Source organism: Medicago truncatula, chromosome 2, assembly GCF_003473485.1.
Source record: "Medicago truncatula cultivar Jemalong A17 chromosome 2, MtrunA17r5.0-ANR, whole genome shotgun sequence".
Classification (NCBI taxonomy): Eukaryota; Viridiplantae; Streptophyta; class Magnoliopsida; order Fabales; family Fabaceae; genus Medicago; species Medicago truncatula.
Window position 1 is genome coordinate 6,663,819 of NC_053043.1, and position 269,891 is coordinate 6,933,709.

The 269,891-nt window shown below is 32.6% G+C and overlaps 25 protein-coding genes, 1 long non-coding RNA gene and 2 other non-coding genes across 34 annotated transcripts; 15 read left to right on the top strand and 13 right to left on the bottom strand.

The window, feature by feature from the left end:
• Positions 1-9,155: 9,155 nt before the first annotated feature.
• On the top strand, positions 9,156-14,616 carry LOC11442947 (serine/threonine-protein kinase PBL27). Its single transcript, XM_003593928.4, has 5 exons — positions 9,156-9,595; positions 10,428-10,633; positions 11,076-11,265; positions 12,836-13,227; positions 13,614-14,616. Exons 1-5 carry the CDS (start codon positions 9,463-9,465, stop codon positions 14,214-14,216), a joined length of 1,524 nt encoding a protein of 507 aa, XP_003593976.1. The 5' UTR covers positions 9,156-9,462; the 3' UTR covers positions 14,217-14,616.
• A 5,714-nt stretch (positions 14,617-20,330) lies between these two features.
• LOC11441860 (ISWI chromatin-remodeling complex ATPase CHR11) lies at positions 20,331-29,173 on the bottom strand. 2 transcript variants are annotated; one of them, XM_039830305.1, is made up of 25 exons: positions 28,881-29,173; positions 28,310-28,432; positions 28,110-28,213; positions 26,574-26,677; positions 26,096-26,193; positions 25,748-25,927; positions 25,430-25,651; positions 24,549-24,683; positions 24,182-24,464; positions 24,017-24,090; positions 23,689-23,909; positions 23,507-23,594; positions 23,329-23,422; positions 23,048-23,236; positions 22,902-22,927; positions 22,699-22,778; positions 22,522-22,611; positions 22,375-22,444; positions 22,228-22,282; positions 22,084-22,142; positions 21,841-22,006; positions 21,391-21,569; positions 21,090-21,305; positions 20,900-20,998; positions 20,331-20,801 (listed from the first exon to the last, which is right to left on the bottom strand). In XM_039830305.1, the coding sequence occupies exons 1-25, from the start codon at positions 29,103-29,105 to the stop codon at positions 20,784-20,786; spliced, it is 3,198 nt and encodes a 1,065-aa protein (XP_039686239.1). In that variant the 5' UTR covers positions 29,106-29,173; the 3' UTR covers positions 20,331-20,783. The 2 variants fall into 2 exon arrangements, with proteins under 2 accessions (XP_039686239.1, XP_003593979.1); XM_003593931.4 differs by having other exon boundaries at positions 22,699-22,775; positions 22,896-22,927; positions 28,881-29,172.
• A 6,170-nt stretch (positions 29,174-35,343) lies between these two features.
• Positions 35,344-41,093, top strand: LOC11445883 (lipase). Its single transcript, XM_003593933.4, has 11 exons — positions 35,344-35,498; positions 35,630-35,710; positions 36,618-36,697; positions 37,205-37,270; positions 37,408-37,455; positions 37,601-37,668; positions 38,351-38,423; positions 38,502-38,663; positions 39,507-39,701; positions 40,335-40,423; positions 40,611-41,093. The coding sequence occupies exons 2-11, from the start codon at positions 35,641-35,643 to the stop codon at positions 40,834-40,836; spliced, it is 1,077 nt and encodes a 358-aa protein (XP_003593981.1). The 5' UTR covers positions 35,344-35,498; positions 35,630-35,640; the 3' UTR covers positions 40,837-41,093.
• A 1,983-nt stretch (positions 41,094-43,076) lies between these two features.
• LOC11445634 (caldesmon) lies at positions 43,077-43,760 on the bottom strand. Its single transcript, XM_003593935.3, has 2 exons — positions 43,338-43,760; positions 43,077-43,183 (listed from the first exon to the last, which is right to left on the bottom strand). The coding sequence occupies exons 1-2, from the start codon at positions 43,741-43,743 to the stop codon at positions 43,077-43,079; spliced, it is 513 nt and encodes a 170-aa protein (XP_003593983.1). The 5' UTR covers positions 43,744-43,760.
• Positions 43,761-49,097: 5,337 nt separating this feature from the next.
• Positions 49,098-52,854, top strand: LOC11446119 (E3 ubiquitin-protein ligase MIEL1). Its single transcript, XM_003593936.3, has 12 exons — positions 49,098-49,244; positions 49,348-49,435; positions 49,534-49,590; positions 49,694-49,726; positions 49,821-49,898; positions 50,039-50,082; positions 50,172-50,212; positions 51,042-51,124; positions 51,237-51,328; positions 51,418-51,487; positions 51,625-51,666; positions 52,052-52,854. Exons 1-12 carry the CDS (start codon positions 49,195-49,197, stop codon positions 52,175-52,177), a joined length of 804 nt encoding a protein of 267 aa, XP_003593984.1. The 5' UTR covers positions 49,098-49,194; the 3' UTR covers positions 52,178-52,854.
• A 3,919-nt stretch (positions 52,855-56,773) lies between these two features.
• LOC11437823 (CASP-like protein 1E2) lies at positions 56,774-60,226 on the bottom strand. The gene is made up of 2 exons (XM_003593938.4): positions 59,621-60,226; positions 56,774-57,319 (listed from the first exon to the last, which is right to left on the bottom strand). Exons 1-2 carry the CDS (start codon positions 59,848-59,850, stop codon positions 56,980-56,982), a joined length of 570 nt encoding a protein of 189 aa, XP_003593986.1. The 5' UTR covers positions 59,851-60,226; the 3' UTR covers positions 56,774-56,979.
• A 3,753-nt stretch (positions 60,227-63,979) lies between these two features.
• LOC11441317 (F-box/kelch-repeat protein At3g18720) lies at positions 63,980-64,741 on the bottom strand. Its single transcript, XM_024776873.1, has one exon. The coding sequence runs from the start codon at positions 64,739-64,741 to the stop codon at positions 63,980-63,982; it is 762 nt and encodes a 253-aa protein (XP_024632641.1).
• Positions 64,742-93,136: 28,395 nt separating this feature from the next.
• Positions 93,137-94,929, bottom strand: LOC11443863 (divinyl chlorophyllide a 8-vinyl-reductase, chloroplastic). The gene has a single exon (XM_003593948.4). It carries the CDS (start codon positions 94,711-94,713, stop codon positions 93,475-93,477), a length of 1,239 nt encoding a protein of 412 aa, XP_003593996.1. The 5' UTR covers positions 94,714-94,929; the 3' UTR covers positions 93,137-93,474.
• Positions 94,930-99,608: 4,679 nt separating this feature from the next.
• Positions 99,609-103,323, bottom strand: LOC11445635 (uncharacterized). The gene is made up of 8 exons (XM_024776066.2): positions 102,990-103,323; positions 102,616-102,788; positions 101,648-101,741; positions 101,409-101,519; positions 101,212-101,301; positions 100,988-101,073; positions 100,143-100,207; positions 99,609-99,980 (listed from the first exon to the last, which is right to left on the bottom strand). Exons 1-8 carry the CDS (start codon positions 103,263-103,265, stop codon positions 99,874-99,876), a joined length of 1,002 nt encoding a protein of 333 aa, XP_024631834.1. The 5' UTR covers positions 103,266-103,323; the 3' UTR covers positions 99,609-99,873.
• Positions 103,324-108,821: 5,498 nt separating this feature from the next.
• On the top strand, positions 108,822-113,682 carry LOC11446121 (probable serine/threonine-protein kinase At1g54610). Its single transcript, XM_003593953.4, has 7 exons — positions 108,822-109,642; positions 110,165-110,449; positions 110,557-110,874; positions 111,252-111,479; positions 112,146-112,246; positions 112,505-112,622; positions 113,139-113,682. The coding sequence occupies exons 1-7, from the start codon at positions 109,322-109,324 to the stop codon at positions 113,388-113,390; spliced, it is 1,623 nt and encodes a 540-aa protein (XP_003594001.1). The 5' UTR covers positions 108,822-109,321; the 3' UTR covers positions 113,391-113,682.
• A 12,667-nt stretch (positions 113,683-126,349) lies between these two features.
• LOC11439328 (inactive beta-amylase 9) lies at positions 126,350-129,321 on the top strand. The gene is made up of 3 exons (XM_003593956.3): positions 126,350-126,779; positions 127,312-127,797; positions 128,117-129,321. Exons 1-3 carry the CDS (start codon positions 126,543-126,545, stop codon positions 128,999-129,001), a joined length of 1,608 nt encoding a protein of 535 aa, XP_003594004.1. The 5' UTR covers positions 126,350-126,542; the 3' UTR covers positions 129,002-129,321.
• A 4,369-nt stretch (positions 129,322-133,690) lies between these two features.
• On the top strand, positions 133,691-140,411 carry LOC11441931 (uncharacterized). Its single transcript, XM_024776874.1, has 4 exons — positions 133,691-134,321; positions 136,670-136,901; positions 136,958-137,294; positions 140,268-140,411. Exons 1-4 carry the CDS (start codon positions 133,691-133,693, stop codon positions 140,409-140,411), a joined length of 1,344 nt encoding a protein of 447 aa, XP_024632642.1.
• A 2,215-nt stretch (positions 140,412-142,626) lies between these two features.
• LOC11438329 (tubby-like F-box protein 3) lies at positions 142,627-148,119 on the bottom strand. Its single transcript, XM_003593958.4, has 6 exons — positions 147,295-148,119; positions 145,500-145,587; positions 145,260-145,389; positions 144,978-145,157; positions 144,075-144,568; positions 142,627-143,017 (listed from the first exon to the last, which is right to left on the bottom strand). The coding sequence occupies exons 1-5, from the start codon at positions 147,598-147,600 to the stop codon at positions 144,091-144,093; spliced, it is 1,182 nt and encodes a 393-aa protein (XP_003594006.1). The 5' UTR covers positions 147,601-148,119; the 3' UTR covers positions 142,627-143,017; positions 144,075-144,090.
• An 8,688-nt stretch (positions 148,120-156,807) lies between these two features.
• On the top strand, positions 156,808-157,419 carry LOC120578285 (ATP synthase subunit alpha, chloroplastic). Its single transcript, XM_039830940.1, has one exon. The coding sequence runs from the start codon at positions 156,808-156,810 to the stop codon at positions 157,417-157,419; it is 612 nt and encodes a 203-aa protein (XP_039686874.1).
• Positions 157,420-160,032: 2,613 nt separating this feature from the next.
• On the top strand, positions 160,033-166,397 carry LOC112419312 (uncharacterized). Its single transcript, XM_024776875.1, has 3 exons — positions 160,033-160,165; positions 162,493-163,646; positions 163,731-166,397. The coding sequence occupies exons 1-3, from the start codon at positions 160,033-160,035 to the stop codon at positions 166,395-166,397; spliced, it is 3,954 nt and encodes a 1,317-aa protein (XP_024632643.1).
• A 1,768-nt stretch (positions 166,398-168,165) lies between these two features.
• Positions 168,166-168,634, top strand: LOC120578010 (uncharacterized). Its single transcript, XR_005643971.1, has 2 exons — positions 168,166-168,354; positions 168,440-168,634. It is a non-coding gene; the product is annotated as an uncharacterized lncRNA (long non-coding RNA).
• A 7,678-nt stretch (positions 168,635-176,312) lies between these two features.
• Positions 176,313-178,662, top strand: LOC112416063 (acyl carrier protein 1, chloroplastic). The gene is made up of 4 exons (XM_013607220.3): positions 176,313-176,539; positions 176,830-176,943; positions 177,684-177,806; positions 178,326-178,662. The coding sequence occupies exons 1-4, from the start codon at positions 176,483-176,485 to the stop codon at positions 178,449-178,451; spliced, it is 420 nt and encodes a 139-aa protein (XP_013462674.1). The 5' UTR covers positions 176,313-176,482; the 3' UTR covers positions 178,452-178,662.
• Positions 178,663-180,583: 1,921 nt separating this feature from the next.
• Positions 180,584-182,754, top strand: LOC11446861 (acyl carrier protein 1, chloroplastic). Its single transcript, XM_013607219.3, has 4 exons — positions 180,584-180,755; positions 180,859-180,972; positions 181,136-181,258; positions 182,441-182,754. The coding sequence occupies exons 1-4, from the start codon at positions 180,699-180,701 to the stop codon at positions 182,564-182,566; spliced, it is 420 nt and encodes a 139-aa protein (XP_013462673.1). The 5' UTR covers positions 180,584-180,698; the 3' UTR covers positions 182,567-182,754.
• A 1,724-nt stretch (positions 182,755-184,478) lies between these two features.
• LOC11445636 (classical arabinogalactan protein 26) lies at positions 184,479-185,175 on the bottom strand. Its single transcript, XM_003593965.4, has one exon. It carries the CDS (start codon positions 185,058-185,060, stop codon positions 184,620-184,622), a length of 441 nt encoding a protein of 146 aa, XP_003594013.2. The 5' UTR covers positions 185,061-185,175; the 3' UTR covers positions 184,479-184,619.
• Positions 185,176-186,189: 1,014 nt separating this feature from the next.
• Positions 186,190-192,781, bottom strand: LOC11440354 (serine/threonine-protein kinase RUNKEL). Its single transcript, XM_003593966.4, has 10 exons — positions 192,621-192,781; positions 192,440-192,529; positions 192,222-192,274; positions 191,897-191,972; positions 191,546-191,607; positions 191,379-191,457; positions 191,214-191,273; positions 189,455-191,077; positions 188,359-189,228; positions 186,190-187,657 (listed from the first exon to the last, which is right to left on the bottom strand). Exons 1-10 carry the CDS (start codon positions 192,666-192,668, stop codon positions 186,542-186,544), a joined length of 4,077 nt encoding a protein of 1,358 aa, XP_003594014.1. The 5' UTR covers positions 192,669-192,781; the 3' UTR covers positions 186,190-186,541.
• A 5,484-nt stretch (positions 192,782-198,265) lies between these two features.
• Positions 198,266-203,830, top strand: LOC11440843 (uncharacterized). Of its 3 annotated transcripts, XM_039830307.1 has the most exons (4): positions 198,266-198,423; positions 198,728-198,797; positions 200,548-201,453; positions 201,493-203,830. In XM_039830307.1, exons 3-4 carry the CDS (start codon positions 200,658-200,660, stop codon positions 203,496-203,498), a joined length of 2,802 nt encoding a protein of 933 aa, XP_039686241.1. In that variant the 5' UTR covers positions 198,266-198,423; positions 198,728-198,797; positions 200,548-200,657; the 3' UTR covers positions 203,499-203,830. The 3 variants fall into 3 exon arrangements, with proteins under 3 accessions (XP_039686241.1, XP_039686240.1, XP_003594017.1); XM_039830306.1 differs by having other exon boundaries at positions 200,539-203,830; XM_003593969.4 differs by having other exon boundaries at positions 200,548-203,830.
• Positions 203,831-205,965: 2,135 nt separating this feature from the next.
• On the top strand, positions 205,966-206,037 carry TRNAP-UGG (transfer RNA proline (anticodon UGG)). The gene has a single exon. It is a non-coding gene; the product is annotated as a tRNA-Pro (tRNA).
• Positions 206,038-210,522: 4,485 nt separating this feature from the next.
• On the bottom strand, positions 210,523-210,594 carry TRNAP-AGG (transfer RNA proline (anticodon AGG)). The gene has a single exon. It is a non-coding gene; the product is annotated as a tRNA-Pro (tRNA).
• Positions 210,595-210,684: 90 nt separating this feature from the next.
• Positions 210,685-216,449, top strand: LOC11432048 (uncharacterized). The gene is made up of 8 exons (XM_003593971.4): positions 210,685-210,852; positions 210,952-211,272; positions 211,727-214,164; positions 214,254-214,523; positions 215,163-215,243; positions 215,548-215,659; positions 215,736-215,802; positions 216,051-216,449. Exons 1-8 carry the CDS (start codon positions 210,771-210,773, stop codon positions 216,145-216,147), a joined length of 3,468 nt encoding a protein of 1,155 aa, XP_003594019.1. The 5' UTR covers positions 210,685-210,770; the 3' UTR covers positions 216,148-216,449.
• Positions 216,450-217,466: 1,017 nt separating this feature from the next.
• Positions 217,467-229,718, bottom strand: LOC11439331 (ankyrin repeat-containing protein NPR4). 3 transcript variants are annotated; one of them, XM_024776183.2, is made up of 7 exons: positions 229,186-229,718; positions 222,389-222,538; positions 220,140-220,286; positions 219,993-220,055; positions 219,498-219,611; positions 218,731-219,245; positions 217,467-218,298 (listed from the first exon to the last, which is right to left on the bottom strand). In XM_024776183.2, exons 1-7 carry the CDS (start codon positions 229,673-229,675, stop codon positions 217,690-217,692), a joined length of 2,088 nt encoding a protein of 695 aa, XP_024631951.1. In that variant the 5' UTR covers positions 229,676-229,718; the 3' UTR covers positions 217,467-217,689. The 3 variants fall into 3 exon arrangements, with proteins under 3 accessions (XP_024631951.1, XP_003594020.2, XP_024631952.1); XM_003593972.4 differs by lacking the exon at positions 229,186-229,718 and adding an exon at positions 222,630-223,523; XM_024776184.2 differs by lacking the exons at positions 219,993-220,055; positions 229,186-229,718 and adding an exon at positions 222,630-223,523.
• Positions 229,719-237,951: 8,233 nt separating this feature from the next.
• On the top strand, positions 237,952-238,793 carry LOC11438333 (uncharacterized). Its single transcript, XM_024775802.2, has one exon. It carries the CDS (start codon positions 238,041-238,043, stop codon positions 238,632-238,634), a length of 594 nt encoding a protein of 197 aa, XP_024631570.1. The 5' UTR covers positions 237,952-238,040; the 3' UTR covers positions 238,635-238,793.
• A 1,046-nt stretch (positions 238,794-239,839) lies between these two features.
• On the bottom strand, positions 239,840-244,314 carry LOC11440357 (uncharacterized). The gene is made up of 7 exons (XM_003593977.3): positions 243,660-244,314; positions 243,294-243,443; positions 242,895-243,029; positions 242,728-242,793; positions 242,094-242,207; positions 241,372-241,886; positions 239,840-240,690 (listed from the first exon to the last, which is right to left on the bottom strand). Exons 1-7 carry the CDS (start codon positions 244,147-244,149, stop codon positions 240,079-240,081), a joined length of 2,082 nt encoding a protein of 693 aa, XP_003594025.1. The 5' UTR covers positions 244,150-244,314; the 3' UTR covers positions 239,840-240,078.
• A 1,507-nt stretch (positions 244,315-245,821) lies between these two features.
• LOC11446862 (uncharacterized) lies at positions 245,822-251,829 on the bottom strand. 2 transcript variants are annotated; one of them, XM_003593978.4, is made up of 8 exons: positions 251,557-251,829; positions 250,235-250,642; positions 249,746-249,863; positions 248,122-248,437; positions 247,902-247,974; positions 247,008-247,098; positions 246,827-246,906; positions 245,822-246,375 (listed from the first exon to the last, which is right to left on the bottom strand). In XM_003593978.4, exons 1-8 carry the CDS (start codon positions 251,608-251,610, stop codon positions 246,241-246,243), a joined length of 1,275 nt encoding a protein of 424 aa, XP_003594026.1. In that variant the 5' UTR covers positions 251,611-251,829; the 3' UTR covers positions 245,822-246,240. The 2 variants fall into 2 exon arrangements, with proteins under 2 accessions (XP_003594026.1, XP_039686242.1); XM_039830308.1 differs by lacking the exon at positions 251,557-251,829 and adding an exon at positions 251,070-251,487.
• Positions 251,830-269,891: the final 18,062 nt, after the last annotated feature.

Here is a 269,891-nt window from a genome sequence, read left to right on the forward strand (position 1 = left end):
TAATATTAGAATTTTTTAGCAATAAATTAACACAATTTCTGAAACATAATTTCTATTAGTGGAATCCTTAACATGTGTCATAAGGGCACAAGTTAACATTTCCCAATTAATAATTTTAATTTTAACTAATAGTATTAGTTTTACTATTATTAATATTTTTGGACATTACTCATTAGTTTTGCTGCTAACTTTTTTATTTAAAATAAAATTTGGAAGGAAAATTACAGTAGTACGTGAGTAAAGATTTATTTGTCGATCGAGAAGTCTTAGCTTAACCGGCAAAAATGCAGAAATTGTTAGGCCGGATGTTATGACCGGGGTTCAAATCCCGGTACCTCCACTTATGTGTGTGAGTTTATAATGGTTTTACCATTTCGTTTATCTACCAAAAAAAAAAAAAAGATTCATTTGTCAAAGTAAATGAAGTATACAATTTGGAAATTAAATTGATACACACAAAAAAAGATAGTAATTACTTTCAATAAATGGGACCCACCATCATTAACTATTGTATATTCTTTTCAAGATTTTTTGTGTCTTTATATTTTCAAATGGAGGAAATGAAGATAATTATAAATGGAGAGGATCTCAATTCGTAGTACGTAAGGGTGAGAGTAATGATCATTTTATAAATATCTTTGATAGAATTTAAACCATATCGATTGAAATAATAAAGTTAAACTCTTACCGCCAAAAATCTAACGCCTAATTGAACAATTTATTGTTAATTGATTTACTAACAAGTTGATTTATTTAATATTTATTTTTTGTATCGTTTACTATGGTAAAAATTAATTAGACTTCAAAAAGACTGATTTTTTTTATTAACACCTTTGGATGCATTTGACCAAAAAAGAATTGTTAGTTTGTATAGGACTTCATTCAGGTCTCTATATTTGTTAGGCAGACCTGCATCTGTGCATCAAGCTGGATGACATGTAATGTCTCTATCGTTCCAAAATTAAGATGGATATATTCTTTGATTTGATACATACAGAAGTAGATAAAATTCCCGAATAGAGATATTCTTATTATTATATCAACAACAGAAAGAAAAAAAATATTCTTATTTTAGAGCTGTTCCATCAACATGTGGTGTGGCTCTTCATTATCTTTTGGGGTACTGTAATTAGACAAACAAAATTTGTTAGCACAAGTATTAATACAACGTTTAGGAAAGGTAATTTGGTGATTATACTATTTCTCTGTTTTTTTTTAATTATTTTTGACAAATAAAAAGAAAATATTGTCATCAAATAATTATATAAATATCATTCCTCATTCAATAAGATTGTATTCCTTCAGTTTCAAAATGAGTGTTACTTTAGCCAAAAAAATTGTTTTAAAATGAATATCATTTTACATTTCCAATACAACTTTAATTTTTTTTCTCCCAACTTTCCTTTCAATGAATACTCCAACTTTTCTCTTGCATAATTTTCAATGCACTTTAAGTTTGTCTTTTTCTTTGACAATTTAGTAAAAGTGTTATGTCTAATGATTATTTCATTTCATTCCTTAATTCGTGTCTAATTGGTTAAAACGACTCTCATTTTAAAACGGAATGAGTATTTGATATATACTACATTTGAGGTGATTGTTGCCCATTTGATGTGTACTAGCTCACATGCCTTGAATAAAATTGTCTCCATTTGAGAGTGGAGAAAAAACATAATAATTGTTCAATGATTGTTATGATAAATTTCACAAATCAACATAATAATTGTTCAATGATTGTTATGATAAATTTCACAAATAGTAAGACTTAAGCTATTTATACAAACTAACCCTTAAATGGTGGGACTCAATTAATGATAGAATTCACCATCTATTTTTTGTGTTTTTCTCTTTTCAAATTGCATCTTTCATTTGTTTTTATAAATGGAGAGGAATTTTACCCCCCTTAAATTCAGGTTAAAATCCTCTCCATTTAGTAAAACAAATTGAGTTAATAAAAAGGTCCAAATTAACCATGGTGAATGGTGATCATCGATGATAAGCTTCAACAATAAAATGAAGAAAACGAAAGCGACCGGATTCAATGCACCAATTACCCTTCTTATTTATTCTTCATTTCCTAAGTTGGGGTTAAAATATAGGCTTAATAGCAGTTTTAGCCCCCTAACTTTTCCAAAGTTGCGATTTTGACCCCCTAAGAAGATTTTTTTTTACAAAACTGCCCCTAAGTTTTGCATATGTGGCAGTTTTGGCCCTCAATGCTAATTTTGACTCAGTCTACGCTGACATTGCACCCTAAGTGAGGTGCCACGTGTTTTTTTTATATTCTTTTTTACCAAAAATTGGCTTTGGGGGCCAAAACTGCTACAGTTGCAAAACTTAGGGGGCAGTTTTGTAGTTTTTTTTAAGGGGGCTAAAATCGCAACTTCGTGAAAGTTAGGTGGCGAAAACTACTGTTAAGCCTAAAATATAATACTATTTAACATTTAATAAGTAGATGGATATCTTTTTTGATCAATAGTAATTGGATATCTTGATGATATTCTATCAACTTTAATTTTTTTTCTCTTTTCTCCTTTCTCCTTCTCAAATTCTGATCGTTGTCATTTTTCTTCTTTTTAATTTACCAAAGAAGGTTTATTTAGGATCAAATTTAACCTGCAATTATCCCCTCTAAATTATTTTCCTTTCTCTTTTAGTAAAATAAGTGAGTCCACGTGTTTTCATTCTTCTTTCTTTTGTTTTTGTGAGTACCGTCTTAGCATGATTTTGTTTATTTTGATTTATTGTCTTTGTACGATGTGCTTTTTATTTTCTGTCTTAGTGGTATTATGTTTATTTGATTCAAGTTGAATGATTAACTTTGATCAAGTGTCTGATCAATGAGTTTGGGTCGTCAACATTGCATATCCGACAAACATAAGTATTCCAAAGATTTGATAATAGCCGTAAAATTTAGATTGAAAATCAAAATTATTAAAAAAAAAAAACTAGAAAACAAGGGAATTTTTTTTTCTTTTGATAAGCAAATTTATTAGAACGAGTACAACCAACGATCCAAACTCATTGCAAGTTGTATTGTAGTTGCAGTACCAAAATTATTACATTAAGAGTCTCACCTTCCACTATTAAATCCATATTGAAAATTGTGTCATCTGCATATTGAAAAATGTCAAAGTTTAAATCCGCGTTCATCATAAAACTTTTGTAAGAACCATTTTCCACTGTCTTTTGTATCAACATGTAGTGTCCTTCAGTTGCTATTAAAAAGAGGAATGAAGCCGGGTGATGTCAAACTTGTTTAAGGTGAGGCAGTTGTTTTTTAGTACAAATGTGATATTATTTTCCCACTATTTTAATTAAAGCAAAAATTTCCATTATATGATAATGACCTATAACAGAATACATGATAATGTGAATCATTTTCCCACTATTTTAATTTTAAAAAAAAAAATCATAATATACAACGAAAACTAACCTATTCGCATGATAGGTCAAGTAGTTATCAAGGAAATGATTCTTCAAAACCAACTATAATATTATTCCATATTCCATGTAGCAATAAGCATACGTAGAGGGTTGACTCTGTCTTACGTGCTTTGATTGTTACTTCTCCAGAAATCCCTTATAAGTTATTGTTGCCATCTCTTTCAAGCACAATTTTTTCTTTTTTGTTGAGCATATGGTAAAAGAAGATGGTGAAACTCAATAATAATTCAGCCAACTATTTGGATTCTGCTTTTAATTGAATTTTTTATTGCCCTTTCATGTACTTATTTCTTGCTCAATTTATGAGAGTTTCGACTCTTAAGCTAATTTCATTGTAGTTTCATAACTTTCATTTGCATGTTTTCCCGGTTTATTATTCAAAAAAGGTGACAACTAGGGTACCCATGGAAAAATGGTGGGTAATTTACCCCAACCAATATACATTAGCCACATAAGCACATTTTTAAGTGGTATCCATGAACTATCTTGACCCCACCAACAAATTGCTCATTTTCATTGGTTGGTGGGTAAATTACCCACCATTCTTCAAAGGTAATCTAGAAAAAACCTTCAAAAAATGTTGAGTGATATTTGATGGGCACCCATCCATCCATTCTACATCTCGAATGGGGTCCACATTGACACCCAAGAAGCATAACAAGGAAAATGGATGGGAAACGACGGTCTATTCAAGGTGTAGGATTGATGAGGTGTTCATCAAACATCACTTGTGTTGTGAATTTGGACTCAAAATCACACCAATACAAACTATGATGTGTGGAGCAAAGTAAAGTAGTAACCAATATCAAAGTGAACACAAGTAATAATCAACAATAACAGCACCTAGATCTAATCTAGAAATCAAAGTGAAAAGCACAAAACCACAAGCAAAAGATAAAAGGGAGAGAAGAGAGAAACAAACACACCAAAGATTGTTCACTCAGTTCGGTCCAAACTTGACCTACTCTGGAGGAGAGATTGATCTCTCCAATCCACTATCAACGAGTTCTTACAAAGAGATTCAAAAGGGTTACAAGAAATTAGCTTCAACAAGTTCACAAAGAACAACCCTAATTTCTACCATTTTTTCCTAATCTCACCAATGAACAAGACACCCAATGATTCTCACTCTCCAAAGTGTTTACAATTTTTCCCAGCCCAAGAGAACTCTAATCAAAGACCCTCAACCCTAAAGTTACCTCATTTGATTTCCTAAGTTTCTCTCTCTTCAAGCTCTCCTTCAAAATCTGCAAAGAACACTTATATAGCAGTCTTCAACGTCAAAATCGTGTCACGTTTTCCATCAATCGTGTCAAGATTGATGCGTACGACTAACCTTATCCTGAAAATCTAGCCCAGCAAGCCAAAAATCGTGTCACGTTTTCCCAAAATTGTGTCACGATTGGACACCCTGAAAACAGCTATCGATATTACCAAAATCGTGACACGATTTCTCTGCTTCCCAACTTTGCAATTTGAAGATATACACAACAACTTAAAATGTTAAAGTTGAATGGACAAACATTGACGTGTAAAATGGCTTTGCACTTCCATATAATAAGAAATCATTGGTTTTTCAATAGATCATAATGTAAAACTATTTTACATCGACAATCCATCTTCTATTTTCTTAAAATGTTACATAAGATATATATAATATAAGTTTTACACATTTTTAATGAGTTTAATTTTTATACATTGTTATCGCAAAAAAAAATACATTGTCCATAATCACAATCAATTATATGTAAGGCATTAGAAGTAATTATCATTAAAATTAAACATGTTTAACGATTGATTGATATCCTAAAAGATTTTTATGCCTACAGATTATAAAAATCAGTGCCTTCATTTTTATTAATTTAGCGAGAAAATAGACGTCGATATGAATCATAAAAGTGTAACTTATAAAGTCTTTTGTTTGAGTTTTTCCATAACTGTAAATTTGAATATTATCTAAAAAAGAGTGTTCAATTGAAAAGGTAAGTTGAGTAAAAAAAGTATTTTGGGGATTTTGAAAAGAAAAAAAAATTGGGGTGCAATACTGATTATTGGGGAATACAATTAGTAATCGCCAAACAAATTCATTCATAAAAGTGTAACTTATAAGGTAGTTTTCGTTGAATGTTGGCTCCTTTTCAAAAGACTTTTCTACCTTAACCCCCTATTCAAGCAATTATTTAAAAAAAATAAAAAAATAACATTTTACTCTTTTGAATTTTAATTATTTTCTTATCATAATATTTTGAAAAATCAAAATGCACACCTCTAAATTAAAAATAAAAATAAAAATTTGTCCGTTTTCTGATTTATTTCAAAGTTGGTATAAGAATATAAGAACTTTTAATATGTACCGTAAGATTGTGGTTTGAATCCGCAGTGTCTTACTTTATACTCCCTCCATCCTAAATTGTATGTTACTTTACAAAAATAATTTGTCTCAAATTGTATGTCATTTTACAATACCAATGAAACATTAATGTTATTTTTCATATTATATCCTTAACTATTTATTACTTTTTCTTCTTTCAATTATTTCATTTATTTTTCCCATATCATTTATTAAGGACAATTTTGTAAAACAACTCATAATATCTCTTTTCCACACAATATTAATTACATTTCTTAATATGTGTGAAATGCTCAAAACGTCATACAATTTGGGATGGAAGGAGTATTTAATATGTGTGAATTTTACCACAATATAGGAGTATAGATTAATAGGAGAATTGTGTTTCATGAAGGGATACAACTATGGGTGTGCATTAAAACCGATTCACTTGGCCTATATATCCATAATTCTGGTGCACTGAATTAAAAAATCCAAACCATTTTTGTTGATAACTGAACCAGTCCATTAAAAATAATAAAAAACGGGTTGGGTAATTGTTCATGAAAACTGGTCAATGGTCTAAACCCGGACTTTCAAAACACTTAGTTATACCCTTTTGTTGTAAACATCACCTTTTTGTTTTGCCATGTCTCAACTTTGTGGCAAACCGTTCATCTTCTTCGTGAATTAAAATAAAAAACCACACCAAAATCAAAACAACAAATTACCTCAATGCAATGATTAATTTGATTATCTTGTTTTACTTGTTTTCTCATAATACAACTAAGTTAACTAAATAGTGTAACTAGTTATTGTAAACTAGTATTTGTTACGTTTAATATATCCTCGTAAGTTGGAATGTGTTTATTACTTTTTCACCTTGGAAAATACCAAATAAAAAAAATAAAAAAAACAGTTTAAAAATGTAGGAAAATCTGTATGTAGTTATAGTAATCATCTAAATATGTTCAATTCATCTAAAGCTTCGCATTTTAACACATCATCTCAAAAGCAGCCCAAACTCACATCTTGACATATTAATATTTCTTCTTCTTCGCACGATATTCTATCTTCTCCCTCTTACTTGTCATGCTTTTTTTCTCTTTAAAACGAACTTATCTCTTTCATTTCAAAGTCTAAAATTGCAACAACAAAAACACAATTATAAAATTCAATTTCCATCTCAAAAGAACTACGGTAACAAGCATTGATGGTAGTGAGAACTAGTTTGACCCCTTCAGAATTTTATTTTGATAAAAATGCTACAAACAATAACATTAAGTAGACAAATAAGATGCAAAGATTTACATTCAGCATAAAATAAAATTAAAATAGATAAGTTAGTTTTGAAAAGAAAAGTAAAATCGAACTATGAAAAATAAGAGAGAGGATATAATATCGCCTCAGGAAAAAAAGTTTGTACTTCCTCTGTCCGTTCCTTTTGTTTTTTTCACATTTTTTACAAAAAGTTGTTGATGTAATTAATATGTCTATTTTGTGTGTTAACATTACCAAAATATCCTTTTTTGTATGTGTATTAAATTTGAATTTTTATAGTTAAAGACAAAAATAAAATCAAATATATGCTTAGATATAAGAACGGATGGAGTATATTAAAGCATTGTTTTTAAGATGTTAGAGAGCTTTAGATGAATTGAACGGATAGATTTGGAGGATCGTAAAATGAGGACTCACCCAAATTCATGTTGTGACTATTTTCTATTGTCATTCGTGAATGTGTCGTGAAATATTTTTTCGTTTGATTAATCATTTCCTCTGTAAAAATTGCAAGATTTTAACGATCGTAATAAATCCATATCTAACTTACATCGTAAAATTGTATAAAGAAAACGTAAAAATGTAAACTTAATGACAACTTTATATTTACAATTCAAAACCTCATAAATATAAGGATTGTGTAAAGTAATTTTTTCTTTAAAAAATTATTTGCCGTTTGTCAACCCAGATCTTCATCTTAAAATTAAACTCGTTGATCTATAAGTACTAGTTCAACTGGTAAAATATCGAAATTGTTAGGCCGGATATCATGATCGGCGTTCGAACCCCAGTACCTCCACTTATGTGAATTTATAATGACTTTGTCATTTCGTCTATCTATCAAAAAATAAAAAATAAATTCGATGATTTAGAGAAATTATTCAAGTTTTATTTCTTCAAATGAAACCAAGTTAATATATTTATAATTTATAAAGATTAAAAATCTAATAGGTTTAGTTAGAAATATCTAAGTTTATACATATTTAAATCTTATTTAAGTTTTTTCTTTTACCAAAAATCTTATTTAGGTTTATGTCTCGCAGTTAGTTCTTTTTACTTTTTCATAATGAATTTCTAGCTTATCAAACTAATATTTAAATTTATATTTTAATAATTTTAAAATTGGGTAATAATTGTTAAATTTTAATAACATTAATTTTTCAAAAATAACATGAAATTGTTGGTAATAATATTTATTTTCACGATCCAACCATGCTAAAATGTGAGTCAATCATGCGAACCATTTTATCAATTTTACTTGTATTTATATATGTTTGTAATTACAATTGCAATGACTTAAAGAGTAAATTTCAAGTTCAATGGGAATATTCCTGTTTTAGTTCACCGGATCCGGAAGTTGCTGAAGATGAATTGGAATGTTCAACTCAACCATAATTGGCGTGAAGGAAATAAGAGTGCTGATTGGCTCGCTAATTTAAGCATTTCTACATATCACTTTGATTTTTTAGTGTTGGAGTCTCCTCCTAGTGAGGTCCAAAAAATACTTTTTGATGATTTATCCGGGGCTTGCATGCCTAAGAATGTTCGTTTAGCTTTTTAGTTTGTTTTTTTTTTTGGGCTTTGCCATCTTTTGTACCAAAAAGAAAAATACTTAAAGAAAGGGTCTTGTTAACCAGTGCTCCAGGGACACGGGTTAAGAAACTAAAAGTAGAAAGAAAAGTCAAGTTTTGCATTGAAAAGTACATTTTTTTTAACTTTCAAAAAGTATAATACACAATTTCAACTCAGAATTTCCTTTTATAATTTCTTAACCAGTGCCCCGGAGACATTGGTTAACATTTCCCTTAAAAAAATCAACCAAAAGAAACAATTACTGAAAGAAAAGATGAAAGTTTGAACTTCATACCAACTTTCTAATTACAAATGAAAACCTCATAAATATAAAGATTGTGCAAAGCAAATTTTCCTTTTATAAACATTAATCCCATTGATTTTTCCACTTAAAAAATTATCCTCTTTTTAATTTGATTCTACCAAAAAAAACAAAAAAAAAAAAATCATATTTCAAAATTCTTACCACGTTTTATTTATTTAATTTTATTCTTACCTTTTTCATTATTCTTCTTCTATATTATTTATTTATTATTTTTTCTTCCTTTACCTTCTTTGTCTTTCAGTTTTCTTCAATTGGTTGATCTGCTTCTCCACCACCCTACTCTCGATCTTCCCCTTTAATGGCCGATGAAGATCACCTTCAACTGTAACTCTAGAGAGAGAGAGAATTTTTTAGTGTGAGAAAAAGAGTTTTGATTTTTAGTGAAAATTTTGATATGGGTTTGTGTTTTTGACTGTGTTTTGAAGCTGAAAAGTGATTAGGGTTTGTTTATGAGTGTTAATTATTGTTGGGTTTTGTAAAAAGCTTTGATTTTGATATTGATTTTGATATGGGTGGTTGTTTTCCTTGTTTTGGATCATCCAACAAGGAGGACACTAATGCTGTGAAGGAAGTTTCAAAAAAAGAATCTTTTAAGGAAGCTTCTCTTCCTCAATCTCATCACCCCACTAGGGTTAGCTCAGGTTTGATGCTAAATTTTGTATCTTTTTTTGGTTTTTGTGATTTTGCCCTCTTTTGTTGATTGTTGTTTTGTGTTAAATTCTGTTCAATTTTGTGTTTTTGTTTATTTATGTGACCTAATTTGTGTGCCCATGTTGTTTGTTGGTTTGATCTGGTTCATTCGAAGTGTTGGTTCTGTTGATTTGATGGTCGGTGTGAATGGTGATAGGTTTTGGTTTCACTGAATTCTATAATTGAATTTTGATCCTAATAAGTGCTTCTAGTAACATTGTTGATGATCTGCTACTTGGTAAAATATGCATATGATATGACCAATCATATCACATTGATTCTGAATGTTTTCCAATTTTTTGTTGACAATTCTAGGATGCCAAACAGATTCAGGGTAAGATAGCTGCATTTTCAGCCAAGTGTTCTTCAATGTAGTAGATAGCTTTGTAATATTATCCTGGATTATTCTGGTGCTGTCAAATAGTGGCTACAGTGGTTCTATGGCGCTAGAGTGCAGTGGAAAATTGAACAGTTCGCTATTGTTTTCCAATACACTATTTAGTACAAAGTGATGTCAAATAGCGTCGCTATAGCAATGTAGCATTTAGGTTATTAGGTAGTTGTGCTGCTGGTAGTATTTAGGTTCATTAAAACTAGTTGAACAACATTGTTGTGATATATGATTTAAGGATGAAAACCCGCATATGGTCCTAAGGCTATTTGTAATGTGTAATTACACCTTATGTGACTGCACATAGTGATTAGGAGCATCAACATCATGGCATCACCTTTTCCTTCTTTCTGGTGCTTCCTACTCCAACTTATCTTTAATTTCTCGTGTAGATAAATCAAAATCAAAAAGTGTCTCAGATTCTAAGAAGGAAAAGGAAGCACCAGTTCCAAAGGATGGCGCAACGGCACATATTGCTGCACAAACATTTACATTCCGAGAGCTTGCAGCTGCTACAAAGAATTTTAGGCCAGAGTGCTTATTAGGTGAAGGAGGTTTTGGACGTGTTTACAAAGGTTGTCTTGAGAGCACGAAACAGGTAAGTTGTGGTTCATGCCTTCTCTATGATGAATGGTTTTTCAGTTTTCACTTTATAGTTAATATTTTGGGCTTGGAAAATTTATTGCTCAAACACCAGTTTTCAATTGGATTATAAATTTATTACCATTTTCTCCGTCCCTATTTGTAAGACGTCATTGGCCAAAGCACACGAATTAAGAAAAGTCTGTTAAATTTGCCAGGAATGTACATTCTCTTTTCAAAATTATCCTTCAATTATTAAGAGATAGAATTGGTTGGTCTTTAATTCTCTTCATTTAATTAGGGATATTTTGTTAAAAAATAATTAATGCATCTTGTAATTAAAAAGAGTTTTATAAGAAGGGACGATAAAATTGTACAAAAGTGTCCTACATGGACGGAGGTAATATAACTCTACATCTCCCTTTTTATCTTTTGTGGATGAATCATTTTCTTTGCAGGTAGTTGCTGTAAAACAGCTTGACCGGAATGGACTTCAAGGAAATCGAGAGTTTTTGGTGGAAGTTCTCATGCTCAGCCTCTTACATCACCCAAATCTTGTGAATTTGATTGGTTATTGCGCTGACGGTGATCAGAGGCTGCTCGTTTATGAATTTATGCCATTGGGATCTCTGGAGGATCATTTACATGGTCAGATTGCATTCTCTTTTAACTGAAACCTCTTGAATGCTTCATGAATAAATGCATTTTCATACAATGAGGCTATAAAATATTAAATTTCATATTTTTCGAATTTACAATACCGAAATATATTGTTCCAGAGGTGTCTAATAATGAGAATACATCATACAAAATCATACGGTCTTCGGATAAAAATCGTAGGTTCCCAGTATTAAATAATAAAAGTTCCTTTGAAAATATATCACAGATTATCCGTGGTTACTTTGAACTATTGGATGATAGATGTCTTTCTATTTGATTGTTCAAAAAATTTAGCTTGTTTATATTGATTTGGCATTGTTCAAAACTTCAAATAGCACTCGATTGTTTTTGCTTAGGATTCAACGATTAACATGAATATTTTTTAGATCCTCAAAGTGGAGTAGTCATTTTGTGATTATGGAAAACCTAGATTATCCTTGTGCACGCCTAACTGCTAGTAGATTGGAGTAATTTGGTGATTATGAAAAATAATTGTCTAACCTTGCTAGGCGGGAGATTAACATGATTTACCTCAAACAAGGAAACTGTTACTTGTTTGCTGATCTATTTAATTATTAAAAGGGGAGGAAGATATTTTTGTACCAGATTCAGAAAAATACATTTTTTGTTTGTACAATTAAACTAAGACGATAAGCATTGCAGCTAGTTATTTCATGTTGGGTTTAATTGTGCTTACATAATTCAATGACGTCAATTGATCCATGTAGTTGGCTCCATGCAGTGGTAAAAGTAAAACACTTCATTATCATTGATGTTGTTGTTGTTTTAATCCCGGTTGAAGGTTCTGGGAGTTTGCAGTCCTATATAGTACAAACGCATTTGTTAGGGTTCATAAATAACTTAGGATTTATAGCTTCATGAGACATGCAGGTTTGGATGTCTGAGTAATTTGCTTTTGGGCATTACCAATCATGCTTTCAGCTAAATACATGTAGTTTATGATTCTGTTCAGCAAAATCTTGTATTGAAATGAGAAAGCTATATAATATGACTCTTCTTTGGATTGATTAGATAAGCCTTACATATTGTGTGTGGTCATAGTAATTTAGTGTCATTTTCCCGACTTAAATTAGTCCTCAACTGGTTAAGGAGAAGAGCAAAAGATTGTTTAGATTTTAATTTCTGGTAAATTAATATTATTATGATTAGCTACCTGCTCATATATTCATTTCCCTCCATTCACATGGATACAAGTTTATGTATAAAATGACGTATATTGGCATCATTGACAGGCATTTCTGTCAATCGTGCTAGAAATTATTGTTAGCTACATCTATGGCTACCTTTTCATTTTCATTATTTTAAATGTACAGTTCATGTTAGGTTTGCCATCTAAAATTTAAATTTGAACTACTAATTGCGATGTCAAGGAATTTAAAAATGAAAAATAAAATCCTTCGCAGGTCTTAAACAAGATGTTTTGAATTTCTGAAAACAAATCATTAACAAGATGACTCTGTAGCGAACACATTATGTAATAGTAACTTTAACATGATATCCAGCTTTATCACCATTCTGACTCTGAATATCTTTCCAGATCTTCCTCCAGAAAAGGAACCTCTAGACTGGAACACAAGGATGAAAATAGCAGCTGGGGCAGCAAAGGGATTGGAATACTTGCATGACAAGGCAAATCCCCCTGTGATCTATAGAGACTTAAAATCATCTAACATCCTCCTAGATGAAGGTTTTCATCCCAAGTTATCAGATTTTGGGCTGGCAAAACTTGGTCCAGTTGGTGATAAGACTCATGTATCCACACGTGTAATGGGAACATATGGCTATTGTGCCCCGGAGTATGCTATGACTGGTCAACTAACTCTGAAATCAGACGTCTATAGTTTCGGAGTTGTCTTCCTTGAACTCATTACCGGGCGCAAAGCTATTGATAACACGCGTGGGCATGGAGAGCATAATCTTGTGGCATGGGTGAGTACCTTACCTGCTCATCCTTGTGTATTTTTTCTTAGTCATACATCACACGTAAATGGTTTATGTTAATATTTTGACCAATTTCTAAGTTAACATCTACTGGTCTGTTTGACATTCAATAATTTATAGATTATTTTTAGATATTTTTAAGAAAACCAGAAGTTATTTTGTGTTTTTTATTGTAAATGAAAATCTTTTTTTTGTTTTTTAAATATCACCTATCAAAATTTATTTTCAAGAGAAATCTGTAATAAACAGATGAAAAGTCTGAAGTTATTTTAAAAAATTATGATTTTTTAAGAAAAAGCTGTAACACAAATGGACCCGTAATAAAAAAATGACCACCATTTGACTTCATATTCTTGGGGCATGGAACTATGCAGGCACGACCTCTTTTTAAAGACCGCAGGAAGTTTCCCAAAATGGCTGATCCACTTCTTCAAGGTCGATATCCAATGCGGGGACTGTATCAAGCACTTGCAGTTGCAGCCATGTGTTTGCAGGAACAAGCTGCTACAAGGCCTCTTATTGGAGATGTTGTGACTGCTCTCACATATCTAGCCTCCCAAGCATTTGACCCGAATGCAGCCAATCAGTCGAACAGGGTCGGTCCATCAACCCCTAGACTGAGGGACGACAGAAGGAGCATGGCAGATAGTGTGGATAGCCCTGACCGTGCACGGCTCGGTTCCCCTTCTACTCGTAGGAACTCACCTGACCTCAGGAAGAGAGACGGTAGGGATCCAAGTGAGTTGAGCAGAATTGACACTGGTGGCGGCTCTGGAAGAAAATGGGGAGTGGATGATTTGGAGAGGCATGATTCTCAGAGAGATAGCCCTGTAAATACCGGAAGAGCTAGAGAGACTCCAAGGAACCGCGACCTGGATAGAGAACGTGCAGTTGCGGAAGCAAGAGTGTGGGGAGAGAATTGGAGAGAGAAGAAAAGAGGAAATGCAGTGGGTAGCTTTGATGGTACAAATGAGTGAGAAAAAACATCACATCACATCACCAAACTAGCTTTTGCTTATTCATCTTTGAGTCAGGAGAATTTGTGTTGGTTTTTCTCCCACATCATTTTAGTAGTTAGTCATGTGAATGAAACAGTTCACAGTTTAAAAACAAAACAAAAAAAGGGTTGGGGGAGAAGTTTAAGTTAGTGTGGATTTGGGGTATTAAAAATGTAATCATGCTGCATTATGTGAATTCAACATCCTTGTCTATTTACTGAAGATTTCTAGGTTCATGTTGCATAGAGCATTGTCAAAGGCGTCTAATTTTTTGGCTTAGTGGATTTGGTTGTGGGTCTCATTGCTGTCACATGTTATTATCTCGTACAGTTATATCTATTATATATCGAATGTCTGAGTCTCTTATGTTTTCGGCTTATATATATATACAACAAAAAAATGTTCATTGTATCATATCATATTATTATCTTCCACATTACTAAATTTTGTTGCACATGCACAATGCCGAATGTTTGTGTACACTTAAGTTGATTAGTATTAACTTTTTTTATATCATCGTGAATCAAATTCGGTACATCAAGATTTACAACTCTTGCATATTTTGTACACCAACCACTTGTGTTAGGTTCTGATGATGTCGAGTCGTATTAACTAAACATGGTTCATGATGATTTATGTAGATGGCTTATATGGTAACTAAACAGATGAACATACTTCAGGGTGACGTTTAGTATGGGGAAATTGTCATCTTTCCCTATCTTAGATCAATTTAACATGAGCCTTTGATTTAATATTACAAATACCAATGGATAGGATGGTTCTAAAACTTTACCTGAAACTTGGATGAATTTTACTAATAAAGTATTCATGTAATTTCTTTTTAAATTGTACCAAGTCACCTATATTTTATATAGGAGAAAACTTAGGTACAATTCCTTATGTGCTTTTCGTATTCTTAACTAAAAATACATATTATTTGGATATAACAAACTTTGAGAAAATTATGCATTTGAGGAAATCATGGTAAATTTAGTAAGAACCATACAAAAAGCACCTAAAGAATTGTACCTAAGTTTTCTCCTTTTATATATTCATATATTTGGAACGAAATAAAAAACTATGCAATTTATATTTCTAAAAAAAAACTATGTTATTTGTTTTCCAAAAGCAAATTTAAATATTATTTTTTTACTTTCATAAAAAAAAAAAAAAAAAAAAACTCGACTTTTTTATTATATAGCCACATGTTGTCTATAATTTATAATTCACCGATAATTTTTTTGAAATTGTTAAATCAATTGTTGTAATGAGTTCGAACTCTGACTCTTTACTTTTATTGATTAGTATCTAATAATTATTGTTATTTAATTTATTTATAAAAAATAAATATATTTACGTTAACAAAATTGTAGTTCTGTTTTAATTAGTAACAGGGCCGGCCTAAGGGCCAAGCCACCCAAGCAAGGGCTTTAGGCCTCAAAATTTTAGGTTAAATAAAGCTCTCAAAATAAGTCAATTTAGCTATAAATATATAATATGACATACTAATAATCAATATTTATCTAGCTTACCTGGTCAATTTTAACGCCTAAAATCCTTTTGGTCTTAAGTTCAAATATTGAATTCAAAAGAACTTGATTTATTATGCTTTTAACAAGCATTGTGTTATTTTTTTTTAATTCCAAAAGATCTAATTATAAAATTTGCTTTAGGCCTCTTGATATGTTGGGTCGGCCTTGATTAATAACATTAAAATTTGATTGTAATGGCAATAAGGAAAACACGAGAGGGTAACAAAAAAAATTAATCATAGAGGAATAAGGAAAACAATATCAATCATGTTTTTAAATCAAGGTATGAATTGGAATATAGCAAAATTGGTTGTACAAATAATAATAGATAAGATAAAATTGATCTAAGATGGAGAAATTTTTCCATTGCCCCATGCTAAAACCCGCCCATACTTCAGTTTATAACGAGTTGTCACACTAATCTTTGTTGTGTACTCGGCCTCAATACATAATCCTAAGTTCAACGATGGATCACAGTTTGGTTTTTGGATTGAATTTAATTCATCTTTACAAAATTAACTTTTAGTTAGGGATGTCTCTAATTTATAAAAATCCTTTTGGGTCTTTATCAATTTTTAACATGAGATCGTTATTTCACAAAAAACAGACACCAAGCCTAGACATTACAAGGATAAATTTGCCTTAGCTTATAAGAGTCTCTTTGTTTGTAGTCTAAGTAATCACATGTTTGTTCTGTGTCTATTCTAGTTTGAGTTGTCTATATATATATATATATGGCCTTAGTGATGATCATTGTCACGTCATGGGAAGATCATGTTGTTTTTTGTTGCTTTGCTGGAAATTGCCCCATCAAGGAGCACTTGAGAGTGGGACATTGGGGGTAAAAACGCAGGTTGCTTTAGATGGATGACTCACCTTTATACCCTTGTATCCTACAAAAGTTGAGACATGGTAAGAGGGGGAAACTTTCCTGTGCCTCATTTCTAACAAACCATGCATAATTGTGGTTTCATAATTTGTCTGAAAGTTATCTGAACGACATAATGTTTTTTTTTTTTTATAAATGTGTACATATGAATAATGTTGGAAAATGTGGGAGCAATGACCCTTCCTTCCTTTTGGTCCCAGTCAAGATAAACCCAACAATTAAGACTAAGGAGTTTCAAGTAAGCTGGTTTTGGTTTCTACGGAATGAAGTGAAAGTTACCCTTAAGGTTTGATAAATGGAGTATTGTTGAGCACGAATTTATTAAACATGAATCAGCAGCAATATTATCCTTTGACAAATTTTAAGAATGTTGTGGCACAACAAAGTTGAAATAGTCTAATGATATCTAATTAGATACAGACCAACCAATATAGTTTGAAATTGAATGAAAAAGGTTGAGATAGATGACAGTAAACTTTGCACATGGTACGAATTAAACAACAGTACGAAGTAAGTAAATACTTTAAAGTAAGCGAGAATTAGTCTCACATTAATTAAAAATGTCAACTTGTGTCTCTAGGGCACGTGTTAAGGAACCTAGAATAGAAATTTTGTTTAGAAAATTAGGCCAATTTATTCTTCTAGAGATTGAAAATTAGTGTTTTGTAATAAATATTCACCATTTATGGAATCCTTAACATATGCCTAAGGACACAAGTTAGCATGACCCTTAATTAAAACACGAAAACTCAAGTAAGAAAGAAGTTTTACTTAGTAAAGATGACTTTGAAGAGAAGACGCACCAAAACATTAAACAAAGATGAAATTCTCGAATGTCAAATAATAGGTTGTCGACCTGAAGTGCACTAGTCTACGAACTGATCATAAATTCCACAATCAAAAATTTAAATTAAATCGTTATATTTTATTATTATGTAGATTATCTAAAATTCTAAATGGCTACCCATGTTTGATAGAAGGATATACTATGTAATTTTTTTTTTTTTTAGAGAAAGAGGGCCGAAGCCAAAAAAGAAAATTAGATAAAGATGACAACTCCCAATAAATAAGTCAAATACAAGGATTTAGTTTGAGTATGACACTGTTTATAAAACATCAAAATACCTATCATGTATGCGCACGCATTAGCTTCATGGTTGGAGGGACAAACTTTGATTTCGCAATCCATACCTATCAAACTCCTTATCTTCTAAATCAACCTCCAAGCATACACACTTCTCATCCCCTCACTCTTAAGAGTTTCAACAATAATTTTAGGATTTCTGCTCTTCGCCCAACACATTTCGCTCCCACCTAGTTGAACTGACTAAAATACCCCTGCATTAGTTAACTAAAGTAAGTGTTAAAAACTGCGCAACTTAAGTCATACAGTGTGAGTTAAGTAGCGCAATGTGACTTAACTCACACAGGAATATTTTGACAAAACACATGACAACCCAATTCTCCCTCAAATTGCAAATCGATTCCTATGAATGTTATAAGTTTTTGCAAGGGAAAAGTTAATCATCATTAAACTCAAATATCCAAGTCATAAAACTTATAATAGCTACATTTCACTCAAAGATCCAATTTTTTTATACTGGTGTTGTTCTAGATCTAACAAGTTGAAATGTTTTTTCCTCTACAAACAAAAAAACAAGTTGATAGAAAATCGATTTTGCAAATTTCTTAAAACTAAATTATTCATCAACAATCTCTTGCGATATCACTGCCATTTCCATCAGGAAATTTTTGGTTAAATATCATGCCAAGATTTTCCCTTCCAAAAATCATGATGCTTGAACTCTGATTTGAAATTAATTAATATATGATTTTTTTTTTTTACAGAAATTAATTAATGAGTTATTTATTGAAATTAATATGAAGTTGTTAAGTAATGGCATGAAATTTTCGCTCAATATCACGCTTAGGCAAAGATTTCAATATGAATTATTTATTGAAATTAATATGGAGTTGTTTATCTATCTTCAATTGATTTTATGGGCTATGTTACTGTAATATAGGAGTGGGGTTGGTGATGGTGGACTGATGGTGGGTTGCTATGGCGTGGGGAGATAGGTGTTAAAAACATGAAGGAGAGATAGTGGTTGGGAAAGAAGAAACTGTGAAAATTTATAGTGTTGAGGGAACATGATAATATCATGGTCTTCTTTTGATCAAATGGTAAAAAGCCAATTGACCCATGGTGGGAAAGGAATACTCTTTCCCATGTTAAACTCCACCTCGATTCAAAGCTTGAAGGAAATGTGAAGTTTAGCATGGGAAAGGCTAATTTTTCCCACCATGGAAAAGTTAGTTTTTAACCATTAGATGAAACCAACAACACATCCTTACCATACTCCCTCTTCACTAGATTTTGTAATTTTATTATTTTAAAACCATTTTTTAAAAACAAAAAATATATTTCGAAATTAAAATAAACATATAAAAATAAAAAATAAATTTAAAAATATGAAAATTAATTTTCCAAAATTTTAAAAAATATAAATAAACTTTTTGAAATAAACTTGTTTTCAAAAAATTTAATTATGATTTTCGAAGATTTAATTAAGTTTTTTGAAAAAAACTTGCTCAAAAAAAAAAATTGGAAAATTAATTTCCAAAATTAAGTTTATTTTAATTTCGAAATATACTTTTTGTTTTTAAAAAATGGTTTTAAAATAATAAAATTACAAAATCTAGTGATGAGGGAGTATGGTAAGGATGTGTTCTTGGTTTAATCTAATGGTTAAAAACTAACTTTCCCATGGTGGGAAAAATTAGCCTTTCCCATGCTAAACTTCACCCGAAGGAAAATATGATTTGGCAGCAACGATAGTCCAAGGGAAAACCAATTCAAAGTTGAATGAAGTGGCAGCAATTGCATGAATATTACGTGTATCGATTTGCAATTTGGAGGATAATTGGTTTTCTTGGGTTTTATCATGTTTTGTCAAAATACTCCTGCGTGAGTTAAGTCACACAGAGTTTAACTATTGCGTGAGTTAACTCACGCTGTATGAGTTAACTCACGCAGGGCATTTTCGGCAAGGTTGCAGGGTGCGAGTGTTTTGTGCAGGGGAAAGAGCAGAAATCTAAATTTAGAATCGAGTTCAACTCTAAAGTAACTTCTATCTCACGTAATCTACAAACCTTCATAGTTTGGCAACATAGGCATTACAATTACCTAAGCATTTAGAGAAACCACGCATTAGGATATACTATGTCAGTTTTGAACGCATTGATTTCTTGGAATTATAAAACATCCTTAGAAACAAAGGGACTAGTTGGTGCTTTTTGTTTTACTTTGTTTATACGAATCAAATATTTAAAAAGTTCAAATATGGTTTTTAGTCCTACCAAGTATTGATCTTAAATTCAAAGCCTAATAAAATGGAAGACCAAAGTTATCAATGAATGAATGCGTACCTTTATCATTAAAAACTTACAATTTAAAATGCTTGCCCCGGAACACTCGTTAACATTTCACAAAAATCAATAACTTGTCGTAGAGATTAAGGCTGTGTTGGGATTCTGGGAAGTCTATTCTGACTTGCTTACTACGGATTGTAGTAGTTTACAATGTTTTTATTTATCAAAGTGGAATTATTTGGTAAATGACATTGTCTTATTAGTTTACAAAGTATTTACAACGCTTTCTTACCAAAAAGATATTTCAATTACCGGGAATAAACAAACATGTTATAGATATATCTTACAATAATTATCTCGAAGAGTTTTACTTACATAAGTACATAATCTCCATATGACGTCAAAACCTTGACGCTTTTTTCCCCTTGCAAATTTTACTGCCAACCTTACTTTCAAAACATTAGCCTAGCTAGTGCATAATTACTACAGAATAGTGCAGATAAAGGTACGCATTCATTGATCTAGCCCTAAAAATCTAAATGATTTGTTAGTGAATTTACAAACATGAAACATCAACTGCACAATGTCTTAAACCCTACTCGAACTGATATTTAAAGCCAACATAAAATTAATATTAGTGGCTCCTAGGACTATGGAAGGCAAGACTGGTCATCAGTCTTTATGTCTAGGACCATCAAAATTGCCAAGGCTTTTAAAACCCAACCTCCCCTTTGCAATTTAGGTCATACGTCCTTATTTTCTCCTCTTCCCCTACAACAATAGCATAAGCTGCTTCAGTAAGAAAGCAGAAAGAAACTTGAGCAAGAAAGAAAGAATGCATTGCATATAAATTTAGTAAGTATGCATACCGTGCTAGCATAATCATCCATAGTTGACTGCTTCCGCTTCTTAGCAGAAGATGGACTCTCAGTTTGTCTTGCCAAAGCCCGCTTTGTCGGAGTCATGTTCTGAAATATTGTAAAACTTGAGTACGAGAAAAATACACAATGGATACAATATTAGCAACCAGTTGTTGTGGATAAACAGAGAGAAACTAACCTTGGCAAGTTTCTTTTCTTTGCGAGCTTGTCTCTCCCTCTCATCGTATTCTTGGTTTTCCTTTTCTACCAACCGAATGAGGGTGTCGCACCTCCTTGCAAGTTCCTGTGTTGTGCGAGACTTAACAAACCAATCAAATCTAAACAAGGGTGATGTTCGAAACGCTGCCTTCAACTCATCCCAGTTCCCATAGCCAAGTTTGTGAACCATGCATATCTGCAAATTTATAGTAGGAAAATATAAGATTTACAAAACCATGGAAGGACTGTGGTGGGCATGAAGAAATAAATCAAATTCCTACCATGAATCGGTCACATTCTTCATTGTATAGCTTCCCTTTGTTTTGCCCATACTGTACCTTCAACTCTAGCCAAGGATTCTTGTAGCGGTCCAATTTCTTTCCGATAGCTTTCATGATCTCATCCTTCCGAGAAATTCTAGCCTCCCCCCTCTCGATGTTTTTGATAATTCTATCATAATCTGCAGAAAGCGATTCAAATTGAACAAATTAGGTAGAACCTTGACATTCTGGTGAGAAACTAATTTCAAGCTACAATTGATAAATAAAAACCACGCAAGCTGTTGGATATATGAAACAAGCAACTTGAGTTTTGAAAAATTTAACTGCAAATTAATAGATGCACACTGATCTGGATTTAGCAAAGTGTTTTGATTCCATGTTCAAATATACAACAAAAGCCTGTTTCACAGTCACACTCAAATTGGTTGTAACAAATTGGTTGTAGCATACCATTTAATTCCTTGTATCTTTCTTTGAAGACCTTTGCATATCTTTCAACTTCCTCCTCAGTTTTTCCTTCCATCTCAGAGGCAATACTTTGTATATCATTTCGACCATATTTCTCACAGGCCCTGAGGAAGGTGTTAAAATCTTTTCGGCTCCATGATGAAAATCCCTACATTGACCAAATGACAAAACTCAAAAATACATCCATAGGAAAGTCTAGTTTGCAAAAAGGAGGGAATTCTTCACCTCTTCTAGCAGGCGCTCCTTTTCTTCCATCTCTTCAGCGGTCAATTGATCTCCTACCTCTGAACATTCAATACATCATAATTAAAATTAACAGTATAAAAGACAAAAAGGAGCCAAAACATTAGTCTTTCAAATAGTGTGTACCTTCTGGTTCATCAACATCTATCGAGTCCTTCACCTGATTCTTCTGATGGGTTTGCTGAAATTTTATAAAATAATTAAGTACTGAACAGGATATACTAAAGCTAAACCTAAAAATCATAAATTAACTTTCATTTTACAAACACCTACCATGAGATAGCGTACTTCCTTTTCATACAACTCACTCAATCTCGGTGTGTTGAAAAACTGGAAATCATGCCTGGGGGAAGAACAAAAAAAACTATCAAAATGACAGAAGCTTTACGTTAAAAGGAAAAATGAAGTGCATAAACTTACAACTGTGGCATTCTAGGAATGCGGGGCTCCTTTGGTTTAGAAGGACCACCTTGTCGCATGGTTTGCTTGAAGTATTCAGACTCCGAGTAACTATAAGACCCCCCAAAAATCAGCATATCATGCCATAAAATATGCTTAATAAAACTGGATTCATAAAATTTAAAGGAAAATCCTTACTTGCGCTTCCGCTCCCTTCTTGTTGGTTCAACCCAGTTTTCACTCACAATTTTTTTGAAATCAAACTTGTTCTCATCCTTTATTTCAAGGAAGAAAATTAATTGTTAGTTTAATAGATAAGGGGGCAGGGAGAGTGAGTAGGTTGATATAAAGCTAATTAAAATAGTTCTCAATTACATAATAAAATGTAACTTTACCTTAGCATCATCAAAATCGTATAACTCAGCAGCTACAAAAAGAAAGTAGAGGTAATTATTAACTCCAAACTAATAAACAGCTGAAAGCATAAAACTTGTAAGCATCAAGCCATTATTGTTTCAAAGCTATAATATAATTATAAATTGCATACTGTCATCCATCTTAAATTTGATTGCATCTTCTGTAAATTTCTTCATCTTGGCATCAAGCTCCGCAGTTGCCTCTTCTCCTTTGGCAATAATTCTATCAATATCCTCGTCTGTAATTGTACTATCCTTGGAACTGAAAACCATTTCAGCTCCAAATCTAACCATTTGAAGTAACTCATCTTTATTTACCGCTGCATATATAAAACAATGGAACCCATATTAGACGAACCATACAGTACACCATGTAGAAAAGAAACAAGAAAGATTGCCAGCAAGTCCTTACTCTTCTGCTCAGCCAATCGCCCCTGTTGAATCACCAAAGCATCAAGTGCAAGCTTTTTGTAAGCTCTTTCAATGACTTTCTCCTCAATCGTATACTGTACCATAACCCTGATGTGGTGAGATACTGACACACAGTTAATATAAAATGGAATGACCAGATGAAGTTTAAAATTGCAAACCTCAGTGCAAAAACGGAAAACTTGAACTTCTTTCTTCTGACCTATCCTATGAGCACGATCTTGAGCCTGCAAGTCAACTTGTGGGTTCCTGTTGTGAAACCACAAACCATTTAACAAGCTGTAATGTTTATGGCACAAGTACAAATTAGATGGCTGCATCCACAACCATTTGAAATACTGACCAGTCACTATCATACAGAATGACGACATCAGCAGTAGCAAGATTAATACCAAGACCTCCGGCTCGAGTTGATAACAAGAAGACAAATTTCTCACTTCCCGGTTTGTTGAAAGCATCAATGGAGGCATCACGATCATCCCCACCAGTATTGCCATCTATGCGACAATATTGATATCCACGGAACATCAAATAATCTTCAAGTATGTCTAACAGCCTAGTCATCTGGGGGAAAAAGGAAAATAAATAAATGAGAACTATTGCAAATGGGTTGCAGCATACAAGAACTTTACAATCATCAGTGACAGGAGTCATATTCCAACAGAACAAACCTGTGAAAATATAAGGACCCTAGAATCACGCTCTTTTAATTTAGGAAGCAACTTATCCAAAAGAACCATTTTACCTGCAGATGAAATTATTACAACAAAGCACATATTATATTAATCAATGCAGAAAGAACCTCTGAAGTATCTCTTAAAGTGAGCAGAACTTACCAGCACTGGTAATGAGATGATCTCCTGTTGTATAAGGAGGACCAGGTTCAGCACCTTGGAAAAGATATGGATGATTACAACATTTGCGCAGTTGCATAGCTATATTCAGGAGACGCTTCCGTTCTCCGCCAGCATTGACAACCTCGAGATCCTTCTGCAGTAATGCTTTATAATATTGTTTCTGCAATTGTGACATGCCCACTTTAAGAATAGTTTCTTTTTTCGGTGGCAACCCTTTCTCAACATCTGACTTCAACCTTCGAAGAAGAAATGGCCGGAGGACCTTGATATACAGAGGAAATGAAAATGTCAAATATGCATCAGACTAAAAGTAAAGACGAGAATCAAACAGAGTTGTATAAGTTACCTTGTGTAATTGCTGCACAACCTCCTGTTGGTCATTTTCACCAGAGATTTGAAACCACTCATCAAAGGTTTCAGCAGAACTAAAAATTTCAGGCAGAAGAAAGTTGAGAAGAGACCAAAGTTCATGAAGATTATTCTGTACCAATAAAAAAGGTCAGGAACAGCAGTAAATACTTGAATGAGCATATACAAACAAAAAAATAATACTGGAAGGGAAGGGAGTCATAATCCACAGTTATAAATAATCCCGAAAAAACATAATTCAGCAATTGAGCTGCAAGACTGAAGTAAAATCCAACAAGAACACTAAATAACAAAACTAAAACTTTAATCAATGCAAAGTTATATATCATCTAACTCTTAGATCATGTTAATCAAACTCATTTGACTGTTAACAAAATCTTGAGCAGCAACTCAATGCAAATGCATTGCCTCTAATGAAATCATTATATAGAAAAGGTTCCCTGGAGGCTGGAAGAATAGCCAATAATTTTTAAATATTTTTTTTTACTGGAATTTTTAAACTCTCTTCCCTTACTGTAATACAGTTTCTGTTCTTAATACACTAATGCTCACTCAAATCCGTTTTACCCAAAAATGAAGAAACAAATAATCAAAATTGGCCGGGCCTACTGCAACCCAATGAAGTTGTATAAAAATAGCCACGATTAGAAATTTAGCAATGCAGCCACACCCTCCAACACTTCTAACAGTTTCTCCATTTGAAGATTTAATGAGATTGAATAGATGACATCATACCAATAATGATTGCACTAAGAAAACTGGCATGGAACTACTTCCATATTTAGAATGGTTCGCTGAATTGAATTATAAAAAATGAAAATACAATTCTTCGCATCATTATAATACAATATACCATACCTGAAGCGGTGTACCAGTGATAAGGAGGCGATAGTTTGTATTGTAAATCCTCATTGTTTTAGAGAGCAATGAATTCTCGTTCTTGATTCTATGAGCTTCATCGATAATTATGTAGCGCCAACTAAATCGACGTAAAGTGGACTTCTCCTTGATAGCCATTTCAAAACTTGTAACGCAAACGTCAAACTTTCCAGCAACCAATAAGTCCTCTCTTATATGTCTCTGCAGTAATTTAAACCCGTTTACAAACAAGTGTTATAAATATGCATCAACTGTTACTATTGCCAAAATAATTAAACCCGAAAAAGCAGGTCATACCCTTTCTTCAGGGTTGCCAAGGAATTTTACGGCACGCAGAATAGGACAAAAGCGACGAATCTCATTCATCCAATTTCCAAGAGTTGATTTTGGGGCAACCACCATATGAGGGCCTTTAATTCCTCTGAACTCATGCAAGTAACCCATTAAAGATATAGTTTGCAATGTTTTACCAAGCCCCTGCAAATCACACTTATTTGTCATGATTTATAAAAACTAACTCACCAATAACATAGAAGCCGATTAAGACATAAATCAACTCATTTTATCAAACTACAAACGACAGAGTTAATTCACATGAAGTTAATGCAATAAAACACATCTGCAAGCCCAAAATCAAACACATACCATCTCATCGGCCAGAATTCCATTTATTCCATTTTCATACAATCGAATGAGCCAGTTTAGTCCAGCCAATTGGTAATCCCTCATCTTCCCTTGAATACCTGTGATGAAGAATACACATTTAGATAAACAAGAAAGCAATCCAGAGGTCAGAGTGTAAAAAATACTAGGAAAATTCCAGAATGCATTTCTAGAACACATGTGGTCCATTGAAGTCTACCACCAGAAAAAGAATCAAGTAAAAGTTTGGCAGATCTAAAATTTCCATGAGAATTTATTCTATTAATGCACACCCTTATCCAACATCATGAGTTATGAAAAAAAATGTCTATTTTCACCAATACATAAAAGAAGAGTGCGAGAGAAAAATAAACATGCATCACATATGTAAAAAAGGAAAATAAAAATAAATTTGAAAGGCAAATATAATGTGGTGTAAACCATGCAAACAGGCACATAAGCAAAGAGAAAGAACATTTACATGATGGTTGTGTCACCAGACGAGTGTTTGAAACACCGTCTTCTTCTCCTTTCAGGTACTCTTCATCTTCCTCTTCTTCAGTCACTTTTGACGCATGGCGACCACTAAAACAGACAACATTAAATGCCAGATAAGTTTTGTTTATACAGGATAAAGTTAATGCCGGATCAGTCACAACCAAGGTAGTTAAAATCAAGATTTTACTCAAACTGAGTACGGGGTAGTAAAATCCTAACACAAACCATAAGATTCTACATAATTCATAAAACATAAATAATATCCTTATAAATTAATGCCCGTACATGAATAAACATCAGTAAGAGAAGGTAAACCTTTAGTTTCAAATACTTGATTAAAGTCACAACTATAAGGAAGTTAGTAAATAATTTCTTGAATAACCAATAACTCATAATTCCATAAGTCATCAACAAAACAACTGAAGCTAAGCTTGCTTAAATAACCAGCAGCAGCAGCAGAGTTAGACATTCTAATAAAATGAAGAGAAGAACTCAACAACAAAATCAGTACACAAGTAGGGGCTTCTGGTCACGATAAACAGAGCACAAAATGACAGAACTCGGTGCCCAAAATAAACACACAACAGGAGATAATTTTGGTTGCGAAAACAGAGCAAGAGAGAGGATGAGTTCTGGTAGCAGAAACATGGCAGCAGAAGGTTTTGGTTGGTCGCAAAAATAAAGCACAAAAGAGGTTAACGTATGCTCGCAAAAACAAAGCATCACAGATTCACCCATGAGACGAAGGGAATAGTGTTTTCAGTAAGCGAAACGACACAAAGGGTCCCAGTATATAAAGTGGAAACAGGTTTTATTGCCAGTCCAGGTCAGAATTCACCCAGAAAAGCTTTCCAAAACAATCTGACCTGTTTACTGAAATCGGAAGGGAAAAAACATGTGATTGCACGAAGTTTTTCCGTGGCAATTTCACATGATCTTACCCAAACCTGATTCTGCATACACAGGAAATCGGCTAGCACGCATGAAATTGTAGACTTTTACAAGTGTTTTAAATCGAGATTTTAACTGCAATTATCACAACTCTTTGATGCTTATCTGAAAATCAAAGTATTGATGACAAGCAAGGGTAGATAAAAATATTTCTTTTAATTACTACTCAATAGCACTTAAATATTCAACCAGACTTAATGACACATAATAACTGAATTACATAAATTGGATTTGAACAGGAAAATTTTTGACAATTTTATGATATTAAAATAAAAAAGATAAACGCCTCAGCATGACAATCTGAATCACTAAATAAATAGTCTAGGAACTCCGCCTGGATGTTCAATTATTTAATGCCGGTTTGTTTTTACAATTTCCTTGCCATATAAACAAAATTTGGTCACACCCTTGAAAACTTAAAAGAACTTGAAACTTTGACGCAATGAAGGTATATTATCTGTGATGTAATGTGGATGGTAAATCTAATTAACTCTGAGCAATAACAGAAAAAAGACATGCAATGTTACGACATAGCATAATAGTAGTAATCTAGGGAATGTAAATGTACCTTCCTTTTGACTTCTTTTGAGATGATTGGTCACCTTTTGCAAAATGGGCAAACAGCTCAGTCTGCTGTAAGAGATACTTCAATCGCCCCTTTCCTCTATTATTCTGAATTATATTATATTAGGCTAAATCATGTAGTATATTATTACAATACAAAAAAAAAAAAGTAGTTTAGAAGTGTAAAATAACAACTAAACTCACCATGTCAGCTTCAATGGCCGCATTTTGAGCATCTAATATCTCTTGAACTTTCTGTTTCTTCAGTTTTTGCATTTCTCGCAATCTCTCCTTCTCGCGTTTGCTTATTTCAGGACCACCTTCTCCCTGAAGCCACGCAACAAAAAGTAATTAAAACGTAACCAAGCTGTTTACCATACTCTCTATATCTCTCACTCACTTGAGTATGTCCTAATCTACTCGGCTCGAAGGATTGGTCTGATGTGCTAGCCACACCACAAAAAGTAAGTAACTCGTAACCACGCTGTTTACCATGCTCTCTATCTTTCTCACTCACTTCAGCATTTTCTACTCGGCTTCAAGGATTAGTCCAGTTCACATCAAAAAAGAATACTCTCACACACACACACACACACTCAAGTATTCAAATTTTCAACTCAAGTCAGCAAAATTCAACTTCAAATTCATCTCAAAATCTCATAACAAAACATGCACAGTTAAATCACACCAAAAAATTACAAACCCTAAACTATAAAAAAAAAAAAAAACTAAACAACAAAATTGTTCAAAAAACAGAGTAAAACAAAAATCAAACCTCTCCATCATCATCACCATCTTCACCAGCAACATCTGCATCAGAATCCGGAGGATTTTCCCCAGCGACTTCATCATCATCATCGGAACTAACAGCACGAGCAACAGCTTCCAACTCCTCTTGATCTTCTTCTTCGTTGATCTCTTCATTCACTTGCTCTTCCTCCGACAAAGAGTTCACCGGTTCTTCGTCGGAAGAAGGTTGTTGCTTCGACAGTTTCGCCATGGATTCTTGAATTCAAGGGTTTGTGTTTGTGACCGGTGAAGAATGAAAAAGGATTGTAATAAATTAATGTTTGAAGTCACACTTTGGTTTATAAGAAGTTGTGATTGCGGTGTTTATAGCCGTTCGATTAAGAAAGTAAATGTACGGTTATGACGAGATAGGAAATTTTTTGTTTCCCGCCATGGGTTTGGAATGTAGTAGATTTTCCCACCTTTGTGGGTACACTTAGGCCCATTCATAATGGACTTCTTTGTTTAGGCCCAAGTCATGGAGTACTGCTCTTCTCTCATTTGTTTTTGCTCATTCCCGTCAAAATAGTTGAGCGTGAGTTAACTCATGCAGGTGTATTCTCTGTATGAGTTAACTCACGCAAGTATTTCTCAGTAAAAATGAGCAAAAACAGATAGGAGAAAAGCAATTCTCCAAGTCATGAAGCCTGATGAATATAATAGGAGACAAAAAAGAGATGGGAGAGGAAATAGAGATGGAAGAGGTAGTGGGAGGAGATATATTAGAGTTGAGCATCGGCTGAATTCGGTCATAAAATTTTTCATCTAGAGTAAATGATAAATGGTATTTCTAACTCATCTTAAAGGTGTAAATACGATTTTAGTTCTTGCAATTGTGGTGTGTTTTAGTTTTAGTCTTGTTGGCTTTTTTTGTTTGGTCGTTGCAAATTCAAAAACAAATTTGTGTTTGGTCGTTGTCATCGACTTATTAGCCCACATGACGTGATTTTGTTGAGCCATTTATGATGACAGGGATTAAAGACCGCATATTTTGAATTTACGAAGATTGAAGCCCAACAAAAACTTACACAAACTAAACCCAAATACTCTGTTTTAATTGTATGCGTTCAAATTATATTTAATTCAATCTTAATTGTGTGTTATAATCAATCTTAATGATATAACCATGTTGTTTATGTCAAATGTGACTTCTCTGAAATATGATAATTTGAAATATGATTTATGTGAAATGTTGTTGGTGTAAAATATGATTTATGAAATGTGGTTTGTGTAAAATGTATCTTATATGAAATATGGTTATGTGAAATACGTGAAACATGATTTACGTGAATATCCAACATATGCCTACGATGATCCTCTTTTTAAGTAGTGGAAAGAATGAAAGAATTTGGGAGGTGAAAGTTTTGATATTTTGTTAAAATAATAAATTTCTTTAATTTATGGAACATAAAATTTGTGTTGGAGAATTTAGATAAAATTGTGAAATCAAATAAAAAAAATCAATCTGCTCCCTTAAAAATGATTGAAGATTTCTCTCTACTTTCCTCTCCTCAAACTCATAAACATATCTTTAGATAATTATCCATTACTTATAATCACATGTACATCTCATTCAAAAAAATGAAATAAACATAAACTTGTCATTTCTCACGAGTGTCGTATAAATTATTTTTTCTTGTATACAATCGCTAATATTTTTCATTTATAAAACGAAAAATTTAAATTTATAAGGCAATATATGTTTAGGTTACACTTCGGCAATCATGATTTAACATATAATAAATAGGGATGGCTTTAAGCATGAGCGACGACCCATGGAACCTTTTTTTAGGCACATCAAAATTATTATTTTCATTTGGTAGTTAATAGCATATGCATATATTTCTTTTTAACTCCCTTTGATTAATTTTATTGCAACAGAAAATGTAAGAAAAAGACATTTGAATAATTAAAATATGAGTCATGTTAATCAGTGTCCCTGAGTTAAAAAAGAAAGTTTTATATTAAAAATGTCACTCTTTATATTTTTAAGACTTTGAATGCACAAGTTTCAATGTAACATTATTTTCCTTAACCAGTGCCCCGAGGCACTGTTAACATTACCCTTAAAAATATCACAGATTTTTTTAACAAGATATCACAACTTTAATGATTCACTCAATGCACTATAAATCTTCAAACTAACATATCTAATAAGTGTTCATTGAGTTATTAACTGCATATTGACACTGCTAATAAATGTTCATTGTAACAGTCTCGGTGTTCATTAACTTATACGTAAAAAATATTCTTTAATGTCGAAGTAATGCACCAATTTAAATAAATTTAAAACCAATTATATTTTGATGGTAAACGGATGTGATAAGTATTTGTTTGGTTCCATTATCACAACACTTGACAAATAAAATATGTATGCAGAAATCACAAAGGAATCGCACACAGAAATCATAGCGTAGAAAAAAATCACAATACATAATATTGCTATAATAACCCATGGATTGATGCATTGTGCCAAAAGATGTTGTGAAATACGACATAAAATTGGCATGTTAGTTTAAAATCAAATGTTAAGACCATTTTTTAACCCTAGTGCAGTAAATAAATGCAGGATTTTGTCGATAAATAACAAATAGATGATCATGTGAGTGAAACTCATATTTGCAACAAATTTCAGTTGACAACATATCCCTAAAAGTGAGTTGTTTATGACCAACTTGATTGTTCCAAAATGCTACGAAGACAGCCGTAACATACCACTTCTACTGCATGGTGTCATTGTGAAATTGTAAGTAATGGATATACCTCAATAATAATGTCGTTTTTCCCATTGCTTGGAGCAAATTGGTGCATTTTATTTTTCTCACTATCCATAATATACTCAAAAATACCACAGAAAAATCAGTATCTAAATCACAAAAAATAACATAAATGAATAAAACTAGCATAGTCAGCCATAATCCATACCACTATTTTTCATAAGTTCCATCATAAATAATGTTTTTCTTTCGCCGATCGTTCCAATTAATCCAACACTTCCGCCTTTTCTTATTGGCATCAGTAGATCAACAACCTAGTTTGAAATATTATAGAAATACACTCTTCAACTCTAAGGGAGCATATTGCCTAAGTAATTCATAAATAAAATACATAAAAAAAAATACCTTTCTTCCGGTATATATAAACTCTTCTACTTTATGTTTAATTTTTTCTTCAATATGCCCCTCAAAAGAAGAATCAACATTTTGAGTGCTTTCTTTTACTTTCATGAGCACAAAATCATTAAGATCAAAGTCATAGTAAATTAAAACATTTACCTCATCTCGTTGAACAATTGAGTTTGTCATTCCTCTCATTCCACTAAGTACCTTTTAATTTTAGAAATATAGTTTCAAAAAAAGCTATAGAAGACATAATATTTAAAGAATATGTTGCAACAACAATCCCTACATGTTATAAGTTATAGAAGACAAATTTACATAGACAACCTACGTGCACGTTGAAGCTAAGAGATTTCACAACATAACATAAAATTCGTATCCAAAAATCACACACATCTAAATTTGTAAACCATTATAAACACAACATTTAATTGATAGTAATCTTACGCTCGATATAGTATAACTATATAATATGTTGCAACAATAGTTCATATATGTTATAAGTTATAAAAGACAAAAAAATATGTATGATTGGAATTTATGTGCATGTTAAAGTTAAGGATGTACTACCATTTATTATAAAATCTTAACTTTTATAAGATGTTGGTAACAAGCTACATTTTAGCTTAAATTATTACTTCAATATTTATTTACTTTGTAAAAATGTGACTTTCATTTTTCTATAAAAAAAAAGTTTCATAAAAAAAAAATCTGTAAAAATTATTTAATATGTGGTAACACACTTTACGTTGGTCAAATAATATAATTTAATGAATCATTCAAATTGTAAAATAAATTTCCCAACTTATTAAGGATTTAGTTTCCTTTTTACTAGTTTTTTTCTTCTTCAAATAACCATCAATAATAAATTCCTAATAGAAGTTAGAGAAAAATTCTTAAAATAATTTAATTGAAAACTTTAGCATTTAGAGTAAATTATTTTATATCGGAAAAAAAAACTCACCTCCGCATTTCTTAACAAGTTCCAAACGAGAAAAATTCAAATAAAATAAACTGTACATATAGGAAATTAATAAATTTTTTATTTTAACTGCAAAAAAACATATTTGCTCGTGTACACGCTTCAAACAAGACGTCATTCCTGTATACTATTTTTTGCACATAAAATTGTAATTGTAAGTGGTCAAAGAAATTGTTGAGGTCATCAACATAGCTTCCAAAGAATGTACATTGTATCTTGTGCCTTTTTCCAAAAAAAAAAAAAAACTTAAATCAACAACATTATTGTGTTCTTAAAAAACAAAAAACAAAGTGTTACCCTCCTGCCTCAGGTTCAATCACATTCAATTTAGTTATGGTACTATTTCTATCAAGCTCTCTCTCACTACCAACTCCAGACAACACACCAATGAAGTATACAAATATTATAAACAAAAAACAAAGTTAACTATACATGTGTTGACATGATTTTTTTTTTTTTGAATATTTAAAGTAAAGAAATAAAACTTAATATGCATAGGTAAATTACCAACCAAATAGTCAATGTCATAGTTTCTCCAATCACTTCATAGATTGGAATCAGCTGGTACGGTGACTTGATAATGTTTAGGTTTAGGAGATATTGAACCTTAAAACTGAATTGAAAGTTTAGTTTGTAACTGTGCCTAGTGGTTCTATAACCACCACAGTTGTTGACAATACCCATGTTTTCAAAACTATAACATTTTTCTTCCTTCAAAAAGATCATTCCTGAACTTGCAAAGTAAAGTCTTGTTGATTGTGGCATGGATCCTATCACTAGCCTCATCAAGTAAAACCAGTTCAATTGAAAACGACATTCTATTTCCATTAAAATCTGATACTTGCCAAAGTCGAATGACCTTACCCTTCAAGTTCCAAGATGCTCTGTCAACACAAAGCAAGACTGGGGTGACTTTCACCAAGCAACCCCTTTTATATGCGACATTTAGGGTTAAGGTTTGATTAAAAAAGAATAAATTTTGGGGTGAAAGTTGGAGGGAAAATTTCAAAAGAGAGGAGTAAATTGTTTTCACCTTGATCTTATCCTTCAAATCCATCTCTTAATTCAGATTCTGTCCATATTCCCCCTTGTTGTAGACTGATTTGGTTGATTTGCAGCCCTTTGAATGGAACATGGGGTGTTTGGGAAGACATTGACGACAGCGGGTTGTGGTAGTTTATCACGATTGAGGAAAGTCTTATTGGGTTAAACAAAAGAGGTGATTGAGAAATTTGTCTCTTTTGCAATTTGTTTACAACTCTCCAGCGACAGACCACGGAAAGACATCGTTTTTTTTTGTGGTTTGCAATTAATGACCTTGAAAAGTTGAAGTTGTGGAGTATTGGGCTTAACTTGGTATTGACATGACTTTTGATTTTATTTTTGTGTGTTTCTTCAAAAGTGGCACGTGCCAAGTTCAATAGGTGAGGGAGAATTAATTCATCGCTCTTGACTTGATCGAAAAAAAATGATAAAAGAGATATACCACATTAGAGACACAATAAAATCTAAAAAAACAACAACAACAACAACAATATCAACTCGTTCTTTATTAGCCTGGGAGGAAAGTATGGGTATAAGTTTGAGAGGGAAAGAAGGAATTCAAATTTCCATTTGCTTTGATGACTTCCTAAAAGGAAAAGAAAAGAGAAATGAGTTAATATATGTAGCAATGTTATAACTGCTAACAATACTTTGTACCAGATAGATCAACATGCAGTTGGAAATTCATTTCATCCGTTGTAAACTTCATTTAACCCATAGATCAAAGACGGTGCATTAACATGTAGTTGGAAATTAGCATATTGAATTAAACCATAAATTCAACTCATGTATTGTCACTTTCGTTTTCTAATTTAATATCAGTAGCAATGTTAATATGACTTATAATAAAATACAGAAGATATAATTTTTTTTTGGATGTTTTAAGACTTAGTAAACTTTTTTTTTTGACTAAACTTAAGTATATTAAAATTGAAGGATTTTAATTTTTGAAGATGTTTTAGGTTTATTCAAGATAATCTTGATTTGTTTTAGTTTATTGGTTTTGATGAAGGTAATTTTTTATTTATTTTTGAGTTTAGCGATGAAAATGATGAACACAATGATGAAACTCATGAGTTAAAGGAATTGATATTTAGTTTTTTTTTTTAAGGGTGATATTTAGTTTTTTAAATTTGGTTAAAATATGTTAATTATAAACACGCAATAAAAAATTTAACAAACACACGCATATTCCTTAAAAAAAACGTGTAACAATAAAAAAACAATAAATTTGAGTTAAAATACGTGACGGAAATGACGAAATCAACCTCAGCAACGTCGTGATCACGCTAGTATTTTCCATTTTTGTTGTTATTATTAATATTAACTTTCTTCCTATTTAATCAAAAACCCAAATTATTCTTCACGACTCTTCAACTTCTCTTCCCTTCTCACCGGAAAATCTCTACGGCGGCGGTGGAAAAATATATTCCCCATTCGGCGGCGCTTTTTTGTACATGTATTCAATTTTCCCCTAATTGTTATTTTATTTTATTTGATTTTGTATTGCACGAACACCCAATTTTGGTGTTGGTGAAGTAATTAACGTATTCTTCACGGAAAATTGATTTGTTTTTAATTCAATTGCAGAGTATTACAGTATGGGCAAAACTTGGTGGTGCTTGATTTTTGTTACCTGGTTATGTCTTTTTGCGTTTTCAGATGGCAGAGGTAAAGTGTGTAACTTTTGCATCAATGTTTCAATGTTATTCAATTCATTGTGTCTGTTTAGTTTTGTGTGTTTATTAATAATAGGGAATAATTGGAACTGTTTCATGTTTGGCACGACACTCCTGATTATCGAACGAATGTCAGACACATGCGATTACATTCAATTATGACACTTTCTTAAATTTATACCGGTGTCGACATGATTGTGTAGTGTCCGGTCTCTGGTGTTTGTGTCCGTGTTATTGCTTCATAGGCTAGTATTGATTTGCATTTTAAAATAGTTGGAATATTATTTTTGGGTAAACTCAGTGCTGTCAATCGCGAATTGCGAAAAAAATGTGGTTTTTTCAAATTTTGCTACCATACAATGCAAGCATGTTATAGCTGCTAACAACACTTTGTACCAGATAGTGTATCATGGAACAATAGCGATTTGTTCAAATTTTGTTACTCTATAGTACTATTGTGTTGCCATTGCTGCTATTTGACACCAATGGGAAAACTTAGGTTAGGCATCATAGAATTTATCTTTTTAAGTTTTTAGTACAGTTGTTCCCTTGCTCTTGGACTCAAAAACCATTGGCAGGGTGAAATGGGTTTATCTGTGCATGGTTCGATTAGAATACCTTATGGGCCGTTCAACTTCGAACTATGTCCTTTTATTTTAATTATTTTTTCTTTGTTTGGGTAATCTATGACTGATGCATGCTACAGAACTCCATATATGAGATATTTCTTTTTATGCTTTTGAAGATGTCATGAACGATTCAGATATGCAGATATGTCTATTGCATAGATCAACAAATACAAACTCGTGTGATATAAAGAAATTACATTTTGAACCATAGTCTTTTACTCTTGTGGACCTTTGGCACTTTCACACCAATGATACACTTTTCATTTGCAGAACTCAAGACCAGGCATACGAGTCATCTTGCGCAGTATAATCATACACTTGCTACCATATTAGTGGAATATGCTTCTGCGGTGAGTTAATATATGTTCAACCTAAGCAATGCATATAGAGGAATTATAATTATTGTACGTATTATTTATATTCCAGTCTTATCAGAGAGGGTTGATTGGGAATTAACGATTGTAATGAATATTTCAAGTTTCAACCCAGATTTGCTTAAGTAAGTTTTAAGGCCACCACTTCAAACCATATCTTCTTTATTTTACAGATCAAAGAAGTCAATGTCTTCAATTATGCTTTTGCCTAACATAAATAATTTAATAATTGAGGGACCTTCTCACATGCTAACATTGATTGAGATATTCTTCATCCTGACCAGCTCATAGCCAGAACAAGCCAAACCATCAGTTATTGTATTTTATCAGAGTGTGGCCTAGATTTTAGAGTTTAAGTCATCTTGCTTGCATGATGCAGTGAATCTGAAGTTTTGTTACATGCATTTGGTCAAGGCAAATCATTTGGGCATCCTGTATGAATTATATACAATAAAAGGACTGAAATAGGTCTGGTTCTTGTAGGTATACTTGTCAGATTTGACTCAACTTTTTACTTGGACGTGCTCTAGATGTGGCGACTTGACCAAGGTGCTGATAATATGAACATTAATTTAACTTGTTCACTCAAGTTGTGAGTGAGCTTCAAATTATTTACATTCTAGTATTCTACTGATTTAACTCTTCTTCCAAAATAGTTGGTCTAAAGATATTTTAAATTTAAACAGGGATTTGAAATTATAGAGTTGGTTGTTGACGTCGAGCATTGCTTACAGGTCGGTAAACTCTCATCACAGATCAATATTCCTTTACCTATAGAAACAATGAATTCTATTTATTTTATTTGTCTACTCGTTAATTACTTCTATCATATTGATGTACTATTTTTTCTTATGTAATTAATATTACATCCTATTCTAGGCATTTGTTGGAGTAGCCGATGATCCGCGTGCTATAATCATTGCATTCAGAGGAACTAATGAACACAGGTGAATTTTATTTTTGGCTCAAGTTTTGTGTGTTATTTGCACCCAAATTCCACAATCCATATTCACCATTAAAATAGATCGATTCTAGTTTAGTGTTATGTGTATGTCTACACACAGATGCCTGTATATTTTAGAAAAAAAAAAGAAAAAAAAAAGTTTTCCTTATGCATGTGAAGTTTGTATGAACATATATTCACATTATTGCACATGCAATTGTAAGTTAATATATGCAGTTTATTTGATTTATTATGAATGCAATGTATTACTGGCATAGAGGCAAGCGAGCAAATGACTAAGTAATACGAATTATTTTCAGTTTTTTTGCACAAGGCATGCATTTATGTGATCCAAAATTGATCAGCAGGGTTCTTTAGCTTATGAAGTAGATGACTGTCTATTTTTCAGATCATGTTTGAGATGTTGTAGGTTGTACATCATAGATTGTTCTTTTTGAAAGGGTCAGAAGCTATATACGAATAAAACATATTGTTTATTATGTTTGTTAATAGAGCATTACTTCTCCTATATTGACATATACGTGAACCATTTTACTATGAAGAAAACATTGGTCCATAAAACACATTTAAAAGGAAAACAGTTTACATCTTTTAGATTTTTAGTTCACTTCTGAAATAACTTTATTATATTCTGAGCTTATTTGTTTAAAACTGCTTTTATGTAGTTTACAGAACTGGATTGAAGATTTATATTGGAAACAGCATGAAATAAATTATCCAGATATGGACGATGCAATGGTATGTGAGTGAACACTTTAGCCTTACTCTGTGTCTGTAATATTTTCCATTCTGAAATATTATCATCATTCTCTACAGGTACATCGTGGTTTTTATACTGCATACCATAATACAACAATACGCCCTGCAGTTTTAGGGGCTGTTGAAAGAGCGAAGAAGTTTTATGGAGATATTCCAATTATAGCGTTAGGACATTCTATGGGCGGAGCAATGGCTGCGTTTTGTGGACTTGATTTAACGGTAACTATAAGTTAGCTTTCTTGGTATTGTACACCCAGGTTTTGTTGTTCCATATGTATTGTCTTTATTTTTCCTCAGGCAGAGGCTTTGAATATTTTGGGTAAACATTGTATTTGGAAAAATGATTTTTTTATTATTAGAAATTTGAGAGGTCGGCAAAACGCTATCTTCAACACCGTTTCTACTATTGTGTGAAATTTTGTGTCTCACTGGACCCATATTATTTGCTGGGGCCTACATGAGATTCAACAATATAGGGTATGTGTCGGAAAGAGTATGTACAAATTTATAGATGGTGGTCTCAAGCTTAGGTAATAGAGGAGGGCTGTATTATACAAGTATCTATAGAAGCATCTATAAATTTGTTCCGTAGTTTTTTATGTTTTTATATTGTTATTTGTGTTGGGATATCATATGAACAAGTATAATTTAGTGCATATTGCCAATAGGTTTTATCTATAAATTACACATTGATCAAGAAATGAACCTAAGTGTTGGACAAGTAAATTGGAACATAATGGGTTTGTTTGGTCTGTTCTTTTAGTTCTTTTAGTTAAATTTGGTCTATATATTTTTGCGGTGTTGGATGTCAGATAAGTTAAAATGCCAAGGTTAAAACTAAAATTCAACCAATCAGCTCATGAACACTTGATTCATGAAAAATATCTATTTTTTTTGTCGGTCATGATTAATCTCTAGAAACTAATCAGAACAGTGTCCAAAATTCAAACTACAAATCAGTGTTACTATTTCGTACATATCGTTGTATAAATTCTCATTTCAGGATATTCCTATTGTACGAGGATGCCTAATTACCTGTTTGATTTAACATTCTTATTACAGGTAAATAAACAAGAAAAAAATGTCCAGGTTATGACATTTGGACAACCTCGTATTGGGAATGGTGTTTTTGTATCTCTCTACAGCAAACTAGTTCCAAATACAATCCGAGTTACAAATGACCATGATATTGTTCCCCATTTGCCTCCATACTATTATTATTTACCACAGAAGACATACCAGCACTTTCCGAGAGAGGTAAGTTGCATAATAAAGTGATGAAATCTGTACTTCAAAACCAGTTATATTATCTTTAAATTAAAATATCTGCGCTTGTTTGTTGAAAGTTAGGACTGATTATTGCCATCTGCTGTATCTCCTTTGATGGTGATTATACTTTGTTTTCTCTGGCATATATTAATATATCAATTTTCACCTAGTAGCAATACAAAATGATAACCTGGCTTTGTTGTATTCAAAATAATGATCTTATCTCCTTCATTATGGACATGTTTCCTATGCATTCAAAGTTTGTGTTTACCTGTTGCTCATGGCTCACTCTTCTAATAAATTTAAAATAAAATTTTAGAGCACTACAAACAATGACCGCATGCTATTATTGGTGTCATTAAAGTTTGATGCTTGTTTGTCTGTTTTGGGGTGACTTAGTAGTATGTGATTTGCCAACTCTCTGCACACCTAGCAATGTGAGGGAGGTTCCTATTTGTGTCTTCTCTATCAGCTTGTGTGTTGCTTGGACCATGCAATAATTTTGTGTGGGTCATTCTGCTTTGTCATGATCTATAACTCTTGGACTATTTATGGCAGGAAATATGCATACCTGCAAAATTTGTTTGATTGTTTTTCAAGAATCTTTGTTGTGGATTGCAGGTATGGCTTTATAACATTGGATTAGGTAGTCTGGTGTACAGGGTTGAGAAGATTTGTGATGGATCTGGTGAGGATCCATCTTGCAGCAGGTTAGTCATTCTGTTTTCAAAATGCGACCGAAAATGTAACTTACTGAATACTTTGCCGTTGTAGTGGATTCCATGTATACTAATTTATAGAGTATCATTTAATTTTGAGTGTTATGATATGATGACGGTTTAACCATCTCCAACCCTACATATAGCTGCTGAAATTTGAATTATTATCTTTCTGCAGGTCAGTGAGTGGGAATAGCATCACAGACCACCTAGTCTATTATGGCGTTGACATGGGATCAGATGATCCACAATCATGCAGAATCGTTATGAATTCTGACGTTCCGAGTACTAGCAGCATCAGAGATTCAAGAGGAAACTTCATCTTATCTAGAAATCCTACAAGTTCCCTTCTCAAATTGAGTACAGAGTTTGACAATAAGGAAAAGGCCGTTAATGTCTATTGAATTGGCATGAGATATCTCTTGCAACATAATTGTGGGACGTAATACTTATTCTTTTCTTTCTTCACAGTCCTTTCAAATGCGGCCGAAGAATTTTATCAGAATTAGCTGTAACTGGAAGAAGATTGTGTGTATAGTCTTTGTATATATTCATCCTTGTATATATGACTCATAATTCTTGGTGCCGATGTTAAGTGTTGAATTTCACATGCAAATTCTACTCATTTGACTAATAATATTTGATTTATTCATTTTTTTTTTCTCTTTCCGAAGTTAAATTTTATTAAATATATATTTTCTGTTCCTCCCATTCATTAAAGTTTTGTTTTGGTCTATTTTCATCTTGTCCATGATATTTTCATCTTGTCCATGATATTTTCTCTTTCCGAAGTTTTGTAGGCAGGCAAATAGTAGTTACAAGCGTGACGCAACATACACAAATCTGGTCAAAAGTGGATGAACCCCCCACCAACCCTTAGCCTCACACCACAAGTATAGCCTATAAGTTGTACAAAATTGAATAGGTTTGATAAGTTTTTGAAAGGTTAAATTGCACGTCTCGTGTTTATTTTAACTTTTGAACTCGTCTTCATTGTTTAAATAAAATGTTTTAAGTTGGTCATTTATGTTAACAGGGTAACAATAAGTTAGTATTTTTATTCAAATTTCATCTAAAACAACCATATGGCTTTACAAAGATACACACGTGATTAACTATACGATTTAGATAAAGTTAACTTAACCTTTAAAAAAAAAAAAGATAAAGTTAACTTAAAATTTGAAATAGTTGTATTTTTTTCTCTAAAAAAAAAATAAAGTTGTATTTTTGTCTTTTAGTATACCTCATTAGCTTATAAAAGGCGAAGTCTTGTAGTATATTGGAGAAGGAAACACAAATAAAAATTCATTGTGTTTAAGTAAAAACACGTCTTTCTAAGTTTTTCACTTTTTTCTGAAAGCTCTGGTTATTATGTTCATGTCATTAATTCTTCAATAGGGGTGAAGATATGCACTACACTTGTCTCAAATAAGGATCTATGTGAATAAAAAAACATTTGACTATTGACCCATGCCACACTGCTCTCTATTATAAGATGATAATTTTAATAGTTAGTTTGTGCTTAATACTTTTGTTAGCATCCCAGTTAAGGCTAATATAATAATATGCGTTGTTCTCGATAAGTGTGGTATGAGAGTCTTAACTATAGGCGGTGCATATGATATGAATATGATAGAGTGAGTAAGTAAATCACTTAACCATGAAAACTTTTTAAATGTAAACGACCAATTTTAAATCTAAAATAAACATCACTTAACCATGGAAACTTACTTTTTAACCATAAATGACATACTTTAAATCTAAAATACACGTAAGAGATTAAATATGTAATTTAACCTTTTTGAAAAGATCAACTAAATGGATATGTATGTGTGTTTGTATTTGCTTTGAGAATGAAATAATCACAACGAACTAGGGTGATTCGACAAAAGCTACACTTTAAAGATTCAACAAAATCACGATATCACCATGATTTTGCCAGACTCACGGCTGGCCGAAACATACACATTATATAATGCACTGAGAGTCACTCTTCAATTTTATTTTCATGACTATGGCTGCGATTTTGATTTGTGGTTCTAGTTACATTGCGATATTTTGATATAAAAAGAACGGATGATGCACTCGTGATTCAAGTCGCAAACCTTTATCTGAAAATTGCGCTCAAAATTCAAGATTTGTCACTAGTATTTGGCAACATAACTTGCCATCAATACCAATGCTAAATTGCTAATAATATTTTTGATGAATCAATTCTCTTAAAAGCCATATTCATTTACTTCATATAATATAAATTATTGTATCTTGTTGTTAATTTCGTGAAAGCATTTCAAAAATCAAAGTATCATCGCTTCAACAAATACACAAGAACTAAATATATTATAGACAATTGAAAGATTATACATCAAAGTATATCAACTTAATAGAAAATTTAATGGCGTATACCATAGTTTATTGTCCAAGATAATAATGATCTTTTAATCATATCACAATACATTCTCTAACCAAGTACATATATTTGAACCTCTAGTCCATGTATTAATTCCACAATCTTATATATTTTTCCACAAAAGAAAATCTTATATATTTTGTCTTCACATCCTCTCCAATTGTTGGATTCTTTATTGTCTCTGCAGCACAAACATGTCTATATATACTTCCTCTCCCCAGTTTTCAAATCACCTTAATTATTTTCACCTCCAGCTTCAGCTTCAGCTTCAGAGGCTGAAACATTTGTGTTTTCGACAACTTCTTCCTTAGCCGAAGTCTCTTCCTGTGCAACCACATCCTCTGCACACATACAAAACCAAATTAATATTCATAATCAAAGTTCATATGATACATGACAACTTTGAAGAAAGTTCCATGCATGATGCACAAAAAAAAAAAAAAGTAAATAATCCTAATTTATCTCAAGAAAACTCTATTGGTTTATTATGCACACTTTTTTCATTTTCTTCGGCCAATTTTTTCTCTTCTTCAGTATCAGCAGCACCATCAGCATTGATTTTCTCGTCATTCTTTATCGATGCATGGTCATCTTTTTTCTCAACTTCAGCAGAAGGTTCCTCCACAACATCCTCCTCTTTCTTTCCTTCATCATTTATTTTCTCCATAGCTTCACCGTCTTTAACATCCTTAGCTGCATCGTCCTTATTTTCTTCAACACCTGCCTCTTTGACACTTTCAATTTCCTTTTGTTCCTCAGCAGCTGAACTTGTATTGTCAACATTATTGTTTATGTCTTTGGTTTCTGTCTCATTTTCTTTGAAGGTGACGCTAGATTTCTTGCGTTGGAGGATGGTGGTGTTATCTGAAGCAACATCATGTTTAGATTTTCCACAACCCATTTTGTTGATTTATTTAATTAAATATAAATATTCTACTTTTGTGTGAATTAATTGATTTTGAGAGAGAAATAAGAAGAGAATGAATATTGAAATGTGGAATTACTCTCTCTTATATATATAATAGGAACATTTGAAGAGATGATGATTTATTTTGTTATTTGTTCTGCTAGCGTTGGACCAAATTAAGGTTTGCATAGGTGTAATTGAACTATAGGCCTATAGCTGTTTATTTTGTTCTCCTGTGTCTGCTATAATTGGAGTTCTGTATATTGGTCACTTAGTTTGGCTGCATTGATAAAAAAAAGATAAATTAAGTTTTTGGTTATAGGAAACAGCTCTGGCAACATAATTTGGTTTTCTGTTTTAACCTTCTTCCAAGAATGGTAATATTGATGAGGTTTTATGTTTATATTTTGAGTGGACATTATTCTTGTACTTGAAATGTAGTTTTCAGACAATTTGGTTCCTCAAATTTAAAAAATTTAAATTGGTCCAAAAAGTTGAAGATGGTAAATCAGTTTATTCCATCTAATAATAAAAAATTAGCTAACCAAAGCATCTAATCTAATAATCTATGAAAGTGATAATTTCATGAACCAAAGAGAGTGACAATAAATCAAAGGTCAAGATTGTAGAAATATAAGATAGACTCTAGTCAATTCGAATTTCAAAAGATCATATTTAGCTAAATAAAGAGGAGTTTGGTTGACCTCATGCCTAACATGAACAAAATTTAAACTATGAAAACGCAAAAGAAAATTAACGCACATAAATATTGTTGATGAATGTTCATCAATAAGCATTTAATTCTACTAAGATTCAGACAAGACAAATTTTTGCAAAATCTAGCCTTTCCTCATAGCTGAAACTTATGCTATCTCTAAATATGGTAATGAAAAAGACTTGTCAACAACAATGACAACACCTTCAATATCTCTATCCACGACACCAAACCCCACTTACCCCCCTCTATCAGACCTATTGTATCTAGCAACCACTAAAATAGGGTGTCTAGTGAACATCGAATATGGGTAAATTTTAACCTCCAATTAGTGTATCCAACAACATTGTACTAGAACTATTAAAATTAACAATAGAACTTTATCCGTTTGGAACAATGGTGTCACTTTAATATTAGTCCTCTTAACATTTTTCATTTTTTTTCTTCATTTCTTTAATATCAGTCTCCTAGACATTTTTCATTTCTAACACATCAAATGTCATAACACAAAAGTCATCACATGGACTATAAATTAATATCCTCATTTGCGCCACTAATATTTCTTTCCAACTCGTCGAAAATGTATGTATTTGAAGTCATGCGAATTAAATATCACACCTAAAAACAAACAAACCATACATGCTTTAATCAATGACACTCTATAAAGAGGTGTGAAGTTTTCTCATTTTGTGGCCAACATAAAACACAAAATGAATCACACTTGATTTTTCTTTAAAAAGGATCATTTTTGACTAGTATACATATAAAATACTCAAAGCAAACTCGACTTGCAATACATTTTATTTTTCACAATTTTTTGTATACTTAGTTTACAAATATACGTTTTAAGTGTTTTTTTTTGAAGGAAAATATACGTGTCCGGGGTTCGAACCCCCGTCCCTGCATATAATATGCAATATCCCTACCAACTGAGCTAAGCTCACAGAGATATATATATTTGACTTATATTGTGAAATAGTGGAAGTATGCATTGGTAAAAAAAAAAATAGAGGAAGTTTTTTTTTTTTTTTTTTGAGGGAAAAATAGAGGTATTAACTAAAAAAGTCATATTAACAGATGTAAAAAAAAAAAAAAGTCATATTAACTAAAAAATCTTTATGTATTGATTTTAATCCTTGTAAACACTATTTGCTTTAGTTATTGTTTTATTTCACTCTTAATAAAATTTACTCATATTAGAATAAGTCTAAGAAATATGTGAAATATTTGATTTTAGTCAATTAAAATAATGACAAATTAATTAAATGAATATATATTACAAGGAGAAATTTCAATATAAACAAATTTTACAGGGACAACAAAAGACCAAAAATAAAAAGTGAAATATTTGCAGCCTGCATGCAGGTATCAAAATCATACATAAACCTTGTTGTTATGGCATAACATATTTTCTTGTCAGATTGCATCTAATCCACCATGGAGGAGGATTCATAATTTCATGCAGTGCCACTTGATAAGAAAAGCAAGGAGGTGCATGAATCTTCAAGCCAAATAATATACTAAAATTAGAAAAATAATGAAACGGTCCTTGAGAAATATCCAGATCACCTCGTGGGATCCATATGTCGAGATCCAGTTATTAGTTGTCCACCAAAACAGTTCAGACACTTGTTTGTCTTATTATAAGGAATATTTTAAAAAACTTTACATGAACATTTGGGTGTTTTGTTAGGTTGTGCATCCAATATATACAGCAGATTTTGTGACTTTATTTTGTATGTGATGTGATAAAATAAATTAATAGTAATAATTAGTGTATAAATATTTCAAAGATCAAGTTATTTATTTATAGTTGCACTAAAAATTTGTTTCACCCTTCTTGGAATTTTCACAGTCGACGAGAGCTTTTGGATCCGGATAACATAGCTAAGGTAATTCATACACTAGTGAGTAATATTTAAATTCTTGCTATGTGGAATATTTGGTGCACAAGAAACAAGCTAGGTTTTGACCATGTCTGATCAACTAAGCACTCAACGATTTTAGCTCTTTTTTTCCCAACTATAACTTACTCAACAAGCTTTTGGACCGACCCTTTAGCTCCTCATATATATTCTTACTCCAACGATGGTGAGCTGGTTGCATGAAGATGGGAACACACAAAGGACATTCAACAAAGGGAAATTTGTATTTCTCATTAAGTTGAAAACTATTAGTTCAGATCATCTTGTCATGTTCAACGAATCACATGTTTGTTATCTTGCCCTAGGTGTATTTAAAACTTAGTTTTTCCTCTTTTTGTTTTCTTTTTTCCTTTTCTTTAATTTTCTTTTGTAACAAAAAAATATCATAGTTGTGAACATATATACTCCATTATGGTTGGAACAGCTTTGTTCAATTTCCTCCACATTTTTTTTAGAATTGTTCTTGACACATTTGGTTAGACTGAGACACACGAGTAATTTACCTAAACGTCCCTCGGTAGTTAACTGCCGAAGTTTGTGGAAACCGGCTGCAGTTAACTACCGAGGTTTTCCTTGGCAGTTAACTATCGAGGATTTCCTCGGCAGTAAACTGCCGAAGCGTCCTGAAGTCAAGACAGAGGCAGTAGGTTCATTTCCTGAACCTGTAATGTGCTTCAAATCACAAAACAAATATTGACGCAAATGCACAACTTAATTAAACCAACATTTTTATACCATTAAACAAAGTAAAATATCCTATGAAATCAAAAGTAATGTCATCAAAATTTGAATATTATACAAGCCATTGTCATAAAAAAACCAAAACTAAAAAAGAAGTCATAAAAAAACAAAATACTACTACTGGTCCTGGTCCTGCTGATGCTGCTGGTGCCTCCTCCTCGGCCTCTGGTCTCCCCTCCTGGTCAATATCGGCGCGATCTGCTCCCTAACATGGCTCATGGCCTGAAACCACTGTTGAGGGCTCATGACCTCCTCGGTAGTTAAGTGCCGAGGTTTTCCTCGGTAGTTAATTGCAATCGATTTCGTATTTCCTTGACAGTTAACTACCGAAGGATATTTTGGTATTTTACTCGTGTTTATCAGTCAAATATGATGTGTCAACCGCAATACTCCATTTTTTTTTTTTTTTTAGGAGATTGATGTTTCCACAAGTAAAACCGTGAAATGAAATTAAACGAAGTATGATTGCAACACAAAGATTTTTTGTTACGGTTAGTTGGCTTTTCCCATTTCTGAAATACCATTCGTTGATCTAGCGGCCATATCCTTTATTTTATTCTGAAGTCATTCTCTTCTGCCATACACCATGCCACCTTATCTTCTCTTTCTCTCTCTACTCTCCATCTCCAACCAAGTGGGCATATACTATTATCCATTATTAGATCTTTTTACTTGTGCCCATCTTTTTTTTTTCTTCATTTATTCAACAACCTTTTCCTCCTCAAAATTATACTACAAAATTTTGATAGTTTGGTCCTCGAATATAGGAAATACTAGCAATTTGCTCTCTTAAAATTGAAGTTAATTAATCAAAATCCAGTCTAACAAATTGACACATTATTTAAGGAGTTAATGAGCACACACCTTGAAAGAATTTTACACATCAATGCCAAATTCAAAATATAGTGTGACAATTAAATATCGGTGTAAATATTATTTTTACATTCATCCTAATTATAGTGTAAATCCTTATTTAAACTTGTTAAATTTGCAGTATTTTTCACAAGTTTTTCTTTTGTTTTGAGAGAAGTATTTTTTACAAATTTGTTTAGGAACTTTTTTTTAGTTTTCATTCTACAATTAAGAATTAATTTAAGAGATAAATTAATAGAGAAACATCAATATAATATTGCGAGAGATGGTAAGACGATTCTATTGTAGAAAAAGAACCTCAATATTCTAGAGTTGTTTATTTGAGAGTGTCTCGAGAATTAGTTTTATTTTTTTATTTTATTTTTTTGACGGAAAATTAATGCAAAATCGAGAATTATATATCCAAATGATTCAAACTATGACATACCATGAATCACTTATTAGATTAAAAACCAACAATGAGTTAGAAATATACAAATAAAATAGAGAAACTAAATTAAGAACTAAAATAATTAAGGAGAAATTTGCAATTTGATATATTTGAAGGTTTAAAATGTGAATCTAAGCAAAATTATGATTCACTCAAAACAAAATTTTCCATTTCACTGCGTTACATTAAATTATGATTCACTTATTCTGAATTAAAAAAATAGTATAATAATGAGTTGTTTTATTCTGAATCTAAGCAAAATTATGATTCAATCAAACCCTTAATTATTTCAATGCGTTACATTAGTGTTATTTGAACAACCAAATGAGATAACTTATGTGACAACTTCTTTTCTCTCTCTTTTCATTGGTAAAAAACAATGGAGAGAGAAAAAGGAAGAGAGAAAATAAGAGTATAATGTGAGTATGAGAGAGAAAGTTGTTAAAAAGTTGTTAGAAAATGGTTGTACAAATATTATTTCTCAAAACTTTTATGACAACCAAAATTTTAAAAAAGGAAATGAGGTAGTGTGGCACAAAAAATCAAAGCAATAGAGAAAAAAAATAATGTGAGTATGAAAGAGAAAGTTATCACAAATTTTTTTAAAAAATGGTTGTTTAAATATCATTTCTTTATAATAATATATAAAGCATGATGGGTTCAATCTTTATCATTGTTGTGTTGTGGATCAAGCCAAAACGATTCTCAACACCAAAACAAAATCTCCTCTCACCCTTCCTTCCCTCTCCCATCCAAAACTCATGGAAGCCTCTGCCATTGAACGTCTTGATTTTGGGAAGATGGGATATGGGTACTTTTCCCCTTCCATTTTTTTCCAAAAGTTTTCATTTTTATTCAATTTTCATTATTTTTAAGCTTTTTAATTTTGTGGGTATTTGATTTTTCATTGATAGGTGTAAGCATTATAGGAGAAGATGCAGGATTCGTGCTCCTTGTTGCAATGAGGTTTACTCTTGCCGTCATTGTCATAACGAGGCAACGGTATATTTTTTTTGTTCTTTTTTCCTTGTTTTCATGTTAAAAATCTCGTCTTTTTGCTTTTTTCTGATCTGGGTTTGTGTTATTTTTTTCATTTTTAGAGCATGCTGAAAAACCCTTTTGATCACCACGAACTTGTTCGTAATGATGTTGAACAAGTAAGGATAAGAGCACCCTTGATTTGTGTTTTTCAGAATTTATGGGTTATTGTGTAATTTTACATGAATTGGTGATGAATTTTGCATCTTGTTGTTTTTACAGGTTGTTTGTTCGGTTTGTGACACAGAGCAACCAGTATGTATTATCTATTCATAATTTGATTTGAATCTGTTGTGTTTTTGTTTTTTGGATGGATTTATGAATTTTCTGTTTAATGTTTCATTTGAAGGTTGCTCAAGTTTGCACTAACTGTGGTGTCAGAATGGGAGAATATTACTGTGACCTCTGCAAATTCTTTGATGATGATGTAATGATTTACTGAATAAATCTGCAGTATTTGATTTAAGTTTATTCATTTTCGATATGATTGAATTTGAGAATATTGTTATTGTTGATTAATCTTATTGTTTTCTATTTGGTGCTAATTTTTGTTCGCTCATTATGCAGACGGGGAAACAGCAGTTTCATTGCGAGGATTGTGGGATCTGCAGGTACAATAGTTGTATTTGAGTAAAGTAGTTTCTTAGGTTTCCCAAATTTATGAGATGCAACTAATTTTGGTTATGTAATTTGTAAACAGAGTTGGTGGGAGTGAGAATTATTTCCATTGCAAGAAGTGTGGTACGTATTCATCACAAGCTTTCTTGATTGTCGATGAATTGTTTCATCTTTTTCAAATTAGCTTATGCTGCAAATTGTTGGTTTTCATATTAATAGAAGATTCAATTATTTACTTCCTTTGATAGTATGAAAGAGTTGCCATTGCCAAACATGTTATCATCTTTAGGGACAGTAGAAGTTCAAAAGCACTATAGTGTATTGATAATTCTCTCAGCTGTTTTCTTTTTTCTGTAAAAGTTGAGTACTAAGCATTCTCATTCTAACAATATTAGCTTTTGTCGTATCTTTTTAGCATTCTCATTCTCACTATAGCTTTTCTATAGAATGAAACCTTGTTTTCCAAAGCAGTGTGTGAATTTAGTACTACGTATATTCCCCAGAACTTCTAGCCTTATTCCAACTTGTTCTCAAGTGATCTCTTATTTTACCTGCGTGCTGATGCAATGTGAGGTATTTCTGTTTGATAATGTAGTAGTCTCTGCCACCCCCTTTTTCCCATGTTCTTGTTATCCTCTGAAATCAGAATCCACTTTGGGGACCTAAAAGTGGTTCTCAAAAAACAAAGAATTCAGAATTTAGTGTATCAATTCAAATAGTATAGATCAAACCCTTGTGATCTATGGTCGTTACCCAAAAAAAACCTGTGTTTTACAATTTTTTTTGAAAGGTTAGCTTCAATTAGCAATAATTTTCGCTGAATTCATCTATTATGCATTGTTTTGTTTCACTTTCCATTGGACTTTGGAATAATATCTAATAAATTTATCAACTTAGTTATATCGTGGAACTATTTTTTCTTCTGTTAACAGATTAATTGCCATTTTGACAGGGTCTTGCTACTCAGTTGCTCTGCGTGATAATCATTTATGTGTGGAGAACTCCATGAGGCATCATTGTCCAATTTGTTACGAGGTCCATACTCTTCATCCCTTTCCCTATATCATATTTCCATTTAAACAAGGAATTTTTATATCTCACCGGAAGCATGGGAGTATACTGATGTGACTTTATTGTGGTTCTACAGTACCTGTTTGACTCATTGAAAGATACAACTGTTATGAAATGTGGCCACACAATGCATTGTGAATGTTACCATGAGATGATAAAGCGTGACAAGTGAGTATATTGCTTACTATTTGACAGTTATTTAGTTTATAAAGCATTACCTCCGCTGTAATATTAACTTGACTTGGTATATGGCTCAGGTACTGTTGTCCAATATGTTCCAAGTCGGTGATTGACATGTCTACTGCATGGAAGAGAATCGATGAAGAGGTAGCTGGTTAAATTACATGCATCTGTTTTCACTTGATTTTAAGTTTTTATGCTCCACTATTATCTGGTCAAGAATATTGAATATATGTTCTTTACTACAATTGTGATTTCTCACTAATTTATTTTTGCTATATTAGATCGAAGCAACTGTCATGCCTGATGATTATCGGAATAGAAAGGTAAAACTATACTCCTAGTAATACTAGTTTAATACATGCTACCTCTATTTATCTCCATTTCATTCACAGCCGTAAGAACCTACATATTTGACATCAAACATGCTTATGAGTATGACCAATGTTGTCAATTGTGCGCGGCAGAAAATAGAGATTTGTTAAAATTTCGATACGCTACAGTGCTATAGCGTCGCTATAGCCCACTATTTGACTTCACTTTGTACTAAATAGCATATTGCAGACGATAGTGATTTGTTCAAATTCTGTTTTGCTATAACTGTTATTTGACAACACTGAGCATGAATGGACCTTTTGTCCTTTCTTTCACATGCATATATCATGGTTATATTAGCAAATTTCTGAGAACTAAAACAGCACTGCGTTGCAGGTTTGGATACTTTGTAATGACTGCAACGATACAACCGAAGTTTCCTTCCACATTATTGGGCATAAATGCGGTCACTGCAGTTCATATAACACTCGTGCTATTGCTCCTCCTGTTCTTCCACAATAACCGAATTCTCGCAGTTCACGAAGCATGTCTTTGCCCTATGACCCAATTGTTGTAGAGACTCATTTAATTCATCCTCAAGATTAGTGGTGTATTGTGTATGCCCTGAAACTTTTCATAGGTTATTCTTCCTCCAATGTATGGAGTGGACAAGTTGGAGCTGGTATTTGAGTCATTAGACTATTATAAACATCTGTATACTAAATACAACATGGGGGAAAAAGCTTTACCCTGCATGAGCTGATGATAATTGTGTTGTGTCGTCTACTGTTGTATTGGATAGTGGAGGCCATATGCTGATTGATATTGTAGGCCTTCATAGAAATCCTTTGTGATTGATTTGTTATGTTGCATTTTTACTATCATATAGAAAAGGAATTTGGATCCACTGCAGTCAACATTTACCTCATAAATGCATTCAGGGACATCTGTGACCGACCGTCCGATCCTGACCAGATGGTTCAAAGAAATGCAGATTTTAATTATTAGTTTATTATTCAAGATACTGAGCTCGAATCTTGGACCATCCGATCTTGAATGCGAGGAATGTTGATTACAGGAGACCCGGGTCCATATAGAAGCGTGATCTCTGACACTCATTTCAACACTATACTATTGATTGAAATTTATGTTGGTCCTACCATTTATTTAAAAATGAATCTAACATTGATTCATGAGAATCATGCATTTCACCTTTGTTTAGTCCTTGGGCAGAGCTGCATAACATTGTATGACAACTTGTTGTGGTCGCCTTCTTGACATATAGCAGTATAGGTTATTGGTTTTAGTTTTCTTGAGAGTTAGTTGTTAGTTGTGGTAACGGTTGATTGGAAGCAAACATGATTTTTAAATTTAACCTCACAAAATACCAAGTCATATGGCAAGTTGTTTGTATATTTTGTACGAAATTCAATCTTTTTAACTGTACAGTATGAATAATATAGAGCGCAAACTTAGACAATTCAAGAGATGCAATGACTAAATTAAGAGTTTACAAAGTCAAAAAAAGAAACCAACAATGCAAGAAAAATGCAAATTAGGTTATAGGTCCAAGCATGTAATCAGTTTAACCCACCAAGAATGATAATCAAAGGAGAAAGTAGAGTATGTCACTTTCAATCACCAAAATGTCTGAAGCTTAATTTTATTGAACAATCATATAAAATTGCTCCTTGTGGTTGAAAGGAAGGGAAAAAGATTTAAAACCAAAACATGATTCTAAGGGACGGGATTCGACTCTTTTGATGCATTTAGGTTTTTCTTCTTACAAATAGAGCTCATAGAACAAATCGTAAGATTTATTTACTTAAGATTAAGAATTTAAGATGTGTGCTTATTGATGCTACATAATATGATGTTTTGTTGCAATATATTGTACCTTTCAGAGATTGCAAATCGGTTAACAAGGATCATATGCTCCAGCATGTGCCCTAGAAAATGTAAATTTTATGTCGTCTAGAAATATTCTTTTAAAACATACGGTTTTTTTTTAGTTACAAAAATAATATAATGAATAAACCATCTTATACAAGAGCATGATTATAGTTGTAAGTTATTTTTATTATATTTGTTTCCTTATTTAGTGTCTTAGCGGCACTTATTAGCATTTTCTACGTTTTTAATCATTTTAATTTGAAAAATGTTTGGTGAATACTCCATATGAATGTATACACTTTAAGAAAAATATATATATAAATTGTGATGTGGTACACATGATAAGTTGATGATGTAATATGGTGAGACCTACGTTACCCTCTCTTGTTTAAAAGATAATTACCTTCTCATGATATTAACCAATCAAAATGTAATATACATAGACAACATTAAATGTCAAATAAATGAGTCAATTTTTTCTAAAAATAAAAGAGTTAATCTTAATCATAAGTAACTTTTAATACTTTTAGTTTTTATTTAATTATATTAAGGTTTTAAATTTTAATTAATTTACACTACAAGACTTATAACAAATAAAATTTTACATCAAATTTCTTTCATCTGGATGTCCTTAAATTCATCACTTACATTCATAAAATTTCTTCAATTCCGGAACCCCGAACGTGAGAACAAAAACATCTCCTTCGTTCAAAGTTCTTCTTCTTTATTCTTCCCTATTGATCAAATTCTTGTTTCTTTTTCATTCTTCTTTCCATCTTGATTGTTCAATTTTGTCGTTTCAAACTGCCGCAGTTTTCAATTATAGTGAGAATTGTCGTTGTTTCTAGAATCGTATCAGGTATCGTGACTTTATTTATTTATTTAAGAAGCCAACCTAATAAAATATGCTAACACGCATAGACCTGCCTCACTATCAGCCAAAGCCTTTAAGTCCAAACAAAAGAACAAAAGCCTCATGGCATAACCGTTTCAGCAGCAACCGAAAAAAATGCTAGCAAACTCCCACAACATACGGCAACACCTTCTAGGAGTCCTCAAAGTACAATGGATGACTTACTCAATTGTTATAATTAACTACCTCACAACCAAGAAAAATCAAATCAAAAAGAAAAATCAAGTCACCATACCTGACATGGTTCTGGAAATAACGATAATTCTCACGATATTTGGAATCAAAGAACGACGACGATTCTCACGAAAATTGAAAAATGCGGCAGTTTGGAACGACAAAATTGAACAATCAAAATGGGAAGAAGAAATTTTATGAACGTAACTCATAAATTTAAGGACATTCAGATGAAAGAAATTTGATGTGAAATTTTAAGGCTTAATTACTCTTTTGGTCTCTTAACTTATTTTTTGGTTTCGTTTTGGTCCCTTAACTATTAAAAGTTTCGTTTTGGTCCCTTAACTTACCTTTTGGTTTTGTTTTGGTCCCTTAACTATTAAAAGTTTCGTTTTGGTCCTTTAACTTACTTTTTGGTTTCGTTTTGGTCCCTTAACTCTTCCTCCGTCAACCACTTTGGTCCTTTATGTTAGGATGAATGTATTAGAGTTAAGGGATCAAAATGAAACCAAAAAATAAGTTAAGGGACCAAAACGAAACTTTTAATAGTTAAGGGACCAAAAGAAAACCCAAAAATAAGTTATGGGACCGAAACGAAACTTTTAATAGTTAAGGAACCAAAACGAAACCAAAAAATAAGTTAAGGGATCAAAAGTGTAATTAAGCCAAATTTTAATTGTTCTAAGCCAGTCCTGTTGTGTAAATTAATTAAGATTGAACACCTAAATATAATTAAGACAAGATTACATTAGGCGTCCTTAATCTTATTTATTTGCAACACTTTGGTCCTTTATCTTTATTTTTTTTTCCGTTTAGGTCCTTTATCTCTCTTAAAAGCACATATACATATTTTTTCTCATTTTTTATTAAAAAATACATAATTTTATTTTTAAAAATATATTTTTATTAAAAATGAAAAAAAATCTAGAAATATGACGAAGATGTTCATCATCTTCATCTTCTTCCTTTGAATCTTCATCATCTTCTTTAAATAAAAAAAATCTACTAAAATATAACTCCAAATATCGTGAATTAATGTTATATTCACCTCAAATCTTCTTTTAAACACAAAAATTAAAACCTTAATTTCAAAAATGTTGCAAGGCGGATGGTGGATGCTTAGTCACTGGCTGAAGGGTTAGGCTTTACGAAAGTTAATATTGTTATGGAATTAACAAAATTGATGTGCAAGGCTGCTCTCAATTTTGGGGTTCTTTTTATGCTGAGTTTGAATATTGAGTTAGAAAATAATAATAATAATAATAATAATATATATAGCGTGACAATTTATATAACTAATTTTTTTTTTTTTTTGTGATGAATCTAAATCTCTTTCTCTATAGGGTTTTGATTTTTGTGTTTAAAAGAAGATTTGAGGTGAACAACAGTACATAACATTAATTCATGATATTTGGAGATATATTTGTGTAGAAATTTTTTTGATTCAATGAAGATTCAAAGGAAGAAGATGAAGATGATGAACATCTTCATCATATTTCTGGATTTTTTTTTTATTTTTAATAAAAATATATTTTAAAAAATAAAATTATGTATGTTTTTAGTAAAAAAAAGAGAAATGATATTTGAACATCCATTTTGTGACAACTTTCTCTCTCATACTCACATCATATTCTCATTTTCTCTCTCTATTGCTTTGGTTTTTGTGCCAAGACTCACATTTCTTTCTATATTTTGGTTGTCCCACAAGTTGTCCTACAAAATGGTTGTTCAAATAACACTCCTCTAAAAAAAATGAGAAAAAGGATGTACATGTGCTTTTATGAGAGATAAAAGACCTAAATGGAAAACAATAAAGATAAAGAACCAAAGTGTTACAAATAAATAAGATAAAGGACCTCTAATGTAATCTTGTCTATAATTAAATAAAAATTAAAAGTTTTTTTTTGAAAGATAAAAATTAAAAGTATTAAAAGTTACCTTATGATTAAAATTGATTTTTTTTTTTATAGAAAAAATTGACTCATTTATTTGACATTTAATATTGTCAATATATATTACATTTTGATTGGTTGATATCATAAACATTCGAAAATACATACAACAGGAGGTTGTAAGATTCACACAAAATTCAAAAATATATGTGTATCAAAGAGTTTTAGAGATTGTGCTGTTGGATGATTAAATACATGACACATTTATATGTTTGCAAGTCGAACACATCACACATCTCTAATCAAATAACTTTTCCACAAATGTTACAAAGAAATATACCATCATTATTATGTTACACATATGATAAGATAATAACAAAGTTGTGTGCACAACAAATAGTCAATCACATAATTTTTTTTTTTGATTAAATAAGGTCTCCAAAAGCATGCATCTAGGTTCTTCTTCGATGAAGTCTCAAAGCAGGAAGCATGACAAGAGAGAGGAATACTATTGATCCAAGAAGTGAAATCAAACATGCAGCAGCAGCTTGGTTACAAAATTTGTCAAAGACATGACACACTTTGTTCCACATCACATGTGAGTTTCCTTTCTCAGCAAGGACACCAATAGCCCAGGCAGCACCATTACCAGAGAAGAGCAAAGCTACCATTATTGCGTCAAGTAGAGTGACCAATGTCACCAACAATTTGCTTTTGTGTCCATTTGCAAGAGCAATTACGAAAGACAAGGTTGCATATGCGAATGCTATAAAATTTGCCACCACAAAATACCTAATACATGAAAAACAAATTATTGAGTTTTTCGTAGGAAACAAAATCATTGCATTTTATGAATAGCAGGGAGCGATATATACGAGGTAAAAGGATGTCAAAAACATGGTCCCTAATCCCAAATATTTCCACTTTAGCTAAGGTTAGGGGTGGAAAAATGTATGGCCCTACATGCCACACACTTTAGGATGTCAATTAACTATTTATATGGTTAGACCACATGCATCATTTAATGAATGAACATAAAATATTGATTTTTGTTTATAATAATGATCGGGGGTGTAACTTGAATAAGTGTTCGTCTATCCGATTTTTATATTTATTTCATTGTATATATACTTTATTATAAAATATTTTCACTACACTAATTTAATTTATGTGTTTTTAAATTTAAATTTGAAAAGAAAATTAAATTATTAAGGGAAAATTTGTAGCACAAAGATATTCAAATAAAAGATAATTAATTTTCGATTTTCTATAGCTTTAGAGTATGTTTAGATTGATTTTTTTTTTTTTTGGTACAAATGTTTAGATTTAAATTACTAATGGTAATTTTTATTCAAGAAAATAATACTCCCTCCGGTCCTATTTATAAGAGAATTTTGGGTCAACAAAAGTTGATGTATCTAGTTAAAAATTCAGTCCAAATACATTCATTTATGTTGACCTAAATTTCTCTTATAAATAGGACCGGAGGTAGTAATTACTAATGGTAATTTAGTTCAAAATAACTCCGATAAAAAAATATACTAGTTAACTTCAAAGTTGTATAATGATGATCTAGAAGTGGAAGTCACGATCTTATTAATGACAACGGTTTTTCCTTAAAAAAAAGTATATGGTTGGCTATTATTGGGATTTCTAGCCCTTCAGCCTACCAAATATAAATGCATTGTTGGCTAGAATTGACCGGCAACTGTAAATATAAATGCGTTGAAAATGGGGAACTTCGTAGAAAGAAAATGTACTGTATCTGTGGAGAAGGAACGGTTTGATTTGAATCTTATACTTTCTCAAACTTTTTTAATTACTCCTACTATAAGATTCATTCATGCTTTTATAACATTTCATTTGAAGTATGAGTTTTAGTTCAGACATATCTTAAAAGAAAATTAGCTGTGTATATCCATTAGCATAGCTAGCACAATGAGGGATATAAAGAAAATAAGACGTTGAATAATTAATCTGATAAGAAGAGAGATATAAAGAAAATAAGACGTTGAACGTGTGTTTGAGAAATAAGGGTGTTTAAATATAAGTGTTGTATTTTTTATTTTTTTTGGTAAATAGTATAGTGGCTAGAATTTAGGTGAATGAGTAGGGTGTTCAAGATTCGAACCTCAACCTCTACATATAACAATACTCCCTCGTAACTGAGCTATGCTCACTGTGACTATTGTATCTTAAATTTATGCTATGTTTAGATATTAATAAGGGTCAAATATATTATTTATTCATACATATATCAATTTTTCATTTTAGTCTTTTAAATTTTTTTCCCTGACTTCTAGTGCCTACAAAATTTTTAATTTTCACTTTTGATCTCTAATTTTAAGTCAACTCATGTATATCCTTCATATTTTTGAATTAAAATTTGCAAAAACGTTTAGAAATTATAAAAATCTATTTTTTAACAAAACATGAATTAAATATGAATTTTTAAGAGAAAAACATAAAAAATTCATATTAATTACCACTAAAAAGATTTAATACTAGTGAGTTTTTTATTTTCTTATTTAGTTTTTATATAAAGTATATATAGTTTGAGATTTTAATATATTTTCTTGTTATGTTTAAATAACAAAAAAGAAAGATTACATTAACAAAATAAATAAATAATTGAAGGCCTAGCCTAGCCCTTGGGGCATTTATGATCGATTTTGAATTTACTTTATAGAGCCAATAGGCCTTGTTAAAAAAAACGAGAGCCAATAGAAAATAGCTATTTGAAGCTAATAGGTATAGATTATCCTTTAATTAAAGACATTATGTAGTGTTCTGCGAGGATAATTCAGTTGGTAGGGACATACGTTGTTATATGCAGGGATCAGAGTTCGAACCAAACAGCCACTTATTCACTTTAAAAAAGGTGAAATCTAACCACTAGTTGATAAAAAAAATTGCGTTGAGACGCGGTGCAAATAAGGAAAACCAAACAAAAGTAATTTGAACATGTTTCTCAATGATAATAATAGGATGATTTTCTAATACAATTAGTTCTGATCAAAGTGAAAGATTAATAGTAAAAATTAAGAACATCATGGAAAAGAGAACAATCTATTTAAGGAAAATATAACTTACACATAGGCAGACACGTATTGCCACTTAGCAGTAACAGGAACATCCAAAGGTGGCAAAGAATCTGAAATCTTAACTGGTACAACTGTGGTCTGTTTATCTGCAACAAGAACTACAGCAGCTGTAAGTGTTAGAACCAAGGCACAGAGCCTTAGAACCATACTACAAGTTCCTTCTAGTGAAGACTTTATCACCACATTTTCCTTCAACTCTTTAGTACTTTGAACCTCCATTACTTAAAAAAAATAGCAGATGGGTGAGTAAATGAAAGATTGTTTTGCAAAAGGAAATTCTATCTAAATAAATAGTGATGATACCAAAAATGGGTGGGTAACAAATTAAAAGATCTTGTCTCAATAATTTCTAGGGTGTGCTGCGATGAACCACTTATTTGTGTTGAATGAAATTTAAGATATGGAACAACATATCTAAAAACGGTTAGTAGCTGGAGGTTTTTTGTTGGTGATAAAAGATGAACATAAGATATATATCGGAAAGTGAAAATGTGATTCAATGATGGACGAGACGTGTGCATTTATAACTTCAATTTTTTAGTTTAAAAGTGTCACCTACATTGTCAAGCCTATCATTATAAAAAAAATATGGGATATCATAATAATTACTACCATCGTCCTAAATTATACTACCACCGTCCCTAGATATAATTAAGACCTTTTTGCTATGATCACATAGATTAAGAAAGTTGATATTTGTATTAATTTTTTTTTGTTGTAATTTTTATTGTTTTTACAATTTTATCATTCAAAAGAGAGAATTAGAGTATGTTTTCAACGTGTTATTTATTGTTGATTGAGGAAAAAAATGTATAATAAATAGAGATATATACGTAAAAAAATAATTAATGTAATTGAAAATAGCAAAGAGACCTTATAAAAAGGAACAAAAAAATATTCTTAAAAGGTCTTATAATTATAGGTGAAGATAGTAGTAGTTAAGAGTAACTAATTTTATACTAGAAAGAGAAATGAAGAGAATTTGAAGAAGAGAGAGTAATAAATGACATGAAGAGAAACATTAACGTTTGTTTGATATTGTAACTTTTGCTCATTTTTCATGTGTATTAAGATTTGTTTTATAATATCAATGAAATATTAATGCGATGATGATGTTACATACATACTAGTAGTATTAATTTTTTTTGTTCAAAAGTGTGTGTGAGAGAGTAGGATGTTAGTTAGGACCACTCTTCAAACCTACGATGCATGCATATTATCACAAACTTACAAGTAATATATTCAAACCATTATAACTTAGCTCAAACAGTCAAACTCTTTCGTGTTTTCATAAAATGTTTATTTAAACTATTTGATGCTTCTCCAAATATTTTCATATTTATAATAAGTTTTTTTTTCAAAATATTAGTGAATGTTGACTATCATATTAAATAGCTAAATTTATTTAAAATTGAGTGCTTAATCATTTATATAATATATCAGTAATCAATGATTGAATTAATAAAAACTAAAATTTATAACAAGTTATTAAGAAAATTTACGATGGATGGATTGAGTTATTTCGAGAGTACGTTGATCCTTAATCTGAGTTAAGATAAATTGTTTAGCATGATGATGGGATAACAACTTTAGAACAAGAAACAGGAAAACAGCTGGTGGTGTGGCATATGTAGGTTTAAAAGTTAATAGGCATGTGGGGTTGGATTAAAGTTTGTAGTGTTTATGCCAAATATCTTGCTGGATCGATAGCAATGGGGAGAATAAATACGGGGGACTTCACGATTCAAAGTGCCTATACATTGTATAGAGTATTAAAGCTCAACCCATCGAGGGTGATTGAAAGGCCTTGTGGAGCTGAAAAAGTCCTCGTAGAATTTAAAGTTTTATGTGGATGGCGGCCCATGCGCGTGTGCTCACTAATTATCGAAGAAGCAAAATAAACTGTTCATGTTTTACCGGATTGCTCCATTGCAACTCAAACATGGATAAGGTTAGTTCCTTCAAATCAAAATGCTAATTTTTTTTTTTAATTATCTTCAAAAGTATCAATCATCAACTTTTTGACGCTCATAATAAGAAATGGACACCGATTTTTATGGTTGCGTGCTTGTACATGTGGATGTGGAGGAACAAAAATCTATTTTTGAAGTTCATTTTTAGTGTTCGAAGGATCCAAACTTATACTATTCTCAAGATGGTGGAAGACATAGACAACTATCCACACCGACCTTTGAACCTTCGCCAATGTGACACTATTTTCATTGGCTGGAAATGGCCTAGGGAGGGGTGGGTTAAACTTAACTGCAACAGAGCCTAGAAGGATACTTTAGGTCTAGCAAGTTGCGACCATCTCTTGATTCAAATAAAAAATAGCTTAAAGGGTACTTCACCGTTGAAATGTGGGGAATGTACTTGAGAATGCAGTTTGAAAACAAGGTTTTCACCACCTTCAAATGGAAATTGACACATAAACTTTGGTTGACATCATCAAAAGGGATATTAAAATTAATTGCACATACATAGTTTTTTTTTTCTTTTTTTTTCCGCTTGGAGCTTAGGTTGTTAGAAAAATCCGCTTATGCTTATCATCATGCAATTTAGACTGAGTTTCTCTGATTCTTAAAGATGAATAAGTATAACAAGTTATTCTTGATGGGTAGCACAAAAACCAACATGACCTTTTGTTGTTGCGTGACAATACTCTTGGTATCTATGTTTGCATAACCTTTGTATTCTCACCATATGCAAATGAATTATTGTGTAACTTTTGTGACTGATCAAGTTCCCTATTTTCTTAAACAGATATACGGATTTGCAAGATCATAGGGATTCAATGTCAAAGGTATTGTTAATATATTTGAAACAATTTTGAAGGCACTCTCACCGCATTGCCGTGGTTTCTTTTCTTACTATGATTTCTCAAAACATGCCGCTATTCCAAACACATTATGAGCTGATCAATAAATTTGAGCGAAAAAATCACGCTTGGAATCAAAAGGTACAAATCATGTTTGGAATAAAAATCTATAAGTGATAACTTCATATTAAAATTTCTAGAGACAAAATCAATTTCAGTTGCTGTCATTTTTAACCCTCCCTACCTATCGTGAAATCACCATTTACACATTTAACAAGTCTCTCCTCATTCAGTTTTAGTTTGTTGTATCATATATAAGGAGATAGGTGCCCTCACCTGGAAGAAGAAAGAAAACCTTGGTTCCTGTGTTTCAGTGGTAAAGCCCTAAAGAATCAAACCTACTCTACAAGGATTAGAGATGTAGGGGCTAAAGCTCATGATGAATCTGCATTTCCTCTAGACGTGGTTGAAGTGATTGCCAAACGTCTTAGCAATGTGGTTGATTATTTGCATTTTCGAGCTGCCAATAAACTCTTTCGTGCAGCCGCCCCACCAATTCAATGGAGATCATCTTCTTCCATGTCCATGTCACGATTTGATGATCTCTCAATGTCTCCTCTATTTGTGTTCTCAACAAAGGATAAGGTCTTCACTTTTGTGCACCCCAAGCACGGTCTCGAGTACAAATACATCATAAACTTTCCTCAAAGTTATCTTTGGAACTTGAATTCACAAATTTGTTGTTTAAAAGATGGTTGGATATTATTGGTGGCTCCTAACAAATGTTTTCAAGTTTTCTTCAACCCTTTTAGAAAAGAACTGTTAACATATCCATTTGCAAGTAAAGAAATCATGAATAATATCGGTGTTTTTGGCATCTCACATTCCCCAACCTCTTCTGAATATATGGTCATTGCGTTGGTTACAGATGAAAGATTTCAACATATGGCGATAATAAAAGTTCATTGGCCGTTGAATGGTGCAAAAATCTTGTATGATTGTAGGGAATTTCCTGTCTACAACATAAGTACTGTTTTTCATAATGGATTATTTTATTGTCTTGGCATAAACGGAAAGGTAGGAGTTATAGGAGCAACAAGATAAAAAAATAAATTGGAAAGCTCCATACAACAAGTACTTCTACAACTTTCTAGTTGAAAACCTAAAAAATCACATGCTTTTTGTTGGCAACACATCTTTTTCTGCTGCGGCAAACATTCCTGGAATGGAAAACAAAATCTATTTTTCTAGATTTTATAGGCAAAGTGTTGTGTTTTATTCTTTGGAGACAAACAACTATCACATTAAAAAATGATGTGGTTAATTTTCTTCATGTGAAAGAACACTTGAATGGTTGCTGGATTCAGCCAAGGTGGCAGTAAGTTTAAGCTGTTAGGAAGTTGTGAAAAGATTTAACTAGTTACATTTTTGTTATATTATATTTTAGCTTTTGTTGTTTATTGAAACTTCATTGATCTGTTTTTGTTTATGGCTCAATTTCCTTCAAGTCTTTAGTACTCTGAGCCTCCATTACTTGAAACAACTAATAGCAAACAAAAATAATCTTCTGTTGTTGGTGGTGAGAAAAGATAAGAGATTTAGAGCTATAATTATTAAGCAAGATGATGTAAAATGTGCATTTATAACTTTTATGGACTCATCCGACTTGAGTCCAGGAATGTTTGCCACAGCTGAAAAGGATGTTTTGCCAACAAAAAGCATATGATTTTTCAGACTTTCAATTTTCATCCATGTCATTGTAGACTCATCCAACTTGAAAACTCTAACCCCCTCCTTTCCAAGAGAAATCTCAAATACTGCCAATAGATTGCCATCACATTCAACTAGAAAGTTGTTGAAGCAGCTGCTACATGGAGCTTGAGGTTCCTCAAGTACTTTCCAACTTATTTCTCCTCTAGTTGGATTTATAACTGCTAACTTCCCTGTTAAGATAAGAAAATAAAATAATCCATTATGAAAAGCAGGACTTGTGGAGTAGTGAGGAAATGTCAAGTCTTTAAAACTGATACGGTCACCAACTCCTTCCGAAAGGAAATGTACATAGGCTACTGTCGTAATGGTAGATGATCCATTATCCAACTGAACAGTCACACAGTCAAAAGAGGTTGGAGAATGTGACATGCCAAAACACCTGATATTCGTGATTCGTTTATGCTCAAATGGAAGTGGTAGATCTTCTTTTGTAAAGGGGTTGAAGAAAAATTGAAAACTTTTATTAACTCCAACTAGTAATAGCCAACCATCTTTTGAACAACAAATTTCATAATTCATGTACGAACGTTTAACTTGTGGATAGTTTATGATGTATTTGTACTCGAGACCATGTTTCGGATGCAAAAAAGTGAAAACCTTGTCATTCGCTGAGAAGACAAATAAGGACACATTGAAAGATCGTCAAACCTTGACATTGACATGGAAGAAGATGATCTCCATTGAATTGGTGGTGCGGCTAGACCTGAGTTTATTGCTAGCTCGAAAATGCAAATAAGCAAGAACATCATTAATATGTTTTGCAATTACTTCAAACACATCTAGAGGAAGGGAAAATTGATTATGAGCTTTATCCTCTGCATCCTTTAAATAGACTGCATCACATGTACTTTCTTTTTCTCTAATTTCACAAGATTTTCCTATTTCTTCATCACATGTACTTTCTTTTTCTATAATTTCATGAGATTTTCCTATTTCTTCTTTGAGCGTACCAATTATCCTACAAAACATATATATAATATATCATTTTACTATATTAAAAACATAATCAAATTAATAGGACTAAAAAGTTAAAGTACCTTGTATCTGGCATGAACCCTCTTTAATAAGACCGTCTTTTTGATATATTGGAAAGACTTTTGTCTTCAATGTTGTAAATATAGAAAAAATTGTAGTTCTTTAGGCTTTGTCTGCGAGTTTGGAGGGGAAGGGAGGGGAAGGCTAAGGAAAAAAGGAATGAGCAAGTGGAAGAAATAGAAGAAAATGGGAGAGGAGGGCTTTGGGGGGTTAACTTTTCTTCATAATACAAAACCCTCCTCATTTGGAGGAACTAAAACAAATTGTATTGGAGGAGGGTTTTGGGGGGTTAATAAGAATTCTTCAAATTTAATTTATGTTGTATAAAGTGTAAAGTAAGGCCACAAAAAAAAAAATACAATAGATATTTAAAAAAATTGAGTTCAATGATACTTTAAAGAGAGAAGTTTGTCTATAACTTTATATTAAACTGACTAGCAATGTTTTTTACAATGTAAACAACTAAGTCATTTGCAAGAAACTTCTTATTCATTTTTTTTTTTTAGTATTGTCTTGAAAATTTTTATTGCTACCAAAACCCTTTTTTATAATTAATTAAGAGTATCAAAATAAGAAAGACTTAATCTATAAAACAAGTTGCAATCTTTTGATTTTTTTATTTCTACCAATTTTTGACAAATAGATTTATTTGAGGTAGCTAAACATGGTAACATTGGGGTAGCTAAATAAAAAACATAGATTCATATTATAAATATTGTTTGGGGTAGCCAAAGCTACCCAATGCTTACTCAAAGCTATGCCATTGCAATTATGTAAAACTAATTTTGCCTAATAAAATGTGAAGACATAAATTGATGAACCGATTTTGTAAAACCGATTTTGCCAAATAAAAGTGATAGTGGAGTTAAGATGATTTAGGGTTTATGTAACAAAACGAAAAGATAATTTAGGTTTTGTAACGTTGTAAAAAGTAGTTAATCTAAAAGTCAATTTTAATAGTAAAAAATTTCAAATTTTAATATATAGTTAGAATAATTTTAGTTGAGAGCAACCAAACATATCAAGTTCAATTTTCCACCTTCTAAATCAATTTTGACTACTCTAGAAGTAGAACTAAATAGTAGTATATCAAAATAATACTCCATGGTTAATATGAATGAGCTAAGAAATATTGTTCAGCAAAAAAGAAAAAACAAGAAATTTGCAAAGGTGTGAGTATTGGGAATACCTTTAACACGTTGAATCCATCTGATCTTGTAAAGAAGAAACTGCTCGATCAATTCCTTTGTGAATTTTTCACTCTACGCTTGCTTAGTGAACAGAGCGAAACCCTATTTTTCCATCAAACATGAACAAAACTCTATTTTCTGCAAATAAGTTGAGAATCAGAGATAGATATATTTATAGCGTGAATTCAGTTTAAAGAATCAGACAGATATGGATATATTTTGTTTTTCTAGCGGTTCCAAAAGAATCAAGATATATATTTTCTCTTGGAAAACAAGTTAGATTGATAAATCAATTATCAATATGTAAATACCAAAAAAAAAAAAAGCGTAATACATGTATTTATGCTTTTCTTTACAATTTTTTTGAGGCAAATTCTATGGTACACTCAATGAATTTGGGTGTATCGGTACACCAAGTCGTAAAATTAATAATAAATCAGTTGTTTTTTTGAAGAAAAATAATTATTTTCTATCATTGACAACTAAGATAATTAAATTTTATTTAACAAAAGCTTTGACGAAATAAAATTTAATTTTAAAGAATTTTTATTACTCATAACAATGAATATTGATTATTTTTTATGACAAAATGTAATTTTTTTTTAATATAATCCTTATAAACAATGAAATGATGGTTTTTCTTATGAAATGATGTTTTCTAAAATATAAATATTGACAAATACCTTTTTATTTCATTAAAGTGATCGTTAATTTATAAATTTTGTGCAACAAGAGTACCGGTACACTCAAAATTATGGGTGTACCATAGAAGTTCCCTTTTTTTGAGGGGTTAAAAAATCTAGGCTTAAATATGTATTTGATCCTTGCAATTTGGGGTCGTTTAAAAATTGGTCCCTGTAATCACTAATCATGGCAATTTACCCCTGCATTGTTTAATCATTTAAAATTTCGTCCCTCTCCCCACTTAATCACTGCCACGCCACATGAAATTCCAATTTTACCCCTAGGTTTCCAATTCTTTCTTCAATATTTTGTCCTCTTCTTAAGGGCAAAATTGGAATTTCATGTTTGGCAGTGATTGCCACGTCATCAAATTAGTGACGTGGCAGTGATTAAGTTGGTCAAAGGACTAAATTTTAAATGATTAATGATTGTAAGGCTAGTTTGCAAGGATTAGCGAATACAGGGACCAATTTTTAAACGACCTCTAATTGCAAGGATCAAATACATATTTAAGCCAAAAATAATATTTATGTTAAGATAATGTCTATCTCTAAAAAACAACATAGATTAAAGTCTCATGCATGTCCATAAAACATAGCTCAACTAACAAATGTCGATATTCAACTCACTTCTGTTGGCCTAGTGATATTGGTTTGTAACCTGGAAGTGTGCTTCTCCTCAAAGTCTCATGTTCGATTCTCTCTAGGGTAATTTGGATGGATTAATTCAGCTTCTTCAAAACAAATGTTGATATTCTTAAAAAAAAAAGTCAATATTGTTAGACTACACATATTCACTCGGGTTCGACTTAAAGTCTATCTAATAAAACATAGATTATTAAAGTCCAATACATGTTTATACAACATAGCTCAACTAACAAATGTCAATATTATTCGGTTCGACTCTCAAACCTTATAATTATGTGTGACTCTCCATCCATTTGTCTACAAAGTCCAAGAAAAAGTGGAATACATAATAACAAACATTTTTTTTTTTTTTTTAGCATTTTTCTTTTAATCAAGTAAGCCTATTGGCGACAAATTTGCCTCTTAGAGGTGCATGCAAATATTATGCAATGTCTTATCAATTGAGCTAAACTCACGACGATTTTTAGATTTTTTTTTCTTCTAATTATACTCTGATTTTAATCCACCAATTTATTCACTACAAGAAATCCTGCAATTAGCCAGGGGTGGATTCCTTGTGAAATTGCAAGAATCCCTGGGAAAAAGCCATTTGCCAGGGCTTTTGTGAGGAGTTGAATCAGTGGCAAATGCGCTCCTAGCAAATTGCTATGCCAGGGCTTTTGCTCCTGGCAAATCTGCGTGGGACACACTCCTGTCTGAACCCCTCTTATAACTCCTGGCAAAACCCCTGGCAGGGCTCTGACTAATTGTCTGACTCAACAACCTGCTTACCTGACGCACTGCAGAACTTACGCGCTGTCAATCAGCTGCAGTCTGACCCAAAATATGACAGGAGTATTGCAAGGGGTATACCCCTGGCAAATTGCAGAGATAATTTTTTAAAAAAATGGTTTTTAATTGTTTTTTAAAAACGTTAATTTCATTAAAATAATTAAAATTAATTATTAAAATAAATTTAAAAACGATTTTAAATTGCTTTTTTTAATTTCATTATTTTAAAATCATTTAAAATAATTTAAAAAACATAATTAAATGGTTTTTTTAATTTAATTGCTTTAAAATAAGTAGTTAAGAATAAAAATTAAAGTAATAGCACCCACAAAATATTAAGTCCAACAGTAATGAAATTAAAATCATAGGGAATAATGTTATAGACCATAAGTAGCAAATAAGTAGCAATTGTATCAGGAAGCATAACAAACTTCCCCAAATATTACACACCATAGATAATAAAAGCAAAATAAAATAACATGCATGAACACATCATAAGGGTCCAACTTCACTCCTCATCATCGCTCTCAATCTCCTTGCTTCCTTCGCTTCCACCTTCGCTTCCACCTTCGCCATAAATTGGAAAAGGCTCTACATTGGGATCTGGAACTGACGCTTGCTGACTTGAACTCCCATCCTCATGTGCTTGCCGAAATTGAGCCAATTGCTCCTCATATGTTCGTTGGCGGCTAAGCAAATCTTGTACAACGGCCTCATGTCTCGCCATTTGCTGGGTGAGCTGCTCTTGAGTCAATCTTTGAATAAGGTCACGCATCTCAGGGGTCAGTGCAGGCTGCTGGGAGGATCCTTCGCCATGATTAAGGGTAAATCTGAGGGTTGTTGCAACACCCTTCCGGTAGTTAGCGGCCAAGTTACCGGCACCATATAATTTTCCTTTGGTTTTATCGCCAGCAACTTTGGTCCAAATTTGGAGGGCCAAACTATGATCAACAGTTAACCCTTTATAAATAGCCTTGGCAAGTTGTCGGTCATATTCCTCCTATTCAAATGATAACAGAATAGTTAATGACAACTAACAAATTATATTTTGCCACTCTAATAAAACTATAACTATAATTATACATATAATCCACCCAAATCTACCAAAATAACATATATTCAAAAGAAAATCACAATTTCAATAAATATACAATTTGCTCTAAACAACAACAAAAATTTATCTCCCTCGCATAAACACATGCTTGCTATTATAGTTTACTGCAGAAGCTTCACAATACATATCATTTTTTTTTCAATTTTTTCGGGCAGCATAAACAACAAATGGAAAAGCAGATCTAAAGAGAAACTTCACAATTTTTTCACATAAACAGCAACAAAAATCAACACAACACATTATAATTAAACTAACCTGTTAAACTGAAAAGAAAAGCAGATCCAAAGAGAGGGCTTCACAGGAGGCAGAATTGAAGATTTGCAAATGGGTACAACACTGTTGTAGCAAACAAAACAAAATTAAGTCAATAAATAAGTTTAACATTTATTGTAAAAATAAAAGAAATATAAGTGAAAGATTTTTTTACCAAATAAGAAAAGTAGGAGATGAATGTATTGGGGAGAAAGAAGAAAAGAGAGAAGAAAAGAGAAAGAGGAATTGTTTTTCTTGGAACAATGAAGGGCTGAAGGCACGCAGGTAAATATATTATAAAAGGTGTCAAGGCCATAGCCAGGAGCTGCCCCTGGCTAAATGTAGGGAGCAGTCAACAGTCCAGACATGGCAGGCTTTGCAAGAGAAAGGTCTAATCTCTATTTGCTTTTGCAGTGGTGATGTCGATTCTGCAGTACCTTTGCAATTTGCCAGGGGCTCTCCCTCGCATTGCTCCTGTCTTTACCTGATAAAATTCAGTTTTTGCAGACCAATTTAAAATTTATCTTCCCGCCTAAAATGATGCCAGGGGTTATGCGAGGGCCATGTCCTGTGTAATTTCCCACCACGTTTCCCTGGCTTTACTCCTGGCAAATTTCCCAGGGGTTCATGCTCCTGGCATAATTCCCTGGCTAATTGCAGGATTTCTTGTAGTGATTCATTTTTTTTTTTGCACACACTCTCTATTTCTAATAAATTTGATGCTTTATCTTTCTCCCATATATTTTTTGTACACAATTTTTGTTTTAATAATTGTAGTGCAAAATAAAACTTATTCCAACTTCCTTAATCAACATATATACTTCAACTATGAATTTAAAATTTTCTTTATACTGTTATGATATAAATCTGTTAATCAATTTTAACTTCACAATGTTACTCCCCTAAAAAAAAAAAAATCTTCACAATTTTTCCATTCAAAAAACAAAATTTTGTTAATAAAAAAACCTTGAATATTCCAAATATATAATAGGAACATGCACAAAGGCAGACAAGTAATGTCACTTAGCAGTAACAGGAACATGCGAAGTGTTAGAAACAAAGCACAAAGCCTAATTAGAAGCAAATTACAACTTCTTTCTGATTCCTTTGTTCTCACTCCCTTCCATCACCTTAAAATACCCATGTCTTTAATACTCTGAGTCACCAATACATTCAACCATTAGAAAACAAAACTCTCTAAATATCAGACGCTGAGTGAATGTGTGCTGTGATGAACTGCTTATTTGTGTTGAATGGATTTGAAGACATGAAACATAATATCTAAAAACAGTAAGTTGTTGTAAAGTAACCTAATCCCAATTCTGCATGGATCTTGCGTAGGCGACACAAAAGTATGCTAGCGAGATGAGTCCAAAAAAGATGCTCTACAATCCTCGAAACTTTGTGTGCGCAAACCCTAATACGTGAAAGTTTCATGTTTTGAAGTTATAGAAGTAGTTTTAAAGTCATTCACCCCAAGTCTTTAGTCATTCTTAGTTACTGTGCGCGAACATATTTATTCACAGTAATAGGAATATTTTCCAAGACATTCTTAGTTTCTGATCCATTGTGGTCTGTTTATCTGCAACAATTACTACAAGTCTTTAGTCATTAGAACTAGAAGCAAATTATAATTTCCTTCTAGTGAAGACTTTGTCACCTCAATTTCCTTCAAGTCTTTAGTATTTTGAACCTCCATTACTTCAAAGTTCAAACAACTAATAGCAAACAAAAGTAACCTTCTGTTGTTGGTGGTGAGAAAAGATAAGAGATTTAGAGCTATAATTATTAAGCAAGATGATGTAAAATGTGCATTTATAACTTTTAAATTCCGAAGTGTCTCCTACATTGTGAAACCAGTCATTTAATCCAACAATGAGACGTAGGCTTTGTTTGGTAAAAACTAGTGCGTAACTGATAAGCTAACTTATAACTTATATTAGTGGATTAACTTATATCAACAAGTCACATCATATCTCATTTGATCCAATGGTGAGACTTAGGCTTTGTTTGGTAAAAACCAGCGAGTAACTGATAAGCTAACTTATAACTTATATTAGCGGATGAACTTATATGATAACTGATAAAGTAACTTATAGCTTATATTAGCGGTTGGACTTATAATGGATGACTTATAAGCTAACTTATACCTGATAGCGGATAATTTAGAATATTGAATTTATAGTGTTTTGATAAAATTTGTGTTTGAGTCTAGGGGAGTAGGGGTAAAATTCAGATAAAAAGTGAAACGCTAGGTTACTTAAAATAGTTTATAAAAAAAAAAAACGCCAACAACAAAAGATTATAATGAGTAATAAATTCAAATAGAAGACTGAAGTTTCTCCAAACAACAAAATCTAAAATATAGAAGAAAAACCGTAACTAATTTAATCTTTTACAGCTTGATAACATCCTAAACTTAGTGCCATCTTGGCTGAATCCAGGTACCATTCAAGTGTTCTCTCACATGATGAAAATTCACGGCTTCATCATTTTTGCATGTGTGGTAGTTGTTTGTTTCTAATGAATAAAACACAACACTCTGATCACAAGTTCTTTCCAACTTATTTTTCCTCTTGTTGGATTTATAACTGCTAACTTTCCAGTTACAGTAAGAAAATAAAATAATCCATTATGAAAAGCAGGACTTGTGTTGTAGAGAGAAAATTCCCTTTCTTTAAAACAGATATACGCACAACCTACAGTTGCTGCTTTCGTAAATGGAGTATATCCTTTATCAAACTCAACGGTCACATGGTCAGAAGAGGTTGGAGAATGTGACATGCCAAAATATCTGATATTCTTGATTCGTTTACGCTCATCATGCCGATATGGTAGCCGTTCTTTAGTAAAGGGGTTGAAGAAAAATTGTGAAGTTTGATCAACTCCCACAAGTAATAGCCAACCATCTTTTGAACAACAAATTTCATAATTTATGTACCAAGGTTCAACTTGAGGAAAGTTTATGAGGTATTTGTACTTGAGACCATGCTTCGGATGCAAAAAAGTGAAAACCTTGTCATCCGCTGAGAACACAAATAAAGGACACATTGAAAGATGATCAAACCTTGACATTGACATGCAAGAAGATGATCTCCATTGAATCGGTGGGGCGGCTAGACGAAGGAGTTTATTGCAAGCTCGAAAATGCAAATAATCAAGCACATCGTTAAGATGTTTTGCAATCACTTCAGCCACATCTAGAGGAAGTGCAAACTCATTATGAGCTTTATTCCCTGCATCCTTCAAATAGACTACGTCACATATACATTCTTTTTCTCTAATTTGATGAGATTTTCCTATTTCTTCTGAGTGTACCAATTATCCTACAAAACATATATATCATTTTACTATGTTAAAAACATAATCAAATTAAAAAAAAGTCCTTATATATAGGATTAATGTGTGTTAGTAACAAATGTAACCAAAAAGTTAAAGTACCTTGTATCTGGCATGAACCATCTTGAATAAGACCGTCTTGCTGATAAATTGGAGAAATGTTGAGAAGTTACAAGACTTCTGTCTTCAATGTTGTAAATGTAGAAAAAATTGCAATCCTTTAAGGCGATATAGACTCGGCCTCCTTCAGTTTCTGGATTGGTTGCTTGACAAGCAAAGGCTGAGTCAACACTAGATATAAAGAAAACTGTATCCTTAACGCTTTCAACCTTTTCCCACACTCTTTGAGTACAATAAAATTTGTAAACAAAAACTGCAGTAACCCTATCCAGTGCATGCATAATTTCTATTCGAAATAGTGCGTTGTTGAATCCAATCAAGTGACTTATATGCTGCTCAAAACAACTAGTAGCGGGAAGTTTTCCCATGCGATTAGGTGTGATGTTTAGTGTAAATCCATTAGGTTGAAGTTTTTCAATTACTACTATATAAACCTCAAACCAACCAGTCCTCATTCCTGCATACAAGCAACCATTACAGTAAACAGGGTCACTAAAACAGGTCATATCTCCCTGTGGAATGTGTTCACCCTCCATGGCTGCAACCCTCACGATCTCGTCATAAAAGCACACTTTAGTACATTGCTTATCTCCAAGTTGGTAGTAGAATATTGAAGGGCAACGTGAGCAAAATAAATAAATGGAACATATTTCATCATTTCTAGTTGGAGGGGATGTCAAAATGCAATTACCAAAAGGAGTGCCATTGTGTTTAAGGGGTGGAAGCATGATTTTCTTATGGTTAAGTGGGTTCCAAAGAATAAAGCTACTAACATTTTTTGATATCGTTTTTTCCCAAAGATACCAACCATGTTGTACGGTACGTATCCTTGATGTACGAGCCCATTCTGGAATCCTTGCAGTGTTGCATTTGGTTGGATCTGATATGCTGCAAAATGTTTGAGTATCTAAGTTTTCACCAGTGAAATACAGAAGCCAAGGTTTTCTCTCTTCTTCCATGTGGGCAACTCTCTCTTTCTGCATCATACAACAAACTAAAATAGAATGATAAAGTGATTATGCAATGACAAAGCTTGCAAATTGTGTATAAGGAGGCCAAATATAGAAAAATAAAGTGTAAATTAATATATGAAATTTAATTTATAAGCAAAAATTTTACAATATATACTCCATGGTTAATACGAGCTAAGAAATATGGTTTAGCAACAAAGAAAAAACTAAGAAATTTACAAGAGAGTGAGTATTGGCAATACCTTTAAAACGTTGAATCCCTTTGCTCTTGTAACAAAGAAAGTGCTCGATCAATTCCTTTGTCAATTTTTTCACTCTAAGCTTGCTTAGAGAACAGAGCTAAACCCTATTTTTCAATCAAAAATCAACAAAACCCTATTTTCAGCAAATATAAGTTGAGAATCAGATAGATATATTTATAGCGTGAATTCAGTTTAAAGAATCAGATATGATTATTTTTTTTAGGGAAAAGAATCAGACATGAATATATTTTTGTTTTTTTAAGCGGTTCCAAGAGAATCAAGGATTTTTTTTCTTTTGGCATAGTAGATATATATATTTTTCTTGGAAAACAAGTTAGATAGATATATCAAGGGAAAATTACACTTACCTCCCCTGAAGTTTAATGAAATAGCACAAACACCTCCTCTAGTTTTAAATTGAACATTAACTACCCTTAATTGTTTGATTAGTGACACATTCCACCCCTTTGCTTAACGTCTGTCTCGTGACGGAATTAGAGAATCTCTTTTTCTCAAAAATAATAACTACATAATCTCTTTTAATTGGGGTTCTTCAACACCATTGACATTTTCCTCTGCAAGAGTGGTAAGTTTCCCCAAATTTTGACCTAATTAAAAATATGGGTTTGATGATAAATATCAAGATAATCTCAAAACCACTTGTATCATGCGAGAGCTAAGAATTAAAAACACACAAAAGTGCATTTAATTACAAATTTAGTGAACAATTTCTATTACATATATTTATCGAATTTAATCATGAATTACTGGTACATTCTGTATCAAATTGGATATTGTTTCAAGAGAAATGATATTTGTACAACCATTTTATTACAACTTTTTTACGACTTTCTCTCTCATACTCACATTATATTTTTATTCTCTCTCTTCCTTTTTCTCTCTCTTTTGTTTTGGACCAATGAGAAGAGAGAAAATAAAAGTTGTCAACAAAATTGTCACAAATGATTATCAATATATCACTACTTTTGTTTCAAATACATAACATAGATCATGAGAATGGAACAGTGGCGTCCAAAATTTCAGAGTTGTTCCAAATTTTAATGCTCGGAAATCATGGAAGAAAGCCAAGACTATTTCAGATTTTAGGTATAAATTTTATTTGTGGAAACAAAGGGAAAGTAAAGCAGTTTCAACTAGAATATGTTTTTTTTCCCTCTCTCCATCTAACTGATGGGTAACGGTGTTAATTACAAGGGAGGTAAGTGTGAACTGAAAACTAGAGAGGGTGCGTGTGCCATTTTACTATATTTTAGGGGAGGTCAATGTAATTTTTTCGATATATCAATTATCAATATGTAAATACGAAAGAGAAGTGTAATACATGTATTTATGTCTTTTACGATTTTATTTTGAGGTGTTGCAAAATTTATTTATGTTAACATATATTAAAGTGTATCTCTAAAAAAAAAACATAAGACCAATACATTTCCACAAAAACATGTTGATATTGTTAAACTATACACATTGACTCGGGTTCAACTTAAAGTCTATCTCTAAAAAAAAAAAAAATATGGATTAAAGTCCAATACATGTGCATAAAACATTGCTCAACTAATAAATGTCGATATTGTTAGGTTGAACACATTTATTCGAGTTCGACTCTCAAACCTTATAGTTATGCGTGACTTTCGGTAGCGTCCGTCACTTCGTCTACAAAGTCCAAGAAAAAGTGTAATATGTATTTTTTATGAAAAAAGGTATAATACATATTTAATTTTTGAAGAAGAATATTGTAATTCAAGCATCACTCGGTATGACAAACTTTATTCTAGTATGGTTATGACAAATTTTTGAAGGTTGAAGCATGGTTATGAGCTGCCAAGTTGTTGTGAATGTGATGCTGGTTCAGATCCTTCGTTTGGGGCAGCAACAGCTATGGAGTATTTGTGAATTGAATGGTTGTGTTCTTCAATTTTTCCCCAAAAATTGCATGCTCTCATCTCGTCGTCATACACTATAATATTCACTTTCAAGGATTTCATTGAAGCTTCAGGATGATGGATGAATACAGATAGCCTTGCAGACTTTTTTTTTGTTACAAAAGGACTTGATTAAAATAAAAATAAATTAAACCATATTAATTGGCTTACTCGGTTGCCTTTTGCAAAATTTTAAATTAACATCCACCTGGACCAATGGCAACGAAGATGTCCAAGGGAGAGTGTTAAAGCAACTGTTCTTAACATTCTTCTTAAATTAATAACAATTCATGTGAATACGATGTTATCTTTCTTTCTAAAGCTTGTTTGGTCAAGCTATTGTTTACCCTAATCCTAACCTAATTTTTCCCTCCATTGCATTAGCATTAACTCTTTCTAAATGCTAATCCTAATCAGCATTCCACTTTAGCTTTCCCACACAAATAACTATTTCCAACATACCTCTCTTCGTGTTTTCCATGCAAATGAATATCCATCCACACACACTGATTCCCATTATGCTAACAACTTGCTTTGCCTTTTCCCTTCACCAATTTGGCTCACTTTTACCCTTCCCGTAATTTCTTATTCCCTATCTTTCACTTTCATTCAGATGGGGTTTTCACAGCCACACCACCGCTTGCAACCACTGCCACATCTCCTTGCAACCACCGCCACTTCTCTTCAACGGGAATCCTTTTTGCTAGATAGTGAACAAATTCTGCTTTGTAAGGAACAAAGAGCAGCATAAACGAACCAGTAAAAAACCCAACAAGGAAAAGAGTTCTATCGTCATTCCAAAGCTTCACTATGCTTTCAGGTTTCTCTTTTTACACATTTCGTTTACTCTTTCACGTTTCTTCATTTCATATTTGAATTCCTCTATTTGTGATTTAGGTTAGCATATTGAAAAACGAAACGAATATATGGTGATTGATATTTAGATCATCACAGGGGAGAGAGATCCGTAGCGGAGAGCGGTGTCGGTATTGGAAGCTACTAATCTTTGGTGATTGAGATTTTTTCTTCAATTTGCTTGATGAAATTTATTAAAAAATGATTTTCATTTTTAGAAAAGATGGAAAAAATGATTTTCACTTTATTTAATGTTGTAGCTTCAGATTTTTTTTAGTTTTCAACTTAAAATTTTGATATCTATTTGTTTTTTTAATGATTTATAGTAATTTGGAGCTTTGCATGTTGTTTGTGATATGTGAATTGCTGAATACTTGAATTAAAAAATTTCTTCCGTTGATTGTTTGCAATATACTTTTCAGAGATTTTCAGTAGTTTAACCCTTAATTTTAATTTCAACTTTTAGGCTATTAAATAATGAAGAACAAGCTTGAATGCTCTGAAGGTGGTGTCATGCGATAACTAACAGGTGTAGATAATGTATATATCTCTCTGCATCAGTTTGTTGTTATTTTCTCCATAATTATCCTCTTCCATGATTTACATATTTTCGTTACAGCTATTGTTATAATTCTTTTTCCCCTTCATTGGTTTCTCTTCTGCAGTGAAAATCAATTTAGTTAGCAATGCATAATGTTGTTGGTGATCTCATCTGCGTTCAGATGTTGCCGTCATCTGGTGGATTCAGTTTGCTACTGCCACTACTGCACCAAGGGATTTATGTCAATTGTTGAGGTGATGAACTCATGTATCTAGATGTATCTGCTATATCCACTATATTAATTGTTATTGCAGTAATCCCATGGTTTCAAATTTCTTAGTTGTTTGATTTTTATTTGTAGATTGGACTTTTGTGCAGTAGTTACAACACCAATTATTGAATTTTATAGTCGTCTAATGAGTTTGCTACTTGATCTTATTTTAGCTACTTGATTTGGTAAAGGACAGATGTAAAATCTTGATAACTACTTTGTTAATTTTTTTATTATTATTAGAGTAAACAAATAGCTGACAACATCTGTTATGATTTCTTTCTGATTCCTTTTTGTAATTCCATAATGATATGTAGTAATTACAAATATTTTTAGAATTAAAATGGATTGAGCCTAAATTAGGACATGGAAATATCAACTTGAAGAAGTTAATTAAATTTTCTACTGTAACAAAGATTGTGACATATGTTTTGATTTGGACATGTCTCTAAACATTTTCCTCTATACATTTGTGTCTTTATCAACCTTCGTTACACTTTGTTTGAGTTGTAATGTTTTTCTCTCTAATGCTGTAAATATTTCACAACTCATTCTCCAATATTGCTGCTTATAGTTTTCTTTCTTTTTCATAATTTTATTTCGTTTTGCTTCCAATTATGCTTTTTATCTTTACCTCCTTATTTTAGGTTTTGTTTAGGTGTGACTGATACATTGAGTCAAATTGTGGAATTTGATGGATAGATTGTTAGAAATATTGTTTATGTTGTTCAAAATAAGCACCAATCTAGACTGTGACTTACATTTTTTGTTTGCTTAATCTACGTCTCTTCAAAAGTCACAACATGATATTTAGCTACTGATTTGTTGACATTGATTATGTCTTAGTTTGAGATATTGTTATTGCTACTATGTTAAAATCAAAGGTACTGATTTGATGTTATGTAAATTTCAGTTTTCATTGAGCATGCCAAATGGAATCCATGATTTTGGTTTATTTGCTTCAAACCAAAATCATGGAGCTTATACTGAAGAATGATTTGCATAACTTCTTCACTATGGTTTGGAGCTTATCAGGTTATCCTCTGTAACTTTAGGTTTGTGAATCAATTATTTGTGACACAAACATCTAAATTAAGCATCAATTATTTGTGAGCGCATATGAAGTTCATTTTCCTAGCATTGATTGTATACATCCTGGTGGTAGGCAGCAACAAATAATGATATGATTTTAAGGGATGACATTATTTATTCCTTAATGTTTTTCTATTTATATTTGTTAGTTCTTACAAGTCCTTTATTTTTTTAAAGGTTTGATTCCTAATTAAAATGCATTCTTCTGATGTAGTCATCGTATTATCGAATGGATCGATGATGCTGGTGGAATGTGGTTCAAAGGATTGGGGATGCAAGGTTCATTGGTTCCTTAACGGATATCCATGTAAGAATTTTTATTTGACCTCTTTTTTAATTGTGTGATTCAAGAACTTTGTTTGAATTTTATTTGGTATCTTCAATGTATGTTGTTCAAATCTGAATCGAAGGAGAAATAATAGGTTGCTTCATATATAAACATGGCTGCCTGTGAGAGTTATATGTTGTTCATGTATCAATCAGACATAATAATCAATTTGTTTTTTCAACAATCTATTATCGTTCAAGAATGCCGAAATTTAGAGTTTTTTTTTTCATGTGTATTGTTTGTTTTTTCCTGTTTATTGTTTGTTGTTTGATAGCAATAATGTAATTGAATAGAGTTCTCATTAATCATACTCTTATGAAATAAAGGACTGATTATGGTCGAGATTAGAATGCCTCAATTTAGAATTTTTTTCTTCTTTTTTCGAAATACTGATCGTTATTTAGTGGTGATATTGTAGTTAATAAGTGACGTCAGTAGTCATTTGTAACTGACTAAATGAATTTTTAAGATCTTCAGTTGTACTGCATTAGCTTTGTTTCCTTTACTCATCACAACCAAATACCATGACATTATAATGAATAATATTGCCTATTTGCAGGTTTGAAAACAAACAAAGTATGTGGGTATGAGATGTTTAGTGCAAAACTAATGACATTGGTCACTTTGGACAGAGGAGCTAGGTACGTGAAGTTGGATGTACAAGAGTTTATGTGTTACTATAATGAATCGTTTTTAGTCAAAAGATTGCATTGTTTACTTTCCCTGGTTTATATATCTATCATTATGTTTCTCTCATTTAATTATAGTACTTGACCGTGTTGGATTTGTTTATCTTTGAATAATTATAATTTTTTACAAACAAAAATCTTGAGGCAATCCATAAATGTCGCAATTTCAAGATGTTTTCCGTCATGCGGGACTGGACTAGGTGATCATGTTTTTGGTCATCTTTGCGAGTATCACCTTTCCAATAGTTTGATATTGATTAGCTTTTGGTTAATTTGAACTCAGCAACATGGTCATAAATTATCAATGTCTGATTTTGATGCCATTGAAAAAACTTGGTTATAAGGAGGGTATTTGCTGTAAGGAGAGAATCTAATGCATGAATGCAGTAATATCAGAGTAACCATCAAAGTATTTTGGCACAATGAGAGAGTTCAGAGGACATGGATTTGAGTTGAAATGTATTGCATGATTCTTTTGCTTTTGCTTATGCATATGCATGCATGTTTGTATATTATAGACATAGTTTCTGTTTTGGTGATTAGGAGTGAAATATTTTTCATTGTTCTTTACAGTTTAATGTATATCTAATTAGCTATAAGATTAAAATAAATTAAAGTATATGAAAATCCATTCATGAAGTAATTTTCCTTTCAACTTGCAAAGGAATTTAAGGAGTCTTTTTTAGACTAAAGCAATCATTTAAAATTTTGAATGTCATTGACCATACTCCTTTAGGCCTTTTTTAGCCGCTAACATTTTTCAATGTCATTGATCTTTAATTCGATAAGTTTATTCTATGTTGACACATGTGAAATTGATTGAAGACTTTTCTGGTGTGTTAGAAATCTATATTTACTTTGCGAATTCATTTTTTCAAGCCACCTCAAAAAAATTCTCTCTATAAGGTTGTTCTAGAAAGTTTGATGTATAGTGTAAGAAACATATTTTGTTATTTTACTTTGCATCCGAGTAAGCTTATATATTGTATTTATAGCTTTGTTGTGGTCTACAATCTTATTCAGAAAACCTAAGATAATTTTATAAAAACACATTGACATGGAAAATGATCTGTCAATATTAATTGATTCACATTTTTAGCATTCATTATTAAGTCACTTATACAAAAACTCTATTAATGACTCAATTCTTTTGCATATTTGGACTATGAAAATGCATTAGAGAGCAACACCAATGTCATTTTGCTGCCATATATATGTTTTTCCCATAGCTTTAGTATTTTTATGTTCACAAGCATCCTAATATTTCTTTGTTTAGTCTCACTAGCTCCCTATCATACTTTGATCTTCATCTTTGTTTTACAATCCTTTTCTGTTATTTTAATTCTATTATAATAAGCAGCCTTGCTTTTTGTTTGTTGAATTGTGGTTTCATGCTCAATCTTACCTCATGCAGGTTTGGAAGATTGTGAAATGAAGATATGGCAAAAATTTGAGACGATACCTAATGTTTTTAGTTGATAGTATATATAAGCTTTGATACAATTCATCTGGATTTTACAATGCAAGGATTTTACATTGAAAATTAAATGGAAGCTTTGATAAGATTCTAAATGTCCTTGAGGTGCATGTTAGGATGATTTTGTTTGCAATATTGTAACTGCATTAAGTTATTTTTTGAAAGTGTGATAGGTTTGAAAACATTGGTACCAATGAAGATGATGATGATACTAATGTAACGTCATATGGTGTATGTTTTATGTATGATTTCCAAAAGAAAATTTATGAGAAGATGTTGTAAATGAGTGATAATCCTTGCCTCTGTCAAATTCATCTTTTAAAGCTTTGTTGTCTTCGTATAATTAGTTGTGATGCCTTTTATTTTTTTGGTTACAAAAATTTTAGGGTGAGGTGAGGGGATGGTGCCCCAGTCCAAGGCAGGGAAGACCTTCGGGCTCAAAGAGCGCGTACAAAGGTAATTACATTTACCTCCCTCCAAAGGCACTAGCGGGGCTTGAACCCGGGTTCTCTCGGATTCAAGACCTGTCTTTTTACCACTAGACCAAACCTTTGGAGTTTGTGATGTCTTTTGGAAAAAAATATTTAATTGCAACTACAGATATCATAGTTTTTGACAAAACATACTTGCAACTGCTATTCAAAAAGAAAGAACATGATATCAATACGTTATTTTAAATAATTCCTTATAATTATGTTATCATTTTATATTAGTTTTTCCAAGCTATATTGTTATCAGGGGATTGGAGAAGCATGCGACAAATTGCTATGCTTTGGAATAATAATGCTTAGAGTTTTTTTGATGGAAGTGTATAAAACAATAACATCATTGTATTATTTCAAAAAATGTAGTGTGATTTCATTTAAAAAGATAAATTTTTTAACATGTAATGAATTAAATACAAATTTTTTTAAAAGTCAAATTTTCAAGATTATATTAATGAAAGTTTGTATCTAATGATAAAATTTTGAGCTACTTTTTCGCGGAGGAACTTTGTCTAATGTTCTAAACAAGTATGTAAAAAATTTAAAAGTTTAAGTACAATTAAGCAAATTTTAATTTTACAAGGACTAAAAGTATGTGTTTGTCCCTGTTAAATTAAATTTTTTATAATTATACTTAAATTTTTATATTTTTAAATGATTTTTAATAGACATGTTAAGAATATTATAGTAATTTGTTTTACAAAAAATTAGAATTTTTAACATGTAATGAATTAAATATATTTTTTTTAAACACCAAAAATTCCATTTAATTCTAACAAAAATTTGGATCTAAAAATAAAATTTTATTTGAAATTATTACGGAGGAACATTTTATAATGTTTTAAACAAGTATATAAAAAAACATTAAAAATTTTAAAATTTTAAGCATAATTTAACAAATTTTAATTTAACATGGACCAAAATTTGTCAAAAATATTTATGACTAAAAATGAAATTTAATATATTTAAAGGAACTATAAACTTAATTAACCCTTTGTTTTATTGTGTACCAAATTATTCTTGCTCATAAGACCCGTGCGGCGCACGGGTCGGCCTTCTAGTATATACTCCATATATTCCTTTTTAGATGTCGTTTTAGAACAATATGCTCAAATTAAGGAAGCAGATTTTTTGAGCATTTTTGTTTTTGTCAATTTGGTCCGGTAAGCCTACTCCACATGCTCTCTATTTCCAATATTTTTTTATGTTCTATCTTTCTCCTATAACAAATAAGCTATACACACTTTCTCTCCAACAAATTCCATTTTTTCGTACACATTTTTTATTTCTCCCATAACAAACAATGGTCAATAATCTAAATGTTGTACACGATTATTTTTTTAATAATTGTAGAGCAAAATAAAACTTATTCCAACTTCACGTTAATCAAAATTTAACTCCCTTCTTCACTAAAGCAAAATTTAAATTCCCCCCAAACTTCTTTAAATTGTTAATATTAAAAAAAAGATAAAATTTATACTTCAACTATGACTTAAAAATTATGTTAATATTGTTATAATATGGATCCGTTAATCAATTTTAACATTTCCAAAATAAAAACTTCACAATGTAATAAAAAATTTCCTTCAAAAAACCAAACTTTGTTTAAAAAATTTCCAAATATATAGCATTAATTAGTTTTAATGAAAATGAGTAAGTGTGAGTAATTGAGAAATGTTATAATTAACAAATTCTACCCTCAAAATATCAAAACAACAATTAAATAGAAACACAAAATATCAAATCCCTATAAATATAACTTTTCATTTTAATCCTTTAGAAAAAATTCTTCGATTTTTAATCGTGGAAATTTCAAGCACCACTTTTGGTACTTAATTTATGTCAACTTTAGTGTAGCATTCATGTTTTTGAAATTTTCATGGTTGTGGAGAATAATATAAGAATTTTTCAAAAAAATAGAATTTTTTAACAAAACATGAAAGAAATATGAATTTTTATTGAGAAATTTTCATATATGTTTAACAATATAGAAGGGAATAGAGGATTTTTGGCTGAATATTTTATAATTTCAAATACCTTTAAAGAAAGTTGCCTATAAGAGTGTTGTATTGTTGATTGTATTGAAAAATATAAGAATTTATATTATATTTATAAAATGGTTGGTAAAAGATAAACATGGTTTGTTACAATTTAAAAATCACGAACATTTATACCTATAATTGTAATTAAAAACAAGATTTTATTTATAATTTACACATGTTAAAGAGTATTTGTTAGTATTAGTTTTATTTCCTTATCCGGATTTTAATCGAAGACGTTCAATTCCTTATCCCTTGGTTTAAACGTTATTGGAGTTAGTTAATCAGTTGAGAGTTTAGTATAGAGAATATGTGTACAATAAACAAGAAAACACAAATGATAGAGAGGAATTTTTTTGACAAAGGGATAGAGAGGATTTTTTTTAATATTATAATTGTAAATAGAGTATTCTCTCTTGTTCTATAAGATCCATCAAAATCATACTCAACAATATTCCAGAATTGTTGTGGGCATCAAAGCTGCGTACCGTACAACATGGTAATTGGTATCTTTTGGAACACATTATATCAAATGATGTTAGCACTTAGCATGCTTCCACCCCTTAAACACAATGGCACTATTTTTGGTAATTGCATTTTGTCATCCCCTCCAACTACAAATGATGAAACATGCTCCATTTATTTATTTTCATCACATAGCCTTTCAATGTTCTACTACCAACTTGGAGATAAGCAATGGACTTATAAAGTGTGCCTTTATAATGAAATTGTGAGGATTTTAGCCATGATGGGGTAAAACACATTTGGAGGAAAAGAAAACCTAATTTGCAATGGTTTCTTGTATACAGGAATGAAGACTATGTCTTCGTTTATTATTGTAGTAATTAAAATACTTCAACACAATGGCCTTAAAATAAACTGCACACATGATCTCATGTTAAAACTTCCATCAACTAGTTTTGAACAACATATAAGTCACTTGATAGGATCCAACAATGTACTATTTCGAATAGAAATTTTCTATTTATAAGATTGGGTTTACTGCAGTTTATGTTTACAAATTTGATTGTTCTCAAAGGATGTGGGAAAAAGTGGAAAGCATCAAGGATAGAGTTTTTTTGATATCTAGTTAAAATGAAAAATACAATCTCTAATAATGAAACATAATGAGACCAAAAGGAGATAAATTAGGCTATGATTTGTTAAAATTGTCCACGACCACTTTTACATCTAGCTCAAATATAACATTTTGGTTTGGTGACCCAATTCACCAATCCATTTAATGCCTTGAAACAAACAATTCTATAACACGTTATAGTGATGAATACATGATAATCTTGGTCTTAATGAATTGACCTTCATGATCCCTAATGCACATACATACCAACCTTATTGTCCATAAAAGCCGCATCAATATTGCATTTCAATCGAAAGGTGGCTTCCAATGTACACGGCTTCCATCACATAATCGGCTCTTTATTCAAGTTCACACATTGCCATTAGTTGAGAAAATCGGCTCTTAGCATCCTCCAAATAAATTTTTTAACAGTCGAAGAGAGGTACTTCCAAATTCCACACTAAGGACCGATCATGATTATCTTATAAGTGGGAGGTATAAATTAAGTTATCCGCAACAAGTTTATGGATGAGTTTAACATGAACATAACTCTTGCATTGGGCCACCAACTTAAAGTATCTTCATGAATCGAATCCAACAATGGTGTGTGTAAAACTCTCTCCACATCCTCAACACCGAAGGTGTTGTGAACCGCAACCACGTTCCAACTTTTCAATCCTTCACAAAATAATTCATTAACAATAAGATTCTCATGAATGAAAAAAAATAGGTGGAGATCGACATATAATTATCATTGGATGGGCTGCCCCAACAATCATTCCACACCCTTATGTGAGAACTATTGCCTATATTCCACATCAGCCACTCCTTTCTGGAAGTGCAAATACTTCTCTTGGGTTATTATCAATTCTATCTCCAAGAAAATTACCGTATGAAATTTTTTTAGCTTTGAGAACTTGAGCCGTTGTGCAATTTTTAAATGTTGAACTATACATTATTGAGTGTAAAGGTACAATTTAAGACCCATTTAGTAATGGTGGCAGCTAGTGATTGCGATGGATTGATAGTTTGGCATTGTGCCGATCCTTTCTCTTATACATTGTATTGACCTAGTTTGTGCCTTTTTTGTAGTTATAGATTGTTAAAGTATGAACCGTAGATGAGAGATAAGCGAGCTTTACACAATAAATTAATAAATTAATAAACTTTAAGATAAGTTTTATTTAGAGATGGATTGGTACAAGTTATAAGGGACTTGGGGTCCTTAAGTAGATTGTCAAGGGTTTGATTTCTGACTCTTATGAATAGAAGAAAAAAATCTAGTTGGAAGGAAAGAACTCACTTTGTATATCACATAAGTTTCTTAGAGGAGATTACTCACCACTAAACAGATGTGTAAACTTCATACTGATAACATGGTAAACGAAAAAACAAAATTCAGAGGCAATGAAATAATGTCGCTCATTTGTTGACAAAAGTGCCGTTGCCGTATGGTTCCTAAATTAATAATCATATGTTATCTTATATTGAGAATGATATTATAAATAAGATGAGTTAGATTTTGTTTCTAAAAAAGAAAAGACCAGCTAAATAGTAATATGAAGGAAAAAAAAAAATCTCCTGTCAAAAAAAAGAGTAAGATACTGTTTGACCCAAATTTATTTTTATTTTTATTTTTATTTCTCTACATTTTTTAGAATGCATAAAATTGAATGGAATGAGCTTTAGCCAAAACTTATTAAATGCTACTTTAGAACCACTTGTTAATAACAAACTATACATATATTTTGAACAAGACATATTGTAACAAACTAAACTATGCATATCTTTTTCAAATCCACCATTAACAAAATACATATTATAAAACCAGTAATCCAACAATCAGTAAATTCTGCACCGAAAATTACTTATTTGATCACATGCAATATTAGTTTCCCTACCTATGTATCCCATCTCAAGCAAAACCCACTAACTAGTTTTTCTATTTAAATAAACTAAAACAAAGCATTAGACTCCCTCATTTATTCTCTTCTCTTCTCTTCGTTCTCATTTCTTCCATTAGCCCATTTCCTCGCCCATTTGCTCCCGCCTAGGATGATGTCGATGGTGCTGATGATCCTGCCTAAGATCATGACAACCTTCGACCCGAGTGTCCATCCGCTTCCATCCCTGGTTGAAGGTTGTGCCAACGCCATCAGAGCAGTAGGTGGGGGAGAATACGTCGTTATGCCCTCTATGTCGACATAATCACCCACCCCCACCCCCCGATGAATATACATGCCACATATAAAAACAATTCTCTTAGAAAAAAATATCTTGCCAACAAGATTGAGGAAAACATGCATTTCACAATAAGAAATTCAGAAACATGCATTTCACAATAAGAAAACTTGATAATTCTTCTAAAATTCAGAACCATGCATTTCACAATAAGAAATTCTCACAAAACATGCATTTCACAATTTTGTATATATACTTTATTATTAAATATTTACTCTAGTTTAATATAATTTGTGTGTTTTATCAATAAAACTAAAGTTGCTTGACAAATTGTTATTATTTTAACCAACTTAAAATATATTTTTAGTTGTTTGATAAAATGATACACACACGCACGCGCACAAGTTTTTTTTATTTAGAAATAATTTAATTCTCTTAATTAGAAATAATTGGGAGAACTAAATTATTTTTAATTAAAATAAATTAAACACTAGTTAATAAAATATATAAGCAAACACAAGTTTTTTTTTCTTTCTATTTTCAATTTGTCATTAATACATGGAAACTTGCATCAAGTTATAATTTTTATCTACTTAGTATGATGTAGTTATGTGATGCTCACAATATATTATCCTAACTTACAACTTGAAAGGATCAAGAAAAATTGCAATATTCGTAATTGCAACATTTGGTAATATTTGCTATAAGGCTCATTGTCAAAAGAAAAGAGAGTAAGCCTATTATTGATGATTAGTGATGGACATAGCTCTCTACACTTGCAAAAAACAAGCCAAAACCATACAAGCCATAAAACAACCTATAGAAGCCATAAAACATGCATAAGAACATTTTCTTGGCTTTTACAAAATGAAGAACACAATGTCAAACATATCAGCAAGCATAAACAAGCATTTTTATGTTCTTAGCTTTCCTTCCTTTAACAAGTTGCTCAAGTCTCAATACACTAGAGTGCCTAAAGATACCACCATCACAATTTCTTCATTCAGTGAAAATGATCAAAGACAAGGTGCATGATCTTACATCAATTCTACAATTTGAGTTGAAGACCGGTGATGGCATTGGTGGCTTTCGTCTCTCAAACACCATCATTACATGTTTGGAGCTTCTAGAAATGTCCTTGGAGAGCTTCATTGGTGTGCATCTGCCGTGAAGAATCCCAGAGGTATCAATTTGAGTTTTCACCAAACTCAACCAAACCAAATCAACATCTAGAAGAAAATAAAATTAGTGTAAACTTTTAAATATTGATACCTCTGGGATTCTTCACGGCAGATGCACGCCAATGAAGCTCTTCAAGGACATTTCTAGAAGCTCCAAACATGTAGCGTTGGTGTTTGAGAGACGAAAGCCACCAATGGTCTTCAACTCAAATTGTAGAATTGATGTAAGATATGCACCTTGTCTTTGATCATTTTCACTGAATGAAGAAATTGTGATGGTGGTATCTTTAGACACTCTAGTGTATTGAGACTTGAGCAACTTGTTAAAGGAAGGAAAGCTAAGAAATATTTTTTTTTTTTTAGGGAAGAAAGCTAAAAAAATAAAAATGCTTGTTCTTATGTTTGCTGGTATGTTTGACATTGTGTTCTTCATTTTATAAAAGCCAAGAAAATGTTCTTATGCATGTTTTATGGCTTCTCTAGGTTGTTTTTATGGCTTGTATGGTTTTGGCTTGTTTTTTTGCAAGTGTAGAGAGCTATGTCCATCCCTAATCATCAATAATAGGCTTACTCTCTTTTCTTTTGACTTGTTTTTTCCAATTTTGGCTTGTTTTCTAATTAAGAGAACTAAATTATTTCTAATTAAAAAAACTTGTGTGTGCGCGTGCGCGTGTGTATATCATTTTATCAAACAACTAAAAATATATTTTGAGTTGGTTAAAATAATAACAATTTGTCAAGCATTATTGATAAAACAAACAAATTAAATTAAACTAGAGTAAATATTTAATAATAAAGTATATATACAAAATCGTGAAATGCATGTTTTGTGAGAATTTTTTATTGTGAAATGCGTGTTCCTGAATTTTAGGAGAATTATTATGTTTTCTTATTGTGAAATGCATGTTTCTGAATTTCTTATTGTAAAATGCATGTTTTCCTCAATCTTGTTGGAAAACGAAATCCGGATTGCTTCAGTTTAGAAGAAAGAAAGAAAAAACGGTACAAATTACTTGCATGCATAGAGAAATCGAATTAACCTTCTATGTGATGTTTATCAAGGGTTGAAATGCAGTCCGTTTGAGCAAGATTACACCAATTTTGGTTGGATTTTTGTAGTTCGGATTTTGGGATTAGAGGGAGAGAGGGAGAGTAAGTAAAAAGTGAAACTGTAAAAATGGAGGTGAACTTCCAGACCAAATTTTAAATATCCAAATTTAGTTTTCTGGAGGGCAATTTGGTAATTTTTGCAGGGCGCGTAAGAAGGGCATAGGATGGGAAAAGTAATGCTGCAAACTTTGGGGCATTAAAGCTGCGTACTATACAACATGGTTGGTGTCTTTTGGAATACATGTCACATGATGTTAGTAAGCCTTTTCTTTGGAACCCACATAACTCCAAGAAAATCAATCTCCCACTCCTTAAACACAATGGTACTAAGTTTGGGAATTGCATTTTGACATCCCCTCCAGCTACAAATGATGAAACATGCTCAATTTATTTATTTTCATCACATAGCCTTTGAATGTTCTACTACCAACTTGGAGATAAGCAATGGACTAAAGTGTGCTTTTATAATGAAATTGTTAGGCTGCGTCCATTCCATTTTCACCCTTTTGATGAAAGGACTAGGAGAGCCTCTTTTGATAACCCAGTTTACTGCAATGGTTGCTTGTATGCTGAAATAAGGACTACAGATACATCTTCGTTCATTCTTGTAGTAATTGAAAAACTTCAAACCAACTGTTTTAAAATAAACTGCACACCTTATCACATGTTAAAACGTCGACCAACTCCAAGCTTTGAGCAATATACCACTCACTTGTAAGGTTACTAATACATATTAACAATGTACTGTTTCTAATACAAATTTTCCATTCACAAGATAAGTTTACTGCAGTTTTTGTTTACAATTTTTCAACATTGATGTTGAAAAAAGTTGAGAGCATCAAGGATAGAATGTTTTTTATATCCAGTCTTGACCCAGCCTTTGCTTGTCAAAATATCAATCCAGAAACCGAAGGAGGCCGCATCTATATCACCCTAAAGAACAACAATTTTGTCTATATTTACAACTTTGAAGATAATAGTCTTGTGATTTCTCCGCCTTTCTCCAATTTACCCAAAAAAAGGTCTTATTTAAGATGGTCCGTGCCGGATACAGGGTAATATAATTTTTGACTCATTTGTTTCAAAATGTTAGTCCTAACATATACATAAAGACTGTTTAAATTTGATTATGTTTTTAACATAGTGAAGTGATATATATGTTTTGTAGGATGACTAGTACACTCAAAGAAGAAACGGGAAAAGCTCGTCAAACTAGAGAAAAAGAAAGTGTGTGATGCAGTCAAGTCAAAGGATGCAGGGGATAAAGCTCATGATCAATTTTCCTTTCCTCTAGATGTGTTTGAAGTAATTGCAAAACATATTAATGATGTTCTTGCTTATTTGCATTTTCGAGCTAGCAATAAACTCCTTCGTCTAGCCGCACCATCAATTCAATGGAGATCATCTTCTTCAATGTCAATATCACAGTTTGATGATCTCTCAATGTCTCCTCTATTTGTGTTTTCAGCGAAGGAGAAGGTCTTCACTTTTGTGCATCCGAAGCATGGTCTTGTGTACAAATACATCATAAACTTTCCCCAAGGTTGGTACTCAAATTCAGAAATTTGTTGTTCAAAAGATGGTTGGATATTAAACAATTTTCAAGTTTTCTTCAATCCTTTTACAAAAGAACTGCTAAGACATCGACTTGGATTTAGGGAAATCAGGAATACCCGGTGTTTTGGCATGTCACATTCCCCAACCTCTTCTGAATTTATAGCCGTTGAGTTGGATAGGGAAGTAAAAATTTCATGGGTCATTCAATGCTGCAAATGTCTTTTATGATAGTAGGAAATTTCCTGTCTACAACACAAGTCCTGTTTTTCATAATGGATTATTTTATTGTCTCAGCATAAGAGGAAGAAGAAGTTGGAAGGAACTTGAGGAGCCTCAAGCTCCATGCAACAAGTACTTCAACAACTTTCTAGTTGAATGTGATGGCAATCTATTGGCAGTATTCGAGATTTCTCTTGGAAAGGGGGTTAAAGTTTTCGAGTTGAATGAGTCTACAATGACATGGATTAAAGTTGAAAGCCTGGAAAATCATATGCTTTTTTGTTGGCAAAACATCCTTTTCAGCTGTGGCAAACATTCCTGGAATGGAAAATAAAATCTACTTTCCTAGATTTTATGACCACAGTGTTGTGTTTTATTCTTTAGAAACAAACAACTACCACACATTTGAAAATGATGAAGACGTGAATTTTCCATCAAGTGAGAGAACACTTGAATGGTTGCTGGATTCAACCAAGGTGGCACTAAGTTTAAGCTGTTAAGAAGTTGAGAAAAGATTTAATTGGTTACATTTTTTTTTTTTTTTTTATCTTTATTTTAGCTTTTGTTGTTTATTGAAACTTCAGTACTCTATTTTTATTTCTTTCTCATTATAACATTCAGATCAGTCAAATCTTTTCTGAAATAATGAAAAATACAAATAATCAGCAGCAATAAAGTATACATTTATTTTGGCGCGCACACATAAGAATAGTTTGGATGATATACGTTTATTTTCCTTTAATGATTAATAGCCTTTATGTAGTGGATGTAGCAACTCTTAATTACAACATTGATATGGTTTGAGTAAAAAGAAGTAGTAACATTGCAACCAAACAACAGTTATTTGAACATGTTTTCACAATTCATAGTAAAAGGAAGTTTTTCCAAGACATTGTTACTTCTGATCCAGGTGAAGATGGATAAAAGATAAACTATCATTTATCAATAATTTAGAACATCACAGAAAAAGGGAATTACAGTCTATTAAGGAAGAGAAACTTATGTAATATAGGGAAGCCTTCTTTTCGTTAAATGGATTCCAAACATGACAACCAAGGCAGAAATGTAGCATAAAAAGTAGCAGAACATCAAGGACACCTAAGAAGATGGTTTGGTCAATTCATTTCTAAATATGTTCTCATTTTGAGGAATCATTTCACAGTAGTAGCTAGAAACAACAAATTCGATGAAGTATATATGGCCTAAGTTGGGATAGTCTCCTGCACCGCGTCCCAATGCAATGACAGTGATTTCTTAGAAGCTCAAAATTTTGGCTTTCAATTTGACGAGTGTTCGATGTCGACATATCGCAAGAACAAACAGGTACATAGTATACTCAGAAACATGCAAATTACATTTGTATACCCCGTTTAAAAGAATAAAGAAACGATGAACGCAAACAATGAACACACATGTTTGGAAACGAAATTTGATCAGCTAATTTTGCCTATATCTTCGACTGCAGAGCAGCTGCAGTTCCTTTGTATTATCGATTAAAGATTAGGGTTTACAATGTACGTCTTGTATTTAAATACGACGGTCAAGATTACAACATTACTCATGAACCGTACTGCAAGGGAATTCAACCCCGCAACAAACGTTTGGGTCTGTCCCAAGGGCGGGTCTCTCTCAAGCAGATTGATCGACCCTGTCCAATTAAGTTTTAGGACAACAAACTTAATTGCCAATAGCAATAAGAAATTTATTAATAGGTGAATCGTGGAGCTACTCTATGTAATTGTAAATGTAAAAGTGACTATAGCTGCATACACGCATTTATACAGAAACAAAATTGGCAACTATTTGATCTAGTGAGTTCACACTTATTTAACCATAAAACCATCTTAAAATATTGTTTGCTCGCCTAGCTCTTGACCAGCCATCCCTTCCCTGAGCACCCTAGCAAAAAAATCTTCCAATGTATCATTGCCATAGCTCGGCGTCTTCTCATCGCTGTACTCGCCGGTATCAGGATCCAAAATCAACATACTTTCGGCCGCATAGTACCTTCCAATTTTTCCAAACTCAGCAGCATCTTCCAATGAAGGAAATACCTTAACCAAATTGTCAAGAACACCAATAGCAAAATCCATAATCCCTATTGGAACTTTCAAGAACTTAGGCTCCTTCCTTAAAAGCTTAAACAAAATTTCCCCTTGTTCCAATGGAGTCAATGCCTTCCCTGGTCCTCCAATAGGTAAAATCTTGTTAATTTTATCCTCACTCATCACACAATCAACAATAAAAGAAGCCAAATCTTGTTCACTTATAGGTTTACAAGCACACAACTTTCCATCACCAAACATCACATAAGGCTTCCCATCTTTCACCAAATCAACCTGACCACCTAAACTTTTAAAAAACGCGGTCGGCCTCACTATACTATAACTAAACCTATCATCTTTCTCCGCTTCCTTTACCAACTCATCCTCGAGCTTCAGCTTCGCACGCTGAAACTCGAGAAGAGGCTTCTGAACACAAATCGCCGAAAGCAATACAAAATGAGAAGCACCAAGCTTCCTACCAGCTAAAAGACTATTCTTAGTAGCTTCATAATCAATCTTCCATGAATCCTTAACCCCTCCATTTCTACTAGCAAGACATGACACAACAACATCAAAACCAACACCTAAGTTCTTCAAATCCTCATCAAAAACATCCAAATTTGTCACATCAGAGAAACACACATTAGCACCTCTTAACTCATTCAATGTTGTTTCTTTATCAATGCTACCCTTTATTCCACTCTTTTCTCTAGCTATTGCAGTAACATTAAACCCTCTTTGAATCAACTCTTTCACTACAAATTTTCCTATATACCCAGTTGAACCTACTACCAATACATTAACATCTTTAGGATTCTTGATTCTAAATGTTGTTGGGGTTGTTTCAATTTGTTCAGATTGTGAAAGAGATGCATAAAGTTTCAATTTTTGTTTGGTATACTTAATGGGTCTGTTTGATTTTACCTTGAATAGGTTGATGAAGTGAGAAGGGGGGTGTGAAGAGAAATTGAAGGAGAGGGTTTGGTGTTTGAGTGAGGGGTGTGTGATGAAAGTGGAAGAAGAATAACAGAGCGACATTTTTTGACTCTGATTCTGAAGAAGTAGTGGATGCAAAGGATTGTGTTTATGATTGAAAGGAAATAAATCAATAATGGTTGAGTTGGATTGAGAATGAGAAGCAGAAAAAGAGTGGAATTGAAGAGTGTGTAAGAGAAATCAGAATGGATGGTGGTGATGAGAATACGTGGGGTTGCATAATCTGTTATCCTCTTCACTATGTGTATGTTGTGTGGCATACTCTAAGTTTACAATTATTTATGATAAACTCTTTCCGTCTCGGTTTAATTGAGTCAGTTTATCATTTCACATAGATTAAAAAAAATATATAAATGAAATAGAGAGAAAAATGATTTTTAATGTCTTTGTCAAGTATTGAGGCAATCATAAATGTAAAGTAGAATATATTGAATTGGAAGTGGTGAAAGTTGTATTAATTAGAATTATAATTATAATTGGAAAAAAGTAATTAATATTGTATTAGAATGTGAAATGGGTCAAGATTCTTGGGACAATATTTTTTTGCAAATCACTCCGTTATTATGGGACGGAGGGAGTAATATTTTGTCACGTCAATTAATCAATAAGAAAATATATAAATTGTCATAATTTTTTTTTTAAAGAATAAATTATCATAATTATTAATCAATGATGAAATACATTATTTGATGTATGTGTCAAATAATTGTATGTTGACATAATATATTAATTAAACTCTTTAAAATATTGATTTTATAAAAATAACTTTTATAAATTGGAGTTGTTAACACGTGGATTTTGTTTCCATTTTAGCGGTTGATCCATGCGCCAAGTATGAATTTCTAGCTATCCGTTGCAGGTGTTCACTTTTCATCGTTTTTGTAACCTGGTTTTTCGTTCATATGCAGGTTTGCTGAGTTGTGCTCGTGATGAGTGATTACTTGTTAGAATTGATAAGGGTTGATCCATTTGATCTGATTTACCACGATGCATTCATGTTTGGGTTGTAACTGGGTCAGGTCTAATGTCATCGGTCTTTATACGACTATATCTCATTCTTTTTATTTTTAAAATCAACTATTTTAAAAATAATAATAATTTCAATCAACTAGTTTTTCCGTCTATAACTCATCAACTGTAAACTAGTTTTATAGTTATCAACTAACTTATCAGTTTCCTTTAAAAAAAAAAAAAACCGAACTTATCAGTTCATTAAAGAAAACTAATTTATCAATTATAAGCTAACTTTATTGCTTAATTTTACGGAAGAAACCCTTGGTAGAAGTTGATTTTGGTGTTAGACGCCACATGTTATTTTCTGATAAGGAAGCTTGACCAATAACATGTAGGGTACCGTATGTAAGTAGTTTTTTTGGGATATTTTTCTCCATCTTGAAATTATTATTATATTTGTTCAAGGAATAAATCAAGGGACAATAGTCATTTTAGTTGATGAATGTATAGCAAGTAGTCAAAATAGTTTCTCAATATATCAAAATTTTAAAATAGTTTTTGATTGTGCACTTTGTTAGTCATCATTGACGTTAAAGTAGTTCTTCATTGTTGACATTACGCTATCAAGGACGATGTCATGGAAAATTATGTTATGGTACAGTACCAACGTCTATGCTTTTTAATAATATGAAATATTATATGACAATCATGAAATTCATCGTTACCTATTACCGTTTGGAGGTTTGCATAGAAAGGGGGTCAGGGTTTGTAGAGAAAGGGATTAGTCTTACTCAACCACCGTTCTAGTTATCCATCCTCGCATGTAACAAGTTTCAAATCAGAATTCGCTTTCCTTGTTTTACAATCAACTGCCTTGTCAAAGTCAAAAATTCCAAAAGAATAGTACGACAGGGTTAGCTCCCTTCCATACTCAATTATTTGTCATATTCTCTCATTTCTTCCAACCAAAGACAGTACTGTCGCCACAAGCATCCTCTCGAAGAGATGGAAACCATTATGGCTCTCAGTCTTAACTCTCGATTTCATCGACTACACCTCCACCTTCCTCGACACAGCCCCTCTTTGCTGTCTTATTTACTCCGTCATGCTATCGCGTGACAACAATCTGCCAATACGATCATTCCGCTTCATGTGTAGTCTTAAATACGACCAACCTAACTATATCAACCAACTTATCATCACCGCAATACAAAGACAAACTGAAACCCTAGAACTTAGTATGAATTTTCATAATTTAGATAGACAATAACTTGGCTTCCAAGATATTCACTTGTAGGACGCTTACTGTTCTCAAATTAACTGACCTAGTAATCCGACACGACATTCCTCAAATAAATAATCCTATTTGACACCTCAAAACTCTCCACTTAGATACTGTTCGTTTCATGACTCGTACACATATCATCGACTTTCTCTTTTCCTTTCCCATTCTCGAGGAATTGATATCGAACGATATATTTATTATAGAGGAATTGCTGGTCAATAATATATTCAACATTCCTTGGGAAAAAGTTGAGCCAATAAAAACAGACAAGATCAAATGCTTGCCCAATTTGGTGACAGCCAAGCTTTGTGATAACGAACCTATTCCTCTCTTCTTGCTTTCCAAGGCACTCAGTCTCAGTCTAAAGATGGTAAGTAAGAGTTTGTTTGATTTTACAAAACAAATCACAATATGATGATTACTTTCTAATGTCTTCTTGTCTTTGTAATTCATGCAGACATGGCACCGCTGTGTCCATGTCCCCATTTTTCACAATTTAACTCAACTGGAGCTATTCTCTAACTTAAAGGGTAAAAGTTGGCCTGAGAAGTGGAAGTGGATGGTAGAAATGCTTCAACACAGTCCCAAGCTTCAACATCTTATCATTCATGAGGTTTCACATATACTTTGATTGATTTCATGATATTAGTTATTTTGTTTAACTCTACCTTTACCTATATATCTTAACTCTTGTTTTGTGTTTTGGGTGGAAATTTACTTATTGTTTACAGGAGATAGAAAATGGGATAGAGAATGGAAATGATGATATGAGGACTATTGGGAGGAACCAAAGATTGTTCCAGAATGCCTTTCATCTCAGCTCAAAACTTGCTTGTTTAAGAATTATAGAGGGAAAAGGTGCGAGCTTCAATTTGCAGAATATGTTATGCACAATTCAAAAGTATTAAGTAACATGAGAATTCGCAGTGCCCATTTCATAGATATAAACGAGAAATACCAGATGTTACAGAAACTATCTTTGTGTCTAAGGGGATGTAAGCTTGTATTTGAATGATGAAGGGAGGCTAGGATATTTATAATTTTGTATGTCTAGCTTTTTTGTTTGATTCTTGCTCGAGTCGATGAAGACAGTAACTCTGCCTTATTTAATCCTCTATGTCGTATACATTTTCAATTATGTTATTGCTTTCATGCAATTCCTGTTTTTATGTTTGTCACTGGCATACATGAGGCAATATCTAATCATCTTGAAGCAAACTTTGTTGCTCATTTATCTTGTTGATCGACTCGGTTGTTTTACTTGAAGTTCATACTGACACGGTTGTTAATAGTAAAAATGGTTAAACATTCAATATTCCACTCACCAATGGTTAAGTTGCATCAAAAAGCTCTAAGTTGAACTGTAAAACTGTTTTAGGCTGACAATGTAAGTTCCATAGGGCTACTCTCGAGAGTTCAGTTCAAAGGTTTCTGATTCTTTCTTGAAGATAATGTATCTATTTTTAGAGCTCTAAAATCCACGTGTTTATTCTTAGTAGCTTCATAATCAATCCTCCATGAATCCTTAGTGTAAAATATTGAAGTTAAAATTTATATTTTAACTTCAAATTAAAATCAATTTTAAAGGTGAAATATATTTTAATCAATGTCTGTCAGTTAAAATCAATTTTATGTTTTCGGAATAATTTTTACTCTTCCTAATTCCTATTGTAATTTCAAAATATTGTAGTACAGTTTCAAGTCAAAGGGCCATAATAATGAATTATAATTTTAGTATAAGAAAATTAATAACAAAAACAAAAATCTAAATTGTTCGATTTTTCTTTTTTGATAAATAGACGTAATGGCAAAGTCGGTATAAACTCACGACACAAGTGAGAGTGTCAGGATTCAAACCTCAATAATAGTGTGTATCCTAACAATTTTGATATTTTTATCAATTGAATTAAGATTTGTAAACTCTTTATATGATTTATCCAAAGTGAAATGGTAGAGAACCACCTTATCTATATATATATAGGAAAATACTTATCCAGAGGATTAAAGCTTAGTTGCTGTAAGTGCTGCTTTTTTGCAAAAATAAAAAATGTAGCTTATAATCATCTAGGATTGTTTTTGGATGGACTTTTAACTCCTTTTGGTGGACATATCCATGATGACAATCATGGATATGGATATGCAAAGACATATCCATGATTGTCATATGCATGAATATGTCTTTGAAATATCAACTTTTCTTTTGTACTGTTTTTAGTATAAAACATGGCACTTATGGTTCAGTAAGTTTGTCCTTAGATTTATATCAATTTTAGTCGATCAACAAGAAACTAAAATATGAAACAAAGTCTAGCGCCTAAAATTTTAGGTTTAAAATAAATAAATGAAGAATATAATATTTAGCATAAGGTTCTAGCGTACTCCAATGCATTATTCCTACATTCAGTCAACTTATATACATGTCACAAGGGACACATCTGCCTTGGTTTAACAAAAGTGTTTCTTTTTTTCAATTTCATTAGTATTTTATAATTACTCCAAGTGGTGCCTCACATCACATGTGTTTTACGCAATATTAAGAATATTTTTAGAATTTTCAGCTGCTTTTGCTTCAGACAAAAGCCGAAGAATGGGGAAAAGGATTGTAAGGTTAGATTGCCAATTATCAATACCATGTAGTGCATAGTTCTCCGGTAACAAAGATGACTCATTCAGCCAAAAGAGAAATGATAACAATAAATAAATGACATGAAATAAGCAATAATATTTCATGATTTTGTTTAATCCAAATGATTCACGATGTCATGTCCTTGTGTAGTAGTATTATACCTTACCAATGTTCAGTATTCACCTTCAAAGTAAATTTCAACTGTAGCTTCATGTAGAGTGGTGGAGAAAACACTCTTATGTAACTAATGAATGATAATATTTTATTTACAATGTCATCATGGTGACAATATTGATTAGATTTGATTTCACCTCCAAAGATTTCACTCAAAAGTTGCTCATAGGGTCTCAAGGAAATGAGCAAAGCTAGAGTACTTTGGCTCCCACCCAACTTCTTGGCGTGTTTTTGAGTTGTTCAATTTCTTACCAAGAGGATCATCAGTTCCTGCAAACAAAAATTGCAAAGGAATGACGCTTTCACAATTAGGAGTGACATGCAACTTTGAGAAGAAGAAAAAAGTTAACATAGTACAAATTATTATGTTTCATCAAACGTTGTTGGTTTTCATTCTCAAATTTGACATTTACAAATCAAATGAGTATGCACCTGTGAATTTCTCGAACTTTTTACTGAACTTCCCACTTTTGTCGACTAGATCCATCAGTTCTTGCCTGCCAAAATGTTCAAAGGCAAAATAAGTTTTCTTTATTTAAAAAAGCAAATAGAAAGGTAAAGAAAGACACAACTTGAGAGGTGAGGATCAACTTACTTCACTAGTAAGTCTTCTCTATTTTACTCAATTGAATTACTTTTGTGAAGAGCACAAATTCAATAAACCCAACAGTTAAATTGAAAATGATCGATACTTAATCAAACGTTATTTAAACATATACACTTTTTAAAATATAAGTAAATATTGAACATAATACAATCTAAACTAATAAATATTCAATTAAACCAAACAAATTTGCATGCATGATCGTCAAATGATTCAACAGTTGGATTTGTTAAATTCATATATTTGAGTGATAAAAAGAGTGAGATATTTGAGTGTGTGTTTGGGTGAGCAAGACATGAATTTGAAAGGAATTGGTTGTGTAAAGCTGACTTGGTAAATGAGTTTGAACTTTAAAGTTAAGTTATTACTTTGAAAGCAAGTTTGATATAAAATTAGTGTAAAGTTTTCAACCTATCACAAAAGCTACTCTTTATCACTTCTAGTTATACCATCACCTGACACTTATAACCAAACATCTGTATTTTTGTTAAAATATCGCATTTGACATAGACAAAATTCATATGGTTTCCGTCACGCCAACTCTTCAAGTAAGTTGATCTTCACTCAGCGTATGTTTGTATGGTGATACTAGAGTAAGGAATAAATTTCAAAAAGGAAGAACCAATTCTGGTCTCCATCATAATACTTCAAAACTTATGAGAAATCATCTAACCTGGACAAAGGATGATTGTCACAACCCAAGAAAATTCGTCCACGAAATTTTTTCTTCAAAATTGCAACGGAGAGGGAAGCTGCATCCTGGTTTAGAAAAACCACATTAGACGAAATGCTAACTTTAAATATTAATAAATACTAAATGACCATAAGTAGATAAGAAAATAATATTTTGTAAAGAAATTATCACACCATCAGACATCAGGGCAATGAAGTTCTAACCTCATAATGTATGAGATTCAGTACATGATCAGGTCTTGATTCAACGATCCCCTTCTCTAAATAATAAGCATGTGCACCTTTACCTTCTTTGTATTAAAAGTCAAGGTTGACATCCACTATGAACATAACAGAAATAACCAAATACAAGATTAATGGAACTTTGAAATCGTAGCAAATTGTGGTTTTGAAAAGGATATATAAAGTCCAGACAGTCTAACAACCGAACCACCAAACTCGAGCACAATATTTTCAGCTTTTAGAAGGACATCAGTTCTCGGGCTCCTCCCAATTGGCACGACCGGAGTATCCTGCGTAGAAGTAAGTGAATCTAGTTTCATGAACAATAAGTGATTCCTAATGCCACAAATTTTGCAATTGAAACAAATTTAAACTAATATCAGGATAAAGAGAGGGAGACTTGAGAGAGAGCAGCTACCTCATCGCATAAACCATTATCGTTACAATCATAAGGAGCAGAACTTGATGTATACAGAAAAGAACCTTCTCCGTTCCAGCATTCTGCAGCCTGCCTGAATGGTTGACACTCCAAACACAGAAGTTTAGAAGAAAAATACAACTAGAACAAAATAATATCTTAAACAAAATCCTAAATGTTGTATTACTGCAAGATTTAGAGATAAATAACTGTGATATGAGAATTCAGGAGGGTAATCAAACAGAATGGTAAATTTGATATTGTAAAATTATTAGTTAAGTTAAACAACGACAACATATACACAAAAAATTTCAAATCACAAGATCGTGTAAAACTTTAAGATTGGAGGTTTCATTAACCCATATAGATACCCTAAAATGAACTGCCAAATATTATCATCAAAGAATGAGATTTTAGCTGAACCCAACAGAATTTTGAGCAAGCATGCTTTCAACATAAATGTTTGCATGATGATATGTTTACCAATAATACATATGAAAAAAGATTTGACAATGCAGGGTAGAAGATTAGAAAGGTCCACGTCTCATATACATATATGTATACTTTGCAAAAAATCATCTATATAATGAAACTTATGATTGACTAAGACAAAGGTGATCCGTAGTTCAAGATTTCAAAATAGACCCTTACAACAGCTGCATTAACACCCCTGCAAAAACTAAAATCTGGGAAGACATTACGGGTGTGTATGCGAGTTGGTTTTGGAGAGCTAAGTCTATATTTTGATAAATATTTGATATTTTAGGAAAAAATTAAAACAACAATATGATATTATATGCTCATGGATCATGTTGTTACAGAAATATCAAATATATATTAAAATATAGACTTAACCCTCCAAAACCCAACTCGCAAACACACAATTATACCATTGTGGCATTGTTGTCAAATAATACAATTCCAATTAACTACAAATTAAATGATTAACTAACACCAAGATTGCTCACCTAAGATCACCAAGATAGTCCAAGGATTGATAAGGAGGAGCACATACAATGACATAGGGAAATTTATGCTCGGATTTGGTCCAATTCAAAGCAGGACTAATACCCAATTGAACCAACTCTTCATGATGATCAGTAGTCATTGTTTGTCCAAAAACTTGACTACCCTCATATTCCTGATTCAATAGAAACACATGCCAATTACTCAATATAATATAATATAACCCAACATTCTAATTCCATGATTTCAGGAAAATTAAAATATTAAAAAAAAAAAGCCTCAAAATAAGTGTCAACAACTATAATAATTTATTCAAATTCTACTTTGAATTAATATTATATGCATCAACTGATATATCTCGCGAGTTAGGTGGTACCTGACGCCATTGATGAGCGACCAAACGACCAAGAACACCAGGACCAACGATGAGAAGGTCATGTTGTCCAATTGAAAGAGAAGGAGAAGAAGGCAATTGTGAGATGTTGAAATGGGTAGCCATGGAAGAGAATGATGAAGATAAAGGTGATGACTTTAGAGAAATTGGGGAATTGGGTGGTGGAGTTGAGAAGAAATGGGGCTTGAAACGGTGTAAGTGTGTTAGTGGTTGGTGCATGAAGAGAGTGTTGAAATGGATAATTCCTCCTAATGCCATCAATAACAAACAAATGAATACTTCACTCACACCGTCTGTGATGACGTGAAAGGAGTGAATGTTTAAAAACGCATTTTATCAAGTCAATTGTGAAAAGAAAGAAATATAAATAAAAAATGACCAGGACTTGCATGATTTGGTGGGACTCCTGTGAAGCTTAGTCAATTAAATTGAGTGTGTGTTAAAATATATGTTGTTAGCATTTTTCTTTGTAATAAATAAGTCATTTAAGTTATTTTGATCACACATAAATCTTTTAAGTTTGTAAAGATTTTTCAAATGAGTCTTTCTGTTAATCAAACGTTATAAAAACAATGATGTGACATGCATCCTGATTAGGTATCTTAGAACATAAAACAATCCAAGGGCATTCATCCTTGCAACAAACTCTCTCATTGTCATTCTTTATGAACCTCATTATACCTAGAAGAATAATTGATAACAACTTCCTTAAACTCTTCCTTTGATGAGAATTTACATCCTAATGTCCATCGTTTACAAACTTAATTGTCACATCATCGTTTTTGTATCGTTTGGTTAACATAATGACTAAATTGAAACCTTTACAAGGACTTATGTGTGATCAAAATAATTTAAAGGGGTCTATTTAATACAAACTTCAAACTTAAAAAACCCCTGAAATTTAAAAAAAAAATTGTACGAAAAGTTTGATTGAAGGATGATCTCACCATTAAATATTATATACTTCATTTATAGTTTTTATAAATTGTAGAATTCATATATTTTGGTAAGAGACAAAATGTTTGTTAAAAAAATGGACAAATGCATCATAAAGTCTTTTTAAGTTTGACTTTTATATTATATTAGTCCTTTAGGTTTTAAGTTAGTCTATTTTTAAGTAAAAAAAGTAGTTTGTTTAGAGTTGGAACCTTAGTTCATGCATATATTATGCAATGCCCCTCCCTACCAACTGAGATAGGTTCACATAGACAAATTAGTCTTATATAATAGTAAAAGTGCACATCTAATCCTTTAAGTCATAAATCATATGCACAATTACTCTTTTTCATAAAACTCGGTCAAAAAGTGTTTATGTGAACATTTATTGTTAAGTTGATATGTCTAAATTCACCATTTACAAGGTCGACGATGATAATGGTGTTTCAATATCCCACCTTCAATTTGCAGATAACACATTGTTTTTTTGAACGAACAAAAACAAAATATACTAACACCAACAAGGTGGTCTTCTTAGCAAATGAGATGACACATTGTTGATAGGTGACAAAATTTGGGCAAATGTAAGGTATGTTAAGGTTGTTCTTATTCTTTTTGAGGTGATATCTTATCTTAAGGTAATCCTTCCTTTCTCTTACTTGGGTTTACCAATTTGTGGTGATTCTCGAAAATAAAATTGTTGGTATCCTCTGATTAACCGTATTAAATCTAGATTGTAGGTTTGGAAAAGCAAAAATCTATCAATGGCGGGTTACTTGATTCTCATGAAGTGTGTCATGTCCTCTCTACCAGTCTATCTTGTTTTCTTCTTCAAGACTCATGCAGACATCATTTCTTATATCAAATCTATCTTTAATTGTTTTTTATGGGGGGGGGGGGGGTGGTGGTGTTGAGAACTATAGGAAAATAACTTCGGTCAAATGGGAAGCTATTTGTGTGGAAAAAAAGAGTTTAGAGGATTAAGGGTTATAAGAATTAGAGAATTTAATGTGGCTCATTTGGGAATATGGTGTTGGAGGTTGAGGGAGGAAAAAGAGAGGTTGTGGCGTAGAGTTTTAGCAGCGCATTATGAGGAGGTTGGAGGTAGGATCGACAAAGGCGAAAGATTAGATTCAAGAATCTTTAGACATTATTTGGCAAAAGGCAGTTCCTTTAAAAATCATCCTTTTTTGCTTGGTGTATTCTTTATAACTGCATTTCTACTTTCAATAGTCTTCTGCGATGGGGTCTTTTTTAGAATAATCAACAGCTCTGTGCAGATGGTTGTGGATCTAATGCGGACATCAATAATTTGTTTATTCAATGTAACTTTTTTGGTTCAATTTTGGTCTTTAGATTTGCAATGGATAAGTTACTTTACAGGGAATCTAAATCACATCTCAAATTGCTTAATTCAATTTGGGCATTTAGGAGGAACAACAAAAAATCAACGGTCATCAACCCATCTCTTATGGTTATCTTGTGTTTGGGTGATTTGAAACAAAAGAAATTGTCGCTCTCGACCACATGTTTTTTTGTTTTTGTTTTCTTCTCTCTCTCTTATTCACTATGCTTTTTTGTTTTTATTTATTTATTTGAAAATGAAAAAATACATGTCACACTGTGGTTGTGCAATGTTACAATGTCACACAAGTGATATCAAAAGTTGTCAATTAAGCCTCAAATTTTTATATCTACCCTAAACTTTTTATTTATGGAGGTATTCTTCCATGGTCACACGAGAAATTTCTTATCTCCAACCTTTTTCTTCTTCTTGTAGTTGTAGGCATGAGAAAAGGGTTTCTTGGCCCTTTTTTTTTGCCAGCCCATAATGCTTTGAAGTTACTTTCTACAAAAAATTTACAAAACGATTTTTTAAAAAAATTAAAACTTTTTTAGAAATATGAAAGTTAGGGCATGGGGACTAATTCAGTCCTCAGAGGTTTAGAGGACTTTTTATTTATTTATTTATTTATCTTCGAGTTTTGAACAATGCTCTTTAGAAATCTAACAATTGTTCACATGCATTTAAAATATATTGGATGGTAGTTAATTGCCATCTAAATACTTTTTAAATCGGTTAAATCGATTTATAAAGTAATTTAATCGATTTAAAAAGTGTTTGAATCATAATTAATTACCGTTTGATGTCGAATGATAATTAATTATCGTTCAGTTTTTTTAGGGCGCCAAAAAGAATCCTCTAATATTTTTTGGACTCCAAACATCTAAGTTGGGATCAAATTTTGAGCTTGTATAATTTGACCGCTATAGCCATATTTAAGATTCTCCACCCTAGCCATCCCCTGAATATCATTTCTATATAAGCTTTCTGTTGAGTACATGCTATATTTTCCCCTTATTTTAATCATAAATCTTTACCAACTAACAATATCATTTTAGTCGTGAAAGCAATGTTCTAACTTATAGTTTATAATTTAAAACCATTAAAACATGTTCCAAAAATATAATATAAAGTACTACATATTAACTGGTTTGGTGTGTATGGGATCCGATGTTGGTTTCCCCCACCAACTTAGTAAGTTATCTTCGTACCACATCCAAGCAAAGGGAAAACAATGATTAGCATAAACACCTTCCTAGTACATGACTCTGATTTTTGTGTTACAATGATAGTTTAACTAGAAAGTAGAAACTCTTGGCACAAACAAAGTACTGAATGGTCTCGTATTATATATAAGCAGTTCAATTTTTTGGTACACAAATTAGTAAATATAAAAAACATCATGTATCTCTATAAATTATCGTTTATTTTGTTATTTGTAAGAATTGAAGATGATACATTAATAATGACTAAAGATGTAACAAGGAAAAATAATTAGTATTTTATTATATTATAAAATGCATATATAAAATTGGATAAACTTTTCCTAAAACGACTTGTATCTTATATCATGGGGATGCATTGGGTATAACTTTGCAATTTTTTTTATTAATATTCAAATGTTAAAATTATCTACTATAGATTATTACTATAGTTTGCAAATAATTTAAAATGATCTTTATAATCTTCTAAAATGCTACGTACCAAATTTTGTTTGATAACTTATATCTACAACCATCTTATACTCTCTAATTATATGACGATTTTAATGATGTTCAACTCACCGAACATTTGTTAGCCATTTGTATGAAGAGGCATTACAACGTTCACAAAATCACCTTGTGAAAATTCTTCAATACAATATCTCAATGCCAAAAAAACATACTCATTGAATAATTTTCCATCAATGTTGCACCTATGCATAAAACTTTCAAAAGTCAGTGTTTCATCTATGATTGATAGTCTAAACCCCACATTTCTAATACTCATATCTTCATAAATAGGTTTAGTAAGATGATATTTTAAAAGGAAATGCTAAAAAGCATCATTACATCTCCAATATTCATATGTACGTCTAAGATATTTGATTTTGATCAATCTGATTTAAATTATAAAATCAGAATCTTACCCATAAAAACTTATAATTTCATAACTTGGAGCACAGATCCATATGAAAATTTATCATAGAATTGGGTTATTGCCTTTACCAATTTAATTGGAAATAGATAAATATAATTTTTGAGGCAATGAAATTTGGATCTAAATTGTACATATTTTTAGTATAAATTTCTTTACACGTATTTTCAATATCTTATTATTATGTCACTGATTTTTAGAAATTTTATGTGATTCTATCAAAGAAAAAGAAAAGAAAAATGTTATGTGATCATCAAGATTGATGTTCAATACGTATTTGTATGTGATGTTGTTTTTACATTTTCTTCCCTCTTCTAAATATATCAATCGTTACCGTTATCAGGTACATATACTTTTTGGGTTAGATTTGTCTCGATGTCAGCCACGTGTCAGTATTCGACACCAATACGACACGTATGATTACACTGAATTATTTCACTTTTTTCAAATTATTATCTATGATGATGTGTTGGTGTCCATATCGTGTCTGGTGTCCATGTATGTGTCTGTATTTCATACGTTACAAGTGATGTCTTTTTTATTTTATTTTTGAATAAAGTGATGTATTTTTAGATAGTGTTGAAATACAATGTTAACTTTTTGATATTCAAATAACTTTTTGTTTAGGTAATTCAAATAACTTTTTTTCTTATCATTATATCAGTTTTTTTTTTTTTTAACTATCATTATGTCACTTTATTATTATGTATTAGTAGCTTCTAAAATATCTATATAATAAAATGTTTTTTTGTTTACTCTATTATATTAAAAAATGTTTTTTTTGACAAATCTATTATAATAAAATCTTCTTGGTTGCATGTATAATTTTTTCACATATACAAACAGTACATATATACTCTCAACTTTTTTTTAGAGGATTTACTTTGAAATTATGTTAAAGTTTCACATAAGAAAATTCGGTGTCCTAAATATTGCATGCAACTATATCCATTTCGTAAAAAATAAAAATATAACATTTAAACAAGATGGTAAGATATATATATTTTTTTAATTTAACTAGAATTTTAGGTTAAAATCATACAATGTTGAATTTAGAAATGTTAAATATCTTAAAATAGATCTTTGTCATCTATTATGTCTTATTGAGTTTTAGACAAAATAAAACAAGTGCTCTCGAAACACTTTTTAAAAAAGTCAAATATTTCAATTTCTAAAACATTAATTACATGTATTTTTTTACAACTTATAATCTTTAATGAGTGTTTAACATTTACCATAAGCATCCATTTTTATTTACTGAACTGAACGATCCATTACCTTTGTTGTTTGTTTGCTTGGTGTGGTGTGCTAATCAAAAAATTAATAGAGAGATTAATTAAAGAAGATTAGAAGTTGAAAAACAGTAAAAAGGAGATCCATATTCCATTCCATTCCATTGCATTCATCCCCACATTTTCTTCTCTCTCCAAACCAAAACATTCTTTTCTTTTCTTTTCTTTTCTTTTCACTCATCATCCTTTTGAATCTGCTACTAGTAAGACCAAACAAACTTCAACCTTAACTGTTTTTTCAACTTTGATCCTCTTCCACACACAAATCCTTATTCCTAAATCAATAAATAGAAAACAAATATATACATAAAAGACCCACCTTAAAGGACAAAAAAGAAACAAAGAAAAAACACTAGTCTTGTTTTCTTTGACTACACCACAATTTGTGGGGTGTCTCTTAAATCATTGCTTCTCACTTTTGTCTGCCAAAGTTACAATCTTTTCAACTAGCATTTGCTTATTCCAGCTAATTTACAAGATTTCTCATTAGGGTTTTTCTCAACTAGCATTTGTTTGAATTGTTATGGATGGTGAGAAACTGAAGCAAAATGTGGTTTTTGAACTTTGATGAAGGTGTTGGAAGTGTAAATGAGAGATTTTGAGAGATGGGTTGTGTGTTCGGTAAACAGTCATCAGTGGAAGAGAGGAGAGAGGAAGTGAGAGAAGTGAAAGTAGATGTGGGTGGTGGTGGTAGTGGTAGAGAGGTTGAGAATGTGAAAGAGGGTGGAGAGGAGAAGAGAGTAAGGCCTAGTGGGGAGAGAAGGAGAAGATCTTCGAAGGCGAATCCGAGGTTGAGTAATCCACCTAATAATGTTCATGGTGAACAGGTTGCAGCTGGTTGGCCTTCTTGGCTTTCTAAGGTTGCTGGTGAAGCTATTAATGGATTGGTTCCTAGGAGAGCTGATACTTTTGAGAAGCTTGATAAGGTAAAGGAAATCTCTGACTCAAGTGGATAATTGCTTTTGTTTCCAATTTAAGATTTAAGATTGTGTCTAGATTTTTTTTATTTGGTGTATTGATTTTTGAGAAAGTGAGTTTGTCTTGTTTTGTTAATTGCTCATTTCCTTTAAAGAGTATTCAATGTTACTAACTTACTATTTGTATGTTTGGTTTGACGGTGAATTTGGCAGAATCACAACGGCGCCGTGATTCTGCCAAGTTCACCATCAGTCCAAACATGTAGTACATTGCTATTTGGAGTTTTAAGATTTAAGATAATGTGAGGAATTGGCTCAAAAGGAGGGCTTGTTTATTATTTGTGCTGTTTGGTTTCTGAATGCAAGCAATGGTAACACCTAAAAATAGTAATGTGGATTCTGGACATTTTGTTTTTTGTTTGAAACTTATTGAAAACAATCCGCCTATTCGTGTCTTAAATTTTTACTTTTTTTATGTTTGCTTGAAAAAGTTTGAATCTTTGATGGGTGTCTTTGCTATTTTTGTGTCAGATTGGGCAAGGTACATACAGCAATGTTTACAAAGCTAGGGATACTTTAACAGGGAAGGTTGTAGCCTTAAAGAAGGTCCGTTTCGACAATTTAGAGCCTGAGAGTGTGAAGTTCATGGCCAGAGAGATTCTGATTCTGCGTCGTTTGGATCATCCCAATGTTGTCAAACTAGAAGGCTTAGTGACATCTAGAATGTCATGCAGTTTATATCTTGTGTTTGAATACATGGCACATGATCTGGCTGGACTTGCTACAAACCCTGCAATTAAGTTCACGGAGCCTCAGGTGGTTTACCTTACAAAGTACATGTTCTTGTTGATATACGATGATTCAGGAATAATTTAATCTTTTTTGGGTAGTTTTTTTTATGCCGACCTTCTTTGTAATTTTAGGTAAAATGTTACATGCATCAGCTATTTTCTGGGCTGGAACATTGTCACAACCGTCACGTGCTGCATCGTGATATAAAGGGTTCAAACCTTCTTATTGATAATGATGGAGTTCTCAAGATTGCTGATTTTGGATTAGCTTCCTTCTTTGATCCCGATCACAAGCACCCTATGACCAGTAGAGTCGTGACTTTATGGTATCGACCTCCAGAACTTCTTCTTGGAGCCACTGAATATGGTGTAGGCGTGGACCTCTGGAGTGCTGGCTGCATTCTTGCAGAATTGTTGGCTGGAAAACCCATCATGCCTGGTCGAACAGAGGTAATCTCTATGACTGGAGCAGCTACATAAGATATTTAAGCCAGTGTTGTCAAATTGCTGCTTTAGCACTATTGTCTAGCTGAATTTGAACAAAACACAATCACTATTGTTCTTCCATATGCTATTTCGTATAAACTGTTATAAAGTTGCGGCTATAACGGTGCTATAGCACAGTAGAATTTGAACAAATCACTATGTTCTATGATCTGCGATTGACAACACTGAGTTATATAATTGCACCTTTTTCTAGCATAATATTTATTCGGTTTACTAATCTATACTGCAATATTTGTTGCCAGTGGCCAATTTACTTGTTGTAATTTATTCAAGATCTGTTATTCATACTTTAATGATATAGTATCCATCATGGTTTGTAGGTGGAACAGCTACATAAGATATTTAAGCTATGCGGTTCTCCTTCTGAAGACTATTGGAAAAAGTCAAAGTTGCCGCATGCTACCATTTTTAAGCCCCAACAATCATACAAGCGATGCATAGCGGAGACTTTTAAGAATTTTCCGCCATCATCCCTGCCATTGATCGAGACCCTTCTTGCAATCGATCCAGATGAACGTCTGACTGCCACTGCTGCACTGCATAGTGAAGTAAGATAATAATTGAATGGACTAAATTAGTGTTGCGAGGTCACCTAATATCTTGCGCTTTTCTCCCCTTTGTACCGGAAAATGCTACAATCTATAATTGGATGCGTTTATCATGTCCAAGTCTTAAAGAAAATAGTTAATATACCCTAATTTATAGCTCTATTCTCGATTTAATAACTATGAATAATAACAATTTCATAATATTATGAGGGTTCTTCTTAGATAAGTTGGATTGAATGGCTTTCCTTACTTTCCACATTGATCATGCTTTTGTAAATACTTTTCCACCATGAATAGCTTTTCTTACTTTTCCTGCATGATTTTGGTTTGTCATAACTATACTAAGTATGTACATTCAATACATTCATTTTTCTTACTTTCCAAATGAAGATTATTTATTGTTGAACTACTAAACTTCAATACATCCAATTTTGATTTGGCATTTTCCTCTGAGTACGAAAGGGAACATTTTTTTCTTTTTTAACTCTATAGTTTGTTAGCAGTGTAGTTCCTTGTTTCTCCAAAGAGTGGCAGACATAGCTATAAGCTGGCAATTATATATAGGTTTAAGCTTGAGATATACTGAATCGTAATTGCATTCTGTACAGTGTTTCAGTCATTGGATATAAAGATCCTAGTTTGATGTAATTTGCTTCTCTTTTGCAGTTCTTTACTACTAAACCATATGCCTGTGATCCCTCCAGCCTTCCTAAATATCCTCCCAGCAAGGAGATGGATGCGAAGCTACGGGATGAAGAAGCCAGAAGGTTGCTTAACTTGCTTTTGGCTTAAATTATCATAATAGATATTCACCAAAACACTTGCATGTTAGTTATGATTTGACCATGTTATGCTTTACTTTGTTCTTCTATTGTGTCTTTCTATCCATTTTCAATTTTATTTTTCAAATGTTGCACTTGCTCATTCACTTCTGTTTCTCCCTGTCCTGTATTCAATCGGCGAAATTGCTCCACGTGTATATACTTGAACATGCTTGTTTAATTTAAATTATGTCATGACTGTAGATTGAGAGCAGCTGGTAGATCAAATGCTGATGGTGTCAAGAAATCACGTCCACGTGAGCGAGTAAGGAGGGGACTTCCCGTTCCAGATGCCAATGCTGAACTGCAAGCAAATATTGATGTATGTCTGATAAAACTCCTAATTCAATCTAGCTAGGATTTTTTTACTGCTTACTGATTAATGCTAGCATGGAATAAATTTAGGCAAAATTACACGAGTCTTTTAACTTAATTTTAAGGTTTCAAACCGGTTCTTCATGCTCTTTTCTTAATGTCAAATTAGTCATTTTTTCATGTCTGACTAAACTTCATTTGCATCTATCATTTTGCCAAAAAAATTTTACTTGACAGTTTAAAAAAAGTTAAATTTCATCTGAAATTAATTAAGATAACTTCTAAAGTGGATCATAATGACTGTTGGTCAAGACAGCATTGATGGATAGGTTACAACTGCAGATTGAACTGTGTTGTTGCCATCTTCTGGAATGCTGCTTTAGATTTGAGAAATTTGGTTGAAGTAGTTACTATTACTCCAAAAATATATGAAGCTAATTTAGAACTGTTGTGGATAATTTCGTTATCTCCTGCTTATATGTTATATGAAATCGCGTTGACCTTTAACTCTTACTTACTACAGAGACGGCGATTGATCACACACGCAAATGCTAAGAGCAAGAGTGAGAAATTTCCTCCTCCCCACCAAGACGGAGATCTAGGCTATCCTTTGGGTTCTTCACAACACATGGATCCAGTTTTCGATGCTTCCGATGTTCCATTCAGTTCCACAAACTTGTCACTACCCAAAGCAGATATCCATACTTGGTCTGGTCCATTGGTAGATCCTGGCAGCATTGGTGCACCGAGGAGAAAGAAGAAACACGGCAGGTGACGAACATATACAATCCAAATTCATCAAAGAACTCAGAATGATGAGAATGTATCAGGAGTCAAAGAAATCTTTATTCTTGTGTAGTATATTTAACACCAATCATTTTTTAGGAGTATTCGCGAAGCTGCAAATGTTGATCTTGTATATCCCAGTTTTCTTTTTTCCACTTAAATTAAAGAATTTAATTAGGTTAGATGAACATCTAATAAATAGTTTTTTTATTTTTATTTTTATAATGGTGGTGGTTTATATTTCTCCCTAATATTGATACTTGCTCAGACAATTTTTGTTCCATTTAATCTCTGCTTTCCATAAGCATGTGAACTATAGTACTTGTATACAGTTTTCTTGTAGTTTTTTTCCCCTACTATGTTTTTTTTTTGTTACTCAATTACATATTAATAGTATTAAATAAAAGGCTATGGTATAACCTATTTAAAGTATGCACCTTTCACTCAGGAGAGATGAACAATGTGACATTGGACAAATCAACCTATGACATTTTACTTTCTTTTTCATTCATTATGGTGAGGTTTCATTTGGTCAAATCATTATACTCCATTTGTGTTGGTTTGGGGACCCTGCTGAACTACCATTCCACATCAAGTTTGATCAAGGACAATTTTCTTTGAAACTTTCCTATACTATAAACTCTTCATGTCACATCAACTCTCACCTTTTCCATCCACTAATTAAATTTCTAAACTAAGTTTTGGTGCCAGTTACATTTACATTTAATCATAATAAAGTTACAACACGACCTTTTCCTAAACTAAGAAGGAAAGATGTTGTTGCCAATGGTGACGGTTAGATTCCAAAAAAAAGGTGTTTCTTTTTCTTTAGTTTATATTTTTTTTATTGAAGAACAATTTAGTTTATATTGAGAGTGTTGAAAGAAAGTTGTCAAATTTGAGAGTCTAGGTAAACTCCTGGGATTTACGTTCATAAACCGGTAATATTAAGTATTTTATGTCTATATATAAATAAAAGAGGTTAAATATATTTTATGTTGCAGATCCTATTTAATGGAATAAAACTTGATTGTTGTTCTTGTAAGTATATTTTTTATCCCTACAAATATTCTAACTTTTTATTTTAGTTCTAATTTTTTTTTTTGAAGAAGCTAAAATGAAATTTATTTAAAACACTAAGATCCCAGCAAGCATAAGGAATGCTAGGCTAGGAGACTTAAAAAACAACATACAAAGGAAAAGTGTGTCGTATATATGCGGAACACCCATGTACAAATACAAACTTCTACAAACAAACCAAAAACACCCTCCACTGAGGGCCCTCGAAACCAATAAAAACTAAACACCAAACCAAGAAGTCATCACCAAAAACCAAAGTCTAAACGCCTTAAACAAGCCACACCGTCTAACATCCATGTATTTGAAAACATTATCAACAACAAACTCATATAAGAAAACCTTCAAAAAACATAATCACCACTAGCCACCACAAGCACCACCACCAACCCCAAACCTACCATTAACCAACACGAAAACCACCATTAATCCTCACCAAAAACCAACACCAACCACCACGAGCATCACCACCAAAAAACAACACCAGCCACCACGAGCATCACCACCAAAAACCACCACGAGCACCACCACAAAAGACCAAGTATCAGCACCACCATGAAAACCACCACAATCCAACATAACAAAAAAACAACGTACGAGCTTCTCAACATCATCACCACAAACAAAACTCACCGCCACATAAAAATAAAATAAAAATTAATCTTAACACTTATAAGTAACAAGACACTACCTTCTCCATAACACAACATCATAGGTCCTAAAAGAGTGCAAGCAAGCAAAAGTGCCAAAACAAAAGGTAACCTACACATAACATGATCCTCTGGCACACATGTTTTCCCTTAGACCTCTAATTTCGTAAGTCCATGCCTACAACCACATTCAAGTAATATATGGCTTAAACTCAACACTAACCACACCTAAAATTATGCATAAGCAGTATGTCAAAAACCATAGCAGCACAAAATTGAACAACCATTAAATAAGCTTTACACATTGAATACACCAACAGAACACAAACACGACAAATTAAGACCATCCTGCACTCCCTAAACCAATGAAAGGCAAACCTGCCACAAAAACGCAGCAACACCACAAAAACTACGTTGAGAACCACCACAAAAAGCTAGCAGCATCACCGCCACAAAACCCCTCCGAAAACCATCACAAACCATCACAAAAAACGCAGCAAACTAACACCACCATGAACACGGGCGATGGAGAAAACAATTGCTGAGAGAAACCGGTGGCCGAGTGATGCGGACGGCCTAAGCCAATCATCGCACCACCAACGATTGAATCTACATCGCGGCGGATATAGGTTAGATTGGAAGGAAGGAGGGTGACGGTGGAGATCTAGAGAGAGGTCAGAGATGTTTCTACAGAGAGAAATTTAGGGTTTGCATTTTTATTTTAGTTCTATTTTTTTTTTACTTTTAATTTCCCCCAAGAGTTTTCTATCATCATTTTTTGTCTCTGCTTTTAATTCAACTCATCTATCAATCAAAATTTTGATTTTTTTTTCATAGTCATATTTAGTACATTATAGAATTCTCTTTTCCAAATGTTTTCTTAACAATGGATGAACTAAATATGAACTGCTTGAAAATTCATATTTAATTCATGTTTCGTTAAAAAATTCTATTTTTTTTAGGACATTCGTATAATATTCTAAATATTCATATAGAAAAAATATTCAAAAATTTGAAAGGTACACATGACCTGACTTAAAAATAGTAACAAAAAGTGTGGACAAGAGAACTAAGAATCAGAACAAAAATCAAGAGAACTAAAACGAAAAGTAAGAATTTTTATAGGGTAAGAAAAATATTTAAGCCTAAATAGATAATAGGCTTAATACATGCTTTGGTCCCTTAACTTATTTTTGGATTTCATTTTGGTCCCCTAACTATAAAGTGTCTCAATTTGGTTCCATAAATCTTCTTCCGTTTACTATTTTGGTCCCCTCCGTTAGTTTTTTAATGTCAAATATTTATGATATAATTTCAACCATTAGATTGCAGGTCCATTAAATACAATGTGAACCATCACCACATAATTTTTTCCCCTTCTTCATCTTCTTCTTTCCACCCCTTCTCATATTCATACAAAATTCAAGGAACATTTTTATTTTATTTTATAAAAAGAACATTTTATTAAAGAATTAACCAACATTACAAATGGACATAATGTGATCTGGAACGGATTCCATCCACACAACATACGAAAGTATATTTGGCTAGCTCATGAGCCAATTTATTCTCATCCCTCTTAGTAAATTGAAATTTACACTTTATAAAAAAGACTTTTCATATTTCTAATGCCCAGCACTATCTTTCCCATGTAAGATCTAGAAACATAAACACTTCCGTTCACCCTTTTTACGAGTTTATCGCAGTCACTCTCGAACTACTGCCCCTAATCCCCAGGTATCAATTTCAGACAAATTAGCATCACTATTAGCTTTTACATAATCAGCTTCTGGTTTGTTCCATCTAATTTGTGTGTTTCGGTGTTGGGTGTGGTGTTGTGTTTGATTTAGAATCATGCAACAAGGAGAGATAATTTTTTTATGATGTTGTTGTTTCAAAGCACCATGTTGTTGTTGTGCTGTTTATGTGCTGAATTTGGAGAAATTCATTTTTTTTTAATTCATGATGATGATGATGAAAAGAATAAAAAAGGGTTGAATTTGATTTTTTGATGTGTTGTTGCTGCTATTGATGATGATTTCTGGATTTTTGTAGAAAAAAAAAAAATCAGGGTTTTAATTCTATTTGAAGGTTTATGTATTTTAATTTAATGAAGTTTGTTGTTGTTTTAGTTTGAGTTTTCGGTTAATTAAGTTTTTGGTCCCTATAAATATCTGCAGTTTTGTTTTTAGTCCCTATAAAAATAAATCACACTTTTTAGTCCCTACAAAATTTTCCGTTAGTGTTTTTAGTCCCTGTTAAATTAAAATTTGTTTAATTATGCTTAAAATTTTAAATTTTTTAATGATTTTTTACATACTTGTTCATAACATCGTAAGACACTCTTTTGTAAAAAAATTTAGTTTTTTAACATGTAATGAATTAAGTATGAATTTTTCTAAAAGCCAAATTTTCAATATTATATTAATGAAAATTTGGACCTAATAATAAAATTTTAAGTTATTTTTTTGCGGAGGAACTTTGTATAATATTCTAAGTAAGTATATGAAAAATATGTTACAAATTTAAAAGTTTAAGCACAATTAAGCAAGTATTAATTTTACAAGGACTAAAAGTATTCGTTGGTCCCTGTTAAATTGAAAATTGTTTAATTATACTTAAACTTTTATATTTTTAAATGATTTTTAACAGACATGTTAAGAACATTATAATAATCTCTTTTATAAAAAATTAGAATTTTTTAACATGTAATGAATTAAATATAATTTTTTTAAAAATAAAATTTTTAAAAATAAAATTTTGAGCTAATCTATTGTGGCGGAACCTTTTATAATGTTTTAAACAAGTATGTAAAATATCATTAAAAAATTTAAAATTTTAAGCATAATTAAACAAATTTTAATTTAACAGGGACTAAAAACACTAACGGAAAATTTTGTAGGGACTAAAAACAAAACTACAGATATTTATAGGGACCAAAAACTTAATTAACCCTTGAATTTTTTATATGAAGTTTTGTGCTTCTGATTTTTTTGCTTTCCTGGGTAGGATTGATGAAGATGATGAGAGAAGAAGATGAAGAAAATGAGAAAAGTGTTAGGTGTTAGTGGTTCACAGGAAAGTGCAATAGACCCTACATAATTCAACGGTCCTTTTTTAAAGAATAAATCAAATGGTTAAAATTAGAAAATTTAATACGGTTTATGGTGAACCACCTTTAAATATGGTTCACCTCAGACTTTTGATATAATCTGCACGATAATATTGTTTAATTTAGCCTTTTTTTTTTTAAAGAGGAGAAACAATTTTTTGATGACAAGATTAATCCACATACCCATACCCAAGAGGGTGGATATATGGATTAAGGCATGATGGTTTAAGAGCTCTACATCATTTTTAACCTTCAAGAGACGCTCGATGTGATTGTTCCGTCATAGTTCTCAACACTAAACATTAGCTTTCCAAATTCACATCTAAATATTCACACCTAAGAGAGTGGATCACTAGAAGGTTTTCCTCGTTGTTGTAACACTTAAGATAATGATTAGTGTTAGTTTGACAAATTAAACCATGAGAAAAATAGATTTTGATGCCTCAAAATTCAACTCATTTTTTTTTTGTCAAATTGATATTGATCGGTTCAGTATTTCAATCGAGGATCCGAGTAAATCACTTATTGAAGTGGTCCATCATATATAGCTTGTCTTTTTACTTTTTCAAAAAAAAAAAAAAGAGTTGAATATTGGAACTCACGAGAGACTTCGACTCAAACATGATAAATATACTTACAAATTATCTACCAATAAAATTTTACACTTAAGAAAAAGCTTAGCTGATATTAGTGATCAACTTCTTATCAATTGAATCAAGATGTGTTGGCAATCTTTTATTTTTCAACCAACTTTCCTTTTTTACTTCTTTTATATATTTTCAAATATCCAGCTTTTTGTTTACCTTTATCATTTCTGCGGGCTTTCAAATTAAATGGTTTATCGATGAAATTGACCAATGACCAAGCAAGGTGTATAAAACGGTTAAGCAATAATTAAAATTCCCAAGTACATCAATGCATCTGTTAGAAGAAAAGGAACACCAATATTGACATTTCTTATAAAAAAAGATGTGAAATAAAAATATAAACCGATATTGACATTTATTAGTTTGGTATTAAAATTAAGGATTTTGTTAACCGGTGTCTCCGGGGCACTGGTTAAGGAATCCAAAAAAAGAAAATTTTAAATTAAAAATAATACTTTTTAAATTTTTAATGAGTTGATTTTACAAATTTCAACGCGATGTTATTATATTTGTTTCCTTAACTAATGCTCCAGAAACACCGATTAACATTTCCTTAAAATTAATCACCCGAAACCTTTTTCAATAAACTTGTCCAATTTATCTTTAGTTAGTTCATACACACAATGTGGTGTTTTTTTAAAAAAAAAAAAAAAAAAATTATGCACCAATGCGGTTTTATTGTACCTTAGCAATAAATCAGCATCAAACTTCAACATTTAAAAAATAATTTATATATGTAGAAGTCAAAATGAGTCTTTTAGCATATACATTAGAATATTAAAGAATAAAATAAAAAAGAGATATAATAAAATAAAGAGAAAACATCGAATGACATATAGGATATCAAACTTTAATATTTATACCGCTTTTTTTTCACTAAATTATAAAATTTACCGACCCCTCTGATTCAAGAACCAACTAATCTGAAGGAGTAAATCTCATTATTCATTTGCGAGAAGTTCATATAAAGCTAGAGCTAGAGCAAAGCTTTGCATGGATTACCCAACTAAATTTGGCATAAGAAAAATCGAACATGAGATCTTGAGATAGAAAAGACAGTTATTTCCATAGCATGGGTTAAGAATCGAACTCTTAACTACATGCTTAAGGGGCTCAAGTCTTTTACCACTTTGATCTATCTATTTTTGATATGTCTACTTTTGAAGGAAAAAAGATAGACATATTAAAAATGGATTGGTCCATGTGGTAAATGGTTGTTGTTATTATCAAAATATAACATCATTTTGAGTCTTTATAAAAGAAATGCTTATACGAGCATCTACAATGGAGACATCCATTTTTGGATTTTTAAATGGGTCTCACGTGTACAGATCACTCATTTATAATTTTTTAATAGTAGTATCTAATAAGCACTCAGTCACTCCAACCTAGATCTCACACAAAGTTCTTAAATAGAATCAATTAATCAACTATCAATAACTTTATATCATTACATTTTAATTTTTTTAATATTATAAAAGTGCAGGTTCCGTTTAAAAGTGGGGGTCTTAAGTAAAACCCTGAGTCTTATAAGACATTGAAAAATATTCTCCCCATTGAAGGTACCTAATAGATACCATGTCTTGAATAGTTAAGACCCTCCCAATGGAGATGGTGAACATGTCTAAATTATTTGAAGTTTAATGTAGATGATAAGAAATATAATGTCACGTGATTCAATGGCTAAATTTGATTAATTTCGTAATCTCTTGTAAAAAAATAATGACTAATTTTGTAATCTTAAATGTTACTACTATAAGTGATGTAAAACAAAATTAAGACAGAATGAAGTGGTGTAAATATAAAGTTTTGCAACAGGTGTAATTGTATCATATCATGAAGGATAATGAAATTGAAAACATTTTATTCATGATGTAGGATTCTTTTGTTTTGTGACACACATAAATTTTCACTCTATTTACAATTTAATCTCTAAAATATAAAATAAATCAATTTAATTCTTGCTATTAAAAACTAAACTTTGTTTTGCCAAAAACAAAAACTAAATTTGGCACAGTGTAATTCGAAAGATTTGGGTGGCTCGTAATGAAATGATTTTTCTTCAAAGACTCTGGTGCTTGAAGAGATTGTAGATGCAATTAAAGTAACCTCTTAGAGATAGTTTATCCCTGAGAAAAAAAAGGAGATACTTTGAATGTTTTCAAACCCTATCATGTGTCTCAATTCTTGAAATATGGTGTTTGTTTTTGCTGGTCAAATACCTTGTACTTTTTCTGGATTGTGAAATTAGTATTCTTTGTAATTCTCTTTTTATTTTAATAAACTTTTAAAAATATTATAACAAATAAAGATTGAATTTAAAAAATTCTTATAAATTCTCCATAACGCCCCAATACAATTGTTGAGTTCCCCTAAATGAGAGGGATTTTTTTTTATTATGAGTAAAAAATTAACTTCCAAAGCCCTCTCCTCTCAATGTCTTCTATTTCTTCCATTTGTTCCTTTTTTTTCTTTCCAAAACTCTTCCCTCCAAACTCCCAAACAAAGCCTTAGGCAATTTTGAGTTTTTCATATTGGAGGGTTTTACGCGAGGTGGGGAGGACTACCCTCCTTTTTCTTTTCCTTCATTCATTATTTTATTTTATGACCTTATCCTTAGCCTTAGCCTTATTACCATTCTCGACGGAAGCAATAGATAAATTGGGGGTCTGACTCAATTTTTTGAGTTAAGGGTTGCAAGATTTGTAAGAGCAAAAAGATTCATGTTCAAGTCTAGGTGAAGGAAAAAAAAAATACTAACATATGCTATGACATGCTACATGCCAAAGTTAGGCTTTCAATTTTTTAAAAGTCAGTCTTAACATTTATAAAGTTTAGTTCGACTAAGCTTATTCACATCACTAGACACAACATTCTATTTTCAATTCATAGAAGAGATCAAATATTAAAAATGAACCCCGTTTCAAATACAATTCTTTGAATTTTTTTTTCTTCATTTTTTGATGCTAGTCATATTGTTAACATATTTCATACCTGTCTCATGCTCTTAAGTCTTGGACTAATATGTGCCCAATCACCAAAACCCTAATTTGCTAATCGACTCATTCCCTCTTTTAAAAGCTTTACTACAAAAACAAAATGACATCAATAACATAAAAAGGGTATGTTCAAATCAATAACATCAAGCTCATGGGGTATTCAGATTCTCATCCAACTACTTTTTTCTTCGAATGATATCCCTTTAAAAAATACTTGACCGATATTCAATTCAATAACAGTTTCATTAGCATTATCCAAGTCATTAAAAAACCAATTTCACTACGTACATTCCACAAAAATGTCTTTTGATGCTAATAATATTCAACAACTACACGAATAATAAAATAAATTGAATCAAATATGACAATTTTCATTAATTAAAAAGAAATTTTTAAAAAAGTCCATCACACAATTAAGTGATAATTAAATATGAGTCACGGTAGTGTTGTTGTATACAAGTGTGAGTTATATGTCTCACATCGGATAAAACAGTAAATGTTGAACACCTTATAAGTAAGAGGACCCATAAACCTATTGCTTTAAGGTTTTTGGGTAAGAGTGTGATGTCTCTCTTGCTTATGGGATTGTTCTAGCCTCGATGTGGACGGTCCCCCGAACTTCCCTCACTGATCCAACAGGTAGAAATATGATTTTTACCTACAAATACACAGCCTTTTATCTAAGAAGAATTCACAATTGATATCAGTAGGTAAACAATATTTTTTGTGACAAATTTTATCAGGAGGTAAACGTTTCTTTTACTTTCTTTTTTTTCAAATATGAGGGGCTTTAATTATGAGACCCTGTGCTAAGGGGTGTATGGTAGAAAAAATATATTTTCAAATTCCCTCTCATCATCTATCTAATGCTTAGAAAATCCCAAAAGCACGTTTATCATACTACGTATATGTCATGGCATGCAACTTGATCCACCGAACCTAGAAATGGTCTCGTTAAGTTTGGCAATCACAAAATTACAAAAATAAATAAATGTTCAATTTTTCCGGCTATGAACATTTCTTCTACACAAATCATAAAATTCGGATCAAGATAAAAAGGAAATATGTAAACCGCTCAGTCACCAATCCTTTCGAAGAAGCAACACACCATACCTTTTTCTGATATTCAATGCAATTAATATGCACGCATGCGGTCCAACCCTGATCATTAGATCAATATCAATATCAGATGATTCAAATTTTAATGTAGTGTTTAATTTATTAAAATGCTATGTGATTCAAATATAAGTAAACATCATTCTTTAAATTTATTGAATAATTGACGTATTTGGTTAATAATATAGATTAAATACATTGATTAATTTTTTAAATTTATTGAATAATTGACGTATTTGGTTAATAATACTTCCTCCGTTCCAAATTGTATGTCGCTTTAGTAGAAAAAATTTGTCCCAAATTATATGTCGCTTTACAATACCCATGCAACATTAATGTTACTTTTCCAATTATAACCTTAATTAATTATTACTCTATCTTCTTTCAATTCTTTCATTTATATTTCCCATATTATTTATTAAGGACAATTTTGTAAAACAACTCATAATATCTATTTTCCACACAATATTAATTGCATTTCTTAATATGTGTGAAATGCCCAAAACGTCATACAATTTGGGACGGAGGGAGTATAGATTAAATACATTGATTATCCAATGAACCTGAAAAATTATCTAGTTTGTATATATATATATTTGAAATTGGAGGGAGTAGAACAAAAAATACAGTATTTGAGATTATTATTTTTTTATAAAAAAAACTCGGTATCCAATCCAAGAATCGACTAATTTGAGGGGACCAATCTCACCGTCCACTTGCGGGAGTCCCGTTTAAAGCGAGAGACTTAGCCCACCGAAATTAATGCTAGATGGAATCAAACCTGAGACCTCTGGAGGAGCAAACTCCAAGATCTCAAGCCAACCATTAGGCCAATCCCAAATGGGTTAGAAAATACAGTATTTGAGATATAGGTCATTCAATCTTGATTCAATAACCAAGGATGTACTAACTTCATTAATGTGAAACGAATTTGTCTTTATAATCACCCATATTTTATGGTTTGTTAGGCCGACAAACGTCCTTGATTCTCTTGAGTTGTTATGAAATATGGCATTGAGATAAAGTTGAGAGAAAGCTCAAGAGTTTTGTTGATGGTAAATATTTCTAACTAATCTATATCTCCAAATCCAATATGAGTAGTTTTTTTAGGCTTTTGACCATCATTCTTGATAGGTTGATCCTTAGAACGATCCACTGTAATGTGGATATGATTGATTTGTTATTTTTAATTTTTTACCGCTACCACAGTAAAAAAAATTATACGGATTATCCCAACAATAGTTTCCAGTAACTGTAGATACACTATACTGTCAACACTTTAATAAAAGATTCCATCGCTTTTTGTTGAATAAAAAAAGAAAAGAGGGTGTGTTTAGTTGGTTGGGAAGATACTAAAAGTATTACTAGGTCCACGTTCGCATACAGTTTAATTCATCAACTTGAGCCAAGTATCATATATGTGACTATAGTATTTACTATTTTGGATAGGAAGAAGATATATGTGACTATAATATATTGCTATAAAAAAATAAAAATAAAATCAAACAAATACATAATTCAATAATCTGTTAGCTAGCTTTCAAAATGGAATTATTGCAACTTAACAGAAAATATACAAAAAAAATCTTATCCAGAAGAAAGTGCATGCATGGTCTGATTCTGATCCGAGTCATGTAGTGGTAAAGTACTAGTAGAAGAGAGATGAAGAAGAAGAAGAAGCAGAAGAAAGATCCTAAAAACATGGACCAATGAAATGAATCTGATTCTGAATTGTGAAGGCACCATATTTTCACCACACCGCACATAGTTTAATATTGATTATGACTCAGCACACACAAAGCAGCATCTTCCATTTGCCACTACTCCACGTGTGATGTCCATCCACAACCTATCATTTCATTTTGTGAATCTAAACAACTTATGACTGTGTTGTGTCCCTTTGTGTCCACGCAGAATCTACCCCACATCCAATCACCCTTATGCCACTTGCAACATTTCTTATCGTAGAGACAAATTTAATGGAACTACGGTATCGAATAATTAATCAACAGTAGTAACAAAATAGTAGTACTAAATCATGCATTGAGTGAGTCATTTTGGATAATGTATGGATTGGAATCTATCCTTCTGTCGGGTTCAAGGAACATTATGGATTTACCTGTTTTTTTTTAAACATGTACTGTAACATTGATCTAATTAGGAAGACTGGTAATCATTATTTTAATTCACAAGTGGAGTAAGTTGAGCTCAAATTTCATATTCAATGTTTTTAATTAAAAAGTATAGTTAAAACAATTAGCCATCAAGAAAAGTGGTAGAACTTTGCATCTAATAATGATTAAAATATTATAAGAAAGGTTCACAATTTTTTTAAGGATCAAATTTAAAAACGTTGTGTTACTTGCGGAGCTAGTAAATCATGACATTAAGAGCAACTACACATGTGATTAAATGCCGTATTATTACCGTTGTGGGTTAGGAGAAGATCAAAAGATTAACATATTGAATCAAAAACAACTATAAAAGTGACGTATAAATTATATCTCTACCTAAAATCTTTAAGTATTTGGTGTGTGGATCGCATCACTTATCAAATATTTAGCACATGAATAGTCCAATACATGTGGAACTAACTACCAACATTTGAAACTAAAAAATCTTTTTTTTTTTTTTTTTCAAGTATGAGTCTCGCACATCCTACTTGAAGCGTCATTACAACCAATAAAATACATCATCTTACTAGACCCTAAAAAGATTTATCGGGATTCACTCTACTTCTCAAAGTCCAGTAAAATATATGATACCACTTGTTGAGACTCTAGAAAAGTGTTAAGTCAAGAATAACAAAAATCAATGAGTCGATCAGAACCATAAGAGATGAAAAAAAATCCCATATCGATTCAAAACATTAACTCGTTGAATATGAAACAATTCTCTTATAAATCCAACATTTTACTAATTTATAATCAATTGAGAGCACTTACATTTTGCACGTATCAAACACAAAAAAAAAAAATGAAATAATTTAAATATTATGGAGAATTATTCCTAACAATAATACAATACTTAACCTTATAGTGGTCATATCCAACTCATCTACCCAACAAATCCAGATGCCATTTAACTCTTGGCTGTATGGTTTCTTAATTACTATTTTTCTTAAAATTATGAACCTATCATGATTGTGTTGTGTTGGTTCACAATAATTCCATTTTTTATTAAAAAAATACTTATATTTTGTAAATTATGAACCTATGATGATTGTTTGGTCCTCAATAATTTCATATTTTTTTTATTACAAAAAACATAATTCTGCGGCTGAATTGCTACAACATCGACACGTGTCCTCTTGTTTTGTACGCTATTGTTTCTCTTTGGCCACACAAAAGAAAAAGCGCGTTTGAGGCTCCACCTCCTTATATATACCATAATCCCATTTCCCTCACTCATCAACTTCAAAAATCACTTTTTTAATCCAACCCATTTTTTCTCTTTACTTATTCTCTTGGAATCCTCTTTTGGGTATTCTAAAAAGTTTCAAATTTTGATTATTTTTGTGAACAAATTTTCTTCTTTGTCATGGAAATTTCTGTTATTGGTAACTCTCAAGTGAAGTTTGGAAGAACTGATTTTGCTTGTAGAGAACTTGGTTATGTTATTTTGAAGAATAATTGTAGATTTTCAAAGGGTGGTGTTTGTTTTGGTCAGAATTTAAGGTTGAAGAAAGGTGGTGGAATAGGTTTGAAAGCTATTCATGCTGAACCTGTTAGAGAGATGAAGAACAAGCCTTCTGGATCTAGAACAAGATCCAAGCAGGTTTGTTTTCTTTCTTGTTTTACTTTTTTTTATGTTTTTTTTTATTAATATTTGACTGTTGCTTTTTGGTTGGTGAGAAAAGTATGAACATATAATATTGATTTTTGAATTTGAGTTTGACTTGGAAGGAAATAATTGATGAGTTTTTGTTTTTTAATATATTTGATTTGATTTGATTAGAAAATCTATATATTTTAGCTTGAATAGTTGAATGAAATTGAATGAATTTATCAAGGATGTTCAATTTAATATGTTGAATTCTTCATTTATTTATATGATTAAGATAAATAATGAAGTCAACACTTTTATTATTACTACTTTAATTATTGTGATTTTAAGTAGATATTTTTTTTTTAGGATTTTGGCAGGTAGATATTTTGCTTATGAAGTTCTGTTCATTTTAAAGATCAATTATGAGGTTTTACACTTCAATTATTTTGCTAAAATTAGTTTCATGATGAATGAAAATTGAAAACCATGACATACATATTTTAATAGTAACTAACATGATTAAATATATGTATATTTTCAGGCAGATGGTGTAAGATTATTTGTGGGACTGCCCTTAGATACAGTTTCTCATGACTGCAATTCAATAAACCATTCTAAAGCAATTGCAGCAGGGCTTAAAGCTTTGAAACTATTAGGAGTTGAAGGTGTTGAATTACCTATTTGGTGGGGAATTGTTGAGAAAGAAGCCATGGGAAAATATGATTGGTCAGGCTATCTTGCGATTGCTGAGATGATTCAGAAAGTGGGTCTCAAGCTTCATGTTTCCCTTTGCTTTCATGGATCTAAAAAACCAAATATCCCTTTACCTAAATGGATATCTGAGATTGGTGAATCGCAACCGAGTATTTTCTTTACGGATCGGTCAGGACAGGTTTACAAAGAATGTCTTTCGCTTGCGGTCGACAATCTTCCTGTTCTTAATGGAAAGACTCCGGTCCAAGTATATCAGAGTTTTTGTGAGAGCTTCAAGTCTAAATTCTCTCCATTCATGAAGTCTACAATCACGGTATGAATTTTAGATTACTGGACTAATTTTATGAGCTAACATCCACTTTCACAACTAATATTTGCATGGGCTTGATTCGATTGACTTATCTGATGTTAACAACTTATGGTCATAAGCTGTTTTCAGCTTATTTTCATAAGTTTCCAAGATATCTTATAAAAACAGCATATAGTTTGTTATAGTATACATAAGCAATTATATGATAACCACTTATGCTACGACAAGTTCTGAATATAGTATACATATAGTTTGTTATAGTTAAGCTTTTTAACCAAACAAGTTTTGAATATGGTTGACAATTTGTCATATTGCATTGCAGGGCATTTCAATGGGTTTAGGACCAGACGGCAAGCTTCGATATCCATCTCATCACGAGCTACCGAGTAATGGTAAAACTCAAGGAGTTGGGGAATTCCAATGTTATGATCAAAACATGCTAAGTTTACTCAAACAACAAGCTGAATCATCTGGAAATCCTTTATGGGGGCTTGGCGGTCCCCATGATGTGCCTACCTATGACCAATCACCATACTCCAACAGCTTCTTCAAGGATGGTGGTTCTTGGGAGTCTTCATATGGGGACTTCTTCCTTTCATGGTATTCTTCTCAGCTCATAGCACATGGAGATTCTCTCCTTTCATTAGCATCTTCTACTTTTGGCGACACCGGGATTTCAATATACGGAAAAATTCCACTTATGCACTCTTGGTATGGAACTCGATCGCATCCATCTGAGCTAACAGCAGGGTTCTATAACACAGCCAACCTAGATGGTTATGAACAGGTGGCACAGATGTTTGCTAAAAACTCATGCAAAATCATATTACCTGGAATGGACCTTTCAGATGCAAATCAACCGAATGAAACTCATTCAAGTCCCGAGTTGCTACTTTCGCAAACTATGACAACTTTCAGAAACCATGGTGTGAGTATTTCAGGTCAAAACTCGTCAGAGCTTGGTGTTCCGGGCGGATTTGAACAAATGAAGAAGAACTTGTCAGGAGATAATGTACTTGACTTGTTCTCATATCAGAGAATGGGAGCATATTTCTTTTCTCCTGAGCATTTTCCTTCGTTCACTGAGTTAGTTCGGAGCCTTAATCAACCGAAACTCCATTTAGATGATCTCCCTACCGAGGAGGAAGAAGGCGCCGAATCTGCAGTTATGAGCCAAGAGTCAAGTGTGAGCATGCAAGCAGCCTAAGACATGAAAATGCTGTAAACGTGTAATGATAATTGTGTATATAACAATTAGTAGTTGTGTTGTAAGTAATTATTAAGTACAAAATGAGGATGCATATTTCTGTTTCAACCTCAGAGTTACATTACATTATTCATTGTAATGTAGCTGAGAATTTGTGGCAGATGACATTTTAGTATATGTTTGTTTCATGTTGCAATTGCAAGGCCTCTAAGGCTACGTTTAAGGAACAAATTAAATGAGTTGCTTTTGTTATTCATATGATATGATATGATATGATGGTGAGCGGAATCTAAACCATATGGACTATTAGTTCTTCTTAATCTTGTGTTGAACATTTGTATCTCATACTCCCCATGTTTCACATGCTTAAGGTTGTTGGATGTAGATTAGGAAATCATTTGTCAAAATTTAGATTAAATGGTTAAATAAGTTTTTATCCGTATAAATATGTCAAACTTCGTTTTTAATTCCTCTCAAAACATTAAGTGAGTTTTGGACCCCAAGTGTTTTTCGTCATGACTTTTGGTCTTTGCTCAAGTATACAACATGAATTCTTCAAAAAATTTAATTATTTTTTGCAGTTATGTTTAGCACACTATAGTATAGAAATATCTCTTGCAAAATTTTAATTTTGTTAACAAGGGATGAATTAAATATGGATTTTAATTTTTAAACATTTAAAAAACCACATTTAATTTATATTTCATAAAAAAAAAAAATCTAAACTTTAGTATGAAATATTGTTATAATATTTTAAACATTTATGTAAAAATGCATTAAAAACTGGTGACGAAAAACAATTAGGGGACCAAAATTTGCTATAAATTTTAGAAGGACTAACAATAAAATTTAAGTGAAAATTAAGATATTTATAGTGATTAAAAACTCATTAAAATACTCTAATTTATCTTTAGTTGTTATCGTCATTGATTGTTTCGTATATTTTTATATTTTTTCCACTGTTCTCTATATTGATGTTCCAACTATATTTAATATTCTTTAAAAAAAATACTATATTTAATATTATTTATTATTATGTCATTTGAATAATTTTTTATTAAGTGTTCTTTTGAGATGCAAAATTTCAAATCAATACTAATTCCATTAACAATCGTTGATGGTTTTCAGTTCAATTAGAGCTACGTAACATTTCACTATGACAACCACATAAAAATTGGATGTTAACATATCTTTTTTTGTTGATGGAAATGTTAATATATCTTAATCACATCTAAGATATTTAAAATAAATAATTCATTCTTGACCAACAAAAAATTAAATCATTTTTTACGTATTGAATTTGTGGTCTTGTAGGACATACTCAACTTTGAAACAAAAACCTAAAACACCCAAAGATATAAAACAGGTGGAGTATTATTACGTACTTTTGAAGTATTTATACCAATTTGAAGCAAATTGTAAGTCAAGTAAGGTTTTCTATATAAAAATTTAGGTAATATTTTCAATTTTACAAACTTTCTTTCACAAAGATCTGTTTTGAAATGAAGAAGGAAATGTTAATAATTGATTTTGGCCCGTTTGTTTAAGATTATAAAAAATCATTTTCGATTGTGTGAGCTCCAAAAGGAGCAACATTTTATCAATGTTAACTAATGTTTGTTCTTCATATAGTGTGAAAATTGCTGGACTTAATTATTAAAAGGATAAGCTTAATTAAACACTTCTGATTATTTTCATGTCCATTCAAGGCGGTGTATGAATCGCAACGCAACACTTGATTTGGTGGGTGTAATACAGTTTCGAAAAAATGGAATAATTTCCATTGATTGATTGTGTAGTCAATAGTAAATTTGAGAGACATAAACTAACTCAGTTACATGTTATGTCTTATTAATCTAGGTCTAATTCATATTCCTTGTGACATACTCTACACGCAATGGAACCAATTTGTTACTGCTTTTGAAAGACAACGTTGCAACACCCTTATTATGTTATGCAAGTACATACACTATATTGCATATGATATAAACCGGTTAGGATCTCCCTATTCCATTTCCAAAGTTTTCGAAATGTAAAGTGTGTTTGGATGGAGAGTTTAGGAGGAGAAGGGAGAGAAGGGTTAATATCTTAACATGATAAATGATAATATAATATTTCAATCACACTTGATTTATTTTAGAAAAACATGCTATATATTCCGTGGTTTAAAAAAGAAAACTAAATCATCTTCTTTCTTCCTCTCATAAAACCCTCAATCCAAAGATACCCTAAACGTAATTATGTGACATTTGGTGGATCCAATTACATTTTTTTTTTAAAAAAGGTGAGTCCAATTGCTTTTTATACACTTCTAAACCGGATAGCATTTGGATGACATTGGTGACATTGACCAATCACAATATCACAATGCTTGTGTTTCTCTCTCTTTCACAAACATTGTGACATTGTGATTGGCCAATATCACTAATGTCAACCAACTCTATGTCACCCAAGTGCTACCCCTTCTAAACCAACCTTTCACAACTATAGTAATGAAGTTCATGCAATAAGCTGCTTTTCGTTATTTTATCACTTTGTCATTTTGTCTTTATTTTATTTTTACATGCATTACTTGGTCCAATAGCAAAAAACCCAAAAATAATTGTGCTTAACGCTCTAGTGTAACAGTCAATGAACTAACAGTTAAGGGACAATCGGTTGTATCGTTGAATTTCGTCTGGGGTAAAAGTTGAAAATACGAAACAATAATAGGGCGAATTGACATTGCTGAATTTTAAATACGAATAGAACTATCTCATTCATGGTATTTTGAAATAACTTGAAAGGGATTGTAGCAATGAGTCATCGGTGGACGATCTTAGACATTCATTATTTTAATATTATATCGCACGGCACGAACTCACTCACTCACTCACGGTGTGAGACGATGGTCATCCACCGGAGACTAAACCCGATTTTCCTTCCTCAACCGTAATTGTTTAAAGAAATGGAATCACAATTGAGGACTTTTAAAATGGATTGATCGCTTTAAATAATACAAATCTAACATAAAGAGAATGAGATAAATGATTGAAAATGAAACTTGATCGTTTGGAAGAGCCATGTAGAATCAAACTTTTTGGATTAATAAACAGTTCTAGTAAGTGTTTGCATGTTCGACTTATAAAAAACCGACTACAATATTAAAATTTAGTTCAAATAATTTTATCACAAATAATTTTATATGATTGATGTTATTTTTTTATTATTGTTTGAACATTTTTTATTCTTTATTGCTATATATTTTTTAGAAAGATGTTATTATTTTCTTAATATGTTTTACTAAAAATATATTTAAATTTTTTTAATATTTTGAATATTATATGTTTTTTTGACAAATTATATGTTGATATTTTAAATTTTAAAATTTGGATAGATATTTAAAGTACCTTATTTTCTCTTCAATTCTCATGGAAAGAGACTTTTTTTGTGGTAGTCGAGGTTCGAACCCTGGACCTTGCATATATTATACATTGTCCATATCAACTGAGTTAAACTCACGAGGACTCATTAAAAGAAACTTTGTTAATATGAAAGGAGGGAAATAAATAAAATCTATCTGTTTAAAATAGAGATCAAACTTGGATATTTTAGATTCATAGTTTAATTATGGACTTAATAAAAAATTATAATTATAATTCAAAAATTTAAGTATCACAAACATTAATTAAAGAAAGGATAAAAATTATTTTAATATGTCATTTTAAGTTATTAAAAAAACAAATTTGAATATTAGATTAATAACACACAATTGGTTCTTCTTCATTCTCATGAATTAAATACTACTATTACAATCATACATTTCAATCACAAAGAACACCCCCCAACTACACATATTTTTATTTTGGTTACACCAACTACATATATTCAACCACCGTTGTATCTAATAAAAGAATATGATCTCCTCATTTTTCATATATTCAATATGACTTTTGAAATCATACATGTCATTTGAGAATTAATATTATAAATACAAAGTGATCGTAAATTTTACACTCTATTACATGGAAAACGTGAGAATTAATAACTAAGTCTTTTTTTTTTTTATTTCACACGTATTAAAAAAAAAATGTATAAGAGAGAGAGAGATATGACCCTTTTTGTTACATTAGTTAATAGTTATTCTCACTTATTAGTGTGACAATTAATACCGAGTCTAGTCTATTGTTCATCTCACATATTAAGAAAAAGTGTATAAGTTAGAGAGAGAGGGAAGAAAAAAAAAAGTTTTGAGTGTTTTGTCGAATATTGGTGCATTCCTCATTATCATAAATATAAAGTAGAATTTATTGAATTGGAGTGATGAAAGTTATATTAATTAGAGTTATAATTTGAAGAAAAAAAAAGAAATTAATATTGTATTGAAAAGTGAAATGGATCATTATTTTGCAATAAATATTTTTTGTTATTAACTCAGTTATTTTGGGACGGAGGGAGTAAGTATTAAGTAACTATATTTTCTTGAAAAACACATAAATTGAAACTTTTCATTATTTTATTGGTAGTGTCATTTCAGATGTTCAGATCGCGTTTGTTAAAAATAGACAAATTTTAGATGAAATTCTGATTGCGAATGAGATTGTGGATGAGGCTCGTAAAAATAAAAAGGAATTGTTGATGTTTAAAGTGGATTTTGAGAAAGCGTACGATTCTGTTGATTGGGGTTATTTAGATGCGGTGATGGCCAAAATGGGTTTTCCGACATTATGGAGAAAATGGATTAAAGAATGTGTTACAACGGCTACTGCATCCGTTTTGGTTAATGGTAGCCCCACAGATGAGTTTCCTTTGGATAGAGGTCTACGTCAGGGTGACCCCCTTTCCCCGTTTTTATTTTTACTGGCTGCAGAGGGGCTGCATGTTATGATGAAGGCTATGATTGATGCAAATTTGTTTAGAGGTTATAGAGTTGGGTATGATAATGAGGTGGTTGTATCGCATCTTCAGTTTGCAGATGACACTTTACTTTTAGGTGAGAAGAGCTGGGCGAATGTGCGTGCATTACGGGCGGTGTCTGGGTTAAAAATAAATTTCCATAAAAGTTTGTTGGTTGGTGTAAATGTTTCTGACTCTTGGTTAACGGAAGCAGCGTCGTTGTTGAATTGTAAGGTTGGTACTTTGCCCTTTACTTATTTGGGATTGCCGATTGGTGGAAACCCGCGTCGTCTGGCTTTTTGGGAACCTGTGGTTAACCGTATAAAATCTAGACTGTCTAGTTGGCAAAGTCGGTTTCTTTCATTTGGAGGTCGTTTGATTCTTTTAAAGTATGTCTTGATCGTGCTACCTGTCTATGCTCTTTCCTTCTTCAAGGCTCCAGCAGGTACAATCTCTTCCATAGATTCTATTTTATCTATAAAAAAAAAAAAAAAAATTGGGGGGGGGGGGGGGGGGGGGGGAGGAACATAGAAAAATATCTTGGGTGGGATGGCAGAGTGTTGTATGAGAATGTTACTTGTTGATCGAGGAGGGTTGTGGTATCGGGTGTTGGTTGTAACACCCCGTTTTCCCAACATAAAAATTTCATAAAAATAATCAAAGTATTCACATAAACGGAATGTCACATTCTTTTCTTAAAATCATAAACTGAATAAATAACTATTTATCCTTTAAAATTCAATAACAAAATCTTTAATACTTCGCAGCGGAATTTATTCAATAATTAAAACAGTCTTTGGCACGAAGGCCTCTTCATAAATGTCTCATAAAAATCCAATCTAAAAACATAGTCATAAATCTTCAAAAACAATACGTAAGGAATAGAAAAGCAATAACAAAGTTCACATCCCGTTACGTATCAGAGCACCTAAGATACATGAGAGCGAAAGCTCACATGACATCAACTATTCTTGGTTACCTGCAAGTTACTCATACGAAGAGCAACATTTCCAAGTAGAAGGGGTGAGATTTCACAAAACAATAATATTAAGCATATAATTCAATAATTATATTTAACAACCTAAAATCATCATAATATTCATCATAGACAATAATATATCATATATCACATCTTTAATAGTTCATATAAAGAATCACAGCTTCAACAACTTGGCAACTTAAACATCTTTGACTCGACAAATGCGACTCCAACTTGACTATGCAACTTAGACCTCTTATATGCATGTGGTACCAATCCAGGGCATCAAGCCCCCAACGTATTTGAGCGTAAATAGGCTCCCAGGACATCAAGCCCTCAACTTATTTGAGCGTAAAAAGGCTCTCAGGGCATCAAGCCCTCAACTTAATTGAGCAAAGGCTCCAGGGCATCAAGCCCCCAACAATGAAATGCTAATGCATGGACTCGACCTCTTAACATCTTACATCGACAACCTCTTATATAATTCAATAATTTGGAACTTCATCATCTTAATCAACTTAGACCGACTCATGCAGCTTAGTTAAATAACAACAGCAACACAACAGTATACAAAAACAGCATGACATAATAATATCAAATGTAAGTCAACAACGTCTCAATTATTCACATATAATTCAAGTAATGCATATACAATTATATCACAATATAACAACATCAAATAATAATCAACATCTTAAAACATCATATATACATATAACACTTCATCAATCATGGACAATATCGTATTCACAACATATACATACATATACTAATTCATCAATCATAAACAACATCATACTCATAAACATATACATTCATATGCTAATTCATCAATCATATTCAATTATTCACTGTGACCTATGTGCAGTAATTTGACTATAACTTAAGTTCTATAAATCCTTTTGAAGTCAAACCAACGACATTAGAAAGCTAACATTCATACCTACAACTTTCGTGTTTACACCTAAGACCACTTATGTATCAATCAATACCAGTTTTCATTTCAAATTCGGACAAAGTTGTGCTGAAATTCATAAAAATTCACTATGACCTACGTGCAGTAATTTGACCATAACTCAAGTTCTATAAATCGTTTTGACGTCAGACCAACGGCATTAGAAAGCTAACATCCATACCTACAACTTTCGTGTTTACACCTAAGACCAATTCTTGACCTATCAATATGAGATTTCATTTCAAATTCGGGGCAGAGATGAAAAGAAAAATCAGAAAAAGCAACCTATATTTTTCAACTTCAATTTCATTCAAAATCATCACAATCATCACTCTTAACCCTAATTCTCAAATTCTCAAAAACTAAACCTACAACATGTTAAATACAATTTTCAGAATCATAGACTCAAGATTATTGAATGTTAGTCCCACCCTTACCTTGGAATATAAAAATCGCAGCTTCCTAGGTCTCTCTCCCTTCTCTTGGCTTTTTCTCCCTTTTCTCCAAAATTGATCGTACGTTATATTTTTCTAAACTAGGTCTCTCCTATTTATAACTTTTCTTTTCTATTTTATCTTATTTCTCTTTCTCCCTCAAAACTCTCTAAAATCTCATAACAGCCCCTAAACTCAATATTCTATTCTAATATATATATAATATAAAATATTTCTATAACAAATAACAAATATATCTCTATAACAAATATATTTCTATAACATATATATTTCTAAACCAAATAGCATATATATTATACTAATAAATACCAACATATAACATAACAAAATATTACTCATCAAAATAAATCACACAAATCATATAAGTATATTCTAAACTCATTAAAATAATCAAATAATTAAAGAGGGCGTTACATTGGTTGCTAGGTATGGTGTACGTGATGGGAGGTTGGAGGATGGGGGCCGGAGTGGTTCTATTTGGTGGAAGGAGATTGGTAGGATTATAGAGGGGGAGGGTGGGGGCGGTGTTGGCTGGTTTGAGGGATGCGTGGTTAGGTGTGTGGGTGATGGGGAGGATACTTTGTTTTGGCATGAGCGGTGGTGTGGTGATGTCCCATTCAAGATTCGATTTAGAAGGTTATTTGATTTAGCTTTAAATAAATCCATTACTGTTAAAGAGATGTTTTCTTTAGGTTGGGGGAGGAGGGAGGGGGATGGCAGTGGCGTATGAGATTGTGGGTGTGGGAGGAGGAGCTTCTTGCGGAGTGTAGGTTATTACTTGCTAATGTTTCTTTGCAGCCTCTTTCTTATGATGTGTGGCAGTGGCACCCGGACCCTAGTCAAGGGTACACAATTCGTGGGACATATGCTTTGCTTACTAATCAGGAGGAGCAGCAGAATGGTCTTTGTGAAGAATTGGTTTGGCACAAACAGGTTCCCCTTAAGGTGTCTATTTTTGCTTGGAGGTTGATTCGAGATAGACTTCCTACAAAGTCTAATTTAGCATATCGTGGTATCTTGAATTCAGAGGCATGTTTATGTGTGTCAGGGTGTGGTTTATTGGAAGATGCTCGACATTTATTTTTGTCTTGCAGCTTCTTTGGTTCTTTATGGTCGTTGGTGAGGTCTTGGATAGGCTTTGATAGTGTCAATCATTGCGATATTTCAAATCATTGTGCACATTTTGCATTTTACACAAGTGGTTTGAAAGCAAGGAGATCCTTTCTTCAGCTTATTTGGTTACTCACGATGTGGGTTATCTGGAACGAAAGAAATAACAGGATATTTAAGCAAAAAGAAAGTTCTTTAGTTCAATTATTAGATAAAGTAAAGTATCATTCTTTGTGGTGGCTGAAAGCTAATAGGGTTGTTTTTGTGTTTGGTGATCAGATGTGGTTGTCGAATCCATTGTCGTGTTTAGGCATTGGTTAACAATTTATTGTAATTTTGTAAACTGCTTGTTTCGTTTTAAGTAGTCTTTTCGGTACATCTTATGCTGAAAGGGCTGCTTTAGCAGTGTTAATATAATCCATTTTTGTTTGTTCACCAAACACAAATGGAGTGTTTGTTGCATGGTTATGTAAATAGGAAAGAAAAAAAATATAATTTTGCTCTTCACCCATCACATTTTGCTTGCGTCCTGCATTTTTTCCAAATATAACCCTGCTTGAGTTAAGTAACGCAACAACACTTAACATGCGCACCTCACAATCTATGTGTGACTTAAGCCGTGCACCACTGAGCCTATGCGCGAGTTAACTTGCGCAAGTTGGCCGGTGGTAAAAACTGAAGCACAGACGTTTCTTGGACGGTAGTCAATGGTTTTAATTGGATTTTACACGTTTTTCTTAAGTTTTTCACACGTTTTTGGACCTAATTAAGTGTCATATACCTTATACCACCTATAAAAACCCTCACATACTTCCTCTTTTCCTCACATTTTCTCCTCCCACTCTCTCCCCCTCTTTCTCTTCTTCTTCTTTGCTTCTATAATCTCTAGGGTCTTTATACCCCTTTAGGTAAATACCGGTGGCTTTTGGGGGAAATAGTGGTCCGTTAAGTTAGGAAAAAAGACATCATCCCTTGAGATAAAATTAGGTTCGTTTCCTTTTACTCCTAAAATCTTTTTACTGTGGGTAAAAAGAATCAATATGGGGGTATAAAAGGAACCAACTTTAAATTTAACTCAAGGAGTCTTCATGTCGTTTTTCCCAACATGACGGATCACTATTTTCCCCAAGAGCTATTGGCATATCCGAAGAGGGTGAAGTATATGTATTATATAATGTAATGTTTGAATCATATTAATAAAATGAGAGTTTTTTTTTTTTGAAGGGAAAAATGAGAGTTTCTTTTATTAATTTTGTTTTTTGTTTGTATTTATTTTTCGCATTTATTTTATGTTTATGCTTATGTATTGAATAAATGAATATTGAATAAATAAAATCGATTTTATTTTCTAATTTTGAATTTAATGAATAAATAAATTAGAATGAAAATTGAATTAGTATAAAATCGAATTTATTTTAAGTGCATAAATAATTTAGAATAAAATAAAATAAAATAGAATTTATATTTAGACTTTGCGCCATATTGACTAAATAAAATTATTTATTGAATCATATTGAATAAATAAAATATTTTCGACTTTGCACCATATTGAATAAATAAATAAAAAGTAGGCACTTTGCGCCACTTAAAGTTCGCACTAGTTTACACTTGCGCCACTTAACATGCGCCACGCTACTTAACTTGCACACAAGTTTACACTTGCGATAGTTAACTAGCGCAGGGGCATTTTGGGCATGGCTGCAGGTGCGAGCGAAATGTGTTGGGTGAAGAGCAGAATTCAAAAAATGATGGTTGGTTATTGAGTCCACAATCATAAGATGAAGCCGAAGTTTGAAGGGAACCTTCTTCTTGGTGACTTGATAAAGAGTTAGGTGCAGTCTAAACATATTCTGATGAATATGAAGTGAAATGGAAAATACTGTTTGGTGAATACTCCCTCCGTCCCTTAATACATGACACACTTGACTCCATTACGCATTCCAATGCATAATTTTGAGCTTAAATATCTTGAATAATATGTTAGAAAAAATCATGAAAATTTGATATTTTGAAAATACTCATCGAGACGAATCCAACGATATCTTATATGATATTATTTATCTATGTATATTAGTAGAAAAATATGGTCAATGTAAGCTAGGTCAAAATTGCAAATTTTCAAGTAGGTCATCTATTGCGAGACGGAGGGAGTATAAAACAAGTTTACAATTCACGTCAAACAATCAGAAAGTCAAGCAGAGATGACATGTGGAGCCGTCCCATTAAATTGGAGGCTCGACTCAAATATTAAGTTTTTTAAAACGAGACATCTTCTATTTAAATTGTAAACAACGTCAATGATATAAAAAATTATTATCTTTATAAATATTAAGTGAAAATAAGGTCTATTTTGTGTTACAAAAGGTCTATATTTGTTTCCTTAGCACTTGTCATTTGAGTAAATAGGCAATTACCTCTCTGAAATTGTAAATTTCGCCAATTACTCCCCTGGCATTAATAAAACTTCAATAACCCCCCTGAAATTGCACAACGTTAATCAATTTACCCTCTCCTTCAAATTCTTATGTTAGTCAACTTGAAAATTTATATTTTTTTTTTCTTATCCTGAACTCAAAAGATATTAAAGGCAAACAATTAATAGTTAACTTTACAACACAACATTATCCCTTCTTCGCCTTTCTCAAATTAAAGCATCTCCATCACTTGGTCTACAAGTAAGTAAGTTTCAACCATTTTTGTAACTTCTTGCATGTCTCCATCACTTTTGCACCTATTAAGGTATATGTCTGGATGTGACCACTAACCTGGACTAAATTCTTTGTAATGAATTTACCAAAATAATTTATCACAAATGCTTTTCTTGAAGCCTGGGAAGCTTAAGTTTGAAAGAATTGAAGTGATGGTTTAATGTATGTGTCCTCTATTATGCAGTTTCAAAATGCAAGTTACTTGAATCCTCAATACAAAACAACAGGAAAAGGGTTTCTGAAGCTTCAACTTATTAATCAGAGATCAGATTTCTCATTTGCATTGTTTTCTGGTGGCCTCTCAAATGTAAGACCATCATTAGTTTGAACTAGTTACTTGTGTTATGCATTACTGATTACTAATTACTTTGAACTTATATAAGCAGGAGGGACCAAGTTATCATTGTAGTTTTATTCTGTTCATTTGAAGTCATGAATTCAATTGTTCTCTATAAACTACAACAAATTACTCTTATAATACATCTCAAACTGAAGAAGAAAGTTAGGGATATTTATCACAACATTAATTGTTTTCCTTTAATATCTTTTAAGTCAAGGAAAAATATATATATATATAATTTTTCAAGTTCGTGGAGCATTTTGTACGTGCAAAATTTCAGGGAGGTAATTGCAAAACGTCATGTTGACTAACAGAAGAATTTGACGGAGGGGGTAAATTGATTACCGTTGTGCAATTTCAGAGGGGTAATTGAAGTTTTGTTAATGTCAGAAGGTAATTGACGAAACTTACAATTTCAGGTGGTAATTGCCTATTTACTCCTTGTCATTTATAAGTCCTATTAAAGAAATATTTAACACATCCAGAAGTCCTAGCTCAACTAGCAAAATGCCGAAATTGTTAGGCCGGATGTCATGACCGGGGTTCGAACCCCGGTACATCCACTTGTGTGTGTGAGTTTATAATGGCTTTGCCATTTCGTCTATCTACCAAAAAAAAATAAAAAAATATTTAACACCACAAAAAACAAAGGGTTAAATATGTTTTTAGTCCCTATAAATATGTCAACTTTTCGTTTTAGTCCCTCTAAAATTTTCCTTCAACTTTTAGTCCCTATAAAATTTTCAATTACTACTTTTGGTCCCTATTTTTAATTTAATTTTTGTATTTTTTAATAAAATTGTGCAGAAATGTGTCAAATATTCTAAAAACAATTCCTAAAAAAAATTAGATTTTTTTAACAAAACACAAATTAAATATGAATTTTTAACCATAAACAATATAAAAATTCATATTAAATTCATGTTTTGTTAAAATATTCTGAATTTTTTTTGGAGTGATTCTTATAATATTTTGAATTTTTCTGGAAAATTTTATTAAATAATATGAATTCTACATATGAGTTTACTTTAAAAGAGGGACCAAAAGTGAAGATTGAAAACTTTATAGGGACTAAAAGTTGAAGGAAAATTTTAGAGGGATTAAAACGAAAAGTTAACATATTTATAGGGACCAAAAACATATTTAACCCAAAAACAAATTAGCCTCTGATCATACTTGCTTCACAAATTTATAGCATTCCAACAATCTTTAGAGTGAGCACATCTGAAAAACATGTGCATCTTGTCCTCTACTGCATCATCATACATGTCATTTGGCAAGGGACTCCACTACGGTGAAGGTTGAATCTAATGAAAATACAAAAATCAGAGTAAATGATTATAGTGACCAACAAAACTATTGATAGAATTCAGGGGTGATTATAGTGACCAAGCCTCTCTCCAACTTCCATCAACTCTAGGAAATGATTGATGATCTGTGAGTGCAAGACATAATGTTGAGGCACCATAATCTTTTTGGATTGTTATCTTCTCCCATTTTAGCCAATTTATGCTTCTAGTCCCATTTCTGTTTGAACTTCAATTGATAGAATTCATCATCCTCTCAATCTTTCCAAAAGTAGTAGGGAGGAGAAAAACACTCATGTAGCATGAAGGAATAGCTTGAGCAACTGATTTAACTGACACTTCTTTACCTACTCTTGAAAGAGATTTTGAACTCCAATTCCAAATATTCTTCCAAATACACTCATTTAAGTAAAAATAGGCCCAGCTAATAACCTCAACAACCCCCAAAAATGATGCTTTTTAGTTTGATTATATTCATGGTGGTATATTCATATAGGAATTAAGACTCTTCTAAATACGTAATGTTGCTACTGTGCTTATTATTTTCTACTATAATAACTAGATTGGTAGTGTGAACATTGACTGTTTAAAAGGAAGTTAACGATTATATGATGAAATGATTATGGCAACGTTTTATCAATGTTAACTAATGTTTGTACTTTATATAGTGTTAAAATTGCAGGACTTCATTGTTAAAAGGATAAGCTTAATTAAACAATTCTGACTATTTTCATGTCCATTCAAGGTGGTGTATGAATCGCACCGCAAATTTCTTTAGGTGTAATAATTTCCATTGATTGATTGTGTGGTAAAAAGTAAATCTGAGAGACATAAACCGACTTAATTACATGCTATGTCTTAATAATCTAGGTCTAATTCATATTCCTTGTGACATACTCTACACAAAATGGAACCAATTTGTTACTGATTTTGAAAGACAACGTTGTAACACCGGTATTATGTTATTGCAAGTACATGACACTATATTGCATAATAATATAAACAACCAAATGAAAATCAAATTGTTAAAAGAGAAGAAAAACTGAGGGAGAAAGAATTTATGTACAGCACAAGGGGAATAATTTACACGAATGAAGACAAGTAACATTACAATTTCATGCTATGAATGCTGATTCCGGAAACTAACTGAAAACTCATGTGCAGCACCTTTTTATTGATTCAGTAGAACACCATCCAATCATCTTCATAAATACTTCTCATTAGATTTCTTCCCACGAAGTGACATTCAAACATATTTCTCAGATTGTGATCTAATCTGGATTGAACCTGGCATTAAAATTGAACCAAACATTCTCATTAGATAAACCGATAATTTACATTTCTTGTTGCAATTTTAAATAAAGTAACCGACATAACAGGTACAATCTTATGGATGGAATAGTTCGGTTTTCAGATTTAGATTTGTTGAAGTCAATAATTCCACACATTCACACAGTCAGCATGTTGGTGGTCACTGGCTTGAAATCTGACAATCCAAATTTCACAATCGGAATTTCAGTTTTTTTATAATCAAAATGTGCAGCAGAATTGGGACCATCTGATCTCGATCTAATGGCCACCAACGTGCTGACTGCATGGAATTGCTGACAACAACAAATCCAAATCCTAAGTTTCTAAGTTATTCTCCCACTGTTTATCCTCACGGGCAGCAAACGAAAATAGGAAAAACTACCTCCAAACTATTAAGAATGATTTAAAGGTCAATTGTTAGGGTGCAGACATTAAATACATCATGTATGTTAGAACATTATGACATTGTTTGGTTCATGCAGCAGACCCTACCTCCAAACTATTAAGAATGATTTCAAGGTCAATTGTTTGGGTGCAGACATTAAATACATCATGTATGTTAGAACATTATGACATTGTTTGGTTCATGCAGCAGACCCTACCCAGTGGGATAAGGCTTAATTGTTGTTGGGTCAAATGAATGTAGCAGCCATTATAAATACCAGAAATTGGTTTGGTATAAACTATAAGGTTATGTTTGGTAGACAGACTAAAATATGACAGAAACAAATACATTAGTGCTATTTTATATTTGGTGTACACTAAAAATCAATACTGGACTAAAACAAGCACAAGATTACAAAAAGAGAGGCTTTTTTTATTTTAATAAAAAAAATAGAACCAAATAAAACAAATTGTTTTGTTCCAAACACTACCTAAAGCTACCACCCCAGAAAATTAATAATATATACCATTGCCACATAGTGACACAAAATTTGCCAAACCAAAATGTATTTGCTCAGTAATCAACCAACAAATTTTCTGCAAAAGCCAGTATCAATCAATTTTTAACACAGTTGGTCTCAATGAATACCTGTTTAAACATGCTCTTATTCACAAGCAATCTTGGTATCAAAGCTGCTGAGGCAGATTGCAAATGCCTGAAACGCCGAAATAGGGTATCGGAAATCCATTGTAAACAAATCCTTCCCAACTTTCCCAAATTGCAGAATAATCTTATCGTGTTCCGGTCCAGCTGTTCCATTTTCTGCGGAAGCCACCAGCTGAAAGTTTTTAACCGAGGCAATTGTCACCCGTCCATGAAAGTTTAAGCACCAACACTGCAGCTGCTCATGCCACCTTGGAGCCTTGTTTTTCAACACAAGCATACCATCTTTTTTATCACCAACAAGAGGTCCGGATAGAGAGTTCTCTACCACACGATTTGATTTTGATCGGAAAAAAGGAAACAAGGGAAACATTTCTATGTTGTTTAGAGAAAACTCAGTTTGTGTAGGAGCTACGCCACCTGGTTCGATTGAAGAGGATGGAATGGAATCCATGACACAATGCATTCTCCTTGGCCCCCTGCTTGCAATATATAGATGGTGAGAATAGTGTAGTCAATATATGACGAGTGCGCAGTAAGCTAAATAAGTTTACGGGTAACGCTTTGGATAGACAACAGTATTGTCGAATAAAAAAAAAGTATGGATGCAAGTAAAAAAATATCAATGACAATTATAGTATAACAGCTATTTCTTTATTATGTAAGAGCTTACCTTCGATAATTGTCAATGTAAAAAGTTTTACGCTGTCAACAAATCACAACCCATCATCCCTGTGACTTTACCGATCGTTGTGATTAAAGTAAGGCATTTTTAATGATATGATGATTATGATTGGTTGACAGTGTAAAACATTTGTACACTGACAGTGCATATAAATTGAATTCATTATGTAATGTGCGTACACTATTGAGATATGCAAAGCTTACCTAGAGCCTAGCACATTTAATTCATATGAGATGTGAGCCACTGGATAGTTGCCTGTTGGGACCTTGGGTGAAACCTGCTTTAGATTCACCAGCCTAGTAGAACGACTTTTAGTAAATTTTGCTCCTGCATGAGGTGGCTGGCCGTCATAGATTGTGAACTTTGTTCCGAGGAAATTTGATCTTCAGGAAGAATAAAAAAAAAAAGGTATAAGTCGCCGCACTGATAAACAGCAACAGTGTAAAACAATAACGGTAATTATATCTTATTAGTTATCAGCTCACCTCAATTTCCCAACATAGTTGTTGCTTCCCCTGGACATATCATCTGCGTCTAGAGAGATGATATAATCTGTGCATGTAGGACGTCTACATTTGCGTGCAGCCAGAAGGAACTTCCCATCATCACCTAGCGCTGAATTAAAGAAGCAATGACCAAAAGGAAGGTTTAGATCTCAAAAAGGAAACAAATAAACTGAATTTTTTAATAGAAAGAAATCAACCAAAGATTAATTGTATACTCACAACTAGTTAAACTGAGAAACAAATAATATGTTTGAGTGGACCGGTTGCGCTTTATAAAGCATTGAAGGAGATTCTCCCTTGGACCAGGCTGCCAAAATTATTCGCCAATAGAAACATGTTAGGTAATGCCATAGTGCTGTAAAAAGATGTAATACTAAATTACCAAGGAATATAAAGACAAACACCATAGTCATATTCAATCATCATGCCCTTCCACAACATAGTCATATTCAATCATCATGCTCTTCCACAAACAAGGGAATCTTAAGGGCAATTCCATGTATAATATTCAACACCAAAGAGGCATCTTATGGAGCCCACTCAATTAGCCCAAAACAGTGACCTCTCCTACTTTTTGGTTAGGAAAGCTACAGATCAACAACAAAAGAATATGGAAGTAATTGAGAATATTATGGAAAACACAAACACGGACACTAGACATGACAAAGACACTGACACGTCGACACCGGTAATAATTTGAGAATATGGAATAATTGAATGTAACATGTGTCGGTGTCATGACGTTGTCGGACACCGGACACACCTTCAATATGAAGTGTCAGTGTTAACAGCCCGTACTCAACCAAAACATCATTATATCCTAGCCAAACCAGTAGATGATATTTGATGCAAGATAGACTAAGAGTCTAAATTATAACAGTCATAATAACCAGATACAAAACCTGGTCATTTCAATGCCTTTTAAGGAAATTACACTGCAATTTCCCATGTAAAGTTTCACGAAAGTTGAAAAACTTAATATCACAATTTAGTGGTCCCAACCTCTCAGATAATATAGAACATAAAATTATGTGGATATAATGGAGCACAAAATATCTAGAATTAGGCCAAAACCCTACATTATCCATTAATAACATTGACCAACCAAAATAACAATCTTCCACATTTGAGAAAAAGAACATTTAGAAAGAGTAATCATTTTTTTTTCTGCACAAGATCTTATTGACCAACCAAAATACAATTCCACATTGAGAAAAAGAACATTTAGAAAGATTAAGCATTTTCTTTTGTGCGCAAGATAGTAGAAAAATAACAGACCCAAAGGGTAAATGTAAACATATAAAAAGGAACAGATTATCAGTAACACAAACAAATTATAAGTTGCTTAATAGAGTTACAAATTGGAAGACAATAAAAATCAAAATGATATAGTTTAACTCCAATGACTCCATAACCTTCACAGCTACCATGACATGACTGCATCATCAAAACATACATATATATTTTCTTTTGTTGTTATAAAACAATGTTAAAAAACTTCAAATAAGTCACAACAACACCAAGATAAACATAAATTTTGGTCTAAATTTTCATAAAATTAATACCAAATAAGTATAACAAAGAAACAAGGTAGTGTAAGAAAACTTTATTGCCCTCATCCAAACAAATTAATCATGCTAAATTTGAAATTCAGAACCCAATTAAGCTCAATGCATCAAACAAAATCTTCCCATAAAAAACAACCAAATCCACTACAAAATTTCAATTTAAAAAAATACCTTGTTTGACAAAATCTTCCCATTATAAACAACCAAATCCAACACATTTTGGTTCTTTACACAATATCCACTTTACACAATATCCAAACAATATTTTTCATACAAATCACTTCAAAGCATCCAAACATAAATCACTTCAACTCATTTTTAACCAAAATCAATGCTACAAAATCAATTCAATCAAAAATTAATGCTACATAAATAAATAAAATTTGATTTTGACTACAACCCATATGAGGAAAGAGATAGAAAATGAGAATGGAGAAAGAAAAAACCTGTTTAACAGAAATGGGGAAAGTGATCATAGCAGAAATTTCAGGTTTTTTAACAATCTCTTTAGTGATAACTCTCCAACTCCTACACACTCCAGCACAAGCAACAACGTTCTTCCTCGGCGGCCACGTGTCCTCCGACGCCTCAATTCGGAGAAGAACCTCCCGGAGAAGCTCTTGTGGCATGTTAGCCCAACAACTCTGCCGTAAACTGTCACCAACCGCCACTTTCTCTTCCTTCTCCGCCGCCACCACCACCCTTTGAGATCTTGATCTCATGTCTTCTATTATGTTGCGGATTATAGCCATACCCAGATCGCCAATTTCGATTTCAGTTCCACCAAAAGATGAAAAATTTCACCTTTAAAAGAGAAGAGAGAGAGAGAGAGAGAGAGAGAGAAAGAGAGAGTGAAGATGTAAAAGTGTTGCGTTGATTGAGGGAAAATTGATTTTGATAGAATTTTGGATTATTTTTTCCTTGTGGGGGAATGAGAAAAATTGATTTTTTGAAGAAGAAAAGGGAAGATTGTGATGAAAAAAAAGGGGAATTGAGGTATGAGTAGTGTGTGTTTGATGATTTGTTTGAGAGAGGAAAAGGGTGAGAAGGTGAAATGCGTTGTGGTATGATTGTGTGTGAAGAAGAGGTCGGTTACTTTGTTGTGAGTGTAAGAGAGAGAGTCACACATGAGATAAGAAGAGTTGGAAGAGACAAAGAAGGTAAAGGTAGGTACATGATGGTTGGTTGTTTCAAGATGGTGGAGGAGAGCACATAGGATCTCAAAGTGGTAAGTAAGTAACTTCTGCAATAATTTTTGGATCTCAAGTGGTAAGTTAGACCATCCCAACTCAGTATCAATTTTTTATACAACACCTCAATTTTAAGTGAGATTCACACCTTTTAATATAAAAAAAAAATTAAAATGTAATGATTTATAAATATTCATTTAATTGTCAAAATATCAAAATTGTTAAGTCGGATGTCATAATCGGAATTCAAACTCCGGTACCTCCACTTATGTGTGGGAGTTTATAATGGCTTTGTTATTTTATCTATCTATCAAAAAAAAATAATTAACGGATCTCATTTAAAAAATGTCTGTGAGATGATGTGTTAGAAGGATAGAGTGCTTGTTAAAGCATATCTCCAATAGAAAGTCTTTTATTTTGTAAGGATCTCGTCATATTAAGGACCTCATTAGAGGAAGAAAAAAATTAATACATACTCTTTTTATTTTTAATTATAAACAAAATTGATTTTTTAGGTTGATTCAATTATATTAGGATAGTTTAAATCACAAAGATTTTTGCTTATATGTTAGGATAGTTTGGATACAAAGATTTTTGCGTGTGTAGATAATATAGATATAGATACCACTTTTAATGACTGATTTTATTCTAAGTTAACTTTTTTCTTTAAGTAGATTTTATTCTATGTTAACTTAGAAGCTAGATATCTTAGCTTTTTAGGGACAATCAATGTTGGGACTAGAATCAAGTTTGAGGCCGGAAGCAAGAGCAATAAAGTTATGGTCAAATGATATTTAAGTTAAATTATATCGAAATTCATTAAAGTTATTTAATTGTAATAAATTGATTTTTTTTAAGTTTTTCATACCACTTACATCTTTTAAGTTATACATGTTTGTCTTTTAAGTATTTTTTGTAACATTTAGGTCATTTAAGTTATTTAATTGTAAACTTTAAGCCTCTAATAACTTACATTTTTAAGATCTAAAAATATCCCTAATTGTTGTGGTTAAATTTTAAATGACCTAATTGATATAGAAAAACTTTTTTTTTTTTTGAGCAACGATACAGAAAAACTTAAAACCAACTTATTACAATTAATTAACATGAAAGACCTAAGTGATATAAAAAAAACTTAAAAACCAATTTATTTTAATTAAATAACTTAAAAACCTCGTATGTAATTTAGTTTAATTTTTACTAACCCAAAAGTGACCGTAAAAGGGAAGTAAAAATTATATTTTGAGACAAAATTATAAATTTTAACTTCAAGTGATAGTAAATTTTAATCTAGAATTCTCAAACATATATCAAAATAATATTAATTCTTGAGAAACACTTTTGCTTCTCTCAAAAGTTAATTCAAACATGCACTAAATTGAGCCTTTACTTAAATAACTGTCATGCATATGAGCATATCTCTTTCATAGTTTTTATTTAGCTATGCTCTTTAATAGTTTCTGAAATACATGGTTCTCACTAATTATGTGAAACCTAAATCACATGTGATACACAAGTGAAACTATTCATAAAAAAATGTACAATAGTGAAACTCAGATTACTGATCACGTTGAAACCAACCAACGTGAGGAAATAAAATGAGCATCCCACAACACTACATCACAATGTTGACTTCTATGATCTTAATATTAAATTTTTAAACTTGATCACAAAAGTTACTTTAAAAAAAAAAATTATAAAATAAAAAATAGAATACGAATAAAAATATTAACTTAACTTTTCAATGGTAACGGTAGCAAATCTTGAAGATTATAATCTAATAAAAATATTAATTTAAGGTATGGTTTATTCCTTTCTCGTGTGAATTTGATCCAAAATCTTTCACACTCACAAGTGGTCATCATCATTGGTAACTTCTTTTACAAGAAAATCAACACCCCCCACAAATTTTCAGATTCAGCTATGTTGTGCTTTGAAATTTCTTACATTCACATAGTATAGATATTGGTGTGATTGTTCAATAAAAATCGAACAGATCAGATTCTAATTCATAGATTGAATAGTTTAGATATTGGTGTGATTGTTCAATAAAGATGGAACAGTTCAGATTCTAATTCATATTTTAAGATCTAAATTTATAATGATTAGTTCGGTTGATCTCGACACTTCTGATGTTTCAAAAGCGTGATTAATGTATAGTTCCTAACAACATTGATCTAAATTCTGCATTTTCACAACTTGCCCTTTTAATACTTTTGCGTGGGAACAATTGAGTGATATGATGAAAAAAATCTCAAATTGGATTCTCTTTTTCTTTATGATGATAAATTCTCAAGTTGGATTCTCTTGCCAACATAGGCATTGTGGTTGTAAGAGGAAGATGCAACCACTCATATTTAAAATATGAGTTGTTCAATCCCGTCTAATAATCAATGTTATTAGTTCAGATTTCTTATAACATCCCTTAACTGCATTCTGCTAAATATGTTTTACCTGAGAATCCATAAATTCCTTCCGAGTCCAAAATATTGCAAGTATAGCTTTGGAATATAAAAGACTTGGTTTATATTTAGGGGGTATAATTAAATTTCTAATAATATGAAGTAGTTGTCAATAGTACATCGATCTTAGAAGGTTAAAAACTTATTTTTTCAATACAACACTTAGTATGTTTTAATTTTTTTTTTTTTGGAATCTTAACTTGTGCTATAAGTTAATTGCCCTGTGAATTATTTTAGTGCTTGAACTATTAACTAACCGGTTGCTCAAGTACTGATGAATTTCAGTTCTCACTAGTTCAAGCAATCATGACAAAATTTTACTTAATTACCTACCGACTAAACTTGGAATTATGCCTAAAAGTAGACCATTAGTTTAATCTTAGCGTATCATTATCTCTCCAATTTAATAGATAAAGTTTAAAATATAATAAATAATCTTGAAAGTATATAAAGATAGATAAAGTTTAAAATATAATAAATAATCGTGAAAGTAAATAAAATATGTTAATTAATTTAGTTTCTATCTACTATTAAAGTGTTTTTTGGGAGGGAAACTACTATTAAAATGTTATTGATTAAATTGACAAATTTTCGTATACTTTAAAGGCTAAATTGATCAGGTTTATTATTTTCAGGATTGTTTAGTATTTTTTGTACATTACATACTAAATTGAAGAGAAGTTGATAACTTTTTTCTCAAGGAAGAGAAGTTGATAACTTATGTACCCAAAAAGAAAAAAGAACTTGACAACTTAAAAAGTAAATTGATGGTTTATTAACAAGGGTTTGTCTAACATGATAGAAAAACTCATTAGCAAAATGCTAGCAAAGCAAGTGGCTTCTTCCTCCCCAACTATTTGAAGCTTAATGTGGATGGTTCTTTTATTAGGTTAAAGGTCTCTCAGCTTGTGTTGGTCTTATTAGAGACTGTATATAAGCAATTTAGTTTGGGGTTTCTTTTGCAGCATTGATCATTCCACCTCGGTTATGGCAGAGCTTAGGGGTAATGATCCATGACTTTCGTTCTTAATTTCTCTTTATACAAAAAGAAAACATCACTTTTAATTTTTACTTAGTTTTTTTAAAAGAAAAAATATAGCAACACCTAACTTGAATTCCTAATGCCAAAATAATTTATAATAATTATTATAAGTCACTCATTAGCAAGTCATCATTGCAACATTCTATTTTTAATTAGACTATTTCCCTTTATATATATATATATATATATGAGCCGTAAACGATTGGTTAGAGTATAATCCAAAAGAGTAATGATAATTGTACAATCATTTGTTGACAACTTTTGTGACAATCTTCTTTCTCTCTCTTCTTATTGGTCAAAAATAGTAGAGAGAGAAAAAGGAAGAGAGAAAGTAAGAAGATAATGTGAATATGAAAGAGAAAGTTGTTCAAAAGTTGTCACAAAATGATTTTACAAATATCATCTTTCAATCCAAAACCAATGGCCTTAAAACCAATAGGTGTGGATTTGATCAAAATTTAGTGCATTAGAAGAACTAAACTCGTGTCTCTATCCAAAATGGGTTGGATAAGATTAGATTAGTGACACTATTCTTAGGCTTCCTACCACACAACTTTGCGGTAGGTAATGGTTATCGTATCCCCACCATACTAATATAAATTAATGTGCAAAAATTATGGCTTTAAGTGCATTTTAAGGGCCTATTCTATCAACCACTTTGATTAATTTGCGACCCAATTTTGCTTTATACATGCTCAATTTTGACTTTATTGATGTCAATCATTCCTATACCATTTTAATTAGATTTAAGTTGTTTCTTTAATTTCCATCAAGACCAACTATATTATTTTAGAAATAAACTTATAGCATTTCATTAATTAAGATGTGTTCAATACAATTTAGTATATTAACCAAAATCTAAAAACTAGTTGTGTAACGTCCTAGTTGTTATTTATTTTATTTTGAATTATTTGGAGTCTCATATATGATTTTATATGATTTTTGGTGATTTATGTGGTGTGTGCATTTTAATATATGGTTTAATAAAATAATAATTAAAATTAGTGGGAATTATTATTATTTTAGAAATTAGGGAGTTAATTAGGATTTAATAGAATTAAGGGGAGTTTAATGAAATAAAAGGGGAGTTATAGTTTGGGAGTTAGGAAAAGAAAAGGTCAGAAGCAGTTTTACGTGAAACAAGTTTTGGGAGAGAAAACCAAGAACAAGGGGAGAGAAGAACAAGTAGAACCAAGATCAACCGTGTGTCGTGCGATTTTCTGAACTAAGGTAAGGGTGAGATTTACTTTCAATAGTATAGATTGTAATTCTGATTTTGATTTAACATGTTTCTGGTAGAAATTGAGAAATTTGGGATTAGGTTTTGATTATTGGTTTTTGAATGAAAAAGTGTAGAAACCATAGAATTGAATGGTGAAAAGAGTTGTTAATCAGGTAGGTTAGTGATGGGTTAACGTTTTAATGATAGGGTAATCATACGGTGATGTTTATGGATGATTTTGGAGAGTTTAGGGTTGAGAATTGAAGCCAAGGAGGCTCCCATGGTAGAAAATCGCAGAAAATCTGTGATTTCAGCATGTCTGATACTGTCGAAATCATGAGGCGATTCTAGAAATCATGAGGCGATTTTGACAGAAAAATCTGTAATTTTAGTATGTCTGATACTGTCGAAATCATGAGGCGATTCTAGAAATCATGAGGCGATTTTGACAGAAAAATCTGTAATTTTAGTATGTCTGATGCTGTCGAAATCATGAGGCGATTCTGGTGATCATGAGGCGATTTTGACAGAAAATGTGTAATTTTAGTATGACTGATGTTGTCTTACCATAAACCCTAAAATGCAATTTTCTTCACTCCAAATGCTTCCAAACTTCTTCCTAAGTGTAGGGACTTTATCCTAAACGTATAGAGATGTTTTTAGGAAAGATATAACGTTGTATAAGGGTCTAATGAGTTCATGAGTGGTCCTTGGGGTAGGGATGGAAGTTGTCTATAAGGGTATAGCCTCTCAATGTATCTAAGCTAATATAATTGATGTTGTTGATTACTAATATCCTTGAGTTGTTGAATCCTGTTTGAACGTTTTGAATGGAGCTTGATGTATGAGCATGATTAAGATAAATTGTGCATTTTTCTGGATTGTTGGATTGATTAATGATGAACTATTGATGACTGTGTTGTATGTTTACATTCATTAAATCATACATATGTGGAGTTATGGAGAGTTGAGTCATATACATATATATATGCATTTGTTGAGTTGTATGTAGATATACACAGGTTGGGTAGTTGCATAACATCAAAGTGGGAGAGCTTCGGCTCTGGAACGCCTTGTCGTTCAAAGTGGTGGAACACTGGTTGTTCAAAAGCGGTGTTGAGCGGTGAGGACTTAGGTCCTGATGAGAATGTTTTAACCATTCGACAGCGGTGTGGGTCACGGCCCTGATTATGGTACCACATGCATATTTGCATTTATTGAGGAATCTAGGGTGTTGTCTTAGCGGTGTTGTCATGTCATTTGCATGAGTCGGTGTTGTTGGTTGTAGTTGCCATATTGACGATGATGATGTTGTTTGATGAAGTATATATTTATACCTATATGATGATGATTGATTTGATGATGATGATGTTGTTTTATGAAGTATATATACATATGCATATAAGATGAAGAACTGATTATATTTAGGGTGTTAGATTCAATTGACGAATTTTAATATCTATATCTTATTGTTGTGAATCTCACCCCTTCTGCTTGAAAATGTTGCCCTTCCTATGGGTAACTTGCAGGTGATCCTGAGTAGTTGGTGGTGGCTCAAGTGTCTAGGGCTCTGATACATTTGGGATGGGTTTACCTTATTTATGTTTCATTCCTTATGTATCATATTTTGAAACTTGTTGTTGTAGCCCTTTTTAGTGGTTGAATTTATGTTGTTGAGGCTTTTATGCCAAGGATTATCAGGGAGAATTAAACAGTTAATGTTGTTGCTCTTAATGCAAATATTCCGCCGCAGATTATTGAGGTTTAATTAAATAGTTTTATATTTCTATTTAAGAAAAATTTGAAAATGTAGTGTGACATGCCCGTTTGGGATTTACTCTGATGTATGTTTAATTATTTAATTACTTTTGGGTAACGGGGTGTTACAAGTTGTCTTATCTAACTCACAAACTACATCATTTGTTTGTCTCCGCACAAGCCTCACACTAGAGTTTTTATAAAAAGTACTAAATAGAGAGAGCTTTACAATTTTGAATAATACTTCCAAACCCTGTCGTGCCATGCTTAGAGGATAAGAAATTATCAACAACTCTCTTCGCATCAAGCTTGAAATCAACAGGTCCAAGATGAAGCTTATGAACTTATTCTAATGTCGGTAACAGTCCAAGAACTTCTTCCACATGAAAATCATAAGGCGAACTATACCATCCAATTTTAGCCAACACAAAGGAGCATATTTCATGTTCTAAAAATAAAAAAGTAGCATATTTCAGAGTTTTACAATTTTGAATAATACTTTCAAACCTTGTCGTGCCATGCTTAGAGGATAAGAAATTATCAACAACTCTCTTCACATCAAGCTTGAAATCAACAGGTCCAAGATGGAGCTTATAAACTTATTCTAATGCCGGTAACAGTCTAAGAACTTCTTCCACATAAAAATCATAAGGCTGACTATACCATCCAATTTTAGCCAACACAAAGGAGCATATTTCATCTCTTATGCACATTCCTACTCCCACCGTGTTTAAATGCATGGAAAAATATACATCAATGTTGCATTTGAAACGACCTTCCCCCCCGTTTCTTCCACCTAGAATTTTCAAGAGGCTTATGCAAACTGGGTGTGGGGGGTTGGGGTTCAAGATGCTCCACAAAATGCAACGAAATAAGTTCGTGTCATCAGCATTTTACCTTGGAACTAGGATGGTATGGTAACAGTATATTGTTTAAGCTATATTTCACTATGATCAAATTAGGTTAAAATGTACACGGTTCTAACAAAATTAGGGAGTCTCAATCTCATTATCTATATAGTGAGATTAATTTTTAAGAAGACTCGTATGCATTTTACTCGATCAATCTTAAAGAGAGTTTTTAGAACACTTGTTAATTTTTCTTTTTTAAAATAGTTGCTAACACTTAAGGTGTTACGGAGAATGAAGAGTTCATTGGCCTATGAGAAATGATATTTATACAACTAATTTTTAACAACTTTTTAACAATTTTCTCTCTCATATTCATATTATCTTCTTATTCTTGCTTTACCTTTTCTCACTCTCTATTGATTTTGACCAATCAAAATAAAGAAAAACCAAGTTGTCATTGAAGTTGTTCATAAAGAGTTGTACAAATATCACTACTCTTAGCCTATATAACATTGAATAAAAATTTATTCTTAATCAACTTGCTCATATTTGAAGAGAAATGATAAGTGGACACAAAAATATGGACACAAATACGACACTGTATTTACTGTTCACAATAAACTATTTTTTTATTTCTATTTTCTTTTTTCCCTCTTTCTCGTTCAAAAGATATATCTCTCCTCTGCAACTTCAATCTCCAGCTACCGTGTATCAGCTGTCGACTACACAGTCCTTTGCAACTCCTATGTCTCACTTAACCTCCGGTAAACTGCAACAATGGTGATGGATGACCGTGACAGGTGAGGTGAGGACGACGATGGTTTTGAGGATCGACGACTATGGTGGTGAGGACGGCGTAACGGCGAGAACAACGGTGGTGAGGATGTCGTAACGGCGAGAACAACAGTGGTGAAGAAGACGGAAGGTGTGGTGGTAAGATGGTGGTGACTGACGAGGACTATGGTGGTGGTGAGGACTAAGGTGGTGGTTGTTGGCTAGGATGAAGGATGGTGGCGAGGACGGAGCTGTTGAGATAGAGGATGAATGCAGGGAAAGAGGAAGAGGAGTCTGGAAGAAAAAGAAGAAAGACGGAATAGAAAAGGGAATAAGGGAGCTGAAAAGACAATGTTATCCTTGCACTTTTGTGGTAATTATAAAATTGTCATTGGTGTTGTATTTGTGTCAAAATTTGTGTGTTTGTTTATCATTACTCATATTTGAATAAGCGATGTCCTCTTACAACATGGGTAACTATTTATTTTTTTAGGTCAAGTAGCCTAATGGCGAGAGATCACACATTATAAATATGAATAAGTGAGAAGTTCGGGGTTTGAACATCAGCCCTTGGGTATATTATGTAATATTCATACAAACTGATTTAAGCTCACATGGACACATTAGTAGCTATAGTAAATTGAAAATATATAAAAACATATGCTCCAAATTAGGCTTGATGGTTTGCTGATACAAGAGGGAAGTTCGGTAAAAGCAACAGGAAGAATTGCTCAGATACCAGTAAGTGAGGGTTATTTGGGTCGTGTTGTAAATGCCCTAGCTAAACCTATTGATGGTAGAGGAGAAATTTCATCTTTGAAATCTCGGTTAATCGAATCTCCCGCTCCTGGTATTATTTCCAGACGTTCTATGTATGAGCCTCTTCAAACGGGACTTATTGCTATTGATTCTATGATCCCTATAGGGTGTGGCCAGCGAGAATTAATTATTGGAGACAGACAAACAAGTAAAACAGTAGTAGCAACAGATACAATTCTCAATCAAAAGGGACAAAATGTAATATGTGTTTATGTAGCTATTGGTCAAAATGCATCTTCTGTGACTCAAGTGGTAACTATTTTACAAGAAAGAGGGGCAATGGAGTACACTATTATAGTGGTTGAAACAACAAATTATCTAGCTACATTACAATACCTCGCTCCTTATACAGGTGCAGCTCTGGCTGAATATTTTATGTACCGTGAACGTCACACTTTAATCATTTATGGGATCATTCTTTTTGTGTATATCGAATCTCTCTACCTTTTTTGACAATAACTTAATCTCGTTAAGACTTCTACAGTGTCAGGACTATGAGTTTTTACTTTTGAGGAGTATGAGTTTTTATAAAAGTTGTATTAAAAATTGTGTATTTAATTTATTCAAAAAATTGAAAAATATTTTTTCAACGTAAATTTTTATTTTTGATTTTTAATTAACATATTCTATTAGCAAGACACAAGAAAACAAAATCTTGACTCAATCATATAGGAGAAAGAACTTATTCGGATACCTTAATTTAAGTTTTGAAATTTGGAATTTAACGCATCCTTACAAAACCAGCTTATAAGATGAAGAGTGTCTTTTTTTTATAAACTTTTATTAAGAGTCATATCTAATCGGTGTGAGACTAAATTCACCTCCACAAAGCAAACCAACACGAGGCAACTAGGGGATAGATTGCAATTAAGTTGGGATTCCCAACAATGACTATTGTCTTGTCAATATATCCATTTCTAGTATAAAGATGTTTCATCTCTTTGCAATGCATGTTGTATGGGTAAGCCTCACAAATTACACTCATCTGTTTACGCTCACCCATTGGAACTTGTTTTCAGGGATCTTTAGTATCCATCACCTACTATTTTTTCTCTTGGTTATAATTACTACATTACTTTTGTTATGCATGATTAATATGTTATAAAGTTTTAATTTTATTTATAAATATTTAACTCAACTTATCTGCGACATGTATGACTATTTGCCATGTATACTCAAATGTGCCAAATCAACGAGAAATCAATCAAAATAACTTTTTAAAAATTAAAATATCTTCTCTAAAAAAATTAGGGTTAACAGTATTTTTCACCCTATAATATATGTCCTTTTCGATTTTCACCCCTATAAAATTTTTGGTTTGATTTGCACCCTCGTAAAAAAAAAATCTTCCAGAAAACACCCTAATAGGCCATTTTCAGAATTTTTTTTAAGAAATTTTGGTTTTGAATGGCCTATTAAGGGAGTTTTCTGGAAAATAAAATTTTTACGAGGGTGCAAATCAAACAAAAAATAACATATATTACAGGGGTGAAAAACACTATTAACCCAAAAATTATATATCTTGCAGGGGATATATTTTTTTACAAGATTAAAATCCAAACTCTTAATATTTACAAGGAAGAATCAAAAAATTTCTCTCTCGTCAAAAAGCCCAATTCGGAAAGTATATCTATCTTCAACACACAACTCACCAAAAAATAAATCTTTCAATTCTTTAGAGTGTGTTTGGATGAGGAAATATTTTGTGGGAATTCAATTACTTTGATGTGAAACCCATTGTTTGGATAATAATTTGAAGAATTTTCAAAATGATGGAAATTTATGAAGTATTTTGTTCAAGTTAAATTTAAAGAATTTCAAATGACACCTGAAAGTTAAGAATTTCAAAATTCTTCATTGTTATAAATTTTCAAATTTTGCAATTTGGTCCTCAAATTTTCCAAAATTTTCAATTTAACCCCTCAATTTTTTGAAATTTTCAAATTGACCCCTAAATTCATTTTTCAAATTTGGCCCAAAAAAATAAATTTGCCCAAAAATGATGACAATAATTTTTTTTATTACTTCATCCAAACAATAACATTTAAGAATGAAAACAATTGAATTGAATTCCCTAGAATTCTAAATTCTTCAAAATTTCTCAATTACCCCATCCAAACAAGCTCTTAGGGTTTGGGAATAACAATAACAATGGCTGTGAATCTAACACAAGGTGCGATAGAGAGAATAGGCTTGGATGACAATTTATCTGAGTTTAAGCCTATGCTGCAAGTTATCGACTGCGGATCCTGCCTCGACAATAGTGTCTTGTTTATAACAATAACCAGTGGCGGACCCAGAAAAAAATGTCAGGGTGGGCCACTAAAATTAACTATTGAAAAACTGTTTAAAGTCTCGCAAATTAGACCTATAATTGAATTATTTAAATTTTTCGGGTGGGCCACTACACCAATTTGCGGGAATTTGGATCAACCAAAACCTAAAACCGACATAAAATTGTATAAAATATCGCAAAATAGACCTATAATTGAATTATTTAAATTTTCGGGTGGATCACTACACCACTTTGCAGAAATTTGGATCAATCAAAACATAAAACCAACACAAAATTGCATAAAATCTCAATAAATAGACCTATAATCGTTGATTTTTAAATTTTTCCGGGTGGGCCGTGGCCCACCCCAGCCCATGAAGGGCTCCGCCACTGACAATAACAATGATGACTATAGTCCTGTTTATTATTATTGTGTAGCCTCATTATTATTGTGTAGTGAGCAGCACAGGCTCACTACACAGGTAAATAATCATTTGATCAACTATAGTCATAATTTAGATGACAATTTATTTATGTGAGCGGATTGGAGATCCTGTCTCACTACACAATAATATACCTTTTTTCTCGATTTAATATTGTTGATCATTCTAACACTTGTGACTGTAAGTAAAATTTAGTGTTTTATAACCTTATATTATTTATTTCCATCCCTCCTTAAGTTTGAAGCTCACAATTTTGTTCTCTATTTTCCAGTCAATCAATTTTTTACGGTTCCATCCCCAACTGGAACAAACGCAAGAATGGATATGTATTTGACACGAGGGGCGATAATGAGAATATGTAGTCACATTTCATGTGATAAAGAGTTTAAGCCGGTGCTGCAAGTTATTGATTGCCCGAACCACATCATTTCGCTGTCTGATGGTTCACTCATCCTCGACCTTGACATTATACTTGAAGAATGTGAGCTGATCCGAGAACCAGTACCGGTACCACGACCAATATACGCTCCTTCACTACCAAATATGGATGGCCTTTTTATCAGATGATACTGCAATTGCTAAATACGATTCTAGAGATTACTATTGAGGAGTACCATTAGCACATGTGTTTGAATCCCATCCAAGCTGTTTTTGCCCTTCTTTTATACAGTCTACTATTATTTTTTTAGGGCTCTGTTAATTTGAGAAAGTTTTAGCTTTGAAGAATTTATCTAAGTCTTCCAAAACCCCACTTCAAAATCAAATACAATGTGGTTGTTTAACATGAAAACATAAGTATGTTATAATCTAGGTGGTTAAATAATTATTTTTTTTATCACAATAAATATATCAAATTTTATTTTTAGTTCCTCAAAATAATTCTTCAATCAATGGTCCTTCAAATGTTTTCGGTCAACATTTTTTATTCTTACTTTTAAATTAACTCATGTGTATTTTTGAATAATTTTGTACAGTCAAATTAAATACATTATGGAAATCACTCTAGCAAAAGTCTAGAACTTTTTAACATGGGATGAATTAAATATGAATTATTAATGTTTTTGGCGTTTAAAAAATTATATTTAATTTATTTTTTGTTAAAAAATTCTAAATTTAGGTGGTAGAATTTCTTATAATATTTGAAACATGCATTCCAAAATTCATTCAAATTATCAAAGAATGCATGCAAAAATTGATTAAAAATTTGAAGGATACATGTAAATTGACTTAAAATTATTGATATAAAATATTTGAAAGATCGTCGTTTCAGAAAATTATGAGAGGGATCAATTTAATTTATTTGTAAATAACAAAAACTTATTTAACAGTATAATTTATTAAATTAAAGGGATCAGTTTCTATGCACTGAGCTATAATTGTTTTTACAAATGTATCCAATCAAATTGTTTCGAGAGCTTTCCAGAAACACATCATTTGAGAAACTTGTGTGTTGATATATGGACTTGGGTAGCAAACAAAAGCGTCTCATTTGGAAAATTTGACACTTGAAATAGATCTTTCATTTTCCTACTCCGCTCGACTTTCAACAAAATAGTTTTCCTTGTATACAAATAGACAAACAAATTAACTTCTTAATTATACAACTATGCTTTAAATGAGTAATTTGGAAGAGAAAATATTGTGTTCAAGATGAATGGATATGCAAACATATATGTGATTCAAGTTATATACGTGTAAATTAATTGATGAAGACATCGAAAGTTGTCATTATCGATGTTAAGCATGAACCTTGTTTAACAAGTTTCCCCTTTAAATACACGCTCTACAAAACATAGATAGATTACACAGGGAAATACTTGGGTGCCATAGTTTTTTGGTACCATTGATGACATAAGTTCATTTTAGATGAGAGAGAATGATAAATGAATGATTAAAATAAATTATTTAGATGAGAGAAAGTAAGTTGTTAAGAGAGAGATAGACACAGAGGTATCAATGACACCTAAGTGCTACCAATTACACAGCAATACACACAAACAATATCTAAAGACATGTTCTACTACCAAAACAGAAACATGAAGGAAATACTAGAATGGTAGTGTATGTAGTAGCTGGTGATGCTGAAATTGATTAGCGAGAGAATACTAAAGTCGAGTCCTCCTCCTTAATCGGAAATACAAAAGTGTTGTTAATTAATTTAATTAATTAACAACAAAATAAACGTGATTGTAAACATGCTTTACACAAATAAACGTGAGAATGAGTATTATATATATTAGTAATTCAAAGTGATTGTAAATTTTAACCATTATTAATATTATGTTGATGTATTGTATATTATTTATCAAATAACTAGTTTATTTTTTAAAATAATCACATAAAATTTGTAACATTTTGTTATTTAATGGAAAAACTATAAATTATATCAGTTATCAATTTGAAATTAGATGATGTGGAAGAAGGAAGGTATGAAATATTGGACCAAGATACACATGTAATGGCTACGGAAGAAATAAGCAAAGGATCCAACATGTGTAATAAGCATGAAATTAATAATACAAGTGGTGTCCACATAAATAAGGATGGTTCCAAGGCTAGTGCAAATGTCAACTCCATGGCTATGGAAACGACGTAGACTGAGGTGCACTACATTCCTTTATTTCACTAAGGTACTTATGACTAGTTTTAATGATTTATCTATTCTTAGTTGGAATATAAGGGGTGCCGTTAATAAGGAGGGTAAGAGACGAACCCGAGTCCTTATTAAAAGATATAAACCTTTACTTGTTGTTCTTATGGAGACGCACTGTCAGTTTTCTAGAGTTAAAAATTTCTGGTGTAACCTAGGCTATGAGGATTGTGCAATTTCTGAAGCTCGTGGACACTCTGGAGGGATATGGATATTAAAATCTCAAAATTGCACATATGATATTGAGATTATAGATAACTATTTTCAATCTATCACTATAGCTCTAGAAAAGGATAGAGTAAGGTGGTACTTGTCAACTATTTATGCTAGCCCTCAGGTTACAAATCGTGACCATCTTTGGCCCTACTTGAATTCCTTACGACCTCATCTTAATGGCCCTTGGCTTCTTATGGGTGATTTCAATGAAATTCTTCTTCCTTCAGAAGTGCGTGGAGGAGAGTATTCACTATCAGGTGCTACTAAATATGCTGATATGATTGAAAAATGTCGGTTGCTTGATCTTGGTGCTACTGGTAGTTCATTTACTTGGTATAGGAAAGAAGCAGGATACCAAAGGATAGCTAAGAGACTGGATAGAGCTCTTGGAGATTGTGATTGGCGCACTATGTTTCCGGAAGCTTATGTGGAGAACCTGATTCGTTGCTATTCTGACCATAGACCAATACTTTTAAGGGGCATTGGTTTTATCCCTAATAGAAAGTCAAGACCCTTTCGATTCCAAGCAGCCTGGTTAACCCATGCTGATTTCCCTATTGTAGTAACTAATGCTTGGGGCCAAGGGAATCATCATATATCTCATCGCCTTGACAAGGTTAGAGCTGATTCTATTGTTTTCAATGAGGAAGTGTTTGGTAACATCCTAAAAAGGAAAAAAGAGATTGAGGGCCAACTTAAATATATTCAAATGCAACTAGAGAGGGTTGACTCAATTAGACTTAACATGGAAGAGGCTAACTTGCATAAAGCATACCAGGAAGTCCTAAAACAAGAAGAACTCCTTTGGTATCAAAAATCTAGAGAAAAGTGGGTGAAGTTGGGGGATAGAAATAACAAATTTTTTCATACCCAAACTGTGATCAGAAGAAAGAGAAACAAGATCCAAGGACTCCATCTTGATGATGGCTCATGGTGCACTAGTGATGAGAAACTTCAGCAGGTAGCTATCACTTACTATCGTGAGTTATTCCATAAAGATGATTCTGTTACTCCTCAAAGCTTGTCAGTTGAGCTATTGCCGCAACTTAACCAACATGGGTGGAATACTATCACAACACATGTGTCTAAGGAGGAAGTTAAATATGCTATTTTTTCAATGCAATCTTATAAGGCACCTGGTCCAGATGGCTTTCAACCTCTTTTCTTTAAACATTTTTAGAATGTGGTGGGAAATGATGTTTGGTGTTTGGTTAGAGATGCTTTTAATAAGGGGTATATTGATGAACATATAGCAGAGACTTTGCTGGTTCTTATTCCTAAAGAGAACAACCCTACAAGAATAAAGAACTTCAGGCCTATCAGCTTGTGTAATGTTATATTCAAGACTATAACGAAGGTTATGGTCAACAGAATTAGACCTTATCTAGATGACCTAGTTGGCCCTTTTCAAAGCAGTTTTATCCCAAGAAGAGGTACTACTGATAATGCAATTATTGCTCAAGAAGTTGTCCACCACATGCACATATCTAGAGCAAAAAAAGGTACATTAGCTTTTAAAATTGATCTTGAAAAAGCATATGATAGATTGGATTGGAATTTCCTTGAGCTAACCCTGAATGAATATAATTTTCCTACATCAACAATATCCCTTATTATGAGTTGTGTGAAATCCAGTAATTTGTCTATCCTTTGGAATGGTGCAAAGACAGAAACATTTAAACCAACTCGTGGGCTCCGACAAGGTGACCCTCTTTCCCCATATTTATTTGTGTTGTGCATGGAGAAGTTGGCTTTGAGCATCCAAAGCAAGGTTGATAGTGGTGCCTGGAAACCAATTCATATCTCTAAAGATGGCCCTGGTTTGTCTCATCTTTTGTTTGCCGACGATGTCATGCTTTTTTGTGAGGCGACTACTGAGCAAGTGATGGTGGTTATGGAGACTCTCGACCAATTCTGCCAAGCATCTGGGTTAAAGGTGAATTTAACTAAATCCAAAGCTATGTGTTCTAAAAGAGTTGAAGAGTCAACAAAGAGAGCTATTCAATCTGTGTCATCGATACGATTTGTTGCTAACCTAGGACATTACTTGGGCTTTCCTTTGGTCCAAGGTCGTGTCTCTAAAGCAACTTATGAGCATATTATTGAGAAAATGCATCGAAGATTATCAGGTTGGAAAGGCAATCTACTCAATAAGGCTGGTAGAGTTTGCCTAGCTAAGTCTGTCACAACATCAATGCCAATTTACAACATGCAAATCCATTATTTGCCTCAAAATTTATGTGACCAAATCGATAGGATCACAAAGAGCTTCATATGGGGTGGTAATGGAGTAGAGAGAAAATGGAACTTGGTCAAATGGGCGACAATAACATCACCTAAGAAGTATGGAGGACTGTCTATCCGTGAAGCCCGTTTATCAAATATTGCTCTTCTTGGAAAACTTATTTGGAGCATTCTTCATGACAGACATAAACTTTGGGTTAAGGTGCTTTCACATAAATATATTAAACAAGGATCAATTTGGAACACCGAAGCTGGCAGAAACATTTCCGTAGTTTGGAAAAGTATTTTAAAGGCATTGGAAGCATTGAAAAATGGTTTCCGATTCCGTATTGGTGACGGTTCCTCCTCATTCTGGTACCATGATTGGACAGGATTGGAGGCTTTATGTCACTTGGTTGATTTTGTCAACATTTCTGATACTGTTCTATGTATTAAGGATGCAAGTAGCTATGGTTCATGGGATTGGAATAAGATGATGACTATTGTCCCTGATAATGTCCAAATGTTGGTAGACCAACACACACCACCTTCATTCTTCAATAGTGTGGTTCCTGACAAATGGATTTGGGGAGTTTCCAAACAGGGAATTTATTCTTGTTCGTCGGCCTATGATTGGATTTTGGAGCAACATAGGAGTTGGGATACAAGTTATAATTGGGATTGGATATGGAAGTTGAAAATTCCTAGAAAAATTCAACATTTCATTTGGGCTTGTATGCATAAAGCCATCCCGACGAATTGGCTTAGACACCATTGCAACATGGCTAATGCAGCAACTTGTCAACGATGTTCAGAAAAAGAAGAGGATGTTATGCATTGTTTGAGGGATTGTCGAGATTCTCGTTATGTTTGGGCAAACTTGCAAGTACTTGAATCTCCTGGGTTCTTAAGTTATCAAACTCCTAATACTTGGCTAAAACACATGGCTACTGGACCAACAAGTTTAAAGTTTGTTGCTATTATATGGTGGATATGGCGTTGGAGGAACAACATTGTTTTGGGTGATAAAACTTGGAAAGCTAGTGATGTGATCCGACAAATTAACCTCATGGTTGAGGATATGGTTTTGTTATCTACAACTGATTCATGTGCAGCTAATAATAGAAGCAAGGTCAAATGGAAAGCTCCCCCATCGGGTAAATTTAAACTTAATGTGGACGGAAGTTGCGACCAAAGTGGTGTCATCGGTTCAGGAGGATTGATTCGAGACGCTACAGGAAATTGGGTGGCAGGATTCTCATCCAATGATGGTTGCGGTGATGCGCTTATTGCTGAGTTGTTTGGTATTTATAACGGTTTGGTCTTGTTGATAAACAATTCGGTGTTGCATGTTGAGTGTGAGACAGACTCCACTGAGATCATAAACCTACTTATGGACAGACAATCTCACTCATTCCATGCTTATGCTTCTTTACTAACTAAAATAACAAGTTTGTTGGATCATCTCCCAGGTTTGGTGTTCAAACATGTGCTCCGTGAAGGCAATGTATGTGCAGACTTTTTGGCTAGGTTGGGGAGAAACTCTACTCTTGGAATAACAACTTGGATGACACCTCCTGATGAGCTGATCTCGTTGCTCAACTATGATGCTTTCGATTTCTAGTTAACTTTTGTTTTTTTTGTTTTTTATGACCTTCACCAAAAAAAAAACACAAATAAACGTGAGAATGAGTATTATATATATTAGTAATTCAAAGTGATTGTAAATTTTAACCATTATTAATATTATGTTGATGTATTGTATATTATTTATCAAATAACTAGTTTATTTTTTAAAATAATCACATAAAATTTGTAACATTTTGTTATTTAATGGAAAAACTATAAATTATATCAGTTATCAATTTGAAATTAGATGATGAACATCAACAATATTAATTATTTATTTAGTGTTTTATTTGTCTTCATCTATTATTATATTATTTTTTTCATTCTCTTTAATTTCTTCTTTTTGTACACATGCGTAAAATAAAAGACAATTTTACAACAGAACGAGTATTACTCTATAAATATTAACATATACTATTATGAAAAATTAGCGTCCCTCTAAGTATTTATATATCTCCTTTACATTCTTTATCTTTAATCAAATACTTATTATTTTTAGATACTTTTACTTTTAATTCTTAATAAATCTTATTTATTTTTTATTTAACTTTGGCCTATGGATTTATTTATATATTCATTTTTATTTTATTTTAAGCAAATGGGGTGCAAAAGATCAACCATATGCGACACTGGATTAAAATATAAAGCGAAGATTTCAACAAACTAAAAGATCTAAAATCTGACTTGGTGAATGAAAAAATAAACAAAAAATGTCAAATTCCCAACGACCAAGAAACATATAAATTGACCCGAAAATATTTAAGACTAGAACAGAGCCGCAAACCCGGTTCTTGAACCATAACAGTTTTAGATAGAGAAGAACCGGTGAAAAATTGTTCCAAAACAACAACATAACCATTAAGTCAAAACAATGACATTTCCAAACAACCACAAAATTTAGTACCGTTTATGTTTGGTGTCCTGCACAACAACCTTAGCTCCTTATTCCCATGTGCAAATTTACTATGGTTTTTGAGGTTTTTGAGAGCACAATACGAAGAGTTTTGTCGGTTAATACACAACTCTGTTTTCAGTTCTAAGATTAGTCGCGTATTTGCATATAGCTTCCTCTGCATCTTTTGCTTCGCTAATTTCCCTAGTCATTTTTGGTCATAAGATTAGTCGCATATATTTACATACATTCGTCAAAGATTTGACGCATATGCTCTACAAGATGGTCATTTAATACCATGGTAGTAAAAATCGGATCGGACCGGTCGAACCGGGAACCGGACCCTGGTACGGTCCGAAAGACCCCTAAAACCCTCTTTAATCAGAACCGGCCAGAAACCCGTCGAACCGGATAAAAACCGGGAAAACCGACGGTCCGTGCGGTTTGGCAGGTTCAACCGCGTTTCTGGATATATTTGATTTAGAAAAGGACAACACAACCAAAACGTCGTCATTCAAGTGTTCTACCCGTAACCCTCAAACCTTCAGTTTCCGATTTTCTTCTGTTCTACTTCTACGGCGGTTCTCCGTTCATCTCAACCCTTCAGTTTTCAACGTTCTACGGTGTTTCTCAGTTTTCTGTCACCGTCACTACAAAAACCCATCAACGAGGCCCACCTTCCCTCCGCAAATTGACGGTGCGCTCTCTCCCTCCATCGACGGCGGAGTCTCTCCCTCCAACGACACCGACATCTTTTCGATTTCTTCAAGATTTGAGAATGTCTCCTTCTCAAGTGGTTTTTTCTTTATTTATTTACTTTTATTTCTTTCTAATTTTGTTTGTTTCTACACCCAGAATTTTAATTGTTCTTCTCATCAGATGTTGTTGATTTGTTTTGTCATGCTCATCACAAATCAAATCATAATGTTATGTTTATTGTTTTGGGTGCTTGAGGAAGAAGAAGCTCCTCCTGAACTTGATATTGATGAGATTGAGAATCTTCTTTATCGTGGTGATAGTGCGATTCCAATTGTTGGTGATTCATTGAGAAACCATCAAGGTTGATATTTATTTAGTGATAACATATATATTTTCAAGTTAATGAATAATTAAGGTTATGATCCATTTGTTTGTTATTTAATTAGGCGACTAACAATTTGATACTATGGAGTTTCAAGTTGATGAAGACAGTGGTGTTGATGGAGATGATGGTATTGAAGATATTGTCATTCCGAGGGTCATAATTGATTACGGAGCAACAAGCCTCGATGACTATAATGATTGACAATTGTATCAATTATTTTGTTTCTATGTTGTTAATGACATAATGTACACTGTTATTTTGTTTTACTGAACTTAATGGTTGATTTAGATTCAACTTTCATGATATTTTTATGTTTTTTTTAATTGTACAAGTGAAACTGTAAATAATAGATATTTTTTTGGAGAAATATTATGCATTTTTTTTTGTTTATTACTATTTTGTTATATATATTATTTAAATATATATGTAAATAATGAAAACCGATCCGACCGCGGTTGAACCCCGATCCGACCTTAAAACCTTGAACCTATAGGTACATCGGTTCAATGACCGGTTCGATTCTGATTACCCTGTTTAATACCCAATCCGAGTACATCATCATTGCTGCAGATTTCATAGTCGCTTAACATTGTGACAACAAAGTATACATAGTGAAAATTTTCAAGTTCGGCTCAATGTATAAGTAACTAAACATGGCTGGATTTATATATTAATTATTGTTGCAATGTATAGAGAAACAATAAGCTATACGGGTCGTGCATCTATCATAAATTGAAGTTTGCATTTGTGAAAGCATGGTATACTGAGTTGAAAATTTTCGGTTGGGCTGGATGGATGAGTAATTGACCATCTCTGTATCTATGATATTGCAATAATAAATTACAATACTAACTTGTGAAAAAATGTACAGACTTTGTCTAACATATATAAATAAAATGATATTGTATTATGTACAAATGTTTTTTTTACTATTGACTCAATAAATTACATTGTATCTCATTTGATAAAATTGTGAAATTTATTAATCTAATAATAAAAACTAAGGCTCTGTTTGATAAAAATAGCGGATAGCTTATAAGTTAGCTGATAGCGTGTAGCTGATAGCTTTTAGCTGATAAGCTAGCTGATAGCTGATAAGCTAACTGAAGTGTTTGGTAAAATTAACGGTTCAATTAGCTTATAAACGTAAAATGACATAAAAGGGTATTTTTAATTCATTATAAAATTTGTATCAATTGATATTTAAAATATTTAAAATTTCATAGTTTAAATATATTAATCTAATATGTCTTTCATATGTTATTTTTAAATTCATAAATTGGCTAATGTTTTATTTAAAATTGATTTTATTTCAGTTTTTAGACTTTATAAAAAAATTAAACAAAACCTTTAAAAAAAATTAATTGTTACCCACTAAAACAAAATTAAACGTATTGACCCAAAATCAAACAAAATTTTGTTTTTAGACTTAAAAACAAAATTAAACATAACGTAATATGATTTATTTAGGCAAACGTAACATATATTTTTTTAAGAAAAAATGTAGTTTTTATTTTTGTAAACATGAGCAAATATTTTGTAAAAATAAATAAAAGCATGAGCATATATATTTAGTTAAAGTGAAATCTGGGATTAAAAGTGCTATGTTTTTCTTCAACGTAGTTATTTATTACAAAGGGTAGATATGAATTTTTGTTAAATTGATAAGGGTAAAAATGAGACAAAAAATGAGAAGCTATAAGCTCAAACGCTACTTGGAATAGCTTCTGAAAAATAGCTTATAAGCTTGTGAAATAAGCTATAAGCTCATGGTCAAAAAGTGTTACCAAACAGAGCTTTTTTTGTGAAACGAGCTTATAAGCTATAAGCTAAGAGCTAAAAGCTCTTTTTTTGAGTTTACCAAACAGACCCTAAATTATATGTGATGGAAGGAAGACTTGTTTGACTTGTGTACCATATAATATAATTGATGGCGTATATATTTAAATTGAATGTAAATATGTGACGTATATATTTAGCCCACTTGGGTTGGTCTGGTAGTATTGGTTTGGGATCTGGGAGTATGCTCCTCATCGAGATCTCAAGTAAATATGTATGAGCTACCAAAAGCTACCGATAAAATTGATACTTAAGGTTCATAAAAAAAATAATTGATGCTTAAGGAATTAGGTGGTCTACATCTAGTTTTAGGCTTGAATTTTCATTGCTACCTCAAAAAAATTAATTAAGAAAAGTAAAAGTAGGCTTGAAAGTGTAAATATTGTACCCACCGTTTTGCTGTCCACAGCTGAAATACTATAATTTATTATACACCGATGATTTTGAAACATTGCAAACGACCGGTCACTAGATGTAAGCGTCAAGCAAATGATTTCGGATTATGAGTTAATAGTTAAAAATTGTAGAAGTTTATTCTAAAATTTTAACAACTGTGAAGTTGTGTTTATTAGGCGTCAAGTAAATGGAAGCGCTCATGCTCTTGCAATGGCAGCTTTATGCAATATTTTTGATGTAATTATAAGATGTATTGCTATGAATGAAATGTCATAAGTTTTGTTTGTGTAAAAAAAGTCCAAAATAGACTGAAAAGTAATACTACCTCCGGTCCTATTTACAAGAGACAATTTACTTTTTAGATACATTGAATAATTTATGTATTTGGTTTATGTTCTTGACTAGATACATACATTATTCAATGTATCTAAAAAGTCAACTGTCTCTTGTAAATAGGACCGGAGGGAGTATATTTTGAAACTAAATCTCTAGAAATTCGAGCATCAAAATATGAGTTTTTGTAAAGTTTATTACCTTTTTTTTTTTTAGAAATGTTAACGAGTGCCTTTGGAGCACTCTTTAAGACCTTTAAAATGTATCTTTTTTTGAAAATTTATGTAATCAATGCATTGGAAATTGAAATATTTGACTTTTTTATAGAATGATTTATTCTTTTGGAATGCTTAAAGAGTGCCTCGGAAGCACTTGTTAACAAGACTTTTTTTTTTTTTCTTTTATAGAAAAGATTGAAGGTGATATGATAATGCTGCAATTCAAAGTAAAGAAGATTTTAAGATCCAATCACCTGTCTCTCATTCTCATTCTGTCTCGGAGAGTATTTTAGTTAGTCTTCCTGATCCTTTGCGGATCTCCACGGCTTTCGTAGAAATGGCATCAATATAAAATAAAATAAAAAATCATTTTTTTTTATTTTCAATTAAATTAGTAGTAAAAATATCAAAGTGTCATAAAAAAATTTAAGATCCTAAAAATAATAATAATAAAGATATTAAAAATATAAAAAAAAATTAAGATATTATTGTGATTCTTTCGGCAAAAATAAACATCATGTATACGATAAATTTATACACATATTGCATGAAAAGATAAATAAATCAAACATATAAAATATTTTAATATATATTCCCTACAATCCTTATTATAAGAAATTTTTTACTTTTTAAAATTTATTATTAAATAATTTATGTGTATTATTTATATTATAGACCAAATACATTAGTTATTTAAACCTAAAATATATTTATCCTTAAAATAAGGACTGAAGGGAGTAAATATAAAGATTACTTAATTAATTATTCAATGACGGGTCCTGTACAAAACAACAAGTGTATGATCCCTATACCAAACCATCCTTGTCGGAACTTTCTCCCTCTTTCTCACGAGGAAACCTCATCACTTGTAAGGTGTGTTTGGTTGCGAGAAGAAATTGAGAAGAAAGAAAGAGGTGAGAAAGAATATGAGAAGAGAGAAATAGATGAGAAATAGAGTAGATTTAATATACTGTTTGATATAAAAGAAAGAGAAGAGAAATAGAAAAGAGAGAAGTTTGTTAAATTTATAAAAAGACAAAAATATCATTGTGTAACAACTTAATATTTTTATTAATATACAATTTTTGTGAAGAAAATGATACACAATTATATTGTTTATATTAGTAAACAATATTTTTATAAAAGTAAAGCATACGTAAGTTTTTTATTTGTCATGATTTATCTTTTTTTTTTTTACGTTACGGTAGAGTTTTTTCATTTAACATTTATTAAAACTAGTCAAATAAATTGTAAAATGTTTTAAATTATGCTTTTTTTTTTTTTTTTAAGTTATACTATCTTTTAAATTATGCTATCTTGAAATGGAAAGTGAGCTCACAAAAAGAATGAAGCGGATATGTATTAATCAGTTAAAAAATTAATCTTCTAGTTCTAGAATTAATCTTTGTAACATGTAATATGGGAAGGAGAAATATTTTGTACTATTGTAAGGGCAAAACTGGAAGATTAGAATATTGTTTCTTTTCTTCCTTCTTTCTTCGCATGCTAACCGAGAAAAGAAAAAGGTATAGGTCCCACCTTTTTTTAGTCTCTCTCTCCAAGTTCTTCTCATACCAAACAGAAGAAGTATGATCTTTCTCTCCAACTTCTCTCTCTTTAATTTATCTCTTCTCAATTTCACTTCAACCAAACACAGTGGTAGGGTCCCAAATAGAGAAATTCTCACGGAGAGTTTCACTTGTAAAAATAAATTGACATCTTTATCCATGTAGATTGATTAATTAAGCATTTTGATTTAAATTTTTTATTGAATAAAGTGTTTATAATGCTCTTCAAACTCTAACTTTAGTTCATGCAAGTTTTAAGAAATCTATATATTTGTAAAAAGAATGTAACAATATTATAAAATATATATATATATATATATATATGGCTTAACTTACATTTAAATGACCCATAACAATAGAAAAATGTGAGTTAAAAGTGTCTTGTGCATAAATTGATTTGAGTATACTTGTGTAAAATAGTGAGTTGATCAATAGATTGTTTATTTGGTTTTAGGCTAAACTGCATTTTTTGCCCTTTATGTTTTAAAATGTTGTGATTTTGGTCCCCTATTAAAAAAAATGGCAATTTTGGTCCATTTTATCCCAAAATTGCTGAGAAGACGCCACGTGTCCCAAAAAAGGGGCCGTAATCGCTACTTTTTGTAAAGATAAGGGGTCAAAAAGCATATTTTCCTTATGTTAGGAGGTCAAAAGAGCATATTTCCCTAAACATAGGGGGTCACTTTTGCCATTTTTTTTAATAGGGGACCAAAATCGCAACATTTTGAAACTTAGAGGGCGAAAAATGAAGTTTAGCCTTGGTTTTATAATGATAAAAATTGATTTTCATTGAATCGATTTTGGTATGGCATTTCTCACTGGCTGGGTTACCAATTAGTGCTTCCGGAAAATGTGTTAGACCATTTATATCAATTTGGCACCTTTAGCGGCTTCTCTAACAGCAAACGCTCAACTCTTAATCTTATTTGGCTATCTTGTGTGTGGGTGATCTGGCTTGAAAGAAATGCTCGCATATTTCACCAAAAAGAAGCTTCTTTTAATCAATTGTTAGATAAAGTTAAGCTTCAATCATACTGGTGGCTGAAAGCGAACCGACCTAGTTTTGTTTTCTCCTACCATTCATGGTGGTTGAACCCTTTACCTTGCTTATGAATATTTATGTAGCAGGGTAGCCTTATTTTTTGTTCTTGTTTTGGCCTTTTGGCACTCTTGTAATTGACTCTTTTAGCTGGGGTTTTGACACTCCTTATGCTGAAATCTCCGAGCTTTCAGTATTTTAATCCATTTTAGTTTCTTCAAAAAAAAAAAAAATCCGTTTAAATATGTTATTAAGAAGGTGAATGGAACATTAAACCTATATGTAATAAACATATTTAAATACAAAAGTTAAAAATTCTAACTTCAAATTAAAATATGTTATTATCTAATAAATTCAATTATAATCGAAACTCTCAAACATAACAAAATCAGTTTTAAATTTTCAGAATAACTTGAAATCCACGGACAAGCTAATAAAAACATGCATGAAAACTAAGAATCACATTTAAAGAAGAAAAAAAACTCAAAATTTCAACTTAAAGTTAGAATATGTTTTGAAGTATATTTGATATTCTTATAAAAAAAAAAAATGTTGATATCAGTCAGACGTATCAATATACACCAAAAAAAGAGGTCAGATACATGAAAGTTAAAGAGTTGATCGATTTACTCCCACCGTCTCTAGTTATACTTCTCGTAATATAAATTTGTTTAAAAATGAGTTTGATTAAATTGTGCAAGATTGCACATGTTATAAAGTAATTAAAAGTTAAACTTTTTATTGAAAAATAATATAAAAATTAAGGGGAACAATTTATTAAAAAGATATATATTTATCATAAAATGCACAAGTTATAATACAAATTTATTTTTTTAAACTTCTTAACATGTGCAAATCTACACATGATAGAAAAATTCTTTAAAAATTAGGGTTAAATATGTTTGTAGTCTCTATATATAAATATACCAACTCTTCTTTGTAGTCCCTATAAAAATTCTTCGACTTACGGTCTCCTAAAAATTTTCCATTTTCAATTTTGGTCTCTCTTTTAAAGTAAACTCATATGTAGAATTCATATTCTTGAATAAAATGTTGCTGAAAAGTAAATAATATTATAAGAATTCCTTCAAAAAAAAAATTATAAGAATCTCTCCCAAAAAAAAATTATAATTTGTTAACAAAATATGGATTTTTATATTTTTGGTGGTTCAAAATTCATATTTAATTCATGATTTATTAAAAAATTATATTTTTTTTGGATAGATTTTTTTCAATATTCTACACGTTAATGGAAGATTTCATTTAAAAATACACGAGTTGACTTAATAATAGGGAGGAAAGTCCTTGTAAGCTTAGCTCAGTTGGTATGGACAATGCATAAAATATGTAAGGTCCGGGGTTCGAACCACGACCACCACCAAAAAAATAATAGGGAGCAAAAATCGAAGGAAAATTTTAGAGGGATTAAAACAAAATTTGATATATTTATAGAGTACAAAACCATATTTAACCCTAAAAATTACTAGATATATTTATTTCTTATTTTTTCAAGTTGCTTTGAAACATGAAAAGTCAATATTAACTGCAACTACTACAAACAAATGGTAATTTAGCAATAATATATACTCCTTCCGTCCTAAATTGTAAGGAAAAAAATCAAATCACACTTATTAAGAAAATTAAAACATAAAAATTTGAAGTATAGTTTTTTATGTTTTCATTGGAATAAATTTTATAGGAAGATGTAAAAACAATTTTTATTGACTATTGGTTATGGAAAAAAATGGAAGAGAGAGAAAATTGAATGTAATTTACATTTAATTTAATGAGAATAAACAAAAGCTTTTATCGGAAAAGATGGTTTAAAAAAATCAAGATCAAATACAATAAAAATTTATCTTTTTTACTTACATTCTGGAACAAAGAAAATGAATTTTTTTTCTCTTACATTTTGGGATGGATGAAGTACACAAAATTTACATATTAATTATACCAACAATTTTTTTAATATATTTGTGAAAAGTGAAATAAATGTTTATAATCAATGACATATGAAATATATCGTATTAAATGTCTCTTTGACAAACATAAAAAATTAAGCTTATAATTTATAAACTCGTAGAATTAAAAGAAATCGTTGTCCCCATGAACATAGCTCAGTTAGCATGAATATGCATTGTTATGGGAGAATTTTCTAACGTGTGTTTTTCTCCTGTTTTCTACTGTGTGAAAATCTACACCAATAAACATATTATCTCTCATAATTTTTAAGTTTTTAACATTTAGATTTTCATGTATTTATTTTTGTTTAAAGACTAAGATAAGATTTAACTGAACCCTCCTGTCATCGAAGAGGATTCATTCTCCTTTGCTACATGTATTGGTTGGAATTGGAACCCCAAATATCCATATGTTTACTTTTAAAAAAAGGTTAATTTTAACCGTTAGGTTTTGGGTAATAGAAAGAAAAAAAATGTTTGTAAAGAGCTTATATAATTTATTTTCTCACGAGTCACACAACAAACAGTCACACGTGCCGGCCTCGAAAGTATCGAAGGAAAGTTGGAAAAACCTCAAAACCTTAACTCGAGGAACCAAACCCAACCAACAATACTGTACATACTATAGTGTTGTTCCTATAAATACATTCATCAGTGTTTTAACGACTCATTTTATTTTGTGTTTCATTTCATTTCATTTTCACTTTGTTAGCTCCGTCTTTCTTTAGATCTCAGATCTCTCTGTTTCCAATGGCTTCCATCACCACAACCTCCATGTCCCTCCTCTCCCTCTCCGACCAATCTATGGTATGCTGCAATAACCCCTTTTTATCGATTAATTAATCACCCTTGTTTATTGGATCTGTTAAATTAATTTTTGTCATGTTAATTAACAATAAAAATTTGATTTTTTTATCAGTTTTGATGCTTGTGGGTGTAATTTGGACATGTTGGTATCATAGTTCTTTTTTGTTGATTTATTTATGATCCTAACAAATGTTGATTAGTGATATGTGTGATGTTTATGGTTACTGCAAATTATTGTGTTTTTGTGGTTATATTAATTTGGTTATTTTTGGATGTGAAAATAAAAACAGGTTTCTTGTGCTAGGATCTCTGGTCCAAGTTCTGTTTCCCTTTCAATTAAGGGAAGGAACTTTCCATCTATTGCTTTGCAGCCAAAAGGACGTCGGTTTCATGTTACATGCGCGGTAAGATTTTAAGCCATAAATCTTTATTGAGTTGTATAATTGATCTTGACATGTTTGGATGTTGTGTAAAATTGAAATTGACATGTTTGAATTATGTTGTGGAAAATTGATTTTGACATGTTTGGTTGTTGTCATGTAAAATCTATTTTGACATGTTTGGTCATTGTCGAATAAATTTGATTTTGAATCTATATAAGTATTGATTCTAACTTGAAGCTAGAATTTGGAGCTTTTGCTTCTACAATTGAATTTTAGCTTCAAATTTGTTGTTTAACCCTCTCTTACATGGATGTATATAAACGTAAATCACTTTACATTCAACTCATTTTTAATCACAATCAATTTTACAAAATCAGTTTATTCAAAATCATTTTTATAACCGCAGAAGCAACCATACACTTAGTTTTATCATCTCTATTTCTTTCGTTATAGTATCTTTATGCTTAGCCTGGGTTTTGGATTGTTGAGAGTTCATATTTCGTCTTTAATTTCTGGTAATGAAAGTCCTTAGTTGTACCTAGTTATCTGCATTTCAAAATCTCATGTTGCTGTTATCTGTTGAAGATTTTCATTTGTGTTGGAGTTATCAATGATGCCTTATGCTTATAATAACTATTGGCGATGTGCTTAGAATTGCAGAAAACCAAAACAAAATTATCGGGCAGTTCTAATGTGGACTGATGCTGTACTTTTGTGATATTTAAAATGATATAACAAGAATGGACTTTAATTTTGTGCAGGCTAAACCAGAGACTGTGCAGAAGGTGTGTGACATTGTCAAGAAACAATTGGCCCTGTCAGAAGATTCAACTATTACTGGAGAGTCTAAATTTACTGCACTCGGAGCTGATTCTCTTGACACGGTATATTTATATCTATTATCTACTGATTCCTGTAGTGGAAAATTGCAAATTTGCAATACTTAATCATTCGAAAAATCTTAACTTTTCAGTTTTTGCTATTGTTGATTGTATCTACTAGCCACTTGATATTTGAACTATGCATACACATGTCTTGATGTTAGGTATTTTTTTTTTCCTTCCTGTTATAGGAAGATCATATACATTAACATTTATATGATGTAAACTCTTTTTTTACAAAATACAACAAGTGCTTAATTAAGTTGTTTGTCCAAACAGAGTCTTGGTCTGTATCCTGCTTGACATGATAATTTTTAAAGAAGTTACTCTTACTGCTTAATTAAGAAGTTACCATATACCTATACATCAAAGTCACACTACCCTTACTGCTTGAGCTATTTGATCATATGGCATGCTATATCTGATTATTTGATTCATACCAGGAAAATCAGAACAGTGTCTGGTTTACATTTTACGATCTTTTGCCCGATTAATTAGACTTACATTTCAAATTTTGTGCAGGTTGAGATTGTGATGGGACTTGAGGAGGAATTTGGCATTAGTGTGGAAGAAGAAAGTGCTCAGACCATCACCACCGTTCAAGAAGCTGCTGACATGATTGACAAGCTTCTTGAGACCAAGGCTTAAGCTAGCAAAGAGGAGGCCTTACGCGTCTATGTTGGAGTTTTTTTCTTTTCGTTATGCGATCTTCGGTGTTTCAGTTTGATTGAACTTTCATGTAACTGCTACATATTTTCTGGACCGTATTAGAATTACAATAATACTAGTTTTGTAGAACTTGTCTCTTTCTTTACCTATAAAATGAAATTTGCTCCTAAATCACAAGTATTTGCTGTCATGAGATATCATGTGTTCCCTACTTCAAAATATTTACCTCTCATTCTCCCAATTCTGGCAAGAATAGTTATTATAGATTCGCATGGCCAAAAATATAATGATTAGGATCCAAGGCCTAAAAGAATGGGTGCTGCTGATCATTGAATTAGGTGCAAAGTATCTGATTAGAATTAGGATGCTATCTTCTTATTTGCAAAAAGGACTCTGGAGGTTAATCCTACTGCTGGATTAAAACAATGGTCAGATTTTGTATTTGATTATGCTCTCTTGACATAGATCAACACTCCAGGCAAATTTTTGGATGAGCTGTTAGTTACGAATTTTTTGGTGGCACTGTGATGTTATTCAAGCTCTGTTCATCTTTGTTATCACTTTAAATTTGTCAATTGTCAAAATCATGGTGGTTTGCAGTAATTTTGGTGAACTCACTATTATACCGAACATATACTCTAAAGTGCAGCTTTTATCCAAAGATAAAATTGGAAAAACGCAGGACGCATGAGAATGACATAGGATGGAAAAAGTAATAGTCTAATTATATTTCGGTCTCCCACTTTCCTTCTATGTCTTGGTTCGTAATCCTTTGCGGATCTCCATGGCTTCGGTAGAAATGCCATAAAAAAGAAGATATTATTGTAATTCTTTCGACAAAAATATACATCATATATAAGATAAATTTATACACATATCGTGTGAAAAGATAAATAAATCTATGTACCAGAAAAAAAAAAATTCCAACATATAAAATATTTTAATATCTACTCCCTGCAATCCTTATTATAAGAAATTTTTCACTTTTTAGATTTATTAAGCAACGAATTGAACAACTAATATATATGATTAATATTTTTTTTGGTAGTGATATGATTAATATTATAGACAATATACATCAGTTATTCAGTAAATTTAAAAAATAAATTTATTGTTAAAATAGGGATCAAAGGGAGTAAATATAAAGATTATTTAGTCAATTATTCTTGATGGGTTTCCTGTACAACAAGTGTATGATCTTATCCCAAACATTCATGTGGGGACTTTCTCCCCCTTTTGAGAAAAAACTCATCACTCGCAGAATCCTAAAAAGAGAAGTTTTTACGAAGATTTTCATTTGTTAAAACAAATTGACATCTCTGTTTATGTAGATTGATTAATTAAGCATTCTGATTTAACTTTTTTATTTGAAAAAATTGACTTTAAATTTTAATATACACTAAATAAAGTGTTTAGAATGCTCTTCAAACTCTAACTTTAGTCTATGCGAGCTTTAATATATATATATATATATTTGTCAAAAGAAAACTATAACAATATTGAATACGGCTTAACTTACTAGCTTAAATGACCCATAAAAATAGAAAAATGTGAGTTAAAAGTGATTTCTACATAAATTGATTTGAATATACTTGTGGTGTAAAATAGTGAGTTGATCGAAAAATTGTTTATTTGGTTTTACGATGAAAAAAAAGAATTTTCACTGAATTGATTTTGTTTGAAATTGACTTTAAGTTAAAATAATTTACGTTTAAATATGTTATCAAGGAAGTGATTGGTACAATATATGTAATAATCACATTTAAATAGAAAAGTTACATTACACATCCTAAGTTCAAATTAAAATTTGTTCTCCTATTATAAATTCAATTATAAAACCTTAATACAAGTTTATAAGTTATTTAAAAAAAAAAAACAAGCTTATGGACATTATCAAAGAGAGCCTCCCTAGTTTTGGTACACAACATAAGTTAAGTAAGTAGGTTCAACATTTCTATCGATTAAATTTTTAGACTTTCTCACAAGTAAGTTATAACAAACAAACACTCACACGTGCCAGCTTCGAAAGTATCGAAAGGAAAGTTGGAAAAACCTCAAAACCTCAACCAAACCCAACAAACAATGTTGTTCCTATAAATATAAATACATTCGTCAGTGTTTTAGCAACTCATTTCATTTTCACTTTGTTAGCTCCGTCCTGTCCTTCCTTGTTTAGATCTCAGATCTCTCTCTCTCTCTCTCTCTCTCTCTCTCTCTCTCTCTACAATGGCTTCCATCACTTCAACCTCCATGTCCCTCCTTTCCCTCTCCAACCAATCTATGGTATGCTGCTTCAATAACCCCTTTTCATCGATTAATTAATAACCCTTGTTTATTGGATCTATTAAATCAAATATTTCATGTTTTTGGGTGAAAACAAAAACAGGTTTCTTTTGCTAGGATCTCTGGTCCAAGTTCTGTTTCCCTTTCAATTAAGGGAAGGAACTTTCCATCTATTGCTTTGCAGCCAAAAGGACGTCGGTTTCATGTTACATGCGCGGTAAGATTGATTTTCACATGTTTGGTTGAGTTTGCATCTAGATTACTATGAGTTATCAACGATGCCTTATGGTTATAATAAGATAACTAAAACAAAATTGTTGGACAGTTCTAATGCTGATATTTAAGATGATATAACAAGAATGGACTTTAATTTTGTGCAGGCTAAACAAGAGACTGTGCGGAAGGTGTGTGACATAGTCAAGAAACAATTGGCCCTGTCAGAAGATTCAACTATTACTGGAGAGTCTAAATTTACTGCACTCGGAGCTGATTCTCTTGACACGGTATATTTATATTTATTGTCTACTAATTACTGTAGTGGAAAATTTTGAATTTGCAATACTTAATCATTCAAAAAAAATCTTAATTTTTCAGTTTTTGCTATTGTTAATTGTATCTCCTAGCCACTTGATATTTGAACTATACATAACACATGTCTTGATGTTAGTTAGTTTTTTTTTCTCCCTTCGTGTTATTTTTGTCCTCTTCTCATGATTTGTTGGAGCAAGAGGTTTTTTACAATGAGAAAGTGGTGATGCATGTATAAAAAACAAGCGCTTCTAAGCCCTCATATTTGTCCGTGGCATCCTGTGATCGGATTCTCCTGAAATCCATGATCATCCTTTTGGTGGTTATTAGTTTCTCTTTTAACATAAGTATTTGATGTTCTGGTAAGAGAAAGTGTTAAGCTGCACTTCAGTACTGAAATAAACTGGAAATACATACAAGTAACTACATGTGTTCATTGTTAACTATATGCATGCAATCTATATTTAGTTTCTAATCTACAGTCTATTTTTACTGTGTCTCTGATAAGATAAAACGCCGCTGATCGTCAATTAAGTTTAGCTAACAGTTTACTATTATTATGTCAATTATAAAATATCTCAGTTTTTTAAGCAAATTTAGTTTTTTTTTTCTTTATTTCCTTGGTTGTCTTAGGGCATGTTTGGATTGACTTATTTGAGCTTATCTACAGGCATACAAGTACTTGTGACTGTTTGAAAGAGCTTATGACATAATCATAAGCTTTTTTCAGCTTACTTTCATAAGCTCTCCTAGATACCTTATGAAAATAACTTATATAGCTTACATGAAAATGGATTGACTTGTTATAGGAAGATCACATACATTAACACTTGTATGAAGAGCATTTGTGCTATAAACACCTTTTTTTTTACAAAATACTATAAGTGCTTAATTAAGTTGTTTATCCAAACAGAGTCTTGGTCTGTATCCTGTTTGACACGATTTTTTATAAAGATGTTACTTGTTTGTGAAGTATCTATATTACCATATACCCTTACATCACAGTCACACTACCCTTACTGCTTGAGCTATATGATCAAATGGCATGCTATATGTGATTATTTGATTCATGTCAGGAAAATCAGAACGCAGTGTCTGGTTTACATTTTACGATCTTTTGCCCGATTAATTAGATTTACATTTCAAATTTTGTGCAGGTTGAGATTGTGATGGGACTTGAGGAGGAATTTGGCATTAGTGTGGAAGAAGAAAGTGCCCAGACCATCACCACCGTTCAAGAAGCTGCTGACATGATTGACAAGCTTCTTGAGACCAAGGCTTAAACTAGCAAAGAGGAGGCCTTACATGTCTATTTTGGATTTTTTTTGGTTATGCGATCTTCGGTGTTTCAGTTTGATTGAACTTTCATGTAACTGCTAGATATTTTCTGGACCGAATTAGAATTACAATAATACTAATTTGTAGAACTTGTCTCTTTTTTACCTATAAAATGAAATTTGCTCCTAAATCACAAGTATTTGCCATCATAAGATATTCATGTGTTCCCTAGTTCAAGATATTTTCCTCATTCTCTCAATTCTGGCAATAGTAGTTATTATAGATTCACATGGCCAAAAATATAATGATTTGGTTCCAATGCCTAAAAGAATGAATGCTCCTGATCATAGAATTAGGTGTAAAGCATCTGATTAGAATTAGGATGGATTATCCTAACTAACTGCCAACTAGTTGGAACTAGTGATTATGTTTCTGCTATCTTCTTATTTGAAACAAAGGGTCTTGCTAAGGGCATTGTTTGCATTTTCCTTAAAACAATGGCTAGATTTTGTATGTGATTATATGCTCTCTTGAAACCGATCAACACCCCTGGCTAATTGTTTGGATGAGCTGTTAGGAAAAATTTCGGTGGCACTGTCATGTTATTCAAGTTCTGTTCATCTTTGATTTCGCGTTAAATTTATTGTCAAAATCATGGCGGTTCACCGTAATTTTGGTGAAATCACCTTGGTACCAAACATACACTCTAAAATGTAGCTTTTATCAAAATTATGGTGACTCACTATGATTTTAAACATGCACTTTGTTAGTTTAACAAGACTTGATTAGAGACGATGGAGGTTCCCGAAGAGGATTTAGTCATCGGTATGCTCCTTTTTCACTAGATTTTCCCCCACCCTTTGTTTTCTTACGCTCATTTGCCAACGATTTGGTTCCATTCTAATCTTTTAAATTTTTTTTTTTTTGAAGAGGCCTAATCTTTTAAATATTAATATCATTCCTAACATCTCAAATTCTTATTGATTTTGATTATAACTACTTTAACGTCCCTCAATTCACAATCTTAGTTGTTTGCTTGAGACAACCAATACTGTAGTAATGGTAAGAGTCTATCTCAGTGCTAATGAGAGACGGCTAGATTTCAAAGTGATCGTTTTCTTATCAACCTTGTGAATGTATTTTGTAGTCTTGTTGTGAAGTAAGGACATCTCAAGATACTTGCCAAGATCGTTTTCTTATCAACTTTTTAATTTAAAAAGTTTATTTCATTTATGTGGTGGAATACATTGTTTAGCAGATGAAAATATTAGGTGATTATCCTCTCAAAAAAAATATCATATGATTATGATATCCAAGGAATGAGACAGACATCAAAACAAGACAAAGTAGGATTACCTAAAGATTACTAATATTACTATTGAAATTGCTCATTTGATTGGGCAGCATGTGATCGATAATTGAAAATTATTCCTGATGATTAGGTGTATGTCACGTGTACTTAAGTCTCAACATGAAAAAATATGGGCACTTGCTTCAACCATGTGGCACCCCACCTCAACTCAATTGATGACATGCAAACCTGACAGAGCTGGTAGCAACTCTTTCATTTCAATTTTGAATTGTGTTTGGAATCAAAGTGAGTTTGATAAAATCAAGTTGGTATTGTGATCGTGATTTTGTTGAAGCTCCGAAGTGTAGCTTTTGCTAAAATCACAACCGTATAAGGATTATGCTAAACTCACAGCTGATCCAAACATGCACATGTGGTTCCCAGCTTTAATAAGCATAGTGATGCTTGAATTAATGTAAAAAGGCTCTTTAAAAAGTTCAATCATGGGCCTCTCATTAGAAAGAAAAGATAAGAACCCTTTAACATAATGGAATAACAAAAACACTAATCTCAATAATTACAACTAAAAAATCAACAGTAGAAATCAAAATTCATAAAGAAGAAAATTGATAATGACAGGGAAAGTATTCTCACAACCCAATTGAGAAAGAAACTGAGTTTCATTATAATATCATCATATACTACAAGGTAAGAATGAAAAATTAACAAACAAGAAAGTGGAATATGCAACATCTAAAATCATTCACTCATACTCTCATATACTGCAAAGAAAATAATGCTGCTAAACCTGCAAAAGCAGCAGTGGCTATGTCAAAAGCTACACTTCTATGACCATTGGAAGTAGCCTGTATTGATCCATATGGTGCAAATGCATAAAAGGGACCTGGAGCAATCACATCATCAGGGTTTGGAGGGCTTGGGTTGGAAGGAATAGTGGGAATGTCAGAGCCTGTAGGAGTTGGCAAAGCACCACCAGGAGAAGGCAAAAGTGGAGCAATTTCTGGTGACAGATTTTGGAAAGGAGAGATTGAAGATGGAGAAGGATCTGTTTTTGTTGCTGATGAAGTAGTGGGGAGTGTTGGAAGTTCAGGAATAGGATCTGATTGTGAATATGATGAAAGGATAGGTGAAGGCATGAAAACCATGATGATCATTAGTACTGCAGAAACTGTGAATGATGGTGCCATTCTAATATGGTGAAGGATTTTATGAGGGAGATGTGAAAATGTGAGCTTTTAGTGGAAAAAAAATGATGGCAACCCTTTAAATTGGCAAATACTGAAGCTCTGCAGGCACCTATCTCTTTCACAAGTCTCTTTTCTACCTTAGACTTATATGGGGCCAAGTGGGGCCCCATTTGGGTAGAATCCATTGGATCATGTATGATAATGTAACATTGTGTTTTTTCTTTGAGGAACAGACAAAGATTGGAAAAGGTTTCCATGTGATGCGTTTGGTGAGAGAGAATCATTTTCTGTCCGTGATAATTTGGTGCCATACAGCTCTTTATTTTCTGTTGATTTAAAGCTAATTGTTAATTAGTAGCAAAAAAGGGTAAACTGACAGTAGTCTTAAATTACTAATTTTGTAATCATGGTGGATCTTTTGAGGATGATTCAAAATAATACCACCAAAAAACGAAAATCAAACATAACTACATATAGTTATCTTTTAAGAAAGGGGATTTGTGTCCCCTCATCATTTTGATTTGAGTAATATTGTCATTTAACTTCCTATATCTGACAAATATTTGTTGTTCTGGCCATGTGTTCATGTTGGAACCCTATCAAATAGGAAAGTCGGATTGTTCCAAGTTCTCGTTTGAGCTAAGAAACATATTTTATGGAGAAGAAACTCTGCTTTACCTTCTTGTTTTTAATATGCATGTGTCTCAGTCTCAGTCTGAGTGTGAGATTATAGAAATGAGAAATTAAATACATATGCAATTATGAAGAAGATAAATGAAAAGTTCTAAAACTTTTAAGTACATTAACTAATTTCTTTTATTTCATAAAATTTAGATTATGAAAGACACATTCTTAAGCAAGGTTAGGAAAAACTATAAACCTTAGTAGATTTATAATAAAATTTATATATCGAACTATTTATTTGTGCCAACACAAATTGGGTATAATAAGCTAATTTGAAGCTATCACATCAGTAAAAACTTATTTTACAAGTGCCTATAGGAAAGTCTATTCAAACTGTTTCCAAGTTTATTTGTTAGTGCCCTGTACATATTAATTTTCTATTTCAGTCACGTTAATTTTCTGTTACAGTTAGTGGAAAAACAGGTTATTCAACCCAGAAATAGGGTGAGGAGGAGGGGAATTCGTTAATTCATATATGAATGTTCACCAAGATACAGAGTACACAAACTTTACATAGAAGTACAGTGAAGCCTGAGTGGAATTCACCAAAATGTTTAACCTTTATAAGGAATTTACTATTACCTGAACAGTAGAGAAGTTACAAATTCCAATAACCAGAATAAGAACAATCATATTGTCAAAAAAGAACTGGACAATCATAACATGATACCACCAATTATTCAAATTCAAATGCAGCGAGGTAACCGCTGCAACTCCAAGGCTGACCAGAATAAGAACAATCATATTGTCAAAAAAGAACTGGACAATCATAACATGATACCACCAATTATTCAAATTCAAATGCAGCGAGGTAACCGCTGCAACTCCAAGGCTGCCAATCCAGCAGTTTTGGCTAAAGCAGGCACACTTGAACTCTTGAGTTCAGTAACTATCACTTCAATTCTTGAAATCTCTGGTATAGATATTGATAATATCATTGCATGCAATAAGTATTGCTTGCAAGCATATCCTAAAGCATGAAGCATTCTCTGCACCGTTAAGTGAGGGGTGCCTTTACTCCAGGATTCTAGGATCACGGTGACCTTGGGGAGATTGGTTAGTAGACCAGTGGTTGCTTCTCTAGGAGCAGCCTTAAGCAGTAAAACCACACACTGAGAAGCTATATCAGCAACACTGGTCTCTCTAGATCCACTCAACTCTAGAAAGACACCAACATTGTTTCCAAAGTCTGTTATATCTCTTATGCATTGCTGCGGATCAACAGCGCCACTCACCTCGGGAGGACTGTCACCTAAGAGAGTTGGCTCTGTTGTGTAGCTGAAGCCTTTTGTACAGCTGACTGACCGTGCTAGAAAGGCTCTGCACAGCCCAAGAGTTGGCTCCAGCAAATCTTCCATACCCTTTGCACATACAAACTCAAGGAAGTTGCCGATCCTCCTAACAACTTTCAACTGGGAAAGTAATTTGGACTCCATTTCAGGGGCAGAAGCCAAAGCAAGACACAGCTTAACATTATTCACATTTGCATTTGACAGATCACCAAGCAAGAACTCAAAACATTGTGAAATTGTCTTCAGGTGTAGAATGTCTGGAATTGAAATAAAACTGAACTCCAGTAGCATGACAAGAAGCTTCTGTGCAAATATAGGAATAGGGTCTTCATCTTCGATCAAGGTCGGGTAGAGAGGAAGAAAATGTGTATTTGACACGAATTTCAAGTCGTTCAATCTTTGCTCTTCTTCAATTGGTTCACTCAAGAGAATAATCATAACATCGAAAAAGATTTTAAGGCACAAAAATCTCGCATCACCATCCTTGTTACCCTTGTAGAGAACTGTCAAACTAGGGAGGATTTCCCGTAAGAAAATGTCGGGATTTGCAAGGATCACAGAAGATTCCTCCGTGAGAGACTCTAAAATTCGAAGAAGGGTTATTTGGAAGTCGTCTCTTCCCTGAAAGTCGATCAATAAACAAAGACAATAATATCAAATATCAATTGTTAATTAAAAACACCTTGCTTGTTCTGCTGAAAGTAGCAGCTGCCATCCAACTAAAGATATGACCCAGCCCAATCAATGAAAATATTGGTAAAATAATTATCAAAATTTTGAGAGATTTATTGCAAAATAATTGGTGCAGGTTTAGCGGACGACAATGTGTTCGATATTTTTCTGTTTCGACTGAGCTATTTCCTTTTAAAATAACACACTGTAAAAATTTCCATGTGCACTCACCCCTTGAGGTATGCTTAAATGAGAAATACGCCCCTATTTTAAATTAAATACCACCCACCCTTATTTGGTGGGAAAATTGCACTAATCTTCTTTTAGGTCTTTAAAATAAACCAATTGCCCTTTATTATTTTTAGAAAATAGAGAGAAGGGGTGTAACTGCTGGGATAATTGTCATTTACAAGATAAAGAGGGTGTATGTCATTTAAGTAATTTGTTATACTAAATACTACCTTCTTTTGAGATCAACACTTCATATTCTAAAATAGACCGCATATTTCACCAGTAAATGAAATACTGACAATATCTATAAGCACAATAAATATTTAACGAAAATTTGGCAGCTCCACTCTGACAGAACTCATGATTTGAGGAAAACATGTGATTAAAAGGAAAGAAGATGTAATGGCTGAGGCACAAACCTGAAACGGTGCCTCCGCGAGTTTAATCAGATTTGCCAACTGCCGTAGAACAGGAAGTGTCGCCACTTTGTGCTTAAAAGCTGAACTTTCAAGAAGATGAAGGACTACAGGAAACAAATGAATGTTGGATTTTGGAGCAGATCTACTGGTAAGCGAAGAGATATGCCCATGGCGCCTTCCTCCCATCATTTGCTGGATATCCCCAGTTATTATATCCAGTAATCCAGGAATAGTAGATGCCACAATATGTAGAAATGCATCTAAACACTGCCGCACAAAGGCATCCTTCTCTTTTCCCAGCCTGTCCACCACTGAAAGTAACTTATGGCTACAAAAGAACTGTGGAAGCCATCTCCTACCGTGCTTGCAGAGGAGAGCCACAAAGACAAGTGCCTTTCCTTTTAAAACTTTACTACCCTGCTCAACAAAAGCCAATAGACTTGGGATCAGATTCTTATCCTCTGCAAGTTGCATAAGGTATCGTCCAACATTTGTCAACATGTGACTTCCAAGCATTGCCGTGTTAAGAAGATTTAAGCTGATTTGCTGCTCGCGTGGACTGCCTTTGACAAGAGCAGATGCTAGGTCCTTGAATGAGAGCTTCTCTATAACAGACTGAATACTAGGAGGATTAAAACGAACTAAGCGCACCAAACATGATCCTGCAGTAAGCCTCATGCTTTCCAGTTTCCCTACCGCTCTATAGATATAGCAGAGATTACTAATAACATCTTGACTGATCAAACGTCCCACCCAGGCCCCTCCTTGACTGCAAATATTCTCGATTGTTCTCAATGCATACAATTGAGTTATATCATCTTCACCTTTCCTCAATACCGATGATACCAAGGAAATTAATGAATTTGGAACCTGCAGCCAAGTGGAGATAAGTTAACCACATAAAGACATGAACTTTGAAAGCTGGCAAATAGAGTTAAGATAGGACACAATTTTGACTAAAGATATATTACCATGTTGTGAGAAACATGCCTAAATTGTGAATTTTTATATATATACTAGTACCAGAGAACTCATGCTTCAAGTTACATAAGCAGATGGAAAACACACATTATATGCAATAAGCTTATAAGCTAACCTGCCAACCATGCGCGGTCCTATTGTCCTTTGATGGAGATTCAAGCGGAGTGTTATCCCTGGAATCTGCACTTTGGGTGGATATATAAAATAGCAACTCACCCAATGCAGCCATGGAAAACCTCCTCACTTTTTCTTGCCTATCCCTAAGACCATCCGTCAGTGAACCTAGAATTCCAGAATTAGCTAAACTGTCATCAACAAAGGTAGAGTGTCTAATCAACAGACCAATCAGCGAAGCAAGTTGAACCCGTAAAGCCGATGCCTTGGATTGACGTAGCAACTTTATGAGAATGAGCATTATTGGCCCATTGGTCAAGATATTGGCTGCATCAGCATTAGTGCTCAACATCTCAAGGTACCTAACCGCATTTTGTTTCTCTCCAATGGCAGTACTCCCGTTCAATATGGCTATAATTCGGTTATGGAGTGCCTCCAGTTGCTCTTTAGGCATCTTCACAAATTCAGGTGCTTGCAACGCCTCAAAAGGAAGTGAAGGAATGACTTCCGAGCCTTTGTCAACTTTTCTGCTGGGCATTACAGGTCTGACTGAGAGATCAGATGGATGCCAACTAACCTGGGAGATGTCGTTAGAGGATCTTGAAGAATCAGAGTCAAGACCAGATCCTAAGTCATCTTTAAGCCTCTGTTTTTTTACTAGAGGGCTGACACTTGGAGAAATAGCAGATATGTCAGAACGGTCAGGAGTTGACTCATGAACAAACGTCCTTGAATCATCTGAGGCAGGAGTAGTCACAGATGGGGTGTCCAACCGGTGTATATCATTTTCAGTGTCATCTGCTTTTCCCTGATTCTGAAAATTACTCTCCATTTTCTCATTGGCCACAGAAGGTGTATGTTCAGAACCATCATTTTCATCAAGTGCGTCCTCTTCATTATTCTCATTAAAATCAAGTTCCATGTCAGTGTTCTCAATTTTAACATCGACATCTTTCTCGGAGCCATTTGGCAAGGGACGTCGATAGTTTTCTTTCTCATTTTCTTTTTGTAAATTTGATTTTGCTATTCTTGACATTCTCAAAAGATTCAAACCTTTTTTAATAATGGAAGGATCCTTCTGCTTCGCCTCAACTGTTCTGCCAGAACCCTTTGTCTGAGTTCTGTGTCCATTTGGTGTTGCTCTTGTTGGTGTCTCAATGGCTCTTGCCCCTTTCCCGTCTTTTTCACGAGATTTGGGAGGGGTCCTGTTATGAGAAGACTTATCTCCATTACGTTCTGATAAGCATTGTTTAGCATGTAGCTCAGTCATATCATCAAACGCAGGTTGAGGAGGAAGAGACACTAGAGTGAATTTGGTTTTCCAAAAGCCATGTCCACAAAGCTCATGCCACTGTATTCTTTCAGCTGGATCTTTGACTAACAGTGAATTTATTAAATTGACAAAAGGTGGACTTGGATTGCCAGGGAGAGGTGGAGTCGGGTCTGAAATTATGGATTTTACGAGCTGAGTGAATTCTCTTCCCACAAAAGGAGGTCTCCCAGTGTAACATTCATACAGTACACATCCTAGAGCCCAGAAATCAGAAGCATAAGAATGGACTCCGCCATCTTCAAAAAGCTCCGGAGCCATGTAAGAGGGCGTTCCACGTTTTGCTTGAGGCAACTAAAGAAGTAAAAAAACACAGGACGTATTAACATATTATTTGTTTTCAGGAGAAAAAATGACAGCTATAGTTGAATAGAGGTCCATCAATACATGCATATGGATGTCAGAAATCGCAAAAGTTGGTAAAGCATACCGAGGAAGAAGGAACTTTTGATATCTCTTTCAACCTTCTGGCCAATCCGAAATCACAGAGCTGCAGCAATAAAGTAATAGGTACACATCCAGCTCATATTAACAAAAAGGTTAAAAATTAAATTAATTCATTCAACTCTGAGATAGAGAGCAGATATATCGATACCTTTGTACGCCCATTTTCATCTAGTAGGATATTTGATGGTTTCAGGTCACAATAAATTATTCCATTTGAATGTAAATACCTGAACATAGTATCCAATTTTAGTGCATACAAGAGTAATACAACTAAACTGAGGGAAAACAAAAGGAAAATGAGATTAGCAAACATACTGCAAAGCTCTGACAAGGTCACAAGCAAGTTCATTAACAGAATCTTCAGGAAGTTGACTATCCTGCAATTCATCTTCGTAATTAGCACTAAACAAGAGAGTAATATTGCATATGCATAATAGTGCAAGTAAATTTCCAAATTAAGAGGTTACAATTTATAGCTATTTACAACAGCTAATCAGAAAACAACAATTTAGAGTCAATCACTTAAGACACAACTCAATCACTTAAGGCTTTTACAAAGCTATGTGTAAGTGTGTTACAAAAAGTGTGATCTCCTACTCCAAAACAATGAAGCTACCATAATCAAAGGCTCACAAAACAAAACATATGCGGTGAAATGCTGAGTACCTGCCGTAATATAGAAAGTAGATCCCCACCAACACAATACTCCAAGACCAACCATAAGTGAGCAGAAGTTTCATACCTACAAAGCATAAGTAGACAACATTTGAGAACTGAGGGGAATAAACTAGTAATTCAACCGGAAAGCAAGTAAAGTCTAGTCAATGATTCTACTGAACGGCTCGTCCTAAATATTATGAATAGCCAATCTAATATTTTGAATAGAAAGCATAAAAATTAATAGTAAGATTTCCTCAATTTATAACTCCTTATTTTAGTAAAATTATTTTTCCTTAATAGAATCTCCTTACTTTAAAAGAATATTCCTCACCATGAATAAAACTTGAGAACATTTTGGTGATCTAAAGTGTGAAGAATCCTAACCTGCAAAAGAGAAAATCGGTTAATTCAACTTTTTTTGTAGATGCAGCTCAGGATCTACTAGAAAAATCAAAAACTACCGAAAATAGCATAATTAATTAACAAAAAGAAAAGGAAAAAGAATCAATTAAGAAGATTAATTTCCGTAAATAAATTATGATAACTTACTTCTTGAAGAACCTTGTTCTTCTGAGATTTATCGACACTTTTGATTGCGAAATACTCGATCGTCTTCTTCTTTCTACCTTTGTAAACAGTCTGCAAATTCGGAAACACGGAGAGAGAAAGATAAAGAGATAGTGATGAATTGAAGATGGAAATCAAAGGAGAAAGATGAAGAATGTGCTACCGAGTATCTTCCGCGACCAATGGCTTCGTAGATGTGGTACTGGTTCATGATGGCTTCGTCGTCGATTTCAAATGCTGGGGTTGTGTGTGTAGAATAGATGAAGAGAGAGAGAGAGAGAGAGAGAGAGTGTCTGTGTGTTCTAACGGGCGGTTTAATTTTGATTTTTGAAATTCCAAGGTTCATGATAATACTTTAAGCATACATATTGCAATGACTAATACCTCAAAATAGTCCTTGAATTTTAAAAAATCGGTCAATTTCGTCCCTGAATTATTCAAAATATCAAATTAGTCCCTGAATTTACAAAATGTCAATCAAATTATTCCCTCCGTTAAGTTGGTCTGTTAACGGAGGTGACGTGTCACGTTAACCTCTGACAAAGCTTACCACGTCAGATGTCACGCAAGCAGGGACCAAACTGATTGATTTACACAAGGACGAAATTGATGGATTTACACAAAATTTCCAAGGACCAAATTGATGGATTTTCAGAAAATTCGCAACGGCTCTTTCCTTCTTTGTGAGTAACGGTTCTTTCTCCACTTCCTCATTTAGAACTATTTCTTCCCCAAATATATAAATTTAGAACCCTAATGTTATAATTCCTTACATAGAGTTCAAAATTCCCAAAATTTCTTCCCTAATTCAAAAAACTTAGAACCCTAATTTTTTTGATTAAATTTGAAATTCATAAATCAAGTGCTCTGCCTTGTAGATTCAGTGTTTAGAATTGATGGGTGGTGCGCGAATGGGCAAAAACAACTACAACAACAGGTATTCATCTTCAAGCTCTATGTACAATGATGATGTGAGAGAGCTTCAATGTTGGTGTCCTAGAATTTGTGTTGTAAGAAGAGCAAACACTGTCAATAACTCAGGAAGGCTTTTCTATGTTTGCCCTCTGCATAAGGTTTGTTTAACAATGGTTATTTGATGTATGAATGTTTTGTTTAAATTATACTGATTTTGTCTTTTGATTGTATAGGATGATTGTGAAAATTGTAATTTTTTTGGTTGGGTTGATGAAGCTGAAGAATTAGGCTATTTTAAAAACAATGATGTTGGTCATGGAAGAAATGCAAAGTTGATCGAGAAGCCAAATGATAGGGGCAAAGAAGAGGTTTGGAGGGCAAGGTTGATGGATAAAGTTGATTGTTTAGGAAGTGAACTTAGGTTGATTAAGTTATTGATAGGAGTATTTTGTTTGATTGAGTTGTTTAAAATGCTATTGTATTGTGCCAAGTCCATGTAATGTTGTAATGAAAAGAGGTTGTCAATGAATGAATCAAACCTTTCTGTCAAAAAAATTCAATCACATTGGTCCTTGAATTATATTCATATCCATCATTTCGATCTTTAAATTAGTAAAAAAAAACATCAAATTGGTCCTTGAATTATCATAACAGAAATCAATTGGATCCTTTGGACATACATTTGCTGAACAAAGTCAAAAGTAAAAGACAAACACTTTGATTATAAAAAGACAAACATTTGCATTATATCATAAGTCAATATTCGATGTTAATAAGTCATTACATAGCGAAAAAAACAACAGTACATAGCCAAAAAAAGCATTAATTAAACTAGTCCAAAAGCATAATTAAAACATGCATCACTGTTTTCGAAATCCTTGAGTTGGGATAAACTCCATGTACTGCGGTTGAGTAGAAGCGGATGGCCCGAAAATTGGATTTGGAACTCTAACAACATCCTCTTGTTGCACCTCAGTAGCAACATTCTCAACAACCGTTTCCACACTTGCCACATTACTTTGTACTTGTTCTTCAGGCTCAGTGTCAATCCAATTCTTTGGTCTCCTAAGCACACCTTGCTTTGCACAACTTCTTGAGTTATGTCCCATCAATTCACATCTTCCACATTGAGTGTCATTATAGGTTTTCTTCATGCCACTCCCACCAATAGGTTCTTCATTGCCATCCTTTCTCCTATTCTTCTTAGGTCTTCCTGCTGACCTTTTCACCTTTGGTGGCACAGGTTTTTCATAAGGTGTTGGTTCCCAGTAAATTTGAGAATTCACAGGTTGAATAAAGTAGCTATAAGTTGCCCTATATGAACCAAGGGTCAACCAATCATGACAATGATCTTCTGACTTGAATCCTCTCAATGCCAGTGCTGAACATGCATGCATACATGGCATTCCTGTTCATTCAATCCAACAAACTGTTCATATCCAAATATACATAAAAAATCAAAAGCAAATCAGACTTCAATACGAACCTCAACAAACCCTTTTTATAAATTGTTTAAATCAGGACGTGATTTCGTTCAATACAAATATAATGTTTTTCATTTTTAGTAATTAAACATAAAGACATGCAATTATTAAGTTTCTAACAAAAAACCCTAAAATTACTAATCTAAAAAACGCAATCAAACACACAGCAATCACAAACAAACAGCAACCAAACATGATATGAAGTTAAAAGTTGAAAAATAATGCCTAAAACTAAAACCAAAATTTCACAATAAAACGGACACAAAACAGGGACAAACGAACAAGAGTGAATGGAAAACAAAGTTGAATGTCTATACCTTGACAAACCACGAAATCTGACTTGAAAACTGAATCTTTTCCAAGGATGATCGCCGATGATGATGATGATTTTGGTGAAGTGAAGAGGGTGACGGTTTAGGCGGGAAGGTGAAAGGTTAGGGACTTGTTTGATGCTTCTGAGTGAAAATGTGAGGATGAAAGTGAATGGTAATAGAGGGGTATAATTGAAAACACAGGAAAAATGAGACTGAAATGTTAAATATCAAATTTTGACCATTTCCATCAGTTTAGTCCTTGTATACGTGGCTGACACATCATCACTGTTAACAGACATTTTGGACGGAGGGACTGATTTGATGGACGTCTGTAAAATTCAGGGACTAATTTGATATTTCAAATAATTAAGGGACGAAATTGGCCGATTTTTCAAAATTCAAGGACTATTTTGAGGTATTAGTCATATTGCAATCTCAATTAATCAATTAATAAATATGAAAAACTTTTCGTAATATGTTGTAAGATATCGTTTAATACAAACAAAACAAAAACTTTTAAAATAAAAACTATATAAAAAAAATATACATTTTTTTAAACGCTAAAATGAATTATATTACTACCAAATAGATTTTACTCAGCACAAAACAAACGTACTTGTTTAGAATGGAGAAGTTACGCAAACAAAAGTTAAAACCAATAGAAATGAAAAAGGAATAGAAGAATTAGCCAAAATCCAAACACATAAGAGGATTAAGTTACCGGTCATGATAACCAAAAGCAATACTTGACTTTTTTTCCTTCAGCCTTCGAAAGGGGAGCTTGTTATATTATTAAAAGTTGTAGAGCTGAGTTTGTTATATTAATAAAACCATATTGTTCCGCTATTCTTATTATGGCAATGCGTATAAATTACAAACAGTTGTTTTATGAAATTTTGATTAAAATTAATTTGATTTTGATTAAAATTATAGGTATGAATAATAGATATTTTGCACTTTCATATTGTAACAAATATTTTTCATATCAACATTAATATAATATAATATATTTCAAGAAAATATAACAATATAGTATAAATTTTAATCTTTTTAAATGACACCAACAAAATAGCATTCTTATAGTAAAATTTATGTAAGGGTATAATTTGAAGGAGTAGAAGTCAACCCAAGACGGCTTATTTTCTTTATATATATAGTGTAGATATATTTGTTAGACTACCAAATTGTAGTAAATGAACGTCAATACTAGATGGAACAGTCGAGGGAAAGCCTAACCAACTTCGCACCAATTGCCACGACACGCCAAAATAATTGCAATCCAAAAATAAATGTTTTGTTTTTTCTGAACTTCCACAACCAGTGACACAGATAGGAATCAATAAGGATAATACCTCTTTGACATAAATTATCGTTTATGGGCAATTTATTACGAAGATGTCGCTGAACAAACAGTCATATTAAGTTTGGCAGTGTTGTATAATGATGGGGAACCTCACTTGCAAGAATATGATACACACCACTAACAATGTAACCATCAACTGACTCTAGGATCCACACAAAACGATTCTGAATATTAACTCGTAGAGTCACAGAGAGTAGTAAATTCCTACACTCCCTTGCCAACTATTTCTCCCACGCCCTCAAACCCCTCTCCCACCTCCAAACCTCACGACCATCAGCCAAACCCAAAGCAAACATATCAGCAATTGTCCCCCTCTATGTGACAGCCAACTCAAACCGACAACAAAACTCAACACAGAGGCACATCCCCGACCAACCTATCCATCCAGAAAAAAACATATTGTCCTCATTACCAACTTTACACCATAAATTCTCCTCAAACTAACCACGCACGTGTAATCATACACCATCACATATTGAAACCAAATCCCTCCACCATATCAACCCATCCCTTCCTCCTTCTTTCAACTGACTCCCCGCAGGCCCGTATCTACCTGACAACACCCTATACCACAACCCGCCTCTATTAGTCATCATTCTCCAACACCATCTACCCATCAAAGCAAAAATTCAAAATCCTTATAACCCCTTAACTCCCATATGCCTTATCCAAACAAGTTGAATTCCAATCCACACAAGATATTTTCCTATGATCCTCACTTCCCCCCAAAAAGAAACAATTTAAAAGAGATTCAATATAGGAAATGGCACATGGGGGAGTCTTGAAGAAGGAAAGAGCGTAGACAGGAAGATAAGTTAGGACATAATTTAGAAGAACCAGGCGACCACTAAAAGGTAAGCGCCTACTTTTCCATCCTAACAATCAAAACTTTAAACAATCAAACAATGGTTCCTAAAACTTTAACCGATGCGCTTCACCTCTAATAGGTGACCTAAATACATAAAAGGCAACCGACCAACTTTACAATTCAAAACTAAGGCAACTTCATGTAGCCACAAATCATTGACATTCACGCCCACCATATTCTAGTGACATGCATGTCATATTTTTATACTGATTTATATATTAAAACAAATGTAAAAGTTAAACAAATTTAACTAACCGATACCGATGTATCCAACTAGATTCCAACATACTTAAAAATTTATCATAAACTTCAAGAAAAGGTAATAGTCATTTTGGTCCCTCAGTGTATCAAAATTTCAAAATAATCTAATTGTGCATTTCATTAGTCAAAATAATCAATGACATTAAAATAATTTGTTAATATTGTCATACTAGTCATTCAATATACTTACTTATTATCATAGCAGTCCTTATAAGTATTTACTTATTGTTATTGCCATCCTTACATGAAAATAGTTACTGTGAGTATTGAAGGATTATTTTAGCATCAGAGACTATTCTGACTAACAAAGTGCACAATCAGAAACTATTTTAAAATTTTGATACATTGAATGACTATTATGACTATTTGTTACACATTTAAGGATGAAAATGACTATTACCTCTTAAAGAAGTTACAACAAAGACAAAAAAGAGTAGAAGAATATGGACCGTTCGATTAAGGTCAGGCGATAACACCCCTAAAGATCGAGGAAATTACAATAAAGCCAAAAATAGCAAAAGAAACGAGGACCGTTGGATCAAGGTCAGACGATAAAACCCCCAAAGATGAACAAAATTACAAAAGAGACAACATTGAAAATGCAGAATGATAGTGGCAATATAGGAAGAAAACAACCTAAGAGTACTACTAATAACAAAAACAATGATATTGAGAAGCTGTTTCTTCAACTCTCCACCCTCACAAGCACGTTTTCTTTCTCCTTCTTCGATTCTTCTCTCATCCACTCCAAACCCTACCAGGTTCATTCAAATCTCTTTCCATTTTCAACTCTTTTCTCTTTTAACCCGTTTAATTTTTCACTCTTACCGAATTTGAGGGTTTTAATACAAAAATAATTCACCCATAATCTGTATCTTCAAGTTTTTTGAAAATCGAACTTCTCCCTTTGATTTGAAGAGGAATACGTTTTTTCTTTAGTTGTAAAGTCAGTTTTTTTTTTTTTTATATGGGTTTTTGTTAAAATGAAAGTGTTGTATTTGTCTGTTGTTAATTTCATAATAAATTAGGGTTTTGCATGTAACTTCAATTTTTTCTTTCTTTCAGGTTTTGGAATTTGAACACTGCTTGTTTGGTTTTGTGGTGGATTTGTATAGAAGAAGGTGTTAATTGCATTGTAAGTTTGTTTGATTATGCTGAAATGATTTTTTTAGACTGTGTTGTTTTTATTGTGTTTATTGATTTGTGATGGTATATGTAAGGTTTTATTGTATAGAAGAAGGTTTTATTGTAAGGTATATGTTTTTAACTGTTAAGAATTTTTGGGCTGTTTTTTCATGTTGTAGAATGGAGTCACTGGATCTAGAAATTTTAAGTAGGTATATGTTGTGTATATGTTGTATATATGTTGTAGTTGGGTATGTATAATATGGGGCATCTCAAGTGAGATGAGTGAGTTAACATGCGAGATGAGAGGTATAGTCCGTTAGATCAAAATTAAAATAAACAACCATCAACATTTAATTCATCGATTACATATACATGTGCGCGCGTGCTATATGAAGTATATCAAATGACAGGAGGGAGTTAATATGAGAGACCTAGATTAAAATAAATGATCAGCATTTAATTCCTCAATTAAAAAGGCACGTGTTCGCTGTTCACACATTTATCACTCATATGCGACATATGCGGGATAGATTCAAGTTCAATGCCTACCACGTTAATATTCTCTCTCACACTCACTCACGTTCTTTACTGAATCAACGGTTTTAGATTCAAGTTTAATACCTACCACGTCATATGTGGCACCTCACCCCACCCAATTTTTTTTGCTGAAAGCCACTGCCACATAATTGCTTCTTGATTATTAAATCTAAATTGGTTATTTAACTTATTAATGTCGTAGAAAAGTGTAGATGTTTAGAAAAAACAGAGAGTTTAGAAGGCACTGCTGGTTTAGATTACATACACAGGCACTGTGGTTTAGATTACATACACAGTAATCATGCGAAAGAGAGGGGGTAAAGGACAAACGAAGAAGGGAAACAAAAGAGATCACACAATTTTAAAATGGAATTTGATCTGATCTACACTGTTTGTTCTGATCTAATGATTATAATGTTATCCTCTCATCTCTCACATTAACCCACTCCTATCATTTCATATGTGTATATATTCAGAAAGGTTGAAATTTTAGTGGGGAGCGAGTTCCCTCACTGTGGTACAAGTGGCGTTGCCCCTCCTAGTCATATGGCAGTGTGAAGCTTTTTTTGTCCTTCATTTGATTTTTTAGTTAGAAAGTTTAGCCATAGAAAGTGGGTACGTTGTAAGCTAAATGGAGGTTAGACTTACAGTTCGCGTATCAAGGGTCATTATTGGCAGTGAGAAATTGAGAGTCAAACTAAAGCCTATTGAGCAAAGTATTTCGATTATTTTCAGATTATCAAATCTTTGGGGGTGGAAATAATGATTTCCACCCGTACGCGTGATCATTTTTGCCCTTACACTTCTATTGATTTTCTGTACTTTGTATCTTTGTTCGTTGGCCCCACACAAATAAGAAATAAGTTTCAGTGAAAAGAGGAAGAAAATAGCTTATTTTGGTTCGTTCTTCTTTTCTGTAAATATTCTCCTTGTCGTGTTTGATGAATTCAGACAGCCTACCTTTTATAAGATATAAAAAAATAAAAATATTTTACTACTTATCCAATTCCACATGTGGTGGTCTGCTAAGTTTGTTGTGGATTTTCTGTTTTGGTTGCATTGCTGTTGTTTTAATTGATTGAAAAATCTGATTTTGACTCTTTTCCTTATTCATAAACTTTATGTTTTAAAATCTGTTTGCAATGTCAACAACTCCATCCTTTTTGAGAGTTTTTGGTTGATGTGGGATCTAATATTTGTTAGTTGTACACAAACTGCAGGCTGTCCAAATCTGAATGCGAGGACTGTAATTTTTGGAGTGGACTTATGCATTGTTGGAAATAGAACTTGCTGCCATAACTCATAATCAGGCTTTGGAATTTAGACTTCGATGGACTGCAATAAAGAAGAGGCCTTAAGGGCCAAGGATATTGCTGAAAAGAAAATGGAGAGCAAAGATTTCACAGGGGCTCGTACATTTGCGCATAAGGCTCAGAAACTATATCCTGATTTGGAGAATATCGCTCAAATGCTTGTTGTTTGTGATGTGCATTGCTCTGCTGAGCAGAAATTACTGGGTAATACTAATGTGGTGGACTGGTACAAAGTTCTACAAATTGATCGCAATGACCATGATGGAATAATTAAGAAACAATACAAGAAGTTTGCTCTCCAACTCCATCCTGACAAAAACAAGTTTGCTGGTGCAGAAGCTGCATTTAAGCTGATTGGGGAAGCTCAAAGAGTTCTTTTGGATAGAGAAAAACGAACATTACTTAACATGAACTTGAGCAAATTTTCTATGACCAAACCTGCCATGCCATCTATTTTTCAACGGAACGTTCCGGTGAACTTTAATCCTGTGATGCAAACTAATGTCCGGCCCGTTTTCCCAAACATAAATCCTCCTCAACAGCAACAGCCGTCTAAGAAGCCAACTCAGCAGGGGCTTAATGGCAGTGGCCCTACTTTTTGGACTATGTGCTCATTTTGTTCCGTTAGGTTTGAATATTTCAGGGTAGTTTTAAATAGGTCTCTTCGCTGTCAACAATGTAATAAGCCCTTCATTGCATATGAGGTGAATCCACAAAGTACAAAACCGGCAACTAATTCAACTCGGCAAGCTTTTGGCCAGAAGAACAATGCTCCAAATCACGGTGCTTCTAAGGTTGGTGTTGGATCTCAAGGTGATTTGTATGCTAAGAGGGTTGGTGTTGGATCTCAAGGTGATTTGTATGCTAAGAGGTCCAAGAAAGAGTCTCATCATAAGAAAGGCTCTACTTCAAATGTCTCTGTAAAGCCAGATGGAAAGAGAAAGAGGAAGCACGTAATAGATTCCAGTGAAAGTTCTGAGTCTGTAGGCAGCACTGATTCTGAAGATGATACATTTTCTGACAACAATGGTTTTCCTGGCGTTTCTACTTCTAGAGAAGAGCGTCCACGTAGATCTTCACGGCAAAAACACCAGGTTTCCTACAAGGAGAATGGAAGTGACGACGATGAGTCACGGAAACCTTCAAAACAGGGAAAGGAAACTGAAATAAATGATCATAATGGTTTGGCTTCTGGTCTGGAAGATCATCAGAAAGAGGTAAAACAGAAGCAAAATTTTTATTCTGAAGAGAGCTTAAAAAATATAGATGTGAAAATTAAGGAGGTGGGAGGAAAAGAAACAGCGGGCAGCTCAAAGATAGAGGAATCAACAAATCATTCAGATGGTTTTGTTTATCCCGATCCAGAGTTCAGTGACTTTGACAAGGACAAGAAAGAGGAATGTTTCGCTTCCGGGCAGATATGGGCTGTTTATGATGATATAGATGGCATGCCTAGATTCTATGCTTTGATCAAAAAAGTTTTTTCTACTGGATTTAAGTTGCAGATAACTTGGCTTGAGCCAGATCCAGATGACGAAGAGGAGCGCAGGTGGGTTAAGGAGAAACTGCCAAGTGCTTGTGGGAAATATCAACTTGGTAAGACTGTAACCACTAAAGATCAACCAATGTTCTCTCATCTTATACTTTATGAAAAGGTCCGCTCTACTTTTAAAGTGTATCCTAGAAAAGGAGAAACTTGGGCTCTTTTCAAGAATTGGGATATCAAATGGTATATGGATGCAGAATCTCATCAGAAGTATGATTTGGAATTTGTTGAAATTTTGTCGGATTATGTTGAAGGCGCGGGAGTATTTGTTTCATACTTGGCTAAGTTGAAAGGTTTTATGAGTCTCTTCTCTCGAATTACGAAGGGAGGTGGTTGCTCATTTCAAATTCCACCAGCTGAGTTGTTCAGATTCTCTCACAGGGTTCCATCTTTTAAAATGACTGGTCTGGAAAGAGCGGGCGTCCCTGTAGGAGCCTTTGAACTCGATCCTATATCCTTGCCAATGGAAGAGATTACTCTTCCTGATGATTTGGAACTGAAGGATACATCTACTTCCAAGGTTAATTTGGAAAGAAGCAACTCAGTAGAGGAGAAGGATCATGTTGATCATATTGATGATGTTAGAGCTCCAAAGGTTTCAGTTGCAGAATCTTTTGAAGTTCCAGACCCTTCCTTCAACCAATTTGATGCTGAAAGGTCCCATGAAAAGTTTGAGGCGGGCCAGATTTGGGCATTTTATGGTGATGAGGACGAACTTCCAAAATACTATGGTCAGATTAAATGCGTTCGGAGGATTGACTCAAAAATTGAGTTGCAAGTAATTTATCTTACTGATTGCTGGGTACCTAAGAAAGTTATTAGATGGGAAGATAAGGATATGATCATTTCCTGTGGAAGATTTAAAATCAATCCAAGTGGTAAGCTCTGCACCTACAACAACACCAATTCTGTTTCACATCAGGTGCATGCTAGTGCTGTTCGAAACAACAAGGAATATGAAATTTATCCGCGGAAGGGTGAAATTTGGGCATTGTATAGGGGATGGAGAACTACACTCAAACGTTCTGATTTGAAAAACTGTGAGTATGACATAGTGGAAGTTACTGAAGACGCTGATATGTGGACAGATGTTTTATTTCTGGAGAAGGTAAGTGGTTACAGTTCAGTTTTCAAGGGTAAATTAAGCAACGGAGGATCAAAGATGACCATGACTATCGATAGGACCGAGTTGCTCAGATTCTCCCACAAGATCCCTGCTTTCAAACTGACGGAAGAACATGGCAGCAATTTGAGAGGCTTCTGGGAACTTGATCCGGCAGCAGTACCACACCATTATCTCAGCAAGGAATAATAGGTAAGTTGGGTGTTTCAGCAAGAAACCTTGCTTCACTGTATTAGTGCTAAACTGTTTAGCCAGGGAGCAGCATTTGCTAACCGGATTTCATTTTTTGAACCTAGAAGTTTTTTTTTTTTGTTATATTAAACTAGATTAAAACTAGTACTATTTGGGTTATTTAGCAGCCCCTGCATAATTACCGTTCATTTGACAGCACATGTGTTTGTTGTTCTATCTGCCTGTTAAAGAGGTTGCGCTGGTTTTATGCTGCTTTTGGTGTTTTGCTTCTGTTCTGTTCATATTTGATTCTCTGTTGCCAATTGAATCTGTACCATGAGTATTGTTACTGTTGTTCTCTCTAATCAATCACTGCATGACATGTGAAATATTTATTTTTTATTATGCATTCCTATTCAGTTTTTTTCATTCAGAAACGGTGCACATGTCATGCTGGTTTGGAGAAGAGCACCAATAGTTCCTAGTTTTTTTTGTTTATCATGTTATAATTACAAAGTTTCCACCGCCGTTTAGTAGTGATTAATCTCCTTCGGACAACATGTGGGGGACACAAGCAGGGATTTCCTCTATCAGTTGATTTTTTTTTTTTTCATACGCAAGAGTCCGGCTTGACCACTTGATTAAGGGATCCAAATTCCTTACCACTTGGAATTGTTTTTCCAATTAATTTATATTTGTCATGTTACCGGTTAGAATTATTGTGGTTTAATTTTCTAAAAACACATGAAAAATATTCATGCTAGTTAGACCTCCCTTAATTTCTAGTTACATTCTCCTAAACAAATGAAATAACCCAAATTCTTAAAACGCCTCTTGCCTCATTTTTGTTTTTAGTAAACTTTTTTCAATGTTCAAACGTCCCCTTCACTTTTCCTTTCACCTCATGTCCAAATGTGAAAACAATTTGATCAAAGTTTGAAGGAACTTGTACAAAATATTTTCGTAGCTTTCTCTATAGAACTGTTTTTTGTGCTTTATTTTTTCACTGTCTAAGAATTGCATCACTGTATGTAAATTCAATTCAAAGTATGTTTACATAAACTCAATTCAATGTTCCACTCGTATATTTGGAGTTTCTCGGTTTTACTCAAACTAATATATTTATGTAAATTCAATTCAAGAATGTTTACACAAGGCTTAATTGTATGTTTGATTGTATGTTTGATCTCTTATATTTATTTTAGTTTTTAAGTTGGTTCTTTATATTTTAAAAGTTGGTTTATTACGTCTTAGGTTTCAAGTTGATCCAAAACGTTACTCACGTTGAACTAAATTTGTCTCTTTCACTACATGATATTGAGTTTAATAAAACAAAAAAATAACAAAAATGTTTTAAAACTGATTTTCTAAATAAGTTAAATTCCATCATCCATATTGTCAACCGAATCTTTCAACGGTTAAGTGACGGAAAGGACTATCTTATTATAATGTTAGTAACATTTTGAACCAACTTTAAACTTTTAAAACGTTAGGGACCAACTTTAAACTTTTAAAACATAATGGACCAACTTAAAACCTAAAATAAATATAGGGGATCAAACATGCAATTAAACATTCACATAAACTCAGTTCAAGTACTAACTACGCACATTTGAAGTTTCTAACTAGCATTGTTCTATTCTTAAAAAAAAAACACTAATATTGTTCTAGTCGTGACGAGTTTGGGGTAGTGAGTCTGGACTTGCTCCATTGATCTACCCTTTAATTATCGTCAAATTATGAGAGATAAAAACCAAGTTGAAGTGATGAATTAGTGAGATCCATTTTAATAAATGAACCAATAGATCTCATTAATATTCTACCTACTTATCTCTCTCACACACACAAAACACACATATAATGGACAGTAAATGAAGAGTAAACAAGTGGAGTAAATCCAGGCTCTTGGATAGTATGCATGGAATCCTAGGTTCAATCTCATTGTCTATGTTGTACAGACAAAAAAAAACCAAAACTGAAGCACACTTAAGTAATCCCATATCAAGAAAAACTCAATTCAAATACGTTAACGCAAACTCGGTTCTAATACATTTAATACAAACTTAGTTCAATGAGTTCAACTTAAGTAATTTTACACTAAAGATATTTTGGATATCATTGTTATAGACATTTTGAGGGTAATTTGAGTTAAGTCCATCGGTGAGTACTTAACATTATAAACAATGGTTGGATATTTTAGTCTCATGAATTCGTAAAATAGTAGTAATTGAATATGTTAACCCAAAGAATGTTGGTAGACTATGTCATTTGTTGTAAATTTGTGGACTAATATTCCATGTATAATACTATAACATGTCTGCGTAAAAAAAAGTACAATACTAGCATGTTTTAAATCATGCTTTTGAAAAAACCAGACTATTATTATGCATGATGGCAATGCTTTGATATAAGATATTTGTTTCTGTAGTTTTTGTTGCTCTTTCGCTACGATTAGGAATATAACATGTACTTTCATATCACAAAAGGGCATTTGGTCTAGTGGTATGATTCTCGCTTTGGGTGCGAGAGGTCCGGAGTTCGATTCTCCGAATGCCCCTTTTATTTTGAAATAAATTCATTACTGTTTCTTTAACAAATTTAGTTTTTCTCATAAATTTTTTGGGTAAGAAACCATACTTTTATAAATCTAACCCTATTTAAAGAATTATTTAGAGAAAAAATGATATTAATAAATGGATTTTGATTGATATGTATTGACAATGTACGATTGTTTACAATGCAATTAATCACGACAATTAGACGTTCAAAAATATTTGATTTTAATTATATCTACTTTAAGAGTCATACAAATAGATGATTTGTCATTAATTGATATTGTAGTATGTTTTTTAGCTGATAGTGCATAAAAAATATTCTTATAATGTTGATTATCCATTATAGAAAATATTCTATTTATATGAATAAAAAATAAAAATAAATCTTGATTAACCATTATTTTGAAATGTTAAAAAAACTATTACTTTTAATGTTGCTTTGTCTAGTAATCTTAGTTCAGGTCATGCATCATAAATTCATAATCCACACAGTAATTCATAATTCTAAACGCTTTCTTGGTTCTTGTCAAGCTCAAGCATATCAACTTTGTCAATTTGTAAAGTTTATGGGTTCATCCTTCTTCTCACAATATATTAAAGGGTCTTGTTAACGATGTCCCCGGGACACTCTTTAAACATACTAAAATAATCAATTATCATTTAAAAAAGTCAAATATTTTGTTTTTCAATGCAATAATTACATGTATTTTCATAAATATTTGTTATTTATGATCCTTAAAGAGTGTTTTAAGGGCACTAGTTAATATTTTCCTAGATTAAATTTAACACTGATAACGAAAGAGAAATGACACGTACCTTGTTTCAAGGATTTAAGTCTCTATCCCCCATTGTTTTTTTTTCCCTTTCGCATTTCAATAAATTTTGTGTGGGGTGCAGATAATTCATTTTTTGGGTAGAAATAATTGTTGGTTTTAAAGCGGACTAATACCTTAAATTCATATTTGAATTTTAAAAAATTGGCTAAATTCGTTCCTGAATTTTGCGAAATATCTATTTAGTCCCTTAATTTTACAGACGTCTATCAAAATGGTTCCTCCGTCCAAAAGCTCTGTTACGGGTGATGATGTATCCTCTTGCATGATGTGTTGTCTTGTACACGTGTCAACAAGGCAGCCACGTGTACAAGGACTAAATTGATGAAAATGGTAAAAATTCGAGATTTAACTTTTCAGTGTAATTTTTCCTGTGTTTCCAATTATACCCCTTTATTACCTGTGTTGTCATGGATCGATTTGAGACTTACTGTCATAATTTGAGAACTAATTTGATGGATTTTGTTATAATTTAAGGGCTGATATGATTGATATTATTTGCAGAGAATGAGTACAAGGAGATATGGCATGAGAGGACCAGTGATTGCAAATGGCATGCATAAACAAACACCGCTAAGGGGTCCCGCTACACAAAATCCAACTGCTCCTGAAGTTATTAGAGTTCCAAATCCAAATTTTGGATCATCCGCTTCTACTCAACCCCAATACATGGAGTTTATCCTAAGTCCAGGATTTCCAAAGCATTGATGCATGTTTAAATTATGTTGTTAGACTAGTTTAATTAATGCTTTTTGGACTTGTTTAGTTTATGCTTTTTTGGATATGTAATCACTTAAGAACATCAAATTATTTGATGATTTATGGCTATTTCATGTTATTGTTTGGCTATGTAATGACTTATGAACATCAAATATATAACTTATGATGATATGCAAATGTCTGTCTTTTTATAATCAAAGTGTCTGTCTTTTACTTTTTACTTTGTTCATCAAATGTATGCACCAAGGATCACAGTGATATCTGTTGTGAAAATTCAAGGACATATTTGATGGTATTTTCACTAATTTGAGGATCGATTTGATGAATATGTATACAATTGAAGGACCAATTTGATTGAATTTTTTTGACAGAAAGGTTTGACTCATTCATTGACAACCTCTTTTCATTACAACATTACATGGACTTGGCACAATACAATAGCATTTTAAACAACTCAATCAAACAAAATACTCCTATCAATATCTTAATCAACCTAAGCTCACTTCCTACACAATCAACTTTATTCATCAACCTTGCCCTCCAAACCTCTTCTCTCCCCCTATCTCTTGGCTTCTCCGTCAACCTTGCATTTCTTCCATGACCAACACCATTGTTTTTAAAATAGCCTAGTTCGTCAGCTTCATCAACCTACACAAAATATTTACAATTTTCACCATCATCCTATACAATCAAAAGACAAAATCAGTACTATTTAAACAAATCATTCACACATCACATAACCGTTGTTGATAGTGTTGTCTTTTCTTACAACACAAATTTTAGGACACCAACATTGAAGCTCTCTCACCTCATCATTGTACACAGAGCTTAAAGATGAAGACCGACTGTTGTAATTGTTTTTGCCCATACGCCCACCACCCATCATTTCTGAACACTGAATCTTCAACAATGATCACTGATTTTTGAATTTCGAATTGAATCAAAAAAATTAAGGTTTTAAGTTTTTTGAATTGGGGAAGAACATTGACATCAATTCATGGAACAAATTTGGGGGATTTTAAACTCTAGGTGACAAATTATAACATTAGGGTTCCAAATTTATATATTTGGGGAATAAAGAGCCGTTAATGAGGAAGAGGAGAAAGAGCCGTTGACAATTTTTTGAAAATCCATCAATTTGGTCCTTGGCAATTTTCTCTAAATCAATCAACTTGGTCCCTACTTGCGTGGCATCTGGCGTGGTAAGCCTTGTAAGAGGTTAACGTTACACGTCACCACCGTTAACAGACCAACTTAACGGAGGGACTGATTTGATTGAAAATTTTATAAATTCAAGGACAAAATAGCTATTTGGCAAAATTCATGGACGAATTTGTCCGATTTTTAAAAATTCAAGGACGAATTTGAGATATTAATCTTTAAAGTGTGAGTATAGTTAGGATGTCGGTAATCATAAATATATCTTTATATTATTAGATATAGCAAGTTTTATATAGATAAAATATAAGGGTTGATTAGAGCTTATTAGGAGTGGTATCCCCCACCTTACAAGCTATTTTTATAAAGATGGATTAAACTCACTATCAATACTTGATATTTATCAATTCAACTTCAAAACAAGTTTAATCTATCCTTACAAAATTAGAAACACATCAAGCACTATAGCCTAGCGGTAAAATGCTTGCGGTAAATCAGTGGCGGAGCTAGGAATTTTATAGAGCCTGGGCAAATTTTTTATCACAAAACGTTAGTTCCTTCCTGCGAATAATTTCACATTTCCTGCAGATAATTTCACATTTCCTACGGATATATCTTTCCTGCGGAACCTAAATCCTTGGCAAAATCTGCAGGAAATGTGTTTCCTGCGGAATTTACACAAAAATCCGCAGGAAAAGTTAAAAATTCTAGTAATGGTTGAGCTTGCTACAAAGAAAGTTGGAGCCGAGCCTGGGCACTAGCCCAGACTATGCGGTAAATACTTATTTTTGTTTATCAATTCTATGCACAAGTTCAACATATTCCTGCCGCAATATATTTATTCAAGTTCAGTACGTTCCTGCCGCAATATATTTATTCAATTCGAGATAGAGATACATTTTATATTTTTCAGCTTTTTATATTAAAAATAGGGAGGTTAAGATTTTTTTTAAGAAATCAAAATGAAATATAACTCAATAAGAGTGGTTTAACTCGCACAAGGTGTGCCAAAGAGAACCACACAAAAGAAATACAATGTTATGAGTCTATTGCCATAAAGCACAATGAAAAAAACGAGAAGAAAAAATTACTCCCTAACATCCATACATAATAAAGGGTACCGCCAACAATCATTATAAATAAGGAGGTTAAGTATTGGCTCGACCGGTTTGCCAGAAGCCCTAATTCATCAATTTTGGTCAGTTCAATATGGTTCAATTACTTATCTGATCCAACCAGCTAGTCCAGCTTTTCAAACCCTAGTTTTATATGGTGTAAGTTGTTTAAAACGTTGTTTCAAAAGCATTTCTAAAAAAATACGGTCAATGTATTTAAAGTTTTTTGTACCATTCCTTTTGAGTTTTATATTCTAGAGTCTAACTATTTCTAAGTATTTATCAATAAAGTTAGACTATTTCGATATAAGTTATATATTATTTTCATAAATCATCAATAAAAACTTAAAACATAAGTCAAAATTTGCTCATGAGCATGTTCTAAATTGTTTTCATCATTTTGTTCAATCCAAACATGCTCTATATCCAACTAATCCAAGTATTTTACCATGAATTATGCTTTATATCCAACTCATCCCTGTCAATGGATTCTTAAGCCACCATGCTAAGAACTTAAAACATAAATACCAACTCATATCAATAGAAAATAACAATGTATATGACCGATCATTATTATTTGCAACAAAAGGAAACGCAATAAAAAACTCCAAAAGTTTTACTGTTCAGTTTTTAAGCTTTTACTACTTTTGCCTTAAAAAAAGGGGCATTCCGAGAATTGAACTCGGGACCTCTCGCACCCTAAGCGAGAATCATACCACTAGACCAAATGCCCATTTTAATTAAATTCTCAGATAAAACATTTATATAGTTATAACACTTTCTATCTCTAAAAAAAACCCGCTACCTTTTCCCTCCAAAAAAAGATCCCTTTTCTTTTTCTTCTCTCAGTTTCTGTGCCCTAATTCAATTTTTCAATTTTAGGGTTTTCTTTTTCGATTGATAACTCCAATGGCGAAAGACGAAGAACATCGAATTCACGCAAACACTTCAGATACTCAACCATTCGATGACGATTCCTCTTCTCACTCAAGTAATTCTCTTTCTCTCTCTCTACGATTCTTCGATCTATCTTTTAACATAATCCTTCAATTTTACTTCAATTTTTGTTTTTTAACTGATTTAATCTTAGGTCAATACGAGGATGACAAAGAAAATCGATTCTTTGAAGATACGGTGCCGTTTGATGACGATGAAACTCAGGCGGTGGATCTTGGTGATGAAACTGAAGTGTTTGATGATATTGCTGGTGAGACTCAGAAGTTTGATGATTTTGATACGGAGTTGTTGGGTGAAGGGTATGAATCTGATGGAACTGAGGTTTTGGAGGATGTGGATGATGAGGGTGTTGATGATCATCAGTGTAGGGACAGTGGTGGGTCCGCGGATCGTGAGGATGATGTTAATCGATCGTTTAATGAGCGTAGTAGTGACGAGAAACACACTTCTTCTGGTAATTGATTACTTTTTTAACACTCATTAGTAACTGTTAAGTTTGTATGTGAATCAAGTTTTTAATCTTTTACTACTTTTGCCTTAAAAAAATATTTTTTAGTTGGTTTCCTTGAAGTTAGTGATGAGACAGAGTTTTTGGCAGTAAAGAACAAACACTAGAATAAATAAACCGTAGTATAGACGAGGATGTTGCGTTGAATGTGTGGTATGACTAGATGAGTTGTGATAGTAGCACCTGTGGTAATGTACGTGAGTTTTGTCCTTATTTTAAATGGTATGGCCCTCTTTGCATCACCGTCTTTATAAAGTATTTTATTTTCAACTATTGTGTGATTATCTTCACTTTCACCAAAGGACTAAATGCATTGAAAAGTTAACTATTCTCTGATTTATTTTCTTGTGAATATTCTTCATCTTTTTGATCCTGTAGCAAATTTTTTATTTTCTTTCAGGTTCAATGCCACTGCGGTTTACATTTCTCCGTGCAGAATCTTTGCGGGAAGTTGGTCTAGCTAAGCGAAGTATGAATTCAAAACATACCGAAGATCAGCCCAATTCTGTAATGGGTATGAATCAGTTTTGTCAGGAACCACATGCTGTAAAGAATAAAGGAGAATCCTTTCTTGGATCTTCTGAGAAGGTTAGGGAAGCTGATCAGGAAGTCAATCATGAGAAACACAATGTAGAAATTGAGGGATTTAAGAGTGGAAGTATGTCTAATTCTGCTAGAACGACAGTGAGAAAACTTTCCTATGATGATTTACCTGTTGAAACAAATGAAGCTTCTCTCAGTAACGATGATTTCAACAAAGGAGATAGCTTGGATAAGTTACCTGACTACCATGGAGAATTGGAAAGGTTAAGCTATGTTAACTCTCAAGAGCCCGGGGAATTATCTCAGCTCAATGCTCTTGATTGTATAGATAGGTTTATCAATAGTAATATTATGGAGTTGGATGAAGAAACTACACATGTTACTAATAAGGAGAAAAAGTCAGAACCACTTCCTTGCATAAAAGGGCCACAAAGTTTGTCCAAGAAAATTAATGATAAAACCAGAGCTAAACAGACTGAGATTTATGACTGGGATGATAACCACGAGGATGAAAGCGGGGGAGGTATATACCTAAGAAGAAAGGAATATTTCTTTGAGGATGGAACTCATAGGCCAAGATCTTTGCCAGGATGCCGGAAGATCAAATCACGCCGACCAAAAGGTGATGAGGAAGAGGAAGAACAATCAAGTATCCCAGTTAAAAGGAAGACTGCTGCTCGATCTGAATCAAGACTGGGGATGCATAATCTGAAAATAAGGGATGATAATATACAAGGAGCAACAAGAAAGTTGGAAAGGAATATTGCTGATGAATTGGATGAACAAGTTGACGCCAATTGCTCCAGAGGAGAGATGGGTCCTAATAGTAATGAAGTTGGACATGAAATGTTGGATGTAGGTGTAGATACTCAAATAGCTGCTGAAGCTATGGAAGCCTTATACAACACTGTGGAGGTTGTTGATCATGTTACTAATGATGCCACTCGTGTTACTAGAAGCAGGTCATCTTATCAACTCAATAACTCTTCCACTGGAAAAATGGGGCCAGTTACACCAAAGGAACATACAGGAAAGTATGACAGGAAAAGGAAAGTTGATGTTAAATCAGTTTTGCAAACTTCAGGTTTATCAAAGAAATGTACTAAAAAGGTTGGGCAGTGTGAAAAGAGCAATGTGGTGAGCAGATCAAAGAAGAGTAAGCTAAATGCAGAAGGCAACCAAACATCTGGTGCTAATGAAAATGGTAGAATAGTGTCGTCTCCGGTCGGTGAGAGAAGAAAGTCAGCCAAAGCTTTAAAAAGACATCAGCTTGGTGATTTAAATAATCTCAAAAGTAATGATGGAGGGAGTACTGTCAATGAAAAACAATTTCATGGTGATGATTTTCATTGTACACCAATTGCTCGTAGAACTAGACGGTCGTTAGCAGTGGACACATCATTGAAAAGTTTGAGAGAAGGGGCATCAAGGATTGACCCCCATGAGAAAAGTAGCGGAGCTGCTCTACAAGCAGCCAAAGGGTTGGGTCCTGAATCTACTCTGGGTTCTTCTGATCACTTTGCAGTAGATGATACTGCTGAATTGTGTCAACAGGAGAAATTTGCTTCAAAGGAAAATATTGGTAATGGCGTTGCTGTGGATACATTAGATTATCCTAGAAGAAGGAGATCTCTTCGGATTAATAAGTTTTCTAATCATGATGAAGGATCTGAGAATTTAGCTGGCTCATCTAAGTCATTCAAGCAAACAGAAGATATTGGGAAAGGTTCATCTAAGTCATTTCAGCAAACTGAAGTTATTGAGAAATCTACTACGCGGAAGAGAAAAATGAGGACTCGTTCTGTTGTCAAATCACATGTGAATAACCCCAGTTCTTCATCTTCATGTGGTGGTTTGGTAGTACCTTCTGAAGATCAAATGCAAAGAAAAAATTTGGAGTTAAATCTGAATTCAAATGTTAAAAATAATGCAGATGTCTGGCTCTCCAACAAAAATTTGAAGGTTGCCATTCCAAATGAATCGCCAAGAGATGGATACAAGTCGCCTGACCTGGCTACCACATCTCCAGCTAATTGCAAGACACCCGTGAACAATGCATCGCCTGTTTGTATGGGTGATGATTATTTCAAGAAATCATGCAATAGAAATCTTTCAAAATCATGCCTTCACAAAGTATTTCGTAAGGATCTTCTTAAAGAAATGCGTAGCTTAAGTGCCAGTAGACCCGAATTAATTACTCCCTCTAAGGATTCAAGGAAGAGGAAGGATATGAGTGATGTTCGAATTCTTTACAGCCGCCACTTGGATGAAGATATTATTAAGCATCAGAAAAAGGTATGGTCTGAATTTTTAGAAACTCCTATGTGCAAATACATACATGTAGCTCGGTTTTAGTTAAATTTTGTTTCTCGTGTTTATTACAGATACTAGCACGACTTGGAGTTTCTGTAGCATCCTCAGTTGCAGATGCAACCCATTTCATAACAGATCAATTTGTGCGTACACGGAATATGTTAGAAGCTATTGCTTTTGGAAAACCGGTGGTCACACACTTGTGGATTGAGAGCTGTGGACAAGCTAACTGTTTTATGGATGAGAAAAATTATATATTGAGGGATGCCAAAAAGGAAAAGGAGTTTGGTTTCAGCATGCCAGTCTCACTAGCACGGGCATCCAAGCATCCGCTTTTAGAGGTAAATATGTGGAACTCATGATAAGAAAGGATCAAATATTGACCATTAGTAGTAAGTTATTTGACCTTTTGGATTGATCACATATCTTAAGTAATTTCTATGTTGACCACCTATGCAAATATTGCTTGGTCATGGTATGCATCTGACCTCACTTAATTTATACTATATAGAATATATCTGTATATATGACTTGCAAACCCTACCCAATGGTATAAAGACTTGGTTGTTGATATATATGCCTCACTAGGACTTTTAATCCTCTTAATTTAACAACTTTTCATTTATGTCCCTCTAGCATCAATCGTTTAGTGTTTCCTTATTTTTCGACCTGATGCGATTAAGCAACCTGTTTTTTTTTTGGTGTTGATCTTATACTTTTTGATGATGTAAAGTTGTGCTGCATCGTCTAATTGTAACCTTGGTTAGCAAACAAGGTGTTGCAAAATTTAGTGCCGGCTCTAGTAAAAAAGATTGCGTGTCTCATTATCTGCTAGAGTGGATTAATTACTGCACCAAAACTAAGTGAACCTAAATTAATGCAAAACTTCGAAGGACAAAATCTTAATTACGCCTATTTCAAATACAAATAGATGCATTTTCTTTTTGTTGCTCCTGATGAATCATCATAATTTTCTGCAGGGTCGAAGAGTATTGATCACCCCAAATACTAAACCCAGTAAAGAGATAATTTCAAGTTTAGTATCGGCAGTTCATGGCCAGGTTTGCATCTTTCTTTGTGATTACTCTCCAGCTATGCTCATCTGTGGTTGAAGAAAAATATATGTTTAATATTTCTTCGTTTCCATGTTTTTCCGTGAACAATTGCTAGATCAAACAGAATTTTCCTTGTTAACTTCATTCTAATTTTATTATGAGTTAGTATTGCGGTTCATTACTGATTTTTAATCGTGAAATTGTCTATTGTTGTCTCCTGGGCTCAGAAACACAGATCCATGTTCGTATAATTGAACTCTCTATCTCTCCCCCCCCCTAATATCTCTTTGCTTTTGACCGTGTCTCCTAGGCAGTGGAGAGGGTTGGCAGATCTGCTTTGAAGGACCATAAAATTCCAGATGATCTTCTGATCCTATCATGTGAAGAAGATTATGCCTCTTGTGTGCCTTTTCTTGAAAAGGGTTAGAAACTGTTTATTTTGACTTTAAAAACTTATCCTCTGCGCAAGATTAAAAATGCTATGTGTTACATCTGCAGGGGCTATGGTGTACAGTTCAGAATTATTGTTGAATGGCATAGTTACTCAGAAGCTGGAGTATGAAAGGTTTGTTGTTTGTTGTTTTTGTGCTCGTGAACAATGTTTTCATTCAACACAGGTCTTGTCCTTTGGGTTAGGGGGATTTAGAACTTTTTGGTTTATCCAATTCCTAGTGCAGGAATTTCTGCTTCAAGATTTTAATTTCTAATGTGCTTCTACACGACTGCTTCCTCTAGACCACAAATTTTATGATTAAGGTTATGTTTGCTAATATTTATGGTAGTTCATTCCTGATATTCACCTTTTGTTTGCAGGCATCTTCTTTTTGCAGACCACGTGAAGAAAACCCGTTCCACTGTATGGTTGAAAAGAGATAATAGAAAATTTACTCCTGTGACTAAGTGCAATTAGAGTTGTTTGTTTCTTCACTCAACTTTCTTGACGTTTATTTAGTTTAGACCACTTGTAGATTTTTCCTGGTCCACGTCCAGACAATTTTTTTAATGTATATTTGTCACGGAGAATAATGTGAAATGTTTTTTTTTCCCTCTTTTCTTTCGGTTATTTTGCTCCATTCTGCAATTCTTTTGTAACAATTGAATTGTGGTGCTAATAATAATAAGAGCAAGTAATACTATCCCAGTATTAGCTGTGGACCTGGGTAGTGCTTCTGCAATTAAGTAAAAATAGTACGATGAATCGGAGGTATCCTATGTGATGTGTTCATATTTTATAATGTTATGCTCCTAGTGTATATGGAAGTGCTTGCCAATTGAAATTTTGAGTTGGATTTGTCTTTTAAGTGTGTTTGGTTTTCTTTTACAACACAAACATGTTTGAACGCTTTTTGATGCATTTTTGCTGTGATTTCCAGAAGCTCTAAATACTAGCTTCTACGTCAACATGGTTTTTTTGCCGCACTTTTGATCAAACTCATGTTTTACGGACACAGTACCAAATAGATACTAATCGACAGCAAATCTATGAATTAGGTAATCGTTTTTAGGTAAGTATTTTGGTAGTATTCTGTTCTGCCATTTATAGTTGGCTGATTAGTAGAATCGAATGACACACTCATTAAACACTGAATTGGCGATTGCTGTTTGCCAAGGTTAAAATCATTTAGGGTCTGTTTGGTAAGGTCACTAAACGAGCTTATAAGCTCGTATGACAAAAAAAGTCCTGTTTGATAACCTCCTCAACATGAGCTTATAACTTATAGCTTATTTTTCAGACGCTATTTCAAGTAGCGTTTGAGCTTATAGCTTATCATTTTTTCTTCCAATTTTACCCTTATTATTTTATCTAAAACCCACTTTCATCCTTATAACTTAAAATAGTTATGTAATAACTATCAATTATTATGTCTTCCGTTTATTTTTTTGGGAAGGCCTTCGACACTTATTTTTTTAGGAATGATTAATAATCCCATAGAAAGAAAAAAACAAGTATTTTGCAATATACTATTTACTCAAAATGGAATGATTAATAATCCACACATTTGTGTATTTTCAGGACAGAGGTTGGCAGACATGTACTCTTTTAGTCTTGTTAGTATTACGTAATATATTCTAGCTTCATGGTTCCCTCGTTTGAGATGAATCCAACATGACAAATAAGTGGGGTGAGGTAATTAGATTCTTTAACTTGAGTCTGTATTTGTTACGATGGAGAATGAATGAAACATGCTTTAATCCCTTTTGGGACAAGATTGCACTTGATCAATAAGATAAGATGAAACCGTGCAATGATAATCTTGTAATATCACTTAAATATATATGGTAATGGGGTAAAGTGAGTGCACAGTGAGAACCAAACGTTCCTCATAACACTTTCCTACCAATTAAAAGTAATTCTTAAACTAAGACATAGTCATAGTCCAGAAGTGTTTATTGTTTATAATATATCTAAGGGATTTGATCATAAGAGTTGCTTAAACTAATGATGAAGCAACTAGTGAAAGAACACTTTGTAGCTGCGCTGAGGAACCTTCCGAAACATAGCCGAACTCAGATCAAAGTACAGAGGGAGTTGGACCAAGGCAAAAAAGGACACAGGCAAACATGTTAAAGCATATATGGGATAAACTGCAGTTCTCAGCTGGTGTTCAACAATGAAGAAATGCCCTGCACAGAATGAGACCAATACAGATGCTATAGATGTGAAGAGTGTAGTCAACCCTAGAAGAAGCTTTTTTGGTAAGTCCACAAGAAAATCCTTTTCTTGAAACCGAGACGTTAGTATCGAAAGAAACATAACAAGAGCCATGACAGAGGAGCAAAGTGCAACAAGTGATGCTACAGCATATAGTTTGAAAACAGGCTTTTTTAGGAATATTGGTATACCATCATCATCATAACCACCTGGGATAGATGTTGAGGTTGTGAATGCAACACTTGCAACAAGTGCTGCTACCACTGAGCATGATTCTGCAGTTTTGGTGAGCCATTTACCACCTTCTTTTACAAGTTGTCCGTGTGTGTCAATGAAGACCTGCTTTGCTGTTTTCCCATCCTTATTATAACGTTCATAGAAATTAGGCGGCATGGAGTCCTTAACAAGCTGAAAAATACAAACATCATGAGTGACTAGAACATAATTTAATCAATTAGGTTACAATGAAATCCACTTTACTTAGGACAAAACAAGCAATGTAAGTTTCAATCAAACTGTTAATTGTTAGATAAACTAAATTCACCAACGTTACATTGGTCTGAGTAGAACTAGACTCACATCTCTTAAAATATAATATAGTTCGAGCCATGTGGATGAAAAAAGGTGATCGAGAGGGAAAAACATACTAAAGGTGATCATATTCTCCAACAAAGATTTGTCATTGACAAAGTAGGTGGATACTTCATATCAATAACATGATTACAAAAAAAAAAAGCTAGATTCCCATAAAGGAGCATGCAACATGACAAATTGCTAGTTTGTGAAAATTTCTAAATTATAGGGAGGGTAAATAACTAAATATGGAGAAATAATCTTTACCTTATACCACTTGTATTCCCACTGCATTTGCATTGCCGCACCAGGTACACGCCAAGGCTTAAACCTTCTATAAGTAGCAGCAAGGTGCAATGCACTGTTACCATTGATATCAACTTGACGAAATGCAGTTTCCTTGATTATACTCCTCTTATTTAACAAACTGTATACATGAGGTTGCCTATTTTCTATGGCCAAAAGAACAACATTTTTGTTCTGACTGTCCACATCTTGAATAGCCACAGGGTACACATCTAGAATCTTTTCAATCATTTCAGTCACTCCCATCTTTGCTGCGATTAAAATTGGTGACATTGTTCTCCTTTTCGCAATAGCCTCATTTTCTGTATTGCTCTTTATTTTACCTATGTCATCACCACCATTCTCTTCAACATTAGAACTTGGTCCTGTGAAATCATACTTGAATAAAGAAGCATGCTGAATCAGTTCATTCATTACTTGCTTAGCCCGAATATGTTTTTCCTTCCTCCTTTGGATTTTCTCTACCCATGTTGCTCCTATGATTGTCAACTCCACTCAGTTAAACAAAAAAATGTTCATGTTTTTTCTAATTCTTATATAAATAAATGGATTAAATGTTTTTTTTTTCATCACTGCAAATATCTAGTTTTTACATAAAAGTGAACGAACTTTGTTTTACAAAAAGTTAAACCTAAAATCGATATATTTGGAAGGACGATAAAGATATTGAAGGTTTTGCATAACAACAACGAGAAGACTAATGCACGGCGATTATTTTATGTACTTACCAACACCAAAAATGATTAGGCAGGCCTTCATTCCAAGAACTAAAAGTCGGATCATGGATTCCCAATTGGGAGGGAACAGGTAATGTTTCTTTTCTCTCTTTGGTTGCCCTTGCTCTACATGTACATAAACATATAGATGTTATCTCAAATCTACATAAATTTGGAAACTTTCAATTGCAGTTAACATTTAACATGCATACCATCATATACTAAATGAAAATATAAAACTAAAAACCTAAATGTGATTCTTGATTTGTATAAGATGGATTTTAATTGTGGTCCGCAGTCATGCTGACCGCAATAGAGGCCTCAATATGTACACATCACGACCAGAATATCAGCTACATTCACATTTATATGTAATTTTTAAGGATGAGTTAGGCCTCCAATTTCATTAATTACGACCACAAATGCATTTTAAAACTTGAAACATTTTGATTTAAGTTGAGAAGGTATATGACTAGAATCATAGTTTACAAGAAGAAATTATAATACCAAATTTTTGAGAGAAATTATTCTCTTCATCACTAGTTGCAGCATTTGAATCTTTTCCTGTTGCTGTATTATAATAGACAAGTTATGCTTGTAATAACTATAAGTTAAAAAACAGTTGAGTAATTAAATGAAACAAGATTGACATACTTGTTACTTTAAAGCCACTATTCAACAAAGATAAGAAGGTCATGCATGTTCCATAGTTCAATGGATAGTGACGAGAAGTCTGAGTGTATGCTTCGTTAATATGGTCATATCTTTCTTCCTTGTCGTCATCAACAAACGAACCTGACACTGACAGAAGCACCTAAGATTAATTTTGATGTATTGTGAGTGTAAAACTTATTACATTATCATTTGTATAACCGATAAGTTAGATATGATTAAATTCAAATATTTTGAATGATCTAACGATAACAATTATGATTGATTGTGCGTTTGCACATAACATTCTCACTGCAATTAAACCTTCTCTCACTACTATAATTAATCAAAAAATTTATAGTTGGTGCAATGATGAACGAACCAACAGTACATCGATTTTGTTCAAGTATAAAGATGCAAGTCAGAAAGAGATGAAAATGAGACAGACAAGAAAAACCATACAGAGAAGATCAAACAGAAAAAAGTGTAGTTAAATCAAGCTCACAGAGAAGCTTTTGGCTACAAGCATTGGACTGAAGTTTGTTGCGGAAATGGAAAAGGTGCAGCTCAACGACGCTTGATGAGGTCCTCCGACTTCTGGCGCATCCTCGAAATTTTCCATTTTATCTTCGTTTGTATTATATAATTTGAACCATTTTTTTTTTCAGATTTTGGTATTACATAATCCGAATCTCCTCTGAGTTGAGAAAATCACATAAAATGTTTTTGTGTCTTTGTTGATTTAACAAACTTACATTATATCAAAAAATCATTATATATATAATATGTGTTTAGTTTCTTAATGATATACATTTGAATTAATCCGCCTCAAAGTCTATACTACAATCATTAATTTCAAGACTATCAACTTCAACTTTTACTCCATCTTGAACATTCTTATCATCAATAACCCTCTCTTCCTTCTAAAGGTTTTCAACAATCAACATATCATCATCTCCAATTAGTGATAAACAAACAGTTGTCCCGTTTATAAATTGTATGTGCTAAGTTATTTTAATTTAGAAGATATTAAAAAAACTTTTAACATTTTTTGGTACAAAAAAACTTTAAATTTAACCAAATGATATGTGATAAACAAACATTTGTGCTTGTATATCTATAATTTTTCACACTTGAATTTTTTAAGATTGTTAAAATGAGTCGTTAAAATAATCGGTGACACATACAATTCATGCACGAGATAAATGTTTTTTTTTAATCATCGATCGAAATCGTAAAATTTAGTATTTTGATAACTTTTCAAATTGAATCTCTAAAGAAATCGTTGACACGTATGATTCATACAAGAGATTAATGATTTCTACCACCGATCAAATTAATAAAATTTAGTATATTTTATATCTTCTAAACAAAAATAAGTTTATAATATAATAAAGCACAATACATAGGACAAATGTGTGACTAAAGAATTGGTTAAAGACTTAAAGTTATTTGCAGGCATATATTCTTCATATGTATAAAATAAAATCACGTGGGACCAAATATAATAAGAGTACTTATACACATACCACTCTAGGTGGCATACCACCCTTGTGTGGCATTTTTTATAATAAATTTTTTTGACTTTGCCAAGTCATACCAAAAAGAAAAGAAAAATTAAGCTTTTCCCGTTTCTCTCTCTTATCCATTCTCATCTCCATCTCTCTTTCTCCCACCCCTTTACCATTTTCTTCTCAATCCTCGCCTGCCATACGATTTCCTCCGTCATTTTCGCCGTTGCCGTTTGTTGATCTCCTCCCCCTTTGCTTCTGTCATCGTTGTGTACTTACCTCAATGCGTCCATTTTTATCTCAATTGGTGTTGCTTCAACATTGAAGGTGAGTTTTTTTCTTGCTTCTTCAATGAGTGAGAACAGATTGTAAAAGAGATTGGGTTTTATTTACATGGTTGTTGTAAAAGAGAAGAAGAGAAAAAGAGAGATAGATCAGCCTAAGGAGAGAGAAGGAGCATAGAGAAAAGAAAAAATGCAGATTGGATTTGAGAGGAAGGAGAGAGTTCAGAGAGGGTGTGGAAAAAGGAACATGAAATATCATTTTTGCCCCTTGCTTTTTAATAAAATTACAGAATTGCCATTCATATCAGCAAGTGGTATGAGGTGTGTACAAAAGAGAGTGGTCCATCTATCATTTTCCATATAATAATCATATTTTCACAACAAAAATATAATAATCATATCAAAAACAAAACCTGGTTGAGAAGAAAGAAAATTTTATAAAAATGATGTTACTTACAAGTGTAGATGATACTATCAATTAGCTCCATCCTTGTGCAGCTTCTGAAACAATTAGGTTTCCTAGCAAGAATATGGAGAGGTGATAATCCATCATGGTTTACAGCATTCACCAGCTTTGGATACATTCCAATTATTTGAAGTGCCAAACCTACATAGTATTAATTAATTTGAATGAAATGAATATATAGATGTTTAGACAAATGAAATGAACATATATAAGTTTAGTCAATGACACTAACCAAAGTATTCACTGGATATGGTAGAATGAAGAATAGTGTCCCCATTATTTTTTCTTGAAACTGAATAATCATCTTTGTCCTGATGACGACTATGAAGACAAAAGAATGCCTCTCTTTTGCCATATACAGCTGCCAAGAAAAGAGGAGTTTCGCCTTCGAAATTTCGACAGGAAATGAGGATAGGATCTCTTTTAGCTATGTTGTTGCAAATTTCTACATTCCCAAGCTCTGCTGCAACATGAAGAGGAGTATTTCCCTTTGAGTTTTGCATTCGTAGGATGTCCCAACACATGTCTTTGCTGATTTTATCTAACAAGGTTGTCACAAAGAGTGTTTGCTTCAGATACACAGCAATGTGTAACAATGTGTCTTCTACTTTTGTGATCTTGGCCTCCAATACTTTAGGGTTTTTTTCATATGACTCTATAACTTCTCTCCATTGCCCTCTAATGGCATGATTAAACAAACTTTCAAGTTCAATCTCAGCCATTTTAAGAGCTAGCTAACCAAGCTTTGCAATGGTTAGAACATGTGTGTGTGTGAGAGTGATTGAAGAGCTTAATTAGTTATATTCCTTGTTTATGAGTACCTACCTATATATATATATATAGAGAGAGAGAGAGCTAGTAGTCACTATGAATACTATTCTATTGTTTCCATATTCACAAATTTATGCTTTGATGTAAGCTTGGAGGAAGTAAGAAGGGTATGTAAGGATTAAATTCACTAAGTAATCTAAAAATTTGACCATTAAATAAGTCATCGATATTGTTCTCATTTAAAAACACGAGTCTAGGTCATCGCCACCTTTCAAAATCAATGACCTAGACTTATACTTTTAGACAAAAGAAAATATTAAATAGTAAATTATGGATACGTTGAAATATAAACAATATCAATAATTAGACTAATTATTTTACTACATAATGGGATTGTTCAAATTTAGAAATTCAAATTTACATATTTCAAGAGATAAGAGTAGTTAAAAAGTTAAATAAGAATATAGAATGAAGTGGGAAGCATGTCATGCAACAGTTATAGGGATGTTACAGATACACTTTTGGAACATTACTCATGTGCTGCACAGTCTAAATTCAAAACATTCTACACTTTCTCCCTCAGCTAACTTGCTTTTACTTTCAATGTAAGATAAGTATTTTTGTTTATGAAGGGTACTAGGATTCCATCCTTTTGTTACTAGGATTCACATAATATCTCCCTCACTTTTACCAATAAATTAAGGACATTATATTTATAACTAATTTAGATATTTGATCTTTTAATTAATTTTTATGTTTCATTTTGATTCCATAACTTCTAAATCGTTTATTTTTGTCTCTTAAACATGCTTTTGTCAATCAGTTTGATCCCGCTCTATTAATTTTAGCATCAAATATTTAAAATGGACCAACATTGTAAATGATCCACAATATATAGACCTTATTAATTTTATATAGATAAAGAGTAATTTAGTATTAGTCATGTATATTTAAGACAAATTTATTATTCCAACAATTTTTTTTTAATACCCGTTATTTTTGTTACATGTTCTATAAAGGGATGAAGGGACTAATAGTTTCCCTTAGGCTTTATGAATTTTAGTTGGTGTCTATAAATTTAGTTAGTCTGATTGATGAATAGGTAGAAGTGTGTACACAATGGTTATATAATAATGAGCTCTAATAATGTCGATAATGTTAACAAGTGTCTTTAAAGAATTGTTTAAGAAATAAAAGAGTACCTTTTATATAGAAATTTGTGTAATTATTACTTTTTTTATATGTTTGACATACATTTTGGTAACAAAATTTCTTATTACGCATTTCTTAAACAATATCCTCATAACACATATTATAAACATAAAAATTTAAAATTATCTTTGTCACATATCATTCTTGACCAAATTATAAAATATAACACAGCGGAGACACTTTGAATTTTAGTCTCATTATATTGTTATACTAAAATATGTATAAAAATTTCTTTAATCTTAGCAAGCATCATAAATTGGATGTTTAAGTTAATTTGTATGAAAATGCACAATATTTTGAAAGCATGTAATTAAATTATGCTACTATTTCACCAAAATTTCACAATGTGTGGCCATAAATGCAAATACATATAACTTTTTCGAACTACATATCACAAAAAGAAATATGTCAAAATATAAAATTACTACATAGTTCAGAAAGAAAGTTAGCAACAAATCATTGTCATACGATTACATAAATATCAAATTTTCAAGACTTCGATGCTCAACTTTGATCCTTCACCGTGCAAAAGTCCTCTAATCCTTCATTCTTTAATCATGTTCCCTTATACAAACCTATAGGACAAAATTTCCTGAAACTGAGTTGGACACTGAAAATAAGAAGGAAACTTTTTCATAGACCAACGTATTCTATTCAATCCATTCATATATACTAATGCAATATTTACAAACTATTTGTTAAACAAACAAATTAGACAATAGAAATTTCTATCAATCTTACCAATTATGACAATAAAAAATGGTAAAAACATGTACAATAGAAATTTCTATCAATCTTAAACAAAAAAATAATTTGAACATATTAAATATATAACAATAACTAACAATCAGTCTTCCTTCTCAACATTCCAAATGGTTCAAACAATGATTGATAATCAAAGTCAAAGCAAATTCAATTCACCATCCAGCAATCCATATCAGATATATTTAATACATAACATAACATAACAATCATGAGAAGCCTAAGTACATGAAACTGAACAAACATGATTTTGTATTAGAAATACCAATAATCTTGAATAGTTTAAGAGTGCACTACTGAGTAGTGATACATAGACCACCTTAAATGAGAATGGTGCTCCTTTTATAGGAGAGAATACAACTAATCAACTCCTTAATTTAAGGAGCGACATAATGAAAAATAAACAATAATACAAGGAAATAAGATATATTTCAACACTAAGACAGACATAGTGTGAAAGTGTTTATTATTTAGGAGATATCTAAGGGATTTGATTATACTATTACTATTCATGAAAGAACACTTTGTAGCTGCGCTGAGGAACCTTCCGACACATAGCCAAACTCAGATCAAAGTACAGAGGAAGTTGAACCAAGGCAAAAAAGGACACAGGCAAACATGTTGCAGCATATATTGGATAAAATGCAAATCTCAGCTGGGGTTCAACAATAAAGTAATGTCCTGCACAGAATGAGATCAACACAGATGCTATAGATGTGAAGAGTGTAGTCAACCCTACAAGAAGCCTTCTTGGTAAGTCCACAACAAAATCTTTTTCTTCAAACCTAGATGTGAGTATCGAAAGAAACGAAACAAGAGCTGTGACAGAGAAGCAAAGTGCAACAAGTGATGCTGCAGCATAGAGTTTGTAAGCAGGTTCTTTCATAAATAGTGGTATACCATTATTTTGATTAGGACCACCTGGGATAGATGTTGAGGTTGTGAATGCAACAGCTGCAGCAAGTGCTGCTACCACCGAGCATGATTCTGCGGTTTTGGTGAGCCATTTACTACCTTCTTTTACAAGTGGTGCGTGTGTCTCAATGAAGACTTGCTTTGCTGTTTTCCCATCCTTGTTATAACGTTCATAGAAATTTGGTGGCATTGAGTTCTTAACAAGCTGAAAAACATGAACATCATGAATATCTTGAATATTATACTCCATGTTATTTTGTGGTTGAGCAACAATACAAATAATACCTCAAACTAAGACCAGTTCGGTAATCGAGTTTAGGAAGGAAACCGAACCAATTTCAACTGTTATAACAGTTCGGTAAAATTAAACCGAATTGTAAATGGTTCGCCCGAAATCGAACAGAGGCTAACTGGTCTGGCATAAAGGTTTGGTTCAACGGTACTGTGGTTTCAAACCAAACTTGATTCTTTGTGAATTGAACTGTACCAGATTGCTATTATTAACTGATAATCATTACTTCTAGGAAAAACCATAATCCGAACGAAATCGGACCTTAGGATTGTTTAAATAGACCAAAAACCGAATTGAACTGCACCTAAAAGAACCAAACTGTGACAGATAGTTCACGAATTGAACTGCACCAAACTGGTTAAGTTCGTGAACTGTCAATTACAGTTTGGTTTTCTCAGTGCGGCTTGGTTCATTTTTTTCTTAAACAGTCCTATGTGACATGACAAATTGCTAGTTTGTGAAGATTTCTAAACTATATATAAGAGAAGACAAATAATTAAAAATGGAGAAATACTCTTTACCTTATACCACTTGTATTCCCACTGCATTTGCATTGCAGCACCAGGTACACGCCAAGGCTTAAACCTTCTATAAGTAGCAGCAAGGTGCAATGCACCGTTACCATTGACGAAATGCAGTCTCCTTGATTATTCTCCTCTCATTTAACAAACTATATACATGAGGTTGCCTATTCTCTATGGCCAAAAGAACAACATTTTTGTTCTGACTGACCACATCTTGAATAGCCACAGGGTACACATCTAGAATCTTTTCAATCATTTCAGTCACTCCCATCTTTGCTGCGATTAAAATTGGTGACACTGTTCTCCTTTTCGCAATAGCCTCATTTTCTGTATTGCTCTTTATTTTATCCATGTTATCACCACCATGATCTTCAACATGAGGACTTGGTCCTGTAAAATCATACTTGTATAAAGAAGCGCACTGAATCAGTTCATTCATTACTTGCTTAGCCCGAATAAGTTTTTTCTTCCTCCTTTGGATTTTCTCTACCCATGTTGCTCCTATGTCAATACCATTCAGTTAAACAAAAAAATCACAGGCATTTCCTAATTCTTATATGGATGGATTAAATATTTTTTCTTCCCTACAAATATACTAGTTTTTATTAACCATAGTCTATAGAATATAGACCATATAAGGACTAATTCTACAGTGAAGAAATATTGGCATGTACAATACACAAGCGAAGAAATATTAAGTTTTAGGGGATCAATATAATCAAACTTTCTTGTGACTCCAGGACTAAATATTAAGTTTTTTATTAAACTGTTATATTTGCAAGGACGATAAAGATATTGTAGGCTTTGTATCCCAACAATGAGAAGACTAACTCGTGGTTATTTTATGTACTTACCAACACCAGAAATGATTAGGAAGGCCTTCATTGCAAGGATTAGAAGTTGGATCATGGGTTCCCAAATGGGAGGGAACCATGTATTTTTCTTTTCTTTCTTTGCCTGCACTTGCTCTACATATACATAAAAATAGATGTTATCTCAAATTTACAGTCACACCAATCACATTTATTCGTAATATTTTTTTTATAATTGCAAACACAACTACGATTTAAAATCTTCGACGAAATAAAAATTACTAGTAACCTTGAATTTACAACATTTGAAATGGCTATATACACGTTGAAACATTTAGATTTATGTTCTGAAGGTAGGACTTTTTTTTTTGAGTATGAATTGAACATATTGTACACCAACTAGTTGTGCTAGACCTGGTGGTTTAGAAGGTAGGACTAGCATCAGGAGTTTACAAGAGGAAATTATAATACCAGAAGTTCTCGAGCAATTGTTCTCTTCATCACTAGTTGCAGCAGCATTTGTATCTTTTCGTGTTGCTGTAATATAATAGAACAATAATATACAAGTTAGGCTTGTAAATATACTGGCTATAACTATAAGGTGAAAAAAAAATCAACCAAGTAATAATTAAATGAAAGAAGATTGACATACTTGTTACTTTAAAAAACCTATTCAACAAAGATAAGAAGGTCATGCATGTTCCATAGTTCAATGGATAGTGACGAGAAGTCTGAGTGTATGCTTCGTTAATATGGTCATATCTTTCTTCCTTGTCCTCATCAACTATTGAACCTGACATTGACGACACAAACACCTGTTATCATCACTTACTAGGAAAATGTTAAGGCATGAGAATTATCTCACTTGTTAATGTGAATTACTGGACGAGCTTAATCTTGAATTTTTTATGCACCTTTGATATAAAACTTTTCACATTGTCGACCAATTACAAATCATTCTTTATATGACTTTTAAGTTAGATAGGATTAAATTCAAACATGTTTAATGATCCTTATTGAAAATGACTTGAGTTCACTTTATACTAATGAAATCTTCACACTTTAATAAAAAAATAAATTGAACTATTTTAGATATGCTTTATTTTGGGCCTTGGCTGTTTCTTGTATCCATGCTTGCTGCATATATTCCTCACATTATAAAATAAAATCATGTGAGGCCAAATATAATAATCATATCAAACAATGAGTGAAAACCTTGTTTAATAGAAAGAATATTAAAGAAAAGTGATGTTACTTACAAGTGTAGATAATACGTTCAATTAGCACCATCGTTGTGCAGCTTCTGAAACAATTAGGCTTCCTAGCAAGAATATGCAGAGGTGATAATCCATCATGATTTACAGCATTCACAAGCTTTGGATACATTCCAATTATTTGAATTGCCAAACCTACATAGTATTAATTAATTTGAATGAAATGAATATATAGATGTTTAGACAAATGAAATGAACATATAGAAGTTTAGTCAATGACACTAACCAAAGTATTCACTGGATATGGTAGAATGAAGAATAGTGTCTCCATTGTTTTTGATTGAAAGTGAGTCATCATCTTTGTTCTGTTGGTGACCATGAAGACAAAAGAAAGCATCTCTTTTTCCATGAACAGCTGCCAAGAAAAGAGGAGTTTCGCCTTCGAAATTTCGATACGAAATGAGGATAGGACATCTTTTAGCTATGTTGTTGCAAATGTCTACATTCCCAAGCTCTGCAGCAACATGAAGGGGGGTATTTCCCTTCGAGTTTTGCGTTCTTAGGATGTTCATGCACACGTCTTGGCATATGTTATCTAACAAGGCTGTCACAAAGCATGTTTGGCTCACATACACAGCAATGTGTAACACTGTGTCTTCTGCTTCTGTGATCTTTGCCTCCAATACTTCAGGGGTTTTCTCATATGACTCTAAAACTTCTCTCCATTGCCCTCTCATTGCATGATTAAACAAACTTTCAAACTCAATTTCAGCCATTTTAAGAGCTAGCCAACCTCTCTCTATTTTTTTTCTTTTCAAGATGAATGTATTAATGATATATATGCCTAGCAAGTTTTGTGATTGAAGAGCTTAATTAGTTCTCATATATAGAGAGAAAACTAGTCACTTTGCATATTATTTTATTGTTTCCATATTCACAAAAGAATGTGTTGAAGTAAGCTTGTCGGAAGTAAAAAGAATGTGTAAGGATTAACTCACTCTAAAGGGTAAATTAAATAAGTAATCTAAATATTTGGTAAATAAATCGGTAGTTGATATTGTTCTCATTTGAAAACACGAGTCTAGGTCATCATTGTCTTTCAAGTCAGTGAGCTAGACTTGTGTAAAGGGATTGCTCAATTTAGAAATTCAAATTTGTTTATATATAATAATTTACACGTTTCAAGAGCTAAGAGTAGTTAAAAAGTTAAATAAGAATATAGAATGAAGTGGAAAGCATGACATGAAACAGTTATAGCGTTGTTATAAATTGACTTTTGGAGCATTGTTCATGTGCTGCACAGTCTAAATTCACTTAATTTACTTGATTTTCCTTTCAGTGTAAGACAAGCATTTTTGTTAATGAAGGGTATTAGGATTCCATCTTAATTACTTTGTGCAAGCATTTAGGTTAATACACATAACATCTCTCTCACTTTTATCACATTAAGGATATTATATTTATCTTTATTTTTGAAGTTGTTGTTTGCTTCTTCTAACATTATATCTATGAACATATACTTTCCTTTTTGGCTTTGCATTGTAAAAAACCAAAGTAAAAAAAAAAAAAGAGAAATATAAAGGTTTGATTTTCCCAACAAGAAATGTTCTTTTTGAAACATTTGTTGCCTTGTAGTTACCTGTACTTAGTTGCACATGAACAGTCGAAAAGGTCAAATTGGATTGAAGTTTGAAAACATAAGTTTAAACAAACTTTATTTTGAACCAAACAGTAGCCTAAAATCAACAGCAGTTGTCTTAATTAAACATTAACATACAGACAGTGTATTTATTTATCTTTCTTTCTCTCTTATTTTTTATCTCCTACGACGATGATGGTGACGTGGGGTTGGAAGCTGAGGAGGTGAGGCTTACCGATGAAACTGAAGTGTTGGATATCGCCAGGGAAACTCAGAAGTTGGATCAGTTATTGGATGAAGGGGCATGAATCTGATGGAACTCAAGTTTGGAGAATGTGGATGACGAGGTACCTGTAGACGATCGATCGTCAGTGCAAGGACAGTGGTTAATCTGCGGATCACTGAGGAGGTTATGGATCAAAGTGATGGTGATAAGAAGCAGACCAGTTCTAGTAATGGCTTCCTTAGTTTGTATGTGAATCAAGTTCTTAAAGCTTTTATGAATTTTAGTTGGTGTCTATAAATTTAATGATTTCATTAGTCTGATTGATGAATATTGAATAAGTAGAAGTGTAAACACAATGATTATATATTAATGGAGTCTAATGAAAATTAAACTCTTGTTTTTGTATGTTGGATTAATGAAAGTGTACACAATGTTATAAACATAAAAATTTTAAAAAAAATTGAAGGGAAAAATTTAAAATTATCATTGTAATACACTCTTCCCAAATTATAAAATATGATATGATATAGCCGAGACACTTAAATTTTAGTCTCGTTGTGTTATATTGAGATATGTATAAAAATTCATTTAGTCTCGGTAAGCATCATAAATTGGATGTTTAGGTCTGTTGGAAAATGGACAATATTATGAAAGCATGCAATTAAAATGTTCTCCGCACCACCGAGCAACCTCTTCATACAGTGGCCGCACTAGATTTTCCATTATCCGATGTTAGCGATTTGAGTTTATGTGGTTCCAAATCCATGACTTTTCGGTTTTGTGATATGTTTCTTCTGCTTGATTCGGTTGGGGATCCTCTTTTCCAATGAAGAGTTGGTGTGTGCTTCATTCTTTGTTGTTGTTGTTGTTGTCGTCGTTGTTGGGTGCCGCTCAGTTTATGCTTTGGAGGATTATTGTTGTGTTCCTCTATTTTGAGCGTCAGGTATGTCTCGCCTCAGGGGTGGCATATTGGGGTGTGGGTTTCTTGGCGATGGGGCCTGCTGGGTGTATGGCCTTTTTGGCTGGTTTGGTTGCGCCCCTTGTGTGCCTTTGCGTTTCATGCGACACCCGTTTCATATCTTTGTCGGTTCTTAATTAGATCCACCATTGCAAGTTTGATATAGGTTTGGTGGTTGGTTGAAGGTGATTGTGGGTTTCGAGGTTGTTTTTGCACTGGTTAGGTTCAGTTTTGGTGGGCGTGGCTAAGGTTTTCAGATGCGGGTTCGTGTCTCCATCTCACCAGAGGGTTGATGGTTGTTTAGGAAGGCGGTCGGGCTACTGTGGCATTGCCTTCTAGCTGGTGGACTGGGGTTTGAGCGGTTGCTTGAAATGGCGCTGATTTAGGTTGTTAGAGGGAATAACTTGTTTCAAGATCTGAGCTCTCTGTTCACGGTGGTTCTTTAAGGTGACCTGTGGGTTTTAGGTGGTATGTGTTTGGCAGCATCAACTTTTTAGGTGGCATGTGTTTGGCGCCATCATCTTTTTAGGTGATATTGTCCGTCTGGCCTATGCTTATTCTAGAAGTATTGAGTGGGGATCGCCTTGCTTTTAATTATATCCTTAAATAATTTTGACTACAAAAATGCTATTTTGTTGGCGTCGATTAAAAAGATAAGAATTTTATGAAAAATTCTCAGTACAAGATGTACTAGAGAGCTCACCCCGAATAAGAAATGTTTACAAAATGATTACAGTAAAAGGTCAATCGATACCCAAACAAAGTAAAGGGTTCGACCACCATCTTTGAGAACCGTACACAAAATTGGTGTTATTAGCTTTTAACCACCATAACGAATGATATTTTGCTTTTTCTAACAGCTGTATAATCGGTGTTTCTATGTTCTTGAACAACCTGTTATTACGATCATTCCAAATTAACCAAACGCAAAGTAGCCATATTAGTTGTAAAAAAAGACCGACGCGCCTTCGAGTGTCCTGTAGAGTGAGTAAATTGAAGGAAATGCTCACTAATATTTTGAGGATATGCTCCAAACATGCCAATTCAAGACTGGATGTGCTGCCATAAAGAACCAAAAACTTCGCAATGAAGGAAAATATGGGAGGCGGTTTCTTCCCTGCCACAACCTGATAAACACGTGGTGTCTATAGCCGCAAGGATACCGCGCATTTGAAGATTGCTTCGAGTTGGTAACCTGTCCTTCAATAAACGCCAGGCAAGGATGGAAATCTTCAACGAAACCTGTTTGTGCTAGACAATTTCTTCGCCTTCGTCAACAGTAGGTACTTCCGTAGATGTCAATGACTGATATGCACCTCTCATTGAATAGCCTTCGTGGGAATTTGGATCCCACTGCCACCTGTCATAAACATTAGACTGCACAACAACATTGTCAAGTAAAGCCCTACACTCCCCTAACAAGTATTCCTCCCATGCCCACAAACGTCTCCTCCAACTCCATGCCTCTCCCTTTTCCTCCCAAGCATACACATGTCAGCGACCGTGCTATACTTATTTGTCGCAAGATCAAATAAACGCGAAAATCTCATACGCAAAGGAACATCTCCTATCCATCTATCAAACCAAAAAACCGTATTCGTTCCATCCCCTAACACCTTCGAAACCCTCCCTGCAAACCAGCCCCCGTGCGCCTCTCTTATGCCATCCCTAATCTTCGCTACCTCCTTCCACCACGGTGAAACACTCCGGCCCCCAACCTCCAACCTCCCTGCCTCCTCAACATATCTCGCCGCCAAAACCCTATACCAGAACCCCGCTCTATCCACCAACATTCTCCAACACCATTTGCTTAATAAGGCTAAATTAAACTCCTTCAACTGCCTCACTCCCAACCCTTCATGCTCCTTTTTTGAACAAATAGAATTCTAAGCAATCGAGGAAATTTTCCTGTTATCCTCACTCCCTCCCCAATTTTTTTTTGTAAAAATAAAATCAATGAGAGAAATAATACTTGACGGAGCTTTGAAGAAGGAAAGTGCATAGACAGGAAGCGGTCAGGACAGATTTAAGAAGAACTAAACGGCCTCCGAAAGATAAAAAGCGAATTTGCCACCCCGTTAGTCTAGACTTAATATTAGACACCACAGGTTCCCAAAAGACTAATCTGTGTGGATCACCTCCAATTGACAAACCAAGATACATGAACGGTATTTTGCCCACTTTACAATTTAAAATAGATGCTGCCTTTGTCAACCATGAATCCCCTATATTAATACCAACCAATAAGCTTTTATGAAAGTTCACTTTAAGACTAGACATATCCGCAAATAAATTCAATACCGCCTTTAACGCTCGGATATTGGCCCAACTCTTTTCTCCAAGCAGCAATGTATCATCCGCGAATTGCAAATGAGATACCACAACCGACTTTGATAATCCAACTCCGTAGCCCGTATGCAAATTATTTTCCACCATCAATTGCATTATAACATTCAGGCCCTCTGCTGCTAATCAAAATAGAAAAGGAGAAAGAGGATCTCCCTGACGCAAGCCCCTATGAATAGGAAACTCATAAGTTGTGACACACTCTTTTATCCATTTCCTCCATAACACCGGAAAGGCCATTTTTTGCATTACCGCGTCCAGATACCCCCAATCAACCGAGTCATAAGCTTTTTCAAAATCAACTTTAAAAAGCATAAACTCTTTTTTATTCTTTTTGGCCTCATCAACCACTTCGTTTGCAATTAGAATGCCATCTAAAATTTGTCTATCTTTCACAAAAGCTGTTTGAGTCTCAGATACAACCTGACCAATAATCATTCTCAACCTGTTGGCCAACACTTTGGACAAAATTTTATACAAACATCCCACCAATGCAATGGGCCGAAAATCCTGTACTCTCTGAGGGCTATCAACTTTTGGTATAAGAGCAATAAAAGTAGTGTTAATACCTCTTGTTAGCTTGATGTTGCGGTGAAAGTCTGATATGAAGCGCATCACATCTCCTTTTATGTCTTCCCAAAATTCACACCATCTGGACCATGACTTTTATAACTATCACAATCCCACACCGCCGCTTTTACTTCCACTTCTGAAAAAGGTTTTATTAGGCCGTTACCTTCCACATGAGACAAGTTTCGAAACCGTAAATTTCCAACCTCTGGCCTTATGACATGCTGAACCGCAAAATGATCCTTAAAATGGTCGAAGACTGCACTTCGAATTCGCTGCACACCTTCCACTAGCTCTTCATTGACCATCAGAGAAACAATGGCATTTCTTCTCCGACGACTAGAAATAATAGAATTGAGATACTTGGAATTAGCATCTCCCTCCTTCAACCAAAGCATTTGTGACTGTTGCCATTTAATACTAGTGCTAACACGTGAAAAAGAGTGAATGTTATGCGTTATACCCCTCAATTCATCAATTTCATCCGCCAACAGCCCACCATCCTCCCCTTTAACATCTAACTCAGAGAGGCGGGTTTTAAATCATCAATTTTACCTGGAATATTTTTAACATGAACCATATGCCACTCCTTCAATGCGAGCTTAATCAATTTTAATTTTGCTCGAAGGACATAGCCACCCCACCCATCAACTTGAAATGATTGCCATTTCTCTTTAACGAACTGCTTATAACCCGACATCTCTTGCCAACATTTCAGCATTCTAGACGGACGGGGTCCCCAATTTTCCTCATCCACAGACAACTGCAACGGGCAATGATCAGAGAGACCCCGTAGAAGGGCTATGATGACAGTCAATCATTCGTTATATTTAAAGTCTTTTTATGATATTTTTGAGTTCACAAGCAAGATTAAGCATCAAGAAAAAACTGAAGAAGATGAAAAAAAGGCATCGTGTCACGATTACTGAAAAACGTAACACGATTTGGAGCTTTCAAGAAATATGCATTCGACATTGGTGAAAACGTGTCATGATGGCAAAAACGTGACACAATTATGGAAACCCTAATTTGGGTGGTTTGTTACACAAGGAAGAAACATGTCACGATTTACTTAAATTGTGCCACGATTTTAGAAGCAGTTCTTGCCTATTTAAGCTGAAGACTATTATGAAAACAAGGGTTACGAATAGGAGAGAGCAAAGTGCGATTTTGAGACCTAAAGACGGCTAGGAGGGCGAATTCTTCAACCTTCTATCAATTCATGTATGTTTTGATTTCATTATTGATTATGCTATTTGTAAACTCGATTATGAGTAGCTAAATCTCGTAGAGATTAAGTCTGAGATGATTCTTTGTAACCCTAATTGAACCATGTTGCTGTGAAACTCTATTTATTGTGAATGACAATCTAGTTTTTATTCAATTCAATTGTTCTTAATGCTTTTTATATCCTGATCAAATATAAACATGATTTAGTGAAAATGAATGACTACTGACCATAGCTTTCTACTTAGAAAGAATTGAATTGTTCTAATAAACAGGGTTAGTCTAGGAATGGATAATCGTTTGTTAGTGATATTAGGTTAACGTGCTTAAACCTTCAAAAATTATTAGACCACCTAAGGAATTAGGGGCTGTAGTTTGAGAAGAGAATCCTAAGTCAAGGGTTTGATTAGGACTATTTTGTTAACATCGTGGAACTAGAAAATCATTCATAAAAATAGGTGCAGTATACCAATTAGGGGAGCATAGATGATTCGAAAGACCTGATCTCATCTATCTTCATATTTTCTAACCAAATCTATATTTTCTAATTGAATCTTTATTTTATGTTATTTAATTTTATGCAATCAAATCAAATCTAAACAAAATAATTTATATATCCTAAATATTTACTTTATTGCTAAATTGAGATTAACACAGTCCTCGTGGATATGAACTTATTTTATTACTTTGATGCAATTTTAGTACACTTGCTAAAAGTTTATCAGGCTACGTGAAAATAATTAGGCCATTGTAGACACCATTCTTCTGAAAGTAAAAAACGATCTATCCTACTCATGGATGTACCGTCCCCCTTGTACCAAGTGAACCAACGACCACATAGCGGCAAATCTATTAACCCATTCTCATCAATAAAAAGTCTGAACTTAACTGTGACCCCTAACCGACCTTCTTTCCTCCGCATTACGGACAACATTGAAATCCCCGCAGACACACACCTTTTCACCCCATAACAACTGCAAACGATCTGACAAAGAAACCCATAATTCCTGTTTTGCTTGAGGTTCATAAGGAGCGTAAATATTGAACACAAGGAGATAATAATTTATATTATATTATATTTGTTATATTGTTACAATATGAAGTACAAAATATCTAAAATATAAATCAATACACATTTTATTATGAATTAAGAATGGTTTTTTTTTTTTGTCAAGATTAAGAATGTTGTTTTACATTTAGGGTTGAATATGTTTTTGGTCCCTATAAATATACCAACTTTTCGTTTTAGTTCCTCTAAAATTTTCCTTCAACTTTTAGTCCCTATAAAATTTTCAATCACTACTTTTGGTCCCTATTTTTAAGTAAATTTTTTTATTTTTTAATGAAATTGTGCAGAAATTTATTGAATATTGTAAAAATCACTCCAAAAAAAAATTAGAACTTTTCAACAAAACATAAATTAAATATGAATTTTTTACCAAAAAAATATATATAATTCATGTTTTGGTAAAAAATTCTAAATTTTTTTGGGAGAGATCATTATAATGTTATACATTTTTCTGCAAAATTTTATTAAAAAATATGAGTTATACATATGAATTTACTTAAAACGAGGGACCAAAAGTAAAGATTGAAAATTTTATAGGGACTAAAAGTTGAAGGAAAATTTTAGAGGGACTAAAACGAAAAGTTGATATATTTATAGGGACTAAAAACATATTTAACCCTTACATTTTTAACTAGTAGAATTACTGATTTTATCAAATTTTAGGGTTAATTAAGTTTTTAATCCCAATAAAATAAAATCACATTTTTTAGTCCCTATGACATTTTTCTTAAACATTTTAGGGACAAAAACTGTTGATGAAATTTTTTGATAGGGACTAAAAATGCTGATGGAAAATTTTATAAGGACTAAAAATGCTGATGAAAATTTTTGTAGGAATTAAAAAATATAATTTTATTTTATATGAACTAAACCAATATTTTAATTAACTTATCGACTATCATTTCCCATTCAAATCTTTCAAAAAAAATTCACTTCCCATTCAATGGTTATCATTTGTATTTTTTTTTTGGTGAAGAACGGTTATCATTTGTATTCTATGTGTTATCAACTATTCGATGTTTATATTATTTAAAAAAAAAAAAAACTAGATTTCCGATAGTGTGCTACATTCCTACCTCGAACGGAAACAAACCCTAACCTCGACAATGGTGGTGATGACGCGGAGTCGACGGCGCAAGATGGCGGAAGCAACCGTGGAGTCACCGACTACGATTCTCCCGGAGGAAGTGATGATTGAAATCCTTTATAGGGTTGAATTGAACAGTACTCTGCAATTGAGGTGTGTTTGCAAATTGTGGAAATCGCTGGTTCATGATTCTCAATTCGTGAAGAATCACCTTTTCAAATTGCTCAATGATATCACCGTTCTTTTTTCTAAGACCGCGGAACAGTTCAATGCTTTCAAATCACAGCATCTTATAAATAACCCGGTCGTGCCTCAAGAACAAGAACAAGAACAAGTGGTTGATGAAGATGGCGAAGATGCAGCACAAGAAGATGACAATGCTGCTGCCGAAGAAGGCGATGCTGCTGATGAAGAAGAAGAAGAAGATGAGAAACATTGGTTAATGACTGCACTTGCTAAGTTGGATGGTGTTTTGGTAAATGTTCAGTCTCTCAAAGGGGATTTCAAATTTATCAACCTTGATACGCAAATACAAGCTGTGGAGGATAGAATGAAGTGTCTCCGAGGCTTTATTCGAATTTATCTCAAGTCAGAAATATCTTCATCCTCATAGTTCTGATTTTGTCTTTTATTGTCTTTTGGAATGTTGCTACTGATTTCTAGATTATCTTGTATGGTTGCATGTTTTTGCTTCAATTCAATATGAAACAACAGTTAAGAGTAGATATTAATTGATGATTTTTTAATGGATTAGTTAGTTGAATTTGAACAACTGTATTGTCTTCTTGCTATGGTATTGGTAGCTGCAGCCTGCAAGACCGATTCTTGCTAAAGACGGTGATATAATTGTTTTCTATATTTGTTTTACACCGACATTCAATAAGAACTCACCATATTGTCATATAAGTCCAATTTGTAACCGTTTTTAAAATAACTACCAAGTACTACATTCTCATTGAGCGTATGTGGCACCAGTAGTTCTTAATGAGGTTAACCTGGATGTGGAAAAGTGGTATGTGTTCCAAATAATTTGGAGGAGTTTGGTACCTTCGAAAGTAATGGCTTTCTTTATTCCATATAAAATTAATCTAGCGAATCGAGGAGTTATTCCGTTAGGTGATTTGGTGGGTTGTGTTTTGTGTGTGGGGAGGAATATCCGTTGCAATTGTTCCATCGTTACAGGTATTAGACTGAACTGGAATGTTGGGTATCGCCACCAAAATTCAGAAGTTGGATATTTTTATACGCAGTTATTGGATGAAGGGTATGAATCTGATGGAACTCAAGTTTTCGAGAATGTGGATGATGAGGTACCTGTAGATGATCGATCATCAGTGCAGGGGACAGTGGTCAATCCGTGGGTCACAAGGAGGTTGACATGTTGTGGATCAAAGTGATGGTGATAAGAAGCAGACTAGTTCTAGTGATGTGGTGAATGTGGTCACAAGGAGGTACCTGTAGAATGTGGTGAATCAAGTTCTTAAGCGTTTATGAGTTTTAGTTGGCGTCTATAAATTTAGTGATTCCATTAGTCTGATTGATGAATAAGAAGATTGAACCTTAATTGTTACTTTTTAGTGTGTCTTTGTTTACTGTGTTGTGATTTATTTGCAGATATTGAAATGATTAGCATTTTAAAGTATTATAGTATGATGAATTGCAGGTATTCTTTGTGACGTGTTCATATTTTATAATGTTATGCTCCTAGTGTATATGGATGTGCTTGCCAATCGAAATTTTGAGCTGAATGTATCTGTTAAGTTTTTAATCTATTTTATTTTGTTGGACAAGATTACGCTCAACAAGCTCACCTCTGATTACTGCAATGCCAATAAGATAAAATGAAATTGTGCAATGTTAATCTTGTAAAATGAAACTCTTGCACAATAAGAACCAAAAGTGTCTCATAACATTTGCCTATTGCCTATCACTTAAAAAAAATCTTAAAGTAAGACATAGTCTGAAAGTGTTTATTGTTAGGAAATATCTAAGAGATTTGATTATACTATTACTACTTGTGAAAGAACAAGATTAACTTAAAACTAATGATGAAGCAGCTAGTGAAAGAACACTTTGTAGCTGCGCTGAGGAACCTTCCGACACATAGCCAAACTCAGATCAAAGTACAGAGGGAGTTGGACCAAGGCAAAAAAGGATACAGGCAGACATGTTGCGGCATATATGGGATAAACTGCAAATCTCATCTGGGCTTCGACAATAAAGAAATGTCCTGCACAGAATGAGACCAACACAGATGCTATAGATGTGAAGAGTGTAGTCAACCCTACAAGAAGCTTTCTTGGTAAGTCAATAACAAAATCTTTTTCTTCAAACCGAGATGTGAGTATGGAAAGAAACAAAACAAGGGCTGTGACAGAGGAGCAAAGTGCAACAAGTGATGCTACAGCATAGAGTTTGAAAGCAGGCTTTTCTAGCAGTAGTGGCATACCGGATTCTTGATCAGGACCACCTGGGATAGCTGTCGAGGTTGTGAATGCAACAGTTGCAACAAGTGCTGCTACCACTGAGCAAGATTCTGCGGTTTTGGTGAGCCATTTACTACCTTCTTTTGTAAGTGGTGCGTGTGTATCAATGAAGACTTGCTTTGCTGTTTTCCCATCCTTATTATAACGTTCATAGAAATTAGGCGGCATGGAGTTCTTAACAAGCTGAAAAACACAAACATTATGAGTAACTAGAATATTTTACTTTACCAATCAGCAATTTAATTAATTAGATTACAATGAAATACACTGTACGCAAGACAAAACTTATATATATATATATATATATATATAGGGGCTGCTAACTTACACCCACCAAAAAACACTATCAAGTTAGCAAGCTGCACCCACTTATAATTTACTAAAACACCCTTTTGTTTATATTCTAATTAATTTTAAATAGAAGGGCAATTTTGTAACTAGCTTAAAAAAAGAAACAAAAAAGACAATGACATGTTTAAGGTACAAAACATGTAATAAAGACAAACTTGTAAAGAAACAATATTTGGAATGATGAAAGTGGGTGTAAATTAGTGAAAGGTTGCTAACTTGCACCTTAATAATTTTAGGTGGGTGTAGCTTGCTAACTTGCACCTTGGTGTTTTTAGGTGGGTGTAAGTTAGCAGCCCCCTATATATATATATATATATATATATATTATTTTGGTCTGAGTGGAACTTGACTCGAATCCCTTAATCAATGTCTTGGATTCGTGTTTTGTGGATGGAAAAAATGTAATCAAATTCGCAAAGTTGGTGGATACTTCGCACCAATAACATGATCAACAAAAATGATAAGCTAGTTTGTGAAAATTTCTAATCTATTTGGAGGATAAATATTAAATACCTTATACCACTTGTATTCCCACTGCATTTGCATTGCAGCACCGGGCACACGCCAAGGCTTAAACCTCCTATAAGTAGCAGCAAGATGCAATGCACTGTTACCATTGATATCAACTTGACGAAATGCAGTCTCTTTGATTACACTCCTCTTATTTAACAAACTGTATACATGAGGTTGCCTATTCTCTATGGCCAAAAGAACAACATTCTTGTTCTGACTGTCCACATCGTGAATAGCCACAGGGTACATGTCTAGAATATTTTCAATCATTTCAGTCACTCCCATCTTTGCTGCAATTAAAATTGGTGACACCATTCTCCTTTTCTCAATAACTTCATTTTCTGTATTGCTCTTTATTTTATCTATGTCACCACCACCAAGTTCTTCAACACGAGGACTTGGTCCTGTAAAATCATACTTGTATAAAGAAGCGTGCTGAATCAGTTCATTCATCACTTGCTTAGCCCGAATGTGTTTTTCCTTCTTCCTTTGGATTTTCTCTACCCATGTTGCTCCTATGATTGTCAACTCCACTCAGTTAAACAAAAATGTTCATGTTTTAGGGGATGAAAAGGATCAAGTTTTCTTATGCCTCAAGGACTAAACTTTTTTTTACAAGGACTAAAAACGAAAACTGTTATCTTTGTCAGGACGATAAAGATATTGAAGGCTTTGTATCCTAACAATGAGAAGACTAATGCATGGCTATTTTATGTACTTACCGACACCAAAGATGATTAGGAAGACCTTCATTGCTAGGATTAGAATTCGGATCATGGATTCCCAATTGGGCGGGAACCAGTGATTTTTCTTTTCTTTCTTTGCTTGCTCTTGCTCTACATGCACAAAAACATAGACGTTATCTCAAAGTTACTAGCTCACCAAAAAAAATCTAAAGTTTACTAAAATCGGAAACGTTCAGTTGCAGCTAATATTAACATGCATGCCATGTACTAAATGAAAAATAAAGAACTAGAAACCTTTGTATGGTTACTGATCTGTAAAGGATGAATTTTAATTGTGGTCTGTGAGTAGAGGACACAATATTAATGTTTTTGAGGTCTCTGCAATCACATTTTAATCATGATCGCAATTACGGTCACACCAATCACATTTATTTGTAAAAAAAAATTATTTGCAACCGCAACTACGATTTAAAATCACCCACGAAATGAAAACTACTAGTAACCATGAATTTACAATATTTGAAATGGCTTTATACATGTTGAAACATTCTGATTTATGTTCAGTAGAGTTTACAATACTCACACACACTCTACACCAACTACTTGCGCTAGACCTGGTGGTTTAGAAGGTAGGACTAGCAACATGGTTTACAAGAGGAAATCATAATACCAGATTTTCGCGAGCAATGGTTCTCTTCATCACTAGTTGCAGCAGCTTTTGTATCTTTTCCTGTTGCTGTAATATAATAGAAAAATAATAGATAAGCTAGGCTATAACTATAAGGTGAAAAAAAAAAATCAACCGAGTAATAATTAAATGAAAGAAGATTGACATACTTGTTACTTTAAAAAACCTATTCAACAAAGATATGAAGGTCATGCATGTTCCATAGTTCAGTGGATAGTGATGAGAGGTCTGTGTGTGTGCTTGAATGTCATATCTTTCTTCCTTGTCCTCATCAACAATTGAACCTGACATTGGCACAAACACCTTTTATCACTTATCAGTATTACAAAGAAAATGTTTAGGCATAAATTAAGTCACTTGTTATTGTGAATTATAGTAAGCGATTAATTTTGAATTTCTTATAAACCATCGATATAAAACTTTTTACATTGTCGATCAATCATAAATTATTCTTTTTTCAAATATAATAATCATATAAAACAATGTTGGAAAACCTTGTTGAAAAGAAAGAATATATTAAAGAAAACCTTGTAAGTGATGTTACTTACAAGTGTAAATGATACGATCAATCAACTCCATCCTTGTGCAGCTTCTGAAACAATTAGGTTTCCTAGCAAGAATATGCAGAGGTGATAATCCTTCATGGTTTACAACATTCACAAGCTTTGGATACATTCCAATTATTTGAAGTGCCAAACCTACAATATAAATTCATTACACTAGTACACTCGATTAAATTGAAAGACATTAATATATAGAAGTTGAGTCAGATAATAATGAACTTGACCATATTTCATAAAATAATTTGCTTGATATATAATAAGAGTTTAATAACTATGCTACATAAACCATGATTCGATATAAGTGTAAAACTCATGTAATTTTTATGTGATCGGCAGAGCAATGACACTAACCAAAGTATTCACTGGATATGGTAGAATGAAGAATAGTGTCTCCATTGTTTTTGATTGAAAGTGAGTCATCATCTTTGTTCTGTTCGTGACCATGAAGACAAAAGAAAGCATCTCTTTTTCCATGAACAGCTGCCAAGAAAAGAGGAGTCTCGCCTTCAAAATTTCGATATGAAATGAGGATGGGATCTCTTCTGGCTATATTGTTGCAAATTTCTACATTCCCAAGCTCTGCTGCAACATGAAGAGGAGTATTTCCCTTTGAGTTTTGCATTCTTAGGATGTTCCGGCACATATCTTGGCTTATGTTATCTAACAAGGTTGTCACAAAAATTGTTTGGCTCACGTATATGGCAATGTGTAACACCGTGTCTTCTGCTTTTGTGATCTTTGCCTCCAATACTTCAGGGTTTTGCTCATATGACTCTAAAACTTCTCTCCATTGCCCTCTCATGGCATGATTAAACAAACTTTCAAACTCAACTTCAGCCATTTTAAGAGCTAGCTAACCAAGCTTTAGAATGGTTAGAACATGTGTGTGTGTGTGAGATTGAACAGCTTAATTTTCTTTATTAGTAGTACTTATATATAGAGACAAAACTAGTCACTTTGCTTATTATTTTATTGTTTCCATTCACAAAAGTATATGTTGAAGTAAACTTGGAGGAAGTAAAAAGAATATGTAAGGATTAAATTCACTTTAAAGGGTAAAATAAGTAATATAAGTATTTGACAAATAAATCTGTAGGTGATATTATGTGTGCACATTTAAAACAAATTATAGATGTCTTGAAATAAAAATAATTTCTTCGTTTATTGATGATTAAATTATTTACTCTATTCATCCCGCCAGTACAATTCATATGGTAAAAGACTATAGAGATATTTGATAGGTTAAGACATGAGTTTAAATCCTTAATTTTTCACTTATGTGCATTTATTGTGTGCAAGTTTTGCCGCTAGATAGATTGAACCCAAAAGATAAATAAAATTACTTGCTCTATACTCTAAAGGGACTACTCATTTAGAAGAGTTAAATTAATATTTACATGTTTCAAGAAACCGAAGCAGGTTAAAGAATGAAATCAGAATATAGAATAAAGAGGAAAGCATGACATGCAATAGCTATAGTCTATAGGGTTGTTTTAGATACATTTTGGAGCTTTATTCCTGTGATGTACAGACTAAATTGCAAACACTACACATTTTCTCCCTTAATTAACTTGCTTTTCCCTTCAGTGTAAGATAAGCATTTTTGTTGATGAAGGGGACTTGGATTCCAACTTACATTGTGCATGCCTTTAGGTTAATGCACTTAACATCTCCCTCACTTATACCTAATTAAGGATATTATATTTATCTTTATTTTTTAAGTTTTGCTTAATTTTGTTAAACATTATGTGTATGAAGATACTTTTCTTTTTGGTTTTGCATTGGCCTACTTAGTTGCACATGAACTATTGAAAAGGTCAAATTTGGATTAAAAAGTTTGAAAACACAAGTTAAAACTAATTTTATATTGCAAAAGTAACCATCTCCTTTTGCTTCCATTTGGGTTTGCCAATATCTACATTGGAAAACCAAACAAGAGCCTAAAATCAACAACTATGTTATTTGATTGAACATCAAAATACAAATATAAACTCCAGCCATTACATTTTGGATAGAAAATTAATTTTTCTTTGCTATCATGAATCATTTCTAAACTCTATGGATGAAAGATGGAACCACGTGCAATTGCTTGTCATTAGAGTCAGTGTCTTGCCAACACTATTGCCTGCAATAGCAAGCAATGTTGCCTTTTTGTCCCTTCATAGGTTTTTAACAGAGAAAATTATTAAATGAACTATGTTTTATTATAATCAGAAAAATGTCTTAAAGTTTCTGTTTCTCTTGCTTTTCTGCACATTACAGATCAGAGAATGATTTTGTTCATCCACCTTCTCTAACTTTTCTTTTGATAATTTATTGATTCTGTTTTGGTGCTATTAAGGTATAATCCTTCTTTCTTTGCAGTTTAAATTGTTATGTTTCGCTTGCTACACTAAGCAAAAGCTTGACTTTAACAATTTCATATTGCAATATAACCATAATTCTTTCTATTGCACTTGAATATGCAATTAAATTATTGGCATGATTGCCAAGGGAATTTTGACAATACATCCTACAACAGAATTTATTTTATGAAGTTGGTTGATGTCTTTACGAACCATATCGGCTACAATGTCTTCTTGATTGGACTTGGCGGATGAGGTTGTGTGTGCGATAACTTCACTACTCATTTATGAATGCATTTCTGCATGATAATCATTTTGCTGCTGCCATTCTTAGATTCAAATATACATTTGTATCTCGTGCTTACTACAACTACTTATGTCTTCACATTCCTATTTCTACACATTAATTTTGACACTATCTTACACTAAGCTCATAATCGTCGAATGCCACTTGTGCATTGCACATGGCTATAACTAGTAGATCGACAAACTCAAGGTTTGTATTAGACAATAGACACTATGATAGAAGGCAAAGATGCCGGTAGGTACAAAGAAAATCCATGAAGATGTTTTCTTTCAGAGGAGATTCATGCTGGGTTCTCGTTAATAGAGACCTGAAGTCTCCAATTAACATACTGGATATATATATAGTTGATTCCCATAGCAATTCCAAAACCAAAAACTGTTGAAAGTAGTATTGAATAAATTGGCGCCAAATGCAACTGCAACAAAGTAAGTCACAAAGCATTAGTACATCAAGGGTAAGCTTAAAGACATTCAAATAATCACAGGATAATATATTGACTATTGATTGCATACTATTCCAAAAAGATGCCAATGTAATTTAAGTTATGATTTAGTGATTCAATCATTATTGAGCTAAAAAAGACTTGAACACAAAATTGAGGGTTTTATCACTATTGTGAGTTAAATAAATGAGAAAATAAAACACAAATTACATATCGAAATTTGACATCAATTTAAATGGTTAATGCAATACAAATATGTGGTTAATTATGTTCAGTTAATGACTACATGCAAAGTTGCAAGAAGATATAAGCATCAACTCGGGAAATTAAGGAAGGCAAGAGTCGTTGCCATTTAGTTGGCATGTGATTTATCTAGCATTAATCCTGGGAAATGATAACAAGAAATCTCAACATTCTAACTCACCATAGTATAAAACAGATGTACAGTTATAGCCACAAGTGCAAACTCAAGAGCGGCATATGTCCATATATACTCTTTGATAGCTGAAGACAACATAAGTAAGCATTCATTTAACATTCAAAGAAAGAACAATATTATAACAAAGAAAAACAAAAAAATTACAATTCTGTTTCAGAGTTTATACCAAGGACGATAGCAAAAACAGACCCCAGGAGGCCCAAGGTAAAGGAAAATGGTGCTGACATAATGATAGCTTGAGTCTTCAAATCAGGAAGCTAAACAGTGGGAAAAAACTAAGATCAGAGTATGGAGAAATTATTTTTTCTCTACTTTTCATTCAACTGATCAAACACTAAACATATAGGATTAACAAAGAAATTGAAAAGGAAACAAAAAATAGGCAATTTCGTAAGTGCCATTTACTTTGTGAAAACACTTTCTTCATTTTTTAAAATATGTATTCATTTTAAACTTCATTTTTTAAAATATGTATTCATTTTTTACAAGGCAAATCACAATTTTGACTGTCATGCCTGGACCTCTTTCTTAAACTTCTTCAGGAGTCTCAGCTCAACAATTTGAGCTATGCAGTAATTTCTTATGAAATTCAGGATTCCCTTCCAATAAAGACATATAAAATCAACTGTATTTGAGCAGGGAAATGTCTGAAAAGGATAGTAATTTTAATGGCACCTCATAAGTCAGAACATTGATCATTCTGATTCCTTTTAGGAAAGGGGAGTATGTGATCTTAGTAATGCAAAGCTAGTAACTTACTGCCTATTTTTTGCTTCCACTCACCATCTAGTACAAGATATATTTGTGCCATAAATAGTTTAAAATATATATATATACACACACACACACATATAAACATTTACATGAATATGAATAAGTTGTGTTTGAGGTTCTTTACGAATTATCTGAACAATAATGCTTATAACTTGTAAGTAACCTAACGGGTTTAAAAATCAAGTAGATGCCAGAAAGTAAGAATAACATTCAAACAATCAAGTCAGCTAATTAAGGAAGACGTTAGTTATTTCGAAAGTAATATATCAAAGCAAAATAGGCATACCAGTAGCTGTTCAAGGAAGAAAAAATAGCATATTGTGCTTATCAGGACAAGCACCACAAAATCTTGCCAGGCACTGTAAAAAAAAAAAAAAAGCAAAATTAATACTAAATAAGTTAAATAAAAGGACATCGATAATCAGTTATGCAAAAAGTATCCGTGCTAAAAAAGCACAAAAAATAACATTGATAACTTAATTTGAAAACACGGATCTCAAAATCACCTTATTGTCTCTGAATTAAAGTTCTGGTGATCCTGAAGCGGTCTGTTTCTTCGTTGAACAGAGCTGGATACACGGAGCAAGGTTACTGGTAAATTCTGAACCACTTTCCCGCATATTTCACATTTGTTGGTTCCTTTTGTGTTGAGCCATTTGATTAAACATTCTTCATGCACCAATCTCAGGTCACCTTTACAATAGCATTCCATTTTAAAGGTATTTCCTTCATCGCACTCATCAAGACATATCCTGCACACCGCTGCCTCTTCAGGAATTTCTTCATCTTCAGTAACTTCTACTGGCGCAGGAGTTATTTGATCTGATTGGCCAATAAATTTTGTTTTAGTATGAAAAGTTCCTATAAGATTAAAATATGGCATAAAAAAAAAAAGGAAATTAACTCAATGTCGATAACAAATGAACAGGTCAAAAATAGTCCAGCAATCTGATACACAAACAAAATGTTTTCTTTTTGTCTATTCAACAAGCAACATTTTCAAGCCTTGCTCACTGGTCAAGAAAACTCCTACCCATCAAAGGATTATATGATCTAGACGATTTACTTATGATAAAAAATCACTGAACTAAAAACGTTAACATCAAAGAATCCATTTAAGAGACCAACTAATTTGATTCCATGAAACAAAAGGACGCAATGATAGAAGAAACAACAGAATATGGGTGAAGTGGGTTCACGAATACTACATAAAAGGGAAAAATATACTACTCATGGAGGCACCACCACAAGCTTCATGGGTAGTGAAAAAGGTTTTTGATGCATCAAAGACCTTTTCAAATGTCAATGGTAATGTTTTTCAGCAAAACCACTTCTCTCTTAAGCGTATGTATAACGATTTAAGAGGTGATTTTCCCAAGGTTAGTTGGAGGAAATTGACATGTAATAACCATGCTCCTCCAAAATATTTATTTGTTACTTGGCTGGCTATACATGATAGATTACCAACTTGTGATAGGTTGAGTAAATTTGAGATACAATGTGCCCAATTGTGCACTTTGTGCAAAAAAGAGAATGAAACTCATTCTCATCTTTTCTTCACTTGTGAGTTTTCTAAGATTGTTTGGAAAGGTGCAACGCAATGTAGTAACATGAACGCTAATACTAGTAATTGGCAGGATGTGATGCAATATATTGAAAGTCAATGCAACAAGAACAACGCTACACATCAATTGAGTAGAATGACGTTGAGTGTAACCCAGTATATGATTTGGAAAGAAAGGAATGCCAGAACTTTTCAGAAAATTCATCAGTCAGCTCAGGGGCTCCTTCGCCAAATCAAAGAGATCGTCTACATTAGAGGTTTGAAAACTAATCAGATGAAGAACCTAGTGTTAAGATTGTGAGGTTGTGGCCTTTCTTGCGCTTGTACGAGCTTAGCTCTTGTTTCCTTTGTTGTTGTGGTTGTTGTTGCCATGTAGTTTGTAATAACTGTTTTTGGTTTATTGAAAGTTATCTCTATTTACCAAAAAAAAAAACAGAATATATAAAAATAGTAGCAAATTTCAACCTTGGAAAGGGGATTAGATTTCTTCACACATTTAAATTTGAAATAGAAAAATGTAGGGCTGTTTGAAACTGCAATGGCACAAAGTAAATGACATGACATACCGTCATTTGTATCTTCTTTGTCCTGTTCACTGCGGGTATTAAAAGAGACAGATCTTACAATAACAACATTTCGTCCAGGTATCGAAAGGGACCTCGAAACCTTAGATTTAACATCTTTCTGCACAAAGTTAACAACAATCAATTTCCCCCAAAAAAAACTCCAATATCCTAATAAAACAAAGCATAATTTGATGCAACTGTGGTGAGTGTCAAATGTTATTGAAAGATTAAAAACGAGTTTGAATCAACAAGTCATCATTCTTGTTTCAAGTACATCATTGAAAATCTCACATATGATCAGTTTCATCTTTCACCTTTTGGTAGAGAGTAGAGACATATATATATACTTAGTATCTTTGATAACGTATTAGATACACTCTGATTCGTGAGTGTAATATGACTCTTAACCTTGAATTTAACTATGGAATAAAGTCAGCATATTTGAAAATCCACAAACAAGGAAACTCAATGAAATAGAAGAGGACTTACATGTGGCTTAATCTGTTGTTCATTATATGTCCTTGCAGACACGGGGGTGGCAGCAACTGAAGGGGATAGATTTGGTGCATGGGAAACTGGAAGAGAATTACATCTTGACCATGGAATTTCAGATATGGAGGTCATACTAGTACTCTCTGCAGCTGTCTTAGGGTCTGAATTAAGAAGGCTGCTTCTTTCACCATCTGCTGCTACATTCACTTTTCTTTTGAAGCTCAAAACCCGCAAAAAGCCTTTTGGTGATGACCACCCTTTAGAGAAACTTTGGGAGTGGTCCAGAACCTTTCCACCAGCAGTGCTGCCAAACCCTAAAGGTCTAGGTGGAACTTGAAGTGAAATATCTGGGCGCCTCCCGTTAGCTCCACTGTCTGATATTTCTTTGTTTAGCCCGGTCTCAGTCTGGGTAAAACAAAGACAGTTGAACAACAACACAAAAAATATTAGTCCCAACAATTTTCCATAATGTGTCAAAGCACCACATAAATATATCAATCAGTAAACGAAAAGTGAAAAATACAATGCAAGTACTTCAAAAGATCGCATACAAACACGATTCCGTGATGAATGACTGGCCATCCTCTCCTTAACAAGCTAATCATTATCAGAAATCCTCAAGTAAACAACCATTAAAGACAATAACAACAGAAACATCTATAAATTTCTTTCCACCAACTCTGGAGACGGTGCAGTTAATAAAAAGAAAAAAAATAGACTACACGGATCAAACGACGCCATAATGTTCTATCTTACAACCTTATTAACTTCAATGACTTTCAAAAATACATACAATTGCAATGTCCATAAACTAAAATTAAAAATTCCTCACCATCAATTCAAGATTAAAATCATCACTGCATAATAAAACAACCGCATGCATGATTTTTCCCCCTTCTTTTTCCTAATTGTAACTTTCACTGCCACTGCCAACAACAGATCTACAAAACCATGTTGTAATTTGCAGGACATGCATGACCATGAAATGCTCACAAGCAAGTTAGCCATTCAGGCATTGAAATTGAAACATCACACGTGTCTAAATTCATCCTCACTCTCACACTCCATAATTAGATTCACATCAACATTCTAAAAATAGAAACAAACAAAATTCAGAAAAATTAAAAAATCTTCTTAAGTAAGCACTTACTATGCTAAATATAGAAAACCCTTTACATCAAATAGATCAAACATTAACAAAAAGCATTAAAATCAAATACCAATTAGTTTATACTACAAACCCACCAAAAGGGACTGAAAATAAGATTGAAAAGCAGAGAACTTTGTAGTGTTTAAGATGTGAATGCTAAGAGAAGAACCTGATGGGAAATCTTGGGAGCTTCATGAGTGGTTAATGGTTGATGTTGTTGCATTATTGGAGTGAAAAGGGAAAGCAAGAAGAAAAGTTAAGGAAGAAAGAAGAATAAAAAGGAAAGAGATGAGAGAGAATCCAACAAAGATACAGTACAACTTACGCAGAAATATTTTGAGGATGTGTGTCGTTTCTTAAATTATTTTACATGTGCTCTTAACTCATTCTTAATAATTACTGACATACACCATCAATGATGTCTTTGTCCTTCAAACAAAATTAATCAATCATGTCTATGAACTTATCCAAAAAGAAATGATGTCTATGATAAACCTATCCTTATGATAGTTTTTTTAAGAATAGAGTTATCTGAATATCTATTTGTTTTTGTTTGAGAACCAAATAGACAATCATGTTTTTATAAAAAAAAGTATGTATTGGTACAAAAATTAAAGTAATAGAGAGGAAATAAAAATATAATGTGAGTATGAGAGAGAAAATTGTTATAAAATGGTTGTATAAATATATTTTCTCTTTTTTTAACATGTGCAAATTTGTACACGAGAAACTATCTTTTTGAACTAAAAGTTCAAATTTACGAATGAGAGACTAAAATTTGATTTAGATAAAAGGTTTAAATATGTAAAAGGTTCCTGTAAGTTTGCGTGTTTTTGGTTTTCATCCCTGTATCTTTTTTTATTTTAAAACAAATCCGGTAAGTTGTTAATTTTTTGGTTTTAATCCTTGACGTTAACTTCTGTTAAAAAAACGCGTTGCTGACAAATAGAGACACACGTGGCGAAGGCTGAGTTGGCGTTGAGGACCAAAACCAAAAATCCAAATTTGCATAGGGACGAAAATGAAAAAACTTAAACATCAAAATTTGAAATTTAAAAACTATATCTTCTTCATCCCTCTGTTTTCTCTTGTTCATCTCCCTGCTAATTTCTTCATCTCCCTTAAAATTGGGAATTGAGTTTACGTTTTATAAATTCCAATTGTAAAAGTGAGATTCTCTAAGAGTATACTTTCTGATGTAAACGTCGATTCTTCCTTTATCTAAATGGATGCACAGTTTTTCAATTGTAAGCTAGGGTTGCTGATGTTTATACACCTTGGACTATTGGTTGGTGTTAGCCCAATGAAGGTGTAAACATGGCAACCATTGTCGAAAGTTCTTCAAAAACAGATTGGGATCGCGAAAAATAGATTGGAATCCAGAGAGTTACTAATGACAAAACAAGAAGACGCCACTGCTAATTGAAACTGAAGTATCCTTCATTAGTTTAATCTGTAATAATGATAAGGAGGTTAAGGATTCTATCTCCACCAACAATATACATGACTAACATTAGCATATACTACCACCAACATACTAATATTTGTCATATGAAAAAAATTGTAATCTTTGAAGTAAAAACTATGTTAGTTATTTGCATTCCTCATTGGAAGCAAAATTTACTGGCTTCAATTAATAATAGAGTATATATATGCTATTTTATTTTGTAAATTTGTTTCCTTTACAGACCCAATTCGTGCTGGATCATCTCTCTGATCTTCAACGCAAGCTATGAGAAAAAAATTCTTTCCTTTTCCATTGTATGATATCTTATTCCACCAATTAGTTACTTGTGTAGGAACATATGCTAAGCGAGGCTAACAAGTCTCTCAGACAAAGGGTATGTAAAAAACACATCATCAATCATGTTATAGAAATCAACAAAAATATACACGATCAAACAACTGATATTGTCATTTTAGCAGGTAGATGAACAAGAGAAAACAGAGGGATGAAAAAGATATAGTTTTTAAATTTTGAATTTTGATGATTACGTTTTTTCATTTTCGTCCCTATGCAAATTTGCGATTTTGGTTTTGGTCCCTCAACGCGAACTCAACCTTCGCCACATGTGTCTTTGTTTGCCAGCAACGTGTTTTTTTAACAGAAAGTTAACGTTAGGGACTAAAACCAAAAAGCTAACAACTTACAAGGTTTGTTTTAGAACAAAAAAAGATACAAGGATGAAAACCAAAAACACGCGAACTTACAAGGACCTTTTACATATTTAAGCCTAGATAAAATAAAGAGGCCAAAAATATCGAAATTTGATTTACTCCATCCAATATGAGCAAGGGGTCAGAATCACACATTTTAAATCTAAGATGCCAAAATTGTACAATTATAAAACTTGAGGTTATAAGTGCAATTAATAGTATGTCACTCATTTCCGCGTTTCGATGCAAATTTGACCGTGATATTTGGAAGCTAGATATTGGAGCTTCACTCAAAATGTGGTTTTATTGGCTTCCCACCGCTTCAACAAACACACACTAAGCCTAAAATATGTAATAATTTATTGGTATTTTAGGAATGATAATAGAGAATGAAGATAATTTGTCTATAAGATCTAACTCAACTAAAAATGTCGATCTTGATAAGCTAGACATCTTCATCCGAATATGAAACCTCACAATTGTGTAATGAGTTTCGGACGATATTTGCCTTTTCGTCTACGTATTTTTAAGATCATCAAATATTGATTCATTTTTTTGTTATTTTATTATCATTATTTTTTGTATGTTAACCCTCAGCAAAAATATGTCTTGATAATCTGAAGTTCGAACCGAAGATAAGTAAAGTTTGACAAAAGTTGTTCTACCACATGATATTATAATCAAATTTTAATATTATATAACTCACACTTAATATATTATATTAATTAAAAATAAAGTAATTCCAAAATAAGAATAGTAGAAAAACTTATAAAAATAACTTGTTATGGAAAAGTTATTATAGCAATAGTGTAAGAAGATAGTAACTAAGCATGTAGTAAACGAAACAATTTAAGTGTCATTGTAATATGTAGCGTGGGAGTTCAAACTCCGATTTTCCATTAATTTAGTAAACTTTTAGCCAATAGATTAATCAGCAAATAAAAGGTAGGTAAATGTCTACAAAAAATTAAAAGATTAAGGTAGGTACGTATGTTTTTTTTTTTTTTGTATAACAAAACAAATAAGGAAGGTTGAGAGAAAGAGGAAAGATGTTTCTTCACTTTGTTTTTGTTGTGGCTGGTTTCTCCGTTTCCAGTGCAAAATGTCCCAGTTCTTTCATAATGTTCCAATTTCACGTGTTCTACTTTGTTTTATTAACTTTCTAAAAGAAAAAGTGATTGATACATAAACAAGTAATTTTAATTTAAGATTTCAATTCTCACTCTCGTGAATTTAGGAAAACTTACTTGGTCTTTTAAAAGATTTTCTCAGCTCAACTTAAATTATGCAACTTCTAAAAAAGAGTGAAGATAATTTCATTTGATTATATTTAAGATCATTAAATATAACTCATCTAGGCTAAAATCTGTCAAATGGACCAGGTCAGTCCGACTCAATCTGTTTCGGTTTGGTAGACCAGCTCATATAAATGAGTCGCAGTGGATCGGTTCATTTGATTTATGGATTATCTAAATTGAGTCAACGTAGTTAACAGTGAGTTATACAATCTGATGGGGCAGTCCAACCCAGATTTTAAAAACTATTATTTTATTTTCTTTTTAAAAAAAGAGATACAATGAACAATAAAATTATATATCACATTTTTTCAAATAAAAACATATTACATAGATTATTATACATCTAATAAATCATATGTCTTTGTAAACATAGTTCAAGATATATAAAAAAATCTATTAAATCATAATCCATAAGGAGTAAATAACACAAGAACATCAATACAAACGTAGAGAGTTTTTATAATAAAGTTCAACTTTGGAAACAATAAAATCAAGTCTCATATAATATAATAATAATTTAGACACACATTAGATGCTATTTTTTTAATATTTTTAAAGGACCGTCCCACAAGCCAAGTGGCCTAGCCAAGGGCGGCCCATGTAAAATACAGGTTTGGTGGTCTATTCCAAAAAGATAGGGTTTTTTTTTTTTTTTTTTTTTTAACGGCCTAGTCCATATTAAATTAGAGGGCCGGTGGACCTGACCCATTTTGACAGCTCTTATGCAACTAATATAACTTGTAAACAAAAAAACTAATATGATCGATTTTTAAAATTTCAAAAATCAATCAAATTATTTTTATGAAACCCATCTGGGTTGGTCTGATATGTAGGTTTGAATTATTGGATTGTGCTCCTTTCTTTCAAGGTCTCGAATTTGAATCCTTTCGATGGCAATTTTATAGACTAATCCATACATAATTTGCTCTGACTTTAAATGGAGTACTCACAAGGAAATGGTAGGAATGAGATTGATTTATCAAATTATTCGATGTTTGGATCGGATGTCGAGTTAAAAAAACAATTTTTTTATGAGAAAATTAATCAATTTTTAAGATTGTATTATCATGATGTTAAATGAACTAATCAATTTACCTACTTTTCTCAGTATTATTATCCTTTTTGATCATTTTGATTGATAGTGCAAAATAATTTACATTGTATGATAGATGTTTTATTATTAAGTATAGTTACTTTTTTGAATATATATTGGTTGCGAACTCTCTTCCCTCATTCCTAAACCCTAATTGTCGCCATCTTTCTTCTTCTTATATACCGAAGAGGGGTGATGATGTATGGTCAATTTTGACCCAAAATCCCCCTTTTAAATTGTTTTTCCTTTGAAACAAATATTAAGAGTTTTATCAATAAAGTTAAAGGTGTTTGACAAACTGTTATTATTTTAAGGCTTTTATATGTGTTTAATCCCTGCAAATAGGGGTCATTTAAAAATTGGTCCTTGAATTCGTTAATCCGGGCATTTTGTCCCTGCAAAATTGAATCATTTAAAATTTCGTCCCTCTTCCCACTTAATTACTGCCACGTTAGTAATTTGATGATGTGGCACTGTTAATTGGCCAACCAAAAGCGTGAGTCAGCAAATAGACATGGGAATAGACAAAAATACCCCTGGCTTTCCAGACACATGCAAAAAGACAAAACTACCCATGAGTTCATCTTCTTCATATCTTCCCTCCTCTTCTCTTCTCTGAAGTCACGATTCCATCTCTTCTCTTCTATCCTCTTCTCTTCCCTTCTATGCTCTCATCCTTGCCAGTTGAGTTCTATGAATAACCAACATAGAATAATCCTCATATCATCAGAACTTGAAAGTAGAATGTCACCATCTACATTGAAGAATACCTTGTTAGACACAACCTTTGTGCTTTTCGAGCTTTTTGAATACATCAAGTCGAAGGACTAGATCCTAAATCACGTAATAACATCAATTAATCAGATTTCAGAAAACACATTCATATGTTTTGAAACCCTAATTATTTGATTGGAGAAATCGTGAAGGGGTTTGTGGACGTTGTTCCTTCCTCTCTTGTACATTCTGAATAAAGGAAAAGAGTAAAGTTAATTAGGGTAATAGAACGATGATGATGATTGATTGATGGTGGTTGAATTCAACCTTGGAAGCCAGATTGTGAGGATGGAGAGGGTTGTGTTGCTTTCGTGTTTTCCTGTGATGCGTTCTTGAAGAGTGAATCTGAGAGTGGGGCCCTTTCTTCTGCGTGCGTGTTTCTTGAACAAGATCACGTAAATTTACTCTGTTAACGTTGCTTTCAGTTTTTGATTTTTTTGCTAGATGATTAATTATGCTGAATCGGCAAGAATGAAACTGAATCGGAAAGACTGAATCAGGCATGAATGAAAGTGAATGATTAGAAGTGAATCGAGGGTTTGCTGGATGTTTGAAGGTGAACAGAGGATTTGAGATGAAGAGAGAAGCATATGTTGAAGAAGAGGACGATGAAGAAGAAGATTATGATGAATCTGGGTTTGAGAGGATTACCTCAGGGGTAGTTTGGTAATTTCATGCTTGCATGATATAGAGGGGGGTATTTTTGCCCATTCACATTATATTGTTCTGAATCAGCCGCTGACTTACCCAATTAACAATGTCACGTCATCAAATTACTGACGTGGTAGTAATTAAGTGGGGTGATGGACGAAATTTTAAATGATTAAATTTTTCAGGGACAAAATGTCAGGATTAACGAATTCAATGACCAATTTTTAAATGACCCTTATTTGCAGAGAGTAAACACATAAAAGCCTTATTTTAACCAACTTAAAATATATTTTTAGTTGGTTGATAAAATGACACACGTACGCATGCACACACGCACGTCTTTTTTAATTAGAAATTAGGAAAATTAAATTATTACTAATTAAAATAAATTAAACACTATGAGATGAGAACTTTCTATTTTTAATTTGTCATTAATATTTGGCAACCAACTTGCATCAAATTCTAGTTTTTATCTACCTTTTTTTTACTAATAGTTTTTATCTACTTAGTACTATGTAGTCATGTGATGCTCGCATTATATTATCATAACTTACAATTTGGAAGGATCAAGAAAAAATGCAATATCCCTAATTGCAACATTTGGTAATATTTTCTATAAGGTTTACTGTCAAAGAAAAGAGAGTAAGCCTATTGTTAATGATTAATGATGGACATAGCTCTTTAGACTTGCAAAAAAACAAGCCAAAACCATACAAGCCATAAAACAACCAAAAGAAGCCATAAAACAAGCTTAAGAACATGGTCTTGGCTTTTACAAAATGAAGAGCACGATGCCAAAGATACCACCAAGCACTATCATTTTTATTTTCTTGGCTTTCCTTCCTTTAACTGGTTGCTCTAGTCTCAGTAGACTAGAGTGTATGATCTTACATCAATTCTACAATTTGAGTTGAAGATTGTTGATGGCATTGGCGGCTTTCGCCTCTCAAACACCATCGCTACATGTTTGGAGCTTCTAGAAATTTCCGTTGAAGAGCTTCAAGGGTGTGCATCTGCTATGAAAAATCTCAAAGGTATCAATGTTTAAAATTTTACACTATTTTTTTATTTTCTTCTAGAAAGAATATGTTTGTTCACTTTCTTGACAAAAACTTTTTTTGTTATGTGAACTCATTAACTAATTTTATGAAGCATATGCTAGAATTTTTTTTTGAAGAATAAAAAATAAAATATATAAACAACGGCAGTGAATCCTCTTTAGTATAAGGTGTACTCACGAGGTCATCCTAAAATTATAAGATGTCAGTGTATAAAAACAATAACATAGGTAAGTCGATACCCAGACACTGTAACAGGTCCGACCACCATTTCTGAGTACCAAAAACAAAAGTGGCATTATTTGCTTTTAGCCAACATAAAGAATTAAATTTAGGTGTGTGTTCACATGGGAAAGGTTAATCCTTTCCCACCATGGGAAAGTTGGATTCAATGATTAGATTAAGTGAAGAACATATTTTTAACATGTTCTCTCAACACTAGATTTTTCTTCACACTATCTTTCAACAATTTAAAAATTCTGAAAAATAATTTTCAGAAATTAAAAAAATTCAGATAATTTTTTTTTCAAAATTTTTAAATTATTGGAAAATAGTGTGAAGAAAAATCTAGTGTTAAGAGAGCATGTTAAAAATATGTTCTTCACTTAATCTAATCATTGAATCCAACTTTCCCATGGTGGGAAAGGATTAACCTTTTCCATGTAAAATGCCACCTTAAATTTAACCTTTTCCAACAGCTCTAACATAGACCTGTGAACGTTATTCAAGGTGTACTCAAGAATCCATATGCTAGAAAATTGATGAAGTTAACTCAATAAAGTTCTAGCAAGTGAATTTTTTTTTTTACAAGAAGCTTTCTATTGAGGTAACTTTCTTTGAGTTTACTTTATGAAGCGTGTTTGAAGATCATTAACTAATTTTTTGACAACTTCGTTTGTTCACTCTATTGAGTTCTAGCATATGCTTTTGTTATTTATGGTCATTAACAAATTTTATTTTCTTCCGGAAAGAATTAGTTTGTTCATTTTCTTGTCCACTTCATCAACTAAGGGGTATAAGACAAACTAGAAATGGTAGTATTGATGTATCGTAACATTTGTGAATTTCTTTCTTTTGAGTTCTAGCATATGGTTGGGTAAGAGGAGGGGAACAAGTCAAGTCAACTGAAGTCGTACTGTTTTTGGAGAGGGAAACTAAATAATTGTTCCTTAAATATATTCAAACTTACATTTAAAAACATGTTCCCTAAATAACATTTAAATATCTAGACTAATTGGCTTAAATTACTAAAAACATTAACAAATTTATAATTGAATCTAAATTATATATACAAAAATTACGTTAAAATTTAATCTATAATTTAATATGGTGGCGTCTAGGGTGAAGCATAAAATAAGTGGTTCATCGGTGGACCACTTTTATTTACCGTCAGATTAATTTAAAAGGTTTGGATGAGTTAGAGAGAAAAAATGATAACACATATTTCCTTATGCAATCCCTAGCCCACCATCTCTCTCCCAACTCATCTCTATCGCATATCGTTCAACTTCTTATGTCATTGTCCTTCAGAAAATATCCATCCACCCACCACCCCAATGTCTCATCTACACCGAGACTAAAAATCTTTAAGACTCTTCATTTTGGCACTCAAAACTCTTGGTTTCATGTGTAAGCATTTCATGAAACTCTTGTATTTATTACTTTTTCATATATTTGACTTGCATTTTCTTGAAAACAGAAAAGAGTATTTACTCTATGGTTTAACTTAACTAAATTGAGTATTTACCACTTTGAGGATAACCTTATTCATTTTGTCTTTTGTTAAGAGGGATGGGAGTCGGGTGGCCCACGAACTAGCATGATTTGCTCTTTTATATATAAATTTTATTTAAAAGCTTCGAGCATTCAAATAGAGACACTTATTTTTTGATACTTAAATAAGTTTCAACTTTCACGTGTACACATCACTCATTTAATTTTTTTTAATAATAGTTACTCAATCACTCCAACCCAACATCTCACATAAATTTCTTAAATATGACATTCTCCGTCGTTCTCATCAACGAGCACCACCCAACATGGTAATGAAAGAGGGTATTGGACACACTCTTTTATTATCATTGTTGCCTTGAGAATGAGAAACTCCTAACTGCCCTTGGTTAACATCCTATGTTGTGTCATCGCCTGACATTTCATATTGTCACGACAATATAATATTGGGACACAAGAAGAGTCTAACATATCATGTAGATCTCTACCTTTCACTAAAATCAACCACAATGAAGTTTGAACACCACATACTAATTCCAAAATCTTAAGAAATCGATTACATGAATTATCTTTCTGCTCACTTTTAACCACTAGCATTTATGAGCCTCTATCATCACTATGGCCCAATATTCTCTATTGCATCCACCACCAACATCTTGTACTATTGCCCCATCATCGTCGCCTAGCATCAAACATCATTGTTAATGCAAGTGGTTAGATCATATCATATTCTCATCATATTTTAACACTAAATCATCCATGACATTTGCTAAAACTTTTACTCTAAAGTTCACCCATATAAAAATTCAATATTTGTCAATTGAGCCACACATCACATCTAAAGTTGAATCATATAAATGAAGGTTTTGGATTGGAGCAATGATATTTGTACATCCATTTAATGACAACTTTGTTTTTCTCTCTTTTGATTGGTCAAAAACAATTGAGAGAGAAAAATGAAGAGAGAGAATAACAACATCATGTGAGTATGAGAGAGAAAGTTGTCAAAAAGTTGTAGCAAAATAGATGTACAAATATCATTTCTCTTTGGATTGTGGTATCGTCAGCTATGAATTTTAATCTAACTCTTTTTAAAATGACGCGCATGAGAAACGAAATTAGAAAGCATGTACGGAAAAGCATGCCCTATATTTTATCAGACATGATGTGTTGAAATTTAAACCATCTCAAGTTGCAAATATGCTATCTCTCCTAGTTGAGTTTTGGGGTGGCATTTAGGGTGGGTAGGAGGAATTCTTTCCCATCATGGGAAAGTCACTTTTCGACCTCTAGATCAAATAGAGAGCACACTTTTATAGTGGACCCTCAATACTAGATTTTTTTTTCAAAACAAAAATAAAACATTTTTTTTGTTGAAAAAGGAAAAAAAATTAGGGAAATGGTGGATGATTAACATCAACTGAATTGTTCAAAATCATTAACAATCTTGAAAACAACAACATTCATCATCATATGAAGCATATTCCTCAATATCTTTTCATGCCCATCGCTCCAAATTTCTTACACATTCAATTTCTTCAATTCCCATAACAACATGGCTTATTCTCTCATTTTCCAAGCATCTTTAATGAAATCAAGGATCTAATCCCCTTTTCAAGGATCTAATTCAATTTTACAGAAACACACCCAGAAATCAGTTGTGAAATTTCACTACACATGTTTATTTGGATCTAGAGCCAACTTCTACCGCAACTTAAGAATGTATTTGAAAAGGAAAAAAAAAAAGAGTAAAAACACAGGGTTGCCATGGTCGTGAATGTGCAGGAACAGCACTGTGGCACAAAAGTTGTGTTGCAAAGCATCTAGCTAGGAGGAGGTTGGTGAGGAGCGATGAATGATCAAAAGAGAGAAGAAGGAAATGATATTAATCAAAAGAAATATATTAAGATTATTAGATATTGCATTCTTTTCCCTTTTGAAAAAACAAACAAAATTAATAAAAACATGTTCTTTCCCATGGTGGGTGGTGGTGATGGCAGTGGTGGTAGTAGGTGAGTGAGACATGGAAGAGAGAGGATGAAGAGAAAGATAGTGTAAAAATGATCTAGTGTTGATGGAGTATGATAAGAGTGTACTCTCCAATTAATCCAACAGTTAAAATTTACTTTCCTATGGTGGGAAAGAATTCCTCCTACCCACCCTAAATGCCACCGAGTTTTGGTCATCTAATAGTCCAAATATTTGTTCTGTTTTCTAGAAGACTTTGATCATGATTCATGTGTCATTGTCAAATAGTATTATAGATACTTCTTTCCCACCACTTTCACGAAATTGGTTATCAATCACATGAACTCCTTCAATGTATGCTTGGTTCCATTTTTCGAAGAGTCAAAATAATTCTTTTAACTTGAACTCAAATTAATTGTTCATAGTTCAAACAATCCCTCTCTTAAGTGTGGATATATTTGGATGTTGGGAAAAACCAGGTAATAAAATCTTCACAAAGAGAAGCATAACCGCAAAAGAAATAAAAAAGACAAAAATAACCCATAAGATTGTGGTTTGACAATTTATACTTACATCCACAATCTCTCAACAAAAATATTTATTACTCAAACTACAATTTTTACCGTAGAAAATTGTAAACCCTCTCATACAATTTTTCTAGACAAAACTATACATCTTTTGAACTCTCACACAATTGCACTTTTTCAAGGATGAAATTGAAAACCTCTCGATTGCAATTTTTGCACGGAAAAATTGCAAACCCTCTCACACACAACCACCAAAGTACACCAAGAGACTAGAGATGTTGTGGTGAAGAAATCACAATATAACTCTATTTATAATAAGCCTCAACCTCTTTTTTCTTCTCACCACCCGATGTGCGACTTGGATGAATATCCACTTTGACATAACAATGAGATTTGAGACACCAGGTCTTATTGTTTAGGTTGAATAACAACCTCGCCATCACCAAGTTCGGTAGTATGTTTGGTTCCATTTTTGGAAGATACAAACATAATTCTTCAAACTTGAACTCAAATAAATTGATCAAAGTTCAAACAATCCATCTCTTAAATGTGCACATCTTAGAACACCACATCTTAACCATGCACGGATCTAGGTAGAGTAAATTGGGGGCAACTACCTCATGCTCTTTCCGTTATATTTGTTAAATCTTTGATATTTTAAAATAATATATTGCCTCATTAAATGGATAGTGTTTATAATCTCAAATATTTTGCTCAATGATAATGATATTATTATTATATCACTTTTATATTGCTAAATTTTTCTATAAATATATATCATGTAAAATCTTGCCCCCGCAGGTCAACATTTTTAGATCCGTCACTTCTTAACCCAAAATCTTAAAACGGGCAAGTCAGCATTTTTGGATCCGTCATTGATCTTAACCCAAAATCTTAAAACATTAGATGTATACATCTTCTCATTTATATATTACTCAACACTTTTTTTTAACGTGAGACGTATAACTTACACTTGACACACAATACACATATTACTTCACATTTTACTCACTTTCAACTAAACTCGACTTTCATCGCCGCAAAACTAAACACAAGATTAATATGTCACGTTTATTATACTATGTCTAGGATTAGGAAGAGTGACACATGTTCTAAGCAGACAAAAATCTAAAAAATGGAGAAGATAAAAATCTAAAAAATACTTCTTAAAATTATACAATACCTGCAAATGAAACAGACAGTAGTACATATCTGCAAAATGGACAGGAAAAATGAATATGTAGATGGTCTATTTCATAAATAAGCTCCAAACAAATTTGACAACTTTATTGGCATTCTAAAACATGTGATTCATGAAATCAAGGGTACCCCACTTCTATACATATCTCCCAAAATAGTTTATCATCCACATCATCCAAATTAACATTAACCAATCTTGTTTCCTCCTCATCATCATCAACAAGTAAAGGTGAAGATGAACATTCTATTTCCATGGTTGCATCTGATAACCACATGGTAGAGCTAAAACAGCAAAATTCACCTGACCCTTTATCATCTTCATTTTCCTTAACTATGCTACACATACCATCGTTGTCACACTCATAGGTGCATGACTCAGCATCATCTTCCTTATGCCCAAAGTAATTAGCAGCAGGGTATAGAGTAAAGAAACCAATAAGTTCACCTTCAGAATCTGCACTGTCTTCAATAAGCAACAAAGATGAGCATGATACATCCATATCATTCATTTCTTTATGAAAATGAAAAACAAAATAAACTTGTGATGAATTCTACATAGAGAATCTTTTGCAAAGGGATCGAATAAAGAGTGCTAGTGAGGTGTCATTATATAATTAATAATTGTGAAGGTTGGAGTGGTCCTGTTTTGTTGAAACCAAGTAGATATTTTGCCGTCACATGTTTTATTTGCTATATAACCGACATTTTAGATTGAATATGTGTGAAGTGTCCAATAATATCTTACCCTATAATACAACACCGACGTTTATAATTACATTCAATAATTTTATTTTATTTTAATTTTTTATCAGTTTCTACGTGTCACGGTTCATGTTGTTTTATATGTTATTTGACCCATTTCTTGTTTAAAGAATAAAAGGTTGGTATTAATTTTCGTTACAGAAATCCCGACCCATGATTAGAGAGTGCAAAGTCTCGTCTTTACAAAATTGACTTTTAAGATGTGTACAATTTAATCAGTGATTTGAGTCGATAGATTTTAATATATTAAGTTTTTATATCGATTCTAGTTCATTATTATAAAATTAGTGGCATGTAAGAAATGTAATTTGATAAGCGATATGAATGGGCATAATTATTTGATACTATATAATCCGGTCTTGTATATAAGCAATTTATTTATTTATTTATTGAATAACTATTATATCTAATCTATATTATAAACCAAATACATTAATTATTGAGTACAACTTATCATTATAAAACTTATGGATAATCTAATCAACGACCCAAATCGATAAACTCTGCTATCATATTTAATGTTTATGTCGAGTCTAACTCATTTAAATTAGAGTGTCTATATTTATCAGTAAACTCTTTTCAATTCCTCTCTCTTTTCAAACCTATTTCAATCTCTGTTTGGTTTTAATTGACATTTCATATTGACCATGAGTTTATGTTCATAAATCCACTCTATTTTGGGTCTTGAAATTTTCCACTTTGATTTCATGTGCCAATAGTGGTGTGTTGCTGGTAGGCCAAACAGGGTTTTGATTTTGGGTTGAAATATATGCTTATTGTTTATTGGGGACATAATGAAGTTTATTCTTAGTGATTGTGCTCGTGATTTTCGGATATCAAACCATTAATTGATTTGAATCGTCAATCTTTGAACTCTTGATTTTTATTCGTGGGAAGGGAAAAAATGAGTAAAAACCCTTATCGAGACTTTGGATTCGGGGGTTGGTTACGCGAAGGGAAGGTGTTAGCACCCTAAGCGTCTATGGTATTCCATAGGAACCTCTTACCTAGATTATCTTGTGCTGAATTGATTTGCTTATTTGAAAATTATTACCTAAAAGTCTAAGTGAAAGAATGGAGGGAGAAGAAGTATGTTTTTGGTTATTTTTATTTGATTTGGAAGGATAAAAATCCTATGCCTACATACCCTTAAAGAAAAGGGATCAAAACCAATGTAGTTCACCTAAAAAGTTTCTTTTTGGTGGGTTAGGTTGATTTTATGATTTTTGAAAATGGTTTTAAGAAGGGATAAGAGGCCTCAAGGCATGAGATAAAATAAGGTGAGGTTGGTCAAATTTTAATTACAAGAAATCAAGTCTATTATGAATATTAATTCAATTAAGCATTTGATTAAGAAAATAAAAAGGAAAACACTTGGGTTACAAACCAAGGTTTATTAAGAAAATATTTTTGGAGTTTTGCATATTTGATTTTTTTGTTATTTTGAATGAAATACAAAACTAACGTAACAATGAAATAAAAGTATGAGAACTTTGTAGTTTCGTTGGATCACCACAAAATCTTCTTTTTTTTGGTATTTTTTATAACATAAAGAAAAATATAATGAAATAAAATACCTTGAAACCGAAAGGGACAGAAAGGAGTAGAAAAAGAAGAAAGACTCGTCAACACAAGTCAAAAGAGGGAGAAGAGAAGAAAAGCACAGGAAGCATCAACTGTGAATTTCGGTCCCCAGAATGTATTGTGTGAGCTCTCTATTTATAGAGAAATTTCACAACTAATAGGTGAGAAACTTTGGGAACAAGTAATTCATTTAGTACGAAAATATCTCAATTGAGTACTAAAATATATCACATTAAGTACAAAAATATATTATTCAGTACATAAATATGTTATTCAGTACATAAATATATATTATTGAGCATCAAAATATATTTCAGATCAAGCACGAAAATATATTAGATTGCCTACCAAAATATATCATATTTAGTACAAAAATATATTATTCAGTACATAAATATGTTATTCAGTACATAAATATATATTATTGAGTATCAAAATGTATTTCAGATCAAGCACTAAAATATATTAGATTGCCTACCAAAATATTTTAGATTGCATTCAAAAATAATTTAGCAAAAATTGGGGACCAAGAAAGCACTCTTTAATAATGATCAAATTAATTATTTAATTTATCATTTCCAAATAAATTTTTTCTAGTGCTTACTTAATTCACACAATTATGCACCCCCATTATATAGTCTTAGGTAAAAAATTGGGGTATCTCTGCTGAAATTTCGTCTGAAACAATGAGGTTTTTCGGCGTTTAAAAGACGAGTAAAAACCCTTAAATGGTCAAAATTTGGGGTATGACAGTGATGTTTATTGCAAAATACATCCTAGGATACGCCGACGGTTGGTATCACATTAGAAAACAGATTAGTGACGGTAAAGTGATGGTGATAATAGTTTTTTATGTGGTGTCATTAGCACATTTGCTTATGTGTTTTGTCTCTTGAATTTGATATTAAGAATGTTTTTTCTAAGGGGGATATTAAGAATGTTCTTAAACATCATACTGCACTTAAATATTAGTGTGCCATTTTGAAACCTTCAAATGTTTTACTACAAAATTCATAATTATTGGTTTCATATCATGTGTTTATCTATATGTATGATGAGGAAACATACACGTTTTCTTCATGTAGAGAAGAGAAGCTGCACTGATTTTGTCACCTGCCGACATCATTGAAAAGCAATGGCTCTTTTGGATTAATGTGTTTATTTTAGAATATTTTTTTCAAAAGAAGTGAATACCGAATAATATAAACTAGATAAAATTACTCAATTCTTCTTTTAACTTAGATAACATTTTTGTTTTTTTATCTTTTTTTCCTTCGATTTAACCGTCTATGTTATTAAATGTCAACTTGTCCCCCTCAAAACAAATTAAAACATTGTCATTTTTTTTTTATTAAAAATCCAAAAAAAATCACAAAACTCATTACTTCATAAAAAAAATGTAGAATTTTATCAAGATTCCATCTTCTTCATTTTCTCTCTCATCAACCAAGTTACACTCCATGTTTACACTCCATCTTCATCTTTTTTCACTTTTTCTTAGGTTAAATGACAATTGTGTAATTTTGCCTATAAACTATTAAGTACGCGTGATTAGAACGATGTAGCAGCACATTTCTTACCTTTTGAGTGATTAGTTAGGTTACTTATGTTGAAAAACAACATGAGCAAATAATGTGAAACATATGTATACCATTGTAATATAAAGAGGAGAGTTTTAGAATTTTAAAAATGGAGAAAAATTGGTTTAAAGGTTGAGATTTAAAATATGAGAACACATTAGAGTAATAATAGATGTGATGCATTCTACCTTTTAAGATATGAGAAAACATGATGCATTCTACCTAGCTAACAAGTGGGGGTGCATATCTTATAGATTGAGTATGTGGTGTTTATAAAGGAGCTTCTAGTGCGTTCGCATGCAAGATACGACGGGCCTCTATCTAGAATTTGGCTCTTATCTCAACTGTTTTTGCTCATTCTCAACTGAAAAGATGTAATTACTCATGTGTGACTTAAGTCACGCAGTGTGAGTTAACTCACGTAGGTTATAAACCTTGCGTGAGTTAACTCACGTAGATTGCGTGACTTAAGTCACGCAGTGGTATATTCGAAAGTTTGGTTGAGAGCGGACAATTTTTGATAGGAAAAGAGCAGAATTCTTTTATCTATGGTCCATCGGGGGCCTTCTTTCTGATTAACCAACTCAGGCCCGTTTAATTTTTCTATTTTGAAAAATAGCAAAATTGGGCTTAAAATTACCTATATTCTTAGACTCTTGGAGCATCCACATCCATACCACCCATATGGGTGGTATAAATGGGTCCCACGTAATACAATATATTACTTCACACTTCCCAATTATTTAAACCACTAAACTATATTTTCTAAATATCCATGCCACTTTTCAAAAACTTTAAAATAGGTCTCACTTATCTTACAATATACTTTATATTATATTTTTTTAATCATTTTAATTCAACAAAGTAACATCAGAAGCACTAAATGTGGAGAAGTTGGGTGTCCGGGGTTCGAACTCAAACCCCTGCATAAACCGATATTGATGCTCTTATACTAATAGTTTTTTTTTAAGAAGCTAAACTAACTCACCTAAGTTGACATTAGAGAGAATCGAACCTGAGACTTTGAAGAGGAGCACACTCCCATATCACAAGTCAATATCACTATGCCAACCCATACTAATAGTTAATTAATATATATTAAAATTTGATACTATATTTGATTGGACACATGTAAAAAGATCGGGAATATTAATCTCTTATAGTATGTCAACTATATTATATTTGAGAAAATAATGTAAAATATAAATTATCAAACTGACCCAGTTTAATCACCAGACACATATCAAAATTATGGATTATTTTATCAAAATAATTGAAGTTGAGTTAGACACTTAGACTACATCTTTTTATTTCACTAAACAAGCAAAATTTTAACAATGTTTAGTAACACTAACTAGTAACTAGTCTTCTTATAACTGAACTAGAGGTAGGCCTTGTCTTTTATTTTCACTAAACAAGCAAAACTTTATCCTTGTTTGAATATAAAGAAACACAAGACAAAATATTTGTCGCTCATACATAAAAAAAAAATAAGACAAATAAATGTTTGTCACTAATACATACAAAAATATTGGATTTCATTTTTTAAACAACGGGTCAAATTCATGCACTAATTTTCACTCTTTTGCAACAATTTTCTCCATGTCAAAGCAAATTGTTTGTGACGACAATGCGAAGTGTTTGAAAAAGCCGCAATTTGAAACTTTGGCAACAACATAATGAACAAAGTTCCCAAATTGCTTAGAGCACAACTCATTTATTGGATGACTGGAGAGCGGCTCAAGTTATTAGGTCCCGAAGTGAAGAAAGAACAACTACAACGAGGTAAGCACCTATAAATCATGAAGGGGAGACATGGAAAAAACCGGCAGCGGGCAGGTATAAATGTTATAATGATGTATCATTTTCTTCTTCGCTTAACATGGTAGGATTGAGAATGTGCATTAGTAATGATGCTGGTGAATTTAGGCGGGCCAAAACAGATTAGTTTGCTCCCCTATGTGATGTTGATGTAGGGGAAGCCGTTGGTTTACACACAGCTCTGTAATGGGTCTTAGACCTTCAATTCGACAACATGGACTTTGCTATGGATTCTAAGCTGGGTCTTAGACCTTCAATTCGACAACATGGACTTTGCTATGGATTCTAAAAGAGTTGTTG

Coding starts and splice junctions, on each gene's coding strand:
- LOC11446862 (XM_003593978.4), bottom strand. CDS start 251,610: ATGCAACAACATCAACCATTAACCACTCATGAAGCTCCCAAGATTTCC. Junction 249,864..250,234: donor AACAACAGATTAAGCCACAT/GTAAGTCCTCTT, acceptor AACTTTGTGCAG/AAAGATGTTAAATCTAAGGT. Junction 247,975..248,121: donor TTTAATTCAGAGACAATAAG/GTGATTTTGAGA, acceptor TTTTTTTTACAG/TGCCTGGCAAGATTTTGTGG.
- LOC112419312 (XM_024776875.1), top strand. CDS start 160,033: ATGAGAATATGTAGTCACATTTCATGTGATAAAGAGTTTAAGCCGGTG. Junction 160,166..162,492: donor TGACATTATACTTGAAGAAT/GTGAGCTGATCC, acceptor GGTGTAACCTAG/GCTATGAGGATTGTGCAATT. Junction 163,647..163,730: donor CACATGTGTCTAAGGAGGAA/GTTAAATATGCT, acceptor AAACATTTTTAG/AATGTGGTGGGAAATGATGT.
- LOC11445635 (XM_024776066.2), bottom strand. CDS start 103,265: ATGGCATTAGGAGGAATTATCCATTTCAACACTCTCTTCATGCACCAA. Junction 101,742..102,615: donor GACTATCTTGGTGATCTTAG/GTGAGCAATCTT, acceptor TCAACCATTCAG/GCAGGCTGCAGAATGCTGGA. Junction 99,981..100,142: donor AAAGTTCGAGAAATTCACAG/GTGCATACTCAT, acceptor TTTTGTTTGCAG/GAACTGATGATCCTCTTGGT.
- LOC11439331 (XM_024776183.2), bottom strand. CDS start 229,675: ATGGCTGAAATTGAGTTTGAAAGTTTGTTTAATCATGCAATGAGAGGG. Junction 220,056..220,139: donor TAGTGGCTTTAAAGTAACAA/GTATGTCAATCT, acceptor ATTATAATACAG/CAACAGGAAAAGATTCAAAT. Junction 218,299..218,730: donor GGGAATACAAGTGGTATAAG/GTAAAGATTATT, acceptor TGTATTTTTCAG/CTTGTTAAGGACTCCATGCC.
- LOC11441931 (XM_024776874.1), top strand. CDS start 133,691: ATGGGTTTTCCGACATTATGGAGAAAATGGATTAAAGAATGTGTTACA. Junction 134,322..136,669: donor CTTCTTCAAGGCTCCAGCAG/GTACAATCTCTT, acceptor AAATAATTAAAG/AGGGCGTTACATTGGTTGCT. Junction 137,295..140,267: donor GTGGTATCTTGAATTCAGAG/GCATGTTTATGT, acceptor TCTATTATGCAG/TTTCAAAATGCAAGTTACTT.
- LOC11439328 (XM_003593956.3), top strand. CDS start 126,543: ATGGAAATTTCTGTTATTGGTAACTCTCAAGTGAAGTTTGGAAGAACT. Junction 126,780..127,311: donor CTAGAACAAGATCCAAGCAG/GTTTGTTTTCTT, acceptor GTATATTTTCAG/GCAGATGGTGTAAGATTATT. Junction 127,798..128,116: donor TCATGAAGTCTACAATCACG/GTATGAATTTTA, acceptor ATTGCATTGCAG/GGCATTTCAATGGGTTTAGG.
- LOC11438329 (XM_003593958.4), bottom strand. CDS start 147,600: ATGGCTATAATCCGCAACATAATAGAAGACATGAGATCAAGATCTCAA. Junction 145,588..147,294: donor TCCCCATTTCTGTTAAACAG/GTTTTTTCTTTC, acceptor TAATTTTGGCAG/CCTGGTCCAAGGGAGAATCT. Junction 145,158..145,259: donor AACTATGTTGGGAAATTGAG/GTGAGCTGATAA, acceptor TTCTTCCTGAAG/ATCAAATTTCCTCGGAACAA.
- LOC11441317 (XM_024776873.1), bottom strand. CDS start 64,741: ATGAATTATGAAATTTGTTGTTCAAAAGATGGTTGGCTATTACTAGTT.
- LOC11440354 (XM_003593966.4), bottom strand. CDS start 192,668: ATGAACCAGTACCACATCTACGAAGCCATTGGTCGCGGAAGATACTCG. Junction 191,078..191,213: donor CAAAAGTTCCTTCTTCCTCG/GTATGCTTTACC, acceptor TTACTTCTTTAG/TTGCCTCAAGCAAAACGTGG. Junction 187,658..188,358: donor TCGCGGAGGCACCGTTTCAG/GTTTGTGCCTCA, acceptor ATCGACTTTCAG/GGAAGAGACGACTTCCAAAT.
- LOC112416063 (XM_013607220.3), top strand. CDS start 176,483: ATGGCTTCCATCACCACAACCTCCATGTCCCTCCTCTCCCTCTCCGAC. Junction 176,540..176,829: donor CCCTCTCCGACCAATCTATG/GTATGCTGCAAT, acceptor AAATAAAAACAG/GTTTCTTGTGCTAGGATCTC. Junction 176,944..177,683: donor GGTTTCATGTTACATGCGCG/GTAAGATTTTAA, acceptor AATTTTGTGCAG/GCTAAACCAGAGACTGTGCA.
- LOC11445883 (XM_003593933.4), top strand. CDS start 35,641: ATGGGCAAAACTTGGTGGTGCTTGATTTTTGTTACCTGGTTATGTCTT. Junction 35,711..36,617: donor TGCGTTTTCAGATGGCAGAG/GTAAAGTGTGTA, acceptor TTTCATTTGCAG/AACTCAAGACCAGGCATACG. Junction 37,271..37,407: donor GATGTGGCGACTTGACCAAG/GTGCTGATAATA, acceptor AAATTTAAACAG/GGATTTGAAATTATAGAGTT.
- LOC11437823 (XM_003593938.4), bottom strand. CDS start 59,850: ATGGAGGTTCAAAGTACTAAAGAGTTGAAGGAAAATGTGGTGATAAAG. Junction 57,320..59,620: donor CAATACGTGTCTGCCTATGT/GTAAGTTATATT, acceptor TTCATGTATTAG/GTATTTTGTGGTGGCAAATT.
- LOC11445634 (XM_003593935.3), bottom strand. CDS start 43,743: ATGGGTTGTGGAAAATCTAAACATGATGTTGCTTCAGATAACACCACC. Junction 43,184..43,337: donor GGCCGAAGAAAATGAAAAAA/GTGTGCATAATA, acceptor GTATGTGTGCAG/AGGATGTGGTTGCACAGGAA.
- LOC11446861 (XM_013607219.3), top strand. CDS start 180,699: ATGGCTTCCATCACTTCAACCTCCATGTCCCTCCTTTCCCTCTCCAAC. Junction 180,973..181,135: donor GGTTTCATGTTACATGCGCG/GTAAGATTGATT, acceptor AATTTTGTGCAG/GCTAAACAAGAGACTGTGCG. Junction 181,259..182,440: donor GAGCTGATTCTCTTGACACG/GTATATTTATAT, acceptor AATTTTGTGCAG/GTTGAGATTGTGATGGGACT.
- LOC11442947 (XM_003593928.4), top strand. CDS start 9,463: ATGGGTGGTTGTTTTCCTTGTTTTGGATCATCCAACAAGGAGGACACT. Junction 11,266..12,835: donor TCTGGAGGATCATTTACATG/GTCAGATTGCAT, acceptor ATATCTTTCCAG/ATCTTCCTCCAGAAAAGGAA. Junction 13,228..13,613: donor AGCATAATCTTGTGGCATGG/GTGAGTACCTTA, acceptor GGAACTATGCAG/GCACGACCTCTTTTTAAAGA.
- LOC11446119 (XM_003593936.3), top strand. CDS start 49,195: ATGGAAGCCTCTGCCATTGAACGTCTTGATTTTGGGAAGATGGGATAT. Junction 49,245..49,347: donor TTTGGGAAGATGGGATATGG/GTACTTTTCCCC, acceptor TTTCATTGATAG/GTGTAAGCATTATAGGAGAA. Junction 49,727..49,820: donor TTTGTGACACAGAGCAACCA/GTATGTATTATC, acceptor TTTCATTTGAAG/GTTGCTCAAGTTTGCACTAA.
- LOC11432048 (XM_003593971.4), top strand. CDS start 210,771: ATGGCGAAAGACGAAGAACATCGAATTCACGCAAACACTTCAGATACT. Junction 214,165..214,253: donor TTATTAAGCATCAGAAAAAG/GTATGGTCTGAA, acceptor TGTTTATTACAG/ATACTAGCACGACTTGGAGT. Junction 214,524..215,162: donor CCAAGCATCCGCTTTTAGAG/GTAAATATGTGG, acceptor AATTTTCTGCAG/GGTCGAAGAGTATTGATCAC.
- LOC120578285 (XM_039830940.1), top strand. CDS start 156,808: ATGCTCCAAATTAGGCTTGATGGTTTGCTGATACAAGAGGGAAGTTCG.
- LOC11440357 (XM_003593977.3), bottom strand. CDS start 244,149: ATGGCTGAAGTTGAGTTTGAAAGTTTGTTTAATCATGCCATGAGAGGG. Junction 242,208..242,727: donor CCATTGCTCGCGAAAATCTG/GTATTATGATTT, acceptor TTGTGCATGTAG/AGCAAGAGCAAGCAAAGAAA. Junction 240,691..241,371: donor GGGAATACAAGTGGTATAAG/GTATTTAATATT, acceptor TGTGTTTTTCAG/CTTGTTAAGAACTCCATGCC.
- LOC11440843 (XM_039830306.1), top strand. CDS start 200,658: ATGGACTGCAATAAAGAAGAGGCCTTAAGGGCCAAGGATATTGCTGAA.
- LOC11441860 (XM_003593931.4), bottom strand. CDS start 29,105: ATGGCGAAACTGTCGAAGCAACAACCTTCTTCCGACGAAGAACCGGTG. Junction 24,465..24,548: donor TTGTGCAGCAATTACACAAG/GTAACTTATACA, acceptor CTGTATATCAAG/GTCCTCCGGCCATTTCTTCT. Junction 22,776..22,895: donor ACGATTTTGATGATGCTAAG/GTAAAGTTACAT, acceptor CTTGAAATAAAG/GATGAGAACAAGTTTGATTT.
- LOC11443863 (XM_003593948.4), bottom strand. CDS start 94,713: ATGTCGCTCTGTTATTCTTCTTCCACTTTCATCACACACCCCTCACTC.
- LOC11438333 (XM_024775802.2), top strand. CDS start 238,041: ATGGTGGTGATGACGCGGAGTCGACGGCGCAAGATGGCGGAAGCAACC.
- LOC11446121 (XM_003593953.4), top strand. CDS start 109,322: ATGGGTTGTGTGTTCGGTAAACAGTCATCAGTGGAAGAGAGGAGAGAG. Junction 109,643..110,164: donor CTTTTGAGAAGCTTGATAAG/GTAAAGGAAATC, acceptor TTTTTGTGTCAG/ATTGGGCAAGGTACATACAG. Junction 111,480..112,145: donor CTGCTGCACTGCATAGTGAA/GTAAGATAATAA, acceptor TCTCTTTTGCAG/TTCTTTACTACTAAACCATA.
- LOC11445636 (XM_003593965.4), bottom strand. CDS start 185,060: ATGGCACCATCATTCACAGTTTCTGCAGTACTAATGATCATCATGGTT.